Raw genomic sequence first — 288,358 nt, forward strand, 5'->3', positions numbered from 1 at the left:
TTTCTTTCTTTTTTTTTTTTTTTTGGGCCAAACCCGGTGACGTTCAGGGGTTACTCCTGGCTATGCGCTCAGAAGTCACTCCTGGCTTGGGGGACCATATGGGACACCGGGGGATCGAACCGTGGTCCGTCCAAGGCTAGCACAGGCAAGGCAGGCACCTTACCTCTAGCGCCACCGCCCGGCCCCGGAAAGTCCTTTTTCATAACATTAAACTACCATAAAATATTATGACAGCATTTTTTTTTTTTTTTTTTTGGTTTTTGGGTCTCACCCGACAGTGCTCAGGGGTTACTCCTGGCTCCATGCTCAGAAATTGCTCTTGGCAAGTATGGGGAACCATATGGGACACCGGGATTCGAACCGATGACCTTACCTCCATGCTATCTCTCCGGCCCCCCTTTTTTTTATTAAATATAATTTTTATTTTAATCATAGTGGCTTACAACATTTTCAATAAGATGATTGAACTTCCAATCATTATTGCTATTGGAAAAAAGTCAGTCATTATACCACACACAATTATTTAAGATTTTTTTGGGGGGGAGTCACACTGGCAGCGTGCAGCGGTTACTTCTAGCTTGCACTCAGAAATCGCTCCTGGCAGGCTCAGGGGACTATGTGGGATGCCAGGATTTGAGCCATCAGTCTGTCCTGGGTTGGCTGCATGCAAGACAAATTACCTATGGATGTACTATCTCTCCAGCCCCTTATTTAAGTTTTTTTTTTTTTTTTTTTTTTGGGTCACACTCAGCAGCACTCAGGGGTTACTCCTAGCTCTACACTCAGAAATCACTCCTGGCAGGCTCAGGGGACCATATAGGATGCAGGGATTCAAACCACTGTCCTGCATGCAAGGCAAATGCCCTACCTTCACGCTATCTCTCTGGCCCCCTTATTTAAGATTTTTAATGTAGTTTAGGTAACATGATTTTGTGTTAATTTTCATGGTTTTACAAAACAAATCATTGCACCTTCACCATCACTGAACTGCTCAGCTCCTTGCTTCACTCCTGGTGATGCCACCTGCTGTTCCTACTGCTTTATTATTCCAGTTACGTAAGGACTAAAACTTGTCTTCTTTTGTCCCTGGCCTTTGCTCATTTTGTTTCTCTATCCCATATGTGAGTGAGAGTGAGATGATTTGGTATTTATACAATTTTCTTTTTACAAACATTCCATGCACACTCTTACCCATCTGTTAAGCCCATGAATATCCAAAATCTTTGGCAAAATAAAATTTTCATCTTAGTTACAAATAATCTTGTAATGTTTTCATCTTAGTTGCACCTTCACAAGTAATTTTGAACCTTTCTGTTCTTGACAAAGCAATCAGAAGCTTGTTAGATGGCACAAGCTATTATCCCAAACAAAGGCATTCTCCCAATTTCCTCTTTCCTTTTTCACCTCTCTCTTTGATATGTAAAAGTCCACCTGGATCTCTCTTACCCTCCCCACCAGTTGAATTTGTACTGGGATAATAAAGAAAGATCAGTCTGGTTTGGCTTTCATAGAGACCATGAGGCAAGAAGCCCTGACTTTTATGAATCTCTCCTGATTGGTCTGGTTTATTAATCCTTCAAGATTAATTCAGACCCATTTACCTGGGGTTGGAAATATGGTGTGTGGGAGATTTCACAGTGTGGGGATTTATTTTACAGAAGCTAATGTCCCTTTTCCCTTGGTGGCCCTTATAGTGCAGCAGGCAGCGCGTCAGTCTCATAATGTCCCTTTTCCCATGAAAGGCACATCAACTATGTTTTTCAGCCATAGAAATGCCTGCCTGTCACACATGTTTAGGCATTCAGTGTCTCCCTAGCTATGAATATTATTGTTGTAGGACAGGATACTTCTCAATTATGGATTTTTTAAGGGGGATTTTGGCCACACCTGCTGATGCTCTCAGAGGTTACTCCTGGCTATGTGCTCAGAAATCGCTCCTGGCTTGGGGGACCATATGTGACACCGGGTATTGAACCTTGGTCCATCCTAGGTTAGCTGCATGCAAGGCAAACATCCTACCCCTTGCGCCACTGCTCCAGCCCTCAGTTATGGATTTATTTCAACGTTGTGATCCATTTATTGTTATCTTAACCCACTGAAAATATGTAGATTCAACTAGGAATTTGGCAAGTTTGCTAATGCCTCTGGATTGTCAAATGCTCCAGCATTTGGATCAGGGGAATCTTCAATGATAAAATGCAAAGGCAACGAAATGAAAACTTAACAAATGGGACTAAACCAAATTAAAGTTTCTGCACAGCGAAAGAAAATGATAAAACTTAAGGGCATTCATTGTGTGTTGTGATATACAATGGTTCTGGATCTGCTGCTTCAAGGCAAACGCCGCTGTCCTATCTCTCTGGGCCCATACTGAGTATTTTTTTTTTTTTTTTTTTTGGTTTTTGGGTCACACCCGGCGGTGCTCAGGGGTTACTCCTGGCTGTCTGCTCAGAAATAGCTCCTGGCAGGCACGGGAGACCATATGGGACACCGGGATTCGAACCAACCACCTTTGGTCCTGGATCGGCTGCTTGCAAGGCAAACGGCGCTGTGCTATCTCTCCGGGCCCCATACTGAGTATTTTTAAAGACTGATTTACTATGAGAAGAAAGTTTAAGCTGGTAAAGACCACTTAAGCTGGGAAAGCAGTGATTCTCAATATATTTTGAACAAAGTATTTTGTCAACTGCTATCATTGAAACAAAGACCATTACTTATAAGAAAAATACTTGTAATATTTACATATAAATATTTAGGGTGGCATATGATTTAAGCCCACCATGATTTCAGTGGGAACAGCTTTTCCATGGACAGTCACTGGTCTATGGGATAAGTGAAAATCACTTAACTCAATGTGTCACTTAACAACGATTTCCTATGTCTTCAAGATTTAATCATTTTTATAAAACAATGAACTAGACAAGTGAAATGGAATCAAGTTAGTAATTTTAAATGCATCACAGAAGTTCAATGTCAGTGTTAACACAAAGAATATGTATCCATGCTATCATTCTTTTTATTTTTTTTTTTGGCTTTTCGGTCATATCTTGAAGGTGCTTAGGGGTTACTCCTGGCTCTGTGCTCAGAGATCGCACCTGGCTCCTGGCAGGCACAGGGGACCACTAGGGGATGCCAGGATTCGAACCATCACTGTTACAAGGCAAAGCCTTACTGCTGTGCTATCTCTCCAGCCCCATGTTAGTCTTTCACAAGAAAAAAAAATTGTTATTTCAATTGAAAATTTAAAACTGGACATTTCTGGGGCCGGCGAGGTGACGCTAGAGGTAAGGTGCCTGCCTTGCAAGCGCTAGCCAAGGAAGGACCATGGTTCGATCCCTGGACATTTCTGAGAACTTGCAAAATGAGTACTCTATGTACAGAAAACCAATCAGGGGGCCGGAGAGATAGCATGGAGGTAAGGTGTTTGCCTTGCAAGCAGGACGGTGGCTCGAGTCCTGGCATCCCATATCCCTGCCAGGAGTAATTTCTGAGCATAGAGACAGGAGTAACCCTTGAGTGATGCTGAGTGTGACCCAAAAACAAAAACAAAAAAGAAAACCAATCAGAACCTACTAAGAAACCTGATTTTAATTAAAATAAAAGCTTTCCATAATAAATGTGTTTGAGGGGCTGGAGTGGTGGCGCAGGGAGTAAAGCACCTGCCTTGTGTATGCTAGCCTCGGATGAACAGCAGTTCGATCCCCCAATGTCCCATTTGGTCCCCCAAGCCAGTCTGAGCACATAGCCAGGAGTAACCCCTGAACGTCACCGGGTGTGACCCAAAAACCGGAAAAAAAAAAAAGTGTTTGTGCAAATCTTTATTTGTAGTCTAAACTTCTCTTGAGAATGTTATAAAAGTATCTGCCTACCACAATCTGAAATACTAAATAAAAACCCAAACCTGTATTCCCCAAGACACCAGCTGATTTAGCAGATGTTTATATCACAACAGACGTTGTTCTGAGAATCCTCATACTTATTTACTTATTCCTAAGAATCTCCAATCCTATGAAAGGCAGAGAAAAGAAAGGGAGTTAAGAAGCCACCTGGAAACAAACAATAGTTTAACAAAAATAGTGGTTTATTGATTATAATTTTAACTATATAATATATATTATAAACTTTTAACAATTAGAAATAGAGAGTGGTAATGAGTTAAGGGGTAAGGCATTTGCCTTGCACGCGGCTGACCCAAGACAGACTGCAGTTCGATTCCCGACATCCCATATGGTCCCCCGAGAACTGCCAGGAGTGACTTCTAAGTGCAGAACCAGGAGTAACCCCTGAGCACTGCCCGGTGTGACCCCTAAACAAAAACAAACAAATTAGAAATATACTATTTTTTTTTTACCAGGAATATTCAGGTCATGGCAACATTGTCAATGAAACCTACTCAGTTCCTGCTTAGGCATCTTATAACTCTTTTCCAGATAATCAGCAAGTCATCATCCAAATTTATATTAGGACAAGATAAAATTATTCTATACCCAAATTTTTTTAAATAGGAATAAGTCAGTTTTCTCAGCAAATATTTCCTTGTCACTGAAAATGCTCCCCCTGTAATTAATCTTCGTATAAAGTTCAAAATTGGACTTTAGTTCTTAAAAATGCCTCATATAATTTTATCTTGGAAAGCTTCAAGGGAATAAACATAAGCTAAATACTGCTCTGCATTTTGTACACTGAATTTCACTTTTGGTTAAAATCCAATTTGTAAAATGAAAATTGTACATTGTAATACCTATTATTTTTTTAGGAAAGTCTTTCTGTGTGCATGTTCAACACACAGATAGCAAAAGCCAACTGTGAGCAAATATTTTGGCAGACCATAGAAAGGACTGTGGGACATGAAAATGCTTTAGTGTTAGAAATCTGAAGAAACAGACTGATGTTATTCGAACTTCTCATCTCCTTCTTCCACATCTTTCAAATTGAGTACTTCCAAAGAACCTTTGCCTCTTGTCTCCTTTTTTATTAGCTCGTCAATTTCTCTGAAGCAGCCAGGGTCAATGAGACACACCTGAAATATTTAATACAGTAATTTACTACAGGAAGCTCAGGAACACAGCAGAGAGCTTTTATATTCTTTGACAAATGTATAGCACTTCCCAGGCATCTCTACAACTATCTCCCACGCAACGGAGAAGATGGTGCATGGGACATCCAATGGGTATTGTCACGACCTTTGCTCTTCAGCATGCAGGTTCCTGTGACAAGGCAACAGCCTCTGGTTTAAAGACCTAATCAGATTTTTCACCTATAAAAATGAAGAGGTTGGGGCTGGAGTGATAGCACAGTGGGTAGGGCATTTGCTTTTTGCACGTGGTCAATCAGGCTCAATCTGTGGTATCCCATATGGTCCTCTGACCCTTCCACGGTCTGAGTGCAGAGCCAGAGAGTAACGCTAGAGCACAGCTGGGTATAGCCCAAAATGCAAAAAGAGGTGGTTGGACTAGAAGATGGCAATTTATAAAATACAATATTTATCATTACATTTTACAGATCTTTTTAAAAATTCGTACCTGAGGAGAAAAAAGCTGACATGCATTCAGGGATCTCCAGGAGGGGTTGGGTTGTTGGGGATGGATTAAGCCTGGGTCAGCCACATGCAATATAAAGGCTTTAACCTCTGGGCCCGGAGAGATAGCACAGCTGCGTTTGCCTTGCAAGCAGCCGATCCAGGACCTAAGGTGGTTGGTTCGAATCCCGGTGTCCCATATGGTTCCCCTTGCCTGCCAGGAGCTATTTCTGAGCAGACAGCCAGGAGTCACCCCTGAGCACCACAGGGTGTGGCCCAAAAACAAACAAACAAACAAAAAGGCTTTAACTCTGTACTATTGCTCTAACCCTGAACATTTTCTTTTGAATCAAATGTTAAATATTGAAAGGATTTAAAAACTTTCCCAAAGAGTTACAGGCATATTATTTCACATCTAGAATACAATACACAGTAATTCTCTGGAGCTTATTTATTTATGCACTAAAGAAGGGCACAAAGCCCAAAGGTTTGCATCTGTAGACATCTGAATTCACACTAAAGTGAGGGGTTAAAACTCAAAAGATGTGATGCTTTCGTTGCTTAAAAAATGTGTACATATGCTTTGGGACTGGAGCAATAGTACAGAAGGTAAGGCATTTGCCTTGCATGTAGCTGACTTGGGTTTAATCCTTGGCATTCCAGATAGTCTCCTAAGCACTGTCAGAAATAACCCCTGACCACTGCTGGGTGTGGCCCGAAACAAAAACTAAAGAAAAGCAAAAAATATGTGAATATGGGGCTGAAGAGATAGCACAGCAATAGGGTGTTTACTTTGCATGCAATCTGGGAGGGACCCAGTTCCACTCCTGGCATCCCATATGGTCCCCTAGCCTGCCAGGGGCAATTTCTGAGTGCAGAGCCAGGAGTATGACCCCTGAGTGCCATTGGGTGTGGGCCAGAAACCAATCGATCAAACAAACAAGTTTTTAAAAAAATGTGTGTGTAAAAAAAATGTGTGTATATGTATATATATATATATATATATATATATATATATATATACACATGTATATATACACAAATATTTATTGTATATATAAATAAATAAATATATATATGACACTACATATGGTTTCCCAAACCCTGCCTGGAATGATCCTTGAGAGAAATAGGAGTAAGCTCTGAGCTTTGCTGACTGTGGGTAAAAGAACATAAGTTAATAAAAATGATTTAACTAAAAACCAAATCAAACCAATCAACCAAACAAAACCACCACCACCCCAAAATAAACCCAAACTGTGTGCTTACCTACATTTTTGACTCAACTCTAAATTTTTGGGGGAGTGGAGGAGGGAGCAAGGTAGGGGTCCCAAGGGTGCTCAGGGGTCCTTCTTGGGGATTCTTGGCAAATTAGGCTGGCAGTTCAGTTCTTTGCCAACCAAAGATAAGGTGCTTCTTGGGCCTGTAGTATGAGATTAACCAGGTCACCCTACTCAAGGGCCTTTAGGTCCACAAACAGTGTGGTACTTTGAGACTCCTGGGTAAAACCACACAGAGCTAGGGCCTGAACCAGGCTCAGCTGCATGCTGATCTTTGTCCTATACCTCCAGCTCTTTGACATTCTTTTTTTTTTTTTTTTTTTTTTTTTGGTTTTTGGGCCACACCCGTTTGACGCTCAGGGGTTACTCCTGGCTATGTGCTCAGAAATCGCCCCTGGCTTGGGGGGGACCATATGGGACGCCGGGGGATCGAACCGCGGTCCTTCCTTGGCTAGCGCTTGCAAGGCAGACACCTTACCTCCAGCGCCACCTACCCGGCCCCGCTCTTTGACATTCTAACCTAATTCTAAACAAGCAGTTTCTGGAAGTGTTTAATTGCTCATACTTCTAAATGTCTGCCACATAATTCTGACTAGAGAATTTTGGTAAATGAACACAAAGACCAAAGAATACAGTTTTCAGAGAGCCTTACAATTTCTAACTGCTGGCTGTAGTCTTCACTTTCTACCACCTTGATCAGTGGCTTGAGTTTTTCTTTCAGCTTCTTCCCTTCATTCAGTGGGAGAATAAAACGAAGTCTCATGTGAGCACGTTCTATCTTCATTTTGTCCTTTAACTGCTTTATTACTTCTAAAGCCTATCAAGACAAAATTGAAAATGCATGCAATTTCTTTGCTGCTTCTGTCACACTGTTCCATGAAGTATTCAAAGCAGTTTTTCTATCTAGTTGGAATGAATAGTCAATGATTTCTTAGGTAAGAACATAAGCAAAAAATAAATTAACTTAAGAAAAAATTAAAAATTTTTATTTTTGGGTTTTGGGTCACACCTGGCAGCACTCAGGGGACCATATGGGATGCTGGGATTTGAACCACCATCCTTCTGGATGCAAGGCAAACACCTTACCTCCAGGCTACCTCTCTGGCCCCCTTAAGGAAAAATTAAATTGAACTTTAAAGGGGCTGGAGAGATGGCCCTACAGGCCTAAGATGGTAGGACGGACTGCACTTGATTCCCCAGCGTCCCATATGGTCCCTCCAAGCCAGGGGCGATTTCTGAGCGCATAGCCAGGAGTAACCCCTGGGCATTAAATGGGTGTGGCCCAAAAAACACAAAAACAAAACAAAGAAAAATTGAACTTTTAAGATTAAAAACTCTGGGGCCCGGAGATATAGCACAGCAGTGTTTGCCTTGCAAGCAGCCGATCCAGGACCTAAGGTGGTTGGTTCGAATCCCGGTGTCCCATATGGTCCCCCCGTGACTGCCAGGAGCTATTTCTGAGCAGACAGCCAGGAGTAACCCCTGAGCACCACCGGGTGTGGCCCAAAAACCAAAACCAAAACCAAAACCAAAACAAAAAAAACTCTGATCTTCAAAAAAAAAAAAAACAACCAAAAAACCAAAACCAAAAACAGAAAACCCAGAAGACAACCAGAAAGGAAAGAAAAAAAATGCTGCTATTTTTTCCTTTTCTTCTTTTTTGTTTTTGAGCCACACCCAGTGACACTCAGGGCTTACTCTTGGCTATGCGCTCAGAAATCGCTCCTGGCTTGGGGAACCATGTGGGATGCTGGGGATCGAACCTCAGTCCGTCCTAGGCTAGCAACACTGTTCTGGCCCCCTGCTGGCATTTTTGATATTACTCGTATTCAGAATTCTTTTTTTTTTTTTTTTTTTTGTTTTGGTTTTTGGTTTTCGGGCCACACCATTTGATGCTCAGGGGTTACTCCTGGCTAAGCGCTCAGAAATTGCCCCTGGCTTGGGGGGACCATATGGGACGCCGGGGGATCGAACCGCGGTCCTGATCCTTGGCTAGCGCTTGCAAGGCAGACACCTTACCTCTAGCGCCACCTCACCGGCCCCTTATTCAGAATTCTTATAATTTGAAGATGAAGATATCAATAAGTTAACACCGGAAAGACAGTATAGGAGGTAAGGCACTTTCCTTGCATGTGGCTGTGTTTCATCCCTACCACATCTGGTTCCCCAGGAGTAACCCCCAAGTACTGTTTAATGTGGCCCCAAAACAAACCAAAATACAATCAGGCCTTGCAGATAACACAACCTGGTATCCCATGCCCTGCAGCCATGATCAAGCCAACCATGTTATTTGAGCCTCTGGGCTACACTTCCTTTGAACTGCTTGCAAAGAAACTTTTTTTTGTTTTTGATTTTGTTTTTTGGTCACACCTGGTGACGCTCAGGGGTTACTCCTGGCTATGCGCTCAGAAGTCACTCCTGGCTTGAGGGACCATATGGGAGGCCGGGGGATCAAACCACGGCTAGTGCAGGCAAGGGAGGCACCTTACCTCTAGCACCACCGCCCGGCCCCACAAAAAAACTTTCAAGCAGAAAATCTTCATGCTTTGAGCAATGGTCAGAAAATATTTGGTTATTTCCTGTTTCCACTGGATTATCCTGGGATTTATGTGCCAGGGTGGGGACTTCATTTGCCTCAATGGCACCAGCAGAGAGAAGTTTGATGATTGAGAATTTTAACCTGAAGAACATGGGTCCTGACTTGTCCACGGCAAATGGCAGACCCAACACTTAAGAGTTCCTAGTTTTTCCTTTGTATCGAGACTGAGTGGTTGGATAACTAGCAAACAGTGATTGACAAGGTGAGGGAGGACAAGGATCCTGTGAAATCCATGTAGTGCTCTGAGTCCAGGAATGCCAAGACCAGCAAGAAGATGACAGTTTTGAAAGGGATAAGCCTGAAGACTATCATTCTCTTATTCTCTTAACTACCATCTTCTACAGCTCAGTCCTCTATGTTCTGCCTGCAGTTCTCTTGGAACCATAGTTTCCCTATCCCCCTCTAAGTCTAGCTGAATTGCAGAGTTGTCGGTGATCATGAAATAAGAAATTAAAAAAAATAAAAACGAAGTATCTAGTCAAAGGATATAGGGTTCTCAAAAATAAAAACGAAAAAAATCATGAAGCACATGAAATTATACTCATTTGAGATTAGACTGAAATCCCAAGAATGGCAACAATTAAAGATAAACAATGAATATAGATTAAACGTAGTTACCATATATGATTTAGTAATTTCATTCCTGTAGACAGAAAAAACCAAGTCAACAGGAAAAAATTATAAACTATAATTTATAATTTTTATAAAATTATAAAGTATTACTACTTCTTCTCTCTCTCTCTTTTTTTGGTTTTTGGGTTATACCCAGCAGCGCTCGGGGTTACTCCCGGCTCTACACTCAGAAACCACTCCTGGCTGGCTCAGGGGACCATATGGGATGCTGGAATTCGAACCACTGACCTTCTGCATGCAAGGCAAATGCTTTACCTCCATGCTATCTCTCAGCAGCATTACTTCTAATTGTTAAAAAGTTTAATAAAATGTGGGGAGAGAGTCTCATTCACTGCTGGTGGGAATGTCAACTGGTCCAGCCTTTTTGCAAAAGAATATGGACATTTCTCAAAAAACTAGAAATGTGGGCCCGGAGAAATAGCACAGCGGTGTTTGCCTTGCAAGCAGCCGATCCAGGACCAAAGGTGGTCGGTTCGAATCCCGGTGTCCCATATGGTCCCCCGTGCCTGCCAGGAGCTATTTCTGAGCAGACAGCCAGGAGTAACCCCTGGGCACTGCCGGGTGTGGCCCAAAAACCAAAAAAAAAAAAAAAAAAAAAAAAAAAAAAAAAAACTAGAAATGTGCTTCTATATGACCTAGTATTATGGATCCTGAAAATATATATACCTTAGGAGGCCAGAAAAACCATTTAATAAAAGGCATGTACATTCCTCTGTTTATTGCAGCACTCATCTCAATAGCTAGAATCTGTAAACAGTTCATGTGCCCAAGAACAGATGAGTGGATAAAAAAACAATAGTACATATACACACTGAAACAGTATACTGCCATTAGAAAAATAAAGTTGGGGCCGGAGAGATAGCATGGAGGTAAGGTGTTCGCCTTGCAGGCAGAAGGACGGTGGTTCGAATCCCGGCATCCCATATGGTCCCCCGTGCCTGCCAGGGGCGAATTCTGAGCATGGAGCCAGGAGTGACCCCTGAGTGCTGCCTGGTGTGACCCAAAAATACCAACAACAACAACAACAAAAAATAGAGAAAGAAAAAGTTAAGGGGCCGGAGAGATAGCACAGTGGCAGGGCGTTTGCCTTCCAAGCGGCTGACCCAGAACCTTAGGTGGTGGTTGCATCCCATATGGTCCACCGTGCCTGCCAGGACTGATTTCTGAGCACAAAGACAGAAGTAACCCCTGAGTGCTGCCGAGTGTGGCCCAAAAACAAACAAACCTCTTGTACATAGAGAATGATGGAATGTGTTGGCAATAGAGAGGAGGGTTAGGAATACTGGTCCATGGTAGGAAGCTTGGTACAACGAGTGGGGGAGTGTGGTTAGGGCAGAGAATGGAACACTATAACAATGACAATTGGAAATGATCACTCTGGGAAATAACTGGGTACTTAAAAGGTATAAAGTGAAATATTCCTTCAGTAACAGTATTGCAGACCACAGTGCCTAAAAGGGAAGGTAGGGTAGAAGGAAGAGGGAGGAGTACAGAGAGAGTGGGGAAAAGGAAAGAGGGAGAAAGAGAATATATCTGCTATAGAATTCGTTCGAGGGGCTGGTAGGGAGGAAAACTGGCGCATTGGTAAGGAATGGATGTTGTAACATTGTATGGACACTGCTGAAACCTTTCAAAGCAACCACTAGCAACTATGTGTATTTTTTTTTTTTTTTTTTTTTTTTGGTTTTTGGGCCACACCCGGTGGTGCTCAGGGGTTACTCCTGGCTGTCAGCTCAGAAATAGCTCCTGGCAGGCACGGGGGACCATATGGGACACCGGGATTCGAACCAACCACCTTAGGTCCTGGATCGGCTGCTTGCAAGGCAAACGCTGCTGTGCTATCTTTCCGGGCCCGAACTATGTGTATTTTAATTTGATTAAAAAAAGTTTAATGGAACAGGAAGAGGATTCCTTATATATCACTATCTTAGGTTTGATTTTTGCACCATGGACAGTCCCACGAGCAAAATGAGGGGCCACTTCTGAGCATGGCAGGATGTGGCCCAAAGTGTAAAGAATCAATACTGATAGTGTGGTATTTTTATGTAATATTGGCATTCATAAAACATGAAGTACTGAGACATGATACAACATGAACTAACCTTACATATTGTACTGTATCCATTTACATGATTGTTCAAAGTAAGTCAATAAAGACCAGATGGTAAGTTTGTGGCCATATGAAGAGGAAGGAACAGTGACTACTAACTGGTGCTTTTTTCTTATGCTAATGAAAATGCCCTCAAAGCAGGTAATAAGGTAGAACTTGGGAAGTTTTTTTTGGGGGGGTCATACCCAGCAGCACTCAGAGGTTACTCCTGGCTCTATGCTCAGAAATCGCCCCTGGCAGGCACTGGGGACCATATAGAATGCTGGGGATTCGAACCACTGTCCTTCTGCATGACCTCCATGCTATCTCTCCGGCCCCAGAACTTGGGAAGTTTTTGAGCATACTGAAGCAGCGAACATACTGAAAAGTTGGCTTTTATGGTTTGTGCAGTATAAATAGAGCCAAAAAAAGAGAAGTCAAGATGATTGTAAAATTTAAGTTTTATCTTTATAAGTTTGATTTGAATAGGAAGTTTTTGTTTAAATAATTTCATTACTCTTTTCTTTCTTTCTTTCTTTTTTTTTTTTTTTTTTGGGCCACACCCAGTGATGCTCAGGGGTTACTCCTGGCTATGTGCTCAGAAATCACTCCTTGCTTGGGGGACCATATGGGATGCCAGGATTCAAACCACCATCTGTCCTGGATTGGCTGTGTGCAAGGCAAACGCCCTACTGCTATGCTATTGCTCCAGCCCCTCATTACTCCTTTCTACATGTCCTATTTTCTCTCTCCCCTCTAACAAAACTGTTCTACCATTTGCTCCCAAGTAGTATCATATTTATTATTATTATTCTTATGATTTTTAATTTTGAGCCACATCCAGCGGTGCTCAAAGGTTACTCCTGGTTCTGCAATTCAGAAATTGCTCCTGGCTGGCTCGGAGGATCTTATTGAAAGGGAAAAGAAACAAAATAATTTTTTCTGCAGCCTCCCGAGGACTCGCTCTTGAGCTTCACAAGGACCCCACCCCTTCCTAATTCCAAGAACTTGCCCTTGACATTTTCACTGTTGCAAACCTTATGACTTGTGGTTATCTAAATCTTGCAAAAATGTAACTGAGCAAATGTCAAGTGCCAGCACTCCCGGAAATGGACCACCCTACTGTAAGCTATATATAGGCTTGTTAAATCTGGTTCGAGGCTCTCTCACTGGGAGAGGCCCTTGCATGCTTGTATAATAAAACCCCTTGCTTTTGCATGGTCTCTGCCTCTTGGGAGTCATTAGAGGGGTTCGTGTGGAATTCCCGACCTTATCAATATGGGATGCCAGGGATCAAACCGAGTCCATCGGGGATCAAACCTGGGTTGGCAGCATGCAAGGCAAACGCCCTACCGCTATGCTATCACTCTGGCCCCATATATTTACATAATGATTTCTTTAACTCATGATTTAAATGATTACTGTGGGTATCCCCTCCCCCAATTTATTTATCCCACCTGAATGATCAGAATTGCTCACATTTGGAATGGGCTCTGCATGGAGGGAGGGAGAGATTAAGGAGGAGAGTTAGAAGTGTAGCAGTAGCAAGGGGCAGAAGTGAGATTCAGCATCAGATTCAGTATCAGCAATTCAGCATTAGCAAAGAAGCCAATAGCAGTAACATCAGCAAAAGGAGTTAGTCCGCAAGGAAGCCTGGAAAATGCAGCTGAAAGGGAGGCAGAGGCCGAGAGAGCCGGGAGGAGTAGAGAAGTAGTTGCTGGGAAAAGACTTAGCATAGAAGCCATGTGAGGAAATATGTATGTTAGTTTAGGACTGTGAAATAAAGCTGGCTGATTCCTGGAACTTCACCTGACTGCTTTGTGAATTTCTCTGTGTCACCCTGTAACCTTCAGACCCACTAGGCTTAAGGGGCAGCAGGAGCCAGGCTGAGCTGAGAAAGGCCTCACCATTCCCCTACCATCTCTAGGACTCTTTCATTTATTTTATTTATTTATTTTTTGGTTTTTGGTTCACACCCAGCAGTGCTCAGGAGTTATTCCTGGCTCTATGCTCAGAAATCGCTCCTGGCAGGCTCGGGGGACCATATGATTTGAACCACCGCCCTTCTTCATGCAAGGCAAACACATTGCCTCCATGCTATCTCTCTGGCCCTAGGACTCTTTCATTTATATTAAAACAACAGATTACTATGTGAATGATTTTTTTTTTTTTAAAGTGAGGTATTTTCATGGGAGTATGTTAAAACAGCTTACCTGCTGTTTGGTGCTCTTGTTGGTTTTGACTGAATAGTGGATGTCTTTCATAGCTCTCTCAATAAGGATGACAGTATACGGTCTCTTTGTTTCAGGGTTCACACACTTGTCAGCCACAATAGTTGCAATGTCCCTGAACATCTGCTCCAGCTGGGTGTGCCTTTCTTTATCTGATACTTGAACTTCACCTTTAGTCAAAATCTTAAAGAAAAATAACATATTTAAGAAAGCATTGTGGGGCTGGAGAGATTGCATGGAGTTAAGGCATTTGCCTTTCATGCAGGAGTTCATCAGTTCGAATCCCGGCGTCCCATATGGTCCCCCGTGCCTGCCAGGAGCAATTTCTGAGCATGGAGCCAGGAATAACCCCTGAGCACTGCAGGGTGTGACCCCCCCCCCAAAAAAAAAAAAAAAAAGAAAGAAAGAAAGCATTGTTTTGGGGCCAGAGCAATAATAGCACAACAGCCAGCCTGGGTTCAATCACTGGCATTCCATGAGGTCACCTGAGCCTGCCAGAAGTGATTTTTGAGTGCAGAGCCAGGAGTAACCTGAGTGTTGCTGGGCGTGAACAAAAAACAAAAAACAACCACCACACAAATGAAAGAAAGCACTGTTTTTAATTAGTTTGCTACCTATAATACTTGTTAACTATGATGCAAATTTAAATTTCTCTTTTCTTTTTTGGGGGGGCAACTTCGATCAGAAGGACTTGGGGCCCCTTAAATTTCTTTCTTTTTTTTTTTTTTTTTTCAGGATTACGCTAGGAAACTGAACTAATGGGGTGGAGAGAGATGGAGGAGGAGGAAAAGAAGAGGAGGAGGAGAGAGGAGAGGGAGAGGAAAGGAGAAAAGGGGAGAAGAAAAAGAGGGCCCTTAAATTTCTTAATACTTAGCTAGTAGAAGATACAATCTTGCCCTCTGCCACATCATGGCCTTTGAAACGAAAGGAAACAGATGATGTCATGAGGACTTACACTTAACCAGAGGGCAAAGTATAAATGTCAGTGACCTCAAGCAACATGGTATGTCAGGCACAAAGCAAGGAAACAGACGACATTCCTTAAAACTCATATACTCCGAGTACTTTAATGGTGTGTGTGTGACTGGTTAACATTGTAGCCCAAAACAAAACATCTAGTTTACATATAGTTTAGTTAACCAATGTCAATTCAGTAAAAAATTAACATTTAAAAAAAAAACCCACAAAAATTTAAGTTTATTTTTTTATTTTGGGCCATTTCTGGTAGTGCTCAGGAATCACTCCTGGTAGGCTCACGGGACCATAGAGGATGCCAGGGATTGAACTCGGGTAGGCCACGTGCAAGACACCCTACCTACTGTACCATTACTCTGGGTCCCTAAAAGTTATTCTTTTAATAACTTTAAACATTTATGCAAGGATTTAAGCTGTATCTAAAGGCACTGGATTACCTTAGGCTTGAAAAAAAAATTTCATTTAGGATTGGTGTCAGAAAGGGGAAAGGTAATATTAGCAGACTATATGAAGAAATACTTGAAATTGTATTTTCACAAATAAATTTAAATACACAAGTGAACAAAAGATGAAACTTATTAGAAAACTAAATTTCTAGACTCTGGCCAAAAAAAAAAAAAAAAAAAAAAAAAAGGCGCACCCTGCATTTCCTTAGTTGAGTTCACTACCAAAACACGATTCTTTCAAGTTTATCATGCTTCTGTTTTTTTTTTTTTTGGTTTTTGGGTCACACTCGGCAGCGCTCAGGGGTTACTCCTGGATCCATGCTCAGAAATCGCTCCTGGCAGGCACGAAGGACCATATGGGATGCTGGGATTCGAACCACTGTCCTTCTGCGTGTAAGGCAAACGCCTTACCACTGTGCTATCTCTCCCGCCCCCAGTTTATCATGCTCCTAAGTATAGTCTACAAATACATAGTAAGGGTCATTTGCCTTGTTACGGTCCAGCTTAGAACCCACCTGCTTACAGATTTCAGTCTGGTCATCTGTTCCAAATGCACTGACAAGATCTTCCTTCTTTGCCACCTGACCTTTAGAAACGTTTACAAACACTGAGTGTGTCTGCAGAACTTCATCGAGGTCTTTTTCCCTTGTGAGGGTAGAAGAGAAAGTCCTAAGTGAATACACTTGAAGCTGGGAGGGAAATTCATTACCACGTAGCACCAGCTGATAACTACCCACCCTGGGACCAGCACCCTACTTCTCAATGACTCACGGGGGCGGAAGGAATACTTCCAGTCTTGGAACCACCTACGTAATCGCATTTACTCAATAGAGAAAAAAAAAAAAAAAGCCAGGGAGGGGCAGAGCAGAAACCCAGCCAGCACTAAGGAGCCCTAGAGGGCGATAGGGAAACGAATACACACACTTGGGCCAGGGGGTGTGCAGCAATAGGGAGGCAAGTATTTGGAAGCCTAGCAGCCCCTTAGCCTTTTTTTTTTTCTTTTTTAGTTTTTGGGCTCAGGGGTTTCTCCTGGCCCTACGCTCAGAAATCGCTCCTGACAGGCTCTGGGGACCATATGGGATGCCGAGATTTGAACCACCGTCCTTCTGCATGCAAGGCAAACGCCCTATCTCCATGCTATCTCTCCGGACCTTTTCTCCCTGAGCCTTTTCTATTCTTCTGGCTACAGGAGCATCAGAAGGGGGGTGGGGGGGATGATTTCTGGTTGGGATCTGAAGCCACCATCCATCACCTGCCCTCCACAAGCAAAACCAAACCAAGCAAAACGAAAAAGAACAGATTAAAACGATCCACAAAGCCTGTGTACTAAATTAGGGAAGAAGACAGTGGCTTGAAGCATCCAGGGCCCAGATCTTTCGAGGTCAACGCTCAGCCCCACCCAATTGACAGAAGATCGGGGGGGCCAGGCTAGGCTGTCTTGGAGATGGTCGGGCCCGAGGCTCAACTCACACGCCGCTCCGCCAGCCCACGACCTTGTTCTTGTAGCAGGCGATCTCGAAGCGCTTCCCCGCGCGCTTCATCCGGACCACCGCCACATTGGTGAGGCGGATCTGGTTGGTGGGGGTGAAGATGGACATCGCGGCCGGCTGGCTGGCTGCTCACGGGCTCTCGATTCGAAGAACTCGGGGAGATCCACGCACGCCACGGTCCGAGGGTGCAATGCCCAGAGAAGGCGCGGCACCCCCGAGCGAAATCAACTAGCCAACCGTCACTGCCACAAGCGGGCGGCCCCGGCGGACCGGCTGCGCAGGCGTCAGGTGTACCGGAAGAAGGGCGAGGAAAAGTGAGCACGACGCCTGCGCATTGTCGCTCTTACGCATCAACCCGCGACCGGAAAGAGGGCTCTGGGCATGCATGACGTCTTTTTTACGCGCGGCCAAGGATCCGAGAGCTCTGATTGGCTGAAGCAGCTCGGCCTCGCGGAGAGTCAAAACTGCGTGCTGGAGGCCACGCCCTCTCCAGTTTTCTACTATTGGGAAAGCCTTAACGTTGAGAATATTCTTCGTGTTTTGTTTTCTTCAGCCTATCACTTTCATTTCTTTATGTATTTACCAAGTTGGAGTATTTTAAAGTAAAATAAAAAATGAAATAAAGAAATAAAAATAGCCCGGAGAGATAGCACAGCGGCGTTTGCCTTGCAAGCAGCCAATCCAGGACCAAAGGTGGTTGGTTCGAATCCCGGTGTCCCATATTGTATACCGTGCCTGCCAGGAGCTATTTTTGAGCAGACAGCCAGGAGTAACCCCTGAGCACTGCCGGGTGTGGCCCAAAAAACAAAAATAAATAAATAAATAAATAAATAAAACATAAAAAATAAAAATAAAAAATGTCAACACTTCTAACATATGCTATCTTAATATCAAAAAAACACTTCATGATAAAAGTTTCCTCCAAATAATGCCTTTTTAAAGTGTCTAGGTCGGAGAGATAGTATAGTGGCTAGGGAGTATACCTTGCACTCGGCCGATCCCCGAGCAGAACCTGTAAACCCCCAATTTTTTGGGGGGAGTTTGGGTCACATCCTGCAGCGCTCAGGGGTTCCTCCTGGCTCTACGCTCAGAAATCACTCCTGGCAGGCTCAGGGGACCATATGGGATGCCGGGATTCGAACCACCGTCCTTCTGCATGCATGCAACGCAAACGTCCTACCTCCATGCTATCTCTCCGGCCCCCTAAGTCCCAAACTTTATGGTCTGAGTGAGCCCCGCTAGGAATGATCGCTGAGAACCACCCTCATGGTGTGGTCCCAAAAAGCTCCCAAATCAAACAGAACCCAAATTAACCCCAAAGTGAATGTCTTTGAATTGAGATTCAAACGCCCTAACACTATGTATTCATTTGGCAGTTGAAAAACCCTAGTCCACCGCCCTGTTTGTCCTTCAGTCACAGCACAGCGCTGTGCCCCACTTGCAGCCGGTCCCAAGACCCGGGCACCGAGCAAGGAACAAGAAAGAAGCTTTGGAGTCTATGGGCCCAGAACTGTGGGCGGAGCTTCTAGCGGCCCCGCCCCTTCCTCACAGCCGGCCAATCAGGACGCGTCTGCAAGTGGCATGGCCGCTCCCAGCGCTTCGCTCTCCGGGTGTACCCCAGATGCTATGGGCTAGTTTTGGCGGCATTCGCACCCTCTCATCTGCCGTCGGGTCTTTCAGTTCTGCCACCTTCATCTCATCTCGGGCCCAGGGCCCAGTTTCTTAGTACTATGGGTAAGGGTCCCCCCCATGGCGGGTAAGGTTGCAGGGGCCTGAAGGGAGGGAAACCGGTTACCTGGAGGAGAAGAAATTTGGAGGGGAGGAAATTTGGGGAGCCTCAGGGTTCTTTCAGAGAGGTGTACACGGACACAGCCCTGAAGGCGAGGGGAGATTATTCGCCCAATTTCGACCTGGCTCTCCTGATGTCAAGCATGACTTTTTAGGGCGACACTAGGGCTTCTGAGTTGAAGGAAAAGGCAGAGTAATTTTGCAGTCAGTTATTAACCCACGTGTATTGGTTTCTTTGGGTACGCTCCACCGTGCAGCAGGACTTGTATACCCCAAATTTTATCTTCAGTTTTTTGGCATTGCCCCTGATTGTGAACATTTCAAGCCAGGTTCATCACGGTCTTTCTTAAAAAATTGGGACTGTGGGGGTCAATACATTGAGAATCCTTTGCCAAAGATCTGCAAGGAATGCTGTAATTTTTAAAGCTTACAGTGCCGGTATAATAGAAAAAAATTATAACTGCTTATTCTACATAATGCTTTTATTCTATCTTTCTCTTCTAATTACTTTAGCCAAGTGAAAAAATTATAACTGCTTATTCTACATAATGCTTTTATTCTATCTTTCTCTTCTAATTACTTTAGCCAAGTGAAGCCAAGCATATTTATCTTTCTGTCTGTCTGTCTGTCTGTCTGTCTGTCTGTCTGTCTGTCTACCTATCATCCATCTATCTATCTATCTATCTATCTATCTATCTATCTATCTATCATCTATCTATCTATCTATCTATCTATCTATCTATCATCTACCTGTTATCTATCTTTTGGTTTTTGGGTCACTCCCTGCGGTGCTCAGGTGTTACTCCTGGCTCTGCTCTCAAAATCGCTCCTGGCTGGCACGAGGAACCATATGGGATGCCGGAATTCGAAATACCATCCGTCCTGGATAGGGTGCATGCAAGGCAAATACCCTACTGCTGTGCTATCTCTCTGGCCCTGTCATCTTTATGTATTTTTAACTAGTAATATTACATTAATTTCTACCACATTTCCTAACAGTCTTATTTTTATTAAAGCTAATGTTTAAGAAATATAATTTTAGGTAGACGTGTTTGTTGTCTTCGTAGTTTTAAGTAAAATTATCTATTATTTTTTCAATTTAGATCCTTTGGACGCTTGGGACTTTTCACCTTTACTGTCATTGTGGATAAATAGATTTTATATATATGTGGGCCTTGCCTTTGGTATTAGCCTTTGGATTTGTTTTCAGATTGTCATCAGAAAACAGGTAAAAGTGGTTATATTCTATAGAAGAGTACTTAGACAATAAAATTTATAGAACATTTCAGTATGCAGATTATTTTTTGTTTTGTTTTGGTTTTTGGGTCACACCAGGCAGTGCTCAGGGGTTATTCTTGGCTCTGCGCTCAGAAGTCACTCCTGGCAGGCTTGGAGGACCATATGGGATGCCGGGACTAGAACTAGGGTCTGACCTGTGTTTGGCCGCATGCAAGGCCTTACTGCTGTGCTATCATTCCAGTCCCTAGTAAACAGATTTTTATTTTACTTTTAATTTTTTTGGGGGTGCATGGCAGTGCTTGGGGGACCATATGGGGTGCCAGGGATCAAACCTAGGTCTGCTGCATGCAAGCCAAGTGCCATATCTACTGTGTTATCTCTCTGAACCCTATGTATATTATTAACGGCTTTTAGAAAAGTTGTAAGAAACTTTAATCACTTTCAGATCTGCTTGGTTTCTAGACGGTTTTTTTTTTTGGTTTTTGGTTCACACCCGGCAGCGCACAGGGGTCACTCCTGGCTCCACGCTCAGAAATTGCCCCAGTCTCGGGGACCATGTGGGATGCCGGGATTCAAACCATCTACCTTTTGCATGAAAGGCAAATGTCTTACCTCCATGTTATCTCTCCGCCCCATAGACAGTTTTTAAATGCTGAAAATTATCCCTATCTTAGTTTTCACAGATTGTAATCATAGACTAAGTTGTTTGCCTTTGATGTTTGTGAATGCTTCAGATTTTGTAATGAAAAATAAGTTTTTGGGGAAAAAGCTTCTGTTTTGCATCTTTAAGAGTTAATATTCCTTTTTACTCTGACTGGATTGAATAAGGATCTGAAAATTAGTTTTGGGCTGGTGAGGTGCTTGCCTTGCATGCACCTGGTTCTTTCCATTGTACTGCATATAGTCCTAGCATCCACATAACTAGGACTAAATCCCTAGCACAATGGGTGCGACCCAACATTCTCTCCCAATTAGTTTCAACCGTTATGCCAATAAATATATGGGAATAACTATAGTCTCATCTTGGAGAGTATGGGAGTTATAGTCTTCAGAGCTATGGATTTTTTTCTATCAAAGGGAGTAGAACCAGAAATACTAAGAGTAATATAATGAATGCTAATTTTTGCCACTTTGGAAATTAGGGTAATAATCACATTTGATGAATTTTGTGCAGCTTTTTATCTTTAAGGACAAGAACTCACAGAACAAAAGTCTTCAAGAAATAACTGAGAATTTGGTGACAAATGGTTATGTTTCTGTTCCAAAGAAGGAAGTCTTTGTGTCTGGAGTAAAGATTTTCTATGGTTCCCAGACTGGAACAGCCAAGGTAAAAACTTTATTTTAAGAACTTATTATTTTTTTTCCTTGGGTTTCTTGATCTTTTAAGAAAATGTTTGTAGGGGCCGGGGAGATAGCATGGAGGTAAGGCATTTGCCTTTCATGCAGAAGGTCATTGATTCGAATCCTGGCGTCCCATATGGTCCCCTGAGCCTGCCAGGAGTGATTTCTGAGCATAGAGCCAGGAATACCTTCTGAGCGCTGCCGGATGTGACCCAAAAACCAAAAAAAAAAAAAAAAAAAAAAGAAAAAAGAAAATGCTTGTAAAGCATCTGCTAGCCTTGAACTGAGTTGGCATTCTAATCTTCCTTAAACTTTCTTCTCCTTTTTCATTGTACCCTTATTTTATTTCTGGGGTGATGGTGTGTTTTGTATTTCTTGTGTTCAATTCCAGCCAGTTGGTGGTTATCTGGAGGTCCCCATCCTGAGCTATCATGTTTTGAAGCTTCTGAAGTTTAAGTTAAAAAGAAGAGAATTCAATATGTTATTAAGACCTGTGTATATAGCTGTAAGGGATAGTGGAAAGAGAAAGGCAGCAGTAGTATCCAGTCTGGGCTCTAGTTTCACAACTTCTTCTAGTTATTTAATGGAATGTATTATGACTTCTAATATTGTCGAGGGAATTAATGATGTTTAAAATTAAATGCTGCTTAGGTATATACTATAGATATCTAAGTTTTTATTTGTTGTTTCTATATGCAGCCTGAATTATGGTTATGGAGGCCACAGCTATTTAGTACTTTCTAGGAAAAGATTCTTGTTTGTTTTTGGTCACACCTGGCAGTGCTCAGGGGTTAATTTTGGCTTTACACTTAGAAATCGCTCCAGGCAGGCTTGGGGGACCATATGGGATGCCGGGATTTGAACCACTGCCCTTCTGTATGCAAGGCAAACGCCTTACCTCCATGCTATCCCTCCGGCCCCTAGGAAAAGATTCTAAGACTAGCATAAAAATAAAATTAAAATTTAAGGGCTGTTATTTTTGTATAGCACTAGAGTTCTATTGCCCTCTTGTGGATGTTCGTTAGAATGGTACTTTGTAGGGTTTTAGTACTACACTCGAACTGCGTATGAAATTGCACTTATTAAGTTTAACTTTGTGCAGCAGTGGTAAAACCTGAAAGAAAGGTAAAAAAAAGTAATATAAGTAGCCAAAATAAAGTCACTTTATATTACTCATAATAGGATACCTTATTTAGAGTGTCTTTGCATATTTCAAAAGTTTTTAGAAAGACTTAGTACTTGAAGATAAATTCAGGTTCTTCATTGAATCCAGGTTTCATTGAAGATTATCAGTGAAAATTACTTTTGTTTTGTTAAAAATATATTTATGCTTTTACATTTTGTGGTGTGTGTGTGTGTGTGTGTGTGTGTGTGTGTGTTTGGTGACCACCACTGTGACCAGGCAGTATGGGCCCTTTTTTTTTTTTGGTGTTTGGGCCATACCTGGTGGTGCTCAGGGGTTACTCCTGGCTGTCTGCTCAGAAATAGCTCCTGGCAGGCACGGGGGACCATATGGGACACCGGGATTCGAACCAACCACCTTTGGTCCTGGATCAGCTGCTTGCAAGGCAAATGCCGCTGTGCTATCTCTTCGGGCCCAGTATGGGCCCTTCTATTGTGCAGGTACCAAATGGGTTGATTGTGTGCAAGGCAAATACCTTACACTTTGGGTCATATGGTAACACAATTCTAGTTTACTGAGAACCCTCCTACTGTCTTCCACTGGGGTTGAACCAGACAACAATTCCACATTTGGGTTTCTATTCCTAGGACTTAAAAACTTTCATTCAAAAGGACATATGCACATTATTCACTGCTGCATTTAGTACAGTAGCTAAGATATGGGATCATCCTAGGAGCCCAATAATAGATAGGTTATAAAGGTACATACATGGTACATATAAACAAATAAATATCACATAGCTGGGAGGGATGATGAAATCACGTAATTTAATGCTACTTGGTTGTTGCATAACTGCAAATACAGCCACATGGTCCAGGAATTCAAAGAACTATTACTAATATTGAGACATTTGGGGGTGTGTTCTTAGTGACCAGATCTCCTGGAAGTAGGAAAGTAGTGTGGGGGATGGGGTGCAAATACTTTTCCCCTTGGCTCTCTTTTAATTTTAGCTCGTTTTTTCCCATGTAGAAACTCCTTAGTTTGATGTTGTCATATTTATTTATTTTTAATTTTTTTGCCTTTGCCAGTGGTATCTGTTCATTAAAGGCGCTTTTAATGTCCAAATCTTGGAGCATTCTGTTTATTTTTTTTTCAACATACTTTATAGTTTTTGGTCTTATCTCAAAGTTTGATCCACTTTGAATTGACTTTTGTGTAAGGTGTAAGATATGGATTGAGTTTTAATTTCTTACTTATAGTTATCCAGTTTTCCTAACACCATTTGTTGAAGAGGTGTTCTTTAGTTTTTAAATAGTTGATTCAATTCAAAATAGCCAAAGGTAAGAAATGCATAAGCCAGGTTTCAAGAGGAGCGATACAGTGCTTTCATGCTTTCTCTGACCATGCCACTTCGTCAGTGGCTTTATCAACCCCATTGTTTATCTTCTGTTTATTTTTTTGGGTGGTGCAGGGATTGCTTTATCCCTGAGTCACAACCTTTTATTTTATTTCATTTATTTATTTTTCTTTTTTGGTTTTTCAGGCCACACCCGTTTGATACTCAGGGGTTACTCCTGGCTACGCGCTTAGAAATTGCCCCTGGCTTGGGGGGACCATATGGGACACCAGAGGATCCAACCGTGGTCCTTCCTTGGCTAGCGCTTGCAAGGCAGATACCTTACCTCTATCACCACCTCGCTGGTCCCTCATTTATTTATTTTATTATGCTCTTTTAAGTGTTGGTTTTATTCTATAGGCATAGTTTATGACATTTTTGGCCAAAGGTGATTGAGCCCACCAGTGAAAGGGTATGAAGGTTTTGAGGTTGGTTTTCTGTTGACCAATTTAACCTCATCAAGAGTCATTTGTTTGACATAGTAAAACCAATGACTTCCAAGGGTTTTAGGAATTGTCTGCCAGGAACTGGAGATAAGATCAGATTATTTTTTATTATATGTAGTCATTTCTATCCTTCTTATGAAAAATAACCATTCTTCCTGCTAATAATATTCTTTTTTTGGTGTGTTTGGGGACACACCTGGTAATGGTCAGGGTTTACTTCTGGCTCTGTGCTCAGGAATTACTTCTGGCAGTCTTGGGGAACCAAATGGAATTCTGGGGTTGAACCTGTGTCTTTTGTATGCAAGGCAAGTGTCTTGCCTGCTTTATTATTGCTCTGGCCCAACAATATTCTTTTTCCTTGTTTATCCTTCTTTATAGCTCTAATAAGTATATATTAGATCAGGGGCTGGAGAGATAGCATGGAGGTAAGGCATTTGCCTTGCATGCAGAAGGGCAACGGTTCGAATGCCGGCATCCCATATGGTCCCCCGAGCTTGCCAGGAGCGATTTCTGAGCAGAGAGCCTGGAGTAACTCCTGAGTGCTGCCAGGTGTGACCCAAAAACCAAAAAAAAAAAAAAGTATATAGTAGATCGTATTTTCTCATTCGCTATTTATTCACTTACTGTCCAGTAGAACATAAACTCCTTGTGGGTAAGAAGTGTGTTTATCTTGTCCATTCTGTAATAGTGTTCAAAACCGAGACTGGCGTGGTTGATGCCATGAATAGATGAGGAGGTGCTTGGCAGGATTAGTTAAACAAAAAATACAACATACAAAGCAAACCAAAAATGAAAACAAAGAAACCATAGGGCATTTTTTCGAGGAGCTGACATTTGGCTTGAAGTTCAGGTCTCCTAAGGCATTTGGCTCCTTTGGTTTGAAGAGATAGAGGTGAATCTGAGGGCCAGCAGGTGCTTCCTGAATGTTGTGTAACTTCTGCTGTTGATTGTTTCTGTCCCACCATCCCCAACTCTGCTATCATGATATCCAGAGCTGCTCAGGGATTCTCTTAGGCGTACGGGCTCCTTGTGGTACTTTCTCCTGTCAGCTGCTTCTTGTTTTTCAGAAAAGTCCTACTATTAATCAAGTTTCCCATTCTTGTCACTCTTCAAAATCTCTCTCATATATTCATATGTTTATTTTGTTAGAATAAAACAGCTGAAATATCATAAACCTAATTTATGTTTAGCTCACAGGTTTAAATTTAGTGTATAAAATCTATATGAAAATGCTTGAGAAAAATGGCTAAAGTGAGCATATTCTTTATGTTTATATTGATATATGTCATTTACCAGAAAAGATTTTCATGAGAAATACCTTGTTTCTTTGCCAACAAGGGAAAACAAAGATTGTGAATGGATTATTTGGCTCATCAGTAACCTTATTTGTTATTTTTTTCAATTAGGGATTTGCAACAGTTCTTGCTGAAGAGATTACTTCCCTAGACCTGCCAGTGACAATTATTAATCTGAAAGAATATGATCCCGATGATCATCTTGTGGAAGAGGTTAGTGATTGTTCTCATTCTTCCTCGAGTCAAAATTCAGTTGTAATTGATCTTTTATCTTTGGGATAAATAGAATATTCACAGTACAGTTAATTTGTATTGTGAGGGATTTCATTTGGTTGATATTTCAGTGTGAATTACAGATATGGATATGAGTTCAGAACAGGGTCTGTCCTTCAGGTACCTCTAAGTGGGAAAAGTGGATGATTTGAAGTTCCCTGTTTTCACTTTGGGAACCATTATCACATTCTGGTTAGTATTGACAAGTATTGTAAAATGTTGGCAAGTTTTGACAAGTATTTGGCAGTATTGGCTTCTTTGGGTAACTTGTGCCAATACAAATTCTTAAGATTCCAATCCAGTTCCATTGAATGAAGTTTGTTTCTGAAGGACTTGAGTTTGGTTTCTGCAAGGGCTCAAATAATTCTGAAGCAGCTTAATTTCCTGATGCAGTGGGAAACATTTTTTTTTTTTCTGCAAATGGTCTGAGAGTAAATATTTTTTACTTAGTGGTCCATCACTGGCTACTCAGTTTCTGCTAGTTGAGGAAGCTAATAGCTACATACACAGGAAAGAGGGTGACTGTGTCAGAATAAAGCCTCTTTGCTAAAACAGGCATTAAGCTGCTTTTGGTCTGTGAGCCCTTCATAATGACCAAAGTTTAGGTATGTTTTTATTTCTTTCTCTCCTCAAGTTGAATGTAGTGAGTATGCTTGAATCTGTTTTAAATAATTTATGAAAAATTACTAGTCTTTGAAACTTATTTTATTTTGAGTTTTTGGGTTTTCTAGGGCTCAGGAACCCTGGGGCTCACTTTTGAAAATTTTGGTCAACCCAGCTGGATGGTTCAGGGCCCTGCAGTATGGTGCTGGGGAACACCAGTACCACACCAAGTAGTGTTGGAGATGGGGCATTCATGCCAGGGCTCAAACTTGGACCCTGTACATGTTTCCCTTACTTCTGAACTGTCTTGTCTTGAAACTCAGCACTGATAGTTATTAATAAGCCTCAGTTATCAACTCCTTATAACTTCATGGTGTGGGCCTGCTAAGAAACATTAAAGCAGGGACTGGCGAGGTGGTGCTAGAGGTAAGGTATTTGCCTTGCAAGCGCTAGCCAAGGAAAGTACCCCACGGTTCGATCCCCTGGTGTCCCATATGGTCCCCCCAAGCCAGGGGCAATTTCTGAGTGCGTAGCCAGGAGTAACCCCTGAGTATCAAACAGGTGTGGCCTGAAAAACAAAAACAAAAAAAAATAATAAAAATAAAAAAGAAACATTAAAGCAGGGGCTGGAGTGGTGGTGCAAATGGTAAGGCATCTGCTTTGCCTGTACTAGCCTAGAACGGACTGTGGTTTGATCCCCTGGCATCCCATATGGTCCCCCAAGCCAGGAACGATTTCTAAGCTCATAGCCAGGAATAACCCCTCAGTGTCACTAGGTGTGGCCCCAAAACAAAAAAATAAACCTCCAAAATACCAAAAACAAAACCCATTAAAGCAGATTAAATAAATAATCAAGCAGATGAAACATAAAGCAGATAAATGGCTTACATAGTCATAGTAATGCTATGGCTTAAATATTTTCAGATTTTTTTTTTCCTTGCTAGATGATGTGCCCAGAGATTGAGTTGTTATATGTTTAGGGAGATTTTATTTATTTTTTCAGGACATTTTCAGAGCCTTTTTTGTGTTTCTTTTGGAGAGAATTGGATTTTGTTTCCAACCTGATCTAGTAGAGACAGTAGGAATTGACAGTTTGAGAACAGAACACTCAGACTCAGCGTTTTCTCAGAACTCAAAACCGTTTTCACAGTTGGAAATGAAGACTATTTCTGAAAACACCCTTAACCTTAGGAATTGTTATGACTTAATGTTTTGATAATTATCCTATCATTATTTTAGTACCAACATTTTTGTAGTAGGGGCCATACATCTGGGTGGTAATGGACGGGGTGCCATTTGGTTTCAGAATAGAGAGAAGGGCCTTGTACATGCAAGACATGTACTTGACCATTTGAAGCATATTTTTGGCCCTGGATGTCAGTATCTTTCTTTTTAATTAAAAAAATTAGTCGACTGAGAGTCTGTGATTTATGGTACTGTTAATGATGGTTCTTATCACATGATTCTAACATACACCCATCACCAGTGTACTCTTCCCCCTACCTTAGAGACCCCACGTACCCCTCCTTTTCAACCCTCCTTCACCAACTCAATTATGTGAATCCTTTGTCCTGTTATATTGTCTTTGTTGTTACCCTACTACATATCTTTACCCCCTCGTGAGCGAGACCATTCTATATCTGTCCTCTTTTAATGTGCCTATTTCAAAAAGGATTTACTTCATTGAGATCATGTATATTTCTGATTCTTAGGTGACTAGTAGAAATATCTGTGCCTTCCTGGTTGCTACATACACCTATGGTCGACCCACAGAGAGTGCAGAGTGGTTTTGCAAATGGTTGGAGGAAGCATCTAGTGATTTTCGATTTGGCAGGACGTACCTGAAGGGTATGAGATATGCAGTGTTTGGCCTCGGAAATTCTGTCTATACAAGCCACTTTAACAAGGTAGGTACAAAGTAGGAGGTATATGCTGAACTATTCCTATAAATTCCTATTTTTTTTGGGGGGGGGCCACACCCGGTGACACTTACAAATTGCTCCTGGCTTGGGGGACCATATGGGATGTGGGGGATCAAACCACAATCTTTCCTAGGTTAGTGCATGCCAGGCAAATGCCCTACCGCTTGTGCCAGTGCTCCGGCCCCTATAAATTCCATTTTAATTAAAAAAGTCTAGAGCTGGAAAGATGGGAGGGTGCTTGTCTTATGCGTGGCCTATACCCGTATGGTTCCCTGAGCCACATCAAGTAAGTGATCCCTGAGCACTGTCTGGTGTCATCACCCTTGACCCCTTAATTTACCCAAATACATATGTACATGTGTATGTAAAATAGTCCATAAACTTTGGTCATTGATGGTGTTTTTATTTTATTTCTTATGGTTGGGAATTGCTGTACATGAATATTCAATCTGTACAGAGGTTCTTAGTAAATTTTTACTTATGAAATTAATGTATGTATTTCATGTTGTCTAGTGTCTTGGTGGCTTGTACTCAGGATCACGGATTCCCTAGACAGGACTTTGCAGATGAAAGCTGCCAAAAAGATAACTTATTCCCCTATCCTGTTGATGAGGAACTTTTGTCCTATCAGTTTTTATTCTATCATCAAAGAACTTTTACTGCCATGCAAATTATTTTAGCAAGAGTGGGGATGCCACAGGCTCAGGGCTTACTCTTGGTTCATGCTCAAGGCTTACTCTTGGCAATGCTCTGATATATGTGGTGGGGATTGAACCAGGATTGGCTGTAACAAGGCAAGTGCCTTGTTCTTTTTCTTTGGCCCTGGATTCATGTATCATTTTTTATAAATGAAATTAAATTGGTTGCAGTTCCTTTGAATTCTATTTTTCATATTAAAAAACTTAAAAAAGATTATCTCAGGTTATTATCGCTTCTTGGTCTTTTAGCTAAGATCAAGTTTAGTTCTGAAAAGTTATAGAGGGACTGAAAATGTGGTTCAAAATAGAACACAGAGGCTGGAGTGATAGTACAGCAATTAGGTTATTTGCCTTGTATGCAGCTAATCCAGGTTTGATTGCTAGCATTCTATATAGTCTTCAAGCACTGCCAGGAGTACCCCTGAGCATCACTAGGAGTGGCCCAAAACAAACAAAAAAAAAAAAGGAAAAATAAAGGTAGAACATATGGTAATCTTAGTGTTCATATTATCACACCCCTCCTTTCTCATACCCTTTCTCCCCAGAAACACACACACACACACACACACACACACACACACACACACACACACACACACACACACACATTCTCTCTCTGTCTCTGTCTCTGTCTCTCACACACACACACACAACACACACTCTCTCTCTGTCTGTCTCTGTCTCTGTCTCTGTCTCTCTCTCTCTCTCTCTCTCTCACACACATACACACACACACACACACACACACACACACAAACACCCGTACGTGTGTCCTGGCTGCATTCCCTCCGATCAGTGTGGCCTCCCCAAAACTAATAAAACTTTTGCCTGTATCTCTCCCTGCTCATCTATTTTTTTTTTTTTTTGGTCACACCCGGCGGTGCTCAGGGGTTACTCTTGGCTGTCTGCTCAGAAATAGCTCCTGGCAGGCACGGGGGACCATATGGGACACCGGGATTCGAACCAACCACCTTTGGTCCTGGATCGGCTGCTTGCAAGACAAACACCGCTGTGCTATCTCTCTGGGCCCCCTGCTCATCTTTTTTAGGGGAGAATGTGAGTAAAGGTCAAAGAGGAGAGAATTCTTTAGACTTAGTTTTAATTTGGTATCAAACTTATATGTCCCCCATTCTTCCATTTTCCAAATAACCAAATTGAAAATCTAGATATGTAAATATTTTTTTTTTGTTTGGTTTTGGGCTACACTTGGATGTGCTTAGGGATTACATGGCTTTGCACTCAGAGATCACTCCTTGTGGGGGTTGGGGAACCATATGGGATGCTGGAAGATTGGACCTGGGTCATTCTTGTGCAAGGCAAATATGCCCTACCCATTGTACTATTACTCCATCTCCTAAATATTTTGCTTAATGCTTTGCCATGTCAGGTGCCTATTTGATTTTAATTTATATTCCCTAATCCCTTCCCTTTGTGGCTGTGACATTTGGTTCTGTGATGGATAGTGCACAGTGGTAACAGTGATCCTACTGGTATTGTCAACAGGATGGCACTTGGTGGTTCTGGGTGGTCTGCAGAGCTTGTGCTGCTCTACCACTCAGCCATGTCCCTGGCAGATTCTGTAAGCTCCTGCTGTGCTCCTTGGTAGCTGTAACCCCGGTGCCTATACTGAGCTACTTTACATTGTGGTCAAGTACAGTTCTGAGTGTATAAAATTGTGAGTTGTGCCAAACAGTTTGTCATTAAGTTATATTCTTTGTTACCTTTTGGAACACATTTGTTTTGTTACCGAACTGTTTTGTTCTATGACTCATTATTTATTTTCTTTCTTTGTTACTGTTATTGTGAGCCACAACCAAGGGTACTTGTGGTCCATGCCTTCTAGGGTTTTGTCCATGCAGGGCATACATATTTGGCCTTTGAGTGTGATGTCGAATAGTAGTTTACAAATTCCCTTTTAGTATAAGCCTTAGTTTGGTAAAGAGGTCATTTATCCTTTCACTTAAAACAAGTCTTATGGGGCCGGAGAGATAGCATGGAGGTAAGGCGTTTGCCTTTCATGCAGAAGGTCATCGGTTCGAATCCCGGCGTCCCATATGGTCCCCCGTGCCTGCCAGGAGCAATTTCTGAGCATGGAGCCAGGAATAACCCCTGAGCACTGCTGGGTGTGACCCAAAAACCACCAAAAAACAAAACAAAAACAAAAAAAACCAAGTCTTCCCCCCCCCCCCAAAAAAAAACCAAGTCTTATGGGGCCAGCAATAACACAGTGGGTAGGGTGTTTGCCTTGCACATGGATGACCCAGATTTGATCTCTGGCATCTCATATGGCACCCCGAGCCTGCTAGGAGTGATTTCTGTCTGCAGAGCCAGGAGTAACCCCTGAGATCTCCCCCCAAATAAAAAGTCCTATGTGGAAGGATAGCCTGGGTGGGTGGAAGCTTAAGAACCTCCAATTTGTTCTGCTGCCACAGCAGAAGCCTATGACAGGCTCCAGAGCCCCAGAGAACTGCCTGCAGAGCTGTGCACAGAGCTTTGTTGAAGAGGGTTTCGTTAGGCACTCATCCATGTCCTTTTTATGCAGGTTGGCAAGAATGTTGATAAGTGGCTCTGGATGCTGGGGGCTTCTCGAGTAATGACTCGAGGGGAGGGTGACTGTGACGTGGTGAAAAGCAAACATGGCAGCATTGAAGCCGACTTCAGAGCTTGGAAGACCAAGTTCATCTCCCGGCTACAGATACTCAAGAAAGGAGACAAAAAAACTTGTGCTGGTAACTGCAAGAAAGATGCATGTGAGTCTAATCAGCATCGCTCACAGGAAGTAGAGGCAGAGTCTCTCACTCGAACTGAACCTCACTGCCAAGACACCGAGGTATGGAGCTTGTGGGTCCATGTACTAATGCTCTGAAAGGTAAACGCCTTACTTCCATGCTATCTCTCCGGACCCATCTTTTTTTAACTCATTGAATTGTTGAAGTCAAGTAGTTCTTCTTCTACTTTTTTTTTTTGTTTGTTTGTTTTTGTTTGTTTTCTGGGCTATACCTGGCTGTGCTCAGGGCTTATTCCTGACTCTGTGCTCAGAGTTCACTCCTGGTGAGCAGGGGGACCATATGTGGTTCGAGGAATCCATCATGGGTTGGCCGCATGCAAGGCAAACATCCTGTCCTCTATACCATTACTCTGGATCCTTCTTTGGTTTCTGATTTTAAAGAGCTGTTAATCATACAGAGGGTCATTTACTTATGGACCATAGTTTGCTGATCATAGTTCTAAAATATCTCACATTTACAGTGAAATCACATTTGTAAAGGGGGATTGTTACATGATTTTTACCTTGAATAATGAATTTCTGAAACTTAGATCATGTTTCAGGAGGAGGACTGCTTTGAGAGTTCCAGTGAGGAAGAAAACAGTACTAAGGACCTTCAACAGCTGAATTCTTTGGTTGATGTTGAGGATCTTGGCAAGATTATGAATAGTGCGACGAAAGAAAAGGTATAATATTTTTGGGGTAACTTCCTATTCTTTCCCTTATATATGGAATCTAAAACAAATGAACTAAACCATCAAAGTGAGCTTATTCCTCCAGAAGATAGATTGGTGGTTGCCAAGGAGGCAAGAGGAGGAGAGAATGGACAGAATAAGGCAAGGGGGATCAAAAGGTATTCCTCCCAGATATAAAAGAAATTGATCATGGTTTTGTAATATACAGTACAGTGACTGTAATTCATAATCTTATATTGTATATTTATTTATTTGTTTATTTTGGTTTTTGGCCACACCCAGCAGTGCTCAGGGGCCACTTGGTTCTGCACTCAGAAGTTACTCCTGGCAGGCACAGGGGGCCACACATAATGCTGGGGATTGAACCTAGATTTGTTGCATGCAAGGCAAACACCTTACTGCTGTACTGCTGTGCTATCAGTCGTACCCCCTTATATTATATATTTAGAGATTGGTGTGCTAGTAGATCTTCAAATTTTTCATTATAAGAAAAAAGGTTGAGGCTGGTGAGGTGGCGCTAGAGGTAAGGTGTCTTCCTTGCAAGCGTTAGCCAAGGAAGGACCGTGGTTTGATCACCCAGCGTCCCATATGGTCCCCTCAAGCCAGGGGCAATTTCTGAGCACTTAGCCAGGAGTAACCCCTGAGCATCAAATGGGTGTGGCCCAAAAAACCAAAAAGAAAAAAAAAAAGAAAAAAAAGAAAAAAGGTTGTGGGGCCAGAGTGATAGCACAGTGATAAGGCAAGACAGATGGTGGTTCAAATCCCAGTATCCCATATAGTCCGGAGCCTGCAAGGAGCAACTTCTGAGCACAGAGCCATGTGTAACCCCTGAGCGTCGCTGGGTATGATCCAAAAACCAAAAACCAAAACAAAAAAAAAAACAGAGAGAAAAAAGGTTTTGTAACTATGTGACAGAAGGTAACCACTTACTGAGGGGATCATTTCACAATGGCTCAGAGGGCTGGTGCATATGCTTTGGATGGGACATAAACTAAACTTGAACAAATGTCATGAAGTAGGTAGGGTGAATCAGTATTTAAAGATAACAGATCTTTAAAGGAAAATATGTAAGTTTGATGCAATTAAATTTGTTCAAGCTACTCAAAAACATTTTAAACTTTTCATGTATTTTAATATATGTGCTGCTGAAGTGAACACTATATATAAATATTTTTTATGAAGCAAGAAAGTTTTTATTAAAACTTACTTGGGGGCCCGGAGAGATAGCACAGCGCAGCGGCGTTTGCCTTGCAAGCAGCCGATCCAGGACCAAAGGTGGTTGGTTCGAATCCTGGTGTCCCATGTGGTCCCCTGTGCCTGCCTGGAGCTATTTCTGAGCAGACAGCCAGGAGTAACCCCTGAGCAATGCCAGGTGTGGCCCAAAAACCAAAAAAAAAAAAAAAACAAAACCTTACTTGGAAAGATGTGAGGACAAAGAGAGGGAGAAGTACATGTTTAAGAGAGAGCAGAAGCTTCTCTAGAGTGAAAATAGGATGCAAAGGAATAGAGACAAGTAAGCCAGATGTGTGATCAAGGAAGAACACAGGCTTGAAGAGTGAGCCAAAATATTCTTATAGTATACATTATGATTATGTTGACCAGTGGATGGATAGCTTTTATGAAAGGGTAAAATTGGCTATTTTCCACATACAAACATTGAATAAACTAATTGGGTCAGAGATCTAAATGTTAAAAATAAATATAGGAGGGGCCGGAGAGATAGCATGGAGGTAAGGCATTTGCCTTTCATGCAGAAGGTCATCGGTTCGAATCCCGGCGTCCCATATGGTCCCCTGTGCCTGCCAGGAGCAATTTCTGAGCATGGAGCCAGGAATAACCCCTGAGCACTGCTGGGTGGACCCAAAAACCACAAAAAAAAAAAAAAAAAAAAAAAAAAAAAAAAAAAAATAAATATAGGAGCCAGAGAGATAGCATGGAGGAAATGTTTGCCTTGCATGCAGGAGGACAGTGGTTCGAATCTCGGCATCCAGGCCTGCCAGGAGTGATTTCTGAGTGTAGAGCCAGGAGGAGCCCCTGAGCGCTGTCGGGTGTGACCCAAAAACCAAAAACCAAAAAAAAAAAAAGAAAAAATAGAAGTACAGATTAAAGCTACACTGATAGTAGAATGTAACCTAGTAAAATAGCAAACCGTGAAAAACTGGTGTGTACATGTTGTTGAAAGGGTTTGATCCCAGGGCCCAGAGAGATAGCACAGTGGCGTTTGCCTTGCAAGCAGCCGATCCAGGACCAAAGGTGGTTGGTTCGAATCCCGGTGTCCCATATGGTTCCCTGGGCCTGCCAGGAGCTGTTTCTGAGCAAACAGCCAGGAGTATCCCCTGAGCACCGCTGGGTGTGGCCCAAAAACCAAAAAAAAAAAAAAAAATAAAAAAAGAAAGGGTTTGATCCTTACAATATACAGGATGATTTAACCCAGGGGTCTCAAACTCAATTTTCCTGGGGGCCGCAGGAGGCAAAGTCGGGGTGAGGCAGGCCCACATAAGGGATTTTGCTTACCAAATATTCGCAATAAAAAATCGCATTAGTGGGCCCGGAGAGATAGCACAGTGGCGTTTGCCTTGCAAGCAGCCGATCCAGGACCAAAGGTGGTTGGTTCGAATCCTGGTGTCCCACATGGTCCCCCGTGCCTGCCAGGAGCTATTTCTGAGCAGACAGCCAGGAGTAACCCCTGAGCACCGCCGCGTGTGGCCCAAAAACCAAAAAAAAAGGGGCCGGAGAGATAGCACAGCGGTAAGGCGTTTGCCTTACATGCGGAAGGTCGCTGGTTCAAATCCCGGCATCCCATATGGTCCTCCGAGCCTGCCAGGGGTGATTTCTGAGCGTAGAGCCAGAAATAACCCCTGAGCATTGCTGGGTGTGACCCCCCCCAAAAAAAATCGCACTAGTAAGGAAAAAAATCGCATTAAACATTTGCATACCCGAACGGAACTGCTCGGGGTATGCGAATGTTTAATGCGATTTTTTTCTTACTAGTGCGATTTTTATTGCGATTATTCGGTAAGCGAATAATCGCGAGTACTGCGATATTTGAAGGCCAGCCGCGGGCCACAAAATGTTGTACGGAGGGCCGCGGGCCGCGAGTTTGAGACCCCTGATTTAACCTATGTGGGAGAACCTTAAAGAAACAATATAGCTCAACAAATAAGACAAAATCTACTCAAGATTATGCATTTGTTAATAGCAAATGAAGCAATTTGGATACTGTCTGAGAAGGAGCATAATAAACTCACATAGTAATAATGTGCAGCTGTGGAGAATGAAAATTCATATGCATTAATATGATTTTCATGCGTTATATTTGATTTAGGATATGTGCCAAGGTAAAATATGTATAGTCATTTGCAAATTTATAATAAGATAATAAAGTGCCCTAGAGATTATTAGTTACAAAGGGAAAAATATATATATCCTCTTTATAGATGGAACAGTTAGGTGATTCTTACCTCTGCCAAACGATTAAAATCTAGCATCATCATTAGCATTAAAACTTAACCTTGCATACTTCTTGGTAGTAAGATGTATACAATATCATCTAGGCAGTTTTGTATCAAAATTATTTTAACTTGATATTTTTTGATATTTAACAAAGTTACCTAATCATAGGGAAATCCAGAAAAATTAAGTTTGCAGAAAGCCTTTAAAACAATTGTTGTGGTAAACAATTAAACATAGGTTGGGCTGTTCTTGGATTTAATTCTTTTTATTTATTTATTTATTTATTTATTTATTTATTTATTTATTATTTGCTTTTGGGTCACATGAGGCTGTGCGCAGGGGTTACTCCTGGCTCTCTGCTCAGAAATCACTCCTGGCAGGCTTAGGGGGACGATATGGGATGCTGTGATCCAAATCACCATCCATCCTGGATCGGCTGCTTGCAAGGCAAATGCCCTACCACTGTGCTATCTCTCCGGCCCTGTTTTGGATTTAAAGATGAAATTATAACTGATTTTGAATCAGAGAAAAGGAAGTTGGGACTTTTTTTTTTTTTTTTTGGTTTTTGGGCCACACCCGTTTGACGCTCAGGGGTTACTCCTGGCTATATTGCCCTTGGCTTGGGGGGACCATATGGGACGCCAGGGGATCGAACCACGGTCCTGATCCTTGGCTAGCGCTTGCAAGGCAGACACGTTACCTCTAGCGCCACCTTCCCGGCCCCATGGGACATTTTAAAAGTAATATTGAATTTTGTCTCTGCTCAGAGATCACTCCTAGCAGGTTCCAGGGGACATATGAGTGTCAGAGATTCAAATCCTAGCTTGCAAGGCTAGCACCCTATCCACTGTATTATCTCTCTGGCCTCTAAACGATATTATCACTTATGCGATGTGTCTGCAACATACTTATAATTAGTTCAACAGTCTTTTATTTCACACATTTGTACTTGTTCTTGTGTATACAGGCATGCATACATGAAAACATAGATAGTTAATGAATAAGCAAAAGATAAAAGGATTATGGGCCTTGAATATGGATAAGCAAAAGGTAAAAGGAATGTGGTCTATACAAATATTGTGTTTTTTAATTTTTCTGACGGTGTGTAATAAAAAGTATTGGGGAAGTTGCTTTCTACCCAGTACAACAAAACAAAGCAGCATGACATCAACTAAAATACTAATTTTTTTAATAGTGCTTATTTGGGGGGGGGGCGCGGGTGTTTGGGCCACACCCAGTGAGGCTCAGGGGTTATTCCTGGCTATGTGCTCAGAAATCGATCCTGGCTTAGAGGACCATTTGGGATGCTGGGGATCCAACCCAGGTCTGTCCTGGGTCATTGCATGCCAGGCAAATGCCCTACTGCTGTGCTATTGCTCTGGCCCTATAATGCTTGCTTTTTGATAGGATGACTGGTTGGTAACTTGTTTTGAATTAAAACTTCTTTAAGAATTTATTCCTTAAACAAGACACGAGGATTCTATATTTTGCCTTCAGTATCTTCCTACTATATAACAAGTGGTAATTTAAGAATACAAAAATTATTTTTGACCACAACTGCCAGTGCTCAGGACACTGTATGCAGTGCTGAGGATTAAAATGAGGTTGGCTGAGTGCAAGGCAGTTACTGTAACTGCTGCCTCTCTGGCTCTAAAGAAACAAATTTAAGAGCTATTTGATTTTGTCTAGTTAAATTTTTTCATTAAGTGAGCATTTCTGTAATGAAATGTTTGAAACTAGAGAAAGGACAGACTTGCTCAGGAGAGAAAATCTCACTGCCTCCATGACTGTTTGGTCATTTTAGGTGACAGACTGTTCAGTTACATTCAGGGACAGTCTTCTTTTGTTGAATGTCTTTTCTCAAGTGCTAGTAATTTTCTCTCTTTTTTTTTTTTGGTTTTTGGGCCACACCCAGCATTGCTCAGGGGTTACTCCTGGCTGTCTGCTCAGAAATAGCTCCAGGCAGGCACGGGGGACCATATGGGACACCGGGATTCGAACCAACCACCTTTGGTGCTGGATCGGCTGCTTGCAAGGCAAACGCCGCTGTGCTATCTCTCCGGGCCCAAAGTAATTATTTTTTGTTGTTTTATCAGTGTATTTTTTTGGGGGGGCACAATAATTTTCTCTTTAATTCAAAGGACTGGACTCTGTTTATTTTCTACTTTTTAGCCTATTTGTTTACTGCTAGTTTGAATCTCTTGAGGGAGTGGATGGAGAAGGCAAGAGAGAAGCAGGGAAGTAGAAAAGACCTTTCTGGAAGGGCACTCCATTATTTTTTTGCTCTTTTTTCTTGTCAGATGTTTAAAGTAGATTTTCTTCCAAGCAGTATTTTACTTCCTATTAAGTAAAAAAAAAAAATCTACTGTTTGGTTTTTAAGCCACATCTGACAGTACTTGGGGCTTATACTTGGCTTTGTACTCAGGGAATCCCTCCTAGAGATGCTGAGGGTTGGCTGTGTGTGAGGCAAAGGCCTTCCTCTGTACTATCTCTGGCCTCCCAAGCAGCACTTTTTTTTGGCGGGGTCATTAGTGCTCAGGGGTTACTCCTGGCTCTACGCTCAGAAACCACTCCAGGCAGGCTCGGGGGTCCATATGGGATGCCAGATTCGAACCACCATCTTTCTGCATGCAAGGCAAACACCCTACCTCCATTGCTATCTCTCTGGCCTCCCAGGCAGCACTTCCATTGACTTTCTCTGCCTGCTCCTTTGCACTAAACCTAGTGTGTTTTGGGAAGTGAGCTTCCTTTCTCTGGGTCCTGCATTCCTGTTTGTCTCTCATGAACCTGTTCCTTGTTCTCTCTGGCTGCCCAGTTGGCCAGTGCGGGAGCTATTGTCCTCTCTCATGGGAACACTTTTGACTTCTTCATCTGGGAGGACAGGCAGTGCTTTCCCCAAAGCAGCATTTTATGTGCTAAATCAACAAGTCCATCCTTCTGCTCTTTTTAACGCCTGAGTGGTAGTCATACAGCTGTACATGATACACCTGTCCTTTCATTGTAGTGTTCTCTTATTTCCTTTTATATGTTGGTGCCCTCTCTGACTTTTTAGTTTATTTCTTGTTTTTGTTTGTTTGTTTGGGTCACACCCGGCGGTGCTCAGGGGTCACTCCTGGTTCAGAAATCGCTTCTGTTCGGCTCTGGGTGATTATATGGGATGCCGAGATTCGAACCACCCTTAGTCCTAGGTTAGCTGTGTGCAAGGCAAATGCCCTACCACAGTGCTATCACTCCGGCCCTTATTTTTCTTTTTTCTTTGTAAATTATTTTTAAAATTTTAGGCATATCGGCGTATAACACTGTTCCTTTTTCCCCACTTTGTTTTTTTGGGCCACATCTGGTGGTGCCAAGGGCTTACTCCTGGCTCTGCCCTCTGGGATCTCTCTTGGGGGGCCATGTATTGCTGGGAACCTGGTTCACCTCTTTAGAGATAAGCTCCTTCCAATACTATTGTTCTGGCTCACAATACTATTAATGATTGGGTTTCATACATAACACATAGGTGATTAGGGCTTGAATTAAATTAGTGCAAGCTAGGTGTGCTTGGGCGGCCCCTCATTCTAGAGTGAATTCAGTGCAAGAGTCCAATGTGTATTTTCCAGGGACAATGGAGGGAAGTAGTACATCCCTCCATAACCTAACATGTTTCTGGGGCCGAGTTAATATGTCAGGTCTTAGCATTAGTGTCCTTGTGCCATACTCTTGGGGTATTCAGGGACAAATGGGGTGCATACATAGCACTTTTCAGGGCTGGAATCTGCTGTTGCTGACCTGTGGGTGAGACATGTCTTGGTATTTGAGAAGTTCTTACAGAATAGCTATTAAAAATGACAAGTATTGAATGTGGGTTAGGTCAGACTGCTTGTTTGTGAATTTGTGATTTGACAGTGCAGTTTAATAGTCTCTAGTCTTAATTCATTTGAAAAGCTTGAAAAGTAACCTCACAGAATTTAAATGAAAACATTCTTGTGAAAATGCTATTTTTTTTTTTTTTTTTTGCTCGTTTTTGGGCCACACCTGGTGGTGCTCAGAGGTTACTCCAGACTTTGTACTCAAAAATCACTCCTGGCATGTTCAGGGGACCACATGGGAACCATATGAGATGCCAGAGATTGAACCTGGGTTGTTACAAGCAAACACCCTACCTGCTGTGCTATCACTCTGGCCCCCCAAATGCTTTGTAGCTGCTGGCATTTCATTTATTTTTTAAATTGTCTTTTATTTATTCATTGATTTGTTTTCTAGATTACACCCAACAGTGTTTAGGACTTATTCCAAGCTCTGCACTTAGGGCTTACTTCTGGCAGGACTCAGGGATCATATGGAATGTTGAGGATTGAACCCAGAGTGGTCATGTGCAAGAGTCCTACGTGATGTACTATCACTTTACCCCAAATTACTGAAATTTTAACAAACCTCAGCATTAGAATTAGGCTTGCTTAGATATTTTGTACTTGCCTAGATAATTTTTTAGGGTTGGTAGTTTATTATTTTAGCTTTTCTAGTATAATTAGCACTTGTCTGAGACTTTTGAAAGAATATAATTTTCGGAGCCAGAGCTATAGCACAGCGGAAAGGCGTTTGCCTTGCATGTGGCCAACCCTGGACTGACCCTGGTTCTATTCCCAGCATCCCTTATGGTTCCTGAGCCTCCTAGGTGCAATTTCTTTTTTGTTTTTGTTTTTGTTTTTGGGCCACACCCAGTGACGATCAGAGGTTACTCCTGGCTATGCGCTCAGAAAAAGCTCCTGGCTTGGGATGTCAGGGAATCGAACTGTGGTCTGTCCTAGGCTAGCACCAACAAGGCAGATACCTTACCACTTGTGCCATCGCTCTGACCCCCGGGGAGCAATTTCTGAGTATTGAGCCAGGAGTCATCCCTGAGTGCCACCGAGTATGACCCAAAAACCAAAAAAAAAAAAAAAAAAAAGAAAAAAATGTGTTTTTCTTTGGGCTTTATCCCCAATTGATGACACTGATCCAAAACAAATATTTAATTTCTGGACTCTGAATTAAAAATCCCAGTCATTTTCATGGTGAAATACCGAAAATAGCATGGATTTTAATCATCTGGATACCTGATTTCAATAGATTTCTGGATTTTCTACCAGGTTAAATAAGAGAAGACATTTGAAGTTTTATTTGAGTGGTTGAAAAGAAAATGGAGGGCCCGGAGAGATAGCACAGTGGTGTTTGCCTTGCAAGCAGCTGATCCAGGACCAAAGGTGGTTGGTTCGAATCCCAGTGTCCCATATGGTCCCCCATGCCTGCCAGGAGCTATTTCTGAGCAGACAGCCAGGAGTAACCCCTGAGCACCGCCGGGTGTGGCCCAAAAACAAAAAAAAAAAAAAAAAAAAAAAGAAAAGAAAATGGAATAATTCCAACATGCTTTATCTTAATTGAGATACGAATGATAAACATTTTATATGTTTAGATCATTCATTGTGGTTATTTAAATATGCAACATATTTAATATACTTACAAAACGATTTATCACACTCAAGCTTAGATTAATTAATACAGCATCATACTTATAATATCTGTATAGTATTGTCAGCAAATTTCAAGTGTATAAGAAGAGTTTGGAATAAATTGCGTGAAAATATTTTTCCTTGCTTTTTCATTTTATTTCCAGTAGAGGGCACCAGAGAAAAAGCACAAATAGAAATTTTGGGTATCCATATAAATTATTTTCTGAAAAGGAATGGACTTCATGAACGTTAAACAGATGGTTCATGATATTTAGGTTTCTCTCAAAGGTCTTCAAATCATAAGATCTGAGGGAGGGTGGTGAGGAAAAATATATTTTTTCCAACTTCAATATGATGTGATGAAAACAAGCCACCAGTTTTTATTTTTATTATTGTTAAGTTATATAATTCTAAATGGTGGTTTTTGCTTTTATTTTCTATTGAACATAGTATTCTGATGTCATGAAGTTACTGCTATTTGACTCCTCTTCTTATCCTCCCACCCTGCTTTTTTGGTGGCTCTTCCTGTGGTATCTCTTCAGACGTTTATCTGGGCTGCTTCTTATTCATTATCTGTATGCATGACCTTAGATTGCCTAGGTTACTCAAGAAGCGCCAGTATTCTTCAGTACTTAAGAATTAGTTATATGTAGCTCTAGAGTTGGACCAAAGCTTTCTTGTTGTAGGGTGTCTTTGTGTAACATTCTGCTTTGCATGAAGACAAACTGTGTCAGCTGAGTGTTTTTCACTCCTATCCATTTTCTCATCTCTAAAATGGAAGTAACTGCGTTATAGAACTATGAAGGTTAAATCTAAAACTTTTGTTTCATTGTCGGGCACATCTGTGTGTTGATAAATGTTAACCATTTTTATATATGAAAATGTCTTTAACAAGATAGGTGGGATCTGGCTGTAGTAGTTTTGCCACAAGGGAGGCTGAAGAGATTCTAGGTTGATTATTTCTGTTTCTTGTAGGTTGAGATTTTTGGGGGGAGGAGGCACACCCGGTGGTACTAAGGGTTACTCCAGGCTTTGCACTCCAAGATTATTTCTGGTGGGCTTGGGGGACCATATGGGATACTGGCAATTGAACTTGGGTCAGCTGCATGCAAGGCAAATGCCCTACCCCTGTGCTATCGCTCTGGCCCCTCTTATGCTCATGTTTAAAAATGTAAAGTGACGGAGCTGGAGAGATAGCATGGAGGTAAGGAATTTGCCTTTCATGCAGAAGGATGGTGATTTGAATCCCGGCATCCCATATGGTCCCCTGTGCCTGCCAGGGGCGATTTCTGAGCATAAAGCCAGGAGTAACCTCTGAATGCTGCCAGGTGTGACCCAAAAACCAAAAAAAAAAAAAAAAAGTAAAGTGACTTCCTTCCTTCTTCCCTCCCTTCCTCCCTCCCTCCCTTCTTTCGTCCTCCCTCCCTCCCTCCCTCCCTCCCTTCCCTCCTCCTTCCTTCCCTTCTCCCTTCCCCTTCTCCCTTCCCTTTCCTTCCCTCCTCTCCCTCCTCCTCCCTCCCTCCCTCTCCTCCTCCCTCCCTCCCTCCTCCTCCTTCCTTCCTTCCTTCTTTTCCTTCCTTCCTTCCTTCCTTCCTTCCTTTTCTTGCTGTAAATAAATATTGGTAAATACTCCCCATAGCATATTTTGAATAAATAGGTAGTGATACTTGTATCATTACTTTAGGAAATAAATGCTAAATGCTTGGGAATTATTCACCAGAGAAATATTTCAACTTCCAAGCTATTTAAAGTTACAAGTATCTTGGTGTGTCTAGTCCTGATTATAAAGTTACATAGTATTGCAATAGAATAGCATGAAGTCAGTTTTTTTTTTTGGTTTTTGGGTCACACCCGGCAGTGCTCAGGGGTTACTTCTGGCTGTCTGCTCAGAAATAGCTCCTGGCAGGCACGGGGGACCATATGGGACACCAGGATTCGAACCAACCACCTTTAGTCCTGTATCGGCTGTTTGCAAGGCAAACGCCGCTGTGCTATCTCTCCGGGCCCATGAAGTCAGTTTTTATTATTTATTTATTTATTTATTTATTTATTTATTTATTTATTTATTTATTTTTTGGATTACACCGGCAGTGCTCAGGGGTTACTCCTGTCTCTACACTCAGAAATCACTCCTGGCAGGCTCAGGGACGCTGGGATTCGAACCACTGTCCGTCTGCATGCAAGGCAAATGCCCTACCTCTGTGCTATTTCTCCGGCCCCTATTTATTTATTTTTTTGGTTTTTGGGTCACACCTGGTGATGCTCAGGGTTATTCCTGGCTCTACACTCAGAAATCATTCCTGGCTTTGGGGACTATATGTGATGCCAGGGATTGAACCCAGGACCGTTCTGGGTCAGCCACGTGCAAGGCAAATGCCTTACCACTGCGCCATCGCTCCAGCCTCAGTTTTTATTTTTATTATTATTATTATTATTATTACTTTTTGTGGTTTTTGGGTCACACCCGGCAGTGCTCAGGGGTTATTTCTGGCTCCAGGCTCAGAAATTGCTCCTGGTAGGCACGGGGGACCATATGGGGCGCCGGGATTCGAACTGATGACCTCCTGCATGAAAGGCAAATGCCGTACCTCCATGCTATCTGTCCGGCCCCCTCAGTTTTTATTTTATAATTTTTTCAAGTGTTTAATTCATTCAAAAACATGAGGTCATATTTCTTAATTCTGAAGAGACTTTGCCTTTAAGCCATTTTGACTCAGTCTTAGGCTGGGTAGCCTGAAACATGCAAGAGTTCTTCTGGTTTCAGTTCCTAAGTTTAACTACTAGGTTGGAGGAAAACCACTTAAAAACTTACCATACCTGAACTGGAGTGAGAGCACAGTGGGTAGGTGTTTGCCTTGCACATGGCTTTCTTGGGTTTGATCCCTGGTATCCCATTTGGCCCCTTGAGTAGTAATTTCTGAGCACAGAGCCAGGAGTAATCATTGTTGGCTGTGTTTCAAAAACCTACCAAACCACAAAAAAGCTTATTATATCTGGTCAGACTGCTTTTTAAAAAAGTTAAGAAAGCATACTTAAAACCCAGTACAAAATGTCATTGAGTCCTTTTGGAAATTGGTCATTTTAAAGTAAGGCAGTGGTATTTATTAAATAGGAAACCAAGGAAATGTGGTTAATTTGCCGTAGGAGTTTTAATTTTCTCTGAAAAATAGTTTTTTGTAGATTGAAAGTTGCCAAATCTATATTACTGAAACAGATGAGAGCAGCAGGAAATAGTTCTCTGGTATTTTAGTCATTATCATAGTATTATATCATTATTATTATGTAGTCATTATCATACCCAATACTCAGTACCCACCCTCAGCTAGGATGGTGTCTGGTCTTCCAAGCACTGTTGTGTTTTCTCTATGAAGTAGGGCTGGCCTGATGATAAATAAGGATGGATAATAGAAGCTGCTTTATACTCAGAAAGGTTTTTTTTTTGGCCACACAAATGCCATACCTGCTGTGCTATTGCACAAGCCCCTAGAAAGGCTCTTTTTCCTTGAAGGATGTAGACTTTTGGTAACTTTACAACTTGTTTGTTGTAAACACTTCTTTGGCAGTTTCCATTTTACCTCAAAAGTTTTTACCAGGAGCCAGAGTGATATTTTTAGCAGGTAGTGCACCTGCCTCACAGGTGACTGCGATGGGTTAGATTCTCGCCATCCTAGATGTTTTTCTGAGCCCTTCCAAGGCTGAGCCCTGAGTGAAAAGTCAGTAGTAAGTAAGCCTTAGCACTGTGGGTGTCAACCAAAACAAAACAAAACAAAACAAAACAAAAATCATTAACAAATCACTTCTTGGGGCTGGAGAGATAGCATGGAGGTAAGGCATTTGACTTGCATGCAGAAAGACAGAGGTTCGAAAGCCGGCATCCCATGTGGTCTCCTGAGCCTGCCAGGAGCGATTTTTTTTTTTTGGGTTTTTTGGGCCACACCCGTTTGATGCTCAGGGGTTACTCCTGGCTAAGTGCTCAGAAATTGCCCCTGGCTTGGGGGGACCAAATGGAATGCCGGGGGATCGAACCGTGGTCCTTCCTTGGCTAGCGCTTGCAAGGCAGACACCTTACCTCTAGCGCCACCTCACCGGCCCCGCCAGGAGCGATTTTTGAGCATAGAGCCAAGAGTAACCCCTGAGCGCTGCTGGGTGTGACCCCCCCCCAAAAAAAAAAAAACCCAAAAAACAAAACCAAATCACTTCTTTTTTTTTTAATTTTTAATTTTTATTTATGAGAACAATGATGCAAAGAGGACAAGGTAAAGTTACAGTGGAAGGACAATCGCCCATAAACAGAGTTCTCAGAAGAAATCCCCTTGATGACACCTTAATATTGAACTTACAGTCAAAGAACATTAAGAAAAATAAGGCAGAACCCATGTACAATTACTTTTTCCACAAGTCCCCAGATTGTAGTACATTATAACATTTCTTAGCAGTACACAAAGCAATCTAAAGCCATGAAATTTATGTGACTCCTTAAACATTGAAGGCATAGTATTTTTTTTATATTATCTAATCACTTCTTTGCCTTGTGTTTATTCTACACAAAATTATGGTGGTGCTATGGTTTTTTGGGATGTCAGTGTAGAATAAATTAGGTAATACTGTATAACTTATAAAAAAAATTAGCATCACTCTTTGCTCCCACTGGTATAAGATTTGTCCATTTCCATTTGTGTAGAACTTTTTACTTAGCGACAGTCCTTTTTGTAAGCTCTGCTCAGAATTTACTCCTGAACTCAGGAATTACTCCTGGTCATGCATGGGGTTCTCTATGGGATACTGGGTATTGGATCAACTGCAGGCAAGGCAAATACCTTGCCCATTGTACTGTCTCTGACCGTTGGTGAGTTAGTTTATAATCAGCTTTTCTTTTCTTTCCTTTCTTTATTTTTTTTTTGGTTTTGGGCCATACCCAGTGGTGCTCAGGCATTACTCCTGGCTTCTGCACTCAGAAATCGATCCTGGCAGGCTCAGGGGACAATATGGGATGCCAGGGATTGAACCCGGTCATCCCGGTTGTCTGTGTAAAAGGCAAATGCCTTACTGCTGTGCTATCGCTTCAACCCCAGCTTTTCTTTTTAAATATTGTTGAGGCTGGCATGGGAGGGAAGGTGACTTTTGGTTAACACAGGATCGGGACCCTGGCAGTTGGAGGATCTTTTCCCCACTTTACTGAAATTGTTTTTCTTTCAGCACCTCCAAAACTTGCCAACTCATCCTAGTGATTAATGGGAAGCTGAGCTAGAGGTTCAGTGAAAGGGCCTGAGGAGGATGGGCTTACCTGGGCCCCACTGGCAGTATTTAGGGGCCATACTGAGTAATTGGAGACACTATGTGGTGCTCAAGGTCAAACCCCAGTCTAAAAAACACAACGCTAGCCTGAACTTGGGTACTCTCTCTCTGTCCCCTGGTAATATTTATTCTGTTAGTGGCAGGAAATGTGCTCTGGTGAGCATCGTATAACTAAAATTTAATCATGAGCAGCATTGTAACTATATCTTCTGGTGATTCAATTAAAATTATTAATTAAAATTAAACCCTCTTATTCATTTGAAGTTCACATTATCTGAATAGTCTTAAGGCTTCTGTAAATTTTCTTTTTTTTGGGTCACACCTGGCAGTGCTCAGGGGTTACTCCTAGCTCTATACTCAAAATCACTCCTGGCAGGCTCGGGGGACCATATGGGATGCTGGGATTCGAACCACTGTCCTTATGCATGAAAAGGCAAATGCCTTACCTTCATGCTATCTCTCTGGCCCTGGCTTCTCTAAATTTTATAATTACTTGGGCAGATATGGAAAAAAAAAATTTGGGACCTCACCCAGCTGTGCTCAGAACTTATTCCTGGTTTTGCACTCAGAATCACTTGTGCTCTGGGATACATATCAGGTGCCAGGGATCAAATCAGGTTTAGCCACTTGCAAGGCAAGTGTCGACTATTGTCCCAGCCCCAGTGGTATAGAAAATTATATTCATCTTCTGAGTGCCCTAGATGAGCCTTGCAGTAAATTTCACCACTCGTGAATGATCTTGCCTAGATCTCCTCTTGTCCTCTGCTTTTGCAGACTGGTCTCAAATAGTATCAAGGAACATCAATGGTTACAATTTTAAATGTCTAGAAATCACAGCTTGGAATGGTTGCTCATGTCTTTCAAGTTTGATGGGTTTAAGAGTTGGGAAGGAGGGCCCGGAGAGATAGCACAGCGGCGTTTGCCTTGCAAGCAGCTGATCCAGGACCAAAGGTGGTTGGTTCGAATCTCGGTGTCCCATATGGTCCCCCGTGCCTGTCAGGAGCTATTTCTGAGCAGACAGCCAGGAGTAACCCCTGAGCACTGCCGGGTGTGGCCCAAAAACCAAAAAAAAAAAAAAAGAGTTGGGAAGGAGAGACTATTGAGGTTGTTGGCAGCAGGAGATGGTTTAGTTTAGCTATTAACAGTTGTACCTTACTAGAACAAGTCTCTGCAAAGGCAGTGACATTGCAAATTGGGAGAATCCACATGTTGTGAATTAAAAGTCAATTTTAAGGACAGGGAGGATCTCATTAATTTCTATTTAAGCTAGATAGCTGCCATAACAGTTAAAAAACATTTTTAGATCCTTTGTGGTTATTATATTGTTATATTCTAGCCATAAGTGAACAATATCTGCACCTCAGAGATTAGAATTATAATTTGAATGGTGCTTTACACTTCCTTGGGGACTGTTATGAGCTATTGCATTTTTATTCAGGAATGAAGTTGCTGCTGCATATGGAAGATAGGATTTGAAAAGACATACTGCCTTAGAGAGAAAATGATCAATGTTTGTTCTGAATACCCAAGACCTTTATCAGAGTCTGATCTCTTTTTATGTAAAATTTTGTATTCTAGTGATTGAATCTAGAGAATGTACATAGGTTTTATTTTATTTTTATTTTTTTGGCTTTTTGGACCACACCCGTTTGATGCTCAGGGTTACTCCTGCTCAGAAATTGCCCCTGGCTTGGGGGGACCATATGGGATGCCGGGGGATTGAACCGAGGTCCTTCCTTGGCTAGCGCTTGCAAGGCAGACACCTTACTTCTAGCGCCATTTCTCCGGCCCCAAGTATATAGGTTTTATAGTAACTTCTCCAGAGATGGGGCATAGACAATATGCCATGGCCATTCTTTTAGGGTCTGTTTATTTTAAAAGAGTCATCAGTTTTGTGTTTTGAAACTATAGGAAGAGTCTAGAGCCCTGTGTCCTGAGCTCTGAGGCAAGAATCATAGACAGGTTCACTTCTGGATTTATGTGGCTTTTGGGACAGGCAACTAAGGATTTTTAGTGTAAATAGTGCCAGTCTCTTATCAATTCTTGCATGGTTAGTAGGGAATTACAGTCACTTGCTGTGGAATCAGTTCAGATATATTTAAATACACTCAAGGTCAAGGTTTGTTTTGCTCTACTGTAAGATTTCTTTTGAAGTCGAAGTATTACTTTGAACTATTTTAGTGAAACAGAAAAGGAGCCATTTAATTAATTTTAGTAAAATGGCACTAAGCCAGTTTCTTTTATAATAGATAGGAACAAATAAGTGATGTTTGTGTATGATTTTATAAGTTTCATCTTGAAATACATAGTTGGGAACTCTACTTTCAGAAGCAAAATTTTTCTTTTAGGTTAAATAGAACTTACTATGGGTTTGCTTTTCTAATTTTTTTTTGTTTCTTTTTTGGTCACATCCAGCAGCACTCATGGATTTCTCCTGGCTCTGTGCTTAGAAGCCACTCCTGGCAGGTTTGGGGGACCATATGGGATGCCGGGATTCGAACCACCGTACTGCATGCAAGGCAAACACCCTACCTCCATGCTATCTAGCCCCTGCATTTCTTTTTTTGGCTTTTGGGCCATACCCGGCGGTGCTCAGGGGTTACTCCTGGCTATCTGCTCAGAAATAGCTCCTGGCAGGCACGGGGGACCATATGGGACACTGGGATTTGAACCAACCACCTTAGGTCCTGGATCAGTTGCTTGCAAGGCAAACACCGCTGTGCTATCTCTCTGACCCCAGCCCCTGCATTTCTAATTTCTACATTTAAGTCTCTGAAGTTTTTTTTTTTTCCACTGAGTAAAAGAATATAAAGAGGGTAACTTCACATTTTATTGGTTTATGTTTTATCTTTTTTAAAAAAATTACTCTTATTTTACATTTTATTAGAATAGTGATTTTCAATCTTATTGCAGGTTGTGCATGTTTAGAAAAGTTGGTATAGAAAAGATATAGAGGGGCTGGAGAGATAGCATGGAGGTAAGGCGTTTGCCTCTCATGTAGAAGGTCAGTGGTTCGAATCCCATCGTCCCATATATCTCCTGAACCTGCCAGGAGCGATTTCTGAGCGTAGAGCCAGGAGTAACCCCTGAGCGCTGCCGGGTGTGACCAAAAAGCAAAAGACAAAACAAAACAAAAAAATATAGAAAAGATATAGAAAAGTTGAAACTTTCTGTTCTGCCAGCTATTATAACTCCTGGTCCATAGTCATGTATGCAGGATGGTTGAATGCTGGTATAGTGGACTTATAGAGAGAACTTAGATGATGGGGTCGGAAAGATAGCATGGAGGTAAGGCGTTTGCCTTTCATGCAGGAGGTCATCGGTTCGAATCCCGGCGTTCCATATGGTCCCCCATGCCTGCTAGGAGCAATTTCTGAGCCTGGAGCCAGGAATAACCAACCCCCTGAGCACTGCTGGGTGTGACCCCAAAAATACCACAAAAAAAAAAAAGAGAACTTGGATGAGTCTCAGAAGTAGGATGGTGGAGGGAATTCCTAGACCTATTACTCAACTTTAATTATGAATTATCCTTTCTTTTGTATTCATTTGACACAGACCTTAGCTTCTGTGGCATCCATGAGGGGTTGGCATGTTGGTACATTTATAGGTGGAAAACATTACTGGGAGTTTGTTCACCATTTGTTGTTATTGGTCGTTAGGAGTAGATAGGCACTAAGGGCAGTCTGGGTTTGCTCGGATGACTTTGAGTCATTTTGAATGTCTGTAGTTCTTAGATCTGTCTTCCAATATGTAACAAAGATTTTTATTCAGTTTCAAAATTAATTAGTACTCTTCCATCTTCCATAAAAGCTTTGGAGTTAAGTGTCTACAATACATGTCATAATAGGGAGAGAGAAAGTAGGAAAGGGTAGATGTTGGTTATTTTGATCTTTGACACAACTCAGAGACTAAAAGACTTTATGTAACAGGATCATTGGCAATAATCAAAAGGTGTATTCTAGAATTTTCTAGAGATAAAATAAAAAAGGATTGGTTAGTTTTATGTTATACTTCAGATTGCTGTCATTTTTTTTTTGTTTGTTTGTTTTTTTGGTGACGCTCAGGGGTTACTCCTGGCTATGTGCTCAGAAATCGATCCTGGCTTGAGGTACCACATGGGATGCCCAGGGATTGAACCATTGCCCATCCTAGGCTAGCATGCGTAAGGCAGATGCCTTACAGCTAGCATCACTGCTTCGGCCCCAGATTTCTGTCATTTTTAAAATATTTATTAATTTTTTTAGGTTTTTGGGCCACACCTGGAGGCGCTCAGGGGTTACTCCTGGTTCTGCACTCAGTAATAGCTCCTGGCAGTCTCAGGGGACCATATGGGATGCTGGGAATCGAACCTGGCTCTGTCCAGGGTTGACAGCATGCAAGGCAAATGCCCTACCACTGTGTGCTTTCACTCTGGCCCCAAGATTGCTGTCTGTTGTTACCAAAGAAGAACTTTGTGGTGGCAGGTGGAGGTGGGAATAACTGATGACTGGTTCAACATCTCTAAGCACTTTGGCTTCTTTTTTTCAGGTTTGCAGTTGTAATGCTCAGCAGTAGGTGTAGTTTGTTGAATTCCTACATTATGTATCAGGCATTCTGCCAAGTGATTTTATTTCATTTATTTTTTATTTTTATTTTTATTATTATTATTTTGGCCACACCCAGCAGTGCTCAGGGGTTACTCGTGGCTATCTGCTCAGAAATAGCTCCTGGCAGGCATGGGGACTATATGGGACGCCGGGATTCGAACCATCCACCTTAGGTCCTGTATCAGTTGCTTGCAAGGCAAACGCCGCTGTGCTATCTCTCCGGTCCCTATTTCATTTATTTTTAAACACATTCCTCCTCTTAGATATTAACTCCATTTATTTTTTAAGATTTTGAGCTACTACTGTCAGTGATCAGGGGTTACTCCTGGCTTTGTACTCAGGAATTATTTTTGGTGGTGTGCAGGGGATCATATGGAATGCCAGGGATGGAACCCAAGTTGGCCCCTAACTCCATTTTTCATGTGAGGTCACTGAAATTCAAAGAAGTAATTTGTTGAAGTTAGGTGATAAAGACATTTATGCCTAAATGGATGAATTGATTTATGTTTTATTTGGTGTATTTTGAGTATATAGTAACTATTGGGGTCAGGAAAGAAGAAAGATCCCAGTAGAATGCCTTTAGAACTTTGTCTCCCTGCAGATGTGACCCCTTTGAAGAGTAAAATATTGTGGGTTGTGATTTGTGCTGTATATATGTATGCTCATGATTCTTCTGCTGTTTCATCGTGCCTTACCTATTTTGAATTTATACAGAAAGAAACAGAACGGCAGGATGAGAAAACTGGGGTTTTCAGGCACTCATTGAAGAATGAAGCAATTGAGCGACGAGCTATGATAACTCCTGCTCTCCGAGAAGCTCTCACCAGACAAGGTGAACATTCTTGGGAATTATTGCTCTAAGCAATCTAGTTTATAACCTGGAAGTGGGAGTTCAGGGAAGAAGGATTAGGAAGCTCCTCTCTAGGAATTGTGACAAAAACGTGTCTGTGGACTTCTGTGTATGTTGTCTGCCTGGGCCACCGTATTCTTCCCTTTTTGGTTTACAGGGTTGTTATGAACATATGGCTCAAATATGCAGATAAAAAATGTTATCACTAGCTTCTCTGAAAATCACTTTTCATTAAGAGGGCATGATTAATGATTAAAAAAAGGCTTGTATGATATTAAGCAGTTAGTTTGAATTGTTTTTTTTTTTTGGTTTTTGGGTCACACCTGGCATTGCTCAGGGGTTACTCCTGGCTGTCTGCTCAGAAATAGCTCCTGGCAGGCACGGGGGACCATATGGGACACCAGGATTCGAACCAATCACCTTTGGTCCTGGATCGGCCGTTTGCAAGGCAAACGCCGCTGTGCTATCTCTCCGGGCCCAGTTTGAATTGTTTTATATAAAAATAAATTGATTTTTATGATCATACTTCACTAAGGAGAATGCAGTTTATATATTCCTACTAAGAAGAATGAAGAATGAGTGCATTGGTTTTTCTTGTTTGTGGAGTGGGTGAACACCTGGCTATACTCAGGGCATATTTTTGGCTTTTGTTCAGAGATCAGTCCTTTTGGGGTTTGGAGATCATATGGGTTCCAGGGATCGAACCTGGGTCACCCACTTTGTTTTTTTGGGGTGGGTGGTTTGGATCACACCAGTCATTGCTCAGGGGTTCCTCCTGGCTCTATGCTCAGAAATCGCTCCTGGCAGGCTCGGGGGACCATATGGGATGCCGATCATTTAACCACTGTCCTTCTGCATGCAAGGCCTTACCTCCATGCTATCTCTCCAGCCTTGGGTCACCCACTTTCAAGACTTACCTGCTGTATAGTCTCTCCAGCTTTTTTAGGGAAAATAAAAAGAATAGTAAATTGAAATTCAGTAGTCTGAATTTCCTTTCTCCTTTACTTGTCAATATTTTATCTATTTATTTTAGTTTTGGAGTAATACCTGGTGGTGCTCAGGGGTTATTCTAGGCCTTGTGCTCAGGAATCACTCCTGGTGGGCTTGGGGGACCAAATGGGATACTGGGGTTTGAACTCTGGTCAGCTACAAGTAAGGCAAATATGTCCTCATTGCTGTACTATAGCTTGTCTTCTTTATTTTGGCTTTTGGGTCACACCCAGAAGTGACTGTGTGCTACTCCCTGTTGTGTGCAGGATGTTGTTCTTGGCAGTGTTTGGGACCATGCAGTGCTGAGGATTAAACCCAGGTCTCCATCATGCAACACATATACTTAGCCCTTGAGTTACCTCTTTGACCCTGTGAGAACTTTCTAAGGGACATATCTGGTAATACAGAGATAAGCTATAGCATTATCTATTTCAAGAAATCTTCAATTTGTTAGATCATACAGATTTTTTACATAAATACATATATTTTTCTATAAATAGCTTTTTATATACAAAAATGCATATAATATCTGTCATTTTTTTTGTTTGTTTGTTTTTTGGGCCCCATCCAAGTGACACTCGTGTTATTCCTGGCTATGTGCTCAGAAATCGCTCCTGGCTTGGGGGACCATATGGGACACCAGGGGATTGAACCATGGTCCATCCTAGGTCAACCTAGGACCTAGGTCAACCGTGTGCAAGGCAAACGCTCTACTGCTTGTGCCACCGTTCTTGCCCCAATACCTGCCTTTTAATCAGTGTTTAGACTAACATAATTTTTATTAGGTTTAAGTCTATCATCTTGCGATTTGTTCTATGTTCATATCTTCCTTTTTTTTTTTTTTGGTTTTTGGGCCACACCCTGTGACGCTCAGGGGTTACTCCTGGCTATGCGCTCAGAAGTTGCTCCTGGCTTCTTGGGGGACCATATGGGACGCCGGGGGATCGAACCGCGGTCCGTCCTAGGCTAGCGCAGGCAAGGCAGGCACCTTACCTCCAGCGCCACCGCCCGGCCCTCATATCTTCCTTTTAATAGGTATTTAGACTAACATTTATTTTTTGTTTGTTTGTTTTTGGGCCACACCTGGCGGTGCTCAGGGGTTAATCCTGGCTGTCTGCTCAGAAATAGCTCCTGGCAGGCACGGGGGATCATATGGGACACCGGGATTCGAACCAATCACCTTTTGTCCTGGATTGGCTGCTTGCAAGGCAAACGCCGCTGTGCTATCTCTCCAGGCCCTAGATTAACATTTTTATAAGTTTAAATCTATAATTTTGCTACTTGTTTTTATTTTTTCCCTTGTTCTTTAATTTTTCTCCATTTTTCTGTTTTCTCCTAGATTTTTTTTGGTTTCTTTTTGGGTCACACTCGGCAGCGCTCAGAAATCACTCCTGGCAGGCTCAGGGGACCATATGGGATGCTGGGATTTGAACCACTGTCCTTCTGCATGCAAGGCAAATGCCTTACCTCCACACCATCTCTCCGGCCCCTCTCCTAGATTATTTAATTTACTTATTTGGCCATTCCTGGCTGTGCTCAGGGCTTCCTCTTTCAGGGAACCGTATAGGTTGCTAAGGATCTATCTAACATGGACCTCTGTGTGCAAGGCAAGCACCCTACCCACTCTCCAGCTTCAGATTAAATTTTTTTTTTTTTTTGTGGTTTTTGGGTTACACCCAGCAGTGCTCAGGGGTTATTTCTGGCTCTATGCTCAGAAATTGCTCCTGGCAGGCTTGGGGGACCATATGGGGATACAGGGATTCAAACCACCGTCCTCCTGCGTCTAAGGCAAACACCTTACCGCTGTGCTATCTCTCTGGCCCCCAGATTAATTTTTTTTTTTTTTTTTGGTTTTTGGGCCACACCCGTTTGACGCTCAGGGGTTACTCCTGGCTATGTGCTCAGAAATCGCCCCTGGCTTGGGGGGACCATATGGGACGCCGGGGGATCGAACCATGGTCCTTCCTTGGCTAGCGCTTGCAAGGCAGACACCTTACCTCCAGTGCCACCTACCCGGCCCCCAGATTAATTTTTTAATGATTCTATTTTATATTCTTTGTTGACATATTAGGTATGATACTATTTTTGATTTAGTTATTGCTTGAAGTTTTATATCTCTATCATATTATAGAATATCTTTGGTATGATATTAACATGTAATTAAACATAATTTAAGACCCTTATAATAAAATACTTTTAAAAATTTCAACTTCTATGCATTATTATTAAACATTTGACTTTTGCATGTTATAAGCTGATAATGACATTGTTAGTATTTTGGTTAAATAGTTAATTATTTAAGATTTAAATAAAAAACTGTCAGGGAATCGAACGGCTGTCTGTCCTAGGTCAGCCATGTGCAAGGCAAACACCCTACCGCTGCACCACTGCTCCAGCCCCATCATGCCTATTTTAGTGTCCAATATTGTAGGACTTCTTTTATCTTTTTACATATATCTATACGTACATATATATCAACATCTCTATATAAAAATATAAAGATTTATATACAGAGAGAGAAGGAATCTAGGAAACAGTTAAGGTAATTTATTTCTGTGATAGTGGTAGAAACATAATTTAGGAAACAATAAGAACTATAATTTTTTTTTGGATTTTTTTTTGTTTTTGGTTTTTGGGTCACCCCCAGCAGCGCTCAGGGGTTACTCCTGGCTCTATGCTCAGAAATCGCTCCTGGCAGGCTAAGGGACCATATGGGATGCTGGGATTTGAACCATTGACCTTCTGCATGCAAGGCAAACGCCTTACCTCCATGCTATCTCTCCGGCCCCCTGGAATTATTTTTGGTAAAATATTTTTATTAAGGCATCATGATTTACAATAATGTTACTATTAATATTTTAGAAATTCAGTGTTATCAGAGTGCCCACATTCTTTTTTTTTTTTTTTTTTTTTCTGGTTCACACTTGGCTCTGCTCAGGGGTTACTCCTGGCTCTACACTCAGAAATTGCTCCTGGCAGGCTCAGGGGACCATATGGGATGCCGGGATTTGAACCACCGTCTTTCTGCATGCAAGGCAAATGCCCTACCTTCATGCTATCTCTCCAGCCCCAAGAGTGCCCACGTTCTTAGACCAGTGTCTCTGGGTTCCTTTTCATCCCATTTCTTCTACTTTCTCTCCAACTTCTCTTTAGTAAACTCACTTCTTTAGACAGACTTTAGAGTTTGTTTATCTCCTTATTATATTTCTTTATATTCTACACGAGTGAAACTATTTGATATTTCCATCTCCCTCAGACATTCTCCAGTTTTATTCAAGTTGTAGCAAAATTCATCTCTTCATATAGCTGAATTGTATTCCATTGTGTACATAGACATTAATTTATTCACTCATCTGTTTATTGACACTTGGGTTGTTTCCATTCTATTGTGAATGGAACTGCAGTGATTTACTGAGTGCAAATATCTTTATTAATGTTTTTCTGCTCTTAGAGTAGATACCAAGTTGTGCAATTGCTAAATCATGTGGAAATTTATTTTTGAAACATCTGTATAGTTTTCATAGAGGCTGAACCAGATACCACATTTCCATCAGCATTGGTTGTTTCAGTTTTTTTTTTTTCCTTTTCTTTTTGGGCCACACCCAGTGATGCTCAGGGGTTACACCTGGCTATGCGCTCAGAAATCGCTCCTGGCTTGGGGGACCATATGGGATGCTGGGAGATCTAAACGCGGTCTGTCCTAGGTTAGTGCGTAAAAGGCAAACGCCCTACTGCTTGTGCAACCGCTCCAGCCCCTGGTTGTTTCAGTTTTTTTGAGCTATACCTGGATGTGCTCAGGGCTTATTTCTGTCTTTGTGCACAAGGATCACTCCTGGGGGAAACCATGTGGGTGCTTGGGGATCAAACGCAGATTGACCAAGGCACTATACTAGCATCAGACCCTGTGCATCTTCTTTGAGGAAGTGTTTTCTTTCTTTCTTTCTTTCTTTCTTTCTTTCTTTCTTTCTTTCTTTCTTTCTTTCTTTCTTTCTTTCTTTCTTTCTTTCTTTCTTTCTTTCTTTCTTTCTTTCTTTCTTTCTTTCTTTCTTTCTTTCTTTCTTTCTTTTTCTTTCTCTCTTTCTCTTCTCTTTTCTTTCTTCTCTTTCTTCTTTTCTTTCTTTCTTTCTTTTCTTTCTTTCTTTCTTTCTTTCTTTCTTTCTTTCTTTCTTTCTTTCTTTCTTTTTCTTTCTTTCTTTCTTTCTTTCTTTCTTTCTTTCTTTCTTTCTTTCTTTTTCTCTTTTCTTTTTTCTTCCTTTCCTTCTTTTTTCTTCCCCTTCCTTCCTTCCTTCTTTTTTCCTTCCTTCCTTCCTTCCTTCCTTCCTTCCTTCCTTCCTTTTCCTTCCTTCCTTCCTTTTCCTTCCTTCCTTCCTTCCTTCCTTCTTTTTCTTTTTATATATCTATCTCCTTCCCTGGTTCTTGCTGGGATTATTTTTTTTTGGGGGGGGACACACCTGGTGATGCTCAGGGGTTACTCCTGGCTGTGCGCTCAGAAATTGCTCCTGGCTTGGGGGACCATATAGGACGCCGGGGATCAAACCGAGGTCTGTTCTGGGTCAGCCATGTACAAGGCAAGTGCCCTACACTACCGCTTTGCCCCCTATTTATTTATTTTTGTTGTTAATTTAGCCATTATTGGATTAGCCATTTATTGGATGTGTGGTGAGTAATTTTCTCTCCCTTAGTGGAATGTTTTAATTTTAGTCATCATTTTGCAGTGCAGAAAATTTTGTCTTATGCAATTCTATTTATCATTGCTTCTTTTTTCTCAGCCAATGGCACAGAATCATTGACAATGCTGTGAAATTAGAATCATATAGGACTCCTCTGTTTTCTTTGATATATTTTAGAGATTTAGACTCTATCAATGTCTTTGATCTGTCTTGAATATAATTTGCATATGTTGTGAGATAAAGCTCTAGATTCATAATTTGCAGGTGACCCCCCAATTCCTTTTGTTGACATATACCTAGCTCTATTTTCATAGATTAATTGCTCCTGTTTGAAGATTTATCTTTGGGATTTTAACTCTAATCCACTTGCCTGAGGATCTGCCTTTATTTCTGGGAATCTTTAAAAATGCTTTATCCTAGGACCAGAGCGCTTAGCTTAGCAATCCAGTTGGAAACAGTTCCATTTTCAAGTAGATAAGTGTGCCTTATTTATGTTGAGATATTTATATAAATGTAGATGGGGATAAGAGACAGAGCCCTTTAATGTCATCACTAGAGAATTGTAATCCAAATTGACATCATTTCATTAATCACTACACTGTGAATAAGGTTTTAACCTGCTGCTGGTCCACTTATGCTATTGTTTGCCATTGTTTCTCTATTTGTCAAATTGAACTAAAAGTCAAGAGCCTTTTTGTGCAAAGGATTGAATAATTGTGGATTATTACTTGGAGCCTCCTAGGAAACTTTATTAAATGCCTTCTGAAATTAAAGTGTTTTACTTGTTTTCTCTGCTAATTTGTTAATAAAGGAAATGTGATTACTTTGGTATTGTTTTTCTCTTCCTTTCTTGTCTTATATGGCTCAAATACTGTGTATGGTAGGTTATGAAATGATGCTAAAACTTCACATCAAGTTTTTGTTCACATTTTGCTAGAATTTAATATATATATATATATATATATATATATTAAAATATCCAACTAAAAATAAAGAAACTAGAAAAAAAAGTAAAAATAAAAAGCCCCAAAATATCCAGCTAAAAGCTAGAATTTGCTTTTTCCATGTTTGGGGGACTTTACTTTTTAGGTGGATCCTTATCCTTATGGATTATTTATTTTAACCTCCTGTTACTTCATCCTTTATTCCAAAGATATATTGATAATAGTTTTCTTTTCATTAATTTGAAATCTAGTTATTTGCTTTGCTTTTGTCTCTAATTTTATAAAACTCATTTTATAAATTTTTTTTTTTTTTGTTTTTGGGCCACACCCGTTTGACGCTCAGGGGTTACTCCTGGCTATGTGCTCAGAAATCGCCCCTGGCTTGGGGGGACCATATGGGACGCTGGGGGATCGAACCGCGGTCCGTTCCTTGGCTAGCGCTTGTAAGGCAGACACCTTATCTCTAGCGCCACCTACCCGGCCCCTCATTTTATAAATTTTTTATTTGTTCTCAGAAAGCTATTGTGTAGTTAGTTATATTTTGATCAGATTTGTTTTGTTCAGATGATAGGGTTCTTAGGAGTTTTAGTCTGTGACATTTGTTAGTCACAGAGAGAGGTAAAATATTTTTCCTACGATTTTGGATTAACTTATTGTTTATTTTGAAGATACATTTATTTTGAAGATACTAGGTACATAAACAGTTAAAATTGTTAAAATAAGTAGTTAAAACAGTTAATAGTCATCATTCTGGTGAATTAAGTTTTAATGTTTTCTGCTACTGTCTTTTTGCCTCTTATTTAAGCAGTGAAAAATGACTAACTCAATTTTTGTATTTACTATTTTATATGAATCAGTTTAGTTTTGTTTCTTCTTTCCTTCAGGTTATCAGTTGATTGGAAGCCATTCTGGGGTGAAGCTCTGCAGGTGGACAAAGGTATTTGTTTCTATTTAAATACCATTTCTGTTTTGTGTGAATTTTATATGTTTCAGTGAATTTTATCATTTACAGGTATGATGTAATTCATGTAATGTTTTTAAATGTTGGTTAAATGGATTCAGCAAAATTTGGTGAATGTAAAAATCAGCTATCTGCCACTTGAATTGATGAGACTTTTTTCTTCACTCCAGTAAAATCACTTATGCTTTCTCTAGTCCATACACATTATATCAAGCAACAAATGCCAACACTTTATGAAAGTTACTGTTGCTATATTATCTCACCATCATGTGGTATTGTTAAGTCTTCAATGTCCCCCTTCTAATAAGTATAAAGAAATAATATTGTGGCTTGAATTTGTATTTTTGTATTTGTGCATATTATATTTGCCATTCTTTTTTTTTTTTTTTTTTTTGGTTTTTGGGCCACACCCTGTGACGCTCAGGGGTTACTCCTGGCTATGCGCTCAGAAGTTGCTCCTGGCTTCTTGGGAGACCATATGGGACACCGGGGGATCGAACCGCGGTCCGTCCTAGGCTAGCGCAGGCAAGGCAGGCACCTTACCTCCAGCGCCACCGCCCGGCCCCATATTTGCCATTCTTATTTATGAAATATCCCTTTAAACCATTTCCTCAAGTTGGATTTTTAACTTTATAGTGTTGGTTTATGGAAGTTCTTTATACTTTGTGGATATGAGTATTTTGTGAGATGTATGTTGTGAATATTTTCTTCGAGTCTGTGTCTGCCATTTTCATTTCCCAAACAGTATTGTTGAAGTTTTTATTTGAATAATACGCAATTTATCTTTTCTTTTTTTCTTTTTTGGCATATTTAGAAATGTTTGCCAATTTGAGGCTTATAAAGTTATTCTCCCTCTAATCCCCTGGGCTATTATATATAGTTTGAACTTTTCTGGTACTTTCTGAATTTTTATGAATAGTATGAGGTAAGGGTTGAAGACCTATAGTTGGGTAGATAGTGTAAGTGGTAGAGAAACTTATTGATAGGAACTTCATTTTACCATTGAATTACTGTTAAGATATTGTAGGAAGTAAGTCTAGTAGATATGGGTCAACTTATTTCTGGATCTGTTTCATTGATATGTTTGACTATCCTTTTGATAGTTGTAGATTCTCTTGATGACTAGAGCTTTTTGTAAGTCAGATATTATGCAGTATAAATTCTGTCTTGGATTTTTGTTTTGTTTTAAGATTGTTTTCACTGCATTTTCATCTAAACTTTGAAATCAGAGTTTGAATTTCTACTGTCTATATTGTTTTAGGTTCTGTATTTTGTACGTGATCATTATCAGGTCAAAATATGTCATATTAATTTTCTTACTTTCCTTTGAGCTTGTTGCTCTAGCATACAGTCATGAGGTGAAATTATTCCCCTTAGGTCTCATCTTAAAGGCAGCAGAAGCTTTCCTTTCAAAACACTCAATAGCAGTCACCTGCTTATCAAATTCTCTCAGATATGAAGCCAAGGTCTTCTCTTCCCTTATTCTCATAGTGCTTGCTGACTGCTAGTAATTTTTCCATAGTCAATCCAAACAGTTTCCTTGCTGAGAAAATTTCTGAGGACACCTAAGCTAGGTAGGGCATACCTTTCCCCTCATTCTTTATTGCCTGTTGATTAGGCCTGGTAGCCCTCTACTCTCCTTTTATTGTTTTATGGCTCCTTGATCTCCTCAAAAAAATAAATATGTTCTGTCACAAAGTTGTAGCAAAACTTTAGAGATTTGGGGCCGGAGAGATAGCACAGCGGTAAGGTGTTTGCTTAGACGCAGAAGGACGGTGGTTTGAATCACGGCATCCCATATGGTCCCCCGATCCTGCCAGGAGCGATTTTTGAGCGTAGAGCCCGAGTAACTCCTGAGTGCTGCCGGGTGTGACCCAAAAACCAAAACCAAAACAAAACAAACAGAAAAAAAACAAAAACTTTAGAGATTATATTCTTTATGCAGCATTGGGAATAGAGAGTGAATCTGAAACAGAAATGGTAAAAAGAGAGACATAGTGGAGGACCTCTGGATGACAGTCAAAGTTACTCAGTGCTCCATGCTGGCACATAGTTACCTCTAGAAATTAAAATCTCATAAAGAAGGCAACATTTAAAAAAAGTTTTATGGGATTCAGGTATCGTATAACACCCATTTAAAATCTACTTTTAAGTGGCATCTGGCATACTCACAGGACTGTGCAGCCATTATTAGTCTAATTTTACAGAATTTTTGTTCCCAATAAGGATGCCAGGTACCTAGTAATGGTCAGTCTGTTCTCTCTCCTTAGCCCAGCCCTAGAGAATTATTAATCGATTTACTATATTTATGGATTTGTCTGATTTAACATTTTATATACATAGAGTTGTGACTATGTGACCTTTTGGTTCCGGATACTTTCATTAACCAAGTTTTAAGGGTTCATATATCTTGTATCTTGTATATCAGTATTCCATTTCTATTTTTGTGGGGGGGGGGTTGTACCCAGTGGCGCACAGGGGTTACTCCTGGCTGTGCACTCAGAAATCGCTCCTGGCAGGTTCAGGGAACCATATGGGATGCCAGGAATCGAACCGAGGTCTGTCCTGTGTTGGCTGCGTGCAAGGCAAATGCCAAACCGCTGTGCTAGTCCTCTGGCCCCACCATTTCTATTTTTTGACTAATAATGTTCCATGTATACTATATCCTATTTACCCATGTATTAGTTGAATAACACTTGAGTTTCACTTTTTTGATATTATGAGTAATGCGGTTATGAACATTATTATGTATGCTAGTTTTTCTTTAGACATATTTTATCATTTTTTGTTATAATTGAGTGAAATTTTTGGGTTATGGTAACTTCATATTTAATATTTTGGGAGCCACAAGAATAATAGACTATTTTACATTCCTCTCTGCAATAAATGAAGATTTTTATTTCTCTACAGCCTTTCTTTTATATATATATAATTTATTAAGCACCGTGGTTGCAAAATTGTTCATGGTTGAGTTTCAGTCATAGAATGCATGCTGCCCTTCACCAGTGCACATTTTCTGCCACCAATGTCCCCGGTTTCTCTCCCACATACTCTCCCCCACCTGCCTCTGGGACAGGCATTTTACTTCTCTCTTTCTCTTTTCTTTTTTGATACTGTGATTTGCACTATTGCTAATGAAAGGGTACCATGCATATAATTTTATCCCCTTTCAGCACTCAGTTCTTGTTCAGAGTGATCAGTTTCAACTATCATTACCAGTGGACTGTTAACTACTAACTGTACTCACCACTTTTATGGCAAGCTTCTACGGATATGTCTCTGGATATTATTACCATATTATCTTTATTTTCTTATATCTCGTAAGTGCGATTATTCTCTGTCTATCCGTCTTCCTCTGACTAATTTCACTCAGGTTAATCTCCATGTCCAGCCATGTATAAGCAAATTTCATGACTTAATTTTACCTAACAGCTGCATAATATTCCATTGTGTGATGTACCACACAGTTTCTTTAGCCACTCATATATTCTTTAGCCACTTATATGTTCTTGGGCACTTGGGTTGTTTCCAGATTCTGCCTATTGTAAATAGTGCTGTGACGAACATAGAGTGCAGAGGGCTTTTCTGCATGGTGATTTTGGGTTCTTAGGTTATATCCCTAGGAATGATATTGCTATCATATAATATTGTATCATATGGGAGCTCAATTTCTATTTTTTTGAGGAATTATTATTTTCTAAATTTTTTCTAATTTTTTGTTTTGTTTTTGGGCCATACCCTTGTAGAAGGGTTTGTTTAGGGTCAGAGAGATTGTACAGTGGTTAAGGTTCTTGCCTTGCACCCAGTTGTCCCAGGTTCAATTCCTGACAGACATCTCATATGGTCTCTTGAACTCTCCCAGAGTGATTTCTGAGTACAGAGATAAGAATAATACCTGAGCATTGCCAGGTGTGGCCTAAAAGCAAAAACAACAATAACAAAAATTGTTGTTCTATGCTAGCTATAGTAAATGAGAGTAAAAGGAACAGTACTTTATTTTAAAACAGTATGTATTTCCATATGCCATGCTCCCTAGAGTTGGAAGATATATTGAAAGTTATTTGAACCTATTTATATTAGGTATGTTTAGATTTAAGAGAATTGAGCAGGGGCTGGAGAGATAGCATGGAGGTAAGGCATTTGCCTTTCATGCAGGAGGTCATCGGTTCGAATCCCGGCGTCCCATATGCCTGCCTGGAGCCAGGAATAACCCCTGAGCACTGCCGGGTGTGACCCAAAAACCACAAAAAAAAAATAAAAAAGAGAGAGAATTGAGCAGATAATTTGTTTTGTAGAAAACATTATAGCAAGCTGTATGGATTTATATGTAGTATCTGAAAGAGGTAGAAAACCCTTGTTGAAATTGGCAGAAAATACGGTTATCTAAGTGAGAAAGCAGGATAGACTTGCAGAACAAGTGGAGTCTTATAAATGCAGAAGCAAAACAATTTCCTTTGGTGTAACTTGGGAGAAGTAGTGAGGAACTATCACAAAATATATGCCCTGCCTTGAAATTCCATATCTTGTTCAGGTCTGTTTTGTCATGGATTTTTAGCAAAACTTTGGAGTTGTTCCCTTGAAGTAGCACTGTGAATAGAGATGGATCAGAAACAAAAATGGTAAGAAGAGGGAGAGTGGGGCCGGGCGGTGGCGCTAAAGGTAAGGTGCCTGCCTTGCCTGCGCTAACCTTGGACGGACCGCGGTTCGATCCCCCGGTGTCCCATATGGTCCCCCAAGCCAGGAGCAACTTCTGAGCACATAGCCAGGAGTAACCCCTGAGCGTTACTGGGTGTGGCCCAAAAACCAAAAAAAAAAAAAAAAAAAGAAGAGGGAGAGTGGTGGACTTCTGATTGACAGAGGAAGATTCTAGGAAGATTAAAAGAGAACTCTTAGATAATCAAGTTCAAATAATTTTAAGATAGATTTATCATTTGTGCTTACTAAAGTTACTCATAAATAGAATGACCACATGATTTATAAAAATAATTTGTAGTAATGATTTGATATCATTTGCATTTGATATATCTGGGTAATTTATATATTTGATTCTAGGTATACTTAAAAGTTGTCATTTGGAGTTGATACCATACACAAAAACACAATTATCAGGCATTTTGTGATTGCTTAAGTATTTTAGCATGCTTTTTTTTCAGAATGATGACATTTTAGAATGGTGACAAAAGGTGTCTTTTTATATGACTTGCCTTGGCTATTTCCTGAAAAATGTAGTGTACAGTAAAGTTGTGCAGGAAGCATCCTGTTTGTAAGATGAAGTTAAAATATGGGTTTAGGGCCGGGCAGTGGTGCTAGAGGTAAGGTGCCTGCCTTGCCTGCGCTAGCCTTGGACGGACCGCGGTTCGATCCCCCGGTGTCCCATATGGTCCCCCAAGCCAGGAGCAACTTCTGAGCACATAGCCAGGAGTAACCCCTGAGCATTACCGGGTGTGGCCCAAAAACCAAAAAAAAAAAAAAATTAAAAAAAATATGGGTTTAAATTAGTTTTCAAGTATAGCTGTAGGTCTTTTTTATAGAAAAGGCTATGAGCCACTTTTGTTGTTGTTGTTGTTTGTTTTTGGCCATACCCAGTGGTACTTACTATTGGCTCTTTGCTCAGATCTGAGGTGCTTGGGGATCCATATGACATACCAGGGATCTGACCTAGGTCAGTTGTATACAAGGCAGTTACCCTGTGCTCTGTACTATTTCTCTACCTCTGGGACTACTTAATTTTGGCATGGAGTCGACTGCCCTGAGCATGGACATCCTGTGATGTAAACTTCTGGCTCCAGTTTCTTACTATCTTTAACTGTTGTGATAACAAAATTATTTTCATAAAGGTACAGATACCCCTTGAATGGTGTGGATCCCATTGAGGACCTTGCTTCAACTCATTTTCATTACTACTATGGAAATACAAGTCATATTAACTGTTCTTTCCCCTTTTCCTGCTTCCAGTGACGTTCTGTACTCTTCTTCCAGTCACTAGGTTGCTTTCTGAAATACAGTTTCTTCTAGAGACTCTCTTCTCAGAACTCCAGAGGGGTTCATTACTGCTCTCACTCATTACATCACTCTGGTACATATCTTCTCCATCCTGTCATGTCAAAAAATGGCTTTTTTTGGTTTTTGGGCCACACTCAGTGGCACTCAGGGGTTACTCCTGGCTATGTGCTCAGAAATCGCTCCTGGCTAGGGACCATATGAGATGCTGGGGAATTGAACCGTGGTCTGTCCTAGGCTAGTGCGGGGAAGGCAGATGCCTTACCACTTGTGCTACCACTCTGGCCCCCAAAAATGATTTTCTGATTTCCTTTCCTAAATTTGTTCCCCTCAGTCTTCACTCCATTAGTTAAGGGTAAACCTCTTCATTTATTTGCTCCTCTCAAACTCTTTATCTCTTTATTTTTTAAATCTCCCCACACCATGCACAAATCCTTTTAAGATATCGCTAGAGGGAGATGTGTGGGAGTATGTGCTCAATCTCAGTTTGATTCTCAGGAAAAACAAGGTTATTGATCCTGAGGATCACCAGGAATAGCCCTAGTGACCCTAAGCAAGCTGGTGGGTATGATGCTTGGGGGTCCGACCAGCATTTATTCTCTATTCCTTGCCTAGCTGACCAATTAACACTGGGTATAACACTGGGTATTACCCTTATCTCCCGTAAATATTGATTCTGAGTCTTCTTATCCCAATATATCTAGAATCTAGCTGCTTTGTACCACTAGAACTGCTGGACCTGGGTTCTTGTCATAACGTCCCAGTATCATTAATTTCCACATTGCACTTGTTGTCCCTAGGTTTGTTCCCAACATGCCATGATCATGCCACTCTTACTCAGAAACTTCAGGGATTCCCATCTCACTCAGGATAAAGGCCTCAGTCCTCAGTGAATTCTCAGGCCTTTAGGACCTGTTTTTCATAATTTAATCCTACTGTACTAGCCATCTGCGCCCTAGTTAAACAGCTTCTTCCTAGCTTTCTGGTCTGTTTGCACTTAGAAATGCAACACTCCTCTTTTACACTCACTTAAATTCCACTGCTTGGAATTTCTACAAGTACTTAATAATTTTATCTTTCTCCTTCTTTCTCTCATACCCTCCTGTACCTGGCTTCTTATTTTTATTTCCAATATCAATTTTAGAGCCTGAAAGGTTCTAGTTCCTTAGTAAAACATTTTTTTTTTCAATAGAATGAATGAGTAAAGCCCAGATTTCATGAAATTCTGCCTACTTATATGAAGCAGGAAAACAGAAACTACTTTGGCTGTTTCAACAAGAACAGGCTCATTAAATTAACTGAATTCTTACAGAGCCATTGAAAAACCTATAGTAGCGAAAGTCAGAAAGAATTGCTTCTGGCTTGAAGAAAATAAGAAAGTGTCTGATTCAGGACAGTGGTTCAAGTGACCTTTAAAATGAACATTGCCTAAGAGATTGCTTGTAAGCTGCGCTTATGTTTGCTGCATGGTTTTGTGTTTGCAGCTATGGCCAGAGAGAGTAATAGATTTTCTTTTGCTTTCTAAATTTTGCATAAGTGCCTCAAAGGTGGAGTCTAAATCAGATGAGATTCAGATGATAGAATCTAAAAAATATGGGGTAGTAGAGCTTCTATCTCTGGCTTGAAGGGCAGGATGAGTTTGAATAATCAAAGATTACAGACATTTTATGTAGTCTTTCTCTTTTCACCTTCTCCCTCATTTGTGTTTTACCCTTTTAAAGAATAATATTTAAAAACATTGTATCTATCTAGCCTGTTGCTCTATTACTCATACCAGAGAGAATGTATTTACACTTTTTTTTTTTTTTTGGTTTTTGGGCCACACCCAGCGGTGCTCAGGGGTTACTCCTGGCTGTCTGCTCAGAAATAGTTCCTGGCAGGGGGACCATATGGGACACCGGGATTTGAACCAACCACCTTTGGTCCTGGATCGGCTGCTTGCAAGGCAAACACCACTGTGCTATCTCTCTGGGCCCGTATTTACACTTTTTAAAAAATACTTTTATTGTGATCCAAGTGAATTACAAGTCTTTTACAGTAATATTTAAGGTACATAGTGACAATGAATTAGAACTAGTCCTCCCACCACTGTTGTCTTCCCTCCATGTTCCCAGCATGCATTCCATACCTTCTTGCCTTTGCCCCATGGACTGCTAGTGTAACAGGTCTCTTTTGTATATAGCTTGTTGTAGATTGGATATCAAATTCTGGTGTTATTAACTTTGGGTTTGGTGCTTAAATCTAATCATTTTTATTTCCACTCAGTGTTCATATGACTAGTTGTTCCTGGTAGGTTGATACAACAACCTGACAATGAGAGAACAACAAAAACTTGAGAGCAGACTGCCCTTTCTCATCACCTAAGGGTAAGATGAAATCAGAAGACATGCCATCCTTTGATCTGTGCAAAAACCAAGTTCACTAATTATAGGTGGACTTTGACAATCAGGACTGGGCACAACTTTACCTGGGACCAATAAGAAAGATCCTAGTATAGGCTTCAGCCTAGCAATCGTACAAAAAACAAGACCTCTAATCCCAGAGTTCTGACTTTAACAACCATGACTGAGCAGAACTTTTGGAGCTGTTAGGAAAGACTCTATCCTAGGCTTCGACTTAGGATTTGTGCAAAAACAAAGTTCATTAATTACAGAAGACTGATTACACCATAGTGAAAGACTCTATCCTAGACTTTGTTCTGTGATCTCTTGAAATACCAAGATCTCTAACTACAGAGGACTGATGTTGTCATCCACAACTGAGCAGAAAGTTTTCTGGCACCATAAAAAGACCTTGGGGTTTGATAATGAGCGTGTGTGGAGCTGTAGTTGCTCCCATGACAGTATGCTTCAAGGGTAGAGAAACTCTTATCTCCTAGGCCAAGGGATTTCTTCCCTTTCTAACTTCCCCAATACTTATTGTGCCTATGCAAAAAAAAAAAAAATAAAACAAAACAAAAAACCCACAAAGTCTTGCCACACCAGCCCTTCAATTTTTTTCTCTTTTCCCTCTTTTTCTTTTTCCTTTTTTTTTTCTTTCTAGTGATTTTTGTTTTGGTGATGACTTTTTGTTGCTGCTATTGTGTTTCTTTTCTTCATTGCTTGCTTTTTTTGGTTTGTTTTGTTTTTTTTCTTCTTTTAAATTGATATTTTAACCTCTAGGTGGATTCCTCCCAGTTTTTTTTTTTCTTTTCTTTCTTTTCTTTTCTTTTTTCTTTTCCAACCACAGGATTTGAATCATCTTGTTCTCCCTCGTAAATTGAGGGGGGGGAAAAAGATGGTATTTACACTTTCTTAAGAAGAGACTTCTTGAGGGTTAAGCTACAAGACAAACCAACAGCAGTCAATCTTATGTAAAATGATTGGAGGAGCAGGGAAATAATATATATTTAAGCAAGGAAAGGAAAATCATCTTTGCATCTGGTCACCACGTTTTATTGAGTACTTATAACCCCTTCCTCCATTAGTCAGATCACATTTCCTTTGTGCTCTGTTCTAGGAAACCCCTCACTCTGATGCTTGGTAGTTTACTGACTGATGGTCCAGTCTTTCATTGAAGAGTTTGAGCCAGCAATGCCCCTCCTACAGTCTTAATAGTTACTATTGTGTAGTGTGTTCACTTATTGGCCAGCTCACAGTGGGCAGGTTCCTCGTGTTGGCAAAGGACAAGCACAGTGGGCTTCATTTTCCAAGGTTTCCCTCATCCCCTAAATGTTTTGAGAGTGCTGTGGAACTGAGGCCTGGACACATCTGGACACATAGTAGATATACATTATAGTCAAGCAGCTCCATCTGAAATGGGGAAGCCCAGGTTTAGGGATTTTTAATCTTGGGATTCCTCCTTAGGGAGTTATAGACCTGCCAATGTTTTGTTAGGAGGGAGCCATCATTTTTATTATACTGTCAGGCAACAAGCCTGCCCTATGCACTGGAGGGAGACACTGCCTTCTTTGAAAGTTTGCTCTTAACATCCTTAAAATATAGCCTGGAATAAAAACTGTCCTAATTGGAACAGAGAATTGACTATTAATGTAACTTTTGTGGAAGCATTTTTCTTTTGCAATATTGTGTATGAGACTCAGTGTTCAAGTAATGGAAGAGAGTGGCAAAGCAAGTGGTGTATTGGTGAAATGGAAAGTGGGACTGCATTCATCACATTAGCTATTTGAGTAATAGGGATGATCAATATTTGTGGTATACAATATAATATTCTATCCATATGTATGATATTTGCTACCAATGCACATGCCTATCTAAGTATGTAACTGTATGTTATTGAGTACTTGGAATATAGCTCATGCAACTATGGAATAGAGTTTTAGATTTTATTAAACTTAAATATCACTGTCACATTGGTTAACCACTACACCTTTTTCTTCCCTTCATGACTATCTAAATATTTTTTAATGACTTTATTTAAACACCATGGTTCACAAGGTTGTTTGTAATATAGTTGGTAACATAGTTTGTGATATATATTTTCTCAGTTACAAAGTTTTTCATGATTGAGTTTCGGTCATACAATGTATAACACCCTTCACATTTCCCACCTCGAGTGTCCCCAGTTTCCCTCCTGCCCTTTCAGGTAACTGCCTCTCTGGCAGATTTTCCTCTCTTCTTTTTTCCTTCTAGGCACCATAGTTAATACTTTTGGTACTGAAGGAGTATCATGCATATCACTTTATTCCTTTCAGCACTCAATTTTGTCCAGAGTGACCATTTCCAACTATCATTGTCAGTGCTTCCTTCTCTGCCCTAACTGTACTCTGTTATTGTGGCAAGCTTCCTATGATGGGCTGGTCTCCCCAGCCCTCATCTCTATTTGTCTGAATATTAATATTTTGCTATCTTTTTTAATATTCCACAAATGAATACAATCATTCTATGCCTGTCTCCTTCTGACTCATTCATTTAGCATAATACTCTCCATACCCATCCATGTATAAGCATATTTCATGACTTCATTTTTCCTAACAGCTTAGATGTATGACAGTTTCTTTATCCACTAATGTATTCTTGAGTTGTTTCCAGATTCTGGTTAATGTGATTAGTGCTGCAATGAGCATAGGAGTGCAGAAGGCTTTTCTGTATGGTGATTGTGGGCTCCTAGGGTATATTTCCACAGTTCATCTTTAAAATAACCTCCTGCTCCACAGTTCATCTTCAAAATAACCTTCACAGGGTCCCAAGTTTGATCCCTGCCACTTTATAGTTCCTACCTCTTAACACTGCCTGGAGAAGCCCTGGAGGCTCCTAAGTGGTGCCAAATGTGGCCCTTGTGACTACCAAAGTGATGCTGGTGTCCCCCATTACCTCTGAAACTGAGCATTGAGTCATCTAGCACATTTTTCAGATATTTCTGGGAGTCGCCTCTGAGCTCCCTGAGCATTCCTTGGGGATCCCAAAATAAGGTAAAAATAAACCTCCTTCATGCTTCACTAGGGTTAGCTCTCATTAAAAAGTATGTGCCGTGAAGTCAGTTGTTCTTTCCTGGATTACTTAGCACGGAACATGGTAAAGCACATAATAAGTAAACATTATCATGACATCTGCCTGTCTGTTTTCAGAAAACTAACTATAGTAATCAGTCAATGTTAAAATTGTTTTGTTATAAACCAAAAATTAATGGTTACATCAAAGTGTGAAAGCTTTTTGGAAAAGAGCAAAAACAATAAACTTGGTAATAAAATTATAATGAGTTTTGCCACCAAACTTGGAGTAGAAAGGGCGTTCGATAATCTGTTGATGTAGGTTTGACCTTGGACTGTGACTTCCACTGTTCACTCACTCTGGTTAGCCCTCTCCAGGGATTTGCCATGGTACCTGCTTTTGTAGTGCAACATTAGCAAGCACATAGCAGTTTGATAAGCGTTAGCACTCTAAGGTATATATCCTACTGGGATCTTTCCACTAAAAACTCAGCTCCCATGCTGGAGGAAGTCAGACTACTGGGTTGTTGGAGGTTCAAGCAGGTCTGTGAGCATCGAACATTCTCAGACATTCGAGATCTTCTGTAGTGTTTAATCTAGGCCAAAATACCGTTGCATATAGCTTAATGAGTGATCACAGCCCATCTCACAGGGAAGGAAAAACCATTATAGAAACTTCTGGGTCAGCACAGAATTAAGCGAGTAATTAAATACATTTTTTAATTAAATACATTTAATGTCACTAACTTATTGCCATTCAATTTAATGCCATTAAATTTGTGTGTGTTAAGCCTCTTGAGTTTGGGATAGTGCAATATGCTGCTGGTTCTGAAACCAGAAGATAAGAGCTGCCATATGAAAATATGGAAGAGCATTGGCCTTAGTTTGCCACAGACTTGGTAGGTGTCAAATATTTATGCACAGGGAACACAGTGCCAGCGAAGAATGACAAAGCTTGAACTGCAGAAAGCCCTGAGCCAAGGCTAATGGTATGGATAAAGCTTTAGAGAATGCTAAGAGAAGTATAGGAAATGTGAAATCTTTTTCTCAATTGTCAAAAAGCATTTGGCTTCTCATTAACTAAAGGCCTGGCAAGTATTTGTCAAGTGCTTTGTGATTTTTTTGGTCCTTTTTTTTTTTCTTTAATGTTTTTAGGCCACACCTGGCAGTGCCCAGAAATTACTACTGGCATGCTTGGCGAATCATATGGGATGCTGGTGATCAGATCTGGGTAAGCTGTGTGCAAGGCAAATGCTCTACTCTCTTTGCAGTCTCTCTGGCCTCTTCATTTTTATTTTTTAAGCCTTTAATTAATTTGAATGAAGTTGTGGAAAATAAGAAGAGGCTTTCTTTTTCTTTTTCTTTTTTTATTTTGACCATATTGGCTTACATATTTTTAAAATTTCAGGTATATACTAACATAGAATAAGGGGGAATTCCCATCACCAAATTTGTCCTCCCTCCACCCCCGTTCCCATCTTGCATCCCATATCCCCCACCCTCATCCCCTGGGGTGCTAGAACAAGTGGTCCATGAAGAAGCATTTTTCAATCAGAACAACATGATTTTAATGATACTGATGATCATGGCTTAATGATATGACTTTGCCATATTATGATTACTTGATAGTCTGTTTCCCTTTGTGCTATTATAAATATATGTGGTCTCTGTATTTTTATGGAATATCAGTAAGCATATATAGCTGCTCATCGGCTATATAGTTTGTAGGCATATATATATATACATATAAGTATATATACACATACCTATATGTATATAGCAGTCAATTATTTTTAAGTCACCCTCAGTGTGTTCCTTAAAATGGATAGTAGTAGGTGACAAAGTTAAAATTATGAATTAGGTACAGTAAGAGATTAGCAACAATAAGAGTAGTTATAAGGCCGGAGAGATAGCATGGAAGTAGGGCATTTATCTTGCATGCAGAAGGACGGTAGTTCAAACCCCAGCATCCCATATGATTCCCTCAGCCTGCCAGGAGTGATTTCTTAGCGTAGAGCCAGGAGTAACCCCTGAGCACTGCCGGGTATGACCCCCCCCAAAAAAAGAGTAGTTCTAATAGTATATATATTATAGTAAAAGATATATATAGACATGCTCATTCTCACTCACACTCAATATCTATATACTCAGACAGTAGTTGAAGTGAGCTACTTAAACTGGACTGGGAAATTAGAGAAGTGACCCATTGTATATGCATGTACATAGCATATATAATTGCTGATACTTCACTTTTTCTTGTGAGTGTAGTATTATTGTTGAAGAGTAAGGCTGGTCATAGAGAAAAATCACCAGTAAAACTTATAAATCATAGGCAGTAAGAAAAATGGAAATGCAACATTACCACACAGTTGTCAATCCATATTGACAAGCGAATATTATGCGCTTTCTATGTGCCTGGAGGAAGGGAACAGATGAGAACTTCCTTCACTGAGTTTGCCATTCACAAGGTTGAAGGCTCTTTTTCTTGGGTTTAATTTGTATGTCTTTTCTTGTTTCCCCTACTTAAACTTCCATAAACCTAAGCTCAGATCAGAGTGGGTTAGTGGGGCTGGAGAAATAGCATAGAGGTAGGGTGTTTGTTTTGCACTCAGATGACCTGGGACGGACCCAGATTCAATCTCCAGCAGTCCATATGGTCCCCCAAGCCTGCCAGGATCGATTTCTGAACTCAGAGCCAGGAATAATTCCTGAGCACCACCACTACCTGGTGTGGCCCCAAAATAAAAACAATACAAACAAAAAAGAAATTGGTTAGATAATCATTTTATATCTTTGCTGATTCCCCACCTTCCCTTCCCTTTGCTGTTGTGATGATTAGGGTCTCCCACACTGGTTGAGGTGCTGCACACCTGCTTTTAGTGCCCAGCTGCATTGTTTGGGTGAGTCTTTCAAATCACACACATAATATTTGTGGTGCTAGAGATCTCAGACAACTGTGCATCTGGAATCGCACTTGGCACATAGAGCAGTACTGTCTGTTGACTTCATGGTATCACCCTTGCACGGCAGGTGCTCTAAATGCTGAGCCCTGTTCCTTGTCCCCTCTTTGCTGATTTTCTGTCTACTTGTTCTGCTTCTGGGAGAAAAGAATTGAGGTTCTAACACTAACTGGAATTTGCATTTTTTTTTTTGTCATCTCAGTTCAGTTCTGTTAGTTTTGCTCTAAAAATTTGATGCTCTTTGCATACCTTCTTGGAGAGTCTACCCTTTTGCCATTATGTAATGCCTCTCCTATTTATTTATGGTCCGCACCCTTATTTAGAATTTTTTGATATCTGACATTTAATATAGTAATTTCGGCTTTCTCTTGATTTTGTTGTGATGACAAGGGGGTGCACACTTGGCTTATTTGTGCTGTTCAGACACTTTCAGTTGTGTTCAACAGGCGGTACCAGGTAATATTGGCATGCAGATGCTTACCAAGGGTTGTACTCTGGTTGGGGTACTCACAGAATATTCTGGTTGTAGTTATCATGGACAATCTGGGGCTTTCATCTGTGCTAATTGGGGGTGTCAATCTTGGGTACTCTCACTTCTTTGTTGTGGTACTTGTACATACCATGCTATGGCACCACAAATGACATAACTGCCAGACCCCCACTTGCATATGTGTCTGCACTGGGGACCAGACTCACAGCATCATGCTTCTGGGCAGGTGCATTAGCCCCTGTGCCATTTTTCAGGTACACCATCTTTCTTTGGGTGATTTCCTGGAATTTCCTTTGGCCTGATTTTCTTAGCTTTTCTCTTGGAGTTGATCTTTCTGGTATTGACTTTTCTTAGATTCTATTCACCTGAGAAAGTCTATATTTTGCTTTTATTCCTGAAATTTGTTTTTGCTGAATGTAAACTTATGGATTGACATCTGTTCTGTCAGTTCACTAATATGGTCCCATTGTCTTCTTAGCCTTTATAGTATTTTTTTTTTATTTTTGGGCCACACCCAGTGATGCTTATGGGTTATTCCTGGCTCTGTGCTCAGAAATCGCTCCTGGCTTCAGGGACCATATGGGACTCCGGGTTTTGTTCTAGGTTAGCGTGTGCAAGGCAAATGCCCTACCACTTGCATCACAGCTTTGGCCCCATAGCCTTGATAGTTTTTGATGAGAAATTCTCAGCAATTCATGTCATTGTTCTCATACAGTGGGTTCTGCCAGAACTTGATAAGTTGGGAGGAGGGGGTGTCTCCAAGTCTTATTGAAATGACTGGCCACAAGTAAGTAATGAAAAAGCACATTGTCAGCAGTTGAGAACAGAGGAAAGTTGAGTGCATGGTGATGAATTATGCAGGTAGCAGTTGGAAAAGCAATCACATCTAGTCAAAAAATAGGCTCAGTGCTGAAACTTGGGATCTTATATTTTGTGAAAAGATTCACAAATTTGTAGATTATGTTATTTTAAGTTAATGATTCAAATCACTATCCTTAACAAAATTAGTTCTGCTTTACTATTACTTTTTTAATAAAAATAAAAAGATAGCAAGTATAGTAAAAATTATCTTTTATCTTACAGAAATTTTAGTGTGTTTTTCTTTGGAAACAGTTTTACCATTCCCCTTTCTGTGTGCTTGTGTATGTTTAAAATTTACTGTGCATGAAATTTTGTTGGTTATCTTCCTTTAATAATAATAACAAGCATTTTCTTTGATATCTTATTTTTATCATAATTTGTGAGTTAATGAAAGTTTCACAGTTATACTTCCACTTTTTTCCCATTAAAGTGAATTATGTGAAGAATAAAACTGTTATATGAAGCTTTCTGTGCTTTCTGTGATTTCTTTAGAGTGATACCCTAGAAATAACTGGCTGAAATGTATTCTTTTTTTTTTTTTTTTTTTTTTGGTTTTTCGGGCCACACCCATTAGATGCTCAGGGGTTACTCCTGGCTATGCGCTCAGAAATTGTCCCTGGCTTGGGGGAACCATATGGGACGCCGGGGGATCGAACCGTGGTCCTTTCCTTGACTAGCGCTTGCAAGGCAGACACCTTACCTCCAGCGCCACCTCGCCGGCCCCTGAAATGTATTCTTATAATTTTCTATGAACTGATAATTATTAAGCCTGAATCTGTTATTTGTTGAACAGTTCTTCTAATTCTTTTGCCCCTCAGGTATTTTATGTAATAGAACTTTTTTGAATAAATTTTTTCTTTGTTTTGTTTTTGGGTCACACCCGGCAGTGCTCAGGGTTTACTCCTGGCTATCTGCTCAGAAATAGCTCCTGGCAGGCATGGGGGACCATATGGGACACCGAGATTCGAACCAACCACCTTAGGTCCTGGATCTTCTGCTTGCAAGGCAAATGCTGCTGTGCTATCTCTCTGGCCCCTGAATAAATATTTTTTTTATCTTTATTTAAACACCATGATTACAAATATGATAGTGGTTGTATGATTTCAGTCATGTAAAGAACACCCCCCTTCACCAGTGCAACATTCCTACCACCAATATCCCAAATATACCTCACACCACCCCACCCCATTCACACTTGTACTCAAGACAGGCTTTCTAATTCCCTCATTCATTCACATTGTTAGGATAGTTCTCGATGTAGTTATTTCTATAACAACACTCATCACTCTATGTGGTGAGCTTCATTTTGTGAGCTGCATCTTCCAGCTCTCCTCTCTTGTGTCTCTTAAAATTATTGCAAGAGTGTCTTTCATTTTTCTTTTTTTCTTTTTTTTTTTTTGTTTTGTTTTTTGGGCCACACCCCGTGGTGCTCAGGCTTTACTCCTGGCTGTCTGCTCAGAAATAGCTCCTGGCAGGCACAGGGGACCATATGAGATACTGGGAGTCGAACCAACCACCTTTGGTCCTGGATCGGCTGCTTGCAAGGCAAACGCCGCTGTGCTATCTCTCCGGGCCCGTCTTTCATTTTTCTTAAAACCCATAGATGAGTGAGACCATTCTGCGTCTTTCTCTCTCTGACTTATTTCACTCAGCATAATAGATTCCATGTACATCCATGTATAGGAAAATTTCATGACTTCATCTCTCCTGACGGCTGCATAATAGTCCATTGTGTATGCACCACAGCTTCTGTAGCCATTCATCTGTTGAAGGGCATCTTTGTTGTTTCCAGAGTCTTGCTATGGTAAAAAGTGCTGCAATTGGGGCCCGGAGAGATAGCACAGCGGTGTTTGCCTTGCAAGCAGCCGATCCAGGACCAAAGGTGGTTGGTTCGAATCCCGGTGTCCCATATGGTCCCCCGTGCCTGCCAGGAGCTATTTCTGAGCAGACAGCCAGGAGTAACCCCTGAGCACCGCCGGGTGTGGCCCAAAAACCAAAAAAAAAAAAAAAGTGCTGCAATTGAATATAGGTGTAAGGAAAGGATTTTTGTATTGTATTTTTGTGTTCCTAGGGCATATTCCTAGGAGTGGTATAGCTGGATTGTATGGGAGCTCAATTTCCAGTTTTTGGAGGAATCTCCTTATTGCTTTCCATAAAGGTTGAACTAGATGGCATTCCCACCAGCAGTGGAAGAGTTCCTTTCTCTCTGCATCCCTGCCAGCACTGTTTGTTTTCCTTCTTTGTGATGTGTGCCAATCTCAGTGTGTGAGATGGTACCTCATAGTTGATTTGATTTGCATCTCTCTGATGACGAGTGATGTGGAGCATCTTTTCATGTGTCTTTTGGCCATTTGCATTTCTTCCTCTACAAAGTGTCTGTTCATTTCTTTTCCCCATTTTTTGATGAGATTAGATTTTTTTTCTTGTAAAGTTCTGTCAGTACCTTGTATAACTTGGATATTAGTCCTTTATGTGATGGGTGTTGGGTGAATAATTTCTCCCACTCAGTGGGTGGCTCTTGTATCCTTGGCACTATCTCCTTTGAGGTGCAGAAACTTTTCAACTTATCTGTTTATCTCTGTTTCCACTTGTTTGGAGAGTGCTGTTTCCTCTTAAAATATGCCTTTAGTCTCAATGTCATAAAGTGTTTTACCTACATGTTCTTCTATATACCTTGTGGTTTCAGATCTGATGTCAAGGTCTTTAATCCATTTAGATTTTACCTTTGTGCATGGTATTAGATGGAGGTGTGATTTCGCCTTTTTTTTTTTTTTTTTTTTTTTTGATTTTTGGGTCACACCCAGCAGCATTCAGGGGTTCCTCCTGGCTCTATACTCAGAAATTGCTCCCGGCAGGCTCGGGAGACCATATGGGATGCCAGGATTTGAACCACCATTCTTCTGCATACAAGGCAAATGCCCTACCTCAATTCTATCTCTCCAGCCCCTGATTTCGCATTTTTGCATGTGACTGACCAGATGTCCCAGCACCACTTGTTGAAGAGGCTTTATTTGCTCCATTTTGCATTTCTTGCCCCTTTATCAAACATTAATTGGTTGTATGTCTAGGGGGCTTTCTCTGAATACTCAAGTCTATTCCACTGGTCTGAGGGTCTGTCTTTATTCCAATACCATGCTGTTTTAATGATTATTGCTTTGTAGTACAATTTAAAGTTGGGGAAAGTGATTTCTCCCAACTTCTTTTTCCTAATTTTTTTTTTAAGCTATTTGCGGGTGTTTATTGTTGCAAAGAATTTTAGGAGAGTTTGATCCATTTCTTTGAAGAATGTCATGGATATCAGTATAGATGAATTGCATTAAATCTGTACAATGCTTTGGGGAGTATTATCATTTAAATAATGTTAATCCTCCTATTCCATGAAAAGTATATGTGTCTCCATTTTCTCGTGTCCTCTTTTATTTTTTGAAGCAGTGTTTTGTAGTTTTCTTTGTATAGATCCTTCACCTCTTTAGTTAAGTTGACACCAAGGTATTTGAATTTGTGTGGCACTAATGTGAATGGGATTGTTTTTTAAATGTCCATTTCTTCTCTAACATTATTTGTGTTTAAGAAGGCCATTGTTTTTTGCATGTTAATTTTGTAGCCTGCCACTTTGCTATATGAATCTATTGTTTCTAGAAGCTTTTTGGTAGTCTTAAGGGTTTTCTAAATATAGTAACATGTCATCTTTAAATAGTAGAGCTTGACTTCTTCGTTTCCTATCTGGATGCCCTTGATATATTTTTCTTGCCTAATTGCTATGGCAAGTACTTTCAGTACTATGTTGAATAGGAATGGTGAGAGGGGGCAACCTTGTCTTGTATCAGATTTTAGAGGAAAGGATTTTAGTTTATGCCCATTGAGAATAACACTTGCTATTGGTTTGAGTTAGATGGCTTTGACTATACTGAGAAAATTTTTTTTATTTCCCCCCTTTTTTTTTGGTTTTGGGTCACACCTGGCAGCACTCAGGGGTTCCTCCTGGCTCTGCACTCAGAAATCACAACTGGCAGGCTCGGGGGACCATATGGGATGCTGGGATTGGAACCACCGTCCTTCTGCATGCAAGGCAAATGCTTTACCTCCATGCTATCTCTCCGGCCCTTTATTCCCTTCTTGTTGAGAGTTTTTATCATGAATAGGTGTTGGACCTTATCAAATGCTTTCTCTACACCTATTGATATAATTATATGGTTTTTATTTTTCCTTTTGTTGATATGGTGAATTACATTGATTGATTTATGCATGTTAAACCATTCTTGCATTCCTGGAATGAAACCTACTTGGTCATGGTGTATGTCCTTGATGAGGCATTGGATCCTACTTTCCAGGATTTTGTTGAGGATCTTTGCAGTTGTGTTCATCAGGGATATTGTTTTGTAGTTTTCTTTTCTTTTTTTGTAGAATCTCTGTCTGGTTTTCAAATCAGGGTGATATTAGCTTCATAAAAACTATTTAGAAGTGTTTCTGTTTCTTCAATTTTCTGAAAGAGCCTGAATTGGTTGTAGTTCCTCTTGAAAGTTTTGAAAGAATTTGTGAGTGAATCTATCTGGGCCTGGTCTTTTATTTGGGGGAAGATTTTTGATTATCATTTCAATTTCCTCAATAGTGATAGGATTTTTCAGTTATTCCAGATCATCTTGATTCAGCCTAAAGAGGCTGTAATATTAAAGAATTTATCAATTTTCTCAAGGTCTGTTTTATGGCATAAAGATCTTAAAGTAATTTGAGTTTCCTTTGAATTTCATTAGTGTCTGTTGTGACACTCCCCTTTTTATTTCTAGTTTGGTATAGGGTTCTCTCTCTCTCTCTCTCTCTCTCTCTCTCTCTCTCTCTCTCCTTTACTGTGATTCTTGCTAATTGTTTTCATTTATTTTTTAAAGAATCATTGCTTTCTTGACTTTCTCTGTTTTTTTTTTGGGGGGGGTTTCTAATACATTAATTTCTACTCTTTTAAAAATTTTCTTTACTCCTGCTTACTTTTGGCTTATTGTGTTGGCCATTTTCTTATTTTTTTTTTTTTTTTTGGTTTTTGGGCCACACCCGGCGGTGCTCAGAGGTTACTCCTGGCTGTCTGCTCAGAAATAGCTCCTGGCAGGCATGGGGGACCATATGGGACACCGGGATTCGAACCAACCACCTTTGGTCCTGGATCGGCTGCTTGCAAGGCAAACACCGCTGTGCTATCTCTCTGGGCCCCATTTTCTTATTTCTTAAACTGTGCAGTTATTTATGTGGGCTTTCCTTTCTTCCTTTGCTTTTTCATTTTGACTGTATAGATAGTCTGGAGAAGTTAATTGTGTGTTGTGATGTGGCTGAGTGACTGGAAGAAATGTATGGCTGTGGAGCCAAGCAAAGTGGCCACGCTCTTCTTAGGGTGCTGACTAGGCGCAGAAATGACTCTTCAAAGTCACAAAGAGGACCTCACTGCTGGTTCCTTTGTCTGCCTTAGTTTCTTGGAACCCTGTGGCTGAAGTTTTTTATTCTTAGACTTGAGTGCTCTATTTTTAGTTATGTGTGTACTTACTGATGTTTTATATTTATATATAGATATATAGATATATAAAGTGTATGTACTTATAAATCTCACAAATTGACCTTATATTGTCCTAAATACTTTTACAAAATTCAAAATTTATTTTGTCCATGTTTCTGTTGTCATTTCTGCTTTCTTTTTGTTATTACTTCTTGGTCTTTAAGTATTATTTGAAAGTTTTTTTTTTGTTTTTTTGTTTTTTTGTTTTTTTGTTTTTTGTTTTTGGGCCACACCCAGCGGTGCTCAAGGGTTACTCCTGGCTGTCTGCTCAGAAATAGCTCCTGGCAGACACCGAGATTCGAACCAACCACCTTTGGTCCTGGATTGCTGCTTGCAAGGCAAATGCCGTTGTGCTCTCTCTCCAGGCCCTGAAAGTTTTTTTTTTTTTATATTTTATTTAAACACCTTGATTACATACATGATTGTGTTTGGGTTTCAGTCATGTAAAGAACATCACCCATCACCAGTGCAACATTCCCATCACTAATGTCCCAAATCTCCCCCTCCCCACCCAGCCCCTGCCTGTACTCTAGACAGGCTTTCTATTTCCCTCATACATTCTCATTATTATTAGGATAGTTCAAAATGTAGTTATTTCTCTAACTAAACTCATCCCTGTTTGTGGTGAGGTGAGCTTCATGAGGTGAGCTGTAACTTCCAGCCCTTCTCTCTTTTGTGTCTGAAAATTATTATTGCAAGAATGTCTTTCATTTTTCTTAAAACCCATAGATGAGTGAGACCATTCTGCGTTTTTCTCTCTCTCTCTCTGACTTATTTCACTCAGCATAATAAATTCCATGTACATCCATGTATAGGAAAATTTCATGACTTCATCTCTCCTGACAGCTGCATAATATTCCATTGTGTATATGTACCACAGTTTCTTTAGCCATTTGTCTGTTGAAGGGCATCTTGGTTGTTTCCAGAGTCTTGCTATGATAAATAGTGCTGTAATGAATATAGGTGTAAGGAAGGGATTTTTGTGTTCCTAGGGTATATTCCTAGGAGTGGTATAGCTGGATTGTATGGGAGCTCAAATTCCAGTTTTTAGAGGAATCTCCATATCGCTTTCCATAAAGGTTGAACTAGACGGCATTCCCATCAGTAGTGGAAAAGAGTTCCTTTCTCTCCACATCCCGCCAACACTGTTTTTCTCATTCTTTGTGATGTGTGCCAATCTCTGTGGTATGAGGTGGTACCTCATAGTTGTTTTGATTTGCATCTCCCTGATGATTAGTGATGTAGAGCATTCTTTCATGTGTCTTTTGGCCATTTGTATTTCTTCTTTGTCAAAGTGTGTCCATTTCTTCTCCCCATTTTTTGATGGGGTTAGATTTTTTTTTTTCTTGTAAAGTTCTGTCAGTGCCTTGTATATTTTGGAGATTGGCCCCTTATCTGATGGGTATTGGGTGAATAGTTTCTCCCACTCAGTGGGTGGCTCTTGTATTCTGGGCACTATTTCCTTTGAGGTGCAGAAGCTTCTCAGCTTAATATAGTCCCATCTGTTAATCTCTGCTTTCACTTGCTTGAAGAGTGCAGTTCCTCCTTGAATATGCCTGTAGTCTCAATGTCCTGGAGTGTTTTCCCTACGTGTTGTTCTATATATCTTATGGTTTCGGATCTGACATCGAGGTCTTTAATCCATTTGGATTTTACCTTCATACATGATGTTAGCTGGGGGTCTAAGTTCAATTTTTTGCAAGTGGCTAGCCAGTTGTGCCAACACCACTTGTTGAAGAGGCCTTTTTTGCTCCATTTAGGATTTCTTTTTTTTTTTTTTTTGGTTTTTGGGTCACACCCGGCGGTGCTCAGGGGTTACTCCTGGCTGTCTGCTCAGAAATAGCTCCTGGCAGGCACGGGGGACCATATGGGACACCGGGATTCAAACCAACCACCTTTGGTCCTGGATCGGCTGCTTGCAAGGCAAATGCCACTGTGCTATCTCTCCGGGCCCCATTTAGGATTTCTTGCTCCTTAATCAAAAATTAGGTGATTGTATGTCTGGGGGGTCTTTAAGTCTTAAACTCGTTGTGTCTTTGGATTCAAAATAATTATATGATAGATTAGTTAGAGTTGGATCAAGTATTTTGATTTGAAAATTTAATTCATTTGTATTTGAAGTAATAACTTACAATGAGGGTTAACATCTGTTATTTATTAACATGTTATTTATTATCTTTTTTGTCCTTATTTTCTATATGCCTATTTTGTGTTTATTTTTATTTGTTATGAAATACTTAAATTTCTTCTTAATTTCAATTTGTGCATGTATAGCTATTAGCTATAATCATTTAAAATTTTCCTAAAAGTTAGATATTTAAATAAATTTTCATTTTTGCTAAATTTCAAATTATTAGTTTTGTCTTGTTTTTTGACCAGAACCTACGGGACTCTGAGCTACGCCTGCCTCTGGTCTGCACTCAGGGATCACTGCTGGTAGGGTTGGGTGAATTATATGAAGTGTCAGGGATTGAACCTGGGTTGGCCACATTCTAGGCAAGCACCCTACCTGCTGTACTACTGCTCTGACTGTACATTATTAATTTTTAATGCATGTTTTATTACTTTTATGTATTTTGTTGTTTTTATTTTGAGGGATTGTTGTGTTTTGGCCATATCGGCAGTATTTAGGGGATAGTTTGCATAGACATTTTCTTGTGGTTACTGTAGGATTATATAAACAACCTAAAGTTATAATATCCCAATTGAAGCATTGTAATTTAATTAATTCTTTTTTTTTTCGGTTTTTGGGTCACACCCGGTGGTGCTCAGGGGTTACTCCTGGCTGTCTGCTCAGAAATAGCTCCTGGCAGGCATGGGGGACCATATGGGACACCGGGATTCGAACCAACCACCTTTGGTCCTGGATCGGCTGCTTGCAAGGCAAACGCCGCTGTGTTATCTCTCCGGGCCCCAATTAATTATTTCTTAATTTCAGTAACACAGTGAAGCTTTACCTCTTGACAGTTCTGTTGTCAGTTGAAATAAAAGTACACTAGGCAGTTTTTCAAAGCTATATGGAGAAATAAATATTTCAGTTCTGAATGCTTCTGTTTATAATTTCTAAAATAATTTTTATTGAGACCCATGTGAAATACAAGTCTTTCACAAGTATATTTAAGGCACATAGTGACAGTGAATTAGGGCAATTCTCCGTCATCAGTGTTGACCTCCCTTTGCCCTGTTCTCAGCATGCATCCCATACTTTCCCTTTTTGCACTCCTGGACTTGTGTTTATAATTTTTAAAGGGTACTTATATTTGTTTAGAATTTATTGTGCTCTAGACTCTGAAAATGAATATCTAAATTAGGGCTTGACAAGAATTTTTTTGTTTTGTTTTTGGGACACACCCGGCAGCACTCAGGGGTTACTCTTGGCTCTATGCTTAGAAATCACCCCTGGCAGGCTCGGGGGACCATATGCTGGGATTCGATCCACTGTTCTTCTGCATGCAAGGCAAATGCCCTACCTACATGCTATCTCTCTGACCCTGACAAGTATTTTTTTTGTGAAAGACCAAGTAGTAACTTTATTTTGGGTTTGTAATTTCTCTACTACCATTGTAAAAACAGCCATAAGTAATATAAATAATTAATAAAATAAATAACAAATAAAATAATAAAGATAAAGAATAAAAATGATGCCAGTATTCTAATGGAAGTATAGTTAGGAAAACAAACAATATTGGATTTGGCTTGTGGACTGCTGAGGATTGACCTTTGTATTAAATCTTGTGTCTGAAATTATGCTTGACTTGGAAGTTAACAAATTAGTCTGCTTGATTATATGAATGTTAGCAGAAGACACAAATAGTTTATTATTCAGTAATTATTGTCGCATCATTTTCTCTGTTTTCTGTTCTTCCATTACCTAAGTAGCAATATGAGACCTAAGAAGCATCTCTATAAATATATTCTATTTTACTTATTAATTTTTTTTGTTTTGGGGCTACATCCAGCAGGGCTAAGGGTTACTCCTGTCTCTGCACTCTGAAATAACTCTTGGCAGGCTCAAGGAATCATATGGGATGGCGGGGATTGAACCTAGGTCAGTCACATGCAAGGCAAATGCCCTACCCACTTTGCTTCACTGTAGCCCCTGCACATATATTCAAAAGGAAGCAACCTAAACTTAGGAAACCTGAGTCTTTTACAATTACAGACAGTCCTATTTGACTTTTGTTCTAGAGGGACACATTTTCATTATGTTGACCAGTAACATTTCTGTCTTTTGCTGCAGAGTAGATGCTATATCTTTTTTTGTTTGTTTGTTTGTTTTTGGGGGTGCTTGGGGGGAAGGTTGGGTCACTCCCTGTGGCACTCATGGGTCACTCCTGGCTCTGCACTCAGAAATCACTCCTGGCAGACTCTGGGGGCCACATGGGAGGCCAGGAATTGAACTGGGGTTCGTCCAGGGTTGGCTGCATGCAAGGCAAATGCCCTCCTGCTGTGCTATCGCTTTGGCCCTTGTTTTTGTTTTTCGTATTTTTTTGGGGGGGGGGACACACCGGCATTACTCAGGGGTTATTCCTGGCTCTGCATTGAGGAATAACTTCTGGCGGTGCTCAGGAGTGATCAAACCTGGGTTGGCAGTATGCAAGTTATGTGCCTTAACCACTGTACTATCACTCTGGCTCACATAGTATATTTTTTTTTGTTTGTTTGTATGTTTTTGGATCACACCCGGCAGCACTCAGGGGTTACTCCTGGCTCTGTGCTCAGAAATCGCTCCTGGCAGGCACGAGGGACCATATGGGATGCCAGAATTCAAACCACCGTCTGTCCTGAATTGGTTGCTTACAAGGCAAACACCCTACCGCTGTGCTATTTCTCCCTCAAATAGTATATCTTTTTTTTTTTTAAAATGTCAACTCTTTTTGTTTGTTTTTTTTTTTGGTTTTGAGTCACACCTGGCAGCGCTCAGGGGTTACTCCTGGCTCTATGCTCAGAAATCGCTCCTGGGAGGCTCAGAGGACCAGATGAGATGCCAGGGTTCGAACCACCATCCTTCAGCATCTAAGGCAAACGCCCTACTGCTGCGCTATCTCTCTGGCCCCCAAATAGCATATCTTTTAATGTTAGTCATTGTTAACCTTTATGAAAGGATATTCTTATTTATTTGTTTCTTGATCATACCTGCTGGTACTCCTAGATCTGCACTCAGGGATCACTCTTGCGGGACTTGAGTTGGCTACATACAAGGCAAGTACCCTATCCACTGTCCTGTTGCTATGGCACTAAGAGAGTTAGGTCCTCTGCTTCCAGGTCCTTTTATGAGAAAGCCATAAAAAAATTGTCTCCCAGTGGGCCGGAGAGATAGCACAGCAGTAGGGTGTTTGCCTTGCATACAGCTGACCCAGGACTGATGGTGTTTCAATTCCTGCCATCCCATATGGTCCCCTGAGCCTGTCGCATGATTTCTGAGCACAGAGCCAGGAGTAACTCCTGAACATTACTGGGTATGACCCAAAAACCAAAACCAAACAAAAAAAGGAAAAGAAACGAAAAGAAAAATTGACTCCGAACACCCAGTCTCCAACCCAGTCCTCATGCCAACTTATATCCACTGACCCTATCGACTGATGGGGTCATTTATCACCATATTTTTATCTTAGCAATAGTGACCATCACAATAATGATCATTCTAGTGATAGTTGATTCTAAAAATGATCTAGCGCAGTGATATGAAAATGACCATCATATTGATGATCTTAATAATGAACAGGTTGATGACCCTGTGATAGTGACCATAATATTGGTCATTTTAGCTATGATTATTCTAGTGATAGTGACAGTCATAGTGATGATCCTAGTGATAGTCATCCTTTTGTTATGATCCTCTTAGACTATAGTTGTAATTCTCAAGGATAAAAGTATACACGGGGAGGGGAGGAGGGATATTTGGGTCATTGGTGATGGGAATGTTGCACTGGTGATGGGGGGCTGTCATATGATATGACTGAAACCCAACCACAATCATGTTTGTAACCAAGGTGTTTAAATAAAAAATATTAAAAAAAAAGTATATGGATGAATATCTGAGATTATAACTTTCCCTCTAGATGCACAACAGATCATTGTTAGCAGGCATTAATTTCTTTTTTCACCCTACTTATCTACTCATATTTATCTGTCTTTCAAAATGTAACATTTCAGACTTTAGGTCTTAACACAATGGCCTAAGTCCTTTTTCACCTATACCTTACACAACTTTAAGCCAGAGAAACAAACAGAAAAGGAGTCACCTAAGTATCTTTACCTAAAAATATAGACCCTACTATTCAAGCAGCAGCCTTCCCTGGGAAATCTGCTGCCCTGGAATTCACTTCTCCCCTGAGAGAACCCCACTGTGTCAGCCTGCAGAATACCCTTTACCCACTCAGATGGCACCAGCAGAGATTGGGGAACCCACACAAAAGATTACATTGCAGAGATTCTGAAAATTAAATTGATGGGAATAATAGTATATAAAAGACCTGCATTTTCTACCTAAACAATGTGCATGTTAATATTAAGGAATTAAATAGAATTTAGCATTTTATAACAAAAAATAAGATTTGTAAGAAGCAGTAAGATATATAAAGATATATAAATAAAGATACAGTAAAATATATAATATATATTTCTTATATAAGAATTTTTTTGTTTGTTTGTTTTTGGGTCACACCTGCAGTGCTCAGGGGTTACTCCTGGCTCTACGCTCAGAAATCGCTCCTGGCAGGCTCGAGGGACCATATGGGATGCTGGGATCTGAACCACTGTCCTTCTAAATGCAAGGCAATGCCTTAACTCCATGCTATCTCTCCGGCCCTTTCTTATATAAGAATTTTAATATACAGTAAAAAAATATTACACATATCACCCACCTTACCAAGAATGAAGAGAACCACAACTTGACTGAAAAAAGGTAATGAATTGACACCAACATCAGAGTAAACTGACAAGGATTTTTAAACAACTCATAAAGATGCTTCAGCAGTCAGCTATAAACTCTGATGAGACAAATGAAAAATAAAATCTTGGGGCCAGAGCAGTGGCGCTAGAGGTAGGGCATTGGCCTTGCATGCCGTAACCTAGGAAGAACTGTGGTTTGATCCCCTGGCATCCCATGATCTCCTAATTATTCTTTATAGAATTTAAAATCTGAGCAGTAGAGAAGACAAACCCCAATTACTTAGACCTAAAAAATCCATGACAAGACACTTTAAAAAAAAATCGGGGCCGGGAAGGTGGCGCTAGAGGTAAGGTGTCTGCCTTACAAGCGCTAGTCAAGGAATGGACCGCGGTTCGATCCCCCGGCGTCCCATATGGTCCCCCCAAGCCAGGGGCGATTTCTGAGCACATAGCCAGGAGTAACCCCTGAGCGTCAAAGGGGTGTGGCCCAAAAACCAAAAAAAAAAAAAATCAATAACCTTATTGTTACAATGAAATCTACTTGGGATTCCCAAGAAAAATTGAATTCTTCCCCTGAACTTATCTCCATGTTCTCATGGACATACCAAATATTCATACACTGATATATAAAGCAATTCCCTCTGAAAAAGAAGTGGTTACTTGCTAAAGACTTATCTTTATTAAAAGATGAAGAGGACGGGCCCGGAGAGATAGCACAGCGGTGTTTGCCTTGCAAGCAGCCGATACAGGACCAAAGGTGGTTGGTTCGAATCCCGGTGTCCCATATGGTCCCCCATGCCTGCCAGGAGCTATTTCTGAGCAGACAGCCAGGAGTAACCCCTGAGCACTGCCGGGTGTGACCCAAAAACTAAAAAAAAAAAAAAAAAAAAAAAAGATGAAGAGGACAATATGTGCAGGAGAGCCCGAGTTGTGATCTTTCCAAGAACCCACCTGTGACTTAAGTTCTGATCTTTTCTCCAAGGAGCAATTTGTTTGGGTACTAAATTCTTGTGATCTGCACCAAAAATTCGAACTCTCCTTTTCTCCCTGAAAATGTAGCTTTGAGGGGCCGGAGAGATAGCATGGAGGTAAGGCATTTGCCTTTCATGCAGAAGGATGGTGATTCGAATCCCGGCATCCCATATGATCCCCTGTGCTTTCCAGGGGTGATTTCTGAGCGTAGAGCCAGGAGTAACCCCTGAGTACTGCCGGGTGTGACCCCAAAACAAAACAAAACAAAAATGTAGCTTTGAAAACTAATAAGGCATAAGTTTAGTGGGTTCTGGGAAATAGAGAAACTTCAGAACTGGACCTCTTACAACAGACTAAGAAGAGGTAAAAAAGAATTGTAATAGTGAGATCTATGTATTACATATTATGAGTGATATTTATGCCTATGATGACTTCCCAGAGTAAAGGGTGAGTGGTAAGGGAATGGAAGTCTCTTCAGGAAGAATGTGCTAATAGTTCTTATATTTCCTCCACCTTGTTGACCAGGGATGTATATGCTAAGGTGGCACTTCTCTGCTGAAACGCTTTGACCAGCAGTGGGAGCAGTTACTGAGCTAACTGAAACAGCTCAAATTGCATTTATCTTGAGTTCACTATACCATAATTTCTGCATTCCTTAAAATAGGGGGTGTGTTATCTTATTTACAAGTCCACAGCAAAACTAAAGTCCTGAACATATGAGCATCCACAGAAGGGATCAGCATGGATCCCCAGGTTCTAACAACCAGGGTCTGGGTCTGCAGTCTCTGGTGCACTGTGGTTCTAACAGTTGGGGTCTAGCACAGGTTCTAACAGGCGGGTCAAATCCAGGTTCTAACAGCCAGAGTCTACAGGTTCCGACAGCCAGTGTTTATTTAACACAGGTTCTGACAGTCAGGGTCTGTAGCCTCTGGGTGCCACTGAACTGTAATAGTTGGAGAATCTGTTCTTGGAAGAAACATTTTGGAACACTGATTTTGATAAAGAGAAAAACAGACCCTGAGAGTAAAAAAAAGGGAGAATGGAAAATCATGTTTCAAATGTGATGCAGAAAAAGTAATAACGAGATGGAATTTTTTTTTTGTTTTTTTTTTTTTTGTTTTTTTTTTGGGCCACACCCAGCGGTGCTCAGGGGTTACTCTTGGCTGTCTGCTCAGAAATAGCTCCTGGCAGGCACAGGGGACCATATGGGACACCGGGATTCGAACCAACCACCTTAGGTCCTGGATCGGCTGCTTGCAAGGCAAACGCCGCTGTGCTATCTCTCCGGGCCCACGAGATGGAATTTTAAGCAAAACAGGCCTACACCAAGAAACGTAAATACCGGATTATTAGTGCAGGGTGTAAGGCGTTTGCCTTGCATGCGCTAGCCTAGGACAGACCTTGGTTTGGCGTCCCACATGGTCCTCCAAGCCAGGAGCAATTTTTGAGCACATAGCCAGGAGTAACACCAGAGCATCACCAGGTGTGACCCCCGCCAAAGAAAGAAATGTAAATATAAAGTCGCTTAAATATACCCCTTAAGAAATTGCAAGAAGAGAAATGAATGAAGTGCAAAGTTATGAGAGGAATAATAATAAAAAAATTCAAGTGGAAATAAGTCAAATAGAGTTAGAAATAATAGGAAAGAAAGAAACCAAGAGGGGGCCAGAGTAATAGTACAATGGGTAGGGTATTTGCCTTGCATGCAACCAACCTGTGTTTGATGTTTGGCATCATATATGGACCCCTGAACACCACTAGAGGTAACCCCTGAGCATGGCTAGGTGTTTCCAAAAACCAAAAAAGAAAGGACCAACAACTAAAAATTGGAAAAGGTAATGACTAATTTTTAGGGAGGCTTATTAAAATAAACTGAGAGAATGACCCCCCAAAAAAAGCCCCCAAACCCAAAGAAATAAAAGACAGATTATAAGGGAAAACAAATAAAAAGAATTCTAATAAGATTATTATGAAGTCCATATGCCAAGAAACTGAATAACCTTGAAAAGATGGGTAAAGTTTTAGAACCATATTACCTTTTGACACTGAATAAGAAAGAAACAGAAATTCTGAGTAGATTGGTAACAAGTAACAAGACTGAAGCAGTAATTATAAATCTTTCTCAAATTGAAAATTCAGGATATTCAGTGTCCTGGAGTTCTCCCAAACATTCAAAGAAGATTTATTACCTATTATTCTCAAACTGTTCTATAAAGTTGAAGAGGAGGATTGCTTCCATAATCATTTTATAAGGCCAGTATTAACCCTATGCCAAAATTATATAAGGGTATTATAAAAGCAATGACAGAAAATTATGTCAGTATCTGTGATTAAATTGATGTTAGAAACCCTCAACGAAATATTAGCAAATTGAATCAAACAAACCCTTAACAGTGGAATTTATCAATGATGTTTTAACTTTTTTTGACAACACTCGGTGATGCTCAGGAGTTTCTCCTGGTATTGAATCCAGGTCCCTCCTGGGTCAACCACGTGCAAGGCAAACATCCTACCGTTGTGCTTTCGTTCTGGCCCCTTTAACAATTCATATGGTATAATACATTTGCAAAATGAAGGATAAAATTATTATCTTAGTAAACAGAAAAAAAAGGTACAGATTCCATAGTAACTTTAAATAACTTGGGGAATAGAATGATGACAAACTAATTATCTTTAGGAATAGGACAAAGACTCTCATCACTGGTATTTAGTGGAAGTCCTAGTCAGAACAATTAGGTAAGAAAAAGAAAATTAGAAAGGAAGAAATAAAACTCAGGATTTGTGAATGACAATAATTTATACACAGAAAAGACTAGGCTCTACAGAACAATTAGAAGTAATAAATGAATATAAAATAAAGACTTCTAGGCTACAAAATTAATACACAGAAATCTGTTGCATTTCTATCTGCAAACAGCAAACTAGCAGGAAGATAAATGAAAAGAGCAATTTATTTTCAACTTCATTTAAAAATAGTCATAAATTTGGGACCAGCGCAGTGGCAGAGGTGGTAGGGTGTTTGCCTTGCATGTGTTACCCTAGGATGGACCTGGGTTCGATCCCCGGCATCCCATATGGTCCCCCAAGCCAGGGGCAATTTCTGAGCTCATAGCCAGGAGTAACCCTTGAATATCACCAAGTGTGACCCATAAACAAACAGACAAACAAAAAATAGTCATAAATTTAAGCAAGGAGGTATTTTGGAAAACTGTAAGATCCTGTAAGAAATTAAAGCCATAAAGAAATGACTCTTACATATGGACTGGAAAAAATGGTTGTTAAAATGAGCATTTTACTAAAGCAATGAATAGATATACGGCAATTGTCATCTAAATTCTGATAATATTCTTTGAAGAACTAGAACAAAAATGCTTATATTTGTATGAAACTACAAAAGATTTCCATTAATCAAGGCAACTCTAATAAGAAAATGTGAAAAAGAGAATTATTGTACTCCCCAGCTTCATACTTTACTTACAAGTGATAGCATGACATTTTTAATAAAACATATAGGTCAATGAATGGAACAAAACTGAGAACTCAGAAATCAATTTAAAGGTATTTGGACAACTGATTTATGGCAAATGAGCTAAGTTCATCCAGTGGAAAGAAGAAAGTCTTTTCTCTAAGTGACATAGGTAAAAATGGACATCTAAGGACAAAAGCAGGACTTCTTAAGTGTCATCCCATCAGAATCAATTTTATGCTTGAGAAGTTTTGTTTTTTTGGTTTTTTGGTTTTTTTGGCCACACCTGTTTGATGCTCAGGGGTTACTCCTGGCTAAGCGCTCAGAAATTGCCCCTGGCTTGGGGGGACAATATGGGACACCGGGGGATTGAACCATGGTCCTTCCTTGGCTAGTGCTTGCAAGGCAGACACCTTACCTCTAGCGCCACCTCGCCAGCCCCAGCTGGAGAAGTTTTTAATCTGACCATGGACGTATAAAATGATCAATAAAACATTGATAATAAAGCATTAGTTTATTTCAAACAAACTTGTGGTTTTCACATCAGTTACAATACCCTATATGAGGTGTCACCCAGAATTTAAGAAACTTTGAAGTAGCCCATTGTTTTAGCCTATACACAAAAAAATGACTTGAAAATAGAGTAAAAAGGCTGTTCTAGTACCTAATTTTTTTAATTAAATATATTTTTTATTTAAGTAACATGATCATATTTGGGTTACAGTCATAACCAGAACACCCCCCTTCACCAGTGCAACATTACCCCCTCCCCTTTCCCATCCCCTGCCTGTTTTCGAGACAGGCATTCTACTATAGTAATTTGTTTTTAAGTTCAGTAAGTTGTGTTTTTTTCCTTAAAGGATAAGAGTAAAAAAATATAGTAAAGGTGTGATAGTGGCAATCGCCAATGTTTGCATAGGTCCAGAAAAATGGAGAAAATGGGAAAAGAAATCCTTGACCTGATTACAAAAAGGCCTCACCCCAGAAGTTTATTGACATAAGACAGACTCTGGGTTCCAGGCATACCAGTCTATCCAACTCCAGTCATTCTCAAGGTCCCAGTGAAACCGTTTCACACTTTAGCTATAGTTGGTATCAGGCTTTTATATTTAAAGACTCTGGATTCTGTGCATTTTTTTTTTTTTGTTGATGTCAGGCTGATGTGGAGCATCCTCTAGTTTCAGCATATCATTAAATACAGAGCGATCTGCTCTGCATGCAGACTGTTGCTGAGTCACCTGGGTGTTGGGAGCTAGTACCTAATGTTTAATTAAATGTTATGATAATTATTTATATAGGAATATAATGTATATAGGGTTTGACATTATTCATGGTTTCAGGATCCAGTGGGAAATTTCTAGGAGCTCCTCTTCATATTAGGGGAACAGCTATATTTTACACTGATGTATGAGTGTTTATATTCATATGCATGTGTGTGTAGATCATGCTGTCTTGTCTCTTCGTTAATGCTGATGCTGTTAAATCCATCAAATTTCAAAATTACTTAACACCCAGAATCTGTTAAATTGTTATATATCCGAACAGAAACCTCCTCTGTCTCATCCTTCTTATGTGACATTTCTTGTATAGTCTCTGTTGTATACTACTTAAATCACCTTCTCAGGGTTTTCAGCTGTACTAAATCAAGCCCATCTTACACAGAGCTCCTTCTGACAATAATCTAAAAAGCTTTCTATTAATCTGTGATTCTGATCCTATTGATCTGCAGTATTTCTTTATATGACCCATTCTTAACACTATGATTTTCCACTCATACATTAGCATCCTTTTTAAAATAGTGCTTCTATATTCATGCAGCTTGTCTCAGCAGGCTCCCATTCTACCATTTATTTAGTATAGAATATGTTTCATGGTGCATACCCATCCTTCCATATTCAAAGCAGAGATACTTCTATGTTAGGCTGACTGTTTGGTAGAAGCCTGCCGTATCTGCTCCTTAGCTTTTTGTATGATTGTACTAATATATTTGAAGCAGTTGGATGTGAGAGCATCAATTATGCTCCCTATAGAGCATTCAGAGTTAATTTCATTGGCTTTTAGAAAATCTAAAGCATGACCCAAAACATACTATAAAATTAATTTTCTGCATCATGCAACAACTGGTATTAGTTATAAAGCATATGATTTTATATTTTATATTATTCTTAAAGATAATACCTTTAGTGTTTTATTTCCTTGTTTTAAGGATTTTATTTAAATTGTCATTTTATTTTTACCTCACAGTCTATGCTTCGAGGGAGAGGAGGTTGCTATAAACATACGTTCTATGGCATTGAAAGTCATCGTTGCATGGAAACTACCCCAAGCTTGGCTTGTGCAAATAAATGTGTCTTCTGTTGGCGGTAAGTTAACACATTTACGGTGACCAAACATTGGTGTGATTGATTATGTCTCAGTCTTTTGGCTAAGATTAAGTATAAACAGGTCATGATTGCTAGTTACAAGTTTCCGACAACATTGCTTGCAAACTTTCTTAAAGGTTCTCTTTCTGCTTTTAAGCCGCTTTCCATTTCCAATGTATATTTGTGCTTTTTTTGTTTTTTGTTTTTGATCCACACCGGTGGTGCTCGGGGGTTACTCCTTGCTCTGTGTTCAGAAACTTTTCCTAGTAGACTCGGAGGACTTTTTGGGTTGTTGGAAATCGAACCTGGTCCTTCCTGGGTCAGACATGTGCTATTTTTCTAGCCCTATTTATGCATTTTTTTATCGACTAGTTTTATCACTGGGTTGTACATTTTTATTCTTTTTACAGGTCCTACATTTTGACTCTGAGAATTATCTCCTTTTTATCTTTGTTTTCTTAATTAATAATTTACTTTTTAAAATTTTCTTTTTAACTTTAATGGGACCTAACAATTTAAGTATAATTGTAGATTTTCCTTCTTCTTTAGCTACATTCCATAAATTTTGACTGTTTAAATTAAATTTTCTATTTTTTATTGTGATTTTTTTGTACTTTGTGGGTCAGTGAGATATTTTAAAAACTTACGTAGGAATTAGGTTTTTTGACTATATATTTATGTTGTTATTATTTATGGGGATGTCTTTTTTTTAAATTTTTTTTTCTTTATTTAAGCACCATGATCACATACATGATTGTGGTTGGGTTTTGGTCATAAAAAGAACACCTCCCTTCACCAGTGCAACCTTCCCATCACCAATGCGCCCCTCCCCCCCATGTCCCTCCTTCCCTATCCCCTGCCTATATTTGAGACAGGCATTCTACTTCTGTCACTCATTAACAATGTCATGATAGTGTAGTCATCTCTTTAACTAAACTCATCACTCTATGTGGTGAGCTTCACATCAAGAGCCAGTCCTTCCAGCCCTCATCTCTTTTGTCTCTGGGCATTATTACAATAATATCTTTTGCATTTCTTAAAACCCATAGATGAGTGAGACTATTCTGTGCATCTCTCTCTCCCTTTGACTAATTTCATTTAGCATAATAGATTCCATGTATATCCATGTGTAGGAAAATTTCTCTCCTGATGGCTGCATAATATTCCATTGAGTATACGTACCACAGTTCCTTTAGCCATTCATCTATTGAAGGGCATCTTGGTTGTTTCTAGAGTCTGGCTATTGTAAATAACACTGCAATGAATATAGGTGTGAGGAAGGCATTTTTGAATTGTATTTTTGTGTTCCTAAGGTATATTGCTAGGAGTGGTATAGCTGGGTCATATGGGAGCTCAATTTCCAGTCTTTTGTTAGGTGACAAAAAGGTAGTAAAATTCTACTGTTACTGTTGATTTGTTTGATATTTATTTAGTAGTTTTTTTTAATCCAGGATGATGCAGTTTGCCCCATGTCTATATTAGCAGATATTAATATAAGTATATTAGCCAAAGGTTGGACCAAGATGGTATTGAAAGCAGTCTTGTAATCCATATCAGACCTCACAATCAGAAATTGCAAAATGTAACTCGAGAGGGCCTGCAGGGAGAGAAAAGAACAACACTCAGCTTCATCCCTTAGAGATCTCACAGGGAATGAATTACCTTTGGAGCAGAGTAGACACAATGGGGAAATCCTATTGAACCCACCAAACTCAGTGAATGAATATAATGCATAGGAGGTTCTACCATTACCAATCAGCTCTATCATCTCTCAGATAATGTTTAATGAGCTCAAAGAAATGACGGTATAGGGCCCGGAGAGATAGCACAGCGGTGTTTGCCTTGCGAGCAGCCGATCCAGGACCAAAGGTGGTTGGTTTGAATCCCGGTGTCCCATATGGTCCCCCGTGCCTGCCAGGAGCTATTGCTGAGCAGACAGCCAGGAGTAACCCCTGAGCATCGCCGGGTGTGGCCCAAAAACCAAAAAAAAAAAAAAAAAAAAAAGAGAAATGACGGTATAGTAGTAAAGCACAAGAAAATGTGGGAGCAGAAATGAGGAAACTTCAGTCAGAAGTGACAGAACTGAAATAAAATTAAGGGAAGGTCCAGTTAAAAATCAGTTTTTAAAAGCACAGTTCCTGAGGATCAAAGAAGTGAATTTAATGAAAAACAAAAAACAAACAACTAATAAAACAAATCATAGATAAGGATTTTTTGGAGTTGAGGAATGCATGGATCTAAGAAACCCCAAGAGTGCCAGCCAAAATTGACTCAAATAGAAAGAAAATAGAAAGAAAAACAATAAAAGAAACAGAATATTTAAAGCAGCAGGATAATAAAAGAAACTTATATACAAAGGAACTCCTCTAATATCCATAAGAGATCTATCAAGTAAAACTACAAGCCAGAACAGAATGATATGATATAGTAAAGCAAACTACTGAAACGAACACCTTACCAAGAATACCCTATCCTTATATTTAGGATATAGACTTAAAATTCAAATTCGAAGAAATGATACAAAGCTTCATGTACAGGCAATGGTTTAGGAAATTCATAACCTTGATACCGGTTTTGCAAGAAATATTAAAGGAGATTCTTTAAGAGAAAATTTTTTAACATTTTCTCTTGAGTGTAGCATTCAGTTATGGCACTTTTGGTTGACCTCTACTAGATTAAGAATGTGTTTCTTTCTTTCTCTTTTTTTTTTTTTTGGTTTTTGGGCCACACCCGGTGACGCTCAGGGTTTACTCCTGGCTATGCGCTCAGAAGTCGCTCCTGGCTTGGGGGACCATATGGGACGCCAGGAGAGCGAACCTCGGTTCGTCCTAGGCTAGCGTTGGCAAGGCAGACACCTTACCTATAGTGCCACCGCGCCGGCCCCGAATGTGCTTATTTCTAACTTGCTAATGGTTTTATTTTTTTTTTTAATGTGAGTTTTTTTTTTTTACATCTACAGAGATGTTTTCAATGAAAAATTTTACTTATTATTGCAAAAATAGAAGCCTCAATTATGTGGACTTGAAATGATTGCATCTCAATTTATTTAGTAGGAAAAAAGTGCTTTGTGTCTGATCCTCATTATTTTATTTGTTAATCTTATTGACAAACATTAATAACCAGGAAATAACAAAATTTGTGGGTTTTATTCCTTATGGATTATTACTTGTGTATGTAGTCAATAATGCAGTCCTTCATTTTCTCACAGACATTAAATTTGCCAGATTTAAAAAATGTAAACAATATGCTTAACAAATTCATTCATGAGATTTTAGAAAGATAAACACAAATGGAGATGTTTCATTTACATGCTTCTGGTAAAGTACTAATATAGTTTAAAACTAAATTCACCATCTGTTTCAGTTATGAATAATATATTAAGAATGTCAGAAAAGACTCAGTAAAAAGTGATTCAAATGCATATAAAAACATTTGCTTTAATTTTTTATCTTATTTGGGTCTTTAGCCAGTTATAAAATAAAAGCAGTAGTTATGCCTTAGAGAATTTTTGTGAGACTTAATTCCTTGAGGAAGTCTCATAAGCATGAATGTTTTTGAACTAAAGGATGATGTTTTTTCTAGGTGAAATTCTTCACTTTGATAGTGTACTTTTATTGGTAGATATTCTTATTATTTTGCAAGTCTTTTGAAATTATTATATTTGATACATAACTGTTAAATTAGTTATATACATTTAACACAGGTTCTGTTGATTTATACTTTGCTGTGTTAATATGAATAGTTCTTGTATTTCCAGTTGCACCTAGCATTTTAAAGTAAGGAAACCATTTGTTTTATTAGTACATTTTGAAAACATATAATCATGCATTTTTATTTTTATTTTTTTGGTTTCTGGACCACACTCAGGAGTTATTCCTGGCTTGTGCTCTTAAATTACTCCTGGCAAGCTCAGGAAACCATATGGGATGCCGGGGATCAAATCAGGTCGGCTGGATGCAAGGCAAATAAATGCTCTACCCACTTTGCTTTGCTTTGCTCAGAAATGCATTTTTTAAATAACCACAAAACTTAGACATAAAACAAAACATAATTATATTTTAATATACAACTTCCGTTACAAAAACTGAAACAGAGTAAAATAATAGCAAAGTACATGGTATGTCTTCAAATCATACTAAAATAAACATGATTAGTCATAAATGAACTCTTGGAAATAAGTAACAGATTAATATCCTAAGGACAAAGGGAAAATCCAGAATAATGAAGAAACAAATACTAGTAAGTGCTGGTAATTACTGAGATTAATCACTGAGATATAGTTACAAAGTTGCTCATAATTAAAGTTTTAGGAGGAAACCATTTTTTTTAATATGACAAATATGCAAGATTGGATTAAACAGAGTTTTAAACTTTTCTTTTTATTTGGAGCCCTTTTAAAATTCCCAATATCTTTCAAATATTCTTATTAATATGGCTGAAGTCCATGACAGTTATAATTAGAATAATCTCTCAGCATGGGAAACTGGCTTCAGTGTTTTAAATCTATCCAGATGATTCCAAATGCATCTCTGAGAGCCACAGGCGTCAAAAAAGGACTCTTTTTATCCTTTTCATATAATGTTAATATGTTGCTTTACACTAGTTCAATGGTTAAAACCAATAAGTTAACATTATATAATACTATTAAATTGGAGACAGTAGAACTTTACCAATTTCTGTTTATCACTGTCCAGTTTCTGTACCAGAATTTATTCTAGAAGTATTCCACATTGCACTTATTTTGGCATTCTTTTTTTTTTTTTGGTCTACATCTGGTGATGCTCAGGAGTTACTCCTGGCTCTGTATGCTCAGAAATTGCTCCTGGCTTGGGGGACCATATGGGATGCTGGGGATCGAACCCAGGTCTGTCCTGGATCAGCATGTGCAAGGCAAATGCCCTACTGCTGTGCTATCGCTCCTGCCCCAGTGTGTCAGTTTCTTGATTGTACTTGGGTTTGGCATTTTAAAAATTATTGCTCAAAAATTTTGTATGTTTCTTCTATTTAAATTTGAGTAAATTGAGATTACTTTTTATAGATTATGGAGACTCTGTGTGAAAACTGCCCCTTTCTCAGTTCATCATGTCACAAGGTGCTTGCTGTTAACGTCTCTTATTTCTGATGATGTCCTAGGTTTGGATAGAAATAAATGTAATTGTCTTTATCTAGTTGATCCAGGACCATTTATTGAAAAGATGGTTATCAGCTTTTGCACTTTGGTTAAAATAATTTGGTAGTATATGCAAATATACTTTATCAATATTAAAACCTGTAATCATGAGTACATTAGATTCCTATTAATCTAGGTTGGTCATTCGTTTTGTTATTTGTAGTTCTTAGGAACAAATAGTGAAAGTGGGATGGGGTGGGTTTCATTAAAACTTAAATTCTGGGTCCCGTGAGGTGGCGCTAGAGGTAAGGTGTCTGCCTTGCAAGCACTATCCTAGGATGGACCATGGTTCGATCCCCCGGCATCCCATATGGTCCCCCCAACCCAGGAGCTATTTCTAAGTGCATAGCCAGGAGTAACCCCTGAGCGTCAAATGGATGTGTCCCCCCCAAAAAATAAAATAAATTTATAAGCTTTATTGTTAGTATATATGAAGTTAATAACTTATAAATTAATCATACTTGCTTTCTCATTCTTGTAATGTAAATTCTAATTTACATTTTTGTAGTTCTTCTGAATTTTTTATGTAGGCAGTCATGCCATTTGTGAAGTTTTTTTAAAAAATTTTTATTAAGACACCCTGATTTAAATGTTCCTAAAAAAGTTGATATAAGCATACAGTGTTCCAATACCAATCCCACAACCAGTGTTTTCTCCCTCTACCAATGTCCCCAGGTTTCCTCCCACCCCCAAACCCCAGCCTGTCCCCTTAGCAGGCATTTACCAAATTTGCTTCATATTACTTGCTCTACAAAAATGTAAAGGAATTGCAAATGGAATTGTCAGAAAATAAATCAGTAGGTCAATTTGTAATGATTGATTGCTGAATCATTTTAACCAAAACTAACCAATTTATTTTAACTAATATTTTAAATAAAATATTTAAACCAATAAAATATTTAAAATAAATTATTGTAACTAATAAAAATAAGTGATTTTAACCAATAAGTTAGATGCCAATTCATTATTCAAAATATACAGAGTTCCTTAGCAAGCTAAGAATAACATTACTATTCTTAATCTAGTAGAGGGCAATCATATGTACATTAATGAGTGCCATACTCAGAGCTACATGAATTTTGTTATGTGTTTTAGAGAAATTTAACTTTTTAAAATTTTGTTTTATTTTTTTGAAACTATTGTGTCCTTCATAGTTGGGTTTCAGACATATAATGAATCACGGCCAATCCCATCACAGTGTCGACCTTCCTTCACCAATGTTCCCCAAGTAAATCCCATACTATCCTCCCCACCCCCTAGTCTGCCAGTATAACAGGCCCATTTTAAGTTTAGATTGTTAAAGTTTGGGTCTCTTGATTCTGTTGTTGCAACCTTCTTTGCCCACGATGGTCTTCAGCAGAGCACAGTTTGAGATATTCTGCTTCTCAAAGCTTTACCTGTTCCTTGTGAAGCATGAACTACCAAGACCATTTTCAGAGTTGGCAAGTCATAGATCCAGTAACCAGAATACTCTGCAGAGATACTACCTACTTGGAGAAACCTCTTTGGAAACCACCCTAACCAAAAATCTGAAAGAACTTTCTGTCTAGGAGTAGAAAGAAACAGAGATGTTTGTTTTAAGGGAAATAATTTTTTTCTTAATTTTACCACCAGCTATTTCTTCTTATGTTTATGAAATAGTTAAAAGCATGTGAATAAATGCTTGTTACAATGTTTCATAAAAAACAATGTTAAAAAATGAAATAGAGTTGAACTCATTTCCATTTCGAGTTGAACTCATTTCCATTTCGAGATGTGTTCACTTTTTTTTGGGGGGGGGGCATACCTGTTGTTGCTCAGGGCTTACTCCTGGCTCTTTACTCGTTCTTTTCTCTCTCTCTCTCTCTCTCTCTCTTCTTTCTCTCTCTCTCTCTTCTTTCTCTCTCTTTTCTTTCTTTCTTTCTTTCTTTTTCTTTCTTTCTTTCTTTCTTTCTTTCTTTCTTCTTTCTTTCTTTCTTTCTTTCTTTCTTTCTTTCTTTCTTTCTTTCTTTCTTTCTTTCTTTCTTTCTTTCTTCTTTCTTTCTTTCTTTCTTTTTCTTTCTTTCTTTCTTTCTTTCTTTCTTTCTTTCTTTCTTTCTTCTTTCTTTCTTTCTTTCTTTCTTTCTTCTTTCTTTCTTTCTTCTTTCTTTTCTTTCTTTCTTTCTTTCTCCTTTCTTTCTTTCCTCTCTCTCCCTCCTTCCCTCCCTCCCTCCTCCCTCCCTCCCTCCCTCCCTCCCTCCCGCTTCCTTCCTGCTATCTATATTTAAGCAACATGGTTAAAGCATGTTTGTAGTTGGGTTACATTCGTAAATGTACACCCCTCCCACCGTTAAAACAGAAACTCTTTTAATGATTCTTGAAAAACTGGTTTAAAGGCTATGGCTTCCCTAAGCTATTCTTTGTCCTTGTTCCTTCAAATCTGAATGATAATCTAGCTGGTTAGAGGATTCTAGGTAAGATGTTAATTTTGTTGGATTTTCCTTACCTACTCTGTTGATTCAGAGTTTCATTTGATGGATCTGCCTTATATCATATTGGCTATATATCATATGACTTTCATGTGTAAGTTCCTTTTTTTTGATCTTGCTGTTTTCCTTATTTTTTTTTTTTTTTTTTTGGTTTTTGGGTCACAACTTGCGGAGGCACTCAGGGGTTGCTCCTGGCTATGCACTCAGAAATCGCCCCTGTCAGGCCTGCAGGGCCATATGGGATACTGGGATTTGAACAACCATCCATCCTAGGTTGGCTGTAATCAAAGCAAATGCTGTACCGCTGTGCTATCTCTCTGGTCTCTGTTTTTCTTATTTTATCTTTGGATTTTGTCATTTTGAGTCCAATGTATTTTGGAGTTTTCCTAGTTAATTCTATTTTCACTGGGACCCTTTAGGCCTCTTGTATCTTGGTGCCTGTGATCCTCAACTCTGGGAAATTTTTATCTATGATTTTTAAAAATTATTACTTCTTCATCACATTTGTGTTCCTGTTATCCAGGGACTCTGATTATTCTCTTTTTGGTGGGAACACATCTGGAAATACCCAAAACTGACTCTGGGGTTATAGTTGGAGCTCTGGAGACCACATGGGTTATCAGGGATCAAACTGGGGTCAGCTGCTACATAGCAAGAACCCTACCTGCTCTAGTCTTGTTTCTTCATCTTCTTCTTTTTTTTTTATTTTTGTTTGTTTGTTTTTGGGCCACACCTGGTGATGCTCAGGGGTTACTCCTGCTATGCACTCTGAAGTAGTCGCTCCTAGCTTGGGGGACCATATGGAACGCCGGGGGATCTAACCGCGGTCCGTCCTAGGCTTAGCACCTTACCTTTAGCACCACCGTGCCGGCCCCGTTCTTCTTCTTCTTCTTCTTTTTTTTTTTTTAAATAAATCGTTGTGAGATACAGTTAAAAAGTTGTTGATAGCCCTTATTATTCTTATGTTATTTTTGTTGAACTTATCATATTTGATGTTTATTTCTTTTCAGACTATTTTTTATCTTCTGCTCTATCCTAGTGGTTTCTCTCTTCACATTGTAAAGATCCTTGATCCTTTGATTAGATGTTTTTATTCTACAATTCAGAACTTCTGTTGACTTTTTAAACATCACCTATATTTTTCATTTCTTTTTTTAAATTGCTCTATTTAAGCACTGGGGTTACAAAATTGGTCATTATTGGGTTTCAGTCATACAATACACCATCCTTCTGATTGTAGTAGTCTTTTTCATTTTAGCTCATACTTTTTTGTGCTTTGTTGACAGTTCTTTATACTTGTTGAACATCTTCATCATAGTGGCATCAAAGACATTGTGTGAGGATTTGTTTATTTGAAGTCTTATTTCTTTGGTGATGTTATTTTCATAAGCTCCTAAGTATTTTTCCCGTTGATTTTCTAGTGTCTGTGCTTTGTTGGGGGTTGAGTCTTTCTAGTTAGACTTTCCTTGAAGATGCTGAGGTGTTATATTGGGGTCCTCTTTTTTTTCCCTGCACATTTTCACCACATGACAGGAAGAATACTGGTGAGCAGTGTGCAATTGTTGAGTAGATCTGGCTCTTCAGGAGCTGCTGCATGGGGCTGTTTATATGGTCCATTCACGCAGAATGGTAGTTGTTTGAGTTTTACTCTCTTAGTTGTTCAGTTGTTTCTAGATGATTGCTGGCATGGCGGTGTTTTTTTTTGTTTTTTTTTGTTTTTGTGGTTTTTGGGGCATACTTGGCAGTGCTCAGGGATTATTCTGCTCCCATGCTCAGAAAATTGCAGGCACACGGGGGACCATATGGGATTCTGGGATTCGAACCGATGACCTTCTGCATGAAAGGCAAACGCCTTACCTCCCATGCTATCCTCTACTGGCCCTGGTATGGCGGTGTTTTACATGGAGAAAGTATATTTTGTTTTGCTCTAATTAAATAATCTTAACCAGCACTTCCCCTTTTATATCTCTGCTAGTTGTCCTGATTTAAGTTGGAAAACATAGTCGTAAGCTACCCATATTTCTGGGAGGAAACCAATCCTGATTTTATTGAACTTTTGTCTCATTTTCCTAGACATCACACCAATCCAGTGGGTACTGAATGGAGGTGGGAGATGGACCAGCCCGAAATAATCTTAAAGGAAGCCATCAAAAATCATCAGAACATGATCAAGCAGTTTAAAGGTATTTATTTTCTTCTACAGGGGAGTCAAATCAATTAGCAAAGCGAATTGCTGCTTTGGCAATATTTTGTTCCTTTTAACAAATTTTTGGGGCCAGAATGATAGTACACCAGGTAGGGCATTTGTCTTGCATGTGGCCAACCCAGATTTGATCCCTGGCTTCCCAGTATTTGCACCCTCCTCATTCTGCCAGGAATAATTCCTGAGTGCAGAGCCAGGAGTAACATTGAGCACTGCTGGTGTGTGGCCCAAATAACAAAACAAAAACAAAATCATATGCAAAATTAAAAGTTACTATACCTCACCTATATTCATTTTAGTCTCTTAAACAGTACAATAGCTGGGTGTGTGGCGTGTGTGTCGTGTGGTGTTGTGTATATGTATATATATATAGTGTGTGTATATAATATATATGTATATATATAGTATATATACTTCACAAACTACACTTTCATTATAAACTGTATAAACACGCCACGATTTTGGTTTTTCACACATACAAATAAATCCAAAATAAAAACCAGAACAGATTCCTGTTCTCTATCCCCATAGAATGATTCTGAGTTAGGGATCAAGAATATGCATTTGTTTGTTTGTTTATTTGGTTAATGATTCTGAGTTAGGGATCAAGACTATGCATTTGTTTGTTTATTTGGTTAATGGGCCACACCTGGTGGCTCTCAGGATTCTCTTGAGTCTGTGCTCAGAAATCACCCCTGGCAGGTTTGGGGACCATATGGGATGCTGGGGACCGAAATTTGTTATGTCAGGTAGCAAATGCCCTACCTCCTGTGCTATGGCTCAAGACCCAAGAATGAGCATTTTGAATACATTTCCGGGGGGTGCTGATATTGTTGACTTGAAGTATACCCTTTGAGACTCACTACTACAGGCTGATATAGTTGACATGCAAAGTGATTATGAAGTGACAGCCACAGACAACAAACTACATCTTGTTAGAGTCCTTGTTCTCTGGATTCTTCTATCTTTACCTCCAACTCCTTTCTTTTTTATTCATATGCAGCCATGCAAAATGGATGCCAAACAAAGTTGTATTAATATAGACAGAATCATGGTTCTGACAGTAATATGAGTCTTTTTTAAAGCTCTTTACTACTTTTGAATTTTAGGTGTTCTTATTTTTTTCTCAATATTAAATATTTTTCTAGGGACATAAAATGTCTCTATTTACTTCATGGATGATTCCTCTCCCCTGTTTTATTTGCTTTTGGGCCACACCTGATGATGCTTAGGGTTTGCTCCTGGCTCTACATGCATGAGTCTTAAATGGGAGTGCTGGAGATTGAAGCCATCTTGCCCACATGCAAAGCAAGCACTCTACCCCACTGACTGTATCCAGTTCAGGGATACAGTCTGAATACAGACTGAATCCCTTTCGTGATTCTTTTATGCAAAGAAATTTATTATATCAGATTATTACTTTCTGAAGATTATTATTTTATTGTTGTACCTTTGAGGCATGGTTGCTCCAAAACCACCAAAAAGTTCTCCAGATCTCACGCAGACATTGGTTGGGTTTTTTATATATTTTAATTTAGTTCTGACGCTATCTTGCAGGTAGCATCATTGGACACTTAGATTAAAGGTCCATTATAAAGCTGCTCCAAAGCTAGTTTATATGCTAGTCACTAATCTACTTTTTTTTTTTTTTTGGTTTTTGGGGCACACCCAGCAGCGCTCAGGGGTTACTCCTGGCTCTATGCTCAGAAAATTGCTCCTGCCAGGCTCAAGGGACCATATGGGATGCCAGATATCGAACCACCGTTCTTCTGTGTCTAAGGCCTTACCGCTGTGCTATCTCTCTGGCCACAACTAATCTACTTTTTAATTATGTTTTGACATGCTGAATAGAAATTGGAGGTTTGAAAGGCTTCTTCCTCAGTTCTGTTCAGATTCTTGTTTTACAAATATTATATAGATGATGTAGATTGTGCGTTGTGAAGATCTGAGAGGTTCCGAAGTACAGGATCTTCTATTCTTTGGAATTGGGGAGCTCTCAATACATACAGGCTCACATACTCACTCTTCAGCTTTTTAATTCAATATATACATTTGTTATGTATAACATTGTGATTTACCAACTTGTTTATAAATAACAGTTGTTTCAGGCTTCAAATGTTTTAACACCTGTCCAGAATCAGTCTGACCTTTGTTCCACCGGTGTCTCCCATTTCCCACTTGCCACCACACAGCAGGCACAAACAAATTTGCCCTACAGCAGGCACAAACAGATTTTCTTCATATTGTTTGTACAACACAAAGACACAAAGAATGATCAAAAGTTATATCAATAAAAGTCAATTTGTGATAATTGTTTATATCTTCCAGTGGTTTTTTTTTAAAGTAATTGAGGATGTACTGAGATGGTGCTAGTTGAGCCCTCTGTGTTATTTTTTAGGCTCATTGAGCTTGGTGGTCTTCTATCAACTTTCCTATTAGATTTGCTGTGATCCTATTGGGCAGATAGTACAAATATCTGAGGTATTGTGTGGCTGCATATTTGATTATTTGATAATGCAATCTAGGACTATAGAACTAGAATGATTTGGTGGCTTGGCAGCTTGATGAGACTTATGGTTGTGGAGCTGGGGCCTTTTTTTGTTACACAATGTCGGATGTGACTGTGGGCTGCTGTGTCCTTAGGCAGAAAGGGTGATTTGCCTGCTTCCATTTCAAGGAGACCCTAGAATTTTTCAGTCTGAACAAATCTACGTCTCCCTGGGAAGATTGAGCAGCATCATGTTCTTTCTGTGATTAGTTGTAAAGTTGGAGCTGGGTCATTTATTTGCCTACAAGATCATAATGATTTATTTTTTTCTATGAACTTAAGGGTCTGGAGCGGTGGCACTAGAGGTAAGTTGTCTGCCTTGCAGGCACTAGTCTAGGACAGACCATGGTTCGATCCCCTGGCATCCCATATGGTCCCCCAAGCCAGGAGCAATTTCTGAGCACATAACCAGGAGGAACCCCTGAGCGTCATCAGGTGTGGCCCCCCCCCCCAAACAACAACAACAACAGCAACAACAACTAACACCAAAAAAACAAAAATAACAAAAACAAGAACCAAAACAAAACTTCCTATTCCTTTAGGCCCTTGATGAGGCTGAAAACTCCTGCTCTTTCAGTATTTTGTCCCAGCCTGGGCCCTTTTAGTCTCCTCTGCTATCTCACTAACCTACTCAGGTATGTGTAAAAGAAAATTTTTTTTCCTGTTTTTCTGGGCCATATCCTGCAGCACTCGGGTTACTTCTGGCTCTGCACTAAGAAACCATATGGGATGCTGGGAATTGAACCCAGGTCTGTCCTGGGTCAGCTGCGCACAAGGAAAATGCCCTACCACCGGGTTATTTTTCTGGCCCCTTAAAAGGAACTTCTTATGAATATCTAGGGCATGTCTCTCCAGAAATTCCAAGTGTTTTATTTTATTTCTCCCCAAATATTCTAGAAACTTCGTGCCAGGTATTAAGAACAAAGAAATATAGTTTTATTATTTATTGCCTTCCTTTTTATGAGAAGTTTCTGAAATTAAGTTTATAATATGTTTCATTAATTTGGGGGGCATGCTCAGCTTTCAACCCATACTCAGTTTTAAACCCATATACAAAGTATATGCTCTGAGCTCTATCTCCTTCTTTATGAATTTCCTAGGAAAGTTGATCTGTACATATTTGTGTGTCTTCAAGTGTCATGATTTACATAAGCTTTCTTTTAGTTTCTAGAACTTTTGAACTAAAGTAAATTAATTCTCTTTACTTTGCTATAGTAGTCCCAAGAATACTTGGTGGTGGTGGGGGACTTCTTCTGTTGCTATGGTTGAAAGACCTTTTCTGGAATTGAATTTTGGGCCTTTCAACTCACCATATCCCTTTACTTACTTATTTTGGCAGATTCATTTGTGGTGGGTTCCCAAATAGGCCATTCTGCCCAATAGAGCTAGTGGCTAATATTGAAGGTCAGTCCCCTGAAAATTCAGAGCTGCAGTTTGAAATCAAGTGGCAATCTGCTGACAGAATTCCTGCTTATTTGGGAGAGATGCTTAGGGATTACTTTTGGCTCTGCACTCAGGAATTACTCCTGGCAGTGATCAGGGGGCCCATATGGGATCCTGGGGATCAAACATGGCCCAGCCACATGCTAGGAAGTAAGTGCCCTACCTGCTGTACTATCGCTCAGTCAACCTTTGTTTTGATTGGATGAGTTTCATCCATGGTTATAGTTAACAGTCTGCATTACTCAGAATTCACTGATATAAATGATAATCTAACCCAAAACATCCAGAGTATTTGTTTTTCCAGATTTTGTAGACTGTCACTTAAAGTTATTCATCAGAGATTAAAAAAATACTAGAAGCAGTAATTTTGCTTCTAAGCTCATGTATTTGTTCTGGTTTACTGCTTAAAACGTTATTTAATAGGTAAATAATGGGACAGTGACTGAGGATATTGATTGGTAACCATGGACTTAATTTAATTGATACTTATTGCGAGATTTGTCTTCTGATTTTTATTTTATTTTAGTTTTCTCTTAACAACTTTCTGGACATCCCTTTCTGAATTATTCCTGAATGAGTCGTTTCCAGGCAGCCTGTCTGGTGTAGGGTGGATGTAGGGTGAAGAAAAATGGATATTTATTTTTCTAAGATGTTCTTGATACAGAATGGCAGCCTGCATTTTGATAGTAACTTATCTGACAAGCATCATTTTTACAAATTCATTTTAAATGGAAATAAGTAATGAATAAATCATGAAGCCAACTTTGCTAGCAAATGTTAGGTAAACTTAGTGAGTATAAGTGCTTTGTGTAGTTAGTTTGAGAAGCTTGTTCTGTGCAGAAAGGTATCTGATTAGTAAACTTGCATTTACTGTAACCAGTACTTATCTTAGAGGTTTGCCTTCTGTTTTTATTTTATTTTATAATTTCTTTATATAAGCATCATAGTTACAAACATGTTTGTAATTGGGTTTCAGCCATAAAATGCACACTCTCTTCAGTGAAATTTCCCCGCCACTATTGTCCCTCATTTCTCTCTTTCCTCACTCCCTGCCTCTCTGCATTTCTCTCTATAGCATCATTATGGTAGTTGTTAGAGTAGTTATTTCTCTAACTGCACTTACCACTCTTTGTGATAAGCTTCATATTATGGGCTGATCCTTCGGCCCTCATCTCTATTGTCTCTGTTTAGTAGTATTATTATACTGTCCTTTATTTTTCTTAAATCCCACAGATGAGTGAAACTATTCTGTGTTTATCTCTCTCCTCCTGACTTATTTCACTCAGCATAATAGTTTCTATATCCATTCATGTATAGGCAAATTTCATGACTTCATTTTTTCTGTGGTACATCTACACAATGGAATACTACATAGCTGTTAGGGAAAAAAAATGAGGGTTGTCTTCTAATTCCCATATTGTAAGAAATGTTTTATTTTATTAGAATTTTTTCTATTGACCTATTAAAATATTTATAATTTGGGGAGAAGGGGGTGTTTGGGCCACCTTTGGTGGCAGTCAGTGCTTACTTCTGCCTATGTTCAGGAGTTACTCCTGGTGGTGCTAGGATTGAATCAAGAGTCAGTGGCATGCAAGGCAAACGCGGCTGTGCTATCTCTCCGGGCCCGCAAGGCATGTTTCTTATCCCATACTATCACTATTGTTCTACTCCTATCTCATTAATTATTTTACTTACTTTGGCTTGGAATCCTTTACTCTAGTGTATTGTCTCTCCCCATAATGAACACCTGCCATGTCCATGGGTCTGCTTCACTCATTTTTTGATCTTTTTTATGTATACAGTGGGGTTTATTGTGAATATTTTTGCTTATTGCCTCTAAGTTTCCAGTTTTAGCTAAGTTGTCAGCCTGAAAATATTTACAAGATATATTGAATTTCTAATGCTTTTGTGCATTTATTCTCAACCACTTTTTTGTTGTTGTTTGTTTTGTTTTTGTTTTTTGGGCCACACCCAGCGGGGCTCAGGGGTTACTCCTGGCTGTCTGCTCAGAAATAGCTCCTGGCAGGCATGGGGACCATATGGGACACCGGGATTCGAACCAACCACCTTTGGTCCTGAATCGGCTGCTTGCAAGGCAAACACCGCTGTGCTATCTCTCCGGGCTATTCTCAGTTACAAATGTAATCATTGTCTTTTCAGTCATTTCGTTGTATCACTAAAATATTTTTCTTCTCGTGGCCTTTTTTTTTTGGCTTTCACTTTATATAATTGCAAAATTAACTTTATATTGATTACAAGTGGTCCATAATACTGGAGCAACTAGCATCTTTTCAAAATGCTGCCAGCCATCTGTATTCCATTAATTGCTGCAGAAGAGTTCCTAGAGAATGGGGTTGAGGTTTCTGCATCAGTTAGCAAGTGATTGGATATTTTGTCAGTATATCCTCAGTGCTGAAATTCAAAGAGAAAAACCTCACCTGTAATGGGATAATTTTATTTTTGTAATGTTTTTTGATTAGCCACTGTGAATTTACAAATAATTTGTGATTGGGTTTTTAGGGATAGTGTTTCAACACCAATCCCTTCACCATGTCCACTTTCCTCCACCACTCTGTCATCTGTCAGTTTCTTTTCATTTATTAGTCAGTTTCTACAAGAAACAAGATTTTTAACATATAAATATAAATAAATACATAAATATAAATACATAATTACACAATACAAAATAAATACATAATGTATGAATGTATAGCGTATATAAACATTTCTTCTCAGCCTACCCACCCCATATATAAACATTTTAATATACAAATGCAAATAAATACATACATATTCAGCCCTCAAAGGGCTTTGTTTCCTATTGAATATCAGTTCTAATTTTCTTGTTTTCATTGTCTTGGGAATTTTTATTTTTTTTAAGGAATGTTCAGATTGTTTTTCAGAAGATTGGACCAATAGCACATGGCAGTGAATGAGAGTTCTCTGTTCTCTGCATTCACATCAGCACTGGCTGTTCTTGTTCTTTTTGATGTGTGCTAGTCCCTGTGGTGTGAGTTGATATCTCATTGTTGTTTTGATTTGCATCTCTTTTTTGGGAGGAGGGGGGTCACACAGGCAGTGCTCAAGGGCCACTTCTGGCTCTATGCTCAGAAATCGCCCCCAGCAGGCTCAGGGGCCCATACAGGATGCCAGGATTGGAACCACCATCCTTCTGCATGCAAGGCAAACACCCTACCACTATGCTATCTCTCTGACCGCTGATTTGCATCTCTTTGATGATTGATGATGCAGACAATTTTTTTCATGTGCCTTTTGTCCATTTGTATTTCGTCTTTGAGGAAGACTGCTCATCTCCCATATATTGGTGAGGTTGGACTTTTTTTCTTAAAACGTTTTACCAGTACCTTATATATAATTGATGTTAATCTTTTATCAGATGAGTATTGGGCAAATAATTTCTCCTATTACATGGGATGTCTTTGTATCTTAGTCATCATTTCCATTAAGATGCGGATGCTTCTTATTGTTGTCCCAGGTGTTTTTCTTTGATTCTACTTGATCATTGGTGTTTTTTTTTTTGGTTTTTGGTTTTTGGGTCACACCCAGCGGTGCTCAGGGGTTACTCCTGGCTGTCTGCTCAGAAATAGCTCCTGGCAGGCACGGGGGACCATATGGGACACTGGGATTCGAACCAACCACCTTTGGTCCTGGATTGGCTGCTTGCAAGGCAAACGCCGCTGTGCTATCTCTCCGGGCCCCGATCATTGGTGTTTTTATCTTTGAAGCTTTATGTTTTTTCCTTTACTTCAATGTCATGAAGAGTTCTACGTATATTTTCCTTTATGTACATTATGGATATAGGTCTCATATCTGAGTCTTTAATCCATTTTGATTTGATGTTTATACAGAGTGTTAGAAAGAGGTCTGAGCTCCCTTTTGTTCATGTAGCTGACCTCACTTTTTTTGTTGTTTTTTTACATGTGTGCTTCAGTTTCTAGCATACCTCAGTTGCTGGGTGGGCTGGGGGTGGGTATAGCCTAGTTGGGCTTGCTGGAAACCTGCTTCTCAGGCTTCCTGACCTGGTATGTGTGTGTATGAATAATTGGATGTTTGTATCTGTTGCTGAGTTTTAATTGAAGGAATGCAAAATCAAGTATGTAGACTTTGAAAGATGGTTTTCACAAACCAAGTATCTAAAGAATGCATCAAAAAGAAGCATGAACTGGGGAAGGAAACACCACCTGTCCTTTCTGAAGCTTATTTCTGAAAAATAATATTTTCTATCAAAAATACTATATGTTTCATTTAGCTAGAGGGACTTTCAAGGTATTATATGTTTCATTTGTTTTGTTAGGGGACAAAAGAAGAGTATTTTCTCTCTGATTGCTAAAAACCTTTGAGATAAATATACTCTACTGAGCAATATGACTGTCTCCTTTCTTCAGAACTTGTTTTTGTTAGACATTTAGAGAATATTTGGGAGCACATTTCTTTGAAGACTTTGATGAAAGACTTGAAATTTAGTCCCTAATGACCTTTGATTTGACAATCATTGGAGTAGCCTCTGGCAACGAGTACGAAATAGAAATTTTAGGAAGGAGGACAAGACTCTTTTTTTTTCTTTCCTTTTTCTTCATTCTTTCTTTCTTTCTTCTTTCTTTCTTTCTTCTCTTTCTTTCTTTCTTTCTTTCTTTCTTTCTTTCTTTCTTTCTTTCTTTCTTTCTTTCTTTCTTTCTTTCTTTCTTTCTTTCTTTCTTTCTTTCTTTCTTTCTTTCTTTCTTTCTTTCTTTCTTTCTTTCTCTCTTTCTCTCTTTCTTTCTCTCTCTCTCCCTCCCTCCCTCCCTCCCTCCCTCCCTGCCTCCCTCCCTCCCTCCCTCCCTCCCTCCCTCCCTCCCTCCTCCCTCCCTCCCTTCCCTCCCTTCCTTCCTTCCTTCCTTCCTTCCTTCCTTCCTTCCTTCCTTCCTTCCATCCTTCCTTCCTTCCTTCCTTCCTCCCTCCCTCCCTCCCTCCCTCTTTCTTTCTTTCTCTCTCTCTTTTTTTTTTGACGCTCAGGGGTTACTTCTAGCTATGTGCTCAGAAATCACTCCTGGCTTGGGGAGACCATATGGGATGCCGGGGGTGGGAGTGGGATCGAACCCAGGCCAGCCAAGTGCAAGGCAATGTATTCTACCTCATTGTTCTGTTTTTCTAGCCTCAGGATGACAAAATTTTTACTATATTTTCCAGCAACTTACTTTTGAGAAAATTATGGGCATTTAAATTTTATTTATTAGAAATAATGTTTATTAAGATGACTTAGAAAGATCTGAGAGGAGAGAAAGAGAGAAGTATATATTTCATAGAGAACCTAGGCTCTCCAGAGTGTAAATAAGCAAGCAAAAAAAAGATAAGCAAGTGAATTCATGTCACTTGCTGGAAGAGTTCTCATGGGGAAAGCACTGACTTGAAGAAAAAAACTAGGATAAATTCTAATCACAGAATCATTAAAAGGTCTATTAGTAGGGCTTTTTGGGTCTTTTTTTTTGTAGTTAGTTTCTATCATTGTCTAAATGGTAATTCTGATATTTTCAGTTGTATCTCTTGGAGAAGCTATTGATTACCTTCTTTTTCAGTTTCTTCTCTTTCCTGACTGCTCTGGGCAGTGGTCTTTCCAGACCTGTTTTTATTTTCCTCAGGTATGTTGAGTAGCTTAAGACTTACTCATTCTTTCCTCTTTCTAGAGTTTTACTGTTTTGATCATCCTATTTGACTTCTGGAAGGAAGTACTTCTACTTCCAAAGTGTTTATGAGAACTCAGCCCATTCCCCTAGAATCTTTTTTTTTTCTCCTTTCTTTTTTGGTTTGTGGGCCACACCTTGTGATGCTTAGGTGTTACTCCTGGCTATGCACTCAGAAATAGCTCCTGGCTTGGGGGACCATATCAGACACTTGGGGATTGAACCATGGCCCATCCTAAGTCAGCGTGTGCAAGGCAAACGCCCTACTGCTTGCGTCATCACTCCAACCTCATCCCCTAGATTCTTAACTTGATCTTAAAAAGGCATTTACTGGGCCCGGAGAGATAACACAGCGGTGTTTGTCTTGCAAGCAGCGAATCCAGGACCTAAGGTGGTTGGTTCAAATCCTGGTGTCCCATATGGTCCCCCGTGCCTGCCAGGAGGAGCTATTTCTGAGCAGACAGCCAGGAGTAACCCCTGAGCATCACCGGGTGTGGCCCAAAAACCAAAAAAAAAAAAAAAAAAAAAAAAAGGGCATTTACTTATATCCAGTTCTATGTGTCTAAAATTAGCACAAAACCCTGACCAACACCACCTTGATTCCCTTACCACCTTCCTGTCTCTTATACCTGTTTTTCCTTAAGGTATCTTTTGTCTTTTTGATTATCTTCAGCTAAAAAGGCAGGTGATTCAGTGCCAGAGCCTGAGGTTGTAGTGCTCCTTGAACCCTGCAGTGCCAGGAATTATGTGGGACACCCAGACAGTGCTCAGGGCCTTTAGTGCTACACTTATCTATGCTCACAAGGGACCATGTGGTCCAGCCCCAGGCAATTTAGAAATTTAGGAATTTAGGAATTTTAGAAATTCTTTAGGTGATTTAAATTAGACAGAAAGTTAGAGAACTTTCTGGAATAGGTGACCAGTATTTTTTTACACAAGCTGGTGATCCCATTGTGTATCCATAGGTAACAACTGCAGTTGTTGCCTTTTTTTTTTTCCTCCTGTATAATACTTTTGGGCCACTTTTTTAGTTTTTCTGTTCAGACATAATTGAAGAATGGAAGGGGGAAATGATTGATGTATAATAGGTGTTTCTTTCTTACTAGCTATATTAAATTTGTTTTCTTGATGAGCACAAAAGAATGCAGAGCTAAGCAAATTATGGACAATCATATGTTCTGTGTTCCAGATAATTGGTTTAACGAAGTTGCTTGTGTTGATGTGTTTTAATTGCTGATAATGTCAGGATGAGATTGCTGACTGATTTAATAATTGTAGGAACCCATCCCTGCCACCACCAATGGTACTTCTTATGTTATTATTGGCTATTAGAGGAAATAAATTTATCCACTTTAATCCAGAACCATTAAGAAAAATTAAAAATAATTCCAGCATTTTTTCTGTGGACTATTGAGCTTATTCCTTTTCACTTGTGATCTCCAGGAGTACCCGGTGTCAAAGAAGAGCGCTTTGAGGAAGGAATGACAGTAAAGCACTGTGCACTGTCCCTTGTGGGAGAGCCCATCATGTACCCAGAAATCAACAGGTTTTTGAAGCTACTCCACGAATGTAAAATCTCTAGTTTTTTGGTCACAAATGCACAATTTCCCAGAGAAATCAGGTGAGTAGTCCAACTTATTACGGTATGCTGTTTGAATCTGTATTTGACTGTAAAGTAAAACTAGTCAGCAAAATTCAAAGCAGATTCAAAATTCATTCTGCTGGAATAAGAGTGGAGGTACAGGAAGGTTGCAATAGCCCTACAAATGAGACCAATTCTTTCAAGTTGTGAAGAGGGCGAAAGTTCTAGAAAAGAATGTGTATCATCTATTTTCTTCAAAATCTATAGGTTCTCATTAAAAATCTTCCAAGAAAGATATGACATTAGGGTATTTATGAAAACCTGTAAATAGAGTTCATTTCGATCAAAATATGAGAGGAGCAGCTGGAAATCAAGTTAGAAAAGTTAGGAAAATTTGACAGGGTTTTGGATACCTTTCTTTAGAAAGATCTTGCTTTCTGCAGTGTAATTGCTGGCACAGGATAACATTGTGGAGTAAAGAAGCAGGAACTGGACTGGAAATTAAAGTGTTCATTTAGATAAGTTTTAGTTAGAAAAATAACACACTAAGACTGAGGACTCTTAAAAATATATATTATTGAAGCATAATAGGTAAGATTGCCTAGTTGATGACTAAGTATCCAGCGTTTTCTTGCTCCAGCCATGAGGTACTATGTTTATGGACCTTAAAATTGAATAGTGTGAAAGTGTCTAGCAAAATGCCTGACATGTAGTGAGAATTTAGCTCATGTTATTTGATGTCTCTTCCCCAGTCTTGATGATGATCTTCTTCTTGCCTCCAGGAAGATAAAGATATGATGAAATGTTGCACTATTTTTGACTACCATCAATAAACAAACGTGATATCATGGCAGATGGTTTTAATAAATTATTCTCAATGAACTAAGCCAATTTTTTAGTTTGTATCCTGGCAAATTGGGAGACTAAAAGAAAGAAATAAAGTGATAGGGGTGGGTGGATAGAAAATGAACAGATTCCTTCAATTTTGAACAGATGAAATGTTTTAAATATTAGAAATGTATATCTTGAAAAAGGAATACTCAGAAAGAAGAAATGTTTAAAAAGGAAAGTTTTCTTAAATTTTTTTTTTGTTTCTTTTTTTATTGGGTCACACCCGGAAGTGCTCAGGGGTTACTCCTTGCTCTATGCTCAGAAATTACTCCTAGCAGGCTCCGGGGACCATATGGGATGCCGGGATTAGAACCATTGACCTTCTGCATGAAAGGCAAATGCCTTATCTTCATGCTATCTCTCTGGCCCTGTTTTCTTTTCTTTTCTTTTCTTTCTTTCTTTCTTTCTTTCTTTCTTTCTTTCTTTCTTTCTTTCTTTCTTTCTTTCTTTCTTTCTTTCTTTCTTTCTTTCTTTCTTTCTTTCTTTCTTTCTTTCTTTCTTTCTTTCTTTCTTTCTTTCTTTCTTTCTTTCTTTCTTCCTTTCTTTCTTTCTTTCTTTCTTTCTTTCTTTCTTTCTTTCTTTCTTTCTCTCTTTCCTTCCTTCCTTCCTTCCTTCCTTCCTTCCTTCCTTCCTTCCTTCCTTCCTTCCTTCCTTCCTTCCTTCCTTCTTTCTTTCTTTCCTTCTTTCTTTCTTTCTTTCCTTCTTTCTTTCTTTCCTTCCTTCCTTCCTTCCTTCCTTCCTTCCTTCCTTCCTTCCTTCCTTCCTTCCTTCCTTCCTTCCTTCCTTCCTTCCTTCCTTCTTCCATTCTTTCTTTCTTTCCTCCCTCCTTTCTTTCTTCTTTCTTTCTTTCTTTCTTTCTTTCTTTCCGTCCTTCCTTCCTTCCATTCTTTCTTCCTTCCTTGCTTCCTTCCTTCCTTCCTTCCTTCCTTCCTTCCTTCCTTCCTTCCTTCCTTCCTTCCTTCCTTCCTTCTTCCTTCTTCTTTCTTTCTTTCTTTTCTTTCTTTCTTTCTTTCTTTCTTTCTTTCTTTCTTTCCTTCTTTCTTTTCCTTCTTTCTTTCCTTCTTTCCTTCTTTCTTCTTTCTTCTTCTTTCTTTTCTTTTCTTCTTTCTTTCTTTCTTTCTCTTTCTTTCTTCTTTTCTTTCTTTCTTTCTTTCTTTCTTTCTTTCTTTCTTTCTTCTTTCTCTCTCTCTTTCTTTTTCTTCTTTCTTTCCTTCCTTCCTTCCTTCCTTCCTTCCTTCCTTCCTTCCTTCCTTCCTTCCTTCTTTCTTTTTTTCTTTTTTTTTTTTTTTTTTTTTTTCTTTTTTTTTTTCCTTCTTTCTTTCTTTCTTTCTTTCTTTCTTTCTTCTTCTTTCTTTCTTCTTTCTTTCTTTCTTTCTTTCTTCTTTCTTTCTTTCTTTCGTCTTTCTTTCCTCTTTATTTCTTTCTTTCTTTCTTTCTTTCTTTCTTTCTTTCTCTTCCTTTCTTTCTTCATTCTTTCTTTCTTCTTCCTTCCTTCCTTCCTTCCTTCCTTCCTCTCCTTCCTTCCTTCCTTCCTTCCTTCCTTCCCTTCCTTCCTTCCTTCCTTCCTTCCTTCCTTCCTTCCTTCCTTCCTTCCTTCCTTCCTTCCTTCCTTCCTTCCTTCCTTCCTTCCTTCCTTCCTTCCTTCCTTCCTTCCTTCCTTTTCTTTTCTTTCTGTCACACCCGGCAGTGCTCAGGGGTTATTCCTGGCTCCAGACTCAGAAATTGCTCCTGGCAGGCACGGGGGACCATATGGGATGCCGGGATTCGAACCGATGACCTCCTGCATGAAAGGCAAACACCTTACCTCCATGCTATCTCTCCGGCCCCTCTTTCTTTCTTTCTTTCTTTCTTTCTTTCTTTCTTTCTTTCTTTCTTTCTTTCTTTCTTTCTTTCTTTCTTTCTTTCTTTCTTTCTTTCTTTCTTTCTTTCTTTCTTTCTTGTTTTGTTTGTTTACTGGCCCTGTTTTCTTAAATTTTTTTTTAAGTCTTTAAGCTTTTCATATTGTGATACATTTAATTTTCATTTTTGTCCTTTACTGAGTAGAAGAGAAAATCTTTGGAGTGTTACCATTGAATTGCAAAGAATTGGCAAATCTTGATTATCCACTGAAATATATTTATAGACATAAAGATAAACAAAACAAAAATCAAATCTAAGAACAGATTGCTGCTAGGTTATGATAAGAACTATTAATAATCGAGACTCTCACAGAAATCGATTTAAGAGTAAATCTTTAAGTAAAACCTTTATCTTAAGTCAAGTTATTCTGCCGGCTTGAGAATAATGTGTATGCCACATAGATGGAAACCTTCCTATCTTCACATTCCCCACAGTTCAGAAAAAAATTTCTAAGAAAAGAAATGAAATAGACTTTACCACATATTTAGTCTAGATTGTTGATTTACTAATACAATTAAGAGAACATTAATTTTAGAAATTATTCCAAGGGGCTGGAGAGATAGCATGGAGGTAAGGCATTTGCCTTTCATACAGAAGGTCATCGGTTCGAATCCCGGCGTCCCATATGGTCCCCCGTGCTATGCCAGGAGCAATTTCTGAGCATGGAGCCAGGAGTAACCCCTGAGCACTGCCGGGTGTGACCCAAAAACCACACACACACACAAAAAAGAAATTATTCCAAATGTTTTTAGTACTGATTTAATAGACTAGACCACCCCATTGAGCCCCTTGAACTGAACAATTTTAATTTACTTCTTACAACCATTTCATCTTTATCTTGCTACTACAGTATCACATAGACGCTTGTCATTTTTCTTTTTGGGCTACATCTGGAACTTTTTTTTTTAATATCTTTATTTAAACATCTTGATTACAAATATGATTGTGATTAGGTTTCAGTCATGTAAAGAACACCCACCTTCACCAGTGAAACATTCCCACCACCAATGTCCCAAATCTCCCTCCATCCCACACCACCCCCACCTGTACTCTAGATAGGCTTTCCAGAGGTCCTGGATCGGCTGCTTGCAAGGCAAACACCATTTTGCTATCTCTCCGGGCCCCAATGTAGTTATTTCTATAACTGCACTCACCACTCTTTGTGGTGAGCTTCTTGAAGTGAGCTGGAAGTTTCAGCCCTCCTCTCATTGTCTCTGAGGATTGTTGCAAAAGTGACTGTTATTTTTCTTAAAACCCATAGATGAGTGAGACTATTCTGTGTCTATCTCTCTCCCTCTGACTTATTTCACTCAGCATGATAGATTCTATGTACATCCATGTATAGGAAAATTTCATGACTTCATCTCTCCTGACGGCTGCATAATATTCCATTGTGTATATGTACCACAGTTTCTTTAGCAATTCATCAGTTGAAAGGCATCTTGGTTGTTTCCAGAGTTTGGCTATTATGAATAGTGCTATAATAAATATAGGTGTGAGGAAGGGATTTTTGTATTGCATTCTTGTGTTTCTAGGGTATATCTCTAGGAGTGGAATAGTGGCTCGAATGTGAGCTCAATTTCCAATTTTTGGAGGAATCTCCATATCGCTTTTCATAGAAGTTGGACTAGATGGCATTCCCACCAGCAGTAGATAAGAGTTCCTTTCTCTCCACAACCTCGCCAGCACTGATTGTTCTCACTCTTTGTGATGTGTGCCAGTCTCTGTGGAGTGAGATGGTATCTTTTCGTTGTTTTGATTTGCATCTCCTTGATGATTAGTGATGAGGAACATTTTTTCATGTACCTTTTGACCATTTGTATTTCTTTTTATATCAAAGTGTCTGTTCATTTCTTCTCCCCATTTTTTGATGGGATTAGATTTTTTTTTTTTGTAAAGTTCTATCAGTGCCCTGTATATTTTGGAGATTAGCCCCTTATCTGATGGGTGTTGGGTGAATAGTTTCTCCCACTCAGTGGGTGACTCTTGTATCCTGGGCACTATTTCTTTTGAGGTGCAGAAGCTTCTCAGTTTAATGTATTCCCATCTGTTGATCTCTGCTTTCACTTGTTTGGAAAGTGCAGTTTCCTCCCTGAAGATGCCTTTAGTCTCAATGTCATGGAGTGTTTTACCTACGTGTTGTTCTATATACCTTATGGTATCAGGTCTAACATCAAGTTTTTAATCCATTTGGATTTTACCTTTGTACATGATGTTAACTGGGGGTCTATGTTCGCTTTTTTGCAAGTGGCTAACCAGTTCTGCCAGCACCATTTGTTGAAGAGGTTTTCCCTGCTCCACTTAGGATTTCTTGCTCCTTTGTCAAAAATTAGGTGCTTGTATGTCTGCGGAACATTTTCTGAGAATTCAAGCCTATTCCACTGATCTGTCTTTATTCCAATACCAGGCTGTTTTGATAACTATTGCTTTGTAGTACAGTTTGAAGTTGGGAAAAGTAATGCTTCAGTCCCAACCCTTATTTCCCCCCATCCTCCCATATTCCTTTTCCCTAGGAGTACTTTAGCTATTCAAGGGTGTTTATTGTTCCAGATGAACTTCATAAGTGTTTGATTCACTTCTTTGAAGAATGTCATGAGTATCTTTAGAGGGATCGCATTAAATCTGTATAATGCTTTAGGGAGTATTGCCATTTTAATGATGTTAATCCTGCCAATCCATGAGCAGAATATGTGTTTCCATTTCTGTGTGTCTTCTCATTTCTTGGAGCAGGGCTTTGTAGTATTTTTTGTATAGGTCCTTCACGTCTTTGGTCAAGTTGACTCCAAGATATTTGAGTTTTGTGTGGCACTAATGTGAATGGGATTGCCTTCTTAACGTCCATCTCTTCCCTATTATTATTGGTGTGTAAAAAGGCCATTGATTTCTGTGTGTTAATTTTGTAGCCTGTCACCTTGCTATATGAATCTATTGTTTCTAGAAACTTTTTGGTAGTCTTTAAGGCAGGGGTCTCAAACTCAATTTACCTGCAGGCTGCAGGAGACAAAGTCGGGGTGATCCTTGAGTGCAAAGTCAGTAGTAAGCCTTGAACATTGGGGAGGGTGACCCAAACAACTAAAACAAAGCAAAAAAAAAGAAAAAAATTCCTCTAGGGCAGGACCACAAAATGTATGGAGGGCCGTTTGTGGCCCACGGGCTGCAAGTTTGAGACCCCTGCTTTAGGGTTTTCTAAGTAGAGTATCATGTCATCTGCAAACAGCGAGAGCTTGACTTCTTCCTTTCCTATCTGGACTCCCTTGATATCTTTTTCTTGCCTGATCGCTATAGCAAGTACTTCCTGTACTATGTTGAAGAGGAGTGGTGAGAGTAGACAGCCTTGTCTTGTACCAGAATTTAGAGGAAAGGTTTTTAGTTTTTCTTCATTGAGGATAATATTTTACATTGGCTTGTGGTAGATGGCTTCAACTAGATTGAGAAAGGTTCCTTTCATTCCCATCTTGCTGAGAGTTTTTTTAATTATCTTTATTTAAACACCGTGATTACAAATATGATTGTAGTTGTATGATAACAGTCATGTAAAGAATACCTCCCTTCACCAGTGCAAGATTCCCATCACCTATTTCCCAGATCTCCCTCCTCCCCACCCCACCCACACCTGTACTCAAGACAGGTTTTCTATTTCCCTCATTCATTCACATTGTTATGATAGTTTTCAGTGTAGTTATTTCTCTAACTGCACTCATCACTCTATGTGATGAGCTTCATGTCATGAGCTGCACCTACATGGGAAGATGGGGGGAAATAAGGGTTGGGACTGAGGCAGTAAAAGATTAGAAATGAGTTTTGTAAGGACAGTATCAAGGTCACAATACAAGATGGATATTATGCATATATAAACTATATGCATACTATCAATAGGAGACCAAGGAGAAAAAATTTCCAGTGACTGTCCCAACATAAATCAGTGCTAGAACGACCCACCCTCCTCCCAAAGTGCATTCTCATTACTGTAGGGAGAGGTAGGGGGAAAGTCTGATGTCCCCTATAGAGCCCACCTGGACTGGCGCCCAGGGAAGGCCTGGAGTCTAGGGGAAAAAGAGAGGGATAGAAGGGGGCCTGCCAAGCTCCCAGCTCTCCCCAGGCAAGGGAGAAGGCCTCCGGCATGGGGCCTCCCCAATCTCCATACCTGGCAAGAGCTGACCTTCAGAATCAATGAAAATTGGAAGCCAGATATTTGCCCTAACTCCTCCCCCATGCAACTCCCTCCTGAAGTACGGAGGGAGGGGGGAAGCCTGAGGACCCTTAAGAGTCCACCTGAACTCACTTCTGACCATCTGAGCTGGTAACCAGGGAAGGCCTGGAGGCAGGGGAAAAAGATAAGAACGGCTGGGGGCTTGCCAAGCCTCCCAGAACTTTCCAGGCTAGGGAGAGGGCCTCTGGCATGGGGCCTCCCCAAACCCCATACCTCACAATAGCTGGCCTTCAGAATCAAAGAGGAAACCGGAATCCAGATATCTGCCCACCCTCCTTCCCATGCATCTCCCCCCTGGAGTACGGAGGGAGGGGGGAAACCTGAGGACCCCTAAGAATCCACCTGAACCCACTTCTGGCCGTCTGAGCTGGCACCCAGGGAAGGCCTGGAGTCAGGGGAAAAAGACAAGAATGGCTGGGGGCCTGCCAAACCTCCCAGCACTCCCCAGGGTAGGGAGTAGGGCTCCGGTTTGGGGCCTCCTCAAACCCCATACCTGGCTAGATATGGCCTCCAGAATAAAGAGGAAACCGGAAGCCAGGTATTTGCCCAACCTCCTCCCCATGCACCTCCCTACTGGAGTACGGAAGGAGGGGGGAAGCCTGAGGACCCCTAAGAGTTCACCTGAACCCACTTCTGGCCCTCTGAGCTGGTACCCAGGGAAAACCTGGAGTCAGGGGAAAAAGACAAGGACAGCTGGGTGCCTGCCAAGCCTCCCAGCTTGCTGAGAGTTTTGATCAGGAATGGGTGTTGGACCTTATCAAATGCTTTCTCTGCATCTATTGATATGAAAATGTGATATTTATTTTTCTTGTTGTTGATGTTGTGTATTATGTTGATAGATTTATGGATTCCTTGCATTCCTGGGATGAAACCTACTTGATCGTAGTGTATGATCTTCTTGATGATGCATTGGATCCTATTTGCCAGGATTTTGTTGAAGATCTTTGCATCTGCATTCATCAGGGATATTGGTCTGTAATTTTCTTTTTTGGCAGCATCTCTGTCTGGTTTTGGTATCAAGGTGATGTTGGCTTCATAAAAGCTGTTTGGGAGTTTTCCCATTTTTTCACTTTCATGGAAGAGCCTGCCTAGGATTGGTAGTACCTCCTCTTGAAAGGTTTGAAAAAATTCATTAGTAAATTCATCTGGGCCTGGGCTTTTCTTTTTAGGCAAATGTTGGATTACAGTTGCAATTTCCTCCATAGTGATGGGGGTGTTTAGATATGCTACATCCTCCTTACTTAACTGTGGGAGGTTATGTGTCCAAGAATTTATCCATTTCTTCTAGGTTCTCATGTTTAGGTGCATAAAGTTTCTCAAAGTAGTCTCTGATTACCCTTTGGATCTCTGCAGTATCTGTCGTGATCTCCCCCTTTTCTTTTCTAATACGCGTTATCAGGTTTCTCTCTGTTTCTTTGTGAATTTTGCCAATGGTCTATCAATCTTGTTTATTTTTTCAAAGAACCAACTTCTGCTTTTGTTGATCTTTTGGATTTTTTTTTTTTTGGGTTTCCACTTCATTGATTTCTGCTTTCAGCTTTGTTATTAACTTCTGTCTCCCTATTTTTGGTTCCTTTTATTCGTCATTTTTTAATTTTATGAGCTGCGTCCTTAAGTTATTCAGGTATGCCCCTTCTTCTTTCCTGATGTGTGCTTGCAAAGCTATAAATTTTCCTCTCAGGACTGATTTTGCTGTGTCCCATAGATTCTAGCAGTTTGTGTCTTCATTATCTTTTGTTTCTAGGAAAGTTTTGATTTCCTTTTTTATTTTATCTCGGACCCATTGGTTGTTCAGTAGCAGGCTGTTTAATTTCCAATTGTTAAAGTTTTTCTTCTGTGTCCCTTTGTAGTTCACATCTAATTTCAGAGCTTTATGGTCAGAAAGGTAGTCTGCAAGATTTCTATCCTCTTGATTTTATGAAGGTATGTTTTATGTGTCAGCATGTGGTCTATCCTGGAGAATGACCCATGTACATTGGAGAAGAATGTGTATCCAGGTTTTTTGGGGTGGAGTGTCCTATATATATATAATCTACTAGCCCTCTTTCTTCCATTTCTCTTTTCAGGGCTAGTATGTTTTTGTTGGGTTTCAGTTTCATTGATCTGTCAAGTGTTGACAGGGCCGTGTTGAGGTCTCCCACAATGATTGTGTTATTATTGATGTCTTTCAGATTTGTCAATAATTGTATTAGATATTTGCTGGTCTCTCATTGGGTGCCTATATGTTTAATATAGTCTGATTTCTTCTTGTTGTACATATCCCTTGATTAGTACAAAGTGTCAATCTTTGTCCCTTACCATTTTTCTGAGTATAAAGTTGGTGTCATCAGATATTAATATGGCCACCCCAGCTTTTTAAGGGTGTTGTTTGCTTGGATGATTTTCCTCCAGCCTTCGATTTGAGTCTATGTTTGCTCTGATTATTCAGGTGTGTTTCTTGTAGACAGCAGAAGGTTGGATTCATCTTTTTGACCCATTTTGCCACTTTGTGTCTTTTAATTGGTGAATTTAGTCCATTGACATTGAGGGAGATGATTGTCATAGGATTTAATGTCATCTTTGTAGATAAGTTTGCTGTGTTCATTGGTCTCTCTTGTCTTAAAGTAGATCTTTCAGCTTTTTCTTTAAGGCTGGTTTTTCATCTGTAAAGTTTCTGAGCTGTTGTTTATCCATGAAGCTATGTATCCTTCCTTCAATCCTGAACTTGAGTCGGGCTGGGTGCAGTATTCTCGGTGAGGCATTCATTTCATTCAGTCTTGTCACAATATCCTACCATTATCTTCTGGCTTTAAGAGTTTCTTGTGACATGTCTGGTGCGAGACTTAAGAATGCTCCTTTGAATGTAATTTCCCTTTTTGATCTTGCTGCTTTCAGTATTCTATCTCTATTTGTGGGATTTGTCATTGTAACAAGGATATGTCTTGGGTGTTTTTCTTCAGGTCTGTTTTAGGTGGTACTCTTCAGGCATGCAGGATTTGATTGCATGTAGTGTTTAACTCTGGGAGTATCCCTTTGATGATATCTTTGACAGTTGATTCTTCCTGGGGATCTCCTACTTGGGCCCCTGGGACTCCTATGATTCTTATGTTGTTTCTGTTGAGTTTATCAAAGATTTCTATTTTCATTTGTTCACATTCCTTGAGTACTTTTTCCATTGCCTGATCGCTTGTCTTAAGGTTATTTTCCAATTTCTTCTGTTGTGTTGAGTTTTTCTGTATCTCATCTTCCAGCACGCCAATTCTGTCCTCAGCTGCTGTTACCCTCCTGGCTAGGCCATCCACTGAGGCTTTCAGTTGAGCTACCATGTTTTTCAGATCTGTTATTTCAGTTTGGAGTTTTCTGATTTCTGTCTTTGTGTTCTGTTCAGTTCGATCTATGCTTTCTTTGAGTTCTATGAACATCTTCCATATTTCTATTCTAAGCTCCTTATCTGAGAGGTTAATCAGATGGTTGGATTTTTTTGGGTCATCCGAGCTATCGTCTCCATTCTCTGTGCATGGTGTTTGCCTGAGAGGTTTCCCTATTGTCAAGCTTGTAGTGTGAGTTTTTCTGCGTGTTGTGGTGGGGTTTATTGATTAGAAAGAGTGCGCGGCCGCCTCTAGGTGACAGTTTTTGGGGGTTTGCCTCCCAGGGCTCTGAGGAGAGCTTCAAGAATTCAGGAAAGACAGAGCAGTACAGTACAGAGTTCCCTTCAGGTTCTAAGTGTCCTCAGAAGAAGCACAGCAAGGCGGAGTCTCCGTAGGTAGAGCAATCAGCACTCTGCCTGGCAACCCTCACAGCCAGCCAGTTCTTACTCACTCACTTGCTCGCTGGGCAGCTTTAGAATGCAGTTTTTTTGGGGTTCACTTCCCAGGGCTCTGAGGAGAGCTTCAAGAATTCAGGAAAGGCAGAGAAGCACAGGACAGAGTTCCCTTCAGGTCCTCAGGGTCCTCAGAAGAAGTTAAATCTGGAAGTTTTGGGAAGCTATTCCTGGGTATATTACTTGGGAGGTTTCCTAGAGGTGCTTGGAGGGACTACTTAGTGCTAGGGTGTCAAACTCAGCTCTCCCATGCATGTAATGCATGCACTCAATTCTTTGAGCTATTTCTTTGAGTTTCTACTCCATTACCTTCTTTAAAAACTTTTTTTTTTTTGTTTGTTTTTTGGCCATACCAGGTGAGGTGCAGGGGTTACTCCTGGCTATGTGCTCAGAAATTGCTCCTGGCTTGGGGGACCATATGGCATGCCTGGGGATCAAACCGTGGTTTCTCCTACTCTAGTGTGTGCAAGGCAGATGACTTACCGCTAGCGCCACTACTTTTGGCCCCTTCTTTTAAATTTTTATTCAAATATTTATTTTCACTTTATTGAAGTATAATACTGCTAGTAATAATTTCATGCATACATTGTTCTAACACCACATTCACCACCAGAGTACTTACTTTCCTTCACCAGTGTTCCAATAGTTTCCCCATTTTATTTTATTTTCTCCCTTCTCTGCCCCCCATAGTTACGTGAACGAAACTCTTCAGTTGTCTCCTTCAGCCACTTGTTACCCCCTTAATATCTAAATATCTTTATATTTGACATTTGCCTACTCTATTACCCAAGGAGATTTTATGAGTTAATCTTTTCTTGATTCATATACTACTGTTAACAGAAGCTAGTTAAGCAGTCAGTCAAGATTTAGAATGCTTAATAAACTCAGCTTCAACTCCAAAGCATATAAACCTGCTGATAGTTCTCTTATCAAGAGGAGTATTGTTTGTCAGCAACATGCTTATCACTAGAAAAATGTGTAAGACACTTTTTATTAATAATAGAACTGATGCTGATAAGATGATAAAAGTGATTAAGGAAAAACATGTTCAGTTTCACCAGTGATTAATGCTTTTATTATCGTACTTCTGATAGATAACTACTGATGTACTATAGTATATATCAGTTATCTCTTGCTATACCTACTTCAGAACTCAGTTACTCAAACGTACAGTTATAAATTTAGCATTCATCTGTGAGTTTACTAGGTCTCGACTGTCATTATGGGGGTCTCAGTTTTGTTCACGAGTCTGTTCATTTGGGAGATCCACAGTGCTGGTTGTTTATGATAGTCTTGACTGGGTAGTTGGGGCCTCTATTCATACAGGCTCTCATTGTCAACAAGTTAGTCTGGATGCCAGTGGGGGTGAGGTTTCAAAAAACGAGAGGACAGGGGTCGGAGAGATAGCATGGAGGTAAGGCGTTTGCCTTTCATGCAGGAGGTCATCGGTTCGAATCCCGGCGTCCCATATGGTCCCCATGCCTGCCAGGAGCAATTTCTGAGCCTGGAGCCAGGAATAACCCCTGAGCACAGCCGGGTGTGACCAAAAAAACACACAAAAAAAAACAAAAAGAAAAACAAAAAACAAACAAAAAAAAAAACGAGAGGACAGATCTCAGTACACAATATCTTTTATTCTCTGTTGGTGTCACATTTCTCACACTCCTTTGGCCAAAGCAAGTCACGTGATCCCATTATTAGTAAGAGAACTCTTAGTGTGAAAGAGCATGGTAACATGGATGCAGGTAGAAGAGGAATTAATAACCATGTCTGAGTCAGACTGTACTTGATAAGGAGGTAATCCTGAACCATTACAGTTTTGTAGAATGATCTGGAAGGTCTCAAATGATCTAGAGCTTTTGGAATAGCACTTAAGAAGTAGGTTGTATTTGTCCTCTTCTGTGTTGGAAAAATTGTCTTGTTTTGTGAGCCAACATTTTAAAATCCACAGATTTTACATAAAATCTGTATTTTTGACTTTAGAAAAATAACGACAGTCTGGCACAAATTGTCAAGAGCCAAGTATGAAGTGCTGATTTTAAGAATCCGAAGTACTTCACTTTTGTCTGATTTGTACTCACAACACTTCTAACACCAGGTGTGTGGGTCTTATCATACCAAGCAATTTCTGGTTCTCTGCAGACATCAGTGGGTGTCCTACAATTTAGTTCAATTCTGACACTTCCTTACCTGGAGTTATTTAGACCACAAAGATTATGATAGCAATCCCTTATTTGTGAAGACTCCCTCACCACCTTCAGATGCGACCCACATGTTTCAGACTGTTAACAATGTTTCTAACTTCTTGCTATCAATTGGGTTTCCTGTTAGTCCCTCCATGGGGTTGATGGATTGCTGGAACAGCTTACAGAACTCAGGAAAATTAGTTTACTTTTATTTACTTGGTTTAGTATACAGAGTTCAACTCAGAAACAATGTAAGGACAGACTTTTCAGGAGCAGAAAGATTCTATTAAGAACAAGAGATGCGGGGCTGGAGAGATAGCATGGAGGTAAGGCGTTTGCCTTTCATGCAGGAGGTCATCGTTTGAATCCCAGGGCCCCATATGGTCCCCGTGCCTGCCAGGAGCAATTTCTAAGCCTTGAGCCAGGAATAACCCCTGAGCACTGCCGGGTGTGACCCACACACACACACACACACACAAAAAAAAATTAAAAAAAAAAAAAAAGAACAAGAGATGCTGGGGCTGGTACGATAGTGAAGCGGTAGGTGTTTGCCTTGCACACGGCTGACCCAGGTTGGACCTGGGTTTGATCCCCGGTGTCCCAGATGGTCCCCCAAGCTAGGAGCGATTTCTGAGCACATAGCTAGGAGTAACCCCTTAGCATCACCGGGTGTGGCCCCCAAACAAAAAACAAACAAAAAGAACAAGAGATGCTTAGGGTAGGAATGGGGAAAAGTTAAGAGCTTACTTTCTCTCTCAGGTCCTCCAACTGTTCATCAGCCTGGAAGCTCCCCTGAAATCCATTATTTAGAATTTATTGTTTCTTTGCTTGTTTTGAATGGAGATTCAATCACTGTGGCAGAATTAGTTGATAAGTCATTGAACATTGGTAATTAGTAGCTCAATCTTGAGCCTTTTTCCTTTTTCCCAAGAAAGGCGTGGGGGTAAGGATCAGAAGTTCCAACTCTTGTATTACATGGTTGGTTGTTCTGGTAGCCAACCTCTATTTTTCTACATCTCTTACTAAGGGTCACTTGACTTCTATAAACTCTGGTATTGTTGAAAACGGAATATTATGAATAACAAGGCAATGCTCTTAGACTGTCAGGAGCAGAAATCTTTTTAGGAGCCACTGGCCAGGGAAACTGGACCCTGAATCACCAATTGTTAAGAGGCCTAGTGGGAACAAGTATGAAAGTTCATTCTAGGGGACCTACTGGAAATGTCCTTTAGTACAAAGAAGTAAGCTATCAAACCATGAGGAAAGCCAAATGAAATTTTGGAAATGAAAAAGTCCATTTGGAAAGACTGGATGAGGTCTGATAGTCTGGAAAAAGAAAACTATGGAGGCAGAAGTTAGATCAGTGTTTCCAGGGTGGATTACAAGCAGATAAGCAGAACAAAGCAGATTTTTAGGACACTGAAAATATTCTAAGATATGATAATAGTAGATTTACTTTTATCAAAGCCCACATAGTGTACCTTACAAAGAGTGAAGGCTGGTAATGGCTGGTAATGGCTAATGTAAATAAAGATCTTGGGTGATAATGATCTGACCATGCAGATTCATTGGTTGCAAAAATAGATCACTTGGATGGTGGAGAATGTTGATAGGTAATTTGGAATATATAGGGACAGAAGAGGTACGTACTTTTCACTCATTTGCCATGTGACCAAGAGTACTATCAAAAATAAGGTTACTAAAACAAAAAGTTAAGAATAGAGTTTTTGTATGACCCAGAAATACCAAATGTGGCATCTGTTCCAAGGATTTCATCTGTAGCCCTCTTTTTACTTTAATTAATTATATATTTAAGATTTATATTTAAAGTCTTACATTATTTATTTATTTTTTTAAACTTTTTATTTTATTTTTATTTATTTATTTAGTTTTTGGGCCACACCCGGCGGTGCTCAGAGGTTACTCCTGGCTGTCTGCTCAGAAATAGCTCCTGGCAGGCACGGGGGACCATATGGGACACCGGGATTCGAACCAACCACCTTAGGTCCTGGATAGGCTGCTTGCAAGGCAAACGCTGCTGTGCTATCTCTCCAGGCCCACATTTTTTATTTTTGAATAAGTATTTGCTAATCTAAAACATCCATCCACTATCAAGCATATTACTTTTTGTTTGTTTGTTTGTTTGTTTGTTTTTGGTTTTTGGGTCACACCTGGCCCTGCTCAGGGGTTACTCCTGGCTCTACACTCAGAAATCGCTCCTGGCAGGCTCAGGGGACCATATGGGATGCCGGATTTGAACCACCATCCTTCTGCATGCAAGGCAAACACCTTACCTCCATGCTATCTCTCCGGCCCCCTTTTTTTGGTTTTTGAGTCACACTCAGCTCTACGCTCAGAAATCACCCCTGGCAGGCTCAAGGGACCATATGGGACGCCAGGATTTGAACCACCGTCCTTCTGCATGCAAGGCAAATGACCTACCTCCATGCCATCCGGCCATCCATCCATGCCATCTCTGGCTCCGCATATTATTTCTTATAAAATCTATTTTATATCTTTTATTTTTTTTGTATATCTTTTATTTTTATTTATTTTATTTAATTTTATTTTTATTTTTATTTTGGTTGTTGTCATCTTGTTTGGGGCTTATGCCCAGCAGTACTCAAAGCTTACCCCTACCTCTGTGTTCAGGAATCACTCCTGGTGGTATTTGTAGGGCCATATGCAGTTTCAGGGATTGAACTCTGTGTCAGCCTCATGCAAAGTGAGCACCTTACTTTTTTTTTTAAACTTTATTTATTTATTTATTGCTTTTTGGGGGGGCACACCCACTGGCACTCAGGAGTTACGCTTGCTCTGCACTCAGAAATCGCTCCTGGCAGTCTGGGGGACCAAATGGGATGCCGGGAATCCAATCAGGTCCCTCCTGGGGCAAACACCCTATCACTGTGCTATCTCTCTAGCTCCATGAGCACCTTACTTGCTGTACTACCTCTCTGGCCCTGATCCATCTTTTTTGCGGGGTGAGGGACACAACCGGCAGTGCTCATTTCTCATGGCTCTGCACTCAGGAATCACTCCTGGCAGTACTTGGGGAACCATATGGGATGCTGGGGATCATACTCAACATCCTATCTGCTGTATTATTTCTCTGACCATCTTTAACAGGATTGACATAATTCCCATTTAAGTTCTTGGATTGCCCATCTTTTTCTACATTTTCCTCATTGAAACTGTGAGTTTCATTTTCTGCCTCCCATCTCCTCCCTCCCCTCTCTGCTCTTTTATCTGTGCTATCTGTATTGTTTACTCTGTGTTTTATTTGCTTTGTATTTTGCTAGAATATTTATCATTGTTAGAGAAGCCTTATAATTTGAATTAGTTCTTCACATACTGAATGCCTAAAAATTAAGACATGCATGAATTTTAAAGGAAAAGAGACTGTGTTAAAGCAGTCACTTGAAGCAGCTAGATGAAGTGAAGAATGATTATAAATATCATCTGATGCTTCCAGTAGAAGTTTTTCTTCCAGACTTCCTTATTGGGAGTGTGTCATGATTTAGGGTGTGACCTCTTCTTTTTCTTTTTTGGTTTTTGGTTTTTGGACTACACCCAGCAGCGCTCAGGAGTTACTTCTGGCTCTGTGCTCAGAAATCGCTCCTGACTAGGGGGACCATATGGGATGCTAGGAATCGGACCTGTGTCTGTCCTGGGTCAGCCAAGTGCAAGGCAAATGTGCTACTGCTGTGCTACCGCTCCGGCCCCATGACCTCTTCTTGTGTCTGATCATTTTTTAGAAATATGAATGTCTAGGTGGGCTAAAAAAAAAAAAAGAGGCATATAGTAAGGTAAAGAACTTGGGCCCTAGGCTCAGTCTAATCTTGGGCAAATCTCCTGTTCTCTTTTGACCCTAGAAGATAGCTTCTCAGTGCCTATGAAAATGACTATAATGCTAATGACTAAGTTGTAATGGTGCTGTGAAACACACACACACACACACACTCACACACAATGCATAAAACACAGAAATTTCCTCTTTGGCAAACTTCTGATCAGAATATACTAATTGGTTAAAATATACTTTGAGGCAAATACCATTACATTATAAAACTAGATTTCTTTTTTTTTTTTTTTTTTGATTTTTGGGCCACACCCAGTAACGCTCAGGCGTTACTCCTGGCTATGTGCTCAGAAGTTGCTCCTGGCTTGGGGGACCATATGGGACACCGGGGGATCGAACCGCGGTCCGTCCAAGGCTAGCGCAGGCAAGGCAGGCACCTTACCTTTAGCGCCATCGCCCGGCCCCAAAACTAGATTTCTTTATAATAAAATATTAAATTCATCAGGAACCTAAAATAACAGTTCAAAATTAAAAAATAGTAACATAACCAAGTTGACAGAACTTGTAAGAAGAAATAGGTTTTTCACACTTTTCTCATACTGATAAGGTAAGCAAATCAAAGTTATTAGCAACAGGGAAGATCTTAACAAGTAAAATAAGAATTTAACTTTTGTTACATAAATAGAGATTTGAAACCAGAAATTTTTATGTATAAATTTTTCTTATGAGCACTCAACTTTCTTGCAGGACAATACCCAAGTGTCTATATATAGGGCATTATAGTGGCTTTCAAAATACATTGCAGTCATATACATCACGATCTATTACTATAAAAGAATAAATATGTAAGTCAGTTCAAAAAAGAAAACTAGAATATTTCCAGTTAGGGTTATAATTTAGACAACACACTTCTCATTTGCATATGTGTCAAAAAGAAAATCACATGGAAAAAATCACATTAAATATACTGTTTTGATGGGACCAGAGAGATAGTACAGTTGGGAGGGTGCTTGCCTTCCATGAAGCCAGCCTGGGTTTGTTTCCCGGGACCTCATATTACCCCTCTGAGTGTAGAGCTAGGAGTGACCCCTGAGCATTATTTGGTGTATCCCCAAAACCAACAACCAACCAACCAAACAAAACCCTCCAGATTTTAGAATACTGTGATAAATAGTGATGGCAGCAAAACAAATGTGTTTTGGAATATCAAAATATCAAAACATCAGGAATATCAGAGAACTTTAATGGCTTCTTCTTTTATAAAAAATAATGAAAGCAGGGCCTGAGTGGTAGTACAGCTGTTAGGGTTTTTGCCTTGCATGTAGCCAACCTGGGTTTGATCCTTGGTATCCCAAATGGTCCCCTGAGCCTGCCAAGAGTAATATCTGAGAGCAGTGCCAGGAGTAACATCTGAGCACTGCCAGGTGTGACTCAAAAACAAAAACAAACAAAGAAAAACAAAGAAAAAGAAAGCACTGTCAAAGAACCAACTTTTTCTTGACAGAGATATAAAGATCTAAGTATCATTTAAATCATTTATCCTAGAAGTCTAAATGTCCATAAGATCAGACACTTTATGATGTGTTAGCACTTACTCTTTTTTTTTTTTTGGCTTTGGGTCACATCTGGTGATGTTCAGGGGTTACTCCTGGCTCTGTGCTCAGAAATCACTCCTGGAAGGCTTGGGGTCCCATATGGGTTGCTGGGGATCAGACCCTGGTCCATCCTGGGTTGACTGTGTGCAAGGCAAATGCCCTACCGCTGTGCTATCACTCCAGTCCCAGGTACTTCCTCTTTGACATTAGCTGCCTCAAACTCTGAACTAGCCTTGACATTAAATGGTCCACAGTTAGAGTGAAAACTATGAGCCTGGAAGCAGGGAAGGGATAAAAGATTTAAAATTCCTGCAGAGACACATTTCCAGAGAGTTGTCAATATATTGTTGATGTAAAACCTCTTGGAATTGGAATCCCTAAACCATTGGGATATCTTTAAAGTAATTTATCTAGTTTTTAATCCAGTGAAAATGTTTTTTTTGTTTTTTGTTTTTAATTTATTTTGGAGTCACACCTGTAGGTGTTTAGGCCTTAGTCCTGGTGGTGCTCAGGGAATCGTGTTTTGTATGGGGGATTGAGCCTGGGTTGGTTGCTTGCAAGCCAAGCACTTTATCTTCAGTCCTTGAAAAAGAATGTCTTATATTTATTATTTGTACTACTACTTACTACTACTACTTACTACTACTACTTCTACTACTTCTATTTCTACTTCTACTTCTACTACTACTACCACCACCACCACCACCACTTTGTGGCAATTTTTAGCTTCATCACTGCCTGAGACAACAACCATAACAAGACCAATAGAGTCAGCCAATATCCTAACTTCTCAACCCTGCTCTCCAGAAGTCTTTAATTAGGTTGTTTGGATCGCAGCTACCGGAGAATTTGTTTCTTAGGATATAATGCTGCTGGTCCAGGTCTCACATTTTGGGGATCTTTGCCTTTTTCTAGGAAAGAAAGATGCTCAGAATATTCTCCAAAAATATTCTGCACAGACTTCCAGAAAAAGAGAGTTGCTTGTTAATATGTATATTTGTATGTGTGATGTATTGGTACGCACACAAAACAAACATATATAAGCATGAGCATTTGTGTTATTTTAATACATTGAATATTGTAATAAGCACTACAAAGCACTTTCAAAATGAGATATCCTCTCACAACAGTGAGAATGTTATATGTTAGCAGAGATGTGGTGAAAAAAAAAACAGGGATCAAACTCAAGGAGTCATGTATGTGTGTCATGTCATGTGGTCTTTTGCTAAGCTACAATTCCAGACTCAAAATGTTTTTCTTGGGACTTCATTCCCAACCCTGTGAATATTAATATTTAGGCTTGCAGTGTAGGAATAAGCATTTTATGCATTCTGCCCAGGGATCTTAGTACTTTCTGAAGTTTGAGAACCATTCAAATTGTGATGTGAATTTTAAGTAGCTTTAGGAAGACATTAGAGACATACAATTCTATGCTTATAAAGAAAGAACAAGTGACTAGAAGTTGAGCTGTGAGCTTTAGTCATAAATTTTGACACTAATTAGCTGTATGGCCTTAGGTAATAAATAATTTAACCTTTTTTTTTTGGTATAAATTTTCTTATCTACAAAATGAAATGATTAAATTGTAAAGGTCTCTTTTTAGCTCAATGACTGAGATGGGTTCTGGGACTAGTAATGGATATGGTCAGAGAAATATTCCCGTAGAGTTTGGGAAAACAATAATTTTAGCTGGGCATGCCAGAGTAGGATGGGTTATATTTTAATTTTGTTCAATAATTAAATAGCGCTGCCCTCTCTACCCCCACTCTGAAGATAGTTTCTTAGGTTATAATTCTTTCTGTTTTAGAGAACCACTAATGATAAGACTTTTTTTGTGGATTGAGCCCCATATCTCAGTGGTGCCTGACTTTGTGTTACTCTCTAGCACATTCTAATTTCTATTGGAATAAATGGTAGGAAGTATAATAAACCTATGCTGTTGGACTCTTAGAAAATGAATATTAGGATTGAACTTAATTTGATATGTTCTGCATCATACCCAGTAACGTGGCTTCTATGAAGAAACAAAAATCAAACCAAAGTAAGTGATGATGAGGATGTAGAGCACTTAAACCCTTGTACACTGGTAATGGGAATGTAAAGGGGACAGACAGCCTCTCTGGAAAACAGTATGTGGCTTCTCAAAGATTTTTGAAAAGAGATAGGCATGTTTGTCTTTATTTTTTTTTCTTTCTTCAAATGAATAATTCTTCAAATTTGTGTTTGTCTAGATTTTATATAAGCTCTTTTCTTATTCCTTATTCTTTGGAGGACTCTCCAAATTATTTTTATGCTTAGACAACATTCTATGCAACAGTGCAAGGTTTTTTTTTTTTTTTTTTTTTTTCACCATATCTCTGCTAACATATAACCATTCTCACTGGTGTGAGAGGATAGCTCATTTTGAAAGTGCTTTGTAGTGCTTATTACAATATTCAATGTGTTGAAATAACACAAATGCTCAATAAAGAAGTATTGGTTGAGGGCTGTGACAATAGTACATTTGTTAGGGTGCCTGCCTTGCGTTTAGCCAACCTGGTTTAATTTCTCGCATCCTGTATGGTTCCCTGAGCACTGCCAGTAATAACCTCTGAGTGCATAGTCAGGAGTAAGCCCTGCTCCTGATTGCCAATCAGGAAATTTATAAGGAACAGTATATTTGATATTGATCAAAGATCCTTATTGGTACCTTATTGATACTCTGTCCAAGGTTTCCATTTTTGTTAATGGTAGAGGGAAGCTTATAAAATAACTGAAATCTTTGGAATTTGCAATTCATAATCTTAAGTAGTTATGGAGATAAGATGTAAAGGTTAGGGGCCCGGAGAGATAGCACAGCGGCGTTTGCCTTGCAAGCAGCCGATCCAGGACCAAAGGTGGTTGGTTCGAATCCCGGTGTCCCATATGGTCCCCCCGTACCTGCCAGGAGCTATTTCTGAGCAGACAGCCAGGAGTAACCCCTGAGCACTGCCGGGTGTGACCCAAGAAACCAAAAAAAAAAAAAAAAAAAAAAAGATGTAAAGGTTAGGCCACTTTTTTTTTTTTTCCAACAGGTGGTAGTAGCCAACCATGGGTATTTAGACAATCTTTATTATTATTATTTTTTTTGTAAACATAAAGTCCAGTTAAGATAGCATAGTCTGTCATTTAAAAATCTCCCAGTTAGGGTGATGAGATAGAATGCTATCAGTATAGTTTGTATTTGCTTTGCCTTTTTAGTACTTTATATTCTTTGTGTATTATTATTATTATTATTATTATTTATTTATTTATTTATTTATTTATTTATTTATTTATTTATTTATTTATTTATTTTTTGGTTTTTGGGTCACACCTGGCAGCGCTCAGGAGTTACTCCTGCTCCACACTCAGAAATCACTTCTGTTAGGCTCGGGCGACCATATGGTATGCCAGAATTCAAACCAATGACCTTCTGCATGAAAGGCAAACGCCTTACCTCCATGCTATCTCTCCGGCCCCTCTCTGTATATTATTGATGCATTACTGAACTTTTAAAGATGTCTTTGCATATGACTATGAGAGAGGAATTGATGCACTCAGAGTTTGCCGATATTTTATTTGCTTTTGTCCTTGCCATGGTCACAGTATCTCTGCTTATAATAATTTTGTGTTTAGATCTATTTTATTTTTACACATCACTAAGCTAGATGATTACTTTTATTTGCCCCACATGCCACTAAAAGTTCTGACCTATTCAGTGGACTTATTTACTTGCATGCAACTGATTCAAATTTAATCTCCATTGTCACATATGCTGCCCTCAACATTGCCAGGAGTGATTCCTGAGTATAAGAGCCAAAAGTAAGCCTTGAAGACATAGCCCCTTGAAACAAAGTTCTGACAAATGATATTGACTGAAACAATATTGACTAAAAAGCCAGTTAAGTAGATGGCTTTGTGACTATATTCAAAGGAAAATACAGAGCCTGTCTTTTAAAATCTTAAACTCAAAAATTGATGTTATAGGTTAAAAAAAAAAAACAACCAAACACATAAATACCACTTTGGTGTTATATTTTATGGCATATTTTGCAAAAACAAAAAATGTTTCTTTCAGATTGTACTTCTTTGTGTCCAGCAACTTTTTCTATCTCTGAACTGTATGCAAAACTTAAGCTTTTCTTTAACTGTTGCTTAAAGACCTCGGAATAGGCCACTGTTCACCTTGTTTTTTTTTTTTGTTTTTGTTTTTTGTTTTTGTTTTCTGGGTCCCACCCAGCAGCGCTCAGGGGTTACTCCTGGCTCTACGCTCAGAAATTGCTCCTGGCAGGCTCTGGGGACCATATGGGATCTCGGGATTCGAACCACCGTCCTGCATGAAGGGCAAACGCCTTACTTCCATGCTATCTCTCCGGCCCCGAAGCTTCACCTTCCTAAGCCAATTGCTTCTCTCAGTCTTGAAGTCTACTTCTAGTTTTTTAATTTGGTTATTTTGTTTTTGGGCCACACCCAGTGATGCTTAGGGCTAATTATGACTCTGTACTCAGGGATTACTCCTGAAGGTGCTCAGGGCTCAGGGGACTTTATAGGATGCCAGGGTTTCAACCTGGGCCAGGCATATGCAAAGCAAGTACCCTGCCTGCTGTGATATCTTCCCAGCGCCATTCATTATTTTGGACTAATGGTGCCAAACCTGAAACTAGGTCTTATTTTGTGTACTTTTCATTTAAACTTTATGTTTGTAGATGACCAGTTTAAGTAACAAATGTTTTCAAATAATTAGGGATAATTTTTGTCATTTAAGATTTATATAACAGTTCAGTCATTCTATAAAAACTTTGATTACTACAGTTTCTGAGAGAAGCCTCTGGGGTCAGTAAAATAGTAAGTATTTATAATGTGAGTTTTATACCATGGAAATCTGGCATAGATGTTTGCTGCTTATAATGTTGCTTTGTTTTTCTCACAAGGAACCTCAAACCAGTTACCCAGCTCTATGTTAGTGTGGATGCCAGCACCAAAGAGAGTTTGAAAAAAATTGACCGCCCCCTCTTCAAAGATTTCTGGCAAAGATTCCTTGATAGTTTGAAAGCGCTGGCAACAAAGGTAAGAGTTATGATAAGTTACGATATCTTTTTTTTTTGTTTGTTTTTGGGCCACACCTGGTGATGCTCAGGGGTTACTCCTAGCTATGCGCTCAGAAATTGCTCCTGACTTGGGGGACCATATGGGATGCTAGGGGACTGAACCGTGGTTCGTCCTAGTTAGTTCATGCAAGGCAAACATTCTACTACTTGTGCTACCACTCCGGCCCCAATATCTTTAAATTAAAAAAAAAAAGTAGATTAGTCCTCCTTTATTTGTGACTTTACTTTCCTCTGTATCAGTTGCAGTCTGAAAATACAATTTAAGATGGTATTTTGCAAGTGTTACTGATGAATTGCACCAACCACCAAGTTTCAGTACCTAGCACTCTCACTGGTTAGGTCCTCAGAATGTTGTCTGTGGGAGTAGTGCTAAGAGACAAAGACTGGTGCTTCCTGGTGTGGACACTAAAGTCCTGTTCACATTGCTGAGGCAGCTGTCGAGCTGCATTGAGTTTTATTTGATCTCAGTAGTATGGAGGCTGGTTACTGAAATCCCTGCTGCTGAGCTTTCCAGCTGTCAGGGACCAATTCAGGCTGAACAGCTAATAATTTCTGCTATGCCCTTAGCAGAAAAAGAAATAAGTCCTAAACTGTATCCAGGTCTAAGCCCTTTGTTTTTTGCTGCAGAAAAGACAGTGAATAAATTACTTTTAAAAGAAATTGTGGACTCACCTATTGAGTAAGACAAGGGAGAAAGAGGAAGAAGCCTGGAAAGTTTAGGAAATTTTGCATATTTACTCCCTGCTCTGGTCTTAGGAATCACTCCTGGCAAGCTCCGTGTACCATATGGGGTGCCAGGGATTGAATCTCGGTGCACGCAAGGCAAAATACCTACCTGCTATACTATCTTTCTGACCCCAGTTTTGCTTTTCTTATTTTCCTTTTTAAATTATATGAAGCTAAATAAAAGATTCAACACATTGTAGACTTTCACTTTTATTATTTAATAAAAACTGATTGAGTTCCTAGGTTTGTAGTTGTCTGCCTTATGTGTATTATTTGCCGTTCATGTCTTGAGAAATGCAGTCCTACAGTTAGCTGCTAAGACAGGCCAAGTATTAGTACACAGCAATGCTATAGCAATTTGTTAAAATAGTAAATAGTATATGTTTCAATATAAAGTAAGTTTTCTTGAATTTCTAGATCCAGATTTCCTCCCTAGTCAGGAACTCTGGTTTCAGAATGTGCAAATTCCATTTCCTTTCCTGCACACACTAGCCCTTCTGACATGTTCTTTTATAGCTTTCTTTCCTCTTCCTTTATATTTAAAAGATTCCCCATGATGCCATGTTGTTTTGGCATTTCTACTAACTTCTTTTCTTCTAGTTATTTTCTCTGTTGTGCTGTCTTTGCTTCTCTCTGCTTCATGCAGACTGATAAAGAGAAACATTTGTGGAGATTAGAATCTTATTCTGAGATTTAGAGTCAGAATTTTAAATATCTTGGGTGACTTGATATAGGATGTTTTTGTCCTGAAAAGCTTCTCTGTCATTTCTTTGCCTGTATTATTTTAGATAATCCTAATTCCTTCCAGCTGATTGTTTCCAAACCCACTGTGAACTATATCCCCCAGGAATGTTTCCCTTCCTTGCCAGGGTTGTCATTTCTACAAATGAGTGCAGCACTTTCTTTGAATCTTTGCTATCTTTTCAAAGCCGTATAGAAATTCTGTACAACTTTAGAGGGTGGGGGTCAAAAAAATTCTGTACAACTTTTAAGGCTTACTTTAGTATTACTCATGTTATGAAGCCTGCAGTTTGCTGCCATATTTTCTCTTTCTAAATTTTATATCTCAAAATACTGTCCTGGGGGCCGGAGTGATGCAGTGGTCCTCAAACTATGGCCCGCGGGCCACATATTGTATTTGTATCTGTTTTGTTTCTTCATTGCAAAATAAGATATATGCAGTGTGCATAAGAATTCGTTCATAAGTTTGGTTTTTACTATAGTCAGACCCTCCAATGGTCTGAGGGACAGTGAACTGGCCCCTGTTTAAAAAGTTTGAGGACCCCTGAGGGTAGGGCACTTGCCTTGCATGTGGCCTATCTAGGTTCAGTCTCCGGCATGCCATATGGTTACCAATGCCTGCCAGGAATAACCCCTGAGTGTTGCTGGGTATGGTCCAGACCAAAACAAAACAAAAATACCATTCTGTCTTAGTGTAGCTTATCTCTCCACAGTTGAATTTCTTACTCATGCCTGAATTCTGTGTCTCACTAGCACATTCTACTGTATTTGTAAATGTATGTTAGAAAGAATAAAAAACTCATTCTCTAATGATAAGATGCATATTTTCTTTTTTTTTTTTTTTTTTTTGGTTTTTGGGCCACACCCGTTTGACGCTCAGGGGTTACTCCTGGCTATGTGCTCAGAAATCGCCCCTGGCTTGGGGGGACCATATGGGACACCGGGGGATTGAACCGCGGTCCTTCCTTGGCTAGCGCTTGCAAGGCAGACACCTTACCTCCAGCGCCACCTACCCGGCCCCGTAGATGCATATTTTCTTAACTCTTCAGCTGATTAAATCTTTCCCCCCCTAGTTTATGCATGAGACACTTAAAATGGTGACTTTTTTGGAAATAGAAAGTATTACCTTGTTTTTCTGATTTATTTTAAATTATTTATAAAGAAAAAAAGTTGTTTGCTTCTTGGATTCCCAATATATGTCCTTGGATTTCACTGTCAGCTCTGTCTGCTTTGCTTATTACCAGTTTGAAAGGTATGGAATATAAAAATCAGAATGGATTGAGATGGAGTAAATAGCAGGAGTTAGCAATATCAGACATACCTGAGATTATTATCTAGTTTGTGCTCTGAGTCAAAGTATAGAAGATAAGTAAGCATTAGCAAGTATAACTTAATAGTTTTCCTTTGCCACTTAAAGCATTCTTTTTTTTTGTGATTCTCCTTTTTTTTTTTTTTTTACTTAAAACATTCTTACCTTGAACTCTCAGCCTTTTACAATCTAATTGAATTGTAATTACTCTGGATTGATTGATTGATTGATAATAATATACTAACTTAAAATACTGTGTCTTTATACTTCTTGTTGAAATAGTTTCCTTGGTTTATTTAAACTACATACCTGCAGATCAGGGCGATTACTTATTAAGCATTGTTGTACAATTAGAATTTATTTTCACAGTGTATTGTTTGTTTTGCCATTTAAGAAAGATGCAGGAAAAATCTTATAAAGTTTTTTTTAAATTGTTTAATATCTCTGTACTCTTGTTTAAGGCAGCTCTCCTTTTCTTTCTATCTATTTTTAAAAATAAATACTTTAATTGAATCACCATGAGGTACACAGTTATAAAGTTGTTCTGATTGAGTTTCAGACACACAATGTACAGCACCATCACCAGTGCATATTTCCCACCACCAATGCCTCCAGTTTCCTTCCTACCCTTCCTCCATGCCCTACCCTGCCTGCTTCTGTGGCAGACAGTTTTCTTCTATGTTTCTCTGTCTTTCTTTGTCTCTCTGTCTGTCTCTTTCTCTCCCTTTTTCTTTTAGACACTACGGTTTGCAGTGTTGTTCTTGAAGGGGTATTATGCCTATCACTTTATCTCCTTTTAGCACCCAGTTCTTGTCCAGAGCGATCATTTCTAACTATCATTGTCATAGTGATTCCTTGTCTACCCTGACTGTATTCCCTCACTCTGTGGCAAGTTACCTATAATGGACCAGTACTTCTGGCCCTTGTCTCTTGTCTCTGGGTACTATACTGTCTTTATATATATACATATCTATGCATAGTAATATAGAAACATAATAATATATATACACCACAAATGAATGCGATCATACTATATCTATCTCTCTGCCTCTGGCTCATTTCATTCAGCATAATGCTCTCCATATCTATCCATGCATAAGAAAATTTCATGACTTCATTTTTCCCTATCAGTTGCATACTATTCCATTGTGAAGAGTATCAATTTCCTTACCCACTCACATGGTGTCAGGTACTTGAGTTGTTTCAGATTCTGGCTATTATGAATAGTGCTCCAATTTAATTAAAGAACTGTGATTTACAAAGTTATTAATTTCATGCATTTTAGCCATGAACATTTTTCTTTAAGGGGCCAGAAAGCTAGTACAGATGGTTTAAGCACTTGCCTTGCAAGTATCTGCATTGGCTGTGACACTGGTTCCATCTTGTCACTACATATAGTTCCTCAAGTACCCTGAACACAGAAACTGAAGGTAAGCCCTGAGTATGTCAGGTGTAGGCCACAACAAATGAACAAAAATAGTTCTCTTTTAATTAATTTAAACATTTCGTTTTGAATATATGGTATTATTGGCATAGTAGACACAATTAAGAAGGGTCTATTTTATTGCTGTTTAATATTAAAACATGATATCAGAACTATGCTTATAAACTAGGGTCAGATATACTACTCCTATATATATGTGTGTGTATATATATATTTTTTTTGTTTTTGTTTTTTGTTTTTTGTTTTTGGGTCACACCCGGCAGCACTCCGGTTTATTTCTAGCACTACGCTCAGAAATCGCCCCTGGCAGGCATAGGGGACCTGGGATGCCGGGATTTGAACCACTGTCCTTCTGCATGGAAGGCCAATGCTTTACCTCCATGCTATCTCGCCGGCTCCTTACTCCTATTTTTTTTTGGGGGGTGCACACCTGTTTGATGCTTAGGGGTTACTCCTGGCTAAGTGCTCAGAAATCGCCCCTGGCTTGGGGGACCATATGGGACGCTGGGGGATCGAACCTTGGTCCTTCCTTGACTAGCACTTGCAAGGCAGACACCTTACCTCTAGCGCCACCTCACCAGCCCCATCAAATTATCATTTTTTTTTTTTATTTTTAATTATGAGAACAAGGATGCAAAGAAAGAGGACAAGGTAAAGTTACAGTGGAAGGACAATACATAACATAATTCTCAGAAGTCCCCTTGCTGATATCCCAACTTTGAAATTTCATCCAAAGAACATTAAGATTGTAACACACTATAATATTTCTTAACAGCACACAAGGCAATCTAAAGCCATAAAACTTACATAACTCCTTAAACATTACAGGCATAGCATTTTTTTTACATTTCCATATTCATGCATATTAGCTTAAGTTAACCTCAAATCTTAACTGGGTTCTTTTTAAGGATTAGAGTCAAAGGAGCACAGCAAAAATGGTGTTAGAGTGGCAATTGTTGTTTGCATAGGCCCACCAAAATATGAGGGACATGGAAAGAAATAACCTTGGCCTAAATACAAAAAGACCCGACCCCTGAAGGTTCCTGGCACAAGACCAACTCTAGGCTCCTGGCAAGCTAGATCGTCCAATCCAAGACATTGTCTGTAGTGCCAACACACTTATATTTTTCACACAGTCTCTGTTGTTGGTATCAAGCTTCTGTATTTAAGATCCTGGAATCTGTATATCCAACATTGAAGTCAGGATGTGGAGCGTCCTCTGGTTTCACCTTACAATCAAAGGGCAATGCAGGGAGCCCTGTCCTGTAAGCAAATCGTTGTTGTTGTTAAGTCTTCTCAGTGTTAATGGAAGTCTCTTTTGAGCAGGACAATGTCTGAGCAGTGTAGAGTCTTCCTTGATAGAGGATTGCTTCCAGGTGATGCTATAGACCAGCCTGGATGTTTTGTGGATGGCTTCCCTGGTTCAGGGAAATGCCCTTTCTTCTGAGGTCTGTGCCAGGTCTTTATGTCAATGTTCAGGGTGTAAGGTCCCTTTGCACTATAAGATTTGTCTGTACCAATCTCTATTAGATAGGATCTTATTTATATGTATAGTATTTTCCCATTTTAATGTGCCTATGCAAAAAAGGAGCAATGCCACGTGGTGTTCTTGGCCCATAAGGGGGTGATAAGAACAATTATGGTTCAATCATAAGCATTAATCTGGGGGACTCTTTCTCTAAGATTCCTTGTTAAACAGCTCAAAAAGAGAAGATGAAAAGCGGTTAGAATCGTCACTATATAAGACAACATTTAGTAAGAATTATAGCTGTCAGAGAAAAAAAATATTCTAAAGAAATACGTGTCCATTTTATGTATCTTGAAACAATTTGGGGTTGTTACACACAATACACGGCTTTGGTCTGTGATAAGGCTTGTACACTACTGATTAAAAAGAGTAATGTAGATTAGAGATGTTTGGGGGGGATAGAGAGTAAGGGAATAAAAAAGAGCTTTGTAGGGATGTGGGAAAGGGCACGATACAAAATAAAGATTCTGGATACGTAAAACATAACATAACAGTAAGGAATACTCTTAATATATGAAGTACGCGCGGGGGCTAGCGCCCCCGCGCGGTTCTGTAGTTTTGGGATGCATAGGGCGGGATTTCTCCTCCCCTCCCCCCAGGGCCCGATTAACCAGGCGTGGCCCTGAAGACCCACCAGGTTTGGGGGGATCTTGGCCCCCTGGACTAGGAGTTCAGCCCAGGAGACCTGTGGCTAGCTGTCCTGCCCAGAGCCCCCAACATACCAGTCAAAGACCCAGAAATCCTGGCATGCGGAGTGGTCTGAGCCCAGCTGTGCCTCTGTAGTTTTGGGATGCATAGGGTGGGATTTCTCCCCCCCTCCCCCAAATTATCATATTTTTAAGTAACCGTTGGCAATATAATGTTTACACACTCAGGTCTTTATCCTTTGTCAAAATGTTTCTTTTTCAAATACAGGAAGAGAAGTACTTGGGTATGTGGGACTCAGAAGCAATTTCATCAAGATAATATAAAAAAGTGTTATCTTCAATTTCCATCTATAGAGCCACTTGTCAAACAGTTCTATTTTGATTTAAGAGTAATTTATTTTGTGTCAGATAGCACTGCCTGCCTTTGTCAATATCATGGCTATGACCAAAATATATTTCTGCTGGCACCAACTTACTATACCAAGATGAAGATCTCTAAGAAATTAAGTAATTAATCCCTTTTGGTAGATTTGTTTTTGTTTGTTTGGGGCAACACTTGCCAGTGTTCAGAGCTTACTCCTGGCTCTGCAGTCAGGGATCATTCCTGGAGACCATATGGGGTCCCAGGAATTGAACCTGGGTTTGCAATGTGCAAGGCAAATACCCTACCCACTGTACAATCACTCAGATCCCTCTTTCTGTGTTTAAGTAATAACTCTAATAGAATTAGGTAGAAAGAAATAGACATTTGCCCTTTTTCTGCAGATGTGAAAACATGTGCTAAACTTGTTATTGTGGTTAGATAATGTTTCATTGTTAAGATCTTATAGAAATAACTTTGTGAGGGGCCTGAGCGATATCTTAGAGGTAAGGCATTTGTCTTGAATGCAGCCAACTCGGGATGGACCCGGATTAGATCCCCGGCATCCCATATGGTTCCCCAAGCCTGCCAGGAGCGATTTCTGAGTGCAGAACCAGGAGTAACCCCTGAGTGCCACTGGGTATGGCCTCAAAACCAAAACCAAAACCAAAACAAAAACAAAAACAAAAAAAAACCCCAAGAAACAAAAAACCCCAACAACTTTGTGAATGATTTTAAGTAAATAAATGTGTCTGTGTTTGTAGGTTAAATTCATAGATTAAAAGATAGTTAGCAATTGACTGTATCTCTAATTATAACAATATTACATACTGCGATGAAAAATTGCATAAAGAGAAAGAAATATTAGAAAGGATTGCTCTTCCAAGCCTCTGTTCTCTTGGGAGCATATATTTCTATGTTTCTTTCTCTGAGGTTTTTCTAATCTGGAGAAGCCCTTGTTCTCTCTTGAACACATATTCATCTCTTTCCCTTCATATCTTTCTAAGTAAATTTCTTTCAACAGAGGCTATCTTGTGGCGCAGGCCAATAGCATAGCAGGTATGGAACTTGCCTTGCATGCACCTTGGGTTGGATCCCCACCACAATATATAGTCTCTGGAGAAGTAGGACTAAGTAGGATTAAACCCTATGGGCCTCCCCACCAATCTCCCATAAAAGGAAGTCAATTGCACACGTTTCTCACATGTGACCAAACCTGAAGTGGGGGCCACACCTAGCAGTGCTTCTCTGATAAAAAGGAAAGAAACATTACACCTAGGATTTTGAGGCATGGAGACCTTGTGTTAACAGTATGGGCTTTAATCCCAATACCATCTCCCTAGGCCCTATGGGTTTGAGGTATTTTTTATGACTATTGTGGGGCCAGTCATACCAATGCTGGAAGGGGAGTACCAGCAGTGCTGGGGGCTCATGTGACAGCCTTGAATATGTGCTATTACTTGAGCCATATACCCAAACTTTTTCAGAGTTTTGGATCAGTATGTGTGTGTGTGTGTTTCTTTCTCTCTGTGTGTCTCTTTCTGTATATGCATATATAGCTGCATCTAGATATGCTTGTTTTGGGGCCATACTCAGTGGTACTCAGGGGCTACTCCTGGCCTGGTATTTAGGGGCTACTTCCAGCTGTGTTTGCGGGGACCGGGAATTGAACTTGGACTTCCCATGTGGATAACTTGCATTCCAATCCATTTGTGCTATCTCTCCAATACTATTTTTGACTTTAAAATATAATTAGCAGGGCCAAGTGCTAGTCAGAGGGTAGGGCTCTTGCTTTCCACATGGCTGACCTTGGATTGACGACCAACATTCCATATGGTCCCCTGAGCCTGATCCCTTAGTACAGAACCGTGGGCAAAACCTGAACACTGCTGGGTATGACCCTCCCCCCAAATTTTATATACATGTAAAATAAATAAAAATAAACAGTTAATGAATATGTTAAAATATTAACTTTGTTATTAGATTAATTTTTGCTTATATATGAAATATTATATATTCTTTAATGTTTTAATTTTTTGTACAATATAATTTTGGACCTCTCTATGATGTACATGGATAATTGTTAATTTTAATGTCTATACAATGTCTGGACTATTAGCCAACAAATTTAGAATTTCAACCACTGATAGACATTTCAGTGGTTAAAGTGTGAAAAATATTTTTTTATGGACATTTTGGTTTATGTTTGTGAGTCTCTTCTGTGGGGTATATGTATACACTATTAATATTTTAGGGTAGGTATATGCCCCACTTAAGTAGATAATATCAATTTAGTCCAACTTAGGATAGAGTCAGTTCTACTTTCAAGAACCTTCTGCTCGCCCTCTTTTTACTGTATTCATTCTGGTGGTGGTTGACCAATGAAGCATTTATAGTTTCAATTTATATTTCCATGAATACTGTTTAGTTTAGATGCTTTTACAGATGCTCGTTGGTCTTTGAACTGTGTCTTTCAGTTTTTTAAAATTATTTTAATTATCATTTTCTAGATTTGTAGTTGTTTTAAAACATCACATTCTCTCAGGGCCAGAGAGTTGTACAGTGAATAGGGTTTGATCCCTGGCATCCCATATGCGAGGCACTTCCAGGAGTAAATAAATCCTGAGTGCAGAGCCAGTAGTAAGCTTTGAGCAGCACCAGGTGTAGCCTAAAAACCAAAATCAAAACAGAACAAAAACCTAACAACAGCACATTCTCTCTCTCTCTCTCTCTCTCTCTCTCTCTCTCTCTCTCTCTCTCTCTCTCTCTCTCTCTCTCTCTCTCTCTCTCTCTCTCTTTCTTTTCTTTTTCTATTTTGGCCATACCTGATTGTGCTCAGGGCTTACCTTTTGCTCTGTGGTGAGCAATCACTCCTAGTGGGGTTTGGGGGACCATATGTGATGCTAGGGGTCGAACCCAGGTTGATCACATGTGAGTCAAGTGTCCTAGACATTGTGTGATTGTTTTGAACCCAAAATACTATTTTTGGTTTTGGGGCTGGTTGTGCTTAGGGCTTACTCCTGGCTATGAGCTCAGTTCATGACAGCTAATGTGGTGCCATGCTTTGAACCCTGGTCAGTGAGGTGCAAGAGCAGTAGTGCCTTACCCAGTAGACTATCTCTCTGGCCCCTCAGTGCCTTTATTATATCCTGAAATCTGTCTTTTGCTAGTCCGTGGCAAGATGATAATTGTATTACTTTGTATTTCCCATAAACAGTGTGCCATACACATACTCCTACATTAGTAAGTCAAAATTACATATAAAGCTCTCTCTACATTGCTTGGCTGGTGGATGGTATAATGTTAGTACTGCTATTAATAAAATTTATTCAGAGTTACAACATCATTTGCGTCTTGGAATATTTTTTGGTTTCAAATGATTTTTAACATTTGGAAACTTTTTCAGCCAACATTTTCTTAGAGCTTTTTTGTGTGTTAAGTACTATGTTAGGCCTCCAGCTATATAAAACTTATTTTTTATAGCTGGAAGCTCTAGAGGAATAACAATCTTCTGAGGACAAATGATAAAAGTGGAAAATGGTACATCATGGCAAGTGCTGGGTATTTGTCCACCAAAGCGCCATAAACTGGAGGAAGAAACATTGGGACCAGGGGAGACTTTCTGCAAGAAGAGACCACTAAGTTGAGAATTACAGTCAGTGCATCATAAATAATTCTAGTAAAACTGTAAATGTCATACAGTGATAAGGAGTTCAAAGTCATCTTTCCCCAGATCTAATTTCCAGGCTGCCCAGAGCTACTTAGAGCCATACCTGAGTACTAAGGTGTGCTCCCAGGGGGATGGAAGAGCAGAACTTAGATATTTAGAAATCTGGTGTGACTTACTAGACAGCTCAGTTCTACTGGAATCCACAAGGCAAGAGAGTGAAGGGCTCAAGGGAAAGAGAAATGACCCATCTGTCCACAAGTGAGCAGAGCCTTGCACATGAGTAGAAATTTTTTAGTCATAATATTATTATCATTATTACTATGTTGGTATAGTGCTGACACAAAAAGCATTTTTAAGTACTTACATATTAGATACTTTGTTTACAACAGTTGAACAAGAACTTCAACAGTGATTTTATAATGATGTTATAGATATTTTGACGTGCTTTCCAGTTTTCATTAGAAGTAACATTTTTAGGGGCCGGAGAGATAGCACAGCTGCCTTTGCCTTGCAAGCAGCCGATCCAGGACCTGAGGTGGTTTGTTCGAATCCCGGTGTCCCATATGGTCCCCCGTGCCTGCCAGGAGCTATTTCTGAGCACATAGCCAGGAGTAACTCCTGAGTGCCTCCGGGTGTGGCCCAAAAACCAAAAAAAAAAAAGAAGTAACATTTTTATATCATTAGTGAAGAGTAATTTTTTTTTGGAAGGGGATTTGGGCCACACCCAGCAATGCTTAGGGATTACTCCTATCTTTTCATTCAGAAGTTGCTACCGGTAGGCTCAGGGGATGGACCATATGGGATGCTGGGAATCGAATCTGGGTTCATCCTTGGTTGGCGCGTGCAAGGCAAATGCTCTAAGGCTGTGCTATCTCTCCACCCCCAAGAGTAATTTGTTGTTGTTGTTTTTGGGCCACACTCAGGGACGCTCCAGGGTTACTCCTGGCTATGTGCTCAGAAATCGCTCCTGGATCAAACTACTGGTCTGTCCTGGGTCAGCCGCGTGCAAGGCAAATGCCCTACTGCTGCGCTATTGCTCCGGCTCCCTCCACCCACCCCAGAGTAATGTTTTTAAAGTTCTGTAGAAACTTCTAGAACTTAACAACCAAATGCATAGAATAGTGTCCATTATAAGCAGCTGCCTTTCAGGGCCAAGTTTTTTTTTTTTTTTTTTTAAATCCCCTTTTGAGAAAGTGTTTTCTACACGAAGCTAAGTTTTAAGGTTAGGCAGGAGTAGGTTTTGGGTTCAATATTGCTTTATTGCTTATTATTGCTAATGATTAATTGTCTTCCTCTATTATTTATAACTTTCCCTTCTATTTTTGTTATTTTCTTTAATGTGTACAAAAATTAATATTCCAAACCATAAACAAATGTTTAAAAGATCTTAACAGCAGTCACTCTTTCAATAAATATTTACATTGTGTTTACTGTTTGGTGAGGATTCATCTAGCCTCTGGGAAATCAGTGACTGAAGCAGACTAGGCCTCTGTACTTGGGTAGAGAAACAGAAAATAAGTGCATAATAGTTACACCACTGAACAGTATATTAAGACCAAAAATTTAAACAAATGAAGCCCAATCATAAATTAATTTGCAAGAATCACTTTTAACTATCTGTTAGATAAAAGGAAATAAAAACTACAACTACATATACTTAGAAAATAGTGAAAATTAGAATATTGCACAGCAACATCTAAAAGTGAGTACCTAGACATGAACCAAAAGTGAATTCTATCACTTGGGATTCTATTATATCAGAGAGGATTGAGCATTTAACAGAAATTCCCAAACAGTAAGAGAGATAATCAATGACTTCTAAAGTCACAGATGTCTAAATATTGGTCTAAATAAGGACTGATACGATAGCCATGAGATAATAGAAAAATATTTATATTGGTCTTTGAGCTGAGTTTCTGGTATTAAAATCCCTAAAAGCCTTGTAACATTCTAGTTTATGAGAGCATCTTTTGTTCCAATATTTGGCATTTACCCTAATTTGGAATGGAGCTTCTACTTCTTTGGAAGTCCCTACGTGGCAGCAGTGTCTTTTGTTCTTAAGCGTTGCCTCTTGGTGGGTGACTGCATAGGAACTGGCTTTCGGAGATCCCAAGCCATTATAGGTTTGGAAGTTGAGTCTGTCAGCAACCATAGTCAGGATGAAATCTGCCTAAAAATCCCAAAAGTAAGGTTTCAAGAAGCCAAGTTGTTGAACACATGAAGTTGTTTGGAGAGAGTAGCATTTCAGAAGAGAAAATCAATAGGCATTATGAGGATAGGTACAAGAAAAATATATTTTAAAGATGATTTTCATAGTTCTATTTACATGGAAGCCAGAATTCAGTTTTTAGTTATATTTTGCTGAGGGAGGCAGGAAGCGTAACTAATTAGCTTAGCATACTCTTGTTCCCAAATGGTTTAGGCATTCTGCTTATATGGAAGGATAGGATGGTATTGGTAAGTGGCTTGCAATCTATTCTTTTTTTTTTTTTCAGATGGCAAAGATAAAAATGCTTTAATGATCTCTAGGAGGAATAACCTAAAATATCTAAATAAAAATATTCCTAACCAGAAATGAAATGAGAGGATGGTACCTGGGTTTAAGAAATATATCGGGCCCGGAGAGATAGCACAGCGGCGTATGCCTTGCAAGCAGCCCATCCAGGACCAAAGGTGGTTGGTTCAAATCCCGGTGTCCCATATGGTCCCCCGTGCCTGAGCAACGCTGGGTGTGGCCCCCCCCCCCAAAAAAAAAGAAAAAGAAAAAAAGAAATATATCACGGGCCCGGAGAGATAGCACAGCGGCATTTGCTTTGCAAACAGTCGATCCAGGACCAAAGGTGGTTGATTGGAATCCTGGTGTCCCATATGGTCCCCCGTGCCTGCCAGAAGCTATTTCTGAGCAGACAGCCAGGAGTAATCCCTGAGCATCGCCGGGTGTGGCCCAAAAACAAAAACAAAAACAAAGAAATATATCACTTAGGTAATTACAGGTATAAGACTATATTTGGGGGGCTTGAGGGATAGCACAACAATCTCTTCTTAAGTACTTAATTCAACAGTTATGAAAGTTAAAGCAAAATAGGCCTATTAGAAAGAAATGATCTAGATCAAAGAAGGAATAGTTAACTGGAAGGTGGATTGGGAGGAGGGTTGGAAGATAGTTCAGCAGTTGCGCGCATGCCTACTTTATTTGAGCTCCTAAGATTGATCATTGACACACATGGACCAAGATATCTGACATACAGAATTGGACATTTTTGTCAGAATCATTGTATTTTGAGTATGGATCCTGCCTTCTAGATTATAAAAAATCACTCTGGGTCCTGATTGGTGAATTTCATACTCTTCATATTTAGAGTGATTATTAATATATAGAGATTAATTGTGGATGTCCTGCTTGTATATATTTTTTCCTTCCCTTTTATATTTTATAAAATGTTCGTATTATTAATGCTTATGTTTTGGATTCAGTATTCTCTTTGTTAACTTAGTCACACATTGAGTTTGTTGCTTTGGTTAATTTTTTTCATGTAGAATTTTCATAATTTTAAAGTGCAGGTTTGGTGGTGGTAAGCTCCATTCAGTTTCTTTTAGAAAAGATTATTTTACGATCCTATTTGAGCAACAATGTTGGAGAATATTGTTGCCTGGCACTTTTTGTTTTCTTTAGTGTGAATATGTTATTTCACTCTTATAGCATATAAGGTTTTTGCTGAGCGGTGAAAGACTTACTGAAATGCCTTTGCCAGTTACATGCATCTTCCCAATCCCATGCATTTTTAAATATTTCTTTGTTATAACAATTTAAAATTTAGGATAGTTTTTTTTTTCCTTATACATCTGGGTATTTTATCAGTTTTTAGACCTGACCTGAGACTTGGAAGGATCTATTTTATAGAGTGAGTGCCTTAGTTTTGTGTCTTTATATTTTGCTCTCTGGAGATTTTTTTTTAACATAATTTTTATTTTGATCATAGTGGCTTACATATTGTTGACAATAATATTTTAGGTACATATTTACATAAAATCAGGGGGGATTCCCATCACCGGTTTGTCTTCCCTACTCCTCCGTTTTTGTCCTACCTTCCATATCCTCTTCCCTCACCCCCATGGCTGCTAGAATATGTGGTCCCCTCTGTACCTATCCTATTACTTCGTAGTCTTACACCTGTTTGGTCCTGATGCCTCCTTTATTTCCCCCTCTAATTGGGGGGCAGGACTAGCTAGTTCAAGTTATGTGGTTTTGTTTGAAGAGGAGAAAAATAATAAACTGGGGTAAAAGTCTAATACGCCGGGAATAAGCAGAATTCTTTTAGAGGCTCTCGCCATCGGTTTGAGAGACGAAGGAGAAAAAGAAGGTGAAACAGTCCACCCCTACGAAATGAAGTGTCAAATATCTATTAAGAGTTCCAACAATAACGCTAAGCACCCCAAAAACAGAACAAAACAAACAAACAAACAAAAAATGTCGTTGTCTTGAGAAAGGCATCATGGCAGAGCCCATGAAGAGGGAAAAGAAGGGGCCTGAGAGATCACATGGAGGCAAGGCGTCTGCCTTTCATGTAGGAGGTCATCGGCTCGAATCTCTGTGCCCCACATGGTCCCTCATGCCCACCAGGGGCAATCTCTGAGCCTGGAGCCAGGCATAATCCCTGAGCACTGCCGGGTGCCACCCAGAAATCTGAAAAGAAGAAAAAAAAAGAGAAAAAAAAAAGGAGAAAAAAAGATAAGTGGGGGGCAATAACTTCAATAACCACACTAAAACAAAGAAATCGACCAAAAATAGATAGGTAAATAAAAATAATAATAGTAGTACATGAAGATAAAACGTAATATATGAAAAATAAACAATGTGGTTTTTTTTTTCCCTCCTGCCCAGGCACAGTAAATATTGGGGTCATTCAAAAAGGGATTCACATGGCCTAAGAGATATGGGATTTCTCCACCCTTGGAGTATATTGTCATAGGATCAACTATAGACTCTGTTCATGATCCTTTATTCTCCCGGTGGTGCATTTGTGGAGTTTGGGAGGCTTCTGCTCCATCCTGAGTGTTATAGTGAGACCTCTGTATCTAGAGATCTCAGTATCTGCACAGTTACAAGGGTGGGACTTATGATGAAGTCAGTCTTTGTGGTTGTAGAAGTTCTGTTCCCTCCGTGTCACTCCAGTCCATCTTCTGTGGTTGGTGGTCTTGGTCTTGGCACTAACCCTGGGATGGCACCTAGGATAGAGCCTTTCCTTGCGTTCCCAGAAGCCCCATTCCGTTACAGTTGTCTCTGCCAGACCTTTGGAACTGGGGATCATGGTTGTTGTGCAGGTCGTAGCTCAAACCCTAGGCTAGGGCTTTTTTATTGGACCCAAGATATATACAGTCTGGTCATGGTTTTAGCAGCCAGTCCTCTGTAAATCGCGTTTTTGGCTTCTGGACCTACCAGCGGGTGACAAATCTTCTGATTTTGTCTTATCGGTGGCTGGTAGGGCAGGATAACCTGCTCTTAAATCAAGTTGTTCCCCTTTTCCTCGGTGTCAGGATATCGTATTAGAACTGGCACTCGTTGGTGTTCCAGCAGTAATAAGGTTGTTCCGGATGGGGTTTGTTACCTGCAGCTATTGTGAAGGACTGTGCCATTTCTGGAGATTTTTTTTATCTTTGGAGGGGAGGGTGGAATTCTGATGTTGCTCAGGGTTTACTTCTAGTTATGTAGTCAGGGGTAACTCCTGATGTTTCACAGGAAACTAACCTATATATGGTGCCAGGAATTGAACATGGGCCAGCTGTATGCAAAACAAGTGCCATAATCCTGTGTGATTGCTCCGGTCCACATTTTTATTTTTAAAGAAATTTGATATTATTAGTAGAATGTCCTGTTGTATTTTTCTGAGTTTGCAATTGGGTTAGTTTCTTTTATTTTTCTGTAGGTGGTACTATGGCTTTGGTGTTGGAGTGTCCTTTGTTTATAATGCCTGTTGTGGAGAGGGTAGAGAAGAGATATATAATCTCAATCACAGCCTTGTTCCTGGGATGGAGGACCAACAGTATTGTTTTCTTCCACTTTATTAAGTTTATGTCTAGGTGTTTTATTCTTTTATTGCTATAAATAGAACTTGTTTTGCTGTCCAAAGGGGCAGTTTTATCTTTGTATTGCTTTATTTAAACACTGTGGTTACAGAATTGTTAATAGTTGGGTTTCAGGCCCGGAGAGATAGCACAGCGGCGTTTGCCTGGCAAGCAGCCGATCCAGGACCAAAGGTGGTTGGTTTGAATCCCGGTGTCCCATATGGTCCCCCGTGCCTGCCAGGAGCTATTTCTGAGTAGATAGCCAGGAGTAACCCCTGAGCACCACCAGGTGTGACCCAAAAACCAAAAAAAAAAAAAAAAAAGTTGGGTTTCAGTCATTGAATGTACACACCATGCAACTATCCAGCCACCAGTGTCCCTGATTTCCCTCTCACCTTCCCTCCCCTGAAGGCATTTTGCTTCTCTCTCTGTCTCTCTCTCACTCCAAGACTGGTTTAAATGAATGAAGGGGTTGCCATGCTTGTCACTTTATCTCCTTTCAGCACCCAGTTCTTGTTCAGAGTGATCAGTTCCAATTATCATTGTCATAGACCCTTCTCTAACTACACTCACCATTCTTTGTGGCAAGCTTTTTTTTTTTTTTTGGTTTTTGGGCCACACTTGGCAGTACTCAGAAGTCACTCCTAGCTTTCTGCTCAGAAATAGCTCCTGGCAGGCACAGGGGACCATATGGGACACCGGGATTCGAACCAACCACCTTTGTCCTGGATCGGCTGCTTGCAAGGCAAACACTGCTGTGCTATCTTTCCGGGCCCTGTGGCAAGCTTCTTAATGGACTGGTCCTCCTGGCCCTCATCTCATCTCTATTGTCTCTGGACAAACTGTACTTTATTTTCCTTATATCCAGAATTATCCTATGTCTTTTCTTCTCCCTATGATGCATTTCACTCAGCAAAAGAATCTCCATGTCCATCCATATATAAGGAAATTTCATGACTTAATGTTTTCTAACAACTTCATAGTATTCCACATGAAAAAATGTTTCATATCACTAATCATCAGTGAGATACAAATTAAAACAATAATGAGATTATCATCTCACACTACAAAAACTGGCACACATCACAATGAACAAGAATAACCAATGCTGCCGTGGATGCAGGGAGAAAGGAAATCTTATTCAGTGCTGCTGAGAATGCTGCCTAGTCCAGCCTTTCTAGAAAATAATATGGACATTCCTCAAAATTGAAATTGAGCTCCCGTAAGATTCAGCAATACTACTCCTAGGGATAAACCCTAGGAACACAAAAACATAATACAAAAAATGCCCTCTGTATTCCTTTGTTAATTTTAGTACTATTTACATTAGCCAGAATCTGGAAACAACCAGAGTGCCCAACGACAGATGAATAACTAAAGAAAATGTGGTATATTTATATAATGGAAAATAATCTAGTTATTAGGAGAAATAAATATATAATAAATATAAAATCTATTACCCCCCCCTTTCTTTTCTTCCTTCAAATTCAGGATTTCTTTTCTGTCTTTTATTTAGCTTGGTTGATTTATCAAGAGGTGTTGGGGGGACCATATGGGACACCAAAGGATCAAACCGCGGTCCGTCCTAAGCTAGCACGCACAATGCAGACGCCTTACTGCTTGTGCCACCACCCTGGCTCCCTTGGTGGCTGTTTTTTATAGCTCATGTTTGCTTGAACTAGTGAGATCTACTTTTGGTCACAAAACTGGTTGTATAATTTTATTTTAATTTGCTGTCTTTATTTAATTTTCATTTCATCCATATGATTCAGGCTATAAATATATATGCTTCTAGATAAGTAAGGATTTTGATTTTGGATAAAGGGCTTACTTTTTAGACTTTTATTGTTTGTATAGTAAGTGGCTTTTCTTTCAAGCTCATCTTTCTGTCATTCCATATTCATATATATATATATATATTTATATATATATATATTTTTTTTTTTTGGATTTCGGGTCACACCTGGCAGTGCTCAGGAGTTACACCTGACCCTACTCTCAGAAATTGCTCCTGGCAGGCTCGGGAACCATATGGGATGCCAGTATTCGAACCACTGTCCTTCTGCATGTAAGGCAAACGCCCTACTTCAAGCTATCTCTCCGGCCCTCCATATTCATATTTTTATAAGTCTATCATGAGATAAGTATTACGCACAGAAATACATCTTGTCCCAAATATGTATTCCAGCAAGAAGGTTTTATAAGCTTACCTTAAGAATTGAGTCACAGAAAGAATAAATAAGATAGACAAATTATTGTCAAGACTCACAAGGAAAAGAGAAAATGCTCAAATAAATTGATTCAGAAGTGAAAGGGGATAAATTATAACAGAACCCCCAGAAATCCAAGACATCATGAAAGCTTATTCTGAACAACTATAAGCTAGAGAACATAGAAGAAATGGACAGATTTCTGGAAACACATAATCGCCTGAAACTGCTCAACATGGATGGAACTGGAAGATATGTTAAATGAAATGAGCCAGAAGAAGGATAAATACAGAATGATATCACTTGTATGTATTTAGAATAACTGCATGAAGATATGCAGTAGTCTAGATGGAAGGTGTCTCGAACACCCTGGGCCCCCGGTGAAGGAAAGAAACTGAGTGGAGGAGGAGTGCGAGGATGGCAGCCAGGGGCCAAGTGGTCTCACATACATTGTGATGTTAAAAAAGAACATCTAAGGACATCTAAACATCTAAGTCAAAATTAACAACAATGGAATCAAGAGACCCAAACTTAACGATCAAAATTTAAAATGGGGTCGGAGCGATGGTGCAAGCAGTAAGGCGTCTGCCTTGCTCGCACTAGTCTAGGACGACCGTGGTTCAATCCCCCAGCGTCCCATATGGTCCCCCAAGCCAGGAGCAATTTCTGAGCGCATAACCAAGAGTAACCCCTGAGTGTCACCGGGTGTGGCCCAAAAAATAAAAATAAATATATTTTTAAAATAGGCTTGTTATACTGGCAGGCTGGGGAATGGGAGGTGGTGGTATGGGATGTATTCTGGGAACATTGGTGGAGGGAGGCCACACTGATGGTACCTTTGCCCCTGATTCATTGTGTGTCTGAAACCCAACTATGAAGGACTTTGTAAATCACAATTGTTTCGGTAAAATAAAATAAAATTAAAAAATAAAAAAGAATTGAGTCATATTCTGAGTCTATATATTGATTTTTTCAAAACCAAGCTTAGGTATAGGAATGTTCATTGATGGGTTAAAAATCTGAACATTTCTTCATTAGGAAGTATTTGCTATTTGGACACTTAATTTCCCAGAAAGGGAGCCTTTCAAGTATAACATTTGGAACTTGTTACAAGTGTTTCTAGAGAAACAATGATAGGATTTATTGATTTTAGACATGGATGGGTTTTGGCTGCTCTCATTTTCTTTTGAATTTGTTTTGTCTGAGTAGTTTTATGAGATGTGTTATGACTTATTGAGATACAATCTCATATCATTTTATACATACTTTGGATCTATACTTCTATTTATATTATTGTAGGATGATAAATCAACGTTGCCTGGTAGATTGTGTAGTTTTTCTGCCTTTCTATTTTTTGGCCAGTATCTTTGAAATCTTAAGTCATGAGTTGCTTTGAGATTAGAGTTTGATATGTACCTTTCTGTAGCCTGTTCCATGATTTAATTAATTAATTTTATAATTATTTCCTTTCCATTTACTTTTATGTGAGTAGGATGTTTTTCTTATGGGTGGTAGTGATATTTCAGAAGTCGAAATAGAATATTCTCATATGTGATAGAGAGTGGCCCTAGAATTTTTATCTTCTGGAAAATTACTTTTAATTCTCATTCATCTGTTTAATTTTTGTCTTTAACTCCTTATATATTACTCCTCATTAATCTTTTTTAATTAACTATACTTGTTTTCATTGCTTTTCATTTCATATTATAAATTTCTGTATTCCCAGTTCTATTTTTTCAAATCTCATACAATTAAAGTTTATTAGAAAAGACACACTTAGGGGCCGGAGAGATTGTGTGTGTGTGTGTGTGTGTGTGTGTGTGTGTGTGTGTGTGTGGTTTTTGGCTCACACCTGGCAGTGCTCAGGGGTTATTCCTGGCCCCAGGCTCTGTGTGTGTGTGTGTGTGTGTGTGTGTGTGTGTGTGTGTGTGTGGTTTTTGTGTCACACCCGGCAGTGTTCAGGGGTTATTCCTGGCTCCTCAGAAATTGCTCCTGGGAGGCACGGGGGACCATATGGGACGCCGGGATTCGAACTGATGACATCCTGCTTGAAAGGCAAATGCCTTACCTTCATGCTATCTCTCCAGCCCCAGGAGTGATTTCTGAGCGAAGAGCCAGGAGTAACCCTGAGTGCTGCTAGGCATGACCCCAAAACCCAAAACCAAAATAAAGAAAAGGAAAAAGAAAAGACACACTTAAATCATGTAGACAGTATGTTTTTAGTTATATTTATTTCTAAAGCAGGTATAATAATTTTATTATGAATAGTCAATTTGGTGAGAACTTTGGGGTATGAACTTTGGGGTATGGAGTTAATAAAATATTTATGAATAGAATTGAATTCTATTTTTTTGATATTTTACTCTTTTTTTTTTTTTTTTTGGTTTTTCGGGCCACACCCGTTTGACACTCTGGGGCCACTCCTGGCTAAGTGCTCAGAAATTGCCCCTGGCCTGGGGGGACCACATGGATGCTGGGGCATCTAACCTCGGTCCTTCCTTGGCTAGCACTTGCAAGGCAGGCACCTTACCTCTAGCGCCACCTCACCGGCCCTGATATTTTACTTTTGTTTTATAAATAAATTCTTTAATTGAATCACTATGAGATACACAGTTAAAAAGTTTTATGATTGAGTTTGAGTCAAACAATGGATGACAACACCTTTTACTAGGCACATTTTCTGCCACTAATGTTCCCAGTTTCCCTCCCACTTTCCTTGCCACCCTGTCCCCTGCCTGCCTCTGTGACAGACATCCCCCACCCCCATCTCCTCCTCTTTCTCCCGCTCTCTCCCATTTTTTCCTTTTATACACTGTGGTTTGCAGTATTGTTACTGAAGGTGTAGCATGCATATCACTATTGCTTTTTTTTTTTTTTTTTTTTTTTGGTTTTTGGGTCACACCCGGCGGTGCTCAGGGTTACTCCTGGCTGTCTGCTCAGAAATAGCTCCTGGCAGGCGCAGGGGACCATATGGGACACCGGGATTTGAACCAACCACCTTTGGTCCTGGATCGGCTGCTTGCCAGGCAAACGCCGCTGTGCTATCTCTCCGGGCCCACTATTGCTTTTCAGCCTCAGTACTTGTTCTGAGTGATCAATTCCAATGGTCATAGTCATAGTGGCCCCTTCTCTACCCTAATTGCGCTTTCCCACAATTTGTGACACGCTTCCTGCCATGGACTGGTCCTCTTGACCCTCATTTCTGTTGTCTTTGGATATTATTACCATACTGGTTTCTTTTTTAATATCTCAAAAATGTCAATCTACCTTTCTCTGACTTGTTTCACTTAGCATAATACTCTATGTCCATTCATGCATAAGCAAATTTTATGACTTTGTTTTTTTCTAACAGCTTCCTAGTATTCTATTGTGTAGATGTACTACATACAAGTTTCTTTATATACTCTTTTTTTTTTTTTTTTTTTTTTTTTTGGTTTTTGGGCCACACCCGGCGTGGCTCAGGGGTTACTCCTGGCTGTCTGCTCAGAAATAGCTCCTGGCAGGGACACCGGGATTCGAACCAACCACCTTAGGTCCTGGATCGGCTGCTTGCAAGGCAAACGCCGCTGTACTATCTCTCCGGGCCCATAAGTTTCTTTATATACTCTTGTGTTCTCGGGCACTTGAGTTGTTTCCAGATTATGTGAATTATTGTAAATAGTGCTGCAGTGAACTTAGGAGTGCAGGGAGCTTTGTCTAGGGCCTGTATGTTATATTCTTAGAAGAGATATTGCTGAATATTCCTAATTCTTATAACACAGGTTGTTTTGACACAATGAAAGCTATCCTGATCAGAATGCCAGCCATAGACTCCCTTTTCAATCTTTTCAGCCCCAAAGGATAGAAAAACATTGCTCTATATAAATCTTTGTGTTTCTGTTAATTCCCACTGAAAAAATTTTCTTCTGCTATTCTGTGTTTATGTAATACTCTTATCTCTTTCAGCTGCCAGTGCATAACTTCTTCTGTCTTTGTATTTTGCACTTCTTGGCTTTCTCAGGTTGTCAAAGAGATGAACATATGGTTCTTACAGGAATATACTTCCAATATATTCATATTAATATGTGATATTGTATGTGTGATTTATATTTATCTGGTTTTGCCTTCTTTGTATTCTTTGACAAAGACAGTCACTTTCTGCAGATTTACAGCTTTGCAGGTTATTTATTCATTCCTCTTCTTTTCACTATTGCAAGTAACTCAGTATAGAGCTACCCTACTCTTTAAATTCTGATTGTACTTAATTTTGGTTGATAGGCATGGTCTGCTTGGTCTAAGGCAAATTACTTCTACTTCCTTTATCAAATTTATGGTCTTTGAACAGGGGAATTTTGTTTAAGGAATCTTAAATGGTTGTTATAATGGATATTGAGATAAAGCTTATCAAGAGGCTGATCCAATCTCATCTCAGAAATCAGTGTAAATGAAAAATAGGTTTGTGTGAACATTTTTTGACAAAGTAAAAAAAATTCTTTTGGGGGGCCACTGCAGGTGGTGCTTAAGGATTGATTATTCCTGGATCTGTATTCAGAAATTACTCCTAGTAGGTTTAGGACCATATGGGATGCCAGGGGTCAAACCTGATCACCCACTTACAAGGCAAGTGCCCTGCCTGCTCTGCTATCACTACAGCCCCTGTCTACAGAAATTTTATTTCATCTTCTTCCCAGCCCTTTTATGAGTATTTACGTGTATATAAGTGTATATATGTGTATTTATGTCATTATCACCATGACACATACCTAATTTTAGCTTTAGGGTTTAAAAATTTTTTTTATTGAATCATTATGAGATAAAGTTATAAAGTTACTGATGGTTAGTTTCAGTCATACAGTGTTCTACTACCTACCCATCTCTTCACCAGTGTTTATTTCCCACCACCAGTTTTCCTCATGTCTTCCATTCCCTCAGCCTCTCTGTGGTAGACACATTTCTTTTTTTTGTTGTGTTTGGGCCACACCAGTGACGCTCAGGAGTTACTCCTGGCTATGCATTCAGAAATCACTCCTGGCTTGGGGGACCATATGGGATGCTGGGGGATCGAACCTCATTCTGTCTTAGGCTAGTGTGGGCAAGGAAGATGCCTTATACCCTGAGCCACCACTCTGGCTCCTGTGGTAAACACTTTTATTTCTCTTTCTCTCTCTCTCTCTCTCTCTCTCTCTCTCTCTCTTTTGTCTCTTCTCTGTCTCTTCTCTCTCTTCTCTCTTTCTCTCTCCTCTCTCTTCACTCTCTCTTCTTTCTCTCTCCTCTCTCTTTTCTTTCTCCTCTTTCTTTTCTGTCTCTTCTCTTTCTCTTCTCTGTCTCTTCTCTCTCCTATCTTCTCTCTCCTCTCTTCTTTCTTTCTCTCTCTCTTCTCTCTCTTCTCTTCTTTCTCTTCTCTCTTTTTCTCTCTCCTCTCTCTTCACTCTCTTCTTTCTTTCTCTCTTCTCTCTCTCTCTCTCTCCCTCTCTCTCTCTGTCTCCTGTCTTTTCTATTTTTCCTTTTAAGCACCATGGTTTGCAATACTGTTAAAGTTAGGGTATCATGCATATCATTTTACCTCCTTTTAGCACCCTGCTCTTGTCCAGAGTAATCAATTCCAACTATTATTATCATATTGATACTTTGGGGTGGGAGTCACACCCGGTGGTGCTCAGGGGATACTCCTGGCTCTGCACTCATAAGTTATTCCTGGCAGGCACGGGGGACCATATGGAATACCAGGATTTGAACCATCGTCTGTAGGGCAAATGCTCTACCACTATGCTATCTCTCTGGCCTCTCTTGATACCTTCTTTGTTCTAACTACACCCCCCTCATTTTATTATCTTTTGGTATTATTTGGTATTATTCTTATATTATGCTTTTATTTTTATATTTTTGTATTCCAAAATGAGTGTGATAATTCTGTCTGACCATACAAACAAATGTGATCATTCTTCCTCTGACTCATAATCAACATGATACTTTCATGTCTGTGTATGTCTAAGCAAATTTCATGACTTAACATTTTCTAACAGCTGCATAATATATTCCATTGTGTTCATGTACTATAGTTTCTTCACCCCCTCATCTGTTATTGGGCACTTGGATTATATCTGGATTCTGGCTATTGTAGATAGTGCTGCAATGAACATAGAAATGCAGGTACCTTTTCTGTATTGGTTTTTTTGGGTACCTAGAATGTTTTAGAAATTGTTATTCTTAGAAATTGCTAATGCTGGGCCTGGAGAGATAGCACAGTGGCGTTTGCCTTGCAAGCAGCCGATCCAGGACCAAAGGTGGTTGGTTCGAATCCCGGTGTCCCATATGGTCCCCCGTGCCTGCCAGGAGCTATTTCTGAGCAGGCAGCTAGGAGCAACCCCTGAGCACCGCCGGGTATGGCCCAAAAAACAAAAAAAAAAAAAAAAGAAAAAAAGAAAAGAAATTGCTAATGCTGGGTCCTATGGGAACTAAATCTTTTGTTTTCTGAAAAGTTTACTTGTTGTTTTCCCAAAAGGTCAAATCAGCCTGCATTTCCACCAGCAGTGAATGAGAGTCCCTTTCTTCATGTATCTGTGCCAGCACAGGTTGTTCTTGTTCTTTTTGATGTGTGCCAGTCTCTGTGTTGTGAGATGATATCTCATTGTTGTTTTGATTTGCTTCTTCATAATGATTAATGATGTGAAACATTTTTTCATGTGCTTTTTTGGCTATCAGTTTCTTTTTTGAGGATGTTTCTGTTCATCTGCCCATTTTTTTTTATGACGTTGAGATTTTTTTCCATTTAAGCTATACCTTATCTTATATATCTTAGATAATAATCTCTCTTCTTTTGGGGGGGGGCCACACCTGGCGGTGCTCAGGGGTTACTCCATATGGGACATATGGGACACCGGGATTCGAACCAACCACCTTAGGTCCTGGATCGGCTGCTTGCAAGGCAACCACCACTGTGCTATCTCTCTGGGTCCAGATATTAATCTCTTATCACATATATATTGAGTGAATAATTTCTCCCATTCTATGGGTGATCTTATTTTTTTTTAAAAAAAACTTTAGGATTACAAGATTGCTCATATTATAGTCATTATTTTTCACAGATAAAGTTTCTGTGGGTAGTCTTTGTATCCTAGTTATCATTTCCTTTGAGATACAGAAGGACTTAATTTAAGTTAGTACCATTTGTTTATTTTGTTTCTACTTGATTGGGTCAGTGGTGTTTCATCATTGAAGATGCCTTTAGTTTCACTGTCATGGGGGTTCTGCTTATATTTTCCTGTATGTATCTTATGGTTTCAGGTCTGATATCAAGATCTTTAATCCATTTTGATTTGACTTTTGTGCTTAGTGTAAGAAAAAGGTCTGAAAATAAAAAGAAAGAACTCTGAGTTCACTTTTTGGGGGCAGCATATATCTAATCAGTATTCCCAGCACAACTGTGAAAGAGGCATTCCTTTACTCTTCATAATTTTGTCCCTTTATAGGAGATTAACTGATCCTATATGTAAGGTCAATATTACTCAATTCAGTTCCACTGCAAGTGACTCTGGTTTTATTCAATACTGTGACATTTTAATTACTACTGCTTTGTATTAGTTTGAACTTGGAGAAATTGATGCTTTCCATCTCTTTTACCCAAAGATTGCTTTAGATATTAGGAGGAGGAGGAGGATGTTATTATTCAGATGAATTTCAGGAGTTATTTTCTTGATGGAATACTTATTAGTGACAAGATGTGCTTCTGTGTATAACACTTACCTCATGCTGGATTCATAAGAATGTGAATATGGAATGAAAGCAAGATGAGCTTGGAAGAAAAGCCACTGTAAAATGCTAAAGAGTAAGCCCTTCATTTAGAATCCTTACTTATCTCATATGCATCATTTATCAAATAATGTATAAGTTCTTAACCTGAGTCACCACTGTAACATGGATGAAATGAAAATTAAATACATGGGGCCAGAGAGATAGCATGGAGGTAAGGCATTTGCCTTTCATGCAGAAGGTCATCAGTTCAAATCCTGGCGTCCCATATGGTCCCCCATGCCTGCCAGGAGCAATTTCTGAGCATCGAGCCAGGAATAACCCCTGAGCACTACGGGTGTGACCCAAAAACCACACATACACAAAAAAAAAAAAAAAAAAAGAAAAAGAAAAAAAATTAAATACATACAGCAGATTAAAATCATACAACCAGGCAGTCTTGTGACCAGAAGTAGACCTCACTAGTTCAAGCAAACATGAGCTATAAAAATAACCGCCGACTCTAGAACCTGCAAAAGTTGTGGTAGTTTCAGAAAGATAACCTGTTACAACTAGAAAATAACTTTTAAAGAAAATTAAATAATACAAGACAACTTAAAAAATAATACACTGATGGTATACTTTATAACAATGTGTAAGTTTATACTTGTAACTTTATAACATCCCCAATTTAACCTACTAATTAAAAGTAATTCCCAGTCAATATTTCAAAGTTCTGTTTGTATGAATACTGATAGTTGATTCTAAAGTAAGTTTCAAAATATACAGACTAAGAGTATGCAGGACAGTTTTGAAGAAAAAGGTCTTTCATGCAAAAAAGCAAGACATTGTAATCTACAGTACAATATAATGTAATATAAAGATCAAAATGCCAATCTGGGGATACATACAGCTCAGAAGATTGGAAAACACGAGGCACAATTGTGAATGGCATTGCTTTCTTGAATAACTCTACTCTTTCACACTTTCATTATTTGTATATAGGAAAGCATGAACTTTTGCATATAGAATGTGTAGCTGCCACTTTACCATACAAATGATTGTTTCTAGAAACTATTTTGTAGAGTCTTTACCATTTTCTAAATTTAATATGTCATCAAAAATAGTGAGAACTTGATTTCTTCCTTTCCTATCCTGTCCTTGTTATCTTCTTCATGCCTATTGCTATGATATATAGTTCCAGAAATATATTGAATAAAAGTGGGCGACCTTGTCTTGTGCTTGGTATTAGAGAGAAGGCTTTTAGTTCCCCACTGAGGATTATGTTTGCTGTAGGTTTGTGGTAAATGGCTTTGGCTTTATTGAGGAAAATTAATTTACCATTTGTTGAGAGTTTCTTTTTTTCCTTTAAACTCTTTAAATTAAACACCATGATTACAAGCATGATTATAGTTGGGTTTCAGTCATAAACAGAACACCCCCCTCTTCACCAGTGCAACATTCCCACCACCAATGCCCCCACCCCCCACCTGTATTCCAGACAAACATTCTACTTCTCTCATTAACATTGTCATGCTAGTTGTTAGCGTAGTTATTTCCCTAACTGCACTCACCACTCTTTGTGAGCTGGTCCTTCCGACCCTCGTCTGTATTGTCTCTGGGCATTATCACCTATAATGTCTTTAATTTTTCTTAAAGCCCATAGATAAGTGAGACTATTCTGCGTTCAGAGTTTTTTTTTTTTAATCATCACTGGGGCTCTTGTCAGATGCTTTCTCTGTATCTTTTGATATGATCAAATGATTTTTTTTTATTTTGTTATTGTTTATTATATTGATTGATTTGTGTATGTTAAACCATCCTTGCACTCTACTTGGTCATGATTTATAAGATTTTTGATGCATTGTTGGATTCTATGGTAATATTTTGTTGAAGATCTTTGCATCTGTGTTCACTAAGGGTGTTAGCCTATAACTCTTTATTGTGATGTCTCTGTTTTTGGCATCAAGGTGATGTTTGCTTCTTAGAAGCTGTTTGGTAGTGTTTCTGTTTCTTTTATTTCCGGTTTTTTTTTTGTTTTGTTTTGTTTTTTTGGTTTTTGGGTCACACCCGGCAGTGCTCAGGGGTTACTCCTGGCTGTCTGCTCAGAAATAGCTCCTGGCAGGCACGGGGGACCATATGGGACACCAGGATTCGAACCAACCTCCTTTGGTCCTGGATTGGCTGCTTGCAAGGCAAACACCACTGTGCTATCTCTCTGGGCCCTATTTCCGTAATTTAAAAAAAAAAATTCTTGAAAGAACTCATCTGCGAATCTGCCTGGACTCATTGTTTTGCTTTTAGATAACTTTTGATTACTGTGTTGATTTCTTTGTAAGTGATAGGCCTGTTTAGGTGTTCTATATTTCTTGTTTCAGCCTTGAGAGATTATAGGAATTCATTTCCTCTAATCTCATGGTATGAAGGTTGTCAAAATAATTTCTTACGATTCTTTGAATTTCTGTGTTGTGATGTTCCCCTTTTTGTTTCTGATTCAGTGTATTAGAATTCTCTTTATCTCTTTCTTTGTAAATCTTGATAGTGGTTTATCGATCTTTTTTATTTGTTTAAAGAACCAGCTTTTAGTTTTATTGATCTTTTGATTTTATTTATTTATTTTTATTTTGTGGAGCTGGTGGTGAAGATTTCAATTCATTAAATTGTGCTCTAAGCTTTATTACTTCCTTTCATCTGCTGTCTATCGTGCCCCTGGTCATTTCCCCCTTTTTTTTTAACTTGTTCAGTTTATGTGGACTTTCTTCTTTCTTGATGAATGAACCTATGAACTTCTTCTTAACATGGTTTTGCTCGGTTTGGGTCAACCCGGCAGTGCTCAGGGGTTACTCCTGGCTTTATGCTCAGAAATCGCTCCTGACATGTTGCAAGTCAGCCCTTGATGAGGTTGACTGATGGAGGGATGGAAGATGAGACCTTTCTCCTCCAGCTCGGACCACGCGTCTCTTACCCTGTTCAGCCGGCGGTTCTGAGGTGAATGTAGCAGGAAAAAAGCCAACAGGCTGTCAGGCTTCCGAAGAAAACAGCTCTTTATTCCGTGAAGAGGCCAAAGCCAAAAGGCCCCAGAATAGGCCCCAGGAAAAAAAGCCCTTCGCCTTTCACAGACCCTTGTTTTATACCCCAGAATCAGGTACCACCCAATGGTGGGATCAGGTACCACCCAATGGAGGGATCAGGTACCACCCAATGGTGGGAGCAGAATCAGGTGCCACCCTAGGGTGGGAGCAGAATGCCAGGTCACACACCAGGGTAGGGCACAATCACCGATCAGGGTAGGGTCAGTAACATAATAATCCCATTGAAATGTTTATATACACAACACTGGCAAACTCTAGGGACCATATGGGATGCCAGGATTCGAACCATCGACCTTCTGCATGCAAGGCAAATGCCTTACCTCCATGCTATCTCTCTGGCCCCTTTATTTCTTTTTTTAACCCACTGATTGTTCAGTAATAAGCTATTTAATTTCCAAGTATTTGCCTTGTTTCTCCATTTCTGTTTGTGATTAACTTCCATTTTCAGTTCATCATGGCCTGAGAAGGTAGTTGATTTACTTTCTATCCTCTTGACTTTGTGGGTTAATGCTTTGTGCCCCAGCATGTGTATATTTCTGGAGAATGTCCCATGTGTACTTGAGAAGAGTGGCTATTTGGGTGTGGGGGTTTAAAAGCCTCATATATATCTATAAAGATTCTCTCCTATTCCTTCCTATACACAAGTATTTCTATACTGAGCTTTAGTGTAATGATCTATCAAGAGGTGACAGAACAGTATTGATGTCTCCTACTGCTATTGTGTTGCTATGGGTATCTTCCTTTTAACTTTGTTAAAAGTTTAAACATTTTTCTGGACCCTTATTAGGTGTATATATGTTCAGGTGTGTTCTTCATTTTCTACATATCCCTTGATTATCAAAAAATGATCTTCACTGTCTCATATCCTTTTTGAGCCTAAAGTCTATGTGATCTGATTTTAGTATGGCCACCTAAGGGGGTATTTGCTTGACTAATTTTGTTCCAATCTTTGATTTTGAGTCTGTGTTTGCTCTGACTATTCATTTGTGGTATGGGTTTTTTGGTGGTGTTTTTTTTTTTGGGGGGGGGGTGGGGGGTGGTCATCGGTAAAGTTTTGGATTCTTTTTTCTAGTTTAACCTACCACTGTTTCTCTTAATTGGTGCTTTTAGTCCATTGATATTAGAGTTTATTATCATAAAGTTTTATGCCACCATTTTATAGGTTTGGTGTGTTTGTGGGATTCATTTTGTTTTAAAATAACCAGCCCCTTTAGTTCTTCTCCTAAAGATGGTTTTAAGTCTATGAAGTTAGTCTGTGAAGTATGTATCATTCCTTAAAATCTAAATGAGAATTTGGCTGCCTAAGCTGTTTTGGTGAGTTGTTCATGTATTGAGTTTTTCACTATATACCACCACTGTCTTTGGGTCTGCACAGTTTTATTTGGTAAATCTGTTGTAAATCTTAAAGGTCCTTCCTTCCTTCCTTCCTTCCTTCCTTCCTTCCTTCCTTCCTTCCTTCCTTCCTTCCTTCCTTCCTTCCTTCCTTCCTTCCTTCCTTCCTTCCTTCCTTCCTTCCTTCCTTCCTTCCTTCCCTCTTTCCTTCCCTCCTTCCTTTCCTCCCTCCTTCCTTCCTTCCCTCCCTCCCTCCCTCCCTTCCTTCCATCCTCCCTCCCTCCTTCCTTTCTTCTCTTCTTTTTTTGGCTCTTGCTGCTTACAGTTTTATCTCTATCTATGGTTTTCATCATTCTGATTCAGTTGTACTGTGGGTGTGTTTTTGTATCTATTTTTTTACCTAGTACCCTTTCAGACCTCCAGGATGTAGATACATACATTTTCACCAGTTCTGGGAACTTCTCAGCAATTATGTGTTTGCTTTAATTTATCGTAGGGGTTATCTTTCTCTGGGACTCTGATGATTCGTATGTTGTTTCTTTTGTATTCATTCCAAAGTTCTCTTGTCATCTGTTCATATATTTTGAGACCCTTTTTTTTTTTTGAGACTTTTTTTTTTAATCTATTGTTTTCTGAAGGTTTTCTGCACTTTATCTTTGAACTCACTGATTTGTTTCTCAGTTGCTGTTACTCTGCTGGGAAGGCCTTCCAGTAATATTTTTATTGTGCCTACCAAAGTTTTTCAGTTCTGTCATTTCTATTTGTATTTTCCTCATTTCTCTCTCATATTCTTTTATTTTGTTGGCAGCTCATTCTGCTGTTTCTTTGAGCTCATTAAGCATCCTAATAACTTCTACCATGAAGTCCTTTTCAGAATAATTATATAGGGGGTAATAATTATATAGGGGGTATGCTGGGTCTTCAGCAATATAATCTTTGCCAACTAGTTGTGGTGGGCTTTTGTATGGCTTTACCATGGTTCCTTTAGTAGTCTTAAGGTGTATATTTCCTAAGTTATTGTCAGACTATTCCTCATTGCCAGGGAGGTATCTAGAGGAGCTTTATGGAGGTGGGAAATTACCTTGCAGCTGCCTTTACAGCCACCTATTTGGAAATCCATGCCCCATACTTAGCTTCTGACCTGTGGCCTGTGGCCGCAAGACTATTTGTTTAGGTCGATTACTGTATTTTCCGGTGTATACGATGACTTTTGAAACAAAAAAAGTCAACCGAAAATCGGAGGTCGTTTTATACACCGAGTATATCCCGAAAAATGTTTTAATATACCGCTAAATGAAAATTGTCTGAATATTGCCACAAAACGAATTTTCCAACTCGATCCTGCACCAATCACTGCAAGGCTGCTCAGACCGCCTCTCTAACTCATCCAGTCCAAGCAGGCTTTTTATGCATGCAAATTAGACAATGTTCTGGACCCTAATCTACACTGTCAAAAGCTTGCTCAGATTGGCAAGAGTCAGAGAGGAAGTCTATGACAGTATAACCTTTGAGCCTTTGCTTGTTGTGATTGGCTCACTGTGGTACATACAGTAGCAGCACAGGAACGTTCTGTCTGATACAGCGAATATAGGCCTAAACCCATGTTTTAACTGCAAAATTAGGGGGTCGTCTTATATGCCGGCAAATATGGTAAGTCACTCTATTGTGTTTCATATGCAAACCCCTCTAACCTCCCATTCAGAAAACCATATTTCTTGCTTTTAGTTTTTTTTTTTAATTAAACACTCTTAAGTATTGCTCTAGTATTATATATTCTTCTAAAAAGCCAACACCTCCACCTTTCCTAAAGCTTTCTGAGAATCACTTCTACTTTGAGCAGTTGTTAGAATGATGCTCTTCTATGGATATCTGCTAGATCTCAAAGTTCATTATGAATTTAAGTAGTGACATAGTTATGTCTTAGAACAGAAATAGACTGTTCAACAGATTCCTTTTCCTCAGAAACAAGGAGGATATAGGAAGTCAGCATAGGGCCCTACTTGGAGATTCAAGACATATATCTCCTAGAAAACCACAATGGGGAAAGAAGCCTCTGTGCTTGCCTTTCCAGGATATCAAGAGTTTCTGTTTCCAGTGAGTCAAGTAAAGCAAAGTATTGCTTACAGCAGCTCAGCAAAGTATTTTGCAGTAGGTTGCAAGTAACATCTAAGCAATAAAGATTCTATGCCAGGCCTGACTCCCACAGGCACATTCCCATTTCTAATCAGGCACCTCATTGGGGACCCTACCTATATCCAATTTGGATGAAAAACAACACTAGGTCTTTTACTCTGTTTGAGCCTTCTTTTTAGGTGTTCTGTTTCTCTAATAAACTTTATTTATTTCTATAATTCGATTTCTTTCACAAACCAACTTCTCTTTTTTTTAATATAAATTTTTTTATTTAAGCACCATGATTACAAACATGATTGTAGTTGGGTTTCAGTCATAAACAGAACACTCCCCTTCACCAGTGCAACATTCCCACCACCAATGAATTCGAGACAGACATTTACTACAGTTATATATAATTTTTAAGTTTAGTAAGCTATTTTTGTTTCTTTCTTAAAAGATAAGTGTTAAAAAAAATACAGTAGTAACGGTGTGAGAGTGGCAGTCGTCATTGTTTGCATAGGCCCAGCAAAATATGGGGAAAACAGAAAAAAAGCCTTCGCCTAATTACAAGGAGGCCTCACCCCTGAAGTTTTCTGGCACAAGACCGACTCTGGGCTCCAGGCATACGAGGCTGCCCAACCTCTGAGTCATTCTCCATGGTCCAGGCGAAACTTTATCGCACATTTTTCGCTGTTGCTGGTACCAGGTTCCTGTAGTTAAAGATTCTGTTTTCTGTGCATTTCCTTCATCAAGTCAGTTTGATGTGGAGTGTCCTCTAGTTTCACTTCACCGTTAGATGAGGAGACACCTGCCCTGAAAGCAGGTTGTTGCTGTTGATAAGTTGTCTGGGCATTAAGAGAGCACTCTTTGGAGTAAGTCAATGCCAGAGCAGTGGTAGGGTCTTCCCTGGTAGAAGTTTACTTCCTGGTAATGTTATAGAAAATTGTGGTTGCTTCCATAGATGGTATCCATGGTTCAGGGGTGTAAAGGCAGCACTCATTCTTCTGAGACCTGAGCCAAGTTATTATGCCAATGTTCAGGATATAAGGCCTAACTGCATTACAAAAGTTGTGATCCTATCTCTATTAGATAAGAACTTGTTTGCATAATGTAATATTTTCCCATTTTAATATACCTATGCAAAAGAGGAACAATGCCACAAGGTATTATTGGTACATCTGGGGGTCAAGGAAACAAGTCCAACATTCCCTGTAACTTGGTTCTAACATGAATTCTATACAGAGAGACTTTTCTACTAAAATTCCTTACTGAACAGACACCAAAGGGGAGTAAAAACAGACCAAAAAAAAAAAAAAAAAACAGTGGGCAAAATTGTCACTATATAAAAGGATATTCAAAAAAGAGTTATAGATGTTGGGGCCGGAGAGATAGCATGGAGGTAAGGCGTTTGCCTTTCATGCAGAAGGTCATTGGTTCGAATCCCGGCATCCCATATGGTCCCCTGAGCCTGCCAGGAGCAATTTCTGAGCGTGGAGCCAGGAGTAACCCCTGAGTGCTGCCAGGTGTGTTCCAAAAACCAAAAAAAAAAAAAAAAAGTTATAGATGTTAAGAGAATACATCTAAGATATACAAAGGAGATACACATGTCCCTTTTATGTCTTTAGATATAGTCGGGTGGGTGAGGGTGTTGATTGGGTGTTGGTCTGTGATTTGGCCACTTGGAGGCTGCAAAGGACTCCCAGCAGTCTTATATCAGGAATCGTCTATGGGTCGAGGTTTCTCAGAAACTGAGTATGGTAGCAAGTACAGGTACACAGTGAAAAAAGATGGAGGACAGGAGGCCGCTGGGAGTAGATTAATAGGAACAGAGTATTGATTTCTTCTCAGGGTGAGATTTAGTTTTTCACTTTAGGAGCTGACTGGAAGCTGGCTTGAGTGAGAATAATAATCTGCTTCATAAGGAGCAAAGAACTGAGGGTAAAAATGGTTAGATGTGGGATAATAGGCATTGGGGGTGAGAGTAAAGGACTGTAAATGAGCCTGTAAGGTGATGAACCAATTGGGTAAGGAAAGTATACAATGTAGACATTATTTATATTGTAAACATGGATGATAACCCTATGGTATCCTATTAAACTGTCTATAATTTATGCATGGGGGCTATTGCCCCCACACAGATAAACCAACTTCTTAAGTTTACTTGTTATAAATAAAGTTGAGGTGAACATTTTAATTAGTTTTGCTATGATTTTTTTTATCACTTTAAAAACTCAGAATTTTAGGAATATAATTATAAGGTCAAGATATTTGAGTATTTTTCAAAATTTTCACTTGTATTATTATGTTACTTTCCAGAGTGTTTGTACTACATCACTGATGTTCTTTCACCATCAGTGAATGAGTAATCCTCTCTTGCTAAACGTCAGGCACAGCATTGAATTTTGCTATTTAAAAAAAATCATTGCCAATTTGATAAGCCAAATGGTTCCTCGTTACTACTTACATTTGCATTTGTTGATTACAAGTAACTTAGTACCATACTTTAGAAGACCATTTTATCTTGTTTTGACACAGCCCTAACTAGAATTCATCTTGAATTGCAACTGTCAAGATAAATCATGGAAATTAAAAGATGTAGTCTCAGAATATAATAACCTCATCCAGAGTTGGTAGCAATGAAAGAATCCAATTAGGAATAACAGTTTTAACTCATAACTGCATATTTCAAAACTTTTTTTGGTGGATTTTTACATAAACAGAAAGGAAAATAATATAAAAATTCTTATGTAACTGTGATCTTAGCCTTAACAATGATCAGCATTATGTTTCTTGTTTCTCTATTTCCCTACCTTTTTTATTTTAGTGATAGAACTCACGGGGGTATTTTAAGTTAAATAAATAATACTACTTTATCCATGAATATTTCTATTTGACTATCTGGTTCCATCACTTTGCACATATTTCTCTCATTTTATTCTTTTCTCCCGCTCCCCTATTTTCCTCATTGTAGTAGGAAATGTCATTAATATAAAAAGTGCACAGTATAAATGAACAGCTAGGTGATTTACTATAAAATGGACATACTTCTGTACCCCAAACAAACTCAAGAAATAGAGAATTAAGAGCACCCACTCTCTGCATTCACCTCCTATACCATTCATATGTGTTCCTCATGCTCATTACTCCCTTTCTGTTTAAAAGTGATGTCTATTTGACTTCTAATATATAAGGTAATTTCCCCTGTTTTTGATCTTTGAGATAGAATCGTGCAATTTATATTCTTTTGTGTGTATTACTTTACTTGTTTATAGGTTTATTTGTAATATACACAGCTTTAGTCCATTTTTATTTTATTGTCTATCACAACTTGCTCACGTTACTATTGAGGAATATTGACATTACAGTTCTGAGGCACTGTAAATTGTCTGACTAATCATATTTCTATATGTTACTTTTAGTTTACACATGTACTTATTTATGCTGACTTATGTCTGTGATTGGAATTTATGGAAAGCTCATTTACCTAGAATAGAATATGCCACGCACTGTCTGTAGAAATATGTGAATTTACATTCCTGACAGCAGTAGTGACTTTGCTGCCACTTTTTTAAAATCAGTCTGTGTAGTATTCTGTATCATCTCATTTAAAAAAAATGTATCTTGGGGAGGGCACCACACCTGGGTCTCTTAGGGGTTACTCCTTGCTCTGAGCTCAGAAATCACTCCTGAAGGCTTGGGGGAACCATATGAGATTCTGAGGATCGAACGTGGGTAAGCTGCATGCAAGGCAAATGTCCTGCCTACTGTGCTATTGCTCTGGCCCCAGTATCATCACAGTTTCAAAGCTATTCTGTGGCTTGTGATGAAGCTCAGCCATATAGAACTTGTCTTTCAATCATGAAAACCAGGGTTTTATCCTTGCTCAACCCCACAATACAGCAAAAACTTTTCTTCCTCCAGTGTACAAGAACATTTATGACATCTATTGATTTTTATTTTATATTGTCTTAATGCTTTGTATGAATTATGTGTTTTGCATCTGTTTTTCTCTGTACATATGTATATTTTGCTTTGTCTCTGTATAGCTCATCTTTTAATAAAGAGAAATTACAATTTTTTTAATTTTATTTTTTTTTATTATTTTAATTATGACAACAAAGATGCAAAGAAAGAGGACAGGGTAAAGTTACAGTGGAAGCCCAATCACCCATAAACAGGATTCTCGGTAGTCCCATCGATGATATCCCAGCCTTGAACTTTCAGCCAAAGAACATTAAGAAAAACAAAACTGAACCCATGTACAATACAATTACTTTGTCCCTCAAATCCCCAGTTGTAGTACATACTATTTCTTAGCAGCACACCATATAATCTAAAGACATTAGACTTATGTAACTCCTTAAACATTGAGGGCAAAGTACATTTATCTAGTTCCATGCACATGCTTACTAGTTTAAGTTAACCTCAAAAGTTTTAGTGGGTTGTTTTTCTTAAGGATTGGAGTCAAGGGAACATAGTAAAAAACGATATTAAAGTGGCATTTGTTTGCATAGGCCCACTAAAACATAAGGGACATGGAAAGAAAAATTATGGTCTAAATACAAGGAGACCCTACCCCTGAAGTTTCCTGGCACAGGACTGACTCTAGGCTCCAAGCAAACTAGTTTGTCCAATTCAAGTCATTGTTTGTAGTGGCAATACACCTCCATTCCTCACATAGTCTCTGTTGTTGGTATCATGCTTCTGTATTAAAGATCCTGGAGTCTGCATATCCCATATTGCAGTCAGGATGGTGCAGAGCAAGAAATTACAATTTTAATGTACTTAAGCTTAACATTCTTTTCTGTTTCTCCTTATAAATTGAGAAAGTCAAGAAAAGATTCTCGATTTGTAGAAATTGTTTTTTATTTCATTTTTGTTGTCATTTTTATTTCTTTTATTCTTTTCTGTACCTAAATATGTATTTTATTACAAAAAAACATTTATGGGCTACACCTGGCTGTGTTCATAGTTTCCTCCTGGCTCTGTGCTCAGAAATCACTCCTAGTAGTTTTTACAGTTCTATTTGCAGTGCTGGGGATCAAACCTGAGTGAATTATATGCAAGACAAGCACCATACCTGTTGTATTTTCTCTCAGGCCTTGAAATCATTTTTTTTTGGGGGGCTTTTGGGCCACACCCGGCAGTGCTCAGGAGTTTCTCCTGGCTGTGTGCTCAGAAATAGCTCCTGGCATGCACAGGGGACCATATGGGACACCGGGTTTCGAACCAACCACCTTAGGTCCTGGATTGGCTGCTTGCAAGGCAAACACCGCTGTGCTGTCTCTCCGGGCCGAGGCCTTGAAATCAGTTTTTAAGTGGGCATTCATTTACCCTACATCAGGGGTCTCAAACTCGCGGCCCGCAAACGGCTCTCCATACAACATTTTGTGGCTCTGCCCTAGAGGAATCTTTTTTTGTTTTGTTTTGTTTTGTTTTAGTTGTTTGGGTCACACCCTGAATGTTCAAGGCTTACTACTGACTTTACACTCAAGGATCACCCCGACTTTGCCTTCTGCGGCCCCCAGGTAAATTGAGTTTGAGACCCCTGCTACATGATTATCCATTTGACCCATTACTATTTATTTCGAATATTATCCTTTTCCATTCTATCAACAATGACAATTTTTGTAATAAATCAGGTGTGTCTGCATGTGTTTGGGGACTATATTGTCCTGCTGCTCCACTAAAAACTAACACCACTTTGAATTAATTATATAATTGATTACATAGTTATATATAATATTTAATATATAATATAGTTAATTATAGTCAACTGATACCAAGTCTTGATATCAAGTATTTTAAATTCTTTAACTTAGTATTTGAAATTGATTCCTATCAGGGCTGAAGTGATAACATAGCAGTAGGGCGTTTGCCTTGCACATGGCTGATCCACACGGACCTGGTTCAATCCCTGGTGTCCCATATGGTCTCCCAGCCAGGAGCGATTTCTGAGCGTATAGCCAGGAGTAACCCCTGAACATCACTGGGTGTGACCCACCCCCCAAATTGATTCCTGTCAATTAAAATTTTAAACTGTTTTATATTAATATTGGAGGTCAGCAAATATTTTAGGTTATGCAAGTGAAGCTTTAAAATGAAGGATATTATATGCAAGGGAGAAAACAGTCTGCAGATTTGTACTATACCTTTATAATTTAAAATATTGGGCCGGGAGAGATAGCACAGCGGCGTTTTTGCCTTGCAAGCAGCCGATCCAGGACCAAAGGTGATTGGTTCGAATCCTGGTGTCCCACATGGTCCCCCGTGCCTGCCAGGAGCTATTTCTGAGCAGACAGCCAGGAGTAAGCCCTGAGCACCGCCAGGTGTGACCCAAAAACCAAAAAAAAAAAAAAATTAAGTATATTATATATTGTAATTATATTCTTTACTGTATATATTATGTATTTACTAGATTATTGCCAAGTATGTAATGATGTATTTTCTAAGTAATAACATTATATAGAAAGATTTTTTAAAAATTATTTTTTATTGTGATCAAAGTGAATTACAAGTCTTTCACAGTAAAGTTTAAGGTACATTGTGACAGTGGATTAGAGCCATTCCCACCACCAGTGTTGTCCTCCCTTCACCCCTGTTCCCAGCATGCATCCCATACCTCCCCCCTTTACTCCCTGGACTGCTAATGTAACAGATCTCCTATGTGTATAGTTTGTTGTAGATTGGATATCGATTCTGTCATTGACTTTGGATTTGGTGCTTAGGTCTGACTTTTTTTTTTTAATTTCCACTCACTGTTCATGCAACTGTTTGCTCCTGATAGCATCCACTTTTTTCCCCCTTCAATTTGTGAGGCAGAACAAGATGATTCAAGTTCTGTGGTTCTATTGGGAAAAAGAAAAAGAAAGAATTAAATCTGGGAGGAGTCCATCTAGAAGCTATAAATACCAATTTAAAAGAAGAAAGGCAAAAATAAAAATAAAAAAAAAACAATACAAGAAATGACAAAAAAAATTCAGCAACAACAGCAAAACAAGAAGAAAAAGAAAAGAAAAAGGGGAAGGGTTGGTGTGGCAAGGTTGTGTGTGTGTGTGTGTTTTGCATAGGCACAGTAAGTATTGGGGAATTTAGAAAGGGAATTCTCTTGGACTAAGAGATACAGGGTTTCTCCATCCTGTCATGGGAACAACTACAGGCTTTGGACATGCTCATTATCGAACCCCAAGGTCTTTTTATGGTGCCAGGAAATGTTCTGCTCAGTTGTAGATGACAAAACTATTCACGGTTGTTGTGATCAGTCTTCTGTAATTAGTGATCTTGGTTTTTGCACGGATCCTAGGATGAGGACTGAGATATAGTCTTTCCTTTTGGTTCCAGTTCTGCTCAGTTGCATTGTCAAAGTCAGACCTCTGAAACTAGAGATCTTGGGTTTTGTACAAATCCTAGGCTGAAGCCTAGGCTAAGGTCTTTCTTCTTGGTCCCAGGCAACGTTCTGCCCAGTCACGGTTGTCCAAGTCAGTCTCTTGTAATTAGTGATCTTGGTTTTTGCCCAGTTCAAAGGATGGAGTGTCTTCTGATTTTTGTCTTACTGTTAGGTGATGAAGTAGGGCAACCTGCTTTAGATCAAGTTGTTGCTGTTTCCTCATCGTCAGGATGTATCAACCTGTGCAAATTTATATAGAAATATTTTTGTGTTATATATTTATCAGTGCAATTAGATTTTGGAGAGACTTATGTAGGACTTTTTTATTCTATAATTCTGGTTTCAATATCTGGTACAATGTTAAATAAAACTCGTATGAGCTGGCATTTTTTCAAGTTTTTAATATTTCATAATAAAATATAAGCCTTTTTAATTTATTGTCATATAATTCTACATTTCAGTGTATGACCTTCACACTTGTATAATGTGTACAATAAAAATTAAAATTTTTAAAGTAAAATTTATAATTGAATCACTGTGTGATACACAGCTATAAAGTTGTTCACTATTGGTTTTCAGTTATACAGTGTCACCCATCTCTTCCCCAGCACACATTCCTGCTACCAATGTCCTCAATTATGCTTATGAGTGACCCAGCAATACTGATACTGTGAATATACCCTAAGTCTAAATTTTGTTGTTCATTTTTTTAAATGCTCTATCAAAATAAGGGAGTTTCCTTATGAATTACTGTTGAGATTTTAGCAAATGCTTTCTCTGCATCTTTTGGAGTTTTAATATATTTTCTAATATTCTGCTGGTGCTGTAGTTGAAATTCATTGATTTTCAAGTACCAAACAACTTTTTGTCCCAAAAGTAAATCCAATGTTGTCATCATGTATTATTTATTTTATGTATAATGGAATTATTCAGTATGCTAAAATTTCCAGTATATATCCATCTCTCTTCATAAAGATTTGAACTATAATTTTCTTTTAATGAACATATCAGATCTAGGAATCAGCATTATGCCAGTCTCATGGATGAGTGAGCAGTATAGTCCTTGTTTTTTTTTCTGAAAAAGTTAAAGAACAATTCAGATTTTTTATTTCCTGTGTCTATTTTCATTGTATTTTCTTATGACTTTATTTCATTTACATTTTTAAAGTATTGTGTAAAATTGTTCATACTTTTAGCATCAGTACTATCTACAAAGTCTATAGTATCTTTATATTCTTGTCAAATATGCATTTAATATTTAATCATTTATTGATATTCACTATAATAGCTTTTGCAATTGTTCATCTTTTTTTCTTGATGTATAATTAATAGTTGACATGTCACATTTTCTAAGTTTAATATATACAGATATTGATTTATTACATGCAGTATGATTAGCACTGTCTTGTTACCTAACAATGATTATTTCTTTTTTTGTGGTGAAAACAATTAAGGTGTGAACTCTTTGCAACTTTAAAGTATATAAAATAATGCTATTCATTAGCTCTCCAAAATTTTTTCCTCTGTTCTAAATAAAAAAAAGCAAAGAATAACTGAAGAGTGGATCAGAGCAGTACAGCAACCTGAGTTCAATCCTTGACATCCCATAGGGTCCCCCAAGCCTGCTTGGAGTGATTTCTGAGCTCAGAGCTAGGAATAATCCCAGAGCATTGCTAGGTGTGACCAATACCCAACCAAACCAAACCAAAACACAACAACAAAACCCCAAAAGAATAACTGAATAGAAAGTGGGATTTTATTAACAATGAGTCAATTTAAGATGGGAAAGATGTCCACTAAAACTCTATGGAGAGTAGCTTCAAGGAGAAGCAAGTCAAAAGATATGGTTTGATGTCCAGGATTGATAGTGTTTTAATAGCTTATACATATTCTAGTAACCTCTCAAATTTATTACATATTCATGAGGGAGAATGACAGGTAGTCACCAATTGAGAAACTAAAAAGAATATAGAGACATAAAATAGTATATACATAAAATAGTGGGAAAATGTCATTGAGAGTCTATGTTTTTGTATGATGGTGATGACTAAGGATGCTAGAGATCCTAATGAGTTCTCTGTAGTCTGCATTAGTCAGCATTGTCCAGTTAGGAGCCTCAAGACCTTATCAATGCAAAACTGTTGTCAGAGTTCTCTTTGCCTCAGTCTACAAGGTACTGACAGAACTTAATAAGAAAAAGATATCCAATCCCATCAAATAATGGGAAGAAGAAATGAACAGACACTTTCCCAGAGAAGTAATACAAATGACCAAAAGATATGTAAAAAAATGCTCCACGTCACTAATTATCAGGAAATGCAAATCAAAACAACAATGAGGTACCATCTCATGCCACAGAGACTGGCACACATCATAAAAAACAAAAACAAAAACAAGAACAATCTGTACTGGCAGGGAGATGGGGAGAAAGGAACTCTCATTTACTGCTGGTAGGAATACAGCCTTTATAGAAAACAATATGGAGATTCCTCAAAAAGCTGGAAATTGAACTTACATATGATCCAGCTATACCACTCCTAGGGAAATACCCTTGGAACACAAAAACACAATATAAAAATGCCCTGTGCACACCTATATTCGTTGCAGCGCTTATTTACAATAGCCAGAATATGGAAACAACCCAGATGCCCGACAACAGATGAGTGGCTAAAGAAACTGTAGTAAATATACATAATGGAATACTATGCAGCCGTCAGGAAAAATGAAGTCATGATATTTTTCTATACATGGATGGACATGGAAACTATAATGCTGAGTGAAATAAGTCAGTAAAATAATCTTATTATCTTAATAAGATAGACACAGAATAGTCTCATCTCTGTGATTTTACTTTATTTTTTTTGGTTTTTGGGCCACACCCAGTGATGCTCAGGCGTTACTCTTGGCTATACACTCAGAAATTACTTCTGGCTTGGGGGACCATATGGGACATTGGGGGATCGAACCACAGTCTGTCCTAGGCTAACACACATAAGCCTTATGCCCTGTGCCACCTCTCTGGCCCTTCATCTATGGGATTTTAGAAAAATAAAAGACATTATTGTAATAATACACAGAGACAATAGAGATGAGGGCTGGAAGGACCGGCCACGATATGAAGCTTACCACAAAGAGTGGTGAGTGCAGTTAGAGATAACTATCATCACAACGGTAGTGAGAGAAGTAGAATGCCTGTCTTGAATACAGGCAGTAGGTGGGGGAGGTGGAAGATGAGGAGCATAGGTAGTGGGAAGGTTGCACTGGTGAAGGGGTTTGTTCTTTTTTTTTTTTTTTTTTTTTTTTTTTTGGTTTTTGGGCCACACCCGTTTGACGCTCAGGGGTTACTCCTGGCTATGCGCTCAGAAATCGCCCCTGGCTTGGGGGGACCATATGGGACGCCGGGGGATCGAACCGCGGTCCTTCCTTGGCTAGCGCTTGCAAGGCAGACACCTTACCTCCAGCGCCACCTACCCGGCCCCTGTTCTTTTTTTTTTATAACTGAAACCCAACTACAAACATGTTTGTAATCATGGTGCTGAAAGAAAGAAGAAAGAAAGAAAAAGAAAGAAATAAAAGAAAGAAAGAAAGAAAGAAAGAAAGAAAGAAAGAAAGAAAGAAAGAAAGAAAGAAAGAAAGAAAGAAAGAAAAGAGAGAGAGAGAAAGAGAAAGAAAGAAAGAAAGAAAGAGAAAGAAAGAAAGAATAAAAGAAAGAAAAAGAAAGAAAGAAAGAAAGAAGGAAGGAAGGAAGGAAAGAAAAGAAAAGAAAAAAGAAAAGAAAAGAAAAGAAAAAGAAAGCAGTGAGGGTTACTTCTCCCAAAGAGAGGTGGTCACAACTTCAAGCCCCAGGCTAGTCTGATTTATCTCTTCCTCACCAGAGATTTTTACTAAATTCTGGCAAAGAGAGGGAAAGGGCAAAACACTTAGTCACATCTTAGAACTGTGCTCTTTCACCAACATCTCCTCACTCCCATTTTTCATGGCACTATAATTTCAATTTATATAGGGCTTATATATCAGTGCCGTTTATATTTGTCTTTTTGTCTGGTAAATCTCACTGTCATATGCCCTCAGTGTTTATGTCCATACATGTCATTGCAAATAGGATTTTCTTTTTCTTGTCACTAAATAATATTTAATTTATATATAGATTAAGGATATGTAGATACTTCCTATCTTCTTTATATATTCATTGATGGATGACTAAGTTACCTATTCACTTAACAATGGATTAAGTTATTTTTATATGCTTGTTATTGTGGATAGTATTGCAGTAAATATGAGGATACTTCTCAATTTCTAACTTTTATCTCTTAATTATGCTAGTTCCATTTTTTTGTGGTTTCCTTGGTGAATATATCAATTTACATTTCTATCAATAGCACACAAGTATTCTCTTTTTTCCATATGTGTTACTTTTGTTAATTCAGGTTAACAAGCTACTAAATTTCTAAGCCACTACTTGTTATCACTTGTATTTTTGATTATAGCAATTCTAGTAGGTGTAAGCTGCTACTATTCTCATTTTTGTTTTCATTTTCTGATAATTATCTTTTCATCTATTTATAATTTTGGAAAACTTTCTTAGAAAATTTTATTTTCTCAACCCATTTTATTGAGGGGGAGTTGAGGTTTTGGGAGTTCGAGGGTTACTTCCAATGATACTTAGTCCACTGATGCTCAGGCCATGAGGACCACCCTGGGAGTAAAGGGGGGATAGATATACAGTGCCAGGAAGCAAAGCCAAAGTCTCTACTTGCCAGGCATGTATTTTACCTTTTTTAGCCATATCCTATACCCCTGTGCCCAATTTTTAATTTGATGATTCTATTTCTGATTTCTCTGCATTATTCCGTGCCTCTGTGTGTTTTATGCCATGGCCACCCTGTAGCTTTGAACTAACAAGTTAAAGTATGAAGGTTTTTAATTTGTAATATTTAGAGGAGAAGGGAGGTCACAACCTCCTGTGCTAAGGGGCCACATACACGTGGCAGGTGGCAGTGCTATGGATGGCATCTGCAGTAAGGAAAATCAAACCATGGCCAGGGCCATAGCCACATTCTAGGCAAGCATCTTTGCCTTTGCACTATTCCTTCAACCCAACGTTTTTCATTTTCATGAAGTCCAATTTTCCTTTTTTTTTTATTATTTATTCTACTTTTGAAATACTGTCTAGAGACCAAGTAATTAAGTGACAGATTTGGTCCTGCCCTTCCTTTCCCCTTCCCCTCCTTTCTCTCCCCTTCTTTCCCCTCCCCTCTCTTTCCTTCCCCTTTCCTCCCCTCCCCTGCCCTTCCCTCTCCTTCCCTTCCCTCCCCTTTTATTTCTCTCCCTCCCCTTCTTTTTTCTTCTCTTCCCTTCCTCCTTTCCCTTTCCTCCCATTCCCATCCTTTTCCCTCTCCTTTCCTTCCCTTCACTCCCCTTCCCTTCCCTTCCCTCTCCTTCCCTTCACTCCCCTTCTCTCTCCTTCCCTTCCACATACTACCCTACCTTACCCTATCCTACCTACCCTTCTCTTTCCTCCCCTTTCCTTCCCCTCCCTCCCCTCCTTTTCCCTTTCTTTCTCTTCCCTCTCCTTCCCTCCCCTCTCCTCCCCTTCCCTCCCATTTCCCCCCTTTCCTTCCCTCCACTTCCCTTCCCTCTACTTCCCTTCCATCTTCTCCCCTATCCTTTTCTTTCTTTTCCTCTCCTCCCCCTCTTTTCCTTCCCTCTCTTCCTTCTCCTCCCCTCCCTTTTCTTACTTTTCCCTCCCCTTCTCTCTTATCCCCCTTCCTTGTTCCCTTCCTTCTTCCCCTCCCTTACCTTCCCCTTCCATTTTTCCTCTCCCTTTTCTTCCCCTTTCTCTTTTTCCCTTTCCCTTGTATTCCCTTTTCTTCCTCTCCTATTTTCCCTTTCCCTTCCTTCTGGTTTTGCGCCACACCTGGCAGTGCTCAGGGGTTACTCCTGGCTATACTCCCAGAAATTACTGCTGGTTGTATTCAGGGGACCATTTGGGATGCTGTGGATAGCATTCAAGGTCAGCCACATACAAGGCAAGTGCCCTTATCTCTCCAGTACCAACTTTAGTTTTTTAATTTGGCTTTCAGTTTAAGTATTACACTCTTCTACAAATCCTTGACCAATTTTAAGTTGATTATTTTTGTGTGTAATATGAGTTATAGGTTCTCTTTTGTGTGTGAATATTTATTGTTCCTTTAGTTGAAGAGATTCTATCCCTCAGTGAATATTCTTGACATCTTATGAGAAATAAATTTTCTGAATTTGTGTGGGTTTGCTTCTGAACTCTATTTTTAATCTATATATTTTATTGATCTATATATCTGTTCTCATGCCAGAACAATCTTGATCATTATAGCTTGAGTAAGTTTAGAGTTCAGGGAGTAAGTGTGTGTCCTTCAAATGTGTTTATTTTTTGTTTTGTTTTAAAAGTTATTGTATTTTTCATACCATAAGGAGCATTCCCCCCCCCGTCCCCCCAAAAATGAGGGAAAATGACTGTGTGTCTTATGGAGTGAAAGCTGCCTGGAACTGAAGCAGGGGAGAAGAGCAAATGCTAACCATTTGACATCCGCAGTGTTACGTCCCCTTTATTGTGCATACATACCACATAGTATGAGCAATCAGGTTAGTGCACTTTCACAGTCACATATAGAGCTTTCAGTTAAGAGTATTTGATTACTGCTGCAACTTTTTTATTTAAATAATTTTTATTTTGACCAAAGTGGATTACAGATCTTTCACAGTAATATTTTAGGTACATAGTGACATTGAATCAGAGGCATTCCCACCAAGTGACATTGAATCAGGAGCATTCCCATCACCAATGTTGTCCTTCCTCCTACCCTGTTCCCAGCATGCATCTCATATCCCCCTCCTTACCCCCCTTCACTGCTAGTATAAGTGGCCCCCTCTGTGTCTAGCTTGTTGTAGATTGGGTATAGATTCTGGTGTTTAAGTCTGATCATTTTTTATTTCTATTCAATGTTCATATGACTGTTTAGTCTTGGTATCCTCCATTATTTCCCACTCAATTTATGAGGCAGAACAAGACGGTTCAAGTTATGTGGTTCTGTTTGAAGGGGAAAAAAAAGGGCAAAAATCAAACAAGCAAAAAACGGAGGAGTCCTCTTAGAGGCTATAAATATCAATTTAAGAGAAGAAAGGGAAAAATGAAGAAAAACTTAATAACAATACAAAAAAATCAAACAAACAAAGAAAAGCACCACAGCAACAAAGACAACCAAACAATAACCACAGTCCCAAAATAAAAACAAAACAAAGCAAGAAAACCAAACCAAACAAAGAAACAACAACAGTAACAAAAATTGATTTGTACTTCTCTCTCTCTCTTTTTATTTTTGCATAGGCACAGTAAATATTGGGGAGATTAGAAAGGGAATTCCTTTGGCCTAAGAGATACAGGGTTTCTCTGCCCTTGAAGTATACTGTAATGGGAATAATTCCAGGCGCTGTACATGCTCTTTTACTCTCCCCTAGGTACTTTTGTGGTGTCTGGAAACTTTCTGCTCAGTTGTGGATGATAAAATCAGGCCTCTGTAACTAGATCTTGGTATTTTTTTGGGGGGCGGGGCACACCTGTTTGATGCTCAGGGGTTACTCCTGGCTAAGCGCTCAGAAACTGCCCCTGGCTTGGGGGGACCATATGGGATGCCGGGGGATCAAACTGCGGTCCTTCCTTGGCTAGCGCTTGCAAGGCAGACACCTTACCTCTAGCGCCACCTCACCGGCCCCCTAGATCTTGGTATTTACGCAGGTGATAGGATGGAGCCTAGGATGGAATCTTTCTTTATGGTTCTAGACATTCTGTTTCATCACTTCTTAATGGTTATGGGGATCACAACCAAACTTTTTAAATATATAGCAATTTATTTTGAACTGAAACCAGCCTAATTTCAGTAACATGTGAAAATTGTGCTTATATAGCTCTTCATTTTATTAATTTAACAGATATCTCTATATATTGCATGTCCAACATAGATTTTGAATTATTCTTAATACAGGCATCACATTGGAAATGAGTAGTTACAAACCAAAACCAGAAATATTTACTTATGTATTTGATCTTTTTATTTTATTTTGGGCCACACCCAGTGATATTCAGTGGTTACTCCTGGCCACACATTCAGAAATCACTCTTGGCTTGGGGGACCATATCGGACATAGGGGGATCGAACTGCTATCTGTCCTAGATCAGACACATGCAAGGCAAATGCCTTACCACTGTGCCACCACTTCTGCCCCTGTATATGATCTTGATTGGAGTTATTTCTTCATATGATTCAAGCTTCTGCCTCTTATCCTTTCATGTCATCCTTAAGGATTTATTTTAGCATTTTCTTTGTAGAACATCTGCTATAAACGAACTGCCTCACTATTTAATTGGGAATGACTTAATTTCCACTTTTGTTTTCAAGGATAATTTTGCAAGATTATTCCTGATGAACAGTATTTCCCTATTAATAGTATAAATATATAACCCCACTACTTTCTTTTTTTCCAATATCTTTCTTTCTTTATTTAAACATCTTGATTACAAATATGATTGTAATTAGGTTTCAGTCATGTAAAGAACACCCCCCCTTCACCAGTGCAACATTCCCATCACCAATGTCCCAAATCTCCCTCCATCCCACCCCACCCCCACCTGTACTCTAGACAGGCTTTCCAGTTCCCTCATTCATTCACATGATTATGGTAGTTCTCAGTGTAGTTATTTCTATAACTGCACTCACCACTCTTTGTGGTGAGCTTCATGAAGTGAGCTGGAAGTTCCAGCCCTCCTCTCATTGTCTCTGAGGATTGTTGCAAAAATGACTTTTATTTTTCTTAAAACCCATAGATGATCGAAACTATTTTGTGTGTCTCTCTCCCTCTGACTTATTTCACTCAGCATGATAGACTCCATTGTACATCCATGTATAGGAAAATTTCATGACTTCATCTCTCCTGACGGCTGCATAATATTCCATTGTGTATATGTACCACAGTTTCTTTAGCCATTTGTCTGTTGAAGGACATCTTGGTTGTTTCCAGAGCCTGGCTATTGTGAATAGTGCTGCAATAAATATAGGTGTGAGGAAGGGGGTTTTGTATTGTATTCTTGTGTTCTTAGGGTATATCCCTAGGAGTGGAATAGTGGGTCGAATGGAAGCTCAGTTTCCAATTTTTGGAGGAATCTCCATATCGCTTTCCACAGAGGTTGGACTAGATGGCATTCCCACCAGCAGTGGATAAGAGTTCCTTTCTTTCCACATCCCTACCAGCACTGATTGCTCTCATTCTTTGTGATGTTTGCCAATATCTGTGGTGTGAGATGGTATCTCATCGTTGTTTTGATTTGCATCTCCCTGATGATTAGTGATGAGGAGCATTTTTTCATGTGCCTTTTGGCCATTTGTATTTCTTTATTATCAAAACATCCTTTCATTTCTTCTTCCCATTTTTTGATGGGGTTAGATGTTTTTTTCTTATAAAGTTCTGTCAGTGCCCTGTATATTTTGGAGATTAGCCCCTTATCTGATGGGTATTGGGTGAATAGTTTCTCCCAGATGGTGAACCCCATACTTTCTTACTACTGTGTCTTGAGGTCAGAAATTGGCTTATAATTTACTGTAAGTGATGCCCCATTTTCTCTCTTACAGGTTTTAAGATTCTATTTTTGAATTAATTTTTTAACGTTTTAATTATAATGTATTTCAGTGTGACCTCTGAGTTTATTTTGTTCAAGTTTGTTAAGTTTTTGGAAGTATAGTTTTGTCAGCAAATTTTGGAAGATTTACAGGGCCAGAGAGATAGCACAGCAGCATTTGCCTTGCAAGCAGCCGACCCAGGACCTAAGGTGGTTGGTTCGAATTTCAGCATTCCATATGGTCCCCCGTGCCTACCAGGAGTTATTTCTGAGCAGATAGCCAAGAGTAACTCCTGAGCACTGCCGGGTGTGGCCCAAAAACCAAAAAAAAATTTTTGGAAGTGTTAGCCATTCTTTTTTCCATATATATTTAATAATCTATAAATAAAATTGTGACCTTTAATGAACAACCTTATCACAAACATAAGTGAAACTTGGAATATGAGATCAATAATTTGAATTCTAATTTAAGCTAATAAATTTTTTTCATAGCCTTTCAATATTTTTCTTTGTCTCTGCCAATCTGAACACAAATACAGAAAGATTTATTGTTTTAATTTATCAGAATTTATAAAGAAAATAAAAGGGGAGGCCAAAATAGGTGAAATATTTTAACACACATATTTTCAAGCTATACCAAGAATTTGGCGGGAGGAAATTAGAAGGAAGAATACAGATCGTCCCAACAAAGAAATATTTAAAACACTGGAACAGGGGCTAGAGCATTAACACAGCAGTAGGGTGGTTCCCTTGCATGCAGCTGAACCGGCATGGACCCATATTCAATCTCTGGAATCCCATAAAGTCCTCTGAGCCTGCCAGGAGTGATTTCTGAGTGAAGAGCCAGAAATCATAGTAACTCCTGAGCGCAACTGGTGTAGGCCCCCCCCCCAAAAAAAAAAAACCCCAAACAAACAAAAAACAAAACCCACTGGAACAATTACTTCAGAAAGCTAGAATTCTAAATGACCAGAAAATATATTGAATTTCAGTAATAACCAGATAATATAAAATTAAGTAGTGTAAAAATGATTAACATTTAATAACTATGTGCTATTGAAGAATATATGACCAAATCTTGATACCTTGCAGATGGAAGTGAGGGAAAAATTACTTTGGAGGGGCTGGAGAGATAGTGCAGTGGATAGGGCACTTGCCTTGCATGCAGACAACCCGAGAGTGATCCCCAGTATCCCATATGGTCCCCGGAGTAATTCTTGGGTGCAGAACCAGGAATCACTCCTGGTTGCATGTATCCCCAAAACAAAAACAATTAAAAATGTAAATTAAAAATAAATAATGGAACCACAGTGGTAGTGCAGCAGGTAAGGCATTGCCTTTCATGCAGCTGACCCAGGTTAAAAACAAGTTTGACAATATTTCTAAAGTTGAAATTGCATTCATACTCTTTGACTTGACCCTCCTACTCTTAGATATATCTCTAATAAAAATACGTATACTTTTGCCCAGTAAGAGTAAAGACATTAATTATCATTATTATCAGACTCATTACTATGAAAAACTCAAACTGAGGGAAAACTTTCACAGATACGTGGCAATAAAATGTACCTCTGGTACATTTGAAATGTACACACCACCTCATGAATGATCTCACAGACACCAAACGTCTTGAAAGAGACAAGACATAAGGGATGGGCCGGGCGGTGGCGCTGGAGGTAAGGTGCCTGCCTTACCTGTGCTAGCCTAGGAGACGGACCGCGGTTCGATCCCCCGGTGTCCCATATGGTCCCCCAAGCCAGGAGCGACTTCTGAGCGCATAGCCAGGAGTAACCCCTGAGCATCACCGGGTGTGGCCCAAAAACCAAAAAAAAAAAAAAAAAAAAAAAAAAAGACATAAGGGAATATATTCATAATAGCACTTCTTGATATACCCTAAAACAGAAAGACTAACCCCTTACTATTAAAACAACATTGTTTATGATACCTAAAAGTGAAAACAACCCAGTTGTCCATTAGTAGAGCACTGGTTGAATCAGTTGTTTTATTTTCTTAAAATTGAATACTAGGTAACACAGAAAATGTACAAATTTACACATTCAGTAATATGCGTAAATTTTATAAACACAATATTGAATAACAGAAACAAGACACAAAAGAATGTTTGGTTCCATTTATGTAAATTTCAAACATAAGCAGAAATCTAAATTGTAATGTTAAAGGCAAGATTATGGTATTTTGGGTGAAAGTGAGTGAATGGCTACTATGTGGTGGTGGGTATTTTCTTTATGTCAGTCCCTTGAGCTATATTGCAATATTCTTATACATTTTTCTGTTTTATTTTGCAATTTAAAAAGATTTAACAGAGTAAGATGGTCTGCTCCTACCACCTGGTTTTACATCTGAGCCTTGCTGCTTTCCAGCTGTGCAACTTTGAGCAATTTATTTAATAGCTTGAAGCCTTGGTTTCGTATCTCTAATGTGAAGATAATAGCAAGCCTATTTTCTAAGGCTTGCTATAAAGATTAGACCAATATTGGCATCTGGGCTACGATATTAAACACTTAAAACAACAGCTGGCACATAACAAGTGGCTCCTATTGTTATTATTGGTACCATTCCCAGTTTGTTTGTGCAAAGGAATTTTAAGCTTGCATTGGAATTCTATAATTCATAAATCACATGGTGTTCTATGTTCATTCTCACAAACGTTTATGTTGTTTACTGTGTCCTCCAGTAATCTCACAAACTAAGTATGGATATTATATAGATATATATTAAAATGATAAATTCTTAGTGGTATGTTTGTCATTGGTCATTTCTGGTTTACCATAAATAATATACAGCATGACTGCTCTAGGGTTCAGAATGGTGGTTCAGTGGTAGGGCATTTGCCTTGCACATGGCTGACCTAGGACGGACCGCAATTCAATCCCCGACGTCCCATATGGTCCCCCAAGCCAGGATTGATTTCTGAGCACATAGCAGTGAGTATTCCCTGAGCATCCGTGTGTGTGGCCCAAAAAAAGCCAAAAAGGGAATAATAAAAAAAAAAAAAAGAATGACACTAGTGCTACCGGATTAACCCTTCTCTTTTCTGTGAGGCCTGTCAGGTGGTGCTCAACCACTCCCAGCTGTGTTCAACCAATGGTGTCTAGGGGACCATGCAGTGCTCCCTTTTATTCAGGTGGAAATGGAAGGCAGGGAGATTAAGAGAGCTCATTTCTGCTCTCTAGTTTGGGGGCTTAATCTAGCCCTGGAATTGATACTTACCCCGAATTCTTTGCTGGGAAAGCTGTACATTTTTATTTATTTGATAACCATCTACTTTTTTTTTTAAATCTGAATTTTAGTTGACTTTCTTAGGTTTCTAAGAAGCCACTTAAATAATTTGTAACAATTTGTTGTTGTTGTTGTTTTTGGGCCACACCAGTGACGCTCAGGGGTTATTTCTTGCTATGCACTCAGAAATCGCTCCTGGCTTGGGGGTCCATATGAGACGATGGGGGATAGAACTTCGGTCCATTCTAGGCTAGTTCGGGCAAGGCAGATAGATGTCTTACCGCTTGCACCACACTCCGGCCCTACAACTATTTTTTTATTCAATCCAGTAATTCTTGTTGAAACCTTATTCTGATTATAACCTTCAGAGAATTGCCTATAAAAGTAACAGAGTGGAGTCAGAGTGATTGAAGTAGCAGAGTGATTGTAGCAGGTAGTGTACTTGCTTTGCACATGACCGACTTTGGCTCAGTTTCCGGCACCTCATCTCTGAACCCACCAGGAGTGATCACTCACAATGAGTGCAAAGGCAGGAGTAACCTCTGAGTACCACTGAAGGTCACCCAGCAATACACAAATAATTTAACTAAATGCTAATATTGTTTTTTCTAACCACTAAGAATGACATTGACTAGAGAATGTTTGTTTTATGTGCTTTTTTTTCTTCTTTTTTAGTAATATTTTATTTACACACCTTGATTACAAACATGATTGTGGTTGGGTTTCACTAATGTAAAGAACACCCCTCCCATCACCAGTGCAACATTCCCATCACCAATGTCCCAAACCTCCCTCCTCCCCACCCCACCCCTGCCTGTACTCTAGACAGGCTTTCTATTTCCCTCATACATTCTCATTGTTAGGATAGTTCTCAATGTAGTTATTTCTCTAACTAAACTTATCACTCTTTGTGGTGAGCTTCATGAGGTGAGCTGTAACTTCCAGCTTTTTTCTCTTTTGTCTCTGAAAATTATTATTGCAAGAATGTCTTTCATTTTTCTTAAAAACCATAAATGAGTGAGACCATTCTCTATCTTTCTCTCTCTCTCTCTCTCTCTCTCTCTCTCTCTCTCTCTCTGACTTATTTCACTCAGCATAATAGATTCCATGTACATCCATGTATAGGAAAATTTCATGACTTCATCTCTCCTGATGGCTGCATAATATTCCATTGTGTATATGTACCACAGATTCTTTAGCCATTCATCTGTTGAAGGGCATCTTGGTTGTTTCCAGAGTCTTGCTATGGTAAATAGTGCTGCAATGAACATAGGTATAAGGAAGGGATTTTTGTGTTCCTAGGGTATATTCCTAGGAGTAGTATAGCTGGATCGTATGGGAGCTCATTTTCCAGTTTTTGGAGGAATCTCCATATCACTTTCCATAAAGGTTGGACTAGATGGCATTCCCACCAGCAGTGGATGAGTTCCTTTCTCTTCACATCTCCGCCAACTCTGCTTGTTCCCATTCTTTGTGATGTGTGCCAATCTCTGTGGTGTGAGGTAGTACCTCATAGTTGTTTTGATTTGCATCTCTCTGATGATTAGTGATGTGGAGCATTTTTTCATGTGTCTTTTGGCCATTTATATTTCTTCTTTGTCAAAGTGTCTGTCCATTTTTTCTCCCCATTTTTTGATGGAATTAGATGTTTTTTTTTCTTGTTAAATTCTGTCAGTGCCTTGTATATTTTGGATATTAGCCCCTTTTCTGATGGGTATTGGATGAATAGTTTCTCCCACTCAGTGGGGGGCTCTTGTATCCTGGACACTATTTCCTTTGAGGTGCAGAAACTTCTCAGTTTAATATATTCCCATCTGTTAATCTCTGCTTTCACTTGTTTGGAGAGTGCAGTTTCCTCCTTGAAGATACCTTTAGTCTCAATGTCATGGAGTGTTTTGCCTATATGTTGCTCTATATACCTTATGGTATCGGGTCTGATATCAAGGTCTTTAATCTATTTGGATTTTACCTTTGTACATGATGTTAGCTGGGGGTCTAAGTTCAATTTTTTTGCAAGTGGCTTGCAAGTTGTGCCAACACCACTTGTTGAAGAGGCTTTCTTTGCTCCATTTAGGATTTCTTGCTCCTTTATAAAAAATTTAGGTGATTGTATGTCTGGGGAACATTCTCTGACTATTCAAGCCTATTCCACTGATCTGAGAGTCTGTCTTTATTCCAATACCATGCTGTTTTGATAACTATCACTTTGTAATACAGTTTAAAGTTGGGGAAAGTAATTCCTCCCATATTCTTTTTCCCAGTGATTGCTTTAGCTATTCGAGGATGTTTATTGTTCCAAACGAATTTCAAAAGTGCCTGATCCAGTTCTTTGAAGAATGTCATGGGTATCTTTAGAGGGATCACATTAAATCTGTACAATGCTTTGGGGAGTGTTGCCATTTTAATGATGTTAATCCTGCCAATCCATGAGCAGGGTATGTGTTTCCATTTCCATGTGTCCTCTCTTATTTCTTGGAGCAGAGTTTTATAGTTTTCTTTGTATAGGTCCTTCATATCTTTAGTCAAGTTGATTCCAAGATATTTGAGTTTGTGTGGCATTAATGTGAATGGAGTTGTTTTCTTAATGTCCATTTCTTTTCTATTATTATTGGTGTATAGAAAAGCCATTGATCTTTGTGTGTTAATGCTGTAGCCTGCCACATTGCTATATGAGTCTATTGTTTCTAGAAGTTTTTTGTTTGGGGTTCAGAGAGATATTCCAGGACTTAAAAGCACTTGCCTTGCATGCTGCTGACCCCAGTTTCATCCTTGGCACCACAGATGCTCACCCAAGTATCACAAGGAGTGAGCAAATATTTTCTCTCTACTTGTGGGCATCTTTATTCTAGGCATTATTTCTTTCCAGCGTAGAAGATTCTTTTTTTAGGGTAGTCTTCATTGTTTAACCTTGCTTTGTCTGGTTAATGGCATTGAAATATCGAAGATAGGGGTGGGGAGGAGGGAGATTTGGGACATTGGTGGTAGGAATGTTGCACTGGAGAAGGGGGGGTTGTTCTTTACATGACTGAAACCCAACTACAGTCATATTTGTAATCAAGGTGTTTAAATAAAGATATTAATTTAAAAAAAAGAAGAAATATCGAAGATAGGGCCCGGAGCGGTGGCACGGAGTGGTCTGCCTTGCTGGCACTAACCTAGGACAGACTGAGGTTCAATCCCCCAGCGTCTCATATGGTCCCCCAAGCCAGGAGCGATTTCTGAGTACATAGCCAGGAGTAAACCCTGAGCATCACCAGGGTGTGGTCCAAAAAACAAAACAAACAAACAAACAAAAAGAAATATCGAAGATAACTCTAGATTTAATGTCATAATGGGAACTGCCTGTGTTTCTCTATAATTTATAGAGCCAGGTAGATATCAAAGTCTCTAATTTTTGTGATGTAAAGGATCTCAGTCAATTTTGTTTTACATGTGGCTGACTAGTTTTCCCAGCATTTTTAGTTTCTTTATTGAAGATTATCTGTCCATATCCCAAAAGATTTGTTTCTCCTTGCTCAATCATTAGTAATGTTGTTCTAAGATGTTGAGATAAGTCTTTGGCCTTTTAACATTTGTCTTTTGAATGTTTTTGAATAAACTTAATAAAAACTTCAGTTTTTTTAGAGTTGTCTTATTGCCTTTCAGTAAATAACACTTTAAGTTACACTAGGCTTTAGTCACAGGTTCACTTTCTGCATATTCAGTTATCTGCGGTTCAAAATTTTTATGCATAATAAGACCCTTTGAGGGAGGACCACATTCACATTCCTTTATTACATTGTTTTGTTATAATTATTTTGTATTATTGCTATTAAGATCTTGCTGTTCCTTATTTATAAATCAAGCTTTGTTACAGGTACGTGTATTATAGGGTCTGGTTCTGTTACTCCAGCATGCTCTGGGATTTTAGACTATATCCTCTAAATAGGATGTTTACTGTTTGTTATTTATTTATTTGTTTATTTTGCTTTTTGCCTTTTGCTTTATGGGCCACACCTGGTAATGCTCAGGGATCACTCCTGGCTATGTGCTCAGAAATCACTCCTGACTTGAGACCATATGGGACACTGGGGGATCGAACCATGGTCCGTCCTATGTTAGCACGTGCAAGGCAAATGCCCTACTGCTTGCATCACTGCTCTGGCCCAGGATGTCTACTGTATTTTAAGCAAATAAGGATTGCCATAGTTCATAAATGTGTTTTCTCTTCCAGTAAGTGATCATTATATAATAACAAAGGCAGAAGAGACAAATATTTAAAATACTTGCATAAATGACTTGAGTACCTGGAAGCCTGAAGTCCTTTGACCTAGTTTTCCAGTCTAAAACTATTTGGTCAGTTTACTATTCTTTACTATATCTAACTCAGTGTCTATTTTCCCAAGAATTGTTGAATACTAAAATAACATCAGGGGCCAGAGAGATAGCACAGAAGTAGGGCATTTGCCTTGCATACGGCCAAACTGGGAGGGGCCCGGTTTGATTCCCGGCATCCCCTATGGTTCCCCAGCCTGCTAGGAGTGATTTCTGAGTGCAGAGCCAGCAGTGACCACTGAGTGCTGCTGGGTGTGGCCTAAAAACCAAACAACCAATCAATCAATCAATAAAGTTTTTTTTTATTTAAAAAAATGAGACATTTATGAGGAAGAGAAAAGAAGGTAATATCTCTGTCCTTAAGTGGCTTATGAGATACCTACCTAGATTTTTGTAATGCATTTTTCATCTTTCTGTCAACTAATGTCAGTTTAGGAGGTCATACTGGACTTTGCCTTACCTGGTTTTTTCATGAGTAAAAGACATTTGAGAATCATCATAGGTGACTTGTGTGACTTCCACCAAATTTAAAAAAAAAAATGAACCTTTTTTTTGTTTTAGCAACAACGTACTGTCTACAGACTGACCCTAGTGAAAGCATGGAATGTGGATGAACTACAGGCTTACGCTGAGCTGGTGTCCCTGGGTAATCCTGATTTCATTGAAGTAAAGGTGAGCATATTTCCTGTGATGCTTTGCTTGTTCTGGCAGAGTTAAAAATTCTTAAACTCCATAGGAGGACCCAGATACTTATTCATCCATAAATATTAATCTTCTTTTTTTTTACTATTTTAGGCATTAGAGACAAAAACATTTTTTATGTTTTTACAAGATAAAAACTTTTGCTCTTCTAAAGCATATATTTGTGAAAAAGGCAGACAATCAAAAAGAATACATAATAAAGATAACAAATATGGAGTAATACTTATATATAATAATACTGGTATATAAAAATTGAAATGTTATAGGGAGTAAAATTGAAATGTTATAGGGAGTAATTGGATTTTTAATTAAACTTCTAGAAAATTTCAAATATACATAGATGTAGAGAGCCTAATCTTAAGATGAATGGACCATATTCATATAAGAAATAGGATATTGTGTTAACTCAGCATACTACATTATGGTCTGACATTTGTATATGTTGTGAAAAGGCTACCATAATCATTGAGTCAACATCCATCACTGTAGTAAAAATATTTTTCTTGCAATGACAACTTTGAGATCTTCTCTCCAAACAACTTAAAAACAATACAGCACAGTATTACAATCACCATGCTCACTTCACTCAGATTTATTTATTTTATAACTGAAGTTTGTACTTTTGACAACCTTAGCCCATTTGACCCATTTTTTGGTAGCTGTGAATTACTGGGAGGGAAGGGGTCGTGGGTGTCTGTGTTTAAGTTTTCTTATTTAAACAGTATTTTTGAATCAGGATTTAAACAAGATTCACTCACTGTAATTGGATTCTCTCTCTCTTCACTTCTTGGTGCTGTTGTTAGTTCTTCATTGATGTGTTCTCCTACAATTTGTTTCGTTGCAGGAAATGGCAATTTTGAGAGTGAGGGTTTTCTTCCCAGTTTTATGATCTTTTATATTTCCTATGATTTGATAGATCAAGAGAAGATTGATTAGTGATGCATGCATGTGCACACGTGTGTGTGTGTGTGTGTGTGTGTGTGTGTGTGTTTGCTTGCTTGTATTTTAAGGATATTTCATTAGTGTGTTTCAGCAGGAGGCATATAATTTCTAGTAGTTTCTGTCATATTTTTGGGGTGGTGGTGGCTATACTAGATAGTGCTCAGGACTTTGGGGATATGAGTGAAATGCCAAGGTTTGTAAAGGTAAATATGTGTGTATAAAAATTTATTTTGGCTATTTTTTTGGTTGTTTAATTTTTATAAGTAGGGAGGCTTCTTGGATGAGATAACTTTAATTTTTATTTATATTTATATATTATATTTATCTATATTTATTTATAATAATTTTTATTTATAATATAAATGGAGTCTTTTAAAAATGATATGTATAAGCTGCTAACCTCTATGCTAAAAGAGAATACTTACCTACTAGAGGTAATATGGGGTGCATAGTCTGGGGGATCAGAGTGTTCTGGGCAGATGGCACAGCCAGGGCACAGAGGTCCTGCATGAGCTCAGCAGGGAACTTGAAATTGGCAGTGTTAAAAGATGAATCAGAGGTGGTCTGAGGCCAGATTTTGTTAGGCCTTTCAAAGATAAGAGTATTGGACTTTATATACTATATTTAGTGGCAAGACTCCTTACTTTAATAATCTGTGTACTAGGAATGTATTTAAAGTTGTAGAATAGATCAGTTTCTGACTTTTAAAGGATCACTTTGCTGGTATGATGTAGATGCTAATAGTTTATGTATATAATTTATATAGAGCTTAATCAAAGCAGGATTGGGGTAGTCATGGGTAATATAGTTGGGGAGGAACAGCACATTTGGGATAAATCTTGTAAATCAGTAAATTCAAGAATCTGTAAAGCTTCATGCAATGAGATGTGGGGGTGGAAGAGCAAACATTAGTTGTAGTAGAGCCAGAGTCCTTAGCTCTTGGCAGTGTGGAAGAGTTTACTGAGATGGAAAAGATCAGTGGTTAGAGAGAGGAAAGAAAGCTCAAGTGGTAGATCCTAGCATCTGTGAGACCCCAGGTTCAATCTCTTGCATCACATTCCCTTTCATTAGTACCACCTGGTGTGGCCTTAGTGACCTTGAGCACTACTAGACCCAGAACCTGATCCTCCCAGGATAGAGTCCCTTAAACACCACAGCATTAACATGTAGCTACTTCAGTTAAAGAAACACACAGCATAGGAGGGACACAAACTTGGGGAATAGTAGTCCAGAGTTGTATGATAGTTTTATTGAATTTGAGACATCTTTTTTTTTTTTTTTTTGGTTTTTGGGCCACACCCGTTTGACGCTCAGGGGTTACTCCTGGCTATGCGCTCAGAAATTGCCCCTGGCTTGGGGGGACCATATGGGATGCCGGGGGATCGAACCGCAGTCCGTCCTAAGCTAGCGCTTGCAAGGTAGACACCTTACCTCTAGCGCCACCTTCCCGGCCCCAAATTTGAGACATCTTTTAAATATTCCAATTCAGATTCATATTGGCCATGAATTAAATAAGCCCTTAATTTCTGGGGGGTAAGACTAACCTAGTAATAATGATTTGTAAGTCATCAGAAGAAATATAGGCAAAACTCTCCATGATATTGAAGCTAAAGGTACTTTAAGGATAAAATGCCAGGGCCCGGAGAGATAGCATAGCGGCGTTTGCCTTGCAAGCAGCCGATCCAGGACCAAAGGTGGTTGGTTCGAATCCCGGTGTCCCATATGGTCCCCCGTGCCTGCCAGGAGCTATTTCTGAGCAGACAGCCAGGAGTAACCCCTGAGCACTGCCGGCTGTGGCCCAAAAACCAAAAAAAAAGGATAAAATGCCACTGAACAAGCAAATAGAAGCAGAGATAAACCAATGGCACTATATAAAATAAATGTAGAAGCTTCTGCACCTCAAAGGAAATAATGACCAGAATATAAAGGTGATCCACACAGTGGAAGGAAGTATTTGTCCATCAATAATTTGATAAAGAGTTAATATTCAAGGTACATAAAGCACTTAAAGAAAAAAAAATCCAACCCTATAAAACATGGAGAGAAGAGATAGATCAAAATTTTCTCAAAGAAGAAATATAATGACTAAAAGCATATGAAAAAATGCTCTAAATCACTAATCATCAGGGAAATTCAAAACAACAGCCAGTGTTGGCAAGGATGTGGGGGAAAAAGGGGCCTCGTTCTCTGTTGCTGGGAATGTCAACTGGTCCAGCCATTTTGGAAGACAATATGGACATACCTTGAAAAATTAGAAATTGAGGGGCCAGAACGATAGTGGGGTGCTTGCCTTGCACGCCGCTGACCCAGGATGGACCTGATTCAATCCCCAGCGTCCCATATGGTCCCCCAAGCCAGGAGCGATTTCTGAGTGCATAGCCAGGAGTAACCCCTGAACGTGACCTGGTGTGGCCCAAAAACCAAAAACCAAAAAAAAAAAATTAGAAATTGAGCTTCCATATGACCCAAGAATTCCACTCCTCCAATCCTGGGGTTATAGCCCAAGAGTTCAGAAGCACAATTTAGAAAAGGCATTGACACTCCTATATTTATTGCAGCACTATTCTCAGCAGCCAGAATATGGAAACAACGCAAATGTTTAAAAAACAGAAGAGTAGGGGCCGGGCGGTGGCGCTAAAGGTAAGGTGCCTGCCTTGACTGCGCTAGCCTCGGACGGACCGCGGTTCGATCCCCCGGCGTCCCATATGGTCCCCCAAGCCAGGAGCGACTTCTGAGCGCATAGCCAGGAGTAACCCCTGAGCGTCACCGGGTGTGGCCCAAAAACCAAAAAAAAAAAAAAACAGAAGAGTACAGTAGATAAAAAAAAAACTATGGTACATGCACACAATGGAATACCACTGGCCATAAGGAAAGATGAACCATGAAATTTGCTGTTATGTGGGTAGATCTAGAGAGTATCATGTTGAGTGAAATCAGTCAGAGGGAGAGGAACAGAGTCAATGAACTCTCATATGGGACTTAAAGAAACTAACTAGGGGAATACCAAATGCCCAAAAGCAATAGAAATGAAAAGCAGGGGAACTTGTCTTCTGTAGGAACCTTGCCTCTGGGTAAGGCAGGGCTGTGTGTGTGTGTGTGTGTGTGTGTGTGTGTGTGTGTGTGTGTGTGTGTAGTTTAGGAAAAGGAACACGAGGAAAATTGCAGAGTGGAAATATGCCTTTGCAGTCTTAGGGGCAGAAGGGAAACTAGAGACATTGGTAGAGGATAGTGGATACAGGTGAAAGGGTTTGGTAATGCAACCTGTATGTCTGAAACTCAATCACAAATATATTTTCTACTTTTTGACTCAGTAAAAAACAAATGAAAAAAATCAATACGCAAAAGAAAAGTCATCAGCATGAGGGGCAGCTCATTAAGAGACAAGTGGCTTTCTTTTCTTGGACAGTCTTAGAATGTACAGAATGAAAAGGGCATGAAGGCAGAATTCACTGTTTCTGTAAACTAGAGTTTATTCTTTTAAAAATATGTATATAATTATTTAAGCACCATGGTTACAAAATGTTGAATTTCAGTCATAGAATGTACACCACCCTACACCAGTTCACATTCCTACCACCAATGTCCCCGATTTTCCTTCCTCCTACTCTCCCAGACCTGCCTCTTGGGCAGGTATTTTATATTCTCTCTCTCTCTCTCTCTCTCTCTCTCTCTCTCTCTCTCTCTCTCTCTCTCTCTCTCTCTCTCTCTCTCTCTCTCTCTCACTCTCTCTCTCTCTCTCCCCCCCTTTTCTTTTTTTGACACTGTGGGTTGTGCTATTGCTAATAAAGGGGTACCATGCATGTCACTTTATACCCTTTCAGCACCCAGTTCTTGTCCAGAGTAATCAATTCCAGCTATAATTGTCACAGTGGACCCTTCTCTACCCTAACTGCATTCACCACTCTTTGTAGCAAGCTTCCTGCCATGGACTGGTCCTCCTGATCTTCCTCTCTATATTCTCTAGATATTATTACCATTCTATCTTTTATTTTTCTTATATTTCACAAATGAGTGAGTTTATTTTGTTTGTCCCTTTCCCTCTGACTCATCTCACTCAGCATATTAATCTCTATATCCATCCATGTATAAGCAAATTACTTCATTTTTCCTAATAGTATTTCATTGTGTAAATGTACCACAGTTTCTTTAGCCACTCATTTGTTCTTGAGCACTTGAATTGTTTCCACATTCTGGTTAGTGTGAATAGTGCTGAAATGAACATAGGAAATGAAATGAGCAGAGGATTTTTCCTGATAGTGATTTTGGGTTCCAAGGGTATATCTCTAGGAGTGGTATTGCTGGATCATATGGAAGCTTAATTTCTAGCTTTTTGAGGGATATCCGTATTGTTTTCCAAAAAGGCTGGACTAGACGGCATTCCTACCAGTAGTGAATGAGAGAGTCCCTTTCTCCCCAATTCCTTGCCAGCACTGGTTGTTCCTATTTTTTTGTGAAGTGTGCCAGACTCTCTGCTGTGAAATAATACCTCATTGTTTTGTTTTGCATCTCCCTATGGAGCATTTTTTCATGTCCCTTTTGGCCATCTATATTTCTTTTTTGAGGGCGTGTCTGTTCTTTTCTTTTTCCCCATTTTTGGATGGGATTATATGCTTTATTTCTTCTTACTAAGTTCTATCAATGCCTTGTATATCTTATATATTAACCTTTTATCTGATAGATATTGGGTGAACAGTTTCTCCCATTCCGTGGTTAGTCTTTGTATCCTACTCACTGTTTCCTTTGAAGTGCAGAAACTTCTTAGTTTAATGTAGTCTCATGTATTTATCTTTGCTTCCACTAGCTTGAAGATGCCTTTAGCTTCAATGTCATGGTAACCAGCTCCTCTTGACTTATGCCTATAAAGATCAACATGCTTCATGTTTTATGTGGATATTTCAGTTTTACAGTTGTCATTTAGGTGGAAACAGATGAAAGACTGCTGTCTCTCCAATCAGAGATGCACACTTTTTCTCTGGAGGTGGAAACAAAGATGGGGATTCTATGGTGGTGCTCAGGAACCCTGCAGGTAATGCCTGCTAATACTCAGCCTGGCAGTGTGAGGTCCAGGATGCTCCAGGGATCCTGTGGTGCTGGGGATCAAACATGCAAGGGCCTCCCACATGCAAGGCATACACTAGTTCTGGTTAAAGACACTTTTTTTTTTTGAAATTGCTCATAATTTCAAAAGGCTATTTTTGGCAAGAACTCTAATGATGCAAAGATATAAACTATGTATTACTTTAGGAAAACGTTGCCAACATCAGAGATAAGTGGTGTTTTAATTTATGATTTAGCTATTAAAGAATGCTACCTCAAATTATGTTGCAGTAAAATTTTTATTGTTGGCTGAATTACAAGATCACTTCTTTTTGGTACTCTCTTTTTCTTTATGCCTTCTTTTTATCTGTCTTTCCTTCTCCACTTTTCTTTCCTTCCTTTTATCTTTCTTTACTATCATGCTTTCTGTAGTATTGAGATATTTTTATAATAGAAAAATGTCATCAACATTAATTTTAAAAGAAAGATGGCTATCATATAATTTTCTAATGGCTATTTTCAGTTTGATTAACTGTGAACATAGAAAAGAGTCTTCTGTCATTTAGATGTTATAACAATACAGTTTCTTTCAAGTTAGAGTTTTTTAATATTGACTTGGGAATGGGGACACACCTGGAAGTGCTCAGTGCTTATTCCTGGCTCTATGCTCAAGCATCAGTCCGGTGGAGCTCAGGTGATCATATGGGAACCTTCCCCACTGTACTCGCTCTCTGTACTCAAAGGTTGAGTTTATAAAAACTATCTGAGAAGGCAACATTTTGTGTTTTAAAGTTAAAATGAAGCAGTATTTTGAAATAATCTCTCTAAGAGCAATTAATGAGAACTCTGCAGTATAGCAAGTTAAAATCACTTCCGATTCCTCCAAAAATTTACCTTTGCTAATTCTAGCAAATCTACCAATCTCTAAAGGTATATGTGTGTCCCACAGCACTGGTAGAGGTGAGGCATGGGTACTGAAGAGTAGGCCCTATCACCTTCAGCCAGGGGTACATTTGGAATAAATCTCTCAGGACCCACCCTTCAAAAGGAATTAAGTTAAATCTAATGGTACCAACTAGATGCTGAATGGAGATAAAGTGATATGTGTTATACCATTTCAGTAATGATATTGCAAATGACAGTGCTTAAAAGGAGGGAGGGAGAGAGAAAGAAAGAGGCACAGAGAGAGATAGAAAGAGCTAAAGAGTGGGACTGGAGAGGTGGCACTAGAGGTAAGGTGTCTGCCTTGCAAGCACTAGCCAAGGAAGGACCGTGGTTCAATCCCCCAGCGTCCCATATGGTCCCCCCAAGCCAGGGGCAATTTCTGAGCGCTTAGCCAGGAGTAATCCCTGCGCATCAAAAGGGTGTGGCCCAAAAAAAAAAAAAAAAAAAAAAAAAAAAAAGAAAAAAGCTAGAGAGATAGAAAGAGACAGAGATTAGGGGGTAGGAGATTGTCTGGTGGGGTAGAAGAGGTGGGGAAATTGGGGACATCGGTAGTGGAAAGTGTACACTGGTGAAGGGATAGGTGTTAAGACTCAGTGATTAATGCCTTTGTCACTGTGTATATCACTTATTGTTACCTCTTAAGGTCACACAGATGTTCTGAGATGTGAATTGAGCCTAGGCTCCCCATGTGTGGTATGCCTGAGACTCTCAACCAAAGCCGAGATAATAATGTACTTATCTTCTGTGTTTCTCTTGTACTTACAGCTGTGCAGGTTGGGGCTCCCATCACCTGCGCACACTAGAATATTGTAATAGGGTGTGCACAGTTCTGATACATATCTAAAATATATTGAGGAATGGGCCTGAAAGATAGATAGTATAGTGGATAAGGTGTTTACCTTACACCACATATAGTCCTCTGAGCCTTCCCTAGAATGATCAATCCCTGAGCAGAGTCAGAAGCAAATCCAGAGCACAGCTGAGCATAACTCAAAAGAAAACACAATAACAGTAGAGTAATAATGATAATGTGTAGTGTGGAACCTGAGACAGGTTATTTGTTTTCCTTTAGCTAAATTTCCTTCAAATTAAAAGTTTGAATAATATCAGCTTGATAGGTTTGTTTTGAATTCAGTATCTAGGTTTAGCAAATGTTTAGATCTTTCCATTAAGCACTTATTTAAATGAAATCAATAGAAGCTATTTGTTATTGATTTTTCTTTTCTTTCTTTGGTTGCATTATAAATATCTTATGATTCTTATCTATTTTTCCCATTAATTAAACATTTTAGATTCCTTTAGTTGGAATAGGTCTTTATTTACAATTCTGAGAATCTTGACTGTATTACTGCTTTATTGTTTGTGAAAATGTATTTCATGCTACAAACATCTGCCTTATTGAAAAACTTTATTAATTTTATCTATTTGTAAATGAAATGTTCTCTGTGTTCTTTGCTAGCAGTGCACCTTGAGAATGCTAAGTGCTCGGTAATTATTTGTTGTCAAATGATTTATAGTATCTTGTTATTAGTACTGTGTCTAATGAGCACAATATTTTTCAGAATATCTTGCAAATGTCTTACCATTTTACTCTTCACACAAAGTTTAGAAATAGTGCAACCGGTGAGGTGGCGCTATAGGTAAGGTGTCTGCCTTGCAAGCGCTAGCCAAGGAAGGACTGCGGTTCAATCCCCCACATCCCATATGGTCCCCACAAGCCAGGGGCAATTTCTGAGCGCTTAGCCAGAAGTAAACTCTGAGTATCAAAAGGGTGTGCCCCCCCCAAAAGAAACGGAAATAGTGCAAATTTTCTTATGTATGTAGCAAAACATAACCTCTGTGTATTAGTTGTTTGTAGTCATTAAAGAGCAGAGAATACCAAACATATCTAGAGGAGTAGTATCATACTTTTTATACCAGCAGAGTGATGATCATAAGAGAAATGTTCCATGACTACTAAGGCAGAAATAAAAATATTATTCTATTTTATATGTTGGATTTTAGATCTTAGATCTAGTTTTAACCTTGTGTTAAGCAGTACAAACCTTTCTGCAAGCTAGCAAGACATTTCTATAGACTAGCACAGTTGTTGAAAACTACTTGCCTAGAGAAAAATAAATCATATACAAGGGTACCCTCTTATCAACAGTTTGTGAATTTCTTGGTGAAAATCCTGCAAACCAGAAAGAAAAATCATGCTGTAATTAAAGTGCTGAAAGAAAGGGATTTTTAACCAAGAGTACTTTCCCTGCTAAGAAGGATGAACAAATAACTTTTTAAACTAAAAAAAAAAAAAAAAAAAATAGAGGAATTCATCATCATTAAACCAGGCTACAAGAAATACTAAAGGGTTTCCTTAAAAAAAAAAAAAAAAAAAAAAAGAAAAGAAAAAGAAAAAGAAAAAGAAAAAGAAAGAAATCCCACCTAGAACTAGCAAGACACAAAAAATATATGACAAAGTAGAGTCTGGGGAAAAGAGTAAAAATGGGGAGCACTGGAATGAACTTTAGATTATTCTATCCACTTGGCTGTAAGTTTAGAATTTTTCACATAAGCCTCATAATCCTTGAAACAAAACTCCATAAAAGAATCACATAAGAGACTGGAAAGGTGTTGTATGAAAGGAGAGAAGGTTAGCACTCCCCTTGACAAGGATGGAAGAGGCTTCGGCCTGCAACACGCATACGGTTAAGGCACTGCCACCTACTTTGTGGCATCTAACCAATGTTTTTTGGGTCTTGTTGTAAATATTCTTATGCCCCCATATATCTGATAGCACCACGTGGCTTTATTTCTTGTTTGCTTAGGCACACTAAAATGGGAAAATACTATATATACCAATAGGTTCTTATCTAATAGAGATGGGAACAGACAAATCTTGTAGTGCAATGAGACCTTACACCCTGAACATTGACATAAAGACCAGGCACAGGCCTCAGAAGAATGGGCATTCTCCATTCACCCCTTGATCTACAGAAGATATTTACAAAACATACAAGGTTGTATATAACATTACCTGGTGGCATTCCTGTACCAGGGAAGACCCTACAGCTGCTCTGACATCTATCTACTCAAAAGAAACACACCTTAACACTGAGAAGACAACAAGAACAATGACCTGCTTACTGGACAGGGCTTGCTGTATTGCCTCTTAATTGTGAGATTTGTCTATAACATCACCTGGAAGTAATCCTCTACCACGGTAGACCCTACCACCGCTCAGACATCGTCCTGCTCAAAAGAGACTTCCCTTAACACTGAGAAGACTTAACAACAACAACCTGCTTACAGGAAAGGCCCTCCTGCATTGCCCTTTCATGGTGAGGTGAAACGAGAAGGTACTCCACATCATGACTTCAATGTAGGACATGCAGATTCCAGAATCTTCAATACAGAAACACGATACCAACAACAGAGACTGTGAAAAGTGTGTTGGCACTATGATCGGACGATAACTTGCCTGAGGCCTAGAGCTGGTCTTATGCCAGGAAACTTCAGGGGTAGGATCTCTTTGTATTTAGGCCAAGGTTATTCCTTTCCATGCCTCTCATATTTTGGTGGGTCTATGCAAACAACAATTGCCACTAACAATGTTTTTACTGTGCTCCTTTGACGCTAATCCTTAAAACACACCCACTTAAAATTTGAGGTTAACTTAAGCTAATATTCATGTACATGGAAATGTTAAAAATACTATGCCTCTAATGTTAAAGGAGTTATGTAAGTTTGATGGCTTTAGATTGCCTTGTGTGCTGTTAAGAAATATTATAATGTGTTACAATCTGGGGACTCGGACAAAATAATTGCACATGGATTCTGTTTTATTTTATCTTAACGTTCTTTGGCTGAAAGTTCAAAATTAAGATATCAGCATGGGGACTTCTTCTGAGAATTATGTTATGGGTGATTGTCATTCCACTGTAACTTTACCTTGTCCTCTTTCTCTGCAACTTTTGTTCTCATAATTCAAAATAAAAAAATTAAAAAAAAAAAGAAAAAAAGAAAAAAAAAAGAGACTGGAAAGGGAAATCAATCAAACATAATACAAAAGGAAGCTTTCAATGCACATGAGAAAGGAGTATTAGGAAAAAAACAAAACAAAATAAAACAGAAGACAAAATAGCCAGAGAACAAAGTAATAAAATGGCAGTAAGTACTTGTAAACCAATAGCTCTCCTAAATATTAATTACCTAAAGTCACCAGTTACAACATATAGAGTAGCTGAATAGATGAAAAAGCAAATTCTAACCTGATAAGCCTGTAAGAAACTGACTCAAAAATCAAAGATTGCAGACTGAAGATGGTCTTCTAAGGAGATGATACCTTTAAAAAAGGTAACCATGAATTATTGTTCTTTAAAGAAGAAAAATATTTAATGTAGGTGCCACTGTCTTTCCAGCTAAATAAGATAACAAGACACAGGGACATACGTTATTATATAATGACTGGGAATCATTACCATAAGGAACCACTTAATGTATGTGGACTGAATGGTGGCATATCAGAATAAACACAGCAGCTCTTTTTTTTTCTTTCTTTCTTTTTTTTTTTTTTTTTTTTTTGTGGTTTTTGGGTCACACCCGGCAGTGCTCAGGGGTTATTCCTGGCTTCATGCTCAGAAATTGCTCCTGGCAGGCACGGGGGACCATATGGGACGCCGGGATTTGAACCGATGACCTTCTGCATGAAAGGCAAATGCCTTACCTCCATGCTATCTCTCCGGCCCCCACAGCAGCTCTTAATAGATCCCAAACACACGATTGATAATAATGCAATAATACTGTGGAATTTTAGCACCCCTACTTATCAACTAGACAGAATAAAAATTAAAGCAAAAACTTATATCACCTGAACTTAATAGATACCCACAGAGCATTCTACCAAAGTTTACATTTTTACAAGTACACATGGAGCATTAGGGCTAGACCGTAACTCCCAACACAAAGGTTTAAATGATACTAGATATTTTTTACAGTAACAATGCTGTTTATAACTTTAATTTTTCTTTTTTTTTTTGTTTTTTTGGGCCACACTTGTTTGATGCTCAGGGGTTACTCCTGGCTAAGCGCTCAGAAATTGCCCCTGGCTTGGGGGGACCTTATGGGATGCCGGGGGGTCGAACCGCGGTCCTTCCTTGGCTAGCGCTTGCAAGGCAGACACCTTACCTCTAGCGCCACCTCACCGGCCCCTGTTTATAACTTTAGAAATCACAGATCAGTGGAATAGTTTTGAATACTCAGAGAATGTTCCCCAGACATACAATCACCTAATTTTTGATAAAGGAGCAAGAAATCCTAGATGGAGCAAAGAAAGCCTCTTCAACAAGTGGTGTTGGCACAACTGGATAGCCACTTGCAAAAAAAATTGAACTTAGACCCCCCGCTAACATCATGTACGAAGGTTAAATCCAAATGGATAAAAGACCTTGATATCAGACCCAAAACCATAAGATATATAGAACAACATGTAGGTAAAACACTCCAGGACATTGAGACTAAAGGCATCTTCAAGGAGGAAACTGCACTCTCCAAGCAAGTGAAAGCAGAAATTAGCAGATGGGAATATATTAAACTGAGAAGCTTCTGCACCTCAAAAGAAATAGCGCCCAGGATACAAGAGCCCCCCACTGAGTGGGAGAATCTATTCACCCAATACCCATCAGATAAGGGGCTAATATCCAAAATATACAAGGCACTGACAGAACTTTACAAGAAAAAAACATCTAATCCCATCAAAAATTGGGGAAAAGAAATGGACAGACACTTTGACAAAGAAGAAATACAAATGGCCAAAAGACACATGAAAAAATGCTCCACATCACTAGTCATCAGGGAGATGCAAATCATGAGGTACCACCTCACACCCCAGAGATTGGCACACATCACAAAGAATGAGAACAAGCAGTGTTGGCGGGGATGTGGAGAGAAAGGAACTCTTATCCACTGCTGGTGGGAATGCCATCTAGTTCAACCTTTATGGAAAGCAATATGGAGATTCCTCCAAAAACTGGAAATTGAGCTCCCATACGACCCAGCTATACCACTCCTAGGAATATACCCTTGGAACACAAAAATACAATACAAAAATCTCTTTCTTACACCTATATTCATTGCAGCACTACTTACCATAGCAAGTCTCTGGAAACAGCCAAGATACCTTTCAACAGATGAATGGCTAAAGAAACTGTGGTACATATACACAATGGAATATTATGTAGCTGTCAGGAGAGATGAAGTCATGAAATTTTCCTATACATGGATGTACATGGAATCTATTATGCTGAGTGAAATAAGTCAGAGAGAGAGAGAGAGAGAGAGAGAGAGAGAGAGAGAGAGAGAGAGAGACACGCAGAATGGTCTCACTTATCTATGGGTTTTAAGAAAAATGAAAGACATTCTTGCAATAATAACTTTCAGACACAAAAGAGAAAAAAGCTGGAAGTTACAGCTCACCTCATGAAGCTCACCACAAACAGGAATGAGTTTAGTTAGAGAAATAACTACATTTTGAACTATCCTAATAATGAGAATGTGCGAGGGAAATAGAAAGCCTGTCTAGAGTACAGGCGGGGGTTGGGTGGGAAGGAGGGAGATTTGGGACATTAGTGATGGGAATGTTGCACTGGTGATGGGTGGTGTTCTTTACATGACTGAAACCCAAACACAATCATGTATGTAATCAAGGTGTTTAAATAAAATATATAAAAATAAAAAAAAAAAATAGCCGGGCGGTGGCGCTGGAGGTAAGGTGCCTGCCTTGCCTGCGCTAGCCTAGGACGGACCGAGGTTCGATCCCCCGGCATCCCATATGGTCCCCCAAGAAGCCAGGAGCAACTTCTGAGCGCATAGCCAGGAGTAACCCCTGAGCGTCACAGGGTGTGGCCCAAAAACCAAAAAAATAAAAAAATAAAAAATAAAAAAAAATAAAAAAAATAAATCAACCACAAAATTTAAAAACCTCAAACTCATAAAGACTGAAAAACCAACAAGAAAATTAAATAAAAACTTAAAAATCTGGGCCCAGTCAATAAATTAAGGGTGTATGTGTTTAACCCAGGCCAGCACCACATGGCCACACTGAATGCAACTCTGGAGGCCCCCCAAGCACTGACTGAGGGAGGAGACTGGGTATCTCCAGCACTATATGGCCACAGTAGCATCTCCTTCTTGGGTCCTTGCACTATGAATAACCAACCTAGCTGGCCAAGAATTGGCAGTGAGCCCCCGAACCTTCTGAGCACTCCCCCAACATATGTTTTTATATCCTAGATTACAAATCAAATGCAGCTGTGTCGATGCAAGCAGCAATACTGGTACTAAGAAATAGCAGTACAGACTACATCAAGAACGAAGAAAAGTCTCAAAGTTTAGGTTTAGTTTATAACTAAAACAAGTAGGAAAAGAAAGAAAAATATATAAAGCTATAAATTAGTCCAAAAAAAAAGTAAAAAAGAAAGTCAGAATGGAAATAATTGAATTAGAAACCAAAAAAAAAAATTTATTTGGTTCCTAATAAGGCACAATAAAAAAGCAACAAAAACTTGAATTTGCCTTTGATAGGGACGTAGGGGTTTAATTGAATTAGAAACCAAAAAAAAATTTATTTGGTTCCTAATAAGGCACAATAAAAAAGCAACAAAAACTTGAATTTGCCTTTGATAGGGACGTAGGGGTTATAGCAGAAGGGAAGGGCTGGAATAGAAATGATATAAAAACAGTTGTGGAGGGTGAAGGTGCAGTTAACTTTTATAAACCAAAGGCATCAGCTTTAATTCAGTAGTAGTTTAAAAATAGGGGTACTGGGGGGAGGGACCACATCAGCTGTGCTCAGAGCTTATCCTTAAATCTAAGATCAAGGATCATTCCTTGTGGTGCTCACAGGATCACATACAGTCCCAGAAAGTCTAGGGTCAGTTACTTGTAATGCAAGTGCCTTACTGTCTCTCCAGCAAAACTCTCACACCTACATTTTGATTGGGGGGGGGGGTGTTGAGTCACAGCCAATGGTGCTCAGGGGTTATTCCTGGCTCTGTGCTCTAAAATTACTCTGCTCAAGCTTGGGGGGATCATATGGGATAACAGAGACCAAACCTGGATTAGCCATGTGCAAAGTAAATGACCTTTCTGCTCTATTATTGCTCTGACCTTAACACCTCCTTTTTTTAAATGAAGAGGATAGTATATTAAATTGCTTATATATGATGGCCAAGTGCAATTTATTTCAGGGATGGAAAGATGGTTCATCATACACAAATCATATTAAAAATTAAGAAAGTACAGAATAAGCAACTGACAAGACTAAGCATCTATTTATGATTAAAAAAACCTTTTTTTTTTTTTTTTTTGGTTTTTGGGCCACACCCGGCAGTGCTCAGGGGTTAATCCTGGCTGTCTGCTCAGAAATAGCTCCTGGCAGGCACGGGGGACCATATGGGACACTGGGATTCGAACCAACCACCTTTGGTCCTGGATTGGCTGCTTGCAAGGCAAACGCCGCTGTGCTATCTCTCCGGGCCCTAAAAAAACTTTTAACGGGGCTAGAAGGAACATTCCTTAGCCCAATAAAGGCCATAGCTTATATCATATTTATATATTAAACCCACATTTTAAATTCACAGCTCATGTCATACTCAGCTCTCCCCTCCCCCAAAAAAGGATGCTTTTCTTTAAGATAAAAAAGAAAGGGCTAGAGATACAGTAAGGATTTAAGGCACTGCCTTGCATACTACCAACCCCTCAGTCATTGCCAGGAATGATCCCTGAGCACAGAGGCAGGAGTAAGCCCTGTTCCCCACAAGACATGGCCCCCAAACAAACATAAAATTCAAGTAACACAATATTGTTGTGTTCACTTCTATTTAATTTTGCATTAAAACCTTGCCAGAACAATTAGACAATAAGACATTAAAACATCAGATTAGAAAAGAAGTGAGATATCATGGGCTGGAGCAATAGTACATCAGATGCCTTAAATGTAGCCCACTTAGTTCAATCCTCAGCATCCCATATGGTCCCCCAAGCACCACCAGGAATAATTCCTGAGTGCAGAGCCAGAAGTAACTCTGAGCATTGCTGGGTGGGCCCAAATTCCTCCCCCCCCCCAAAAAAAAAGAAGTGAGGTATTATTTGAAAATCAGATGATGATATGCATGACACTCCCTAAATGCCCTACCAGTAATTTTTTGGAAACAATAAGTGAACAAAGTGGTAAGTTACAAGTCAATGTATAAGAAAAGGAAATTAAGAAAATAATCTCAATTTCAATAGAAAAAACTTATCAAAGGGGGCAAAAGACCTATTCAATGAGAATTGCAAAACACTATTATAGATGTAGAACAGAAGAGATGAAAAGATATTTCATGTCCATGAATAGGGAGAATGACAGTCAAAATGACAGTCTTTTATCAAAATCACTGTACAGTTTCAATATAATCTATCAAAATTCCAGTGATGATTTTATAAGGAAATATATTTTTAAATACTAAAATTTTTATGAAATTACGAAGTATTTTGAATAGTCATCATATTCATGAGGAGAAAAATGGAAGCATCATTTTATCCAGATTCAAATTTTATTACTTTATTCACTTTATGTGAACAGTAAATAAAATTATCGAATTGAATAAAAACAAGTGCAGGGGCTAGAGCAATAACACAGAGGGTGTACCTTGCACACAGCCAACTTAGGTTCAATTCCTTGCATCTCATATGTCCCCTCGAGCCTGCCAGTTGTAATTTCTGAGCACAAAACCAGGAGTAATTTCTGAGTACAGAGCCAGGAGTAACCCCTGGGTGTGGCCCCCCAAACCAAAAATAAATAAAATATTTTTGAAAAATAAAGGCAGATCAACTGACTAGAATTAGAATGCTTATCAGCCAGTTTTTGATAGGAGTTTTAAATCAGATATAAATCTACTATTGATGTTCTGTGACAAAAAGCCACAACTGAAAAGTAGAGAAAGAAAAACTACTTCAAAAATGGTGTTAGAAAATCTGGATGGCCATATCCAAAAGGAATGTAACTATACCACTCTTCAAATGAATTCACAAAAATAACTTCAAAATGAATAAAGACCTGGATATAAGAACCAAAGCCATGAAGTAAACATGGTAAATCCATGTTCTCAGCATTAAAGATGTCTTTGAAGATTCAAACTAAACAGTGAGGGAAAGGAAAATAAAAACAAGTGATTGAAACTACATCAAATTAAAAAAAGGGACAGTATATACATGTGTGTGTGTGTGTGTGTGTGTGAAGAATGTGAAGAAACCTACTAAATAAAACACCTTTACACATCTTAACAGTTGCAGCATCAGTAAACTGAAGGCATCAGTAAACTGAGTGCAATGAAATGAGGGGGTTCATTTCCAAGGCATAGGAAGAGCTCATGCAATTCAAACAGAAAATAAATAGTTTGGTATAAAAATAGAAGATCTAAATATATTCTCTTTCTTCAAAGGAAACATAGCAGATGTCCAACAGACATAAAAAATCATCATTTATTAGGAAAGGACAAATCAAAACCACAGTGAGATAGAGCCTCTCACATCTGTTATAATGGCTTAACCAAAAAGTTGTGTAACAAAAAATGTTAGTGAGAGCATGAAAAAATGGAATGTTCCTATACTGTTGGTGGAAAAGTAAGTTATTTTACCATTTTGGAATGCAGTATGGAGGTTCCTCAAAATACTTAATATAAAAGTCATATTTTCCAGAAAATTTATGGTGTAAAGGCACAACAAATTATAGCATCTATTTTCATTTCATTTCTGAACCAAATCTTTCTGTAACATTTTATGTTTTATTATTAGGAAATAGTTTTTGTACCATGATATGGCTCAGTAGCTGAGTTCTTGACTTGCATTGTGACCACAGCATCACAGTGGCAAGCTCTCAAGTATCACTAAAGTATCTGGGTCCCCCAGAAAAAAAAATGAAAATAAATATTTTTAAAACTTAAAGGTATTTTTTAGTCATTGTCATGAATATGAAATCTTTATTCATTGCTTCAATTAACTCTTTTATGGTGTGTGGAGTCCCCACACTTATAACATTATTAGCTTGATTCCTTTGAGTAGCTTCTTATAAACTTGGTTATTCATGCAACATAATTAGTATTTAATAGTATGTAAATCATAAACAGTATTAAAATTGAACTTAATTTTATGACTCATTTGACCTATCAATAAATTATTTTCTTCTATATTAGCTTGGATATGTTTAGCACAAATTTTCAGCCTTGCTTTCTGAAGGATCTTGGGAACCATAGTATTTGCTTTTTAAAAAATTTTCTATAAACTAAATTCAATTAAGTCTGTAAATCATTGGTTCTTTGGTTATAATTGAATTACACTTATTATAGTCTATGTCAGCAAAGGTCATCTTAATTTAGGATTCCAGAAGCTTTTTGAACAGCCATCTGGAGGAGAGCTCATCTGAGTTTTGGGCCATATCCCAGCCTTGCCATCTGTAGGGTCAAGGCCATCCTGCAGTCCTCCTTTGTGGGATTTTTATTTGTATTATTTAGCCTCCTCCAGGCTGTCTGTGTGCCTGTGTAGTGACTGTGTATGTGAGAGAAGAAAAAAATAAAAAGAACAAGATGCATGACACTGGTACACATCTTTATATTTATTTTTATATATTTATATATATAAATCTTCATTTAAGCACTATGATTACAAGCATGTTTGTAGTTGGGTTTCAGTCATAAAGAAAATACCCCCCTTCACCAGTGCAACATTACCACTACCAATGCCCTCCTCCTCCACCCCTGCTTGTATTCTCTACAAGCATTCTACTTCTCTCATTCTTTAACATTGCCATGCTAGTTGTTAGTGTAGTTATTTTCCTAAGAGCATTCACCACTCTTTGTAGTGAGCTTCAAATTGTGGTACACATCTTATATTTCTGTTATCCCCTACTTTAGAGCAATATAACTAGATTATTCAAGCCATTGTCAAGAAAGTTCAATTTGGAGCTTGGTCTTCAAATCCATGATCTTCCCCGAACATGTACCTCACTTGCATGTTTCTTTCTTTGCTTATTTTTATTCTGGAGGAACCTCTGTTCTCTCTCAAACATCTCTCTTTCTGCCCCATTCCCACATCTTTCTAAATAAGTCTCTATAAGAATTTTCTTGCTTCATGTAAAAAAAAAAAACTTTTGATTTTTGGATTCTTCAGAACCTACAAATGAAGCTGGCCCATCTAATGGAAAAATTAATTATTTATTATATAGTTTACCAAAGGAAAATTTAGGTCATGAACCTTTGAGGTGTCTATCATGCAGCTGAGGTGGCTGGTAGAGTTCAAAAGACTTGGAATCCAGTGTCTCTTACTGCAGTGGTAATAAACAGGAATTTCTAGAGATGTAAAAGTATGTGTGTAGCCATAAATGTATTGTCCATTTGCCATGATCCTACATGGCTAAATACCCATACATGTGTGATATGCATGTTATACATGTATGTGATTTTTAAAAGAATAATTTCAGGAGTGGACAGGTAGTACAGTGGATAGGGTGCTTGGCCTTCTAATAACCTGACCCAAGTTCAATTGCTAGCACCCCATATGATCTACCAAGCCCCCACCAGGAATGATTCTTGAGCACATAACCAGGAGTAAGCCCTTATATCACTGGTGTGGCCCCAAAACAAACACAGAAGAATAATTTCAAAGGAACTACTCACTGGACTATTTTTCAGTGTGTGGGTTTCCTTTATTGGAGGACATACTCCAGTAATGCTCAGTGATTGCTCCTGGTTCTGCTATTAGGAATCACTCATACCAGTGTTCAGGAGATCTTATGGGATGCTGGAGGTTGAACCCAGGTCAGTTGTGGACGATAGGCAAACATCCTATCTGCTCTACAATTGTTCCAGTCAGCCCCTCACTTGACCTTTCTTGTAACAATTTATCAACCTCAGATTTAAACTGTGCTAATAAATTGGGGTTCACTTATTTTCCTAGCAAATAATTTTTCAATGCATTTTTATGGTTGTCAATTCTGTCTCTTTTGTTGTTCAATGAGATTCTGATCTCTAGAAAATAGGTCTACTATAGTACACAAATGAATCTTAATGAAAGAACATTATTGGTTCAAGTGTATCATTGTGACTGACAGTCGTCTAGATTGAGACAGGCTCACAGTGTAGACGCTTAGGTCCCTACATTATTAGAGTAGAAAGAGCCTCAGCCTGGAGATGCCAGTATTCTTCACTTTCTGCTTTTTTGAGATCCCCGAGGACATCTTTCATCTTTGTATCTCTTTCTTCACCTGCATCAGGTGAACATTTAAGTAGGTCTGAATTGTCTCTCACTGCTATACTGTCCCCCACAGGGTGTCACCTACTGTGGAGAGAGCTCAGCAAGCAGCCTTACCATGGCCAACGTGCCCTGGCATGAAGAAGTGGTCCGCTTTGTCTGTGAGTTGGTCGATCTAATCCCTGACTATGAACTTGCTTGTGAACACGAACATTCCAATTGTCTCCTGATAGCCCACAAAAAGGTAAGAGCTACTCAAATATACATTCTTTACTCAACTTGAACTGTCCTGCTACCTCAACCCTCATTTCTCTTTATTTCCTTCACACCTTGTTTTAGAAATTGTTTGCTTACTTACTATATTTTCTAAAGCAAATATTGAGAAAGTCCTGAATTCTCCTTTCAGTATGAAACTGCCTCATGTTTTAGCCCTCACCTAAGCATCTTGAAGTGCCCCTGAGTTTATAATTTTTAAAAGGTGGCCCACTAAAAAAAAAAAAAAAAAAAAAAAAAAAGCAAAACACCCTTGTAATAACCTCTGCACCTTTCCTGAGATGACAAGGAAAAGCTAGAATAGTAAACAACCCCATATGAGCATTTTTTCTGTCAGAGAGATATAGTGGTATATATCAAATTGTAGGTCATTTTGAATCTTGGCATCTGAAGAAAATTTTCTGGGATTTTAGTTTATGACCCTTTATTTTCCTCATATAAAACTTTTATTAGAGAAACAAATATGTGAATCTAGTGTGTTTCTTAAATAAGTAATGCCTAGCGAAAGGAAAAAAAAATCAGTTCTTGGTAGAGGTCATTAAAATAAAATGAAAACACCGTAATCAATACTACAGTGTCAGAGCCAAGATCCTAATGATATGTCCTTACTGAAATATTTATACAGAAGTAATGACACCTCAGGGATATGATTCAAAAATAAAGCAAGGTGAGGAATGCGTGATAGGTATGATGAATTGAGCATTGTTGAGCCTAGATGATGGATAGAGGTTTGTATATGAAACTGCCTAGTTTTCTGTTCAGAATTTCAATTTTACATGCCATATTAAAAGATGAACATACACCTTGAAGACATGATTCTAGTTGAAAAAATTCAGAAACAAAAGATTACATCTTGTATGCTTTCATTTATGTGTACTATATAGAAACAGAAAGTAGACTGGAGTTGTCAGAGCTGTATGAGAGCAGACTGGGAGACTGTGACTCTCATAAATGACATGGGGTTTCTTTTAGTGCTGAGGAGAATGTTGTGGTATGATATAATGTGTTGGTTGCACCTACTTGTGATTGCACTCATTCATTTGTACGCTCTGCTTTTTTGAATGTTTTTCTTCCCTTCCCTTTTCCAATACCTTTGTGCAGCTGCTCTTGCTGCTGCTCTTGTTTTGATGACTGAGAATTGCACATACTTGGGTGCAGTGATCATACACTTAGTTGCAGTGCACACTTACAAAAATCAGTGATTATAGACTTTTGTTATGGCTCCACAAACAGCGGTGCCCCAAGATGTTGGCATGTTAATACCTGCATACCACATGTTATGGTGCTGAAAATAGTCACCTCTCATGGCTGATAGGCTGACACAACTCATCCTGAGTTGTACGCTTTAGCAGGCTGATGTTTAAAGCATGTAAGTTATATTCATCACCCTTCAAAAAAGATTAATATGAAAAAGATAGTAAGTATCAAGATTTGGTTACTTCTTATAAGAAAAAACTTTTTATGCAAGTAAAATAACCTTAATTTGAACACAAAAGATTCAGGTTTCCTCTTCAAAAGCTTAAAGTGAATTTCCAGCTTCTTAAATCAAAATAATTTAATAATATAAGAAGCGCTTAAAATCTCCCGTGATCTAGTCTCAGAAAAATAAGAGATTGCAAGCCCCCTGCTTTGGTTGAAGTTAAATTGTGTGGTTGAGTTCAAAGTCAGAAAATGATGTCCTGGAGAATCTTAAATATAGTCTCAAATAGAAGAATGTGTTCTGGGAGAATTAAGGAATAAAGAATGACCACCTGCTGGAAATATTAAAGTAGCTTCAAAGACAGTTAACTTATGAATCTTAAAAATTAAAAACAAAAATACTGCACTTTATTTCTAAACTTGAAGAATTAGTTTTTTGTTTTGGTTTTGTTTGGGGACCACCCCTGGTGAGGCTCAGTGGTTTCTTCTGGCTGGGCACTCAGGAATAACTCCTGGCAGGGATCAGAGTACCAGCAATCTAATCTGGCTTGGCTACCTTCAAGTCAAGAGTACTACATGCTGTACTCTTCTCCAACCCATTTTATTTTAATTAAGGTAAGGCCTATGAACAAAAAAATCACTGGAATAGAGTAAGCAGAAAATAATCCTGAAAATGATGAAGTTTTCTTTTCCTGGGACTGGAAATATAGATATAGATATATCTGCTGCATGAAAAGCTATAGGGACCTCTCAATATCTTTTATAAGAAAATCCCAGTAATTGTTGGGCATCTTTGTTTTGTTGTGAGCCCTAAGCCCTGTGCATCACCTGCCCAGATCCACTACTCCATTTTCATCTTTAGTTGCTCCTTACCCTCTTCCCACCCCTCCCTGCCCCTTCCCAGACACAGTTCTATTTTTTTTTCCCCATCGGTTTGGAAACTAAGTATTTTTCTCTGTTCCTCTAGTGTTGTATAAAAAACTACTACATGCATCCTTGACTAATGAAAATCTAATGTTAAAAAGTACTTTTGTAGGCTGGGAAGAGAATTCAGTGAGGGTCATGGGCACACAGAGACCCCAGTTTGATCCCTGGCATTCTTTCTGAGTAGTATAGTGTCCCTGGACTCCAGCGTTGAACTGACTGTCTGCCTGGGGGACTGAGTCAAGATGACTCCCTGAGCACTGCTTGGGAGCCAACTTCTACCTTCAAAAAACAGCAATGAGCTTTTGCTTTCTAAATATGAAAGACTGTAGATTTAACCTTCTTTTTTTTATGTTGTCTCCATGCTGTTATTGTTTTTTATTTTAACTGTGTTTAAGGATATTATTAATGCTTTATGTTATAAGGATTTATGTAGGCTTATCTGTACCTTACATATATTATTCACATATATTTTAAGTTCCTTTAAAGATACACATACTGTTTTATGTTATAGGGATTTATTTAAGATGATCTCTGTTTTAAACAATATTTTACTTCATTTCTTTCTGTAGTTTTGACCCTCCAACTGAATTGTTTTTATATAATTGTAGGACACCTTTTTAATTTTTCTTTAGAGGTATCAGTTTTCACTTGTCTGAAAATCTTTTTTTGGACTAGATAAAGAATTTTGGGTTACTTCATTTTGACACAATAAATATTTTCTTGTCCTAAATACCATTGATAAAAAGTGAGCTATTAATCTGTTGCTCTTCTCAAGATAATCTGACATTCCCTTTCCTCTGACTTCTTTCCTTCCTTGATGATAGGCTGTGCTCTAAATGTGTCTATATGTGGGTTCTTTTTTCTTTCTGGGACTTCCTGGAATTCTTTTATTTTATTTTTAAAATTAGCTTACTTTATTTAAAGAATAGTTGACATCATTGATCATAATAATTTGTTTCCATATAAATGAGAGCTAAATTACTAAAAAAAGAATTGAAAGAAAAAGAGAGACGAGATAACAAATCTACGAAAATTGAAGATTAACTAACTTCAGCTACAGATTGGCATCCAAATTGTTGTGTTTCTATGGGGATGACAGTATTTTGGGGGCTTTTTTTTTGTTTTGTTTTGTTTTTGGTGTTTAGGCCACAACGGATGCCGCTCAGGGGTTACTTCTGGCTCTGCATTCAGAAATTGCTCCTGGCAGGTTCGGGGGACCATACGGGATACTGGAGGATTGAACCCGGCTCTATTTCGGTTTTGGTCACCTGCAAGGCAAATGCCCTACCACTGTGCTATCGCTCCAGTCCTGTGGGGATCACAGTATTAAGCAAAAATGAAGCTGCTTAGTGGCTACTTTTACTACCACACAATCCAGGAATTCAAATCACCATTATTGATACTGAACATTTGTGGGGCATGTTTTCAACTGTGAGGTTTTCCAGAAGTAGGGAAGATAGGGAGGGTGCCCACACTCACTCCCCAAAAATGTCCTGGTAATATTAGCCAATTACCAGCATACCTGGAGTTTTGGTCAGATTTATGTCTTTGCAGAGAGTCACATAGTCGTGGTGAAGCAGGGCCATAGGCAAAGCAGCAATTATTAGTGAGATACAGCAAATGTGGCTTTGGGAGGGCAGGGATTTGCCCCGCCTCTCCTCCTGAGATTGCCAGCTTTCAGCAGTGTAACTGAAAAACTCCATGATTTTTCATGGCTTCGTTTACATATATTTTGAGAATAGAGTGGACTCCCTGACATTATTTTTTTAACTTAAAGAAAATGCATCACATAGTTGACATAGTTTACCATAATTATGTGTTTGTTTCCAGATAAGTGAGAGCAAAGTTATTTAGAGAGAGAGAGATAATAACAAAGAAAGTTTTTTAAAAAAGGAAGAAAAGGGGGGCCTGAGAGATAGCACAGCAGTAGGGCTTTTGCCTTGCACACAGCTGACCCAGGATGGATAGTGGTTTGAATCCCAGCATCCCATATGGTCCCTGAGCCTGCCAGGAGTAACCCTTGAGTGCCGCTGGGTGTGACTCTCCTCCCCTCCCCCCAAAAAAAGGGAAGAAAAAGGACAAATGCAAGCACATTTGTGAAAATTATTGTATTTCCAATGAAGTCACTAATATAATGGCAGAAGATTTAGAAAGTTCTTCTTGATAGCTGTCCATTCAGCATCAAACAAATAAAGTTGTCTGGAAATTCAAAGCACTATTACTGATACTGAGGCTTTTAGGGGGTTGTTCTCACTGCCAAACTTCCCAGAAAAAGGAAGATATGGGGAGGGTGCCTGCACTAAAAGCCCTGGTGATATCAGCCCAAAGGCAGCTATGTCCGAAGATTTGTCAGATTGGTGTCCTGAAGAGAATTGTAGAGGGGTGATGAGGCAGGGCCATCCAGAAAATGTTGGTTCTGGGTGATGGAGGTAGCAGGCATGGCTTTGGCAGGGCTGGGGATTGGCTCACCCTCTCCCAAATGGCTAACTTTCTGCTGCTTGGGCTGGAGTCCACAATCTTTCACAGGTTGGATTATATCTTGTTCAAGAAAAGAATGAGTATGGAGCTGACCTAGTTTGAACATGTAGACAACATTTGTGGACATGTTTTCAGCTATCAGGTTTCCAGAAAGAAGGAAGATAGACTGTGGAATTCTTTTTTTTTTTTTTTAATAAATTTTTATTGTGATCGAAATGTATTACAAGTCTTTCACAGAATTATTTATGGTACATAGTGACAATGAATGAAGGGCATTCCCACCACCAGTATTGTCCTCCCTCCACCCCTTTTCCCAGCATGTATCCCATATCTCCCTCCTTTACCCCCCAGAATACTAGTGTAACTGGTCTCCACTTTATAGCTTGTTGTAGATTGGGTATCTATTCATTGACTTTGGGTTTGGTGTTCAAGTCTGATCATTTTTTATTTTCACTACATGTTCATATGACTGGTCCTGGTATCATCATTCCCCCCCCCCTCAACTTATGAGGCTGAATGATTCAAGTTATGTGATTCTGTTGGAGATAAAAGGGATAAGGAAAAGAGAAGAAAAAATTTGGTACCAACTACCAAAAAAAAGAAAAAAGAGAGAAAAAAAAAGAAAGAAAAGAAAAATGCACCCAGCCAAAAAAAAAAAAAATCACCAAATAATATCCACATGAGTGAAAAAGAAAGAAAAAAGTGGAAAAAAAAAGAGAAGGAAAATATATTAAAAACAGACAAAACAAACAAGAAAAAGGAGTGCTGGAGTGGCAGGGTTTGATGTTATCCCCACTTTTTTTTTTTTTTTTTTTTTTTTGCATAGGCACAGTAAGTATTGGGGAATCAAGGGTATTCCCGTGGCCTAAGAGATTCAGGGTTTCTCCCCTCTTGAAGCATACTTTCATGGGAACAACCACTGGCTCCATATATACTCATTATCATATCCCAGGGGTTTTTTTGTGGTGCCAGGAAACTTTCAGTTGTGGATGAGAAAGTCAAGCCACTGTAGCTAGCAATCTTGGTATTTGCACAGGTCATAGGACAAGGTCTAGGATAGAGTCTTTACAGTTCTAGAGGTTCTGTTCCATCTTTGTTGTTGTGTTCAGTCTTCTGTATCTTGTGCTCCCTGTTTTTGCTCAGTCCCTAGGATATTATGGTTCCAAAGGTTCTGTTCAGTCTCTGTTGTCAAAGTTGGGCCTCTATACTAGGAAATCTTGATTTTTGTAAGAGTCCTGGGCTACAGCCTAGGATAGGGTTTTCCTTATTGGTCCCAAGGTAAGCTTTGCCCAGTCATGGTTGTCAAAGTCAGTTTTGTGTAGTTAGTGCTCTTATTTTTCACAGTTCAAAGATGATACATCTTCTGATTTCCACTTAGTGTTAGGTGATGTGATAGGACCACCTGGTCTTAGGTCAAGTTGTCATTTCCACGCTGTCTTCGTTGTTATATTAATACTGGCACAAGAGACTGTGGAATTCTTAAATGAATTGTACTTTCCATCAGTTTTTGAAAATGTTTCAACTGTATTTGTAAAATATTTCTTCTTTCTCATAATCTCTTTTCTTACAGTATTTCAAGTAAATATATAACAGACTTCACTATGTCTTCTGTCTTTTGTTTTTGTTTTTGGGCCACACTCAGTGATGCTCAGGGTTTACTCCTGGCAATGTGCTCAGAAATCACTTCTGGCTTGGGGGACCTTATGGGACACCAGGGATCAAACCGAGGTCCATCCTGGGTCAGCCATGTGCAAGGCAAACACCCTATTGCTGCACAATTGCTCCGACCCCTCTTTTTTTTTTTTTTTTTTTAATATTTTAAGTCTTGTTTTTTTTTTTTTTTTAATTCATTTGTCTCTCTGTACTTCATTTTGGACAATTTGACTTTTTTCCTCAGTTCACTAATTTTTGTTTCAGCTGTGTCTAATATGCTATTAAATTTATTATGGTCAACCAGTGTGATAGTACAGGTGGTTGGGCATTTGTCTTGCATACAGGGTTTGATCCCCAGTATTATTTATTGCCTCCCAAGCCCCACCAGGAGTGATCCCTGAGCACAGAGCCAGCAATAAATCTTGGAACACCATCCGGTGTGGCCCCAAAACTAAAACAAGCAAACAAACAAGCAAAAAAGAACAAAATGTATACTGTGGTGTTTTATTGGGGAAGGGAATAGGGATTAAGAGCTTTGATGATGGAGGCTAAAATGGACTGATTTAAAGTCCAAACAGTCCTCACAAAAGTTGCAAACTTACCAATAGAATCTAGAGTTCCAAACTATTCTGACAGATTCTGCTGGTATAATTTTCATCTGGGTGGGAAGTAATATTCTTGTAATATTCAGATAATATTTTTGATGCCTCTGACTCTACTATCTCCCTAAACTCCTATATTCTTTGCTTTTTTGTTTGTTTGTTTTGGTTTTGGGGTCACACCCGGTGCTCAGGGGTTATCCTGGCATTATGCTCAGAAATCGCCCCTGGCAGGCACAGGGGATCATATCGGATGCCGGGATTCGAATGACCGTCCTTCTGCATGAAAGGCAAATGCCTTACCTCCATGCTATCTCTCCAGCCCCATAAACTCCTATATTCTTATCCCCAAAAATCTCCCATCATAGCTATGACAGGCAAAACCAAAATGGATTTATCTGGAAAATTAAAAAAGTGCTACTGCAGCACTATTTTCCATTACCTCCAAATTATTTATCTTTAAACTACCCTGGTTCTTTTCTTCCCAAATAAATCCTATGTACTTTTTAATAATCCTTATATTTTTAAGTGCATTGCTTAATTCTACAGCTAATCAATATATTTATCGTCCTGAAGCACAATATAAGGATTTCTCAGTATTCTTGCCTGCAATTAATGCTTATTTGGATACATAAAAGTCCTACCTTCTTTGCTTGCTTTTTGCATCCTGATATTTTCAGCTAAGTGCTTTTCAACAAAGTTGTCAAAGAAGTGCCCCCCCCATCTGCTGAAACATCTTAATTTTACTTTCATTCATGATTAGTTAATTATAATTGAAAAAAATTCTTGAGTTGAATTTTTTCCCTAGCTCTTTAATTTATTATCCTGTCGTTTTCAAGAATAATCTTTTCCACTGATGATGGAAAGCATCTTCCATCATCCATCATCAGTGATACAGATGTACATTGACATTTCTTAGTTGTGGTGTCTGCTGATAAGCTCAGCAGCCAGTAAAATGTATTATGGTCACTTTGATGACATGCATTAATTCACTTAATCCTGACAAAAAAATTTATGAGTCATAGGTATTTCCCTCCACCCCCTATTCCAAAGGAAGAAATTCTGGCTAAGAAAATATAGGTCTTGTCCAAGGACAAATAGAGCACAGCTGGAATTCAATCCCATATTTTGCAAAATGCAACGCTTACTTGTAGACTACCAACATTGCTCAGGGAACCATATGGTGCTAGAGATAAAACCACCACCCCCCTTGGCAGTTTGCAAGGTAGGGACCTTACCCATTGTACTAATTCTCTAGCCTACTTTGGCCTTGGGGTGGGGGCAAAATTCCTGTCATAGTTATGACAGGCAAGAACAAACTAGATACATCTGGGAAATTCATAATACTATTGCAGCCCTGGTATAGTTTTGTGTTTGTTTTTTCCTTTTGGAAATTTCAAAGTCATTTCTCTCTCAAACTACCATGGTATTTCCTTCCCCAACTAAGTCCCACTTCAGAGAAGTGAGCACCGTCCTTTCACAAGTGCTTTCCAGTTACCTGCTTCTTATAAATTAGTGCATGTTTGGACTGCCCACCCAGAAAATAACTGAAATTGAGATTACAAGAAAGTCTTTTTTTCAGTGTGTAAGATGAAAATAATATATTTGTTCCTCTGGTTTGTTAGGGTCTTATTTTTGTTGTTGTTGTTTTGTTTTGTTTTGGTGTAATATGATGTGGTATGTGACTTTGCCCATTATGTGTAGACTCTAGGCCCAAATTATATACAGTGACAGATTCATTTTACCATAGAAGGACTGACTTTTGCCTGCAGTTTCTAGGAAGTGATCTCTGCTCTTTGAATGTCCTGGCTGTTGATGGTGACTTCTTGATCTGAAGTCTTGGCCAGACTAGGTGGTTTAGGGCAGGTGGTTTAGGTGGCTCTTGTCTCATATTTGTGCTAGATAGGTAGAGTTAGCACTCCTTTGGGAGAAGGCAGCTAGGTGCCACCTATGTAGAATATTCCTGACTCTTCTCTCTGTTACCTGCCCTGTCCTGACAGCAGTCTTTCTACCAATGTTGCAATAAGCCATACTACACATATAAGAGCTGTCAAAGAATTCGCAGGGTCCTTCTGGTGGATTTTTGCACTTGGGAACTGTTTGTGCCATTGGTGGCAGACATGTACAGCATTTCTGTTTTCAAATCTCAGCCATATCATATCTCATGTTACCTGCAACATTCAAAAATGTCAACTACTTATAAGGTTATATGATAGTGAAATAAAATAATATCTATAAAGCATTTAGAATAGTACTTTGCCTCCAGCAAGCTCTTAATAAAAAGACCTCTCCCCAGGCAGCTGCCTTTGATACTTTCTTTTTTTTTTATATTTTTTTTCTTTATTTAAACATCTTGATTACATAAGTGATTGTGATTAGGTTTCAGTCATGTAAAGAACACCCCCTTCACCAGTGCAACATTCCCACCACCAATGTCCCAAATCTCCCTCCATCCCACCCACCCCCACCTGTACTCCAGACAGGCTTTCCAGTTCCCTCATTCATTCACATGATTATGGTAGTTCTCTGTGTAGTTATTTCTATAGCTGCACTTACCACTCTTTGTGGTGAGCTTCATGAAGTGAGCTGGAAGTTCCAGCTCTCCTCTCATTGTCTCTGAGGATTGTTGCAAAAATGACTTCTTTTTTTTTAGAACCCATAGATGAGTGAGACTATTCTGCGTCTCTCTCTCTCTCTCCCTCTGACTTATTTCACTCAGCATGATAGATTCCATGTACATCCATGTATAGGAAAATTTTATGACTTCATCTCTCCTAACGGCTGCATAATATTCCATTGTGTATATGTACCATAGTTTCTTTGAGATCCAAGGTGCTTGTTCTACTTGCTCTTCATAGCTTATATGAAGGACTTCCTCTTCCTTTTCTTTTGGGGTATATAGAAATGTGATGCCATTATGTGACTAAGACTTTTCATTAGACACCATAGTTTGCAATAGTGTTACTGAGAGATATCCTGCTTACTTGATCTTCCAGCACCCAGTTCTTGTCCAGAGTGATTATTTCCAGCTATCATTGTCACAGTGGTTCCTTCTCTGCCCTAATTGCCCTCCCCTACATTTTGGCAAACTTCCTACCATAGACTGGTCCTGTGACTCTCGTCTATATTGTTTCTGAATATTTTTTTTACCATACTATGTATTTTTATATATCCCACAAACGAATTTGATTATTTTATGTCTATCCCTCTCCCTCTGAGAGAGAGGAAAAATGTCTGCCATAGAAGCAGGCAGGGCCAGAGGGAAACTAGGGGACACTGATGGTTGGAACTGTGCACTAGTGAAGGATGTTATACCTTATATGACTGAAACTCAATCATGAATAGCCTTGTAACTGTATCTCACAGTCATTTAATTAAAGAATTTATATTTTTTACAATACAAAAACCCCTTCCTTACACCTATATTCATTGCAGCACTATTTACCATAGCAAGACTCTGGAAACAACCAAGATGCCCTTCAACAGATGAATGGCTAAAGAAACTGTGGTACATATACACAATGGAATATTATGCAGCTGTCAGGAGAGATGAAGTCATGAAATTTTCCTATACATGGATGGACACGGAATCTATTATGCTGAGTGAAATAAGTCAAAGAGAGAGAGAAAGACGCAGAATGGTCTCACTCATCTATGGGTTTTAAGAAAAATGAAAGACATTCTTGCAATAATTTTCAGACACAAAAGAGAAAAGAGCTGGAAGTTTCAGCTCACCTCAGGAAGCTCACCACAAAGAGTGATGAGTTTAGTTAGAGAAATAACTACATTTTGAACTGTCCTAATAATAAGAATGTATGAGGGAAATGGAGAGCCTGTTTAGAGTATAGGCGGGGATCGGGTGGGGAGGAGGGAGACTTGGGACATTGGTGATGGGAATGTTGCACTGGTGATGGGTGGTGTTCTTTACATGACTGAAACCCAAACACAATCATGTATGTAATCAAGGTGTTTAAATAAAAAAAATAAAGAATTTATATTTTTAAAAAATATTTTTCATTACCTGCTGATAATTATCATTATCTGCTTTCATTATTTTGCTCAAATTTATAATTTCAGCAAAGCAGGCTTGAGATGGGAAAGGGCAGGCCAAGTAGTCAGAACTCTTGTCTAGAACATTGAGTTTGAAGTAGCTGTGTGTGTGTGTGTGTGTTTCTGTGTCTCTTGTGTGTGTGTTTGTGTGCATGTACTGATGACTAAATTAGTTCTTTACAAAAATATGCTCACCTATATTCTAAGAAGCAATGAAAGTAGTGGAAGGAATATTCTTCATTGTGGCAGTTTTATGTTTTTAATTATTTAGTGAGAAGGATGAAAACTATGTAAATTAAACAGAACCAGCCAAAGGTGGAACAAACTAACTTAGACATTCTCATATATAAAATATTTTGGTTACCTGTATGTGCATGGGAGCAGCTGGGCCCTCCAGTGCTGGAGTGGGTTAGTCAGTGCTCACCAGGAAGCAGCTTTTGAAATCACATCCGATGTGCTCTTCTGAAGGATGCCCAGAAAAGCAGGGCTGCCCAGGCTTTGCACTGTTATGCGCCACACTTAGCTCACCAAGGTTGCTTTTCTGCATCATCACCTATATACATAATGGCACCTCTTTTTTTTTTTTTTTAATGACATTCACTCTCCTATCTGTGAGGTTTTGTTGTGGTTTTGATTTCCATTTTCTAATTAGTGGAGATGAACTTCTTTTAATGAATGTGTTTAGGGGATAATACAGGATACCAAGGATTAAACTTGGGTCAGCTGCATTCAAGGCAGGCACCCTAGCTGCTATGCTATTACTCTAGCCCCTATATAAAGTTGCTTTTTTACATGATATGCTTTTGTTTGGGGGCCACAACTAGTGGTACTCAGGTTTTCTCCTGCCTCTATATAGGTTTATACCTACCTGTATACTCAGGGATCACTCCTGGTGGGGCTTCATGGACCATAATGGGATGCAAAGCAAACACCTTACCAACTGTGCTATCTCGAAAGCCCCTATTAAATTATGTTTTAGTATTCTTCTAAACGAATACCACTACCCTCACCCTTTAAAAAGCTGCTTCTAAATTTTCCAAGTCTCTTTACTTAAAATATATAAAGAAAAAAATAAAATAAATAAAAATGAGTTTAAAAAAGTAATTAAGGGGAAAAAGTGATGCAGGAGACTACCTTACATTTGGGGGTAAGCAGGTTAAAAGGTAGTATTATAGAGGTCTTAAATTTATAAAGGAAATATAGGCTCCCCCCTTGTCTTTTGAGATATTCTTGTGGGGGATGGAATCCAGGGCACATTTTCATCAGACACCCTGGTCTTGTTGAGTTTCAGAAATGATTTGCATCTGAAAGGACTTGGGTAGTATTCTTACACAGGGGGTCCTTCTGGAGCTGAGTTTGGTATCAAGCCAATTCTTAGTATTTTGAGAAATATTTATGTTATTTTCTCAGAAATCTCTACCTGGGGCTGGAGAGATAGCACAGCAGTAGGGCGTTTGTCTTGCATGCGGCTGACCCAGAACAGACCTGGATTTGATTCCAGACATCCAAATTTATGGTTCCCCCAAGGCTGCCAGGAGCGATTTCTGAGTGCAGAGCCAGGAGTAACCCCTGGTCGCTTCCGGGTGTGGCCCAAAAAACCACGCCCCCCCCCCCGGAAAAATAAACAATCAAAAGTCTCTGCCAGTCAACCTTTCCACCCCAATGAATGAGCGTGCCTTTTCCCCACATCCACACCAACACTAGTTTTTGTGGGGGTTTTTTTGTGATGTGATTTGCATTTCCCTGATGCAGATCAGAACATATGATACACGATGCAGACCACTTTTTCATGTACCATTGGACATCTACTCTTTTAAGAAGTTTCTGTGCATCTCTTCCCCTCAGTTTTTGATATGGTTGAATTTTTTTCCTGTTAAGTTCTATGGTGCTTTATATATCTTTTATATATCTTAATATTGATTAACCCTCTGTTATATGAGTGAGTGATGGGTGAATATTTTTGTCTAGTCTATGGGGTGTTTTATTGTTTTAATCATTGTTTCTTTTGTGGTGCAGAAGCTTCTTAGTTTGATGTAGTCCCATTTGTTTGCTTTTGAGAATACTTCTAGATTTAATGTCATGAAGTATTTTGCCTATATTTCTCTCATCACAACATATGGATTCAGGTCTGAGATCAAGGTCTTTAATCTTTGAGTTGACTTTTGTGTATAGTAAGAATAAGTTTCTGAATTCACTTATTTTGTATTCTTCTGACCCATTGTTCACTACTAAGTGCTACTATTTCCTATGATGGCTTATTTGTCAACATTTGTCTTAGTTTTTGTTTATAAAGATTTCTCTATTCACATGTTCATTTGCTCACTTTTACACTTTTTTAAACATATTTTAAAAATTACTTTCTTCAAACACCATAGTTTACAAAGTTATTTATAAAACAGTTGGCTTTTTTTCCCCACAATTACAAAGTTGTTTATGATTGAGTTTCAGCCATGCAATGTACAAAGCCCTTCACCAATGCATGTTTTCTGCCACCAATGTCCTGTTTTCCTTAGGCCCTTCCCTTTCCCTTTCCCCTGCCTGCCTATAAGGCAAACATTTTTCTTCTCTCTCTTTCTCTTCTCCCTTTTTTTCTTTAAGACACTGTGGTTTGCAATATTGTTGCTAAAAGGGTATCATGCATATCAGTTTGCTTCCTTTCAGCTCCCAGTTCTCATTCAGAGTGATCATTTCCAACTATCATTCTCATAGTTCTTTGCCCTAACTGTATTCCCCCACTCTTTGTGGCAAGCTACCTACCATGGACTGATCCTCCTGACCCTTGTCTTGATGGTCTCTAGATAAGATTATCCATCTCTTTTTAATATTTCATTAATGAGTGAGATCATTCTCTGTCTGTCCTTCTCCCTCTGGCTGGCCTAAAGGCAATGATGGGATATCAGACACTTTTTTTTTAACTGTGATTGCTCACCTGGACTGAGCAAACCCAGCATCATAGGCTTTATTGCTTTGCTTGCCCACTTATGATACTTGCCACTTGAGCTGGGTTGTTTTTTGGTGGCAAAGTGCCAGAGATCTCATCACGCTTTGTGATAGCAATGAGGATTTTACTCTTCAGTGCAGGGGGGTTGTGGGGATCACTCTCTGAATGTGGTTGGAGCTGGGGATAAAATCCTCAGCCTTGTGTCTGTTGATGGTGGGTGCCCCAATCCTGAGCCAAGCTCCAGGCCCTTTGTGGTCCCTTTTAATCTCAAAATGTCTGATTTTCACTCTTGAAAATATTTCCAAGATTTACTTGACTTTTTCCTCCCTCATATTTCTTCTTTCTTCTAAGAACATTTATTTTTAAATTAGATCTCTGTACACTCTTAATTTCTCTCATATTTCTTTTTTTTTTTTTTTTTTTTGGTTTTTCGGGCCACACTCATTTGATGCTCAGGGGTTACTCCTGGCTTAGCGCTCAGAAATTGCCCCTGGCTTGGGGGGACCATATGGGACACCCGGGGATCAAACTGCGGTCCTTCCTTGGCTAGCGCTTGCAAGGCAGACACTTTACCTCTAGCACCACCTCGCCGGCCCCATCATATTTCTTTTATGTTTGAATTCTAGGAAATTTTTTATATTGTATTTTCTTTACCACATTCCTTCATTTCTATTTGAAATTTGAGTTGACTTGAGTATTGCTTTTTATTTTATTTATTTATTTATTTATTTATTATATTTATTTATTTATTTATTTATTTGGTTTTTGGGCCACACCCGGCGGTGCTCAGGGGTTACTCTTGGCTATCTGCTCAGAAATAGCTCCTGGCAGGCACGGGGGACCATATGGGACACTGGGATTCGAACCAACCACCTTAGGTCCTGGATCGGCTGCTTGCAAGGCAAACGCCGCTGTGCTATCTCTCCGGGCCCGAGTATTGCTTTTTAAAGCATGACTTTCCTTATATATAGTATTTCTTTATTCTCCAAGGATAGTCTAATTTTGTTGTAGGGGGCTTTGTTTTGTTTGTTATGCTCAAACAATAACTCACTTTTCTGCATAGACTTACTTTACTGTTATTTTTGGTTCATCTGACTCTTATGCTAGAAGTTTTCTTGAGTCACTGGTTGGCTATCTATGTTGAAGAGGGAGACCAGCCTGCACATTGGGACAGAATGGAACTGATCTTAGAGTAACCATCGGTTATCCTTAGGGAACTACCTCAGTGTCTTTTGTCAGTTCACTCTGCCTCTCAAAGGGTCTTTACTTTTACCCTGCTGTGGTTGACCTTGCGTCAGAGGTCAGGAAGCAGACTGTGAATGAGGTTGTTCTAAGCCTCCTTTCATTACCTTCCCCTCTGTCTCAGCTGTTCCTTCCCTCCTTTATGAGAATAAACCTCTTGCCTTCTGAGGCCCTCAGGGCAGCTGCTCTGCTGTGTTAGAGGGGAGACAAGGGGTTAAGTCCACTGGGGTACTAACAGTTTCTGAATCATAAAGTAATCCTGTCTTTGGATTTGAAGGAAGAAGTTTGGGACTTACTTTATTCTGACTTCTGGGGTAATGCTACTGCTGTTTCTGAGCTTTTGGAGGTGTTCTGAAACAATTAGGTTGAATTTTGAATTTTCCTATTTTCCAGCTTTGGATTCAGTTGTCTTTCTTGAGTCTGCTAGGCTAGCTTTTCTCATCCATAATTTTTTTCTTCTTTCTGGATCTTTTTGCTTTGGTTCATTCATGTCTTTTAGAAATGACTTTTCTGGGCCCGAAGAGATAGCACAGCGGCGTTTGCCTTGCAAGCAGCCGATCCAGGATCAAAGGTGGTTGGTTCGAATCCCGGTGTCCCATATGGTCCCCCGTGCCTTGCCAGGAGCTATTTCTGAGCAGACAGCCAGGAGTAACCCCTGAGTACTGCTGGGCGTGCCCCCCCCCCCAAAAAAAAACAAGGGAAAAAAAAAAAAAGAAATGACTTTTCTGTCATTTGACTGTGATTTTAAAGAGTGAAAATCAATACATCTGTTTAAACTACCTCCTTTTTTGTTTTTTTTTGGGGGGGCACACCCCATAACGCTCAGGGGTTACTCCTGGCTTGGGGGCCATATGGGACACGGGGAATCAAACCATGGTCTGTCCTAGGCTAGCACGGCAATGCCTTACTGTTTCATGCCACCACTCCGGCCCCTAACCTACCTTCTTTAGCAGGATTTTTGAACATTTAAAATAATGGAGTTTTTCTTGAAAAATGAGAAAAGTGAGGACAAGATCCTTTGAACAGATGTCTGACTGTTTTGAATAGTGGAGTGCACAGACCTGGCTCACCTGGCTGCAGACCTTGCCAACTTGCCTTTGTTTATTTAGTCAAGGCCAGACATTATTGAACTTATTGTGTTTTTTTATTTTTATTTTTATTGTGGTTGAAGTGAATTACAATTCTCTCACAGTAATATTTGAGGCACATAGTGACAATAAGTGAGGGGCATTCCCACCACCAATGTTGTCCTCCCTTTACCCCTGTTCCCAGTATGCATCTCACATCTCCCTTCTTTTTTGGGGGTTTTTTTTTTTTTTGTTTTTTTTTGTTTGTTTGTTTTTTTGGGCCACACCCGTTTGATGCTCAGGGGTTACTCCTGGCTAAGTGCTCAGAAATTGCCCCTGGCTTGGGGGGACCATATGGGACACCGGGGGATCGAACCGCGGTCCTTTCCTTGGCTAGCGCTTGCAAGGCAGACACCTTACCTCTAGCGCCACCTCGCCGGCCCCACATCTCCCTTCTTTACCCCCGTAATGCTAGTGCAACTGTTTTCCCTTGTACAGCTTGTTGTAGATTGGGTATCAATTCTGTTGTCATTGACTTTAGATTTGGTATTTATGTCTGATTAGTTTTTATTTCCACCAAATGAACATTCAATTGTCTGGCCTTGGTAACTTATGGTGTGTCTTTGAGATTATCTATGACCATTCTTTGAAGAGTTCTTGAGGCATGTATGTATGTATGTATGTGTCCCAACATATACAACCTCAGATTTGTGACTTGAGGCTTCACTCCTATCTTTGTGCCACTGTCTTTGCCTTACTTTTGTGCCAGTCATATTTAGTTTTGCTCTTTTAGCCATGCCCTTATGCATGAAACAGTTTGATTTTTTGAGTAGTCTATTATTTCTCAATATGGTTACTCTCAGAAACTAGGAAAGGGAGCATATTAAATTTAGTTTTATCTCAGGGACTTGATGGCTCAGCACTGATTTAAGAGAGAGGATGCTGTTGCAGATGGAATGTTTATGGCCCTTGCAGTTCTTGTATTGAAGTCCTAATCCTAGTGGGATTGCTTGAGAGAGAACCTTTAAGGTCAATTATGGACAAATGTGGTCAGTCATAGGCAGAGGGGTCTGGTCTGATAGGCACTGTTTCCTTGTGAGACACCAGCATGTTTAAACCCTCAATTGCATGCCCCATTATCACTCCCACCCCACTCTACCCCCACACTTACCCATATGCATCAAGAAATGGCTGTGTAAAGACAGGAAACTCCATCTATCAAACCTTTAAATGAAATTTTCAGCCGCCTAAACTTGGAGACATTAATTTTGTGGAGGCCTCGCAATCTGTTTTGATGGGGGCAGCCTAGTGTAGCAATAGCCCTGCCTTTGTTACACCTGCTTTGTTTTCTAATTTGTTTTCCTAGACATGGACAATCAGAGCTTTCAGTTCTCCTATTTTAGTCAGATCTACACAATTAATATCTTCCATTTTTACCCAGGGTTAGTTTTATAGTCAGAAGAACCTATATCTACAAAGTTTTTTAGGAGTGAGGAAATTTAGTTAGCTGACAATTAAAAATATTTTTTTTTCATTTTATTGAAACTGTTGTGATCTACAGAGTCCTTCATATTTGACTTTCAAGGCCAATTCCACCATCCATGCCGACCTCCCTTCACCAGTGAACCCAGACTGCATCTATGCCACCACCCTTTGCCCCCTGGCCTGCCAGTTATCAGGCCCATTTAAGTTTAGATTATTAAAGTTTAGGTCTCTTGATTCTATTGTTATTGTCTGGCTTGGTTATTTAGTTCTGTCCTTATTTTTTTTCTTTACCAATGCATCTGGGATCCTGGCCCCAGCCTTTCTTTATTTCTTTCTTCTCAGATTTATAGAAAAATGCAGAAATATGTGGTTAAACAAAGTAATCTGGGCCCGGAGAGATAGCACAGCAGCGTTTGCCTTGCAAGCAGCCAATCCAGGACCAAAGGTGGTTGGTTCGAATCCCGGTGTCCCATATGGTCCCCCGTGCCTGCCAGGAGCTATTTCTGAGCAGACAGCCAGGAGTAACCCCTGAGCACTGCCAGGTGTGGCCCAAAAAAAAAACAAAACAAAACAAAATAAAAACAAAGTAATCCATGTCCCAAGGTTCTATAAAAAAGGTGGGAGCCCCTATTTAAAAGAAAAGAAAAAAAGGTGTGTGTATGTGAGGTAGAGTTTTTTGTTTTGTTTTGTTTTGTTTTTGCATAGACACAGCAAAAGATGGGAAAATATAAAGGAAAATCTTTAGCCAGCAATTTTATTTTATTTTATTGATAATAATAATTTTTATTTTGACCAAAGTGGATTACAAATCTTTCACAGCAATATTTTAGCTACATATTGGCATTAAATCAGGGGAATTCCCACCACCAAAGTTGTCTTCCCTCTACCTCTGTTCCCAGCATGCATCCCATATCCCCTTCCCTTGCCCCTCGGGCTGCTGTATAAGTGGTCTAGCTTGTTGTAGATTGGGTATCAATTCTGTTGTCGTGTAAGCCAGCAATTTTATATATTTTATAATATATAATAATATATATTATATATAACATATAATAATATATTTTATATATATTTAAAATATATTGTGTACAGTTCTGTGAAGGTGTGTTTTGGGAAGGGACAAGTTTTGTGCACACATGGGGTCACGGGTGTACAATATTTTCTTACTGTAGGTGTCAGAAAAATGACTTTAATCTATCCTATTATTTTGTCTCTCTCAGAATAGCCTGAGCAAATGGTTATTGTTAAATCTGAAGAAAGTAGAATAGGTTCAGGTCAGACTTCATACCTACAGATTGAAACAAATAAGAAGGGGACCCAAGCTCACTCTTCTGACAGGTCCAGTCTCCCAGGTCCTTGGAGGGTATGTATGTGGTTTGTCCTTTCTCTGCACCCCATAAGTGGTCATGGGACAATGGTATGTCTATTGGCTTCGAGTCAAACTATTTTCAGTCATATATATGACATTTCCTATTATGAAACCACTGGGGGGAAAGCATTTCTACTCCAGGAGACAAAAACAGCAGAATGTCATCTTGTCTCTTAGAATGACAGTGGAAGAAGGAAGAGACCTTTATATGTCTTTAGTAACAGCATGAATTGAATTATAATGAGCCAGATAATAGTCTCACACCTGCCGTGTTAGTATAAGATGGGATATAGTAGTCTCCACAGAGCTTTTGTTAGCCAAGTTCAAGGTATGGTAAAAATGGTCAAGATCAAGGAATTTGAGAAGATGTCTTTGAGCAAAGAACATTTATGAGGAGTCTTGAGACATAAGTCAGTATTAATAAGACAGAAGGAACCCCAAGGACTGACATGATTAGGGAGGGATTCCTCAGAAAAAGTCTGTGTGAAGAAGACTTGGACATTCTAGTCTAGATAATGGGACTCTCTTCTATAGCTACGTAGGTATAGTACTCCCAGACTCAGCACTTGGAATCAGATCACCTGGAAGCCTGCTCCCAAATCCCAGAAGTGAGTCTGCAGTATCAAGGCACAGGGATACAAGCATTGCAAAGGAAAGACCAGCAAGGCCTGGCCAGCTTTGGAATGGAGAAAGAAGTGCCTCTTTGACCTTAGTTTTGAGACTTGGACAGGACTGTGGTTGCTTTCACATTAGTAGACAATACTGGGCAAGGGATGGTAAAGTGTGGATTTATATTTCGGGTTGTAGATTCATAGAATACTGAGGGCACCATGTCAGAGGAAGAAAAATTTTCATGACTCATAGATAGACTAAATTTTTTCATTTACTTTGCATTTTTCTCCTCAGAAAAAATAGTTGTTGGTTTTAAATGAGCTATTATTGGTTTACATTTTCCATGCCTTTTAAATTTATCATGTTTAAATATCCTAAATTCAAGAACTAATTTTTGTTTTTCTTAGCAAGGATATGAATTTTTTGCTTAGTTTAGTAATTTGGTACAGAATCAGGGGTTTTGCTGGTGTAACAAAGCTGTTGTCTGTTTATAAATCAAGTGTCACTGTATTATACATTATACATTTATAGAAGTGAATGCCAAATAGATATTTTTAATTCAGAACTCTCACAGTTCAATTAGTAGTTTCTTCAGAGCGTGCCTATTCAACCTATTTTCTGTTTTCTTCATTCCTGGGTCATTATTCTACAGTGACTTTAGGGAAGCAATTATCTTAAAAGAGTACAAATTGGATTACTCTCCCTTATTGAATTACAATTCTTAACAAGCCTTTCCACTAATAAGATATTGTATCCATGTTTGGCTAAAATGACTAGTTGGAGTCATTTCCCTGGCATTTCTAAATTAGAAGCTATTGATTAAAATTTCACTAATAACACAAGCAAAGTGTAGTGATAAAAAGAATTATATTAGGTGCTACTAACACAACCGTGAAAATTGACACCAGATTTAAAAATAGCAATACCAGGAATTAAAATCAGCTTTATTGTGAAGACATTATAATGCAAAATAATTTAATTAATCTTGAATTTCAGTGATAATGTTCAAGATAAACTTGAATTTAAGTTGCAGGACATATTCTTTCTTCAGCAGTGGGTCTCCCAGCTTTGCTAATCTGAAGACAAAGAAACTCTCCCCTATCTTGGTACATTCAGCTTTGCTATGGGATCACATCTGGAAAATGAAAATGGGGGATTAAAAAAAGTTCATCATGTTTTACAATTTGATATTTTTCAATCAGTGTTTTCTCTTTCTGACCTAATTGCTTTTTTTCCTTTCCAGTTTAAGATTGATAGTGAATGGTGGACGTGGATTGATTATGATCGCTTCCAAAAGCTCATTCAGGAATATGAAGACAGTGGTGGATCAAAAACATTTGGCGCCAAGGATTATATGGCCAAAACTCCTCCCTGGGCTTTATTCGGTGCCAGTGAAAGAGGCTTTGATCCCAAGGACACAAGATATCAGAGAAAGAATAAATCAAAGGATATTTCTGGATGTTGAACCCGGAAAGATTCTTGAACACCACAGTGAATTTTCCAAGCACAGATTACACAACTTCTATTTTATGTTAAGGATATTCTAAGATATGGAGGCATAGTCATGTCCTGGGCTAGGGAGAGAAGGTCTTCAACCAGATGTCAAGGTCTAGGATTTATAGGACTCGGTCCCTTTCTTGATTTTATTCTGAGAGGAAAATCCTTTGGAGGCTAGAGAGATTGTGCCAAATAATTATTAGAATTTAACCGATAGCTTTGGATTCTAATGATTAGGAATCCTAAAAATGTTGTATGGAATGTTGGACAGAATGAATATCTTATTTTTCTTCCCTTTATGGGCTGTTGACCTTTGTGATTTATACTACACTAGGGTAAGTACATCTGTACCAGCTAAAATCTTCATCATTTTCTCAAGTCTTAATATGATACCTCCTGAAAGTCATTTGAGTTTCTATAATTCTGTTATTTTTAAATACTTCAAAGATATTACCTTAAACGTTTTTTAGTGCAAACCCTTTATAAAATCAAATTTGATCTAAAGCTCTACTAGTTCTCATCTTTGTTACCATAGAAGGCAGTAGATGGAGTAGGTTTGAATGAATGCACTCTCCTCTGAGGACTCGCCTTGTGCTGTCAGCGAATGACAAGCCTCCAAACTTTGAAGCAACGAGTGCAGTTTCTTTTGCAACGCTCCATCTTGAAGACCTTGTCACTGCCTGGGACTTGCCTCCTCTGCTCACATCATAGCCAGAACTGCTTTATACTGTGTGCCGAGGGTCACAGTTTTCTCACAGAAACATCTTTAAATATGCATTTTTTTAAAAAAAGAATTATTTGTAAATTTTCATTATCTTTAAAACTGAATAAAAAATATTTTGTAAAGAGTTGAAACAAAAATATTTCCTTGAGTATTTAAAAGATCCGTCTCGTCCTGTGGTTCTGAGCTCCATCAGATCTACACTCTCTGATATATTAGCGATTTTACTTTTCTGCTGAAGTAAAAATCTTCTAATGCAGTCTCCCAACTCAGTTGAAAATTAGGCACTGTATTTCTAAGTGAAAGTGTCAGAATACTATTCTGTGATTACATGAAATGGGAAGCGACAAAATATCCCAGGAATCACACTGTTGTTGCTTAGCCCACCACATCTTCAGGCTTGTTTTTTTCTGTTGGACTATAAGACAGGCAAGAGGCAGGCATGGACTCGGTCAACAAGGCAGAAGGCATTCAACTGTCCACTGAACAGGGATGGAAAACACTTTAAAGTACAATGAGGTGCTGAAAAGCTGAGAAGCCCACAGAAAGGCCTGTTTTCTCCTATTAACCCAAGGCTGAGGTGAGGAGCAAAGCTGGAGGCAGTGACTGAACTTTGGACCATCCCACAGTCTGTATCTCCCAGTTTTTCTGGCTCATTTCTTTCTTCCTCGCTCCCACAATCTTCCTCTCCCACTTTATCCCCCACTCTTCTCTTCCCCCTCTGATCCCTCTGATTAAACTCTCTTTGTTCCCTCCCTTTTCCCCTTTCCTCTTCTCTCTGCTCTTCTCCCTCACTCACTCTTTCCCTCATCCTTTTACTTCCTCTCCTCCTCCCTTCTTCATTGAGTGTTAGGAGATCAAAGGAAACTGTAGTAAAGGCCAGTTTGACTACAGGGCCAGTTCCACATCAGTCCTATATTACCACATTCTTTTAATTTTATTATTCACAGTATAAATATTTATATTTTCACAAATAAGAGATGCCCGGAACTGTTTCAGCCACCATGTGACCCACAGGGCAGTAGCCAACTTGTCAAAGTGAAGCAGAGGGCAAAGAGGATTCTCTGGGGTCTTTGATTGTTCACCCCAAACCATTCAGCCTGGGATGACCCCATTCTGGCTTGCTCACAAGAGACAGTTAAATGCACTTGGACTGGCTTTTACTGCTATGGTTCCTGGGGCAAAGGGAACAATTCGCGCTTTGCTGGGATTTTGTTCACTTGTCACTTCATGCCTGCAGCCAGGCCTGGGCCATCTGCACTGAGTGAGCCCATAGACACAGAATCACCCTAGTGTGTCTACCAGGGACTTTATTGAGATTGGGTCTGATCAAAATCCAAGCCTGCAACACGTCCATCACAGTCTTCCTGCCTGCAGCCATGGAGGAGTTGAGGGGCAGGATCTGCAGATCAGGACTGTCTCAATGGAAGGATAACCAGTCATTTGACATGGATGAGAAAGTGCTGACTGCAGACCTGATGACTGATGGTCTCAGACCTCATCCAGATGCATATAGCCCCTTGGTATTCTCCACTTGTAGGACCCTTTACCTATAACTTCTCTTCTCCTATCTCCTCTATGTTATTTGCCTTTGTAGAAATTCTCCATTAACCAGCAGGTTACTGCAGTAAGCTGCAAGTCTGCCTGCTGCTCAGCTGCTTCGAGGCTGTAGAGGCCCAAGGTTGCCAGGTCTTGGTGCTGCAAGGCTCACAGGGGCCTATGGGACCCAGCTGCTGGGTGTGGCCTCATGCCCATTCAGGGATGCCAACATATAGTGACTGCCCACCCCAGAACTGAGAGACAGAGAAGAGAGGGAGAAACCAAGTATTATTTTTATTCCTCCTGGAGTTTGAGGCCTGCTGCCACCACTCAGGGGTTTCTGATTGTGAGTAATAGATGGAAATTTACCAGCCAGAGGTGACTGTGGTGGTCCTGGTACAATCTAGAAAGGAATAGATACAAAGCAGGCAGCATCTCTGATGCTTTATCTCTGGCCCTCAGGCAATGCTCTGGTCACTATCCTGAACTTTCCCCCAAAGGTCTGTCTATATCCTTATATACCCATCATGGCAGGGTGTGTCCAAGTTCCAATTGCCATGTACTACAGCACTAGACCTTTATTTGTCTGAATAGGTGTATATATCATCACCAGTATATAAAGCAACAGATACCACAGTTCTCTGGATAAATATTTTAGGGTTATATTTGCTACAAAGCTGATAAAAATCACACAGATGCCCAACTCAGTGCACTACAGCTAGTATATACATTTCAAGCAAAATAAGGACACAGGAATTTGCAGCAAGTGCTGAGCGAAACAAGATCTGAGGAAAAGTTTAAATGTACAACTGTGTAGCCTGCCTGAAAGTAAGTTTAAACAATAGTTATATCACTGTTAAATGAAATAACATTCTGGATGAGTAATATGAGATTCTGGGGCCAGAGAACATAGGATGTAAACAATGAGGGACAGAATTTAGGATGTTGAACAGAGGACAGGGCCTGGAGAATCAGGATGAGTTACATTGTACATGGGAAAAAGGAGAGGCCTGGACATTGGGGAAGGACACACCTACTCAAACTGTGCAATTAACTTTAACTTATTAAACTTCTGAGTTTTGTATACAGGTGTTTATTTTAATTTTCAAGAACCCATGAGCTCAAAGAAAAAAAATCCACTTTCTCTGTAATAGTGTGGTATTAGAATAAGAAAGAAGAATCATGGATCAATAGAATAAAATTTAAAATTGGAAATAAAACAACAAAAAAAATCTTTATACCTCTCAAAAGATAACATGCAGTGACCTATAGACATAAAAAGGTGCTTATTGGACTGGGGATATAACTCTCAAAGGACTTTGTGTGCAGGGGGTCCTCTTCAGTCCCTTGCACATACCTCATGGTCCCCCAAGCACTTATTTGCTGGGAGTGATCCACTCTCACCAGCAACTTGCTCTCAAGCACTGTTCATGTGTAGACCCAAAACAAAAAAGATGCTCATCATCACTTATCAGGGAAGTGCAAAGTAAGGAGGGAAATTAAAACATCACAGTGAGATACCACTTTTTTTTTTTTTTTTTTTGGTCACACCTGGCCATACTCAGGGGTTACTCCTGGCTCTATGTTCAGAAATCACCCCTGGCAGGCACGGGGGACCATATGGGATGCCAGGATTCAAACCATCGTCCTTCTGCATGAAAGGCAAACGCCTTACCTCCATGCTATCTCTCCAGTCCCGTGAGATACCATTTTATACCTCTGAGAATGGCTTCAATCCAAAGACTCAATAACAAAAGTCAGAAGAAGTATATGAGGGGACTCAAGGAGGGAGGGAAGGAATCCTGTTGTGCTTCTGGGAATATAAATTTAAGCAACCATTTTGAAAAATGCTACTGAGCTTTCTTAAATGAAAAAGCTACAATATGATCTGGCAGTCCCACTTTTGAGCATATTTCCAAATAACACAAAAAAGAAGGTATATATGTTTCATTTATACAACAGGATACTACTCAGCCATTAGGAGATGGCATTTCCTCATTTGCAGTAAAATGGAGGTTGAGGAAAGTGGGAGGCAAAATAAATCAGACTGAGAAAGACATACTGGATGACTCCACCGCTGTAAATATAAGTACATAAAATTAATTGTAAAAGTACAAAAACAAAATTAGGTCAAGACAGTGGAGAATGATACTAAAACTAAGGTAACCAGAGAAGAGGATGGGGAGTGACCCTCGTAAAGAATTAGAATATGATTTAGGGGGATTACAAATCACTCAACAAATTCTCAGCGAAATAACTTGGTTCTTTTATTCAAATCCCTAGAAAACTTTGTATGTGAATATATGAATATATATGAACATAGATACAGAAATATATACAAAGAAATTATTTTCATCTAAAATAGGCAAATCAAAACAGCATTTTCATGAAAAGATTAAGATAGTCTACAGTTATTTTAGAATGGATAACAAATACCTAAAGCACTTATTCTTTATACAACTGATTTAAAACAAAACTTAACTTATGTTTCAAGTATCTACTCTATGATTTTTAAATATAAAACTAAAAATCTAACTACAAATTTTAATAGAATATTTACTATTTCTTGAAAGAATGCCAAAATGGTAGTATGTTTATTGAGTATAGTTATTGGTTGGTAAATAAGAGAATAAAAGAACCTAATTCCTAACATTTTGATGCAGATTTGCACATATAAATGCCGGGCTTCTCCAGGGCTTTTGGAAGAAGCAACATGCTTTTCTCCCACAGCACAGTGAAGCCTTTAACTTGAAGTTGCTTTATTCCTAACTGCACAGTGGGGAGCCCAGGATGGTCTTAAGACTTTCAGTGTATGTGATGCTTTCCACATGTTTTGCTGGTCATAGATAGAGGGTCCTTGGAGATGCAACCCAAGGAAGCAGTGGGGCCTCAGAGAACTTGGGTTCTTGTCTGTGTTTTTACTCCCGTAGGTTTGCAGGGTGCCTTGGCTTTTTGCTGGCTATGTCCTTACCCTAAAAGCCGCCAGGACTAGAGTGATAGACAGCTAGACAGCGGGGAGTGTGTTTGCTGTCATGCAGCAACTTGGGTTCAGTCGCCTGTGGTATACCATATGGTCTCTGAACCCCACCAGAAGTGGTCCCTAAGTGTGGAGTCAAGAGTAAGCTCTGTGCATAGCCATGTGTCATCTAGGAAATAATAAAAGAAGCCACAGAGAGAGACCAAGGTGGGCAGAGGCCTCCCGGAGCAAGTAGGCCTGCAGGATGCAGGTAGCTGCCTCTGGCCCCGGGGTGGAGGTGGGGGGGTGGGGGGGCGATTTAGAGGGGTAGAAAAAATGTCATGGCTCCTGAGGTGGCAACTTGCTGACTGGAAGGGGTCCTGAGACAGAACACTGGAAAGTGAGCCCTGAGAGCATGGGCTGCAAGAGAGTAGAGAGAGCACATTATCATGGGAGCCTTGGCATTTTGGACAGCCTGCACAGTCCCGTCCCCCCCAACCCCCATGAGAGTGGGCAGAGCCTTCTGGTTATTGGAAAACAAATGAGTCAGGACCAGAGCACAATGTGTGAGGCATTGGCCTTGAACATGGCAGGCTTAAGCTCGATCCCTGGAATCACATATAGTTCTCAAGTGCTTCCTGAACACAGAGTCAGGCGTAAGCCCTGAGAACCATCAGGTGTGGTATAAAACCCAAAAACAAAAGAGCAGAGCAGGGAAGAGCCTGTAAATGAGACAGCAGATATGTACAGAGCTTCAGTGAAGGCTGTTTCTCCCCAGGGCTGGCCGACTATTTTGGCTGCCCAGACTCCAAGGAAGGACCCTTTGTTCCAGAACTGATCAAGAGAAGACAGAACTGCAGCTGGAGTGATAGCACAGCAAGGGTGTTTGCTTTGCACATGACCAACCCAGATTTGATCCCTGGCATCTCATATAGTTCCCCAAGCCTGTCAGGAGTAATTTCTGAGCACAGAGCCAGAAGTAGCCTCTGAGCACCACTAGGCGTGGTCCCAAACCAAAAAAATAAAAGAGTGGATGGATCTGATAGCATAACCCCTAACATCACCTGGCCCCTGACCTCTGTAGACCCAGGCACTACAGCTGATTGCTATAGAGAAGCAATTCACCTTTAGGTGAATTCTCCTGCTCCTGCAGAAGAAGGTGGCACTGACAGGGATCCAAGAGGAAAGTGCCATAGCAGGGTGGGTTCTGGGGAGGTCCAAGTTTGTTTACAGACCAGGGAGGGGAGAGTTGGGCACAGCTGAGTAACTATTGGATGAGCATAGTGGCTGGAGGACGGGAAAGGAAAGGACCAACCATGCCTTTAAGGAGCTGACTTGGGACATGTAGGTCAGGCCGGACCCTGAGAGGAAGTATGCAATAAAGAAACAGTGTGATTGGGGGCTGAAAAGTCAGTCAATAGTCTTAGCAAACAGCAAGAGAAGTGAACATGAGGGTTAGGGAAACACCCATGACCAGTCTGCCCCCACTTATAGTGAGGTGCTGACACTAAAGGAAGCTCTGGAAAATTTTACCTGATAGAAGAGTTTCGTGATAGAATACTCAGTTTAATACAGAGCATAAAAGCACTGTACTGTCCTGGTGGCTTGAGGAAACATATCACCAGGTCATGTCCCTTTTAATTGGAATAATGCAGAGGTACACAAGTTTTTGGTGTTTTTTGGTTTGGGTTTTTGTTTTGTGGGGGACCACACCCATCAATGGTCAGGGGTTACTCCTGGATTTACACTAAGAAGTCACTCCTGGCAGTGCTTTGGGTACTACATGGTATGCTGAGGATTGAGCCCTGGTCAGCTAGCTACATGCTAGGCAAGCACCCTACCCGCTGTGTTCTCTCTCCAGCCCATTTCCTGCTTTTGTGTGAACTCAGCCTCCCATTCCTATTCCTTCATGAAGATCCCGAAGTAAGAATCTGGCCTCTAGCAGGGATTAATATATTCAGAACTGTCTTTTGGTCATCTGAAAGATTATCTCTTCTTTTTAGTCGTTCTTTCCAAGTACCAAATTGTTTTCCGTCAATTTCCATTTTTAATTTCCTCACTTTCATTTCATTCATTTCAAATTAATGAAATGTTTCCCAGGGCGCTATCAGTTAATGCATCTTGGCAGTGGCCAATCTTCTTGGCATTAGATTTCTTGGTGCTTTGTTCTTTTGTGAGTTCATTTGACAGTAAAGCTGCTACTTCTATGACAAGCTGGTGAAGGTGTCTGGCACAGACACCTGTGAATTAATTGCTTGGCCTAAAGACTGGAAGACCCTCTGGTTTGGCAGAATCCTGGGAAGATTCAGAGAAACAACAGTGCAGCAGCCAGAACTCAGCTTTCTGCAGAGGACTTCAGGTGGCACTGCTGGGGCTGGGTTGGGTGACAGGCTCTTCTCAACTTTCTACGGATTCTTAAACCTGTGGTCCTGGAGAATTGCCTGTATGGTAAATTAACTCTCACTACTTACAAAGGAAACTCTTATTACTGACCTGAGAAAATTGGACAAAATAACTTGGGCTGTTGAAAGATGCAACTGTCTTCAACAAGGAGATCCCTGTTCTCATCTCCCCTTGAGCGAAGCCTACACCCTGACCATTAGGGGCTCTGGGCTGTCCCAGTATGTGAGCCCAGATCAGGAAGGACCTACAACATCCAGCCTTCTCCATGGAGACAGGCCTCAGAAAACAAAGGAGACCCCAGGCAGCACCTTAGTGCTTGAGGCACTGGGGTGCTTTGTGAATGACAGGATAGAGGCAGGAGCTTGGGGCTCTGGACCTTCCTTGTGGTTCAGAGTATGAATACTCCATGACAGAACCCAAGTCTCCTGGGATACGGGCCTGGGGTTCCTGACTTAGGTGGTGAAAAAGCCAGCATGCTCCCCAACATATCCTGGTGTAGCGTTGGGAGTTGGAGTTCAGGTGCATCAGTGGGTAGAAGGACTACACAGAACTTGTGCAAAGGCTGAAATCCCAACTGAGGCAGGTTGTGGCATGTCTGTGGATGGACTGTTTGACTAGCCCCCCAGCAGCAGCAGATAGAAGTGTCTGGAAGGATAACTATGACCAGTCTTTGACCCTGCTTGTCTTCCAAACACTAAACATGACCTGCTCCTCCAGACTCTGAGGTTAGGGGCAGGAACTAAGGGTAAAGGCCTGGGCAGCCCCTGGAACCACTGGGTCTAAGCAACATCACATTATAGAGTTCTGCTATGATTTCCTGACCCCACACGTGGGCAGAATGGCCCCTCTGGAACACTGCTTGGAAAAATTAATTTAAATGAAAACAATTTTAAACAATTAGAACTGTTATTCTTCTCACCCTTAAATTCATCACTCTTGCCTTTCAACCACCTAACAAACAGCCAGAGCTGATTAAAAACCTTCCATTAGACAGGTCCCTTCTAAGCCTCCAGGGCCTCTCACAGGCCCTTAGGCAAGTTCAGTCTCCTCGGCCTGATGCTGGAAGCTTCTAGGGTCTCTTAAACCTCCAAACCTTCTGGTGGAAAGCTTTCCCCTTCAGGCTTGTTATTTGCCTCCTTGCCTTTCCCCCTACTCTACCAGCCACTCCTACTCAGTTTCTGAATAAACTTGCAAGTATGTGATTAGTGATTAACATATTCAGATTCTTTCATTGACTTGCTGGCTGAGAGAAACCTTCACCTTGATTTTGCCCCCTCTGAGGCCAATTTAGGACAGAGCTTTTCTCTGTGCTTGCATAATTCCTAGCACTGATCTCTGAGAGGGCCTCGGGCACAGCATCCATGCTTACTGTCCTCTCCTCAGGGCCAGCACCTCTGGGAGGACTTAGATGCTCCCCAAGGAGGAGGAGACAGAGTTGGCAGTGATAAAGACAAACTCATGTTCAAGTGTCAGGGCTTCCTATTGACTCTGAATGTCACCTGCAATCTTGACTGGTGGGAAACAAATCGGAGACTGCATTTTTCTCATTTTCAATTGTGAGGTGGCTTTGTCCTCTCATTTCTCTGAAGTGATGCTGGTCTGGAAAAGGTTTCCTTCATCCCGAAGAGTCTAACTGCTGTCCTGGGCACAGATCAGCCACTGTGCCCCAGGAACCACAACAGTAAGAGCCAGCCCAAGTGCATTTGATTGTCTCTTGTGAGCAAGGCAGAATGGGGTCATTTCAGGTTGAATTTCGGAGCAATCAATCAAAGACCCAGGGGAATCCTGTCTGCCCTCTGCTTCACTTTGACAAGTTTGCTGCTGTCACACTGTGGCTAAGGCAGCTCCAGGCGTTACCTTTACTCATGGTTGTGTTTAAGGTGAAGGGACAAGGAGTTCTCTTCTCTGTTTAATTCTCACCCAGAGAGGGGCAAGCCCTTTGGAGACTTCCATTTTAGTCTTTGTTTGTGTTTGTGTTAGAGCCATACCTGGCCATGCTCAGGATCTATTTCTGGCTCTGTGCTCAGTGGACCATGTGATGCCGGGGCTCAAAGCAGGGTCAGCCATATGGAAGGTTGACTTACTCCCCTTCTAGGCCATCTTCTTATTAAGCACGAGTGAATGACTTGGCAGCCTAAAAGCAAGGGAATCTAAGTGTAACTGGGAGACCAAGATTCCACTATTTCCAGTTCTGTAGGAGCAGTTTGTTGGGAGAAAATGTGGAAGTCAGTTCCCTCTGTCCAGGCTGAGGGCCCACTAATGGCAGCTGCTCCAAGTGGGGATTAGAAGTGCTCCTGGAGGGGCCAGAGAGGTGGCGCTAGAGGTAAGGTGTCTGCCTTGCAAGCGCTAGCCAAGGAAGGACCACAGAGCGCTTAGCCAGGAGTAACCCCTGAGCAACAAATGGGTGTGGCCCAAAAAACAAAACAAAACAAAAAGAAGTGCTCCTGGAGGGAAAGTGCTCCAAAAAAACAAAACAAAACAAAAAGAAGTGCTCCTGGATAGGGAGATTGACTTGATTCTGAATACCAAGTTCTTCCTTGGGGAGGGAGTTCTGAGCTGTGTGATGGGGCAACATGACTGAGGCTTTCCAGATGAAAGGCATGAGATGGCTCCTTGGGCTCCTGAACCCAAGTTCAGTTGAACCTGGAGCTCTGCCAAAGCTTTAGTTTCTGCCAACCATCCCATTTGTGTTGCCAGACCCCATGGCATCCTGGCTTTGAAAGAGCACCCCAGCTGGGTTTCAGGCACATTTAGCCAGTTGTATAGAGTGATGGTGTTTTGTTGGGATTCTTTATTTGGAAGGTCGTCTAGTCCTTCAAGCCCAGTGGTAGAAATGGTTGCTCAGTGGGCACTGATTCTTTGAGGGCACACTGGCCCTGTCCCACTTCAGCAGGCATTGCCATCTCTCCTCTTTCCTCCCAACTTTCTACTTTACAATCCTGCACCAATAGGTCATTGGATCCTGCCCCAGGGACTTTACCTGCCTCCCTCTGCAGAGGCCTGAGTAGTACCTATGAGAGGGATGCTGGCACATCATTACTGCCTGGAAAGGTGTTTCTAACAAGGGACTAACCAGTGTAGCTTTGAGATCACATGGCAACTGCTTGCTGGCTTTTATATTCTCTCTCTCGATTTCTTTATTCAGTGTTACTGAGTAATTTTCTATGACTGATGGCTAAATCTTATTCCTTTTCCCAGATTCCTATGAGGATTATTATTTTATATATATAATTACTTTATTTAAGCACCATGGTTACAAAATTGTTCATGGCTGAGTTTCAGTCACAGAATGTACACCACCCTTCACAAGTACACATTTCCTGCCACCAATGTCCCCATTTTCCCTATCACGTGCCTTTTCTTAACTGCCTCTGTTGCAGGCATTTTTCTTCTCTCTTTCTCTTCCTCCTTCTCTCCCCTCTTCTTTTTTGACACTGTAGTTTGCACTATTGCTAATGAAGAGGTACCATACATATCACTTTATCTCCTTTTAACACACAATTCTTGCCCAGAATTATCAGTTCCAACCATCACTGTTACTGTGGAATGATTACTACCCTAACTGCATTCACCACTCTTAGTGGCAAGCTTCCTGCCGTGGACTGGTCCTCCTGATCCTCATCTTTATAGTCTCTGGATATTATTACCATACTATCTTATTTTTTATATCCCACAAATGAGTGAGATTATTCTATATCTATCCCTCTCTGTCTGACTCATTTCCTTCAGCATATTACTCTCCATAGACACCCATGTATTATCCTTGCTGACTTTCTGTGCAGTCTGTCTTTGGCTGCTGCCATGGTCTCAGGGAGAAGATCCCCTGGCCTTCCTGGGCTGCACTGGACTAGTGACCAGGACTCTTTCCTCCAAATCAAGGAGTCCTGCTGGGGGCCGGGCGGTGGCGCTAAAGGTAAGGTGCCTGCCTTGCCTGCGCTAGCCTTGGACGGACCGTGGTTCGATCCCCCGGTGTTCCATATGGTCCCCCAAGCCAGGAGCAACTTCTGAGCACATAGCCAGGAGTAACCCCTGAGCGTTACCGGGTGTGGCCCAAAAACCAAAAAAAAAAAAAAAAAAAAAAAAGGAGTCTTGCTGGCTGGAACCTGAGCATAATGGACTGTATTAGCAGGAAGACCTGGTGGTACAACCTTGGTAGCTACATTCATCCTGACTATTAAGGAAGGCCCAGGACATTGGGCACCAAGAGAAGACAAACCTTTTCCATCTTTTCCTGCGAGTCACTCCTTCCACAAGGAGTCCTGGCAGAGGAAATGCAGTGTGTGTGGGAGGCAGGCAGCTGGATTAGGGCTGTGAGCACATGGGGTGGCAAGAGAGTGAAGCAGAGTCTATTTAGGAGCCAAGAAGAGGCAGCTTGAAAGGCCAAAAACTCAGTGTGGCCCCGGTGACAGCCAAGATGTTACACCATTCACAGAGCCTGTAGGAAGAGTTTTCACCTTTCCCTCCACCCCCTTCTCTGGTGTCCCAAGTGGAAAAACGATGATCTTGTGGAGGGAAGAGTCTTGCCAAGATTGCTGAGGAAAAACCCACACCACCAGCCCCTAAAGAGGCAAACAGGTCACAGAAGCAACTGTCCTTCCTCACTCAGCTCCTCATCCCAAGACCTCTCTAAGGCATCCCTGAGTTCGGGCCTGTTCACTCACTGAGTCCTTTTTCACAGGATGTCCTATTCTTCAGTCCTTGTAGGCTGAGTTCCTGGGGTTCCTCTCCTCTGCCCAATGGGGCAAATGGGGGATCTCTCTCTCTCTCTCTCTCTCTCTCTCTCTCTCTCTCTCTCTCTCTCTCTCTCTCTCTCGATTTTCCTTTGCTTCTGGGCCCAGGTCACATTCAGCTGGGCCTCTCAGGGCCAAAACTTCTGTCTGGTCCTTCTGTCTGGATCTGCTATTATCCCAGTGCAGGCCATTAAGCAGAACTCTACAGGACTCTTGTTTCCAAAGCCCTTTATGTTACTCCCAAAAGCTTTCGCAGAGAACAGGCAGCACATAGACCAACAGCATCACACTGTCTGCCTTCTAATGGTGGCAGTTCATGACTCAGAATCGCAAATTGGTCATTTCTTTGGTCATTGCCTTGTGTCCCTTTTCTCCATATCCCCTGTAAAACCATTATTCCGGAAAGGGGGTAGTGAAGTGATTATCACGATGCTCAGATGGCCATGAGGGTTATGCTAGTTCTAGGTGTGGCCTAGCAGAGTGAAGGGAAGGACTAATTTCATTTTAAGAGAGAGAGAGAGAGAGAGAGAGAGAGAGAGAGAGAGAGAGAGAGAGAGAGAGAAATTGCATCACTCCACACCCATACTTGGCTGTGCTCTGTTTACTAATGTTTATTTGATTTTACAAGCTTATTTGATTTTACTTATTGGAAAAAAAGAAACTACAAAACAATCACCATACAACATGCTTAAAGAGAAAATAATAGGGTTTTTTTTGTGTGTGTGTGTGGTGTTTAGAGGCTTTATCTTATTATGAATCATTTCCCTGAGTTCCTAAGGTCCCCAGAGCTGTTTAGCACCCATGGGAAGCTGAGGAGGACAGGCTCCCTTTTCTCAGCCTCCCATTCTTCCCCCAAACCTATCCATTTCCTGTAAGTGGAAATATTCTCAAATTCTCCATTTCCTGAGCTTTCATCATGGTTTCAGACTTAACCCTAAAAACATGTGGAAAAGGAGGCTCCATTACCTCCATTGTGCTGAGCATCATTGAGTTAGGCAAAGGACAACACTACCTCTTTCTTCCCTGCAGGCCTCCTGCCTAATGGCTCAGTAAACTGTTTCAGAGACACCTTAGAACACTACCACAGTTCAATCTGCAGAATCTGCTGGTTTTGAGATGACCCTAAATCCAATACACATCAATGTCTACAGATCAGTTTGGGAAAATCCCATATATCTGCCCCATTTGAAAGCTGGGGACTCATCATGAGGACATCGAAGACTTCAACTCAAGCTCAAAGCCACAAAGGACCCACTTTAGAGACATCCCAGCCCAGCCCACCCTGTCTCAAGAATCTGCTTCAGTGACTCCAACCACACCACCAACTCAAGCCTTAGAATCTACCTCAGGAAAGCCCCAACACACACAACTCCAGAGAACCAAAGTGATCAACTTTCTAAATCTAGATTAACTTTCCACAGCTAGGACCAGAGAATCCATGTTTTGATGCCCCCAGACTCCTTCCTTAGACTTACTGAATATCCATCTGAAATACCCAAATTTGCCCTGAAGGGCAAGGAAGCAGCTTCAGAGCTGCTCCCCTGCACTCCCAGAATCTACATCAATTTTTTTTTGTGTGTGTGTGGTTTTTGGGTCACACCCGGCAGTGCTCAGGGGTTTTTCCTGGCTCCGTGCTCAGAAATTGCTCCTGGCAGGCACGGGGGACCATATGGGACGCCGGGATTCGAACTGATGACCTTCTGCATGAAAGGTAAACGCCTTACCTCCATGCTATCTCTCCGGCCCCAGAATCTACATCAATTTTGTCTCCTAAATCATTCAACTTCAAATCCAGGGACTCTATTCAGAGACAACCCCAAGTCTATCCCTCTCCCAGCTGGCCCCACCCTCAAGCCCTGCAGAGGTGTTTCCTTTGCCTGTCCTGATTCTCACTGGCTCTTTCCTTTCTCTCTTTAAAAGTCCATTCTCCTCAGCCTAGTCCGTGAGTCTGACTGGGCACTTTTTTCCTTCTTTTCTTTGATACTTTTCACCTATTTCTCCCATACCAAATGGTTCTTTGTATCTGAGAGAGCTTGGTTTGTTTGTTTTTAAGATTTCAAATGTAAATGAGGCTGTGTAGAATTTGTTCTTTGATGTCTGGCTTACATCACTCTAAGAATATCATTAATATCCTACATCCAGGAGCTTACTACTGATGGATTTTGTTCATTTTACAATTCCACAGTATTCTAGGTGTTTCTGCATCTGGCAATTGTAAATAATGATGCAAAATACATGGAGTACGATAGCTTTTTAGATCAGTATTTCCATTTTCTTTAGCTACATGCCCAGAAATGGAGTTGCTGGATCATACATTAATTCTCAAGACTTTTACATTCCTTCCCACTATTTCCCTTAAAGGCCACACCACCAGCAGTACATAAACTCTTTTTCTCCACCTCCTCACCAGCATGTTAGTTCTTGGTTTTGGTGCTTAGCCAGTTTAGGGGCTTAGTGAAGTGTTATCTTTGTGTAATTTTGCTGTGTGTCTTGCTAATCAGGGATGTTTTGCTCTGAAATACAGTGGAACCTGAAGTTTCTTCTTCTCCTTCCCTTTGTCTTTCTAATACTACACCTGGTATATTTTCTTTTCACCCTGTCCCGCCCATGTGTCTGAGGACAGGTTTCACCTAGCAGTACTTAACAGCTAATCCCAGACCATGCTTGGGATTCACTCCTAGGAGTGCTTATGGGATCCTCCAATGCTGGGGACCCAGTGGCATCCCACCTGGATGTTATCTGTTCAGATCCCTCTCTGGGACAGCTCACTCTGGCTTCTGAATCCTACAGTGTTTTTTAGGTATCCACTATTTTTCTCCTCAGCCAATTTTCTCCCTCTACCCTGCTTTGTACCCATCTGCCCACCTGCAGGGTTTCCAGACATACTCAGCACTCTGCTATGCTATTTCTCACAATTGTTCCTTCACAAAGATTGCTTTGGCTACATGTCTTCCACTGCCCTCTGTCTATAGAAGGCTTTGTCCTTACAGTCCATCAAAAACTTTTCATCATGCATGTCTAGGACTTGTGTGCGAACCATACATGCTCTGTATAAATCTCTCACCAGTGTGTAGAGAAACTTCACCAAATAGATATATGAAGAAAAAAGCACATATGAAGGCTGGAAATAGTGCTGTAGGCAGGGAATTTGCCTTGCATACAGCTGACCTGAGTTCAATTCTAGCACCTCGTATGGTCCCCCAAGCCTTGCCATGAATGACTCCTGAATGCAGAGAGCACAGTGCCATGTGTGCCCCCACCAAAAAAAAAAAAAAAAAACAGTACATGCAAATATAAGACCTAATACTTTCTTTGCAATACTAGAATTCTCAGCCTATCTAGTCTACTGCTCCAGATTTTGTCTGCTCTGAGACTTGTCTACTGTGACATGAATTTGACACATACCTTCTGGGACATTCTCTCTGGGAATTCTGCTCTGTGACATGCTCTCTGGGTCATGCCCCATGGGACATGGTCTCTTCTGTATAATCTCTGTGATGTCCCTTCCTTGACATTCTCTGTGACATGAGCTGTGTGATATGCTCTCTGGGACATACCTGTAGGGCATGGTGATACCACATGCTTTCTTGCTATTTCATTTGTGTATCACAGACTCCTGACTGAAAGAAACACAGACTAATCATCTTGCTATTATGGTGTCCAGAAAAATAAAATACTTTCAGGGAACCAACCCATGGGTGTCAGAGGATAAGGCATCTTCAGAGGTTTGGAGAAGAAATGTTGACTTGATTTTCCCAATTTCAAGAGCACAGTTCTTGACTCTCGGACCTTCCTAAATCTTCAAAGCCAGTGTCTTAACATCTTCCAGCTTTTTTTTTCATGTTCTTCAGCCCTCTTCTCTTACTTGTCTGTGGTCTCATCTCTTCTCCATCTCAAGTGAGTTTCCCTACTTCCCACCAGAGAGCACAGAAGAACTTCCCAGCTTAGACTCTTTAACTTAATCCTTTGCCACATTAGTTAACATCCTCTGGTTCTAAACAGTTGGGCCTGGACATCTTGGGGTCTATTTAAGTCCTTCACATTCTTGCCATAGTCAGGGTGAGCTTCTAAATGTATTGCCTGAACAACTCTTTTTTTCCAGTTTTTCCTTTATCATTAAACACAAGCTCTACCATCCTTTCCTCTTATTTTTGTGCTTTACCCAGCAGTGCTTAGGAATTTCTTTGCCTTTGTGTTCAGGGGTAGCTCCCAGCAGTACTCAAGGGACCATATATACCAAGAGATCAAACCTCTGCCTCCTGCCTACAAATCATTTTACTCAACCCATTAAGCCATCTCCTTGGCTCTCTATATAATTTCTTTTTTTCTTTCATCCCACCCTGACATTCAGAACCATCCACTATTATCAGTCATATTCTAGATGCTCCAGATGCTTAGAGACTCACATCAAGGCCCTGTATGTTTTGAATGTGAGGACCAGCATGTGGGGAGATTTACATCAGGTATGCATGGTGCATGCAACTGACAGAAAGTGCAGTAACACTGAGGCTTCCGTCCTTACAGACACGCATTGATCCACATACTGAGATTTCAGTTCTTCCATCCTCACTGGGTTTTATAATTGTTTATAACTTTTTAAATTGTAGTTAATTGTGGTTTATGATACTGTTAATGATAGGGTTTTATACAGAACACAATCCTTCACCACACTGTCCTCCAGAGTGTCATGATGTCCCATCCACTATCTCTAACCCCTCTTCCCACATACACCATGGTAAGCTTCCTACTGAAGACCAGTTCCCAATTTTTGATCCCTACTTTGTTTCTTTATAGCCGCACATGAGGTAGATAATTCTGTATTTGTCCCTCTCCTGACCAACTTCACTCAACATGATAATCTCCAGATCCATCCACATAGCAGCAAATTGCATGGCTTAATCTTTTCTCACAGCTGAGTAGCATCCCATTGTGTATATGTATATCTACTATTGTCTCTTTATTCAGACATCTGTTCTTGAGCACTTGGATTATTTCCATATTTCAGCTATTGTGAGTAGTGCTGCTATGAACATAGAAATGCAGATGTCTTTTCTGAATAGACTTTAGGGGTCTTTGGGGTGGTGTCCAGAATTAGAATTGCCGGATCAGATAGAAGGTATCTACACCATTGGTCAAACAAACAACAGCAGAGATTAAACAAATGGGACTACATACAAATAAGAACCTTCTGCACTGAAAAAAAAAAAATAATGACCAGAATCAGAAGATACCCTTTAGATTGGGCAAAGATGTTTGTCTACCACTCGGTGAAACACTGAGTTCCAGAAACATGTGGGATGATGTCCTTTCTGCTTTGTCTGTGTGTGTGTCAGAGTTAATGAAAATCCCACCCTTGAACATACCAGACTCTTGACCTCAACTTGACTACCCACCTAGCACTCCCTCTTCTTGTTTGTCACTTCACTGTCAGTGTGCAGCCAAGATCTAGTTGTGGAGAAGCCCACTGGGCTTCCCATTGTACACATCCTCTCAGTAGAGTTCTACAGTAGCATGTAGAGTTGTATGTAGTTCACTGGTGGAAATGTTTGTCTCAGACATGGGAATTGCAGGTTATGTGCTTCCAGCCTTCTTGGCAACACCTGGTTGGCACATACACGTACCAGAAGAGCCATTGCTCAGTCTGCCAAAGAGTGAAGGCAGGATTCCTTTCCTTTGGGAAAGCACACAAAATAAGTTTTCTAATTGCCCTAATTATCTTCCTTTCCCTTTTATTCAGTCAGTTCTCAGAGCCCTAATATCTCATGAATACGTACTAATGGACTTGTTTATAAAATCATTCTCTTTTTTAATAAATCAGGGGTAACTGCTGTGGCATTACTAATGGCCTCTTTTAAAATATCTTGGCAACTCTTTCAGTTTTGAAAATCCCTAAATAGATTTCTGAATTTGAGCAGGACAAATTTATCTTTTAAGGTACACCAATCTGTAATGAAAGCATTTCTGAATGAGGTATAATATCTATATTACAGTTTTCTTCCAGATGATTAAATCTATTTTTGTATCTTTGATATTTTACTCTGATGTATGGTTCAGGGTTCTCTTTCCAGTTACCTCATATACTGTGGTCTTGCAGTCACTTATAGGATTTTTCTAGATTATCTATGTATTTACTGACCCTCTCTGGACTCTTACCTACAACACTGTTTCTGGGGCTGCCCTAAGAGAAGGAAAACTTCTGGTTTGGCTGTCACTTATTTTAGTCAATGACATGTAAATAGACATGACATAGGGTTATCTCAGCAGAACCACCTTCTCACCTTTGCCAAGAACAATGATCTGGCCCAGCTTAGAGGTGATTCTTCAGCTCCTCCTAGAATATTGAAGATACTTGTATCTGAGCCATGGTCAGGGCAACATGTAATAAGAACAAGAAGAAAAACTTTGTGATGACAAAGTTCCATGACTGTGAAACTGTGAAACAATCTGGCAAGAGTGGCCACTACTGCAGACATTTTAGGCCAGGTAGCAGGTAGAGGAGGCAGGATCTCATTTGTTTTGAGGAGTCTAAGGGGGTTTTCTTCTTTTTTTTACATTTTTATTGTGATAAAAGTGAATTCAAATCTTTCGCAGTAATATTTAAGGCAATAGTGACAATGAATGAGAGGGCATTCCCACCACCATTGTTGTCCTCCCTCTGTCCCAGCATGCATCCCACATCTAATGCTAGAGGAACTGTTTCCCACTTGAACAGCTTGTAGATTGGATATCGATTCTGTTGTCATTGACTTTGGATTTGGTATTCAAGTCTGATCATTTTTTATTTCCACCAAATGAACATATGACTGTCTGGTCCTGATACCATTGGGGGGCGGTTTCTTACTGGCAAGGTCATTATATCGTGGGATACCTCATATTTTGCTAACTGGGGGCACTTTCAAATTTCTATATAATTTGGTTTTGGGTTCAGACCCAGAAATTCTCAGCACTTACTTCTAATTTATGTTCATGGGACATTACTGATGGGCTGAGGGACTATATGGGTTGCTGGGGATTTAACCCAGTTCAACCACATGCCATGCAAGTGATTTAGACACTGTACTGGCACTTGGCAAGGGCACAGTTTGAATGAACTTTTAAGGGGGTCAGAGAAATAGTACAGTAGGTAGGGCATTTGTCTTGCATGTAGTCAACCTGGATTCAATTCCCAACACCTCATACGGTCCCCTAAGCACTGCCAGGAGTAATCCCTGAACTCAAAGCTCACAGAATTGTCAGATGTGGAAATACCCCTCCCCCAAACAAAAACTTCACAAAACAAGGACTGTTCTTAGTCCCTGTGTTTAACTCCGTGCCCCAACACTATAACAACATACATCCTTGAATAGGAGCTGGGATAACATCAAAAGAAATGATGAGGGGATTGTCATGCTCTCCTCCTACCTTCCAATACTCATTTTATCTTCTCTGGCTATTGTTTATGGCAGAAGAAGGGACAATTCTTTAAGACAAGATGGGGAGGACCAGAGTCCTTGTGTGTGAAACCATTTGTGCTGTGGGAGTTTCAAGCCTGCGATAAGAAAGGGAAAAGTTGGGGCCAGAGCAGTGGCACAAGCAGTGGGGTGTTTGCCTTGCACGTGTTAACCTAGGATGAATCGAGGTTTGATCCTCCCCCTCCCTCTGACATCCCATATGGTCCCCCCAAGCCAGGAGCTATATCTGAGTGCATAGCCAAGAGTAACCCCTGAGCATCACTGGGTGTGGCCCCAAAAGCAAAAACAAAAACAAACAAACAAAAATCCAAGAAAGGGAGAATTTTCTCTCAGAACAAGGTCAACTTCAGGTTCCAGAGAAGCTCCCCAAATTTATCACTCTGTACCCCACCCAAAACAGCAGCACTCAGTTAATGTAGCCCTTAGGGGCTTTATTGGGTCTCTGACCTGATGTCACTAGGATCACCCATATTGTGGAGCCTGGAGTCCCAGCTAATGGAATGAATCTTATGTAGTTTGAGATTATTCTCTCAACTAGTGGAAACAGCTGGCATGTTGGCCAGAAAGCAGCATCCATTTCATCTCAGCCAGAAGTCTTGGTATACTTGTAAGTTTGTTTTTCCAGTGAGATGGACCTATAGTTTTATAAAGAATTGTTCCACCCTGCACTTTAGAAATAAATGTGCGGGTAACTTTTTTTTTTTGCTCGCACTGGATTCATGGCACCTTGAGAAAGGCAGGGGAAATAACCCAAAAGGCTGTGGCGTATATATTGTCCAGGGCTTTAAAATTTTATTTAAAGAAAATGCATCACATTTGCATGTGATGCATATGCATGACATAGTTGTTCATAATACATTTGCTACCAGGTAAGTGAAAGCGAAGTTGTTATTGAAAAAAATAAAAGAAAAAAGAAAATGGAAGCGAGAAATTTAAAAAAAAATAGAAAATAAAGTACAATAGCAAGCACATTTGTGAAAATTATTCTATGTCCACTGAAGTCATTAATATAGTGGCAGAAGGTTTAGTGAGCTCTTGTTAGTTGTCCTTTCTGTTAAAATATGTGTGTTCTTATAGAGATGACAGCATCAAATAAATAAGTTGTCCAGAAAATGAAGCAATATTACTGATACTACAAGTTTTAGGGGCATGTACTCAGCTGCTAGGCCTCCTGGAAGAAGGAAGATAGGGGGAAAGATACTGCACTTGCTCCAGAAAGCCTGGGTAATATCAGCCCCCAAACTGGTGTACCTGAAATTTGGTCAGATTGGTGTTCCCATAGGGAATTATAGAGGGTCAATGAGGAGGCAAGACCATCCGGAAAGTGGTGATTCTGGTTGATGGAAGCAGCAGACTTGGCTTCAGCAGGGCAGGGGCTTAGCTCACCCTCTCTACCAAAGATAGCCAGCTTTCTGCTGTGTGGGCCAGTGAACCCACCCATAATCTTTCATGGCTCAGTTTACATCTCATTTGAGAAAAGAGTGAGTCTATGAAGCTGGTCCAGTTTGAACATGTTGACTGAGTTTGTGGGCTCACGTGATTACAGCTCCATCCCACTTTTTTTTTTTTTCAGTCTTTGCTGATGGTAGAGTGTGAAATCACTCCATGTGTCATATTTCCAACTCCGGATGAATGGGTCTGATGCAGAGTAGCTGCAAAGAATTAATAAACCAAGCCAGTCAGGAGAGAATTATGGAGTTCTGTTCAAAAAAGTTTACATCTGGTGGCAGATGTAAAAAAAAATTTTTTTGAACAGAAAGGTTGAAACTGTTAGATGATACCCCACTTTTTTGTTTATTTGTTTGTTTGTTTGTTTTTTGGTTTTTTGGCCACACCCAGCATTGCTCAGGGGTTACTCCTGGCTGTCTGCTCAGAAATAGCTCCTGGCAGGCACGGGGGACCATATGGGACACCGGGATTCGAACCAACCACCTTTGGTCCTGGATCGGCTGCTTGCAAGGTAAACGCCACTGTGCTATCTCTCCGGGCCTGATACCCCACTTTTACCCAAAACAAAGGCATTCCCCCAAATTCCCCTTTCCTGTTAACCTATATCTTTGATATGTAAAAGCCCACCTGGATCTCACTTGACCTTCCCCCTACTGATGAATTTGTTCTGGTTTAATAAAGATACGTTTTCTGTTTGGTTCGGCACACAGAGAGACCATAAGCAAGATACCAACCCAACTCCATGATTCTCTTCTGACTGGTTTGTTTTATAAATGATTAGTAGCTATCCTGCATCTTACCCGTTCACCTGAGGTTGAGAATATGGCGCATGGGATGATTTCACAATAGGGTTGTTGTGTTAATTTTTTGCTTAAAAAATAGTCAAGATCATGCAAAGTAGCCAGGAGCCTTTTGTTTTGGTAAATAAAGGAAACTAGTATTTTAAGGGGATTCTCTTTCTCATTGACTGAGAGTTGAGTTCTTCTGTTTTTCAATTAAGCGGATATCCCAGAAACATGTTCTGAAGTCAGGGTAGGGGGCTGCACCAGCTAAAGTTATGTCTAGGCAGAGAATTAAAATACCTACTATAACTTGTAGAAATGTATGCCCTGGGGGCCGGGCGGTGGCGCTAGAGGTAAGGTGCCTGCCTTGCCTGCGCTATCCTTGGATGGACCGAGGTTCGATCCCCCGTTGTCCCATATGGTCCCCCAAGCCAGGAGCGACTTCTGAGCGCATAGCCAGGAGTAACCCCTGAGCGTCACCGGGTGTGGCCCAAAAACCAAAAAAAAAAAAAAAAAATGTATGCCCTAATGTTCTAATGATGCAAGAGAATGCTAGTAATTAAAAATGTTTGTTAGATCTTATTTGTAATTTGAATTTCCAGTAACATTCAAAGGTGTAGCAGCAAAGACTATTTTGCACTTGAGAAATGCCTGTGATGAGTATTTTCCAAACTGCCCCCTAGATGTACAGCTAAGTTAACCACTGATGCTTTGTTATTTTCTTACTTGGCTCTCTATGATATTTAAAAAACAAAATCACTGGTTCTAAACCAATCGTGCCTGTGAGTTCATATTCACAGGATAGAAGAGAATCAGCAATCTGAGTAGCAGAGGGGATGCCTTTCTAGTGAAGGGTATAATATTCTTGCAGATTCTTTGCTGGGCTCAAACTCAAAAAATGTTTTTCTGCTCTTTTGTGGGAAACATTTGTGACTGGTGGTATTGACAACAGCAGGTTTGTTGACATCATCAGAAGCTCTTGCATACTTCACCTAGCTATTATGTAGTTCTCTGTTTCAAGGAATTTGAATAAAGGCTTGTCCTACTGGATCTGGTGTGGAAGTCATAAACTTTCCATTTTATTAGGATCAGGTAGGCTAGTAGGAATTGAACCCGAACTTTGTCTCACACTGTTGATGCCTCAGATACTGGCTAGCAATGTGAACTGCTTATTTTTCATACTGGAGTAGATTTGTTAACTAAATAAAATCTATAATTTCTTTCTTCCCTCAACTCAGAATACAAAATGATGCCTTTTTTTAAAATGGTTTTAGGTAAAGTAAAAAAAAAAAAGTTGGGGGGCCGGAGAGATAGCACAGCGGTGTTTGCCTTGCAAGCAGCCGATCCAGGACCAAAGGTGGTTGGTTCGAATCCCGGTGTCCCATATGGTCCCCTGTGCCTGCCAGGAGCTATTTCTGAGCAGACAGCCAGGAGTAACCCCTGAGCACTGCCGGGTGTGGCCCAACCCCCCCCAAAATATATATATAAAGGGGGGCCGGGGGGGGGGGGAAGGCACAGAGGAAACAGCAGGTAAGAAATTTGCTTTGGGCCCGGAGAGATAGCACAGCGGCGTTTGCCTTGCAAGCAGCCTATCCAGACCAAAGGTGGTTGGTTCGAATCCCGGTGTCCCATATGGTCCCCTGTGCCTGCCAGGAGCTATTTCTGAGCAGACAGCCAGAAGTGACCCCTGATCACTGCCGGGTGTGGCCCAAAAACCAAAAAAAAAAAAAAAAAAAAAAAAAAAGTTGGTACTATTCAAAGTTCTTTACTTCAGAAGATGAAAATAAATTCTGTTAACATAGGTGCCAGATGAAACAAATAGTATCTTCTTTAAGTTCAGATAGCGTCGGTTGAGTCCAAGGGTTTTGATCAGTTTCAGAACAAACCTTTACTTGACATTCTTTGATTTTTGTTGTTTGCTGGGAGGGAATAAGTGGTTGTGTCTGTATCTTTTATGACTACATCTGCATCTAGCATCTCACAATATCAGTGCCTGCCTGAATTAGGAAAAAGACATTCCTAGTTCCTGTATGAGAAAGTTATATAAAGCAACATGAACTATTAGCCCTCATTTTGTTTTGAATTTCAGACTAATGTTAATAATTATTCTTAGAACTGTATTTTCCCCTTCAAAATTCAAGTAATTAAAAATTAAAAGTATTTTTTTTTCTTTTGGATATAATGAAGTGTTGCTAGCTGAAGCCAGGGAGGGAGGTCAGGCTGATGAAAGGGTGTTCAACCTGATATAAAACCTGCACCCTTTTTAAAGAAGAATAAAAAATTTTACAGGAAAAAGTATTGATTTAACTTACAACACTATAGAATATAGTGGGTATAGCTAACCATCTCCAAGTGTATGTAGGATTGAATGTGTTCAACAAGCCATTATAATCCCATCACCAAAACTAAATGCTTCTTTTTCTCTCTGCTTTCAGCCCCATTTTCTTCCAGAAACAAGCCTTCAAGTCTAGGAGTCAGTTTTGTTGCCTTTTCCATTCACTTGCTTTTATTTAAATGTTTATGAGTGAGATCATAGAGTTATCGTTTCTCTCTTTCTTTATTTCATTGAGAATAATTACCTTAAGTCACCTATATTTTGTCACGAATAACATGATTTCATCTTTCTTAGCAGCACAATTGGATCCCGAGGATATATATCACAGCTCCTTATTCAGTTATGTGTTGATGGGCATTAAGGTTGAATCTGTGTTTGTCTACTATGATTAATGCTGTTTGAACACAGAGGCACAAAACTCTTTCTCTCCCTTTCTCCTTCCCTCCCTCCCTCCCTCCCTCTCTCCCTCCCTCCCTCCCTCCCTCCCTCCCTCCTTCCTTCCTTCCTTCCTTCCTTCCTTCCTTCCTTCCTTCCTTCCTTCCTTCCTTCCTTCCTTCCTTCCTTCCTTCCTTCCTTCCCTCGTTTGTTCGTTTATTCGTTCGTTCGTTCATTCCTTCCTTCCTCCCTTCCTTTCTCCCTCCCTCCCTCCTTTCCTTCCTTCTTCCCTCCCTCCCTTTCTCTTTCTCTTCCTGTCTCCCTCCCTTTCTTCCTTCCACCGCCTTCCTTCCCCTTCCTCCCTCCCTTTCTTCCCCTTCCTCCTTCCCTTTCTTCCCCTTCCTCTTATTCTCCCTCCCTCCCTCCCTTCCTTCCTTCCTTCCTTCCTTCCTTCCTTCCTTCCTTCCTTCCTTCCTTCCTTCCTTCCTTCCTCCCTCCCTTCCTTCCTTCCTCCCTCCCTTCCTTCCTCCCTTCCTTCCTTCCTTCCTTCCTTCCTTCCTTCCTTCCTTCCTTCCTTCCTTCCTTCCTTCCTTCCTTCCTTCCTTCCTTCCTTCCTCCCTCCCTCTCTCCCTTCCCTCCCTTCCTTCCTTCCTTCCTTCCTTCCTTCCTTCCTTCCTTCCTTCCTTCCTTCCTTCCTTCCTTCCTTCCTTCCTTCCTTCCTTCCTTCCTTCCTTCCTTCCTTCCTTATTTTGGGGCCACTCCCAGCAGTGCTCAGGGGTTACTACTGGCTCTGCATTCAGGAATCACTTCTTTTGGGCTCAGGGGACCATCTGGGATGCAGGGATTGAATCTGGGTCAGCTGCTCGTAAGACAAGCTGCCTTACCAGCTGCATCAATGTACTCTCTCTCCAGCCTCTCATGGTCATTTATTTCACTATGTGGAAAATGTTTCATTTATGTGGCCATTTTTCTTCTTCTTTTTTATTTTTGCCTTTATTTATTTATTTTTGCTAATAGAGTTAAATGTCCACATACATCTCTGATTTAAAGAACTTGACTAGTGTCTTACCTATGTTTTCTTCTGTATATGTTATGGTGTCAGATCTGATATTTAAGTCTAACTTATTTTAAGTTAGTCTTGTATATGGTATTAAATAAATTTTTTGTTTCTTTTTTTCACTTCATTTTGATATAATTCTTTTTGATTATTATTGGATTTCATTTTTAAATATTGTTAATATTTTTGCATCCATATTAATAATGAATATTGAGTTATAGTTCTGTTTTTTAGTATATCCACATCTTATTTTGGTAATGAATATTTCTGAGCTCATGCAGTGAGTTTCATTCAATTTTCTGTTAGAGTCTGAGTAGACTTGGTTTTAGCTCTTTGTTAAATGTGAGAATTCTAAAGTGTAATCACCTGGGCCTAGTAGTTTATTTAACATTAATTTTTCAGATTTTGTTTTGCTTTGTTTTGAGGCCACACCTGGTGGCGCTCAGGGGTTACTCCTGGCTCTGCACTCTGAAATTGCTCCTGGCAGGCTCAGGGGACCATATGGGATGCCAGGGATTGAATCCAGGTCTGCTGCATGCAAAGCAAATGCCCTACCCACTATGCTATCGCTCCATTCCCAGTTTTTCAGATATATATATATTTTTGTTTTGGGGCCACACCTGGCAGTGCTAAGGTGTTACTCATAGCTCTAGGCTCAGAAATCACTCCTTGCAAGCTGGGGGAACATAGGGGATGCCAGAAATTGAATCCAGGTTGGGCATGTGCAAGGCAAATACCCTACTTACTGTACTATCACTCCAGCCTCTCAGATTTTTTTTAATGGAGTTTGTAATTTTTTTTAAACTCCAATTTTAAATGGAGGTTTAAGGAAACTTATTCATTTTATCTAAATTATTAAATTTGTATAATTTATGGGCATAATGTTATTTCTAACAGAGGATGTAGCTCAGCAGAAGAGCACGGTGCATTTTTGAGGCGTTGGGTTTGATCCCACTATATAAAGAAAAAAAGAAACAAAACTAAGATGTTCTTGAGAGCTGCAGTGTTAGCACAATGGGTTGGACATTTATCTTGCAAGCAGATAACCCAGATTCAATCTCTGCATCCCAGATGGTCCCCCGAGCCTTCCAAGAGTAATTTTTTAAAAATATTTTTTATTGGGGCCGGTGAGGTGGTGCTAGAGGTAAGGTGTCTGCCTTGCAAGTGCCAGCCAAGGAAGGACGGTGGTTCTATCCCCCGGAGTCCCATATGGTCTCCCCCCACAAGCCAGGGACAATTACTGAGCGCTTAGCCGGGAGTAACCCCTGAGCATCAAACGGGTGTGGCCCAAAAAAAAAAAACAAAAACAAAAAAAAATGCAAGTCTTTCACAGTTATATTAAGGTACATAGTGACAGTGAAGTGAATTCGGGCCACTCCCACCACCGGTGTTGTCCTCCTTCCACCCCTATTCCCAGCATGCATCACATACTACCCCCACCCCTGGACTGCCAGTGTAACAGGGGTCCCCTCGGTATATAAACCAAGAGTAATTTCTGAGTGCAAGAGCCAGCAGTAACCTTTGAGCACCGCTGGGTGTGGCCCCCAAATAAAACAAAACAAATGTTCCTAATATTTTCTTCTTGTCTTTGTCTAGAGTCTTTTCTGTTGACTCTATAGTGACATCATTGCTCTCATTTCTCATAACTCTTCTTCCTTGTATGACTTAACTCTCAACTCTATTATGATGTGCTTTGTGCCCTTGTATATGGTCTGTATCAATAAATGTTCTTGGTGTTCCTGAAAATAATATGTAGTTTGATGTTGTTCAACAAAATGTCCTACAGATGTAATTCAAATAAAATAATATGTTCAAATCTATGTTCTATGCTATGTCCTCATTGTGTATTTTTCTATTTCTCCTTGCAGTATCTGCATTTTTGCTTCCTTTATTTTAAAGCACAGTTAGTATTCACATTGAGGATTATCATGTGGTCCCTTTATGTTAAAAAAGACTTCTTGGTAATATTATTTGCTCTGAATTATATTTTGCCTGATTAATAAGCCTGTTTTAGATGGGTTTTTTTGCTTATTTATATTTGTTTATATTTAATGCAACTTAAGGGCAGCATATCATTAGGTCTTGCTTTCTTACCTTCTCTGACTCTGCTTTTATATGAAATGTTTAGAGCAATTTAGACCTCATCTGATTATTAACTTAGTGTTGAACATTGTTCATGCTATTTGTTGTCTATGTATCTCATCTTTACTTGGTTCCTTTCCCATTTTTTATGCCTACTTTTAGATTAATGAATATCTTTTTATGTTCTCATTTTATCTTTTTTGTTGGCTCATTAACTCTAACATTTAAAATGATAGTCCTTATTCCAGGATTTAATTAAATATATCTATTGATATCATACTATTTTATATAGAGTATAAAAAATTTCAGGAATGTACTTGAATTTGTTCTCTGTGACCTTTTACAATTACAAAGCATTCTGTTTTTCAAAATACATTTATCTTTTCATACTTTTACAATGATGGATATTTTTGTTTGTTTTTTGCCATACCAGACAGTGCTCAGAGACTATTCCCAGCCCTTTGTTGAAGAGTCAATCCTAGGGTCACTCCCGGGATAGTTTGGGGACCATTTGGTGCAAGAGATAGAAACTGGACCTTCTATTTGTGAAGTATATGCTCCATTCCATTGAATTATTTTTTTTTTGGTCCAGGCCAAGAGATTTCTTTTTCTTTTGGGGAGAGTTTGGGTCACACCAGCAACACTCAGGAGTTATTTATGGCTCTGCACTCAGAATTTCTAGTGATCAGGGAACTATATTGGATGCCAGATATCAAATCTGAGGTCGTTGTGTGCAAGTCAAGCACCCTACCAGCATAGGAATAATAAGAAAATGATTAGTATTATCACTCCAGCATTGGAGTTATTAAGTCAAATGATTAGAAAAGCATATGCAAAAATACATATAAACATAATCAGAGGTCAGGGTAAAGTAATTGTACATGGCTTGGCAAAACCTTAGTATCAGCCACAATTTACCATCTTTAAGTATGTTGGGGGGGCACATAATTCCTGCTCTGGCACATTCAGGAATTTGGGACTGCTGTTTTAATTGCCAGTGTTGGGACATACCATGTAAGATACGCTGGTCAGAGGAGTGCCCACTTCTCTTGTTGCACAATGAGTTGCTGAGGTCCAGGAATTGTTGAGACAGTTTGCTTTGAATTGCAGCTGACTTCTGTGCTGTAATTGCAGTTAGCATTTGTGCAGCTTTGCAGGAGGATGATTTTTTTCCTGCAAGGCTACCCTCAGAGGAACAATCTGGCCAAAGTTAATTCAAAAAAAAATTTAATTAAAAAATGTAAGTAAGTGGAACATGGCAAAATAAAACTATGTTTGTGTGTATTTTAGAGTAAAATGACTTAGAAGCAGCACATGTAATAAATGAAGTGTTTTGGTTGACTTCATAAAAATAGGACTGTGCTGATGTGACTGTCAAAAACCTTCCAAATTGAATTTGACCTCAGGCTCACATTTGCTCCATCATGGAAGCCAATGAAAGAAGCAAAAAGTGCTTTGTAGGTTGTCCACCTATTCACTAAATCCAAAATCCTTCATTACTTTTTTATTTACTAGATAACTAAATACCTGCTTTTATCTGGATATTCTGTAACTTGCAGTTGACTACATCTTTATTAATACAACCTTTCCCCAAACATTAATAGCTCCTTACTATAACCTGATATGTCTTTTCTTATAGACTATGATTTCATGGGCAAGACTTGTTGCTGACACACATAGGGAATATGTATTATTGTTGACTTAATCATGTAATTTCCATTTTCTAATAACTGTATATCTTGTTTTTTTCTCCATTCTTTGAGTCTTGTGTATGTCATATTTCTGGTGTATTTTAAAATCCATTTTTTCCAGCCCCCCTCTGTTGGTTGATCTGAATTGGGGTTCTGGAGTATGTGATTTAAACCAATACACAAGAAAATTTTAATATTGATGGTATGATGTAGGCAACTTTGAGAAACACTGATTAAGAAAATTAGAGTGGGATTGGAGAGATAGCATGGAGGTAAAGAGTTTGCTTTGCATGTAGAAGGATAGTGGTTCGAATCCCAGCATCCTATATGGTCCTCCAAGCTTGCCAGGAGCAATTTCTGAGCGTAGAACGCTAGGAGTAATCCCTGAGTGTTGCCTGATGTGGACTCCCCCTCACCAAAACAAGAAAACTAGACTGCTAAAATATGTACAAAATTTGAAATATAAATTTTGTAGTGGGAGCTTTAAATTTTTTTTTATGTGTCTTCACATGATGTGGAGAAAAAGTCACATCTCTTTCCCAGGATATCATATAGATGTACTCTACCTATATCAAACCTATTTCTGGGAAAACAGCTGTCCTTGGAAATCTATGAAAATCTATAAAATCTATGAAATCTTTCTTATCCTTACTCAGAGAGGGGAGAAAGACAGTGAAAGAGAAAGAGAGGCAGAGAGAGAAAAGAGAGCAAATGAGTAAACAGATGCTTTGTTAAGTCTCTTCTTTGGAAACTAATTCAGTTTTTCTGGATTGACCTAAGAGCTGAAAACATTTTATTAAATTTCAAAATAACATGTATCTACTTAATATTTTTACAGCTGAAAAGCTCCAAAAACATAATTTTTAACAAGAAAAACTTATTTAGCCCATAAATTACATGCAAGCTATGGATGTTAGGGCTTTATAAATATTCAGTATTATTATATCATAATTATTGAAGAATGTGTAAATTATATTGAAAGTACATGGAAGACGATACATATTAGTTACAGTATAATGACCCCATAGTTATTTCATGGTTAAAAACTTTATGCTTATATACATACTTTTTAGTTAAAAAAAAAAACAAAAGTAATTCATATTTTTCATTTAGATCTACGACTATCTTTCTATGTAATAAAATATCTTTAAAACTCACTTTAATTGCTATGATATATATATAATATAATATCTGCATGTTGCTGAATATCTCTCATGCTCCTATTTACCTAAAAATATTGTGAGAGGGCCCGGAGAGATAGCACAGCGGCGTTTGCCTTGCAAGCAGCTGATCCAGGACAAAAGGTGGTTGGTTCGAATCCCGGTGTCCCATATGGTCCCCTGTGCCTGTCAGGAGCTATTTCTGAGCAGACAGCCAGGAGTAACCCCTGAGCACTGCCGGGTGTGACCCAAAAACTAAAAAAAAAAAAAAATTGTGAGAGACACTACCTCCCAGCTCTACTCAAAGTTTACTCTTGACTTTGTGCTCAGAGATTACTCTTGAAGATGCTTGAAGGACCATTAACATGACTGGGGTTCAAACTAGCCATATCTTTTCTTAATGGCTGAGTAATATTACATTGTGTATATGTACCAAAGATTCTTTAACCAGTCATCTATTCTTGGACATGGGTAGTTTTCAGATTTTGGCTATTGTGAGTAGTGCTGCAAGGAACATAGGGGTTCAAATATCTTTTCTTTGTGTTGTTTTGGCCCTTGTGGTATATTCCAAAAAGTGGAGTTGCTGGGTCAGTGAAGTTCAATTCCCAGATTATTTTTGCAATGTCACATTTTCTAAAAAGCTGGTCCAGGTGATTTTTTTCCAGCAGTGAATGAGAGTCCCTTTCTCCCCACATCCACATTAGGACTGGTTGTTCTTATTCTTTTTGATGTGTGCCAATCTCTGTGTTTGATTTGCATCTCCCTGATAATTAGTGATGCAGAATATTCTTTTATATATCTTTTAGCTCTTTCCATATCTTCTCCCCACCTTTTGATGGAATTGGTTGTTTTCTTAGAAATTTTACTAGTGTTTTACATATTTTTTATATTAACCCCCTGTCAGATGAATGTTAATTAAATAATTTCTCTTATTCTGTGTACTGTCTTTGTATCCTGGTAATCATTTCCTTTAAGGTGCAGAAGCTTCTTAATTTGTGGGGAGAGGGGTTACACCTGAAGGCATTCAGAGGCTATTCCAGGAGTCGCTCCTGGCAGACATGGGGGCATATGGGATGCCAGGATTTGAATCACCATCCTTACTGGATTGGCTGCATTCAAGGCAAATTCCATACTTTTGTTCTATCTCTCCGGCCACAGAAGCTTCTTAATTTAATGTAATTCTATTTGCTTCTCTTTGTTCTACATGCTTGGTCAGTGGTGTTTTACCCTTAAAGATGATTAATTTAATGCCATGGAGAGTTCAGCCTACATTTTCATCTATGTATCTTGTATTCTGATCTGATATCTAGCTATTTAACTTATTTTGGTGTGACTTTTTTTGCATGGCATAAGAAAGAGATCTGAGTTCATATCTTTGCATGTAACTGACCAGTTTTTGCAGCATCACTTGCTGAAAAAGTTTTCTTTGCTCCACTTCATATTTTAGTTCCTTTATCAAAGGTTAACTAATCTTGTACCCTAGGGTGGTTGTTTCAGGATATTCTACTCTATTCCATTGACCTGAGAGTCTGTCTTTTTTGCCAGTACCATGTGTTTTAATTACTACTGCTTTGTAGTATATATATATATATTCTTTTTTGGTTTTTGGATCACACTTAGCAGCACTCAGGGGTTACTCCTGGCTCTGTGCTCAGAAATCGCTCCTGGCAAGCTAGGGGGACCATATGGGATGCTGGGATTCGAATCACCATCCTTCTGCAAGAAAGGCAAACGCCTTTTGTAGTATAATTTGAAGTTGGGGAGAGTGATGCCTCTAACCTTCTTTTTCTCAAAGATTTCCTTAGCTATTCAGAGGGTTTATTGTTCCATATGAATGTCAGTAGTGTTTGATCTATTTCCTTGAAAAATGTCATTGATACCCTTATAGCAACCAAATTTAATCTGTCTTGGGCCACATTGCCATTTTGTTAATTTTAAGTATCCCAACCCATGAACAAGGGAAGTATTTCCATTTCCTTATGTCCTTTTTTATTCTTTGCAGTAGTGTTTTATTTATATATATATTTATGTATAGGTCCTTTGCCTCTTTAGTTAAGTTGATTCTGAGGTACTTGATTTTTTTGAAGCACAATTACAAATAGTATTTTTTTTTGTTTTTTGGGGCCACACCCATTTGATGCTCAGGGGTTACTCCTAGCTAAGTGCTCAGGAATTGCCCCTGGCTTGGGGGGATCATATGGGACGCCGGGGGAATGAACCGTGGTCCTTCCTTGGCTACCACTTGCAAGGCAGACCACCTTACCTCTAGCGCCACCTGACTGGCCCCAGGATTGTTTTTTTAAATATTTCTCTTTTATTACTACACATTCATTTTCTTATTTTAGACATAGAACATTTTATTCCCATATAGAGATCAAAGAAGATTATCCTTATATTATCATATAGCATCCACATTCTCCTCTAATGTCTTCATCTTTTGCATTTTCTTTTGCTTCTGTCTCTGTAATTTAGTGAATGGCATAAAACCTCAATTTAATTTCTTCCTCCCTCATATGTTCTACTGCTTTGTCTAAAGCCATTCATGCCCTAGCTATCTCTTACCATTGATTTGAAGTGTTTCCCTTGTCATATATTAAATGTGTCTTTATCTGACTTCCAGACATTTTCTGCTGGTCTGGGAGAGAGTAATAGTAATTGCATTTGTACACTCAACCAGAAACAACCAGAAACAGGGCAAAATTGCAGACAAGATGCATCAACCAATGACTAAAGATAGTGGCAATCGGGTAATGAAGGATGGTGGTTCTCAAGAAATGGGAAATTGAAGTGAACTTCAGCTTGCAATCTAAGTTAAGGCTGTCATTCATAGATGGAAACACCTATTTAGGTGCCAACAATCCACAGTACTTAAGAATACAACTTGGGGGGCTGGAGAGATAGCATGGAAGTAAGGCATCTGCCTAGCATGCAGAAGGTCGGTGGTTCGAATCCCAGCATTCCATATGGTCCCCCGAGCCTGCCAGGAGTGATTTCTGAGCTTAGAGCCAGAAGTAACCCTGAGCTCTGCCGGGTGTGACCCAAAAACAAAACAAAAAAGAAAAAAAAAAAGAAAAAGAAAAAGAAAAAAAGAATACAACTTGGGGCTGGAGATATATTTCAGCTGGAAGAGCATTTGCCTTGTATGCAGATAAACCAGTTTCAATGTCTGGCAACCCATCTTGTCCTGGGGGCTTAGCCAGGAAAGATTCTTGAGCACAGAACCAGGTGTAATCCCTGAGCACAGTCAGAAATGACTAAAAACAAACAAACAAACAAAATACCATGTGAAATCTGAAGGGAGAAAGAAGGTGGGGCATTTTCTAGGAAGAATACTGGAAAGGAGAGAGAAGCATGTAGTGGAATGCCAGAGGTCTGCAGAGGTCTTTACTTAAATTCTGATATATGTGTTCATTTGTGAGAGCTGCATAACACTTCTGAAATAATAATCTTCAGAGTTCAGAAAGGATGAGAAATAGATTGTGTTTACAGCATTAAATTGAGTTATAAGAGGAAAATTTCTCCGTGGTTATGATGAAATTGGAATAAAGAACATACAGGAGAAATAGAAAGCAAGTAGAAAAATGACCAGTTTAGATCTTTCCATTTCATTACTTATTATTTATATTAAATAGAAATACTATAAACACATGCTTAATTAAAAGTTACATATAGGGGCCGGGTGGTGGCGCTAAAGGTGAAGTGCCTGCCTTGCCTGCGCTAACCTTGGACGGACCGCGGTTCGATCCCCCGGTGTCCCATATGGTCCCCCAAGCCAGGAGCAACTTCTGAGCACATAGCCAGGAGTAACCCCTGAGCGTTACTGGGTGTGGCCCAAAAACCAAAAAAAAAAAAAAAAAGTTACATATAAACACCCAATTAGTTAAAAGACAAAATAATCACACCGACAAAACTACCCTCCAATAAGTGCATTAAAATATACTTTCAATATAAGCTATATTAATATATCTTGTTTTAAACTCTATTGATTGGTTGGTTGTTGGGTCATGCCCAGCAGTGCTCAAAGGTTGCTCCTGGCTCTGCACTCATAAATCACTCCTGGCATGCTGGAGGACCACATGGAATGCTGGGAATCAAACTGGGTCCCTTCCTGGGTCAGCTGCATTCAAAGCAAACACCCCACTGCGGTGCTATCTCTCCAGTCTCAGGATATCTTCTGTGTAAAGACAATTAGAGTAAATGTAAAAAGGACACAAATATACCATACAAATTCTGAAGTTTAAAAAAATCAGAGAAGGGCCAGAGAGATAGATAGTATAGAGATTAAGTCACTTGCCTTGCATAAGGCTGTGGCTAGTTCAAATTCATGACATCACAGATGTTCCCCTGAGTACCCCCAGGTGTGACTCCTGAACACAGAGCCAGGAGTCACCTCTGAGCATTGTTGGGTGTGATAACAAAAACAACAACAACAAATGGGAAGAGGTCATCCTCAAACCAGAAAAGAACTGCACAGAAAGAAGTTTGTGGGTTTTCCATTACATGCACCATAGCCTGGAATCTTTTTTTTTTTTTTTTTTTTGGTTTTTGGGCCACACCCAGTAACGCTCAGGGGTTACTCCTGGCTATGCGCTCAGAAGTTGCTCCTGGCTTGGGGGACCATATGGGACACCGGGGGATCGAACCGCGGTCCGTCCAAGGCTAGCGCTGGCAAGGCAGGCACCTTACCTTTAGCGCCACCGCCCGGCCCCAGCCTGGAATCTTAATTGAAGCTGCAAACTGGACAAGATGGAGCTTATTCCACTTTCCAACTTTCAAGTATCACCATACTTCATTGCCTGATTGCCATACAAATATCTTATGAATATAGATTTAAAAGTTCTCACAAAATCCCTGCATGCAATGATGCATTACGGGATTCATCCATTATGACTAACTGGAACTCATCCCAGGATGCAAGAATGAATCAACATATGCAAATCAATTATTGTGATGTTTTCAGCCACATCAACAAACAAAAAAATCACACAATCATTTTAATAGCTGCTGAAAACATTTGGCAATATCTGATATCCATTTATAATAAAATACTCAATAAGGAGGAGCCACCTCAACATAATAAAAATATATGACAAACCACAACAAACATTAAACTCAACAAAAAATTAAATTTTCCCTTAAGATGTGAGTGTGGGGCCCGGAGAGATAGCATAGCGGTGTTTGCCTTGCAAGCAGCCGATCCAGGACCAAAGGTGGTTGGTTCAAATCCCAGTGTCCCATATGGTCCCTTGTGCCTGCCAGGAGCTATTTTTGAGCAGACAGCCAGGAGTAACCCCTGAGCCCCACCAGGTGTGGCCCAAAAAAAAAAAAAAAAAAAAAAAGATGTGAGTGTGGAGCAAAAAGAATCTTGGTGTATTGTCAGCAAAAATGTAAATTGTGTAGCCTCTATGAAAAAACAATATAGAAAATATTTTAAAACATTAAAATGGGCCCGGAGAGATAGCACAGCAGCGTTTGCCTTGTAAGCAGCCGATCCAGGGCCAAAGGTGGTTGGTTCGAATCCGGGTGTCCCATATGGTCCCCCGTGCCTGCCAGGAGCTATTTCTGAGCAGACAGCCAGGAGTAAACCCTTGAGCAACGCCGGGTGTGGCCCAAAAACCAAAAACCAAAAAAAAAAAAAAAATTTTGGGGCCGGGCGGTGGCGCTAAAGGTAAGGTGCCTGCCTTGCCTGCGCTAACCTTGGACGGACCGCAGTTCGATCCCCCGGTGTCCCATATGGTCCCCCAAGCCAGGAGCAACTTCTGAGCACATAGCCAGGAGTAACCCCTGAGCGTTACTGGGTGTGGCCCAAAAACCAAAAAAAAAAAAAAAAAAAAAGAAAAAAAAATATTTTAAAACATTAAAATGGGCCCGGAGAGATAGCACAGCAGCGTTTGCCTTGTAAGCAGCCGATCCAGGGCCAAAGGTGGTTGGTTCGAATCCCGGTGTCCCATATGGTCCCCCGTGCCTGCCAGGAGCTATTTCTGAGCAGACAGCCAGGAGTAACACCTGAGCACCACCGGGTGTGGCCCAAAAACCAAAAAAAAAAAAAAAAACATTAAAATAAAAATTCCATCTGAGCTATTAATACCACTCCTAGGCATCTATAAAGGACATAAAAACTCTAATTCAATAATATATTTGGGTCCCTATGTTCATAACAACATTATTTACTATAGCAAAAAAACATAGAGTTAACTGCCCATTAACAAATGATTGAAAAACAATTCATGGTATATTTACTCCAGGATATATACTAATGTAAATAAAAAGATGAAATCATGCCTTTTAGACAAAAAGCATGCATATTATTGTGGTAATAATAAATGAAATAAGTAAAAATAAACTATTATCAAATCATTTTATTTTTATGTGGAATATAAATAACTAGGGTTATTTATAAACTGTCAAAAATAAGTAACAAAACTAATTCCAAGATGTAGTTAAAATTATAGTGGTGTGGTAGAGGAACTGATGTAGTTACTCTGAAATTATAAAATTATGACTTCATTATTACTATCCAGTGGTCCTCAAACTATGGCCCGCGGGCCACATATTGTATTTGTATCTGTTTTGCTTCTTCATTGCAAAATAAGATATATGCAGTGTGCATAAGAATTCGTTCATAAATTTTGTTTTTTACAATAGTCAGACCCTCCAATGGTCTGAGGGACAGTGAACTGGCCCCCTGTTTAAAAAGTTTGAGGACCCCTGCGTAAAACTGATAATTTAAAAATAATTTTAAATTAAAATATTTTAAGAATTAAAAATGCCATGATAAATTTATAGTGGTGATTGGAAGAAAAGGGGAGTGAGAGGTAAGAATAGATAAAAGGAACTTTTAGGTAATGTGAAAGCACAGGTGTTGTGTATGTAAACATTTTATGGGATTATTATGTTACTGACCCTACCCTGATCCGTGATTGTGCCCTACCCTAGGGTGTGACCTGGCATTCTGCCCCCACCCTAGGGTGGTACCTGATTCTGCTTCCACCATTGGGTGGTATCTGATCCCACCATTGGGTGGTACCTGATTCTAGGGGATAAAAACAAGGGTCTGTGGAAGGCGGGGGGCTTTTTCCTGGAACTGAGGCTGAGACCTTGGACTTCAGTCTTGTCCACCGAATAAAGCTAATGTGTTTGCCTTTCATGCAGGAGGTCATCGGTTCGAATCCTGATACCCCATATGGTCCCCCGTGCCTGCCAGGAGCAATTTCTGAGCCTGGAGCCAGGAATAACCCCTGAGCACTGCCGGGTGTGACCCAAAAACCACACACACACACAAAATCTAATATTTCCACAAGCCTGACTGTCTGCGAGTTGTTTACCCGCCGTATCACCTCAGAACCCTCGGCTGGACAGGGTGGCAGACGCGTGCTCCGAACTGGAGGGGAAAGACCTCATCCTTCATCCCTCCATCAGTCAACCTCTTCAGGGGCTGACTTGCAACACACAGGAACTTTGGTAATTAGTCTGTTATTTTTACCAGATATATATTTTTTAAATCTTTATTTAAGTACCATGATTACAAGCATGTTTATAGTTGGGGTTCAGTCATAAACAGAATACCCCCCCTTCACCAATGCAACATTCCCACCACCAATGCCCCCCTCCTCCCCTGCCCTTGCCTGTATCGCAACAGGCATTCTATTCTCTCATTCTTTAACATTGTCATGCTAGTTGTTAGTGTAGTTATTTCCCTAACAGTGTTCACTACTCTTTGTGTTGAGTTTTAAATTATGAACTGGTCCTTTCAGCCCTTCCAGCTCTTAACTATATTTTCTCTTTACCTGTTATTATTATTTTTTTGTTTTAGAACCAGACCCTGTGGTACTTAGGGCTTACCTAGAGATCATTCTTGGTAGATTTATTTGGAGGACCACGGGGAGTTCTGGAGATCAAATTCTGGGTTAGTCATGGATGCAAAACAAGCAGCCTACCCATTGTACTATCTCTCAGGTCCTAGTTTTGTATATTCTACATATATAGTGGTGTTAAGCTAAAGTCTTGGAATTCTAAAATATTGTGAACTGAGAAAAATCAATTAAAATAAGGAATCAGGAAAGCTCATATAGTTCTATTGATAGCAAAGTATAATTCCAAGAAAGTACTATTACCAGAGGTAAAAAAATCTTCTCATAGTGATTAAGGAAATCAATAAATTTGGGTCAATAAACAACTATCTTAAAGATTTAAGCAAAAAAAGAAAACTTCTAAATATCTGAAGCCCAAACAAATAGAATTGTAAATAGAAATGCCTATAACTAAAATGATAAAGTTGGCTCCTTCAACAATGATCTCAGGAACTGAGAAAAAACAAGTAGATAGAAAATCACTAGGGAAGTAAAAGAACTTAAGCAATACTATTAATCAGCTTGACTTAATTGATATTTATAGAACATTCCATTTAACAACAATGTAGGAGGAGAAAACATTCTCTACTATTAGATTCTATGGTTGACCCAAAGAATGAAAACTCTATAAGAAAGTCTAACTGGAGAAAAGCAGATAAATTAAATGTAGATTTTATTTAGCAAAATTTAAATGTACACAAGTGTGTTTAGGACAGTGAAGAATTTGTTATCCCCAAAGAATTATATGACCCTTTTATCCAAATACAGATGAACACATTGTGGGGAATAACTTGGCAAAATAATTTGAAATCAGGATTGTAAATTATGGAGCAGTGACTAGGAAACATTTGGAGAAACTAATGTAATCTGAGAATTATATTAGTAAGTGTCTGTACAGACTTGTTTTGTCATTGACACCTAGTCTCTAGTGATAAGAAAATTTCCTGTTTTATGTACAGGATTAATATCTTTCTTATGGGAAAGTGTTTTACCTAATTTGAGACAGAAACAGAAGGATCACAGGATTCTATTTATTTGCTATTTCTCAATTTAAGTTCAAAATAATATATCCAAGAAGCATATTTTTGGAGCATATGTTCTGGATCTCTACAATAGAAAATTATAAATTAAATACAATATAGACTCTATTTCTACACAGGAGTCTAGATAAATGTAAAAAGATGCTACGTGGCCCGGAGAGATAGCAGAGCGGTGTTTGCCTTGCAAACAGCTGATCCAGGACCTAAGGTGGTTGGTTCAGATCCCGGTGTCCCATATGGTCCCCCGTGCCTGCCAGGAGCTATTTCTGAGCAGACAGCCAGGAGTAACCCCTGAGCAGTGCTGGGTGTGGCCCAAAAACCAAAAAAAAAGAAAAAAAAAAAAAAAAAAGATGCTACGTACACAAAATTTAGTTTATGATCACTAAAGTGGACTAAATTAGAAATTAATTTTAGAGAAATACCTGAATATTCATAAATATTTGGAAACTAAACAATGTAATTCTGAATAACTCATTGGTCAACTAAGAAACCAAACAAGGATTTAGAAGTAAAGTGAAAATAAAACATATCAGCGTTTGACATTTTAAGCAGAGCTTAGAAGGACATTTATAGCAATGAATGCTTTACAACATCAAAAAAGAAAAAGGTCTCAGACCAATAATAAAATCCATACCAAGAAAACAAAATAGAAGATAATAATAAGCCCTAATCAAGCACAAGGAAAGAAAAAAAGAAAGCCTAATTCTCCCAAAATGTTATTACAGTTAATAAGCTTAATGTAAGGCTGATGAAGATATAAAAAGTCAAGAAAAAACGAGCAACACAGGAATGACGGAGCAAACATTATACCACGTTTCATGACATTTTTTAAATTAAAGAAGTTTCTTTATCGAGCCCCACTCAGTGGTGCTCAGAACTTACTCCTGGCTCTGTGCTCAGGGATCACTGTCTAAGGTGATCTGGAGATCGTTGGTGGTGTTAGGGATTGAGTTTCAGTTGCAGTCTGACCCAAGCAGTCCTCCATATTAATTTGGGGATTGAACTTCGGTTGACTACATGCAGTCCTTCATATTAATTTTAAACACTAAAATGACATATTTTTAAAAATCTGTATAACCATACATTTGATAACATAGATGAATGGACCAATTTCTGAAGAAAAATTAAAGTCGGATAAATGACTAAAACTTATTCTAGATGTAATAGATTCTTTGAAGTTCTATTAAAGATATTAATTAAAGACACTTAAAATGACAGACATTTAATTTGTACTTTAACGACTTTCAAAAATAAATCCTGAGTGTAAATTTTCTAGGATTACTATGTCCATAGATTGGATGACTTTTTTTTTTTTTTTTTTTGGTTTTTGGGCCACACCCGGTAACGCTCAGGGGTTACTCCTGGCTATGCGCTCAGAAGTCGCTCCTGGCTTGGGGGACCATATGGGACGCCGGGGGATCGAACCGCGGTCCGTCTCCTAGGCTAGCGCAGGTAAGGCAGGCACCTTACCTCCAGCGCCACCGCCCGGCCCCAGATTGGATGACTTACGCAAATGAAATCAATTTTTTTCTAAACTCATATTCTGGAATCTATGAATCTGAGGTGACTGTGTGAGAGTTGGTCCCTATGGCCTCTCTTCTTGGCATGCATGTATCTGACTTTTTTCTGTGTATTCACATATCCTTCCCTCTGTTTGTATCAAAAGGAATTTATTGAGCTAAAAGATGTAATGACTCATCACATTTCTACACAAAAATGCAAATTAGAACCAGTTGATCGAAATTTGAGCCCTGGCACCACTGTGCCCACCAATGGTTATCCCTGAGTACATGGCTGGGAGTGACTACTGGGGAGGAGAGCCTAAAAAACAAAAACATCCACAAAAAGGACTCTTAACAGATTTCTTGTACAAAAAATATACTCACATTTTATCATATGCTTAAATGAAAAATGTAAAACTTTAGTACAAAAACAATGAAAAATAGAAAATCATGTATAAAAAAGAAAATCATTGTAGCCTGGATAATCAAATTTTTTAAAAATATGACAATATGACACATGATAAAAGAAAAATAATTGAAGATCAGAATTTAAAGCTTTGGCAAATTTTATTTTTGACAAAATGAAAAATTTTTCTTTGTGAAAGATGATTTAAGATATGAAAAAACTTTAAGTCAAAAAATTCACAAATTGCAGCTCCAACAGCAAGTTTGCATCTGAATAAATAATAACCACCCTACACACAGGTAAAATAGTTCAGTTTTGAAATGGGCAAATAGGTGATAAGGATAAAGAATAGGCATATGAAAATGGTTTACTAATGCCATTGGGGACCACAAATTACAACCATGATGAGCTAGAACTATGCAACTACTAGAAATAGTTGAAATAAGAACATACTGACAAAACCCAGTGCCAAGTGAGAATGCAAAGACTATACAGCTCTCCTACACTGCTGGCGGGAATGCCAAGTGCATCGTTGCTCAGAAACTGTAGTTTCTTCAAATTTTTAATTTACCCATATATTCTAAATAAACATTTACTATATGACAATTCATTTCTAAGAAAAATGAAACTTATGTTCACACTAAAATTTGTGCACAGATGTTTATGGAGTCTTTCTTTGTAAATGCTCAAAACCTATAAACAACTCAAGATTTTCTCAATACATGGATGGTGAAATGACTCTAGTATATCCACATTATGTAACACTACTCAGCAATAACACATAAAAAGCCACTGAAGCATGCAACACATTGGATGAATTTCAAGTGAAAAATATCAAGGCTACAAGTTTATATACTGTATGATTCCCTTCTATAACCTAAAAACAAAAGTTTAGAGACCAGAGTAGAGATAGGATAGACCATGGCTCTTGCATACTGCCAACTCCATTATGATCCTTGGCAATATGTATGGTTTCCCCAAATCTACTATAGCTGATCTCTGAGCACAGAGCCAGGAGGAAGCCCTGCACACAGCTGGGTGTGGTCCCAAACCAATAAATAAAGTTGGATTTATTTTAACAATTAAAAAATATTATTGGAAAATAGAACAGTGTTTTCCAAGTTTAGGGGTGGAAAGGTTATGATTAAAGAAGAGTAGGATAGGGGCCGGGCGGTGGCGCTGGAGGTAAGGTGCCTGCCTTGCCTGCGCTAGCCTAGGACGGACCGCGGTTCGATCCCCCGGCGTCCCATATGGTCCCCATATGTTGCCAGGAGCAACTTCTGAGCGCATAGCCAGGAGTAACCCCTGAGCGTCACAGGGTGTGGGCCAAAAACCAAAAAAAAAAAAAAAAAAAAAAAAAGAGTAGGATAAAGCAAATTTTTGGATGGTGAAACGTATTCTGTGTTCTAATTGTGGTAATATATAGATGGTAAAATTCATAGAACTTATAGATGAAAAGAAACTATAAATTAAAATACAGTAATTAAAATACAGTTGGAAATGGAGAGACAGCACAATGGGGAAGTAAGTACTTTTCTTGCTTACTGCTATTCCGGATTCAGTTCCTAGCATTCTATTTGGTCTCCCAAGCATCGTCAATAGTGGTTCCTGATTGAAGAACTGGAAGAAACCTCTGAGTATCGTCATGTGTGCCACCCCCACAAGAATAAGTAATATTGTGGATATGTTTTTGGAAATCACAATTTTTAGCCCAAGAATGTCTGTCCATTGTTTTTATTTAACGGGAGCCAAGACTGTTTTACTCCCACAGATGCTATAATGAAAAGGCTTTGAAAAAAAGCAATGGGCACCTGTTGTAGTTGAGAACCAGCTGTAGTACAGGGAATATCTGCCATAACAAAATAGCAGACCTCGCACCTATCACAAAGTAAGAATAGTGATCACATCAGATTTACACATTCAGTTCCTTCGATGGAGTTATTTATATTAGACACAAACCCCACATATTTTAATTGATTGCAATACATTGTTGTTTATAATTATTTATATTTTATGAATATTGGACAAAATCTTTTACAATTTCTATTTAGGTAGTTTTATGTATTTATTATTTATTTAGAATTTTGAGCCACTCTTGGCAGTGCTCAGGGTTTGCTCCTGGCTCTGCACTCAGGAATCACTCCTGGGACCATATGGGGTGCAGAGGATCGACTGTGTACAAGGCAAGCACTCTACCCACTGTACAATTGTGCTGGCCCCCTATTTGGGTATTTTTGATGTATGTAACAAACTAGCACAAATATACATTAAATTTATAATTGAATAAATATACACAGGTAAAAGTTATATGTACATTTTCAAGTTTTTACTGATAAGTTAGTGTAACCAAAATAATTTAGGGTTCACTATTGGTATGAAATTTTATCTTGGTCTCTGGGAGAATCTAAGCCAGTCTGACTCACATATAGGTCTTTAAATTGAAGAGTGATGGTTATTCAGTTTGTTCACACTTCCAGGATGACAGGAAATGTTGGCCAGAGATTTAAACTAACATGTCAACCTTTCTTCATAAATTAGTGGTTATCACGGATCTTCACTCAATTGAAGAAAGTCAACAGCATAAAGTCAAAGTTAAAATGAAAAAAACAAAACAAAACAAAACAAAAAACCCAAAAGAGCAAAACTCAAAAAAATAGGTAGTTTAGAGGAAAAGAAAATTATGTAATTACAACTAATACCTGTGAGAAAACTAAAATAGATGTGCAGATGAGAAACTAAAGTTGGCAAAGAGTTAGTAAGAAACTGGCAAGCTTTTTTTGGGGTGGAGGGTGGAGGTCACACCCAGTGGTGCTCAGGAGTTACTCCAGGCTCTATGCTCAGAAGTTGCTCCTGGCAGGCTCAAAGACCATATGGGATGTCAGGATTCGAACTGGGGTTCATCCTGTGTTGGCCAGTGCGAGACAAACACCTTACCGTTGTGCTATTACTCCAGCCCCAAGAAACTGGCAACTTTTGGCAATAAAAATGTTGGCAAGAAAAGTGAAGGAGAGAATAAAAGCACAAGTAGAAAGATAAGAGATATTAATGGACAATTATGAATTTTTAACTTTTTAAAATTATTTCTTTGAAGCAAGTATAACAATGATTCAAAAATAGGATAAGCAACACCATACAAAAAGAAAACCATAAATCTAAATCACGTGTAAACATTCAAATTCTCTTAATAAAACATTAAGAAAATGATATACCATGAACAAGGAGGATTTTTTTTCAGGAGAGCATAGGTGGTTCAATATTTAAGAATGTATTTTATAATATTAAGAAATATGGGGCTGGGAAGGTGGCGCTAGAGGTAAGGTGTCTGCCTTGCAAGCGCTAGCGTAGGACGGACTTCGGTTCGATCCCCTGGTGTCCCATATGGTCCCCCAAGCCAGGGGCGATTTCTGAGCGCATAGCCAGGAGTAACCCCTGAGCGTCAAACGGGTGTGGCCCAAAAACCAAAAAAAAGAAAAAAAAAGAAAAGAAATAGAAGTGGAAAATTATTCTCTCAATACATACTGAAAAACTTTAACACTCAATAAATTTTTGTTTTATTTATTTATTTATTTATTTATTTATTTATTTTTGTCTTTTTTTTTTTTTTTTTTTTTGGTTTTTGGGCCACACCCGGCGGTGCTCAGGGGTTACTCCTGGCTGTCTGCTCAGAAATAGCTCCTGGCAGGCACGGGGGACCATGTGGGACACCGGGATTCGAACCAACCACCTTTGGTCCTGGATCAGCAGCTTGCAAGGCAAACGCCGCTGTGCTATCTCTCTGGGCCCTATTTTTGTCTTCTGGACCCCACTCGGCAGCACTCAGGGGTTACTTATTCCTGGCTCTGTGCTCAGAAATTACTCTTGGCAGCCTCAGGGACACTGGGGTTCAAACCTGGGTTAGCTACATGCAAGAGAAACACCTTCTCTGCTGTGCTATGTATTTTTACATATATTAAAAATATTCTGGCCCCATCATTCAATAATTTTTGATAAAAACAATTTAAAAAATAGAAAATGATGACTAGTTTCTTAAAATACTATATAGTCTACATTTATCTGTAAATTCAATTCTGTTTTAATAGAAATACTGATGACATTTTTGTGTCTAAAAATAGATGGGTAATACTAAAGTTCCAATTTATTCAAAATATGATTCCCTGAGCATGGCCAGGGAAACATGCTGAGCATGTTTGATGCCCCAAACAATATAAGTAATTTTTGTATATGTTGTGAAGCATAGCTCTAATTTTATTTAATTCTAAGTGTTTAACCAGCTATCTTAGAAAATTTTATTTAATATGTGCTTATCAGATTTTCATTGATTTATGATATTATGAAACCTCTAATACGTTTAAATGCAATTCTGTTATAAACTTTCAAGTGCTTTCCCATCCCAAATGACCACATTTTAATTCCCCCTTCTCTCTAGTGACACTATAGTCTTACTTTTCTTTTACAAGTTCATTTGCATTAGTTATTTATATCCCACTAAATTCCACTGGCAATTGTCTTTCAATTCCTTCTTCCATTTTGCATAATCACTTGAAGATCCATCCAATATGTCCCCCAAGGCATCACTTTTCTACGTTTTAAATGACAGAATAGAATTCCATTAAGTATATACCACTACTTCCTTACTCAGCACTTCCTTGTCAGTGGGTACTCATGTTGGTCCATGTTTTGGCTATTGTGAATAATGTTTCTATAGACAGAAAGGTGAAAGAAAATATGGTGATGGGACTGTTGCACTGGGGAAGGGGGGATTCTTTACATGACCAAAACCCAACTACAATCATATTTGTAATCAAGGTGTTTAAATAAAGATATTAATAAAAAATAAGAACGGTGAAAAATAGCTTTTGAATTAGTGTTTTTATATTCTTTGAACAAATGCCTAGGAATAGTATTGCTGTATCATAGAAATTATCATTTAATTTTTCTGAAATATGCATACCCTTTCAGTAGATGGTATACCAGTAGTGCACAAGGATTCTTTTCCCCCACTCTCCCAAACACTTGCTGTTTCTAATCTTCTAGTGTTATGCCACCCTCATCAGTGTCATTGTGGTTTTGCTTTGCATTTTCCTAAGAAGTTATGCTGAACTTTCTTTTCAACAATCAGTGTGCAACTGTATATCGTCTTTACAGAGTTTTTATTCAGATCTTCTGACATTTCATTTAATAAGTTCATTTTTGCACCAGTGATTGGTATGTCATCTTATCAAACTCTAAAATTTCACATGACCTTTCTGCATATACTATTCTATTGTTTGTCTCCCTATTCATGCATCAACCATATACTATTTTAATTATAAAAACTTTGCAGAATATCTGATAGAATTGCTTCCTTTCATAGTTTTTATGCTGTAGTTTTGGACTGTTATTAAATGCTTATTTTACAGTTTATTATTTTTCCAGATAAAGAATATATTTATTGGGGCCGGAGAGATAGCACAGCAGTGTTTGCCTTGCAAGCAGAAGATCCAGGACCTAAGGTGGTTGGTTCGAATCCCGGTGTCCCATATGGTCCCCCGTGCCTGTCAGGAGCTATTTCTGAGCAGATAGTCAGAAGTAAACCCTAAGCGCCGCCGGGTGTGGCCCAAAAACCCAAAAAAAAAAAAAAAAAAAAAAAGAATACATTTATTTACCTAATATGTTATTGCATCTTGTGTTACATGTGGTCAGGAAAATGTGGCTTTGTTTCTATAAAGAGTGAAATTTATACATATTTATATAGTTGGTTTTAAAAATTATGATATTTATTTCTTTCATATCCTTATTTTTGACTCATTTGTCCAATGTCATCGAGCTGGTGAGTCATATCTGAAGAGACTTTAATCCTGATGACTTTGGGTCCTCCCTTGTGGTCTCTGTGATAATTTTCATGCTGTGTTTTTGCAGACCTTCACCTGGTACTCTGTTCATGCAAGTGCCCTGCTGTCCTTGCCAGTTTTCTTAGATTAACAGCAAGAAGCTTGTTTTCCTTCCATATTCTTATCAGTTGGTTGCAAGCTTATTTTTTCTCCCCCAAATCCTTGTGACGGTGCTGTTAAAAATAATTTCCTGATATAGACACTGATCTAGAAAAGTTGGAATATATTGGAAGGTGGTCCTGGAGCACTGTCTGGCATATTTGCATTGACAGTTTCAGATATGGTTGTGAAGAAAGTGGGGACAGTCTCAAAATATTTGGGCATGCAGTCAGAAAAATTCTGGAGGAGTTCAACAGAAGTAAGCGAACATCATACCTGTCTTTTCCTGTTAATCCTTTGGGACATATCATTCCAGGTAGACTGTTGGAAGACAAGTTGGAGAAAGTGAGCTCCAGTGTAGCTATCTGAGTAATTTCAAACACCCTTCCTCTCTCTCTCTCAGTTCCCTCTCTACTCAGCAGTCACCAGAGACTAGTAACTGGTAATAAAAACACTGACTTAATGGCCTGAAAAACAAAGGTCTTGGGACACTGATTCTCTTTTTTGCTTATCTCCCAAGCCTTGATGCTTTGAACCCATTTTCTTTCTCCAAAAACTATTTGTGAACTTTTAATCTGAATGACCATATTTGTTTGTTTCTTTTTTTGAAAGGTATCTAAGCTTTATTTATTTATTTTTTGGTTTTTGTTGTTGTTGTTGTTTCTTTTGGGCCACATCTAATGATACTTCTGGCTATGCACTCAGAAATCCCTCCTGGCTTGGGGGACTATATGGGTTGCTGGGATTCGAATCCGTCCTAGATTGGCTGAGTGCAAGGCAAACACCCTACCTCTATGCTATCGCTCCAGCCCCTTAATTACCATATTTGGAGTGACCTGGGATGGCTGGTTTCACCCCACCTTACTTCCATGACCTTAGGACCACCCTGGCATGTGTGTGTGTGTGTGTGTGTGTGTGTGTGTGTGTGTGTGTGTGAAGAGGTATTAAGAAAGAGGAGAGATCTGTGCTGTTCTGGAAGGGTTCAGGTAATTCATCTGCAGACTGAAGCAAAGGGATCTGAAATACCAAGTGAAGACCTATATTATGAAAGCAAATTATGCTGCCAACCTTGAAACAGGGAGTCTGGATGACATCCATTTTTAGAAATCTGTGTTTTGATCCACTTCAAAAGACTCAATGGAGTTAGTCTTGTAAGTTTCATAATCCATCATTCAACTGAGCTCACAGAATGATAGTTCATCATGAAAATAGACTCATCATGGAGAGGGTA

At 39.5% G+C, this 288,358-nt stretch overlaps 2 protein-coding genes and 1 non-coding gene across 3 annotated transcripts; 2 read left to right on the top strand and 1 right to left on the bottom strand.

Annotated features, from left to right (window-relative positions):
- Positions 1-4,631: 4,631 nt before the first annotated feature.
- SBDS (SBDS ribosome maturation factor) lies at positions 4,632-17,570 on the bottom strand. Its single transcript, XM_049789561.1, has 5 exons — positions 17,242-17,570; positions 16,287-16,416; positions 14,333-14,533; positions 7,451-7,615; positions 4,632-5,020 (listed from the first exon to the last, which is right to left on the bottom strand). The coding sequence occupies exons 1-5, from the start codon at positions 17,367-17,369 to the stop codon at positions 4,892-4,894; spliced, it is 753 nt and encodes a 250-aa protein (XP_049645518.1). The 5' UTR covers positions 17,370-17,570; the 3' UTR covers positions 4,632-4,891.
- Positions 17,571-18,854: 1,284 nt separating this feature from the next.
- LOC126031217 (S-adenosyl-L-methionine-dependent tRNA 4-demethylwyosine synthase TYW1-like) lies at positions 18,855-240,490 on the top strand. The gene is made up of 16 exons (XM_049789508.1): positions 18,855-18,995; positions 20,153-20,277; positions 21,478-21,615; positions 26,001-26,102; positions 28,478-28,672; positions 31,928-32,215; positions 32,716-32,838; positions 52,368-52,485; positions 59,992-60,044; positions 94,920-95,038; positions 104,729-104,838; positions 115,971-116,148; positions 139,423-139,558; positions 197,693-197,803; positions 218,097-218,264; positions 239,376-240,490. Exons 1-16 carry the CDS (start codon positions 18,992-18,994, stop codon positions 239,595-239,597), a joined length of 2,190 nt encoding a protein of 729 aa, XP_049645465.1. The 5' UTR covers positions 18,855-18,991; the 3' UTR covers positions 239,598-240,490.
- LOC126031438 (U6atac minor spliceosomal RNA) lies at positions 207,368-207,490 on the top strand. The gene has a single exon (XR_007503312.1). It is a non-coding gene; the product is annotated as a U6atac minor spliceosomal RNA (small nuclear RNA).
- Positions 240,491-288,358: the final 47,868 nt, after the last annotated feature.

This window comes from Suncus etruscus, chromosome 15, assembly GCF_024139225.1.
Source record: "Suncus etruscus isolate mSunEtr1 chromosome 15, mSunEtr1.pri.cur, whole genome shotgun sequence".
NCBI lineage: Eukaryota > Metazoa > Chordata > Mammalia > Eulipotyphla > Soricidae > Suncus > Suncus etruscus.

Excerpts from the sequence above, each read along its gene's own strand:
- LOC126031217 (XM_049789508.1), top strand. Across the intron at positions 95,039-104,728 it reads AAATGTGTCTTCTGTTGGCG|ACATCACACCAATCCAGTGG; the intron begins GTAAGTTAACAC and ends TCATTTTCCTAG. Across the intron at positions 197,804-218,096 it reads CTGATTTCATTGAAGTAAAG|GGTGTCACCTACTGTGGAGA; the intron begins GTGAGCATATTT and ends TGTCCCCCACAG.
- SBDS (XM_049789561.1), bottom strand. The coding sequence starts at position 17,369 with ATGTCCATCTTCACCCCCACCAACCAGATCCGCCTCACCAATGTGGCG. Across the intron at positions 14,534-16,286 it reads AGACTGAAATCTGTAAGCAG|ATTTTGACTAAAGGTGAAGT; the intron begins GTGGGTTCTAAG and ends TTTTTCTTTAAG. Across the intron at positions 5,021-7,450 it reads ACAGCCAGCAGTTAGAAATT|GTGTGTCTCATTGACCCTGG; the intron begins GTAAGGCTCTCT and ends TAAATATTTCAG.